The 235,346-nt window shown below is 47.2% G+C and overlaps 5 protein-coding genes, 1 long non-coding RNA gene and 1 other non-coding gene across 27 annotated transcripts; 2 read left to right on the top strand and 5 right to left on the bottom strand.

Annotated features, from left to right (window-relative positions):
• Positions 1-22,872: 22,872 nt before the first annotated feature.
• utrn (utrophin) lies at positions 22,873-135,654 on the bottom strand. Of its 6 annotated transcripts, XM_048986598.1 has the most exons (78): positions 135,177-135,654; positions 133,406-133,566; positions 118,968-119,029; positions 117,232-117,324; positions 116,521-116,598; positions 115,453-115,545; positions 115,028-115,200; positions 113,995-114,110; positions 113,530-113,693; positions 111,008-111,220; positions 109,796-109,977; positions 109,270-109,420; positions 108,063-108,182; positions 107,391-107,492; positions 106,986-107,093; positions 106,652-106,831; positions 105,249-105,436; positions 104,937-105,060; positions 104,742-104,829; positions 104,037-104,284; positions 103,277-103,457; positions 101,983-102,107; positions 101,566-101,691; positions 101,310-101,423; positions 100,625-100,780; positions 100,203-100,373; positions 99,451-99,630; positions 98,778-98,912; positions 98,096-98,245; positions 97,739-97,900; positions 97,309-97,440; positions 96,893-97,066; positions 96,140-96,295; positions 95,890-96,060; positions 95,447-95,626; positions 93,677-93,805; positions 93,407-93,577; positions 92,967-93,143; positions 91,609-91,743; positions 90,987-91,262; positions 89,967-90,139; positions 88,891-89,041; positions 88,629-88,804; positions 87,759-87,894; positions 87,270-87,419; positions 86,929-87,075; positions 86,738-86,839; positions 86,529-86,619; positions 86,100-86,284; positions 85,523-85,640; positions 85,148-85,353; positions 84,568-84,719; positions 83,819-84,008; positions 80,819-80,935; positions 56,375-56,547; positions 55,745-55,901; positions 51,129-51,258; positions 50,119-50,387; positions 49,869-50,015; positions 48,986-49,064; positions 47,977-48,037; positions 44,034-44,095; positions 41,857-41,931; positions 38,627-38,828; positions 38,160-38,245; positions 36,622-36,779; positions 35,852-36,018; positions 34,986-35,097; positions 34,207-34,343; positions 32,381-32,419; positions 32,075-32,140; positions 31,212-31,277; positions 29,663-29,821; positions 28,503-28,737; positions 26,919-27,000; positions 26,671-26,754; positions 25,775-25,800; positions 22,873-24,890 (listed from the first exon to the last, which is right to left on the bottom strand). In XM_048986598.1, the coding sequence occupies exons 2-78, from the start codon at positions 133,476-133,478 to the stop codon at positions 24,882-24,884; spliced, it is 10,632 nt and encodes a 3,543-aa protein (XP_048842555.1). In that variant the 5' UTR covers positions 133,479-133,566; positions 135,177-135,654; the 3' UTR covers positions 22,873-24,881. The 6 variants fall into 6 exon arrangements, with proteins under 6 accessions (XP_048842555.1, XP_048842552.1, XP_048842551.1 ...); XM_048986595.1 differs by lacking the exon at positions 80,819-80,935; XM_048986594.1 differs by lacking the exons at positions 80,819-80,935; positions 133,406-133,566; positions 135,177-135,654 and adding an exon at positions 124,813-124,981 and having other exon boundaries at positions 86,100-86,281.
• A 6,923-nt stretch (positions 135,655-142,577) lies between these two features.
• Positions 142,578-142,660, bottom strand: trnal-uaa (transfer RNA leucine (anticodon UAA)). Its single transcript has one exon. It is a non-coding gene; the product is annotated as a tRNA-Leu (tRNA).
• A 4,329-nt stretch (positions 142,661-146,989) lies between these two features.
• Positions 146,990-149,307, bottom strand: LOC125714879 (uncharacterized). 2 transcript variants are annotated; one of them, XR_007383873.1, is made up of 4 exons: positions 148,827-149,307; positions 148,578-148,628; positions 147,980-148,184; positions 146,990-147,674 (listed from the first exon to the last, which is right to left on the bottom strand). It is a non-coding gene; the product is annotated as an uncharacterized LOC125714879 (long non-coding RNA). The 2 variants fall into 2 exon arrangements; XR_007383872.1 differs by having other exon boundaries at positions 148,578-149,307.
• An 87-nt stretch (positions 149,308-149,394) lies between these two features.
• LOC125715113 (serine-aspartate repeat-containing protein I-like) lies at positions 149,395-181,010 on the top strand. Of its 13 annotated transcripts, XM_048986356.1 has the most exons (34): positions 149,395-149,423; positions 149,648-149,747; positions 150,000-150,088; positions 151,419-151,908; positions 152,359-152,418; positions 152,535-152,736; positions 153,235-153,292; positions 153,576-153,688; positions 153,896-154,007; positions 156,434-156,923; positions 157,376-157,435; positions 157,552-157,753; positions 158,268-158,325; positions 158,609-158,721; positions 158,929-159,040; positions 159,449-159,619; positions 162,187-162,412; positions 168,927-169,128; positions 169,367-169,424; positions 169,708-169,820; positions 170,028-170,139; positions 170,547-170,943; positions 171,060-171,261; positions 171,504-171,561; positions 171,846-171,958; positions 172,162-172,273; positions 173,546-174,035; positions 174,438-174,497; positions 174,616-174,817; positions 175,054-175,111; positions 175,397-175,480; positions 178,518-178,763; positions 179,171-180,103; positions 180,226-181,010. In XM_048986356.1, exons 2-34 carry the CDS (start codon positions 149,708-149,710, stop codon positions 180,628-180,630), a joined length of 6,441 nt encoding a protein of 2,146 aa, XP_048842313.1. In that variant the 5' UTR covers positions 149,395-149,423; positions 149,648-149,707; the 3' UTR covers positions 180,631-181,010. The 13 variants fall into 13 exon arrangements, with proteins under 13 accessions (XP_048842313.1, XP_048842325.1, XP_048842324.1 ...); XM_048986368.1 differs by lacking the exons at positions 153,576-153,688; positions 153,896-154,007; positions 156,434-156,923; ... (1 more) ...; positions 157,552-157,753; positions 158,268-158,325 and having other exon boundaries at positions 149,398-149,747; XM_048986367.1 differs by lacking the exons at positions 156,434-156,923; positions 157,376-157,435; positions 157,552-157,753; ... (1 more) ...; positions 158,609-158,721; positions 158,929-159,040 and having other exon boundaries at positions 149,398-149,747.
• Positions 181,011-182,928: 1,918 nt separating this feature from the next.
• Positions 182,929-185,736, bottom strand: LOC125715199 (syntaxin-11-like). 3 transcript variants are annotated; one of them, XM_048986497.1, is made up of 2 exons: positions 185,600-185,736; positions 182,929-184,352 (listed from the first exon to the last, which is right to left on the bottom strand). In XM_048986497.1, the coding sequence occupies exons 1-2, from the start codon at positions 185,610-185,612 to the stop codon at positions 183,478-183,480; spliced, it is 888 nt and encodes a 295-aa protein (XP_048842454.1). In that variant the 5' UTR covers positions 185,613-185,736; the 3' UTR covers positions 182,929-183,477. The 3 variants fall into 3 exon arrangements, with proteins under 3 accessions (XP_048842454.1, XP_048842456.1, XP_048842455.1); XM_048986499.1 differs by lacking the exon at positions 185,600-185,736 and adding an exon at positions 185,306-185,443; XM_048986498.1 differs by lacking the exon at positions 185,600-185,736 and adding an exon at positions 185,293-185,431.
• On the bottom strand, positions 184,650-189,729 carry stx11b.1 (syntaxin 11b, tandem duplicate 1). Its single transcript, XM_048986496.1, has 3 exons — positions 189,593-189,729; positions 189,277-189,302; positions 184,650-188,424 (listed from the first exon to the last, which is right to left on the bottom strand). The coding sequence occupies exons 1-3, from the start codon at positions 189,598-189,600 to the stop codon at positions 187,544-187,546; spliced, it is 915 nt and encodes a 304-aa protein (XP_048842453.1). The 5' UTR covers positions 189,601-189,729; the 3' UTR covers positions 184,650-187,543.
• Positions 189,730-194,205: 4,476 nt separating this feature from the next.
• Positions 194,206-230,332, top strand: mthfd1l (methylenetetrahydrofolate dehydrogenase (NADP+ dependent) 1 like). Its single transcript, XM_048986409.1, has 28 exons — positions 194,206-194,657; positions 195,872-195,956; positions 196,317-196,367; positions 196,459-196,512; positions 197,623-197,747; positions 197,973-198,073; positions 198,684-198,820; positions 199,075-199,186; positions 199,420-199,484; positions 199,886-199,983; positions 200,503-200,676; positions 202,539-202,675; positions 202,795-202,841; positions 203,188-203,295; positions 203,780-203,854; positions 205,359-205,461; positions 205,920-205,996; positions 207,046-207,186; positions 207,332-207,400; positions 210,458-210,569; positions 215,916-216,055; positions 217,125-217,166; positions 219,511-219,611; positions 219,948-220,125; positions 222,491-222,598; positions 222,887-223,039; positions 228,379-228,483; positions 229,797-230,332. Exons 1-27 carry the CDS (start codon positions 194,431-194,433, stop codon positions 228,466-228,468), a joined length of 2,910 nt encoding a protein of 969 aa, XP_048842366.1. The 5' UTR covers positions 194,206-194,430; the 3' UTR covers positions 228,469-228,483; positions 229,797-230,332.
• The last annotated feature ends 5,014 nt before the right edge of the window (positions 230,333-235,346 follow it).

The raw sequence follows: 235,346 nt of genomic DNA, 5'->3' as shown, positions 1-235,346 counted from the left end.
GCTGTGGTGATCTGTGTCCTCTCTGGGGAAGCAGAAGGAACATGCAGGTACACATCCTGGAAACTGGGCCACTGAAAGAAGGGGAAAGTTAGGACAATTCCAAGGGCCCCTGAGCAACAGGGGCCCTAAAGAAATTTTGGAACATAATTGGATTTGAGGTTAGGGGCCTGAAATCTGTAGTGGGACTACTGCCTGGACAGTATGCCAGAGGCAATTTTGATGCTGCCTTTAAGAAGACATACCCTTTAAGGTCACACCACCTGAGGATAGACGAGGACACAGAGTCACATGCTAAGGGCAACTCTGAATCTTCCAGAACCAACTCCCGGGCCGACCAGGAGAGGCCCGCATGAACATGAGATGAACACACCTAGAGAAAGGCAGTTATTGTGAGGATCATAATGTTTCACAATACCCAGGTAAAATTCTCAGGAGGGTGCCTGTAATTACACATGCACACCGAATTTCACGGCCTCTCGGGGAGCAGGAGACCGGCTGATCCAGCACGCAAGGATAAAACCAGAGAACCGCGTCGGACATAATTGGCTGCTGAAGCGTAATTGATTTTTAACCAAATAAAATGAAAAGTAAGAAACACAGTCCCCTGGCTGAGAGGAAAGAGGCAGCTCATTGATGTGAATTATGCAGCTAGTTTTGTAGGAACACTTGCTCTACCTGACTGGCATACATTAGAACATTAGAAGAGAACGTTTGTGGAAGACAGCTTATTAAAAACATGCATAAACCTGACAAGACTGAAGGGATCTTCAAAAATTATGAAGCATAATCATTCTAATCCATTTGTCTCACTTTTTCATTTTATTAAAATGGCTCTCCTAGATGTACCAGGATTATTAAACAGGTTAAGGAAAAGAATGTTTCCCAAAATCATAAATCACAAACAAAGAAACAATCAAGCCAGTGTTTTAATGAGCGGCGATGATGCTGGTGACAGAAGTTCGATGGGAAGTGAAGCCTGAGTGCATTAATTGTTAGCTAAGCCGGTCCAGAGCCTTCAGCTGCTAACTGCTAATTCATATTGAGCTACTCTGCCCAAATAATGAGGGGGTTGTTGAAAAAGGCATGCAAGAACCACAGCAGCAGTTAATGGAGTGATGGACTAAAATGGCAAAATTGTATTCATTGTATTATGTAAGTTTTACTTACACAAAAATGTTCTGAGGGCAGAATGAAAAACGATTGGTTCAAAGAAATAACCAATCTGACTGTAGAGGAGGTGGGTCCAAGCAACTATAAGTGACGGGACCAACCAATCAGATGCCTCTAGTTGCTTGGATCCACCTTTTCTAGAATCTGGTGTGGTTATTTCTCGGATCCAATCATTTTTCATACAGCCCTCAGTAACTTTTTGAGCATAAATTGCACATGGTGCCTTAGTGAGCCTGGATGTGCTCCTTGGACGCTCCCAAGGTTGAGATGGTGAGGAACACACTCAAGAGGTCCAAGGGGCATTAATTTCTGATCTTAAGGCCTCTGGGAAACATCTAAGCTCCAATTGACCGGGGTGCTTTCTTTAACTGAAGATGCTCCCCCAAATACACGAAGACCGTGACATTCTACTTAATGAGCCAGTAACTGCAAAAATGGAGGGTGCTAGACTTTGCAAGGGAAGAAGAAAAACAGTCAAGTGGTACAGCCTTAAAGGAGATGTGTTCCTAAAGGCATACTTAAAATTGCTGGTCACAAAACTCAAAGATCCCATCTCACAGCTTTTTATGGACGGAAAATGTGCTTTTACATATGTAGGGGCTGGATGCAATTAAGATACTAGACTTCTTGTCAAAGGATTTCAGTTCCAATCCCTAAATAGGGAACTGTTGTTGGATCCCATGAGATGTGCCATTAATTTGAATTGCCTCAGGAAAACAACTCAATTATAAACATAAAAGTAGAATGTTTAAGCAGCTGGAGATGCAGAGCAGATACCTGCAGAGATTTTCGAGGCTGGGGAATCTGGCAGGAGGACATTAGCCTATTTTGAAGCTGGTTTGGCTTCACTGAAATGGCCCTCTGTGATCAGATCCCTTCTCCAACACCTGTGTTTGCATGGGGCACACTAAAGGTTTCTTCCAAAAACAAGCGACTGGAGTTCAAACCTTAAGGGGGGGGGGGGCCACCAGGAATCGAATCACAGGCCAATCTTCTGGTCATCAGTGCCCCCCGCAGGGACAGTAACAGCCCAGCCAAGAGCACCAGGCAGAAGTCGCAATCAATCACGCGCAACACCCCACCACCACGGCCGACCGAATCCCAGTCTGTCGGTACCCCCGCACTCATCTTTTTCCAATAAGCAGAGCTCTCCGCAAAGACAGGGAATATAATCCAGCCATATCATTTACAGTATGGAACTCAAAACCTGGTTTATAATGCTGCGGGTCCTGCCTCTTCTCCTCCACATGCCTGGCAAACAGCAGTCCTTCTCGCAGTATCTCAGTCACATTTATATTGGTGTGGTGGAACAAAGTCTCCCCTACCTGAATAATAATTACGCTTTCCTAATGAGTTTTTTTATCCATTATGTGAAAGTCTACATTTACAATTACAGAGAAGATTCACTCCAAACAATATTGAACGACTGAGAGAAAGGGAGGTTGGCAATAAGAAAGCCGTCTGTTTATTTTAAATCTGACCCCCCCCCCCCCCCCCCCCCCCCCCGCTGATGTTCTCATTTCTTAATAGTGATGCCAGTAAACATCAGATTCTCCCTGCAGAGGCTCAGAGCCCCGTGGCAGATGTCTGCCCTCGCCACTGGCGTCCTGGACCGGTCTGTGGCACAGAGAGCATCGTCAAACCTGCTGTCTCTCCACTGTGCCCACGTCGCATTTTCTCCAGCAGGGCAGAGGTCCTGGGCTTGGACAAGCTCGTTCTACCTTAGGTCAGTGGGTCCCTGGCAAAACCCAGGAAACACCATGTCCGCGGAAAAAAAAAAAAAAGTGTCCATGAGAATTCGCCACGGTGATGACTCTGGCACGTGACCCATTTGCATGATGCAGAGATCATCAAGGGAACATTTGTTAAGCGAACGTCTGGGTTCAAAGCAGTCGTTGAAACGCTGCTGGATGGTACTGCCTAAAGCACAAGTGATTCTGTTGAGCCTGGTGAGATTATGGACATTTTTTTTTCCCCGTTCTTCAATATCACCGTTATTATCAAGTGAATTTCCTCCTTTGCTGGGCTTTTCTACTGCAGCATTAGGGTTAATATGAACGTTAAGGAAGCAAGCACAATAGCATTTTAATATACTGCAGAAAACATGCCCCAGTGCCTCTAGAAAAAATATTAGCTGCGAGGGAATGCCTTGCCTGTTTATCTATTTTTTTACAGTTAAGTGAGTGAGTTAATTTGGCCCTGCAGATAATTAGAATGTGTTTACACAGCGCTGAAGCTAACAGACCAGCAACAGGGCATGATGCTCTCGTGCTGAGTCTGGAGATCGAAACTCATCACGGTGCTGAACATCCGGGTACTGGTCTTCACGCCGGGTCCAAATGCCAAGGTCTCACAGCACCCCGAAGAGCTCCATTCAAGCATGAGAACCGTGATCTTTAAAACAGAACCAGCAGTTCAGTTGGTGTCAACCTCCAGTCTGTGATTTTCGCCGTTGTCCTCCAGTATTCCCCATTATCATCACACCAGAGATAGGGTAGTGCTCCTATGTAAAATAACAACCTGTCTCCTGTCACAATTAAGCCCTTTTTTGGCTTATAAGAAAGGCAAAGCCCTCTGGATTATGCTTATTATATCAAAGTAAAGTTCTGCATCATTCATTGAGTTTTATCATTGAATTAGGACAGAAAGGTCAACCTTTGGCCTGGACGAAAGTCTTGTCATATACAAAAATAATGTAGAAATTATTCATATACTTCACGAAAAATACACAAACATGCTACAATAACATCATAACATAAAGTTATGGTGCCATAGAAAAAGAACTAATAACGTTTATGTATCCATGAGCCTGGAGGAGCACATCCATACACATCTCATCATTATGAGGTCACAGATACCTCAGAAGCAGGGTGTGAAGTAGTGTTTCAGAACCAAGTCCACAAGGCACACTGGACAGATCCACATTTTTGTTTTATCACGGTTCCTAGCATGTCGGGAAGGTATTTCAAGCTTCTGATTGCTTGGGTCAGGTGTTCTGTAAACTGGGATAAAACAAAAAAAGTCTGTCTGGTGTGCCCCAAAGACTGGTTTGGGAAACACTGGTGTAAAGCTGCAGTAACGGCTAACGGTAACACAGGCTACAGTAACGGCTAACGGTAACACAGGCTACAGTAACGGCTAACGGTAACACTGGCTGCAGTAACGGCTAACGGTAACACAGGCTGCAGTAACGGCTAACGGTAACACTGGCTGCAGTAACGGCTAACGGTAACACTGGCTGCAGTAACGGCTAACGGTAACACTGGCTGCAGTAACGGCTAACGGTAACACTGGCTGCAGTAACGGCTAACGGTAACACTGGCTGCAGTAACGGCTAACGGTAACACTGGCTGCAGTAACGGCTAACGGTAACACAGGCTGCAGTAACGGCTAACGGTAACACTGGCTGCAGTAACGGCTAACGGTAACACAGGCTGCAGTAACAGCTAACGGTAACATTGGCTGCAGTAACGGCTAACGGTAACACTGGCTGCAGTAACGACTAACAGTAACACTGGCTGCAGTAACGGCTAACGGTAACACTGACTACACAGATGGTATACGTCCTTCACGGGATATGTCTCTATATGATCTGTGGACAGAACCCTGCAAACAAACCTTCATCTGGATTGCTGTGTGCAAACTGAACAGGAGAGGGCGCTTTGCCCTGGGCTCTAATATCAAAAGAGATTGTATTTCATACGGCATTACATCCCATGCAGAAAACTTTTCAAGACTTTTAAGACCATCCTTGGGAGTAAGCCAGCTGTTTTTTTTTTCCCTGGCGATGACCTTCCATGTGGAAATCACACCGTTATATTGCTGTCAATGTCGTTTCTTACTTCAGGCTGTGACGTAACCTTCACACTCACTGGGTGGAAAGCAGAAAGACATGTATTTTATGCCGCTGGTTAATCTTTTTAGGGACTGAGGTTCTGCCCGTTTTGACAGAATCTAAAGGACGCGTGGAGGTTTCGTCAGTGGATAAACTCAGGGAAGGTTTTTAGTTGCATTTTTACTGAGCATTTAAAGACCACCCTTATATAAGTCATGATCCAGGACGAGGCACACACTGTGCTCGCGATCAGAATGTCTTTATATAATATTATTGAGCACATGTAGTACTCAAACAGTGAAAGCACTTCCTTTGGTTTTATTTTAAAAAATCTAAGTGTCAAGCTTGAATTTGAGCTCAAAATATACATTTGAAAGTGAGCAAAAAGTGAGGATGTTGAAGAATAACCTTTGGAGCCATAGGGAGAGAGCAGGAGCTGAGATTGCAACTATGGGAAACCTCACTGTCTGTTATCCGCTGGCCTAATGACTGCACAAATGCTGAGACAGACACACGATAGAACCAAACGCGTCATTGGAGCTGACGTGCAATCAGAGCTGACGTGTGATTGGATTAGCCAGCCGGAAAGACAAGACAGCTTGCTTATTGGACTAAATTGAGGGTTTCTTCGATTGACTGATTCTGCGGCTCTTTTGTCAAACGGAGAATGGGCAGAAAAAGGAGACCTGAAGATTAAACAAAGTGTTGGGGACCGTGCCGAATGTTACCGGAGACGGGCGGCAAGCCGTGTGGCCGAGGGGGTCAGATGCCGATCAGAAGCGTTACTTTGTGGGTCACGGCAGACCAGGGGGTGGGGGAGGGGGGTGGTTGTCACTCCGCCCTGCTCTTGCACACCATGTGAATGAATTTCAGCAGAGGACATGAAAGAAAGATTAGAGTGTAATGAAGGGACAGACGCCACCACGCGAGACAGAGGCGGACAGCAAATCTGGAAGAAAGGCACACCCAGCAAGCAAATTGAATTCTAAGGCAACGTTAGATGATTCCCTTTCGAAGCAGCGCCTGCAGGAATAATGCAATGGTGGACCACCGAAGCAGATCCACATGGATTTATAACCTATTCGTCCCACATGGAGAAGCAGGTACCACCTGCTACCAGGGGAGAACGGCTACGCGTCGAGCAGAGCTGCCAGAAGACGACCTTTCAAAGGGTTTCTATAGAGCTGTGTTTCCCAGTCCGGTCCTCGGGGACCCACAGCCAGTTCCTCCGAGCTCCCTGCCAAACAGTCCACATTTTTGCTCCCCCCCAGACAGTCCACATTTTTGCTCCCTCCGAGCTCCCTGCCAGACGGTCCATATTTTTAGGGAGCTCGGGGGGAGCAAAAATGTGAACTGTCTGGCAGGGAGCTCGGAGGGAGCAAAAATGTGGACTGTCTGTGGGTCTCTGAGGACCAGATTGGGAAACTTGGGTGTATATTTGGTACACACAAGGAAGGTGTGTTTCTTTGAGGGCATATTTATACCATTTTCACTCTCCTTTTTCCCAGATCTTCTCTGGTATAATAATCACACATAATTATAGGATTCTCTTGGCTTGTTTTTTTGAATGCAAAGTAATTATTGAGTAATGCTCAATGTCTGTCTTGCCGTCATGCAAATTATAAAACGAGATGCTGAAGTGCAATAACACTGATTTCATCGAGTCACAAAAGTAGTCTGAAGCACCGTGGGGGTGGGGGGTGCAAATTATATTTGAGAAACAAGCAAAATAAATTCCATTCAAATAAATTCCATAATTAAATGTATCCAAGTTTCATTACCTAAACACTACTAATGGTAAAATGGATACTGCGACATTCATTTCGCAACAAATAATTTCTGGGGAAAACAGGAAATAATTAAAGATCGAATTATTTCATGATTGCATTGAGGGGGGGGGGAAACCGGCAAATGTTCCATTAATATGCGAGAGATAAAAAAAAAATAACAAAAAAAAAACTTGCGGCTTACTGTCTTAGAGAACACAGAGCAGTAATTACTGTTATGGAAGAGAAAACATTCTTTCCATGGAGAGAGAAATCCATTTTAATCCTTTCTTTGGGTCCCTGGGTGAAGGCTGCCTGTGAGGGCCACCCACAAGCCTTCATCTATCAGCTTAATAACAGCGAGGCCGGCAGCTTAGCCCAGAACAGAGATTGATAACAAGCAGCCGTGGAAATGGGGAAGGTTCCACTTAGACGGTTCAAACAGAAAGTGTCTTAATTACCACAGGCAAACGGCCAGGGGAGAAAGCCGGAGTGCTCGGCTAAGCTGGGAGCGAGAGGACATTACGCCAAGTCATCTTTAACCTTCCGGTGTGGTCTAGCTTTCTGTTGGATCGCTGCACCTTCCAGGGACAAGGCTGTATCAAAACACCCCGGAGAATTCCAGAAATAAGAATGCATTTAGACAGAAACGCTTACAAAGGCGGGGAGGGAATCAGAGATGTTTGTGAGCTGAGTGTGTTTCGTTTTTTTTTTTTTAGGTTGTAGTTTAAACTCCTGGGATTAAGAAGGAAAGTCAAGACAAGCCAAGTACAAAGGCATTATGGGGTGGGTGACACTGTGTAAGACGAAGCCGTGGATTCAGGTGAACCGTGACAGCAAGTGACACCAGGAGCCCAGCTAAGCGAGAAAAGTGACACTCAGCTCGAAACACAAGACGCTTTTCTCGTCATTCATGCTGACTTCCTGTTTTTGTACGAAATTCTCCCAGGGTCTGTATTCGGATGGAGCCAGTATGTGACGTAGTAATTAAGGAGGGGAAATGAGTTCGTATTCATTAAAATTCAATTTTTAACCTACTTTTCCCCACATAGTTCCTTCTAAACTCTTAACACAGATTTGGCTATAGCTGATTTGAAGCAGAGAACAATAAGTAAAAAATGTAATTAAAATAAAAGGGCAAATTGTTAATCTTCTGATAAAATTGCTGACCCACGTTATGGATGAGAGAAGTGCATCTACACATAATCACTCATATGTAATTGCCCAGTCAATGTTTTTAACCAAAGCAGTTCACCTCATTTTCGCATTGCCAGGTTGTGTAAGAACCGCCGCTCAAAGGTACGACCAGCCTGCCTCTCGAACCTTTGACCCAGCAGGCAGCCGAGGACATAACTTCCACCACTGTGTTCGCTCCTGCTTAAGAGGTTCAGTTCAAAGCTTTGGAGATCACGCTTACAAAAGCTCCACAGATAATCCGAAATGTTAAGCCACCTTCAGGACTGCAGCATGTTCTTAGACGCCATGTGTCAGCCGGGTCCATCGCTCACAAAGATGTGGCGCGAAGGGCATCCGGAACTTAACTTTTAAAGACGAAGGGGCTATTTAATGCAAAGACTTCATGTTATTGGCTGCTTCAGGCCGAACCGTGTCTGTATGTCGCCCCCAGGACGCAGCACCATGCGCGGCGTCAGACAAAAGGCTGTCGGTGTTTCATTTTCACAATCAGTACTGCGGCCCATTTCAATTTACAATAGAATTCTCCGGATCTCCGTCCCATACTTGTTAAAATTGCTTTTCATTCATTCCCAGAACAACGCCATCGAGTGTTATATCCCTCTGTGGGGGCCTTTGTGCAAATGTCTTGTGACATGAGCTAAAAATGTCTAAGAAACCTTATAGGTTTACATTAAAAGGTGAGTAGAAAGGTGGAAAAGGACAGACAGAAGAGAAGGTTCTTACCATGGTTGCTGGTTAGTGATATTCGGAATTTCTCATGGGTGGCTCGTCCATTCTCGTTAATGGTGTCCAATAAACACCGCAAGGGCCGGGTCATGCCTCTGGCTACATGAATTTCAAATTTGGCTTTAATAATCTCGCATGTTCACCTTGCATATTCCTCTCGTGCAAGTCTATTGTCCTTTAGTTATTTAGTTATAGTTTTAGCATTCTGTTGTTATATAGTGAGTGTGGCTGAAGGGGTAAGCGTCCCTATGCACTTCTTACACCGGGCCAATAAAGCATCTCGATTCATGATTATCTTAGTGATCTGCATGTAAATGCGGGTGAAACTATGGGGCTGAAAGCCAGTGGGCTAAGTCTTTATGATATGAAGCAGTCAGAGGTGTGGGAGGGGCATGGATATCCTGGCAGTTTCAGGGGGACCAGCACTTTATAGGGGCCAAAAATCTGACGAGGGTACTGACCAAAGTGGGGGTCGGGGGGGGGGGGGCAAATTTCCAGATGAACCCCTGGCATATCATCACTGGTTAAACAGAGACTCAGATAAACTCTTCATTCTTGTTCTTCTAGTGCATCTCAGTGCTACTTTTGTTACTATAGACCATGCAAAAATTCTCCAGGGTTTGCAAACTGTCCGAAGCCATAAGATTTCTTGCCTGAGTACAGTATGTGAGTCGGAAAGCACGGATGTCATGCCAGATGTGTGAGAGTTGGCAGCCCTGTGTGTTGCACTTGATACTGGTGTCTCGAAGCATCAAGCCATTACATGCGGCGTTCCCCAAGGCTCAATTCTGGGCCCTATATTATTTTACCTCTGCATGCTACCTTATCAAGTATAATAAACAATACTAAATTCAGCCTTCATCTGCATGCAGATGACACAAAACTATATCTGTCTGTAGCTCTTGATGCACGAGGGTCTATCCACTACCTGAATGCATCGATGACATAAACTCCTGGATGTCGCAAAATTTTCTGCAGTTGAACAATGGAAAAAAAAAGATTTCTGATACTGAGAACCAAGTACAGAAGAAAGATATGCTGCTATACTTAGAATCAAGGTCTCTGAAGGTCAAACAACAGGTTAGAAACCTGGGAGTCAATTTCTATGGTGATCTTAGCCACAGGAGCCGTATCAGCAATGTCTGGGGTATGCCGTCATATGTTAACTGTGAAAAACTAACACATGCTTTTGCAGATTACTGTAATGCCCTCTTATTGGTCTACTCAAGAAATCTATTTCAAATCTACAACGGGTCCAGCCTGTCACTGCCAGAGTGTTCACATCACACAGGGTGTTCACATCACACAGGGTGTTCACATCACACAGAGTGTTCATATCACACAGAGTGTTCACATCACACCCCTGCACTGGCTTCCTGTGGCTTTTATGAATGATTTTAAAGCACTTTTGCTAATATTTAAACGTTGACATGGTCATGCTCCATCCTCAGCGACATTCATTCACATCATATAGCAATTTATTGAATATTCCTAAAACCCAGCTGGGGGGGGGCAGCTTTTAGTCACCAAGATCCCAGAAAACCTGAGAGCTGCTGAACGTCTCAGTACTTTCAAAACTAGGCTGAAAACGCATCTTTTCCACATTGCATATCATAATAATCTATGATGCTAGGTTATTTTATTATTTTATGCATGTATTATAATCAGTTATTTTATTTATTTAGGAGAATATGGGGGGTCACACCCCCTCCAAGTAGAGGCAGAGGTATGAGGGGGGTAGAGATGCCTACTGAAAACCTGGGTGACTAATGTCCCCTGCGTTTGGTGGTAATTTATTATTATTATCATTATTAATTGATTCCATTTTAATTTTTTCTTGCTTATTATTATTTCTTGTGTGCTTATTTTAATTTCTTTTCACTTAAAATATCTGCAAAGCACTTTGTAAACCATGTGGTTAAAACAGTGCTATACAAGTAAAGATTGATTGATTGACTGACTGACTGATTGATTCATATAATCGCTGCCGAAATGTCCACTTTTTGACTATTGTAATTTTTTACTACACATGGAATACAACCACTCTCCTCTGACTACTGATAGTGTTTGTCATCAAATTGACTGATGAAAAGATGTTTCATGAAGTCATTTATGTAACCCATACAAACAACTTTCATGAATACAAATGCTACCTAGTACAAACATAAGTATCAGTAAATATTGCTGATTTTAACAACTTCATGTCAATAGTTAAATAGCAAGATGCTAATTGTGAATATAAAGTGAGATTAGTTTGCATCTTGCTGACTGACATATTTGTTGCAACAACGATCCATGTAAAAGCATTTAAAATAAAACATTCACTGACGGCTTTGTAAAGACAGGTTTCTATTGAAGGTTCCAAGAGTCTCATTACATTACATATTATAGATTTGTTTTTTAGTTTCTGAGAAAACATATTTTTTCATGCTCCGGAAATAACGGATTTTTGGAGATGCATGATTCTCATTGGACAGCAATGACTTGCCCCACACACACACACACACACACACACACTCACCTATAATACATGTCTGTAGAAAGTCCAGCTTTGCTTTTCCAGTTGTGGGAACGATCATTAAGGTGCAGTGAGTCAGTGAGTATTGCTGTTGCCTCTCGCCTCCAGGGTTGGGGTGTTGAATCCCAAGGAGACTCCATGTTGTCCCCATGTCTGTTTGTTGCAGTCTGAAGATGCGGTTAGGAGAACTGACATCTGAATTCCACAAAATGTGCATGTGCGTGTTTAGTAATAAACTGTCACCCCCATCTAGGGGCACCTGGCTCACTGCTACCCCCCTACCCATCGGAAGATGGATAGGTTGAACTGGAATTGTAATCAGCTCTACAAATCTCAACATCTGTCCTAGGCCTACATTTGCACAATCTATCTCTGACATGGCCTCCTGCTAAGGAGAATTCATCTTTACAGCCTTCGTGGAAAAAATAAATGCATTCCAGATTAAAATCCAACTCAAGGGCAGACGGGTCTTCTGGTCTCCACAGGCTGGGGCTGTAATCTCCTGATTCCTTGCGTAGGTACCGGAGTGCTTTCCATCCATATCACCACAAAGAGATTCTTACAATGGCACACCCCCTTGCAGGAGTTAGCGCAGCATAGTGAGCAATCCTAGGAGGACGTACACTGAGTGACAAGGCTTTCCTTGGAGAGGATGCTCAAGATAATCTGTTCTCTGCCTTTTTCTTTACCACAATTTATAGCATTTCTGATGCTATATCAGACTCAACAAAACAAAACTGTATGGATGATTCAAAGGCACGATAGGCAGTCCTCATATATGCTTGAGCCAAAACTGCTCTATCTACTCAGGTAGTGAGTCCTGCACTTGCTTGACAGCCCTGTAGGGGGCGTTTATACAGAAGCCTGCAGTGAACTTTGATCACATACAATGATGCTGTCCCTAGGCTCTTCAGCAAAACAAAGCCTGTAAGCTAAGCTTTCCATCTCAGCCTTCTATAAAAAGCAAGCATGAAGTACGACTCAGTAAAAATGAATTACTCTGAAAACTTCCTTTCAGGTGTACGCCAGGCAGTAGCTTTTGAGGTGCGATATCCTAGCTCCAGAGTCACTACTGGATTTCCCGTAGGTTGTTTCTTTGTTTTTAGCGTGAACTTCAAAACACAGTAAACGTGGCAATCAAAGATGTTACTGCAGAAACATTCTGCTTGTCAAATCTCTGAAAGTAGCCGAATAATGTGTCCTGCAAATAAACGACCACTGGAAAACATTCATACATTTTTTTCCCTGTTTTTGAAAATGACAAAATAGACAGTGGAGTACTGAGAATAGAAGGACAAATCTATAGTTCAGGGTGTTCTCCAAATACACCGCTACGTGCAAAATAACTGATTATAATCCTGCGTGCAAGTCAGTTCATTGCAGCTGTACCATCAGGTTCATAAAGCATAAATATTCAATAAAAATGATTCAATAAAAGCCTCCTTTATTGGGGAAGAATAAGCTATACTTAACCTTGGTCAATTAGCCTTGCTTTTGTGCACAGGGTATTAATTTGCAGCAAGAAAGGACAGCGGCATGCATTATTTCAAGGAAGACCATTTACTTTAAAAAAAGCACATCTAATAACTTTAAAGCTAATTTGGAACATATTTTCCAATATAAAGGACAGCTGATAAATGGCCCCGCCTGCCTTTTAGCACGAAAGTGCCGCATTACAGCGTGAGGAGTAACCCCAGGATTGGGGCGGCCAAGTCACCATGGAAAACATGGTGATGCCTGATTGGATAAACAGCCTGTCCATCAGATATGCCCCTCCCACAGTAGACAGTATGGGACAGCCCTGTGGAACACTTCTGACTTACCAAGGTACACACTCGCCCAGGCCATCTTTTATCACATTAATGATGTGGGTATCGACCAGTTAAGAGATTTATTAAGGTTAATAAAAGACTTCTTAAGTTTAGCATGGTTAAAAGACATTTAAAATAGACCATTTTATGAGGACATATTGCCTCGAACGAAGCCATTCATAAATGTCATAGCAGTTCATTAACTGTGTAGAGCAGAGTGTTTTTTGGCTCGAAAGGGCTAACTTTTAGTGAGGGGGGGTAAGCAGTTAACGGAGAGGTACACCCAATAAAACAGAAGTCGACCGTACAGATACGTTTTTTTTTCCCTGAGATTTAATGCAAGTTCAAAGGAGTAATGGAATGGTCGCAGCCATGGAAGGAGACAACGTGAATTATTAGATGGGAACCAATATGGGTAATATGGAAGATGCTAGAATGTCTTAGCATTAAATGAGCCATGAAAAGAGATGAAAGGGAGAGCGGGCGAGCCCAAAAAACATTGTTTGAAGAGGTATGTTTCTGAGAGATAGCGAGGCAAAGGCGGAGCGAGTGATGAAGGCCTGGAGGGGTTGGGGAGCGGCAGAGCCGAGAGGAGACGCAATTAGCTCAGGGGGGCTCTAATTCCTTATGAGGGTCTTCACACGCTGAAGGTCGCGGAGGTGATGCCCCTTGAACCATACTCACACTAGGAGATGATCGGTCATCTGGAGAGTAGCCAAAGGGGAACCTGGCCCAGTACTGTACTGGTACCCAGCACTGCTGCCACAGGAGGTCAGATGGAGGGGCAGAAATCTGTCCAGAATGCACCTCCCCCCAAGCAAAGGCAGCCCTCAAGTTGCACCATGTCTAGCAGGCCACTTATGCATCTATGCCATATGACATGAATGAGGCAACAAATGGGGATGGCGAAGTTGACTACGATGATGCCCACGATGATTACCGAGCCAGTCGTTCCCTCCCAGCTCCCCAAATACCGAACGACAGGGGGAAACGAGATTAGGGAAATCATACCCAAATAAGCTTGCAGGCAGATCCGTACTGCAGGCAAACCGCAGAATACGAGGGTGCGAAAAAATACAGTTACTGATCAGGGGAAGGGGGAAGGAGGTGCGCTTGGAGAACAACAGTTGTTTCTCTGGAAAGTGAGGGGGGGGGCACAAAAAATAAGGAAGGATGGTACTTAGAGTGTACTCGAATGTTAAGAGTTTGAATTTCACTCACTGTAACCCTGGTGCAAGAGCCAGACTGAATTAATTTGGTTGGGGGGGGTGATTAATTCTCTTTGTCCTTGCTATGCAGGAGGGGTTTGACTTTCCACATTGATCAAAGACCATTTGGTTGGGTTGGAGTAACTGCTGTGTAAAGCTAATTCTGAGACTGATTCATTACTTGTATTATAAATAATTTCAAAAAAAGTGCTAGATTTTTTTTTCTTAATTCCCCAAGGTAAAGTCTTCACAGCCAGACAGTCGGTACCCTAGAGGTATATCTATGTACCCCACGGCTCAATTTCCATTTAAATGAATTCAAATTTTGCCCACAAGCTGACGCTGCAGGTCATCCTGCCCTTGCAGTTTCAATCTGGGGTCCTCGTGTTTTGAAAAGATGCATGTGTGGACAGCAGGGGGGGAAGCTTCCCGGGCTCATCCTTTCCCTCCCCCACTGTGGGGGGATCCCTGTGGTCCATGCCGACACCTGGATGGGTGGTGTAATGTTGTTCCACCTGCTGGTGAATCGACTCAGTCGGTTTCAGAATCAGTTATATAGTGACTGAAGATTCTCTGGTTGGATCGACGGACTGTACTGCCTTTGTTCAGTAGGTTGTCAGTTTGAATCCCATGTATTAGTCAATTAAGGAAGTATCCAAACCCCAAAAACTGCTCCAGGGGTGTGAGATAAAAGGCTAACCCTCACCTGTTTTGCTCTCACCTGTATATGTCTGTTTACCTCACAGGAGAGCAAGATGGGATATGTGAAGACTTTAGTTCTTCCTGCGTGTACAATAAAATAAAATGAAGAATCAGATGAGAAAACAAATAAAAAAATGCATAAAGTAGACGTGGCAATTCATCACGAGCATCTCCCATGTTCTCGAGGAGGGCAGGTACAACAACACAACAGTAAATAATACCTCGAGAGTGAGGGACAGGTGGAACTGATCAGTCTGCTCACTTGTTTCTCCCCTCTGTGATGACCCCCCCCCCCCCCCCCCCAACCTGCATGGCATGGCTTGCTTTACTGTTGCATCACTGGGAACTTTCCACCAACTGCTAAGTCACTGGACACTACCTAGTAACTGCCACGTCATTGGACGTGACCTGGTTAATCCCACGTCATTGGACGCGGCCTGGTTAATCCCACGTCATTGGACGCGGCCTGCTTTACTCTTCCTTCCACCACATGCCGCAACTGATGCTCTTAGTCTCACACCACAAGCAAAAGCCTCTCGAGTACATGTGCACTTCTGTCAAATTAAAGGCCCCGGCAGATGCCACCAGTGGAAGTGTGAGATCCCGCTGGCCTCAATCCCTAAACCCATATGGCAAGCGAGAGCTTTTCACAGCCATCCGAGAGGCGTTCGGTTCCCGCGTCCACGAAGCCATGGACAGACACATCAGCAGGTACGACTCAACCAGACAGCAAAGGATTTCTCTGCAATACATAGCGTGTGCTTTTCAGGGTGAGCACAACCCAAATCTCAAAGCTTTCATGCCGAAACAAGCCGTATTATAGCTCTCAGAGTAACCGAAAGCCTGCCGTTACTGTAGGTGACACATTCACATAAGATGTACGTACATTTACACATTTAGCAGACGCTTTTATCTAAAGTAATGCACAATTTAAAGTATCAGCAACCAGAAGTTAAGGACCTTGCTCAAGAGCTGAACAGTCAAGTAACTGCTGGGCGTGGGATTTGAACTGGCGACCTTCCGATCATGGCCATCTAACCCACTGAGCCACGTACCTCCCCCGCAAGATCCCATAGATCTTCACAGAGCCCAGTAATCCCACCCACCTTGGCCCTCAAAGCCCCCTTTTAACTCACTGCTCGTTATAACCATGTGTGCGCTGTAAGTGATGCTGATTAAACAAAGACATTCCTTGTTCCGGGATAGCGTGACTGTTCACATTACAGCCGACAGCAGCTTGACGGGCACAGTACACGCAGTCCCACAAGAACTGCGCCAAGCTGAGCACTGCTCATTACGAAAGCACTTAGCTAAGGGTGGAAACGAGCATCCGTGATTAGCGATTACGTCGCTTCTCGGTGAAGCGGAAAACGCCGCTCGCTTTAACAATCTCTCAAAGGTACGAACGCTGAAAATGAAGTCCTAATATCCCTGTCTGCGGAACAGCTGAAATCAACTCTGGGACTCCGGTACATCACAGGGAACAGATACTAATAACGGAGTAATAAATATATCCACAATAGCATGGCCCTGTGTGAACTTGTGTTTTGATCAGTAATGTTTAATTATAATTATTAAACAGTTACAACGACACACATTCTATTTAACTGCATAGCTATCTTCCACAGCTATGGCGTTAAACTGCAGACACTAATTTCTGGCAAGCGGTGTTTGATTAAGGTTAAAAAAATGTCAAATTCAGATCACAGAATAGTTTTCTCTGGCATCCTTGTAAAAGGTTAATGAGTATAATTAATTAATTCGAACTTTGGTTTGAGCCACACATATATAATACCATAATTTCTGTACATTTTTCGGAATTAGGCTTGTGACACCACTGCAAAAATCATGCTGTTTATTTAGACGGTTCTCCGGTTCATTCTTAGCGTCCAGCCACTGCACCTTCACAGCCTTTTGCACACACAGGTTGATATTTTACTCAGATGTTTGTGGACTGTTTTTAAGATCTAAGTTCTCCTAAAAGACGGACGTTTGGTCCTCCTGCATTTCTCCCACAGTCATTTAAAATGTCAAACTCATCCATCCATCCATTTTCCAAGCCGCTTATCCTACTGGGTCGCGGGGGGGTCTGGAGCCTATCCCTTAAGCAATGAGCACGAGGCAGGGAACAACCCAGGATGGGGGGCCAGCCCATTGCAGGGCACACTCACACACACCATTCATTCACACATGCACACCTATGGGCAACTTAAGTCCAATTAGCCTCAGCATGTCTTTGGACTGTGGGGGGAAACCGGAGTACCAGGAGGAAACCCCACGACGACATGGGGAGAATATGCAAACTCCACACACACGTGACCCAGGCGGAGACTCGAACCCGGGTCCCAGAGGTGTGCGGCAACAGTGCTAACCACTGCACCACCATGCCACCCAATGTCAAACTGAATTTTTAAGCCTGTGCCACCATCTTAGCCCCCAACCCCCACCACTGCCAGTTGACCATTTTTAACCCATTGCTGTCACCGCACCCTCAATTCATACAAGTTGCACCCACGCAATTAAAAAGTGCCATGCAGAGACATTTCAAGGGGCAGGTTTTGCCAATCAGGGCGGGATGGCTGGTCTCCTGGTGAAATTTCGCATGATCATCTGTGACGGTGCTGGCGACACTTGTAACCGTTTGGGCAAGAGGGTCAGATGCCAAGGTACCCAACACCACCCCCCACCTCATTAAACCTGAATGATAACAGAATGCAATGCCCCCCCCCCCAGTACCCACACCCCAGGTGCTGATGTGGCTCAGAGTCCGGTGCCCAGTATATTTATTGCCCAAGCTGCCGATCCAGGAAGCCTGTGGCGGCTGTGATGAGTGGCATAATCCAATCAGGTGGAACGCTGTTAATTTTGGGGCTGCTCTACTTCCCTGAGCACCACCCCCCCTCCAAAAAAAAAAAAAAAAGAGAGTAATGGTACCCATCTCTGGAGTGGCTATTTACATACACATACAATGATGCACGCTGTTAAAATTCAAGGGCCTCAGTGAGAGAGTTTTGGAGGAATTCCGAGCACGTGCCTTTGATGTCAGAGAATCAAACCACAGCAGAGATATTTCACAGACACACTGTTCTCCTCCGATCTCAGCCTCCCTTACGCCACGACGCTCCCCACACCGACGACTCCGCACTTCCACTAAGACTAAAGAAGCTTCATCACCCGCGATCGCCGTCACCCGGCAAAGCGAGCAGGAGGAAGCTGCCCTGCGGCTGATGAGACCGACTTCTATGCTTAGCTACAGCAAAGCGGCTCTAAGGCATCGTCTTCCTACCAAACGCAGCGCAGTAGCACGTCTGTGTGGAGCCTTGCAAGCAAAGGCTACAGATAGGAAGTGCAAAGGCATTACTTCTGATATGATTCCAGCTGTCAAAATAATAGCAGCAAAATAAAATAAAAAATAAAAATCCCAATAGCAAAGAAACGATTAGCTGGCTGAAAATGCTGTCTAATGTTCGCAGTTCCAAAAGCAATTAACTTTAGTGCTCTGTAGGGGGCACTAACATAAATTAACAATTGAGTCAAGATTATTGGCTAAAGCTGAATAATCCTGTGTCACGTAGCGTGTATATGCGCATGGCTACGCTAGGCTATGCTATGCTATGCTACGGTACGCTAGGCTATGCTAGGCTGGTACAGCCAGCTCTCTCGGTGGTGGCATTCTATGGGTATTTTGGATGGTCTGGTGTGTTTGCATGTGGGTGGACAAGCGCCAGGAACTGCATGTGACAGGTTTATCTAGAGTGCTTACCTGCATCCTAAACGTGTCACCGCACTGCCATCCATTCCCTTATGATTGTGGACACTCACCGCACTCCAGCCTCCTCAGACTGGTAAATGCAGGATTTCTTTAAAAAATAAATAAATAAATAAATAGTTCTGCTTCATTTTACATCTTATGCTGGACTTTGAAACTTCGTTGCTCCTTTGGGAAAAAAAGAGCAAAGGAATCTCGTTACCACCTTTTGTAAACTTTTGTACATTCTTAAGCACACGACTTAATTTTTAAAAAATCTACACTGTTGAATGTTGCTAAAAGAATATGTGACTGCACTACTGAACTCTGACTCACCCTTCGACATGATATTGAATATCTATATTGCATATAGTATCCTTCATTTTATTTTCTTGTTCTTAAATTTTGCAACATTGTGGGAAGCACACAGTTTCATTGTATGTATACAGCGACAATAAGACAATAAAGATTCTATTTGACTATGATATTCTGGTCTATTCTGTTCTGAACATGACAAGCTTTCCTTGTTAAGTAGGTTGTGTGGGCTTTCAGCTAAATGTGGAGAAATATTTATTTGGTCTTATAAATGAAGACTAACTGAAGACTCACCCTGGGGTTATACAACCATTTTCTTTCGAACCAGCTTTATTTAAACCCTGCCCACCTAAGTTGAGAGGTCGGGGGTGTGTGTTTGTGGGGGAGTGGTATCCAGCCTCCTCCATGTTTCTCCAAGCAGACCCACAAGCCCTGCCTGCCAGCACGGCGCTATTCCCGAGGTTAGCACGAGTAGCCGTGATTGCACGAGTAGCCGTGATTGCACACCCCCCCCACCTACCCTCACCTCCTCCATCAAACCTCACCGCCGAGCTCCATTGTTCTCACCCTTTCTCACCTCCAGGAGTGCGGATTTCACACCCAGTGGGGGAGCGGATGTCTGAACGTGGAAACACTGGCTCCGAAACAGGATCTGCCGTCGGGAGACGCAGTCCGCCGGCGAGTGGGACCTTGCGGCGGCTCTAGTGCCGCAGCCCCCGACGGTTAAGAGCCGTGCTGCTAAATCTGACGCCATCCATCACTAGACAGGCTGATAATTAGTTCCTGTACCGGCGTAATTCCCGTTTTACGACACCGGGCCCGTTTCCTGTTTATTCAGCTGGCTTTCCTTGTGGCCTTGTATATAGATCCATGGAGGAACATAAAGACATAATACACCTTGACTTGGGCCCCCGCAATCTTCCCCCAGAGGACCATAAGAGGTGACATATTGCCAAAGCCTCCATAGACCCCTCTCGTCTACAAGACCAAAAGTAGTTCGGGCCTCCCAATCTGATTCCTACCGCAGTGCAGAAAAGGGACCTGCTGTTCTGTGAAGGTGTGCAAAGGGCGTATCCCTTTGGGAACATTTCCCAATCCGGTCCATGGGGACCCACAGTCGGCCCATGTTTTTGCTCCCTCTCAGCTCCCTGCCAGACAGTCCATATTTTTAGGGAGCTGAGAGGGAGCAAAAAACGTGGACTGTCTGCGGGTCCCCATGGTCCGGATTGGGAAACACTGCCTTTGCGATGTGAACCCCACCATGCCCCACTAATCGTTACTAATTGGAGGAGGTAGATCCAAGCCACTTGAGGAGGCTGGAACAAAACATTTGATTGGTTGGACCTAACTCCCCTACGATCTGATTGGTTATTTCCCTCAATCTCTAATAATTTCTTCTTCTGCTCTCAGAGCATTTTTGTGTAATGAGCCACTTATCCATCATAAAGCTGGAAATAGCCTGGAACGTCGCTCAGGAAGTGTAGGGCATGAGGCAGGATGCACACAAGTTTTTGGACTGTAGATGTCTTCAGATATGACAGGGTGAACATGAAAACTCCACACACAGACCAGGGGGGGGAGGAGGATAAATCCCCAACCTTGGAGGTATGAAGTCAGTGCATGAGGCTCCATTCTGCCTAGTCATCCCCAAATGAGGAGGGGGTAGGGGGGCGATGACGCCTGATAGGCTTACCTAACAAGCATGGAGCACGAGTACACAGTAGGACTGACATTGAAGGAGTGTTGCTGTGGTAACCATTATGCTCCTAGCAGGTTCTGAATTTATCTTTGATAGGAAATGACTAGGTCAGGAAAACAAGAAGAGTGGCGGGTAGGGGCTGGGGGAGGCGGCCCAAACCACAGGCACCGGGCCGCTGCTGCTACTCGCTTTACTTGGGGAGACGCTGAAAAACAGTTACGTGACACCGACTGGGATGATCGGAACAGACTCTGAAAAGCTTATTGCAAAGCCAATAGGAAACATGATTGGATATGACAAACCGCTCAAGAGAAAATTGGTGCAGAGAAAGTATATTATATTACACTGACATTCTTACTTCGACTTATGCAGCCAATATTACAAAAATAGTGCTGCATATCAGTGTGGGTATTGGGTATGCTGCCATATTAGGAATATATATGCTTTTTATGTACATATTTATAAACCAATTGCCCTTCCTCCAATTCTCCCAATATTTGGTTCCTTAAGAACATTGCTCAGCACGTACGAGTTAGCAGCAGTTTTTATGGATTAAATTTCCCACTGCTCAGCCTTGAGATGGTAAGAAATGGCCTTGTGGGAGAGAAATGGCCCAAAACTGTCCCTTCTTGTAACCCTGGCTGCTTCAGAAAGTAGCAACTAGGCCTTCAGAGGCACCCTGTCAGTGTACTGGTAACAGTTTGGTCAGCGTGGGTGACTGATGGGCGAGACTCAGCCCGGGAAACACGGAGAAGGCGGTTTTTAGCAGCAGTCACCCTGACGCCCGAGTGTTTAAGTGACAGAGAAGTGCATTAAGGTGTGTATTTTATTTTAGGACTTCTGAGGGGTGAGCGAGAGGATGAGAGGACGACAGGTGTCACCTCAGCCTGCCGGGGGTGTTACACTGCAAAAAACGCTTCGCAACCTGATATTTTAAGGCGTTCTGATTCGTCTGTGAGATTATGGAATAAGGTGGAGGCGGACCCTTGCCCTCCAGAGCCCCGCCTTTCCTGGGGGAGTATCAGCATGCGTAACAGGGCCGGTCAGAGCAGCTGCCACCACGCTCGCCACGGCAACCATCCAGGCATCTCGCTCCAGGTGCTTGCGACTTCACTTCACCACTTCACTGTAGGGACTAGCGCTCCCCAGGAATGTTCATAGCAGTCTCTAAAGCAAACATACCAACCTTAACACCTGGGGAGGGAGAGTTTGAAGAAACAGATGGCCCACTAAATTTAAAGGGGAAAAAAAAGGTATTAACTGCAAGTTGCCCTGCAGTAGTAAAACTAATATAGTGCAAAAAAACATGCTGATGAGGTTATATGGATGGAGGAAACGCAGATTGGGGGGGGGGGTGAATCTCCACTGTGGGGAAAGCACCAGGTAGCACAACTGTTAAAGGAATGGGCCAGGCGACACTCCCAGCTCCGAGCTTCAGCAAAATGTGGGGAAATGATGAATGCTGGCCTCCTGTTCAGAGTGTCCCCCCCAAGGACAACCGGATGAACAATGGATGGACAGGAATGATAAATGGACAGAAATATAATCTTGCTTTGCTTCTACTATGTCCTTGCATTGCCCTTCTCACAATAGAAAAATTCCTCTTCAGAATGGAGCGTCAGTTCGGTAAACAGTGCATGCAGGAGATACACGGCCGCAGGGTGAGGGCCTGCCAATCGCGCCAAAAAGCACCACCTCGCCGAGCTGCTTCACCGCGGCGACGTTCTTCAGGACCAGACCCAGGTGCCCAACTCCACCGTCAGGGCTTCAGGCACGATGCATGTCATGCATATCAATGTGTGTCATTATCAAAACACCATCCACCATCCAGCACAAAGTGACTCAACTCCCACAAACGGCGTCTTTGCTGGTTGCCTCTGGCAAATAAAAATAAAAAAAAAACAGGTTGGGGGGGGCTAGAAAAACAGATACATTTTTACAGTTATCTGGGTTTTCATGCCCTCGGATCACATAGTTAACTGACCCAAATAAGCCAGGCTGATGAGGATCTTGTCCTGTTTCTGTACCAGTTAACGTCACATTAATGGGAGAAACCAGGACGCTTTGCTAATTACACTTCATTTCGTATGCTGGCTCTTACCTCCCCTGCAGAAGAGTGACAACAGTCTCATCACCACCACCCCCCCGCCAGAAAAAGGCAAAGCCACAAATCCCAGTTTTACATTTAAGGTTTAATTTATTGAATTTCATACAGTGATGTAAAAATATACTATTATTTCCATGCACAGACAAGGGGCAACCCTGGTTTTGGTACACAAGTCTGTCAAGAAGCCTGTTACAGCACAGTCAGATCGGCATTCTGTCCTCTCCACCATGCAGCTCTGACGAGGTCAGTTATCAGACGGCAGAAGAGCTCCTCCACGGGAGAGCTAGGGCCTCTTTGGAAAAGCTCCTCCCCAAGAGTACTGATACTCCCATGGGAGAGCTCTGCCGCAAAAGTACCGATACTCCCACGGGAGAGCTCTGCCGCAAAAGTACCGATACTCCCACGGGAGAGCTCTGCCGCAAAAGTACCGATACTCCCCCTGGAGAGCTCTGCCACAGGAGTACCGATACTCCCACGGGAGAGCTCTGCCGCAAAAGTACCGATACTCCCACGGGAGAGCTCTGCCACAAAAGTACCGATACTCCCACGGGAGAGATCCTCCACATGAGTTACAGTTCATGCAAAAAAAGAACTGCTCCTGCATCCCCGTAGTTGTTACACTGTGGCTCTGTTACCTCTTTGAGGTTTTGGCAAAGCAGTCAAGGAAGCAACAGTTCAACAGCATGGAATTCATCTGCTGTGTGGTCGCCTAGGGCCCCTTTTGCTGGGTAGATGTCGAGTGGTCAAACAGAATGACCTATGGTAACTCATTCACCGTAGAGCCGTCACATTCTGTGTGGGAGTAGCTGCGAAACGCCAATCAGCACAGGCCCTTCGGAATGAGAGCTCGATCTACCAGAAGCCCCGGGGCTGCCTGCTCATACTGCCCAGTTGCTGGCATTACGCTCAAGATGCACAGTGGGGTAGAGAAGAGCCACAGGTAGAGGAAATGGACTTCCCGGAGCACAAACGACACAGACCGCAATAATAAAATTAACCAACACGAGGGGAAAAAATATATGTCTAAAAAAATAGAATAAACATATTTAGCCATATTAGAGATGTAGTGTAATCAGTCTAGACTAGATACCTCAGAATGACAGTTCTTCCAAAGTACAGATCGCTATAACACCCAAGGACACAGTCAGAGAAGCTCAGAGTAGTGTCAGACTTTACAGTTACAAGGTAGCGTAGCACAGAGCACGTCACGTACATTTTGGAATGGAGAAAGTCCAGGCTAAGGACCAATTTATAAATTGGTTGGACTAATCCAGGCAAGCCCCGCCCCCATCAGGCATTTGTCTGTTTTCTTCAAAAGTTTTTTCCCAGTTCCTGGTCCATCTATCAGGAAAAACTTGGTGCATCATCTGTGAAAATCAGCGGATCTACCCTACAGGGCCGTGACTGAGGTAGCAAGAAAAAGATGGCTTTCTTCTGGTTAGGAACGCTGTCTCGACGCCAGACCACGCCCCAGGTCCCAGCCGGACACAGCCCAACCACGGCGTGGTCAACCAGGTGTCTGCCTCTGGAGGCTGGTTTCGGCGAACCTGCCCTCGAATGGAATTACGACTAACAGTCGGCACGGAGGGGACACTGAACTGCAGGTGCTACAAAAGCGGCAGAACACTAGGGAGCGAAACGCCGTGCGACTGTCACAGGAAGCATTTGCGGTGACGTAAGTGATATTATAACGTTAATGTAGGAAAACGCAGGCTGACAGCAAAACCATTTAAATTGCAGGGATTGCGAAGTTTAAAAAAAAAAAAAAAAAAAAAAAGTATACATGTATATAAAACTCCCCCACCCCCGGCCCACACCCCCGGCCCACACCCCCGACTCTCCTGCATTGTCTCATGAATCGCTAACAAACATTCAACGACCTCAGAGTACAATCTACAGTCCGTGACATTTACAGTTGCATAGTACGTGACGACAGCATAGTGACGTTCTGTGGTCCTGGGTCAAAGTCTTTGGGTGCCGGGAGAAGCTCTCCCTGCGTATCGAGGTCCGTCCCGGTCAGCCGGACGACGGAGCAGCGTTTTACATCCTGCTGGGGTCTCCCTCGCGGTCTGGCTCGCCTCATTTCACCTGAACGCAAAGACGACACACAGCCAGTTACCCAGGCAAAACCAGAAAAGTCTCGGTTTTAAACCTCGACACCATCGGCATTTTCCCAGAGGCCACAGCGGCGATTCCGTTACCTCAGCCAGCAGTGTTAAAGTCTTGGAAAGATATGGGGAATTGTCTACATAATGATAACTAACACTACTGGCAGAAAGTAATATCAAGCAGGACAGGCCTGTTAGGGAGGCCGCAAAGACTTCTGGGATACACCTTTCATTGCCTTAATGCAACACTTGTTTGCCTCAAACAATTGCCAAGCTAATGGCTACTGCAGTTATGCTCTTTTGAGCTCAAAGCCGTGACGGTCTAATGGCCCAGATAAGGAGGAGCATGTTACAGTTCAAACCGAGGTGGGGGGGGGGTGACTGTCCAAGTCCCATTTGCTAGAGTAATACAGCTGCCTAATGGGGGACGTAAATACCATGGTGACCAGAATCTAATTACATCTGGGAAAAGCAGTTGGAAGAGGAAATCACAAAACCATTATGGCAGAAACGCAGGCAGATAAGGCAAAGTGCTCAGGCGCTCTGAAGCTGGGCTGTGACAAACAATGTAAGGGTGTGGGGTGAGGTGGAGCAAAACTGAAGAGGTCTGCGTCGAACCCGAGTTAACGGCAGTGGGACGGTATTTAACTGAGGTTGCCAGATATGCCCAAGGCCATCAACGAGAATCTGGAGTGCTGGACCGAGGTGTTTCAATAGCTTAAGCTTGTGAACTTAAAAATTCATCTTTGGAGGTGCAGGAGTAAAACAGAGCTTCAGTTGACTGCCTCACGATCAGGTTCACGCTTACAGACAGTGGGTAAGACAGGTGGGCAACCAACAGGGCGGAGGCTAAAGAGAGCTTACCTGTGGTCGAGGCACCGGACTGGAGGCTGCAGGAGAGCAGAGGAGACTGTTAGACCAGAAGGTGGGGCGATGATGCACACAGACAAAGCGATACGGTGACTAGAGTATCTGGTTTCAGAGGGTAACAAGGGGAATGAATCTGGCAGACTTGTAGACCCAGAGGAAGGCCTGCCGAAGCAGTCGTGACGGGGCCAAGTCTCAGGGGATGCTAAATTCAAACCCAGCCTTTTAAGAGATGCCAAAAACCACCGTGATTCTTCCTTCATTCCTAGATAACGAAGTAAACTTCCCCTTGGTTAAGGCCCAGGCACCAGACCTCCCGCACGGGCACCACAACAGGGGCTCTGCGCTGGGGGGGGTCCAAATACCAGCTACCGCTGAGGCTTATCGACGTGTGTGTGTGTGTGTGTGTGTGTGTGTGTGTGTGTGTGTGTGATGGCCCTGACTGGACTCCAGCAAAGACAGAAACCAACTAGCAAGGACAGTGTGTGTGTAACGTTCATCTGAGGCAAAAATGATGGATGTTACTGTGCCTGGCTCTGTTGCTGGGGACAACAAATGGGGTGGGGGTCTCCATAGACACTTCACTCTACAGCAGTGACACAGAGTTGGTGGAGCAAAACTGGATGTGGACCTGGACCGCATGGTCAATCCCCCTCATTGGCGGGTTTTACCATCGGGAACCCGGAGGATGGGATTAGGCTCTCAGGGAAGAAATAGCTGGGGACCCCAGAACTACAGAACACAGTCCAAGTCACGGCAGATTACAGGTAAAGTACAGGTCAGCGAATCAGAATCAATCCTTCTTCACCGCCCGTCTCTGACGCAGACAAATGCACTTTGGCATACGGACCCCCACCCATCCTCCCAGGCTGCAGGAGGACGTGGGGACTTACAACTGCATGCTGGGAAGTTATTTATCTCCTCCATGACGTGAGCGAGGTCGGCGCCGGGCCCGTGTGGCCGGTCCAGTGCGTCACCTGCAAGCCAGAGCACAGACACACTAAAGAACCTACCTCAGGCTCGGATCCCGGGAGGGGCTCTGCAGAGCATCACTAATCGAGGTATTTAACCAGAAACTACTGATACATGGCAGCCAAGAGATGCTGGTTGCCTCTGGATGTAAACATGGGGTGGTCCTGACCTGCTTGCTCATCACTGACGGGCAGGTCTTGCTGAAGGAGGGAGGCAGGGGAGAGACCGTTGACTCGGGGGTCCCTTTCAGGCTGCGTGAGGATGAGGGGGTACAGGACAGAAAAATCACCTTCAGTAGTAGTTTTGGACTTTCTATTGAAGCCAGGTGACTGGGACAGATAATCAAAGCAGAAGAAAGTCAACAGACCACGTGGTGAGAAGATGAATCACATGATTCATTCTCAGCGACCTTACATCCACAAACACCACAGGCAATACAGGGAAGACCAGTTTCCTTTCCAGCAATTTGCAACCGTGCGTTTGTCCGAGATTACAGAAAACCAGCATTCCGGCCGGGACCGGCAAGCGCCGGAAAAGCGGGTTTCACCAATCTGCCACGCGCCCCCTTTCGCCACACATGGTGGATTTCTCTCACTCAGGAAGGGGGGGGTGCACCGGCTGCCTCTGCTGACGAAAACTCATGAGGCAGCAAGAGCAGAACCCACTGGGTAAAGGATCCGATTCGGCTTTTGCTGATGAGGGGGAAAAATCGAAGTGGAAAAGTTCTAGCCAGATGGCAGCTGTGACGACTGGAGAGCCTGTTAGGCTCTGGGGTGTGTAGACTGTGTGAGGGACCTGAAGCTGGAGATCCACAGCCCTGCTCACTTAGAGCTCTCTCAAGGGAAGCTCAGATTGAAAGATCTGCCTTGATCCGCCCAGCTGTCCAGTTCAAATCGACAGGAAACATATTCTTCCACAAGAGTACCGACTCCTCCACAGGAGTACCGACTCCTCCACAGGAGTACTGACACTGCCACAGGAGCGCTCCTCCACAGGAGCGCTCCTCCACAGGAGCGCTCCTCCACAGGAGTACTGACGCTGCCACAGGAGCGCTCCTCCACAGGAGTACTGACGCTGCCACAGGAGCGCTCCTCCACAGGAGTACTGACGCTGCCACAGGAGCGCTCCCCCACACAATAACAGAGTGCCATCTCAATGTAAGTAATGTTTTTGGGGATCGGCTGGCTATCGGTCACCGGGTGAACTGGAAGGTACATTTGTTTAGACAGGAAGTCAATAGAGCGTTTTACTGTCCTCCTGTTTCATAAAAATCGATGCAGGGACGCACGCGTCGCCCATCTGCATGACAACCACTAATGAAGAGGGATGAGCGGTGGTGTGACCCACTCGCCGACCCTGAGAATGTGCCTGTGAATGAGCATGAGGATTTACAGCTGCCATCCAAAAGTGGGGGCGGGCACAGCTAAGAAAGGCAAGGCGACAGAAGGTGCTCGCCGAATACGCACCACCAGACCACGAGGCACTGACACAGAAAAAATACAAGGGGGCGGCCAGGGACTTAAGCTCAAAAAACGCACAACTAGCCTTGTTGTGAGGAAACAGTAGAGAGACAGACAGACCAAGGGAAGGGCACAGAGGGAGGGGCACAGAGAGGCAGAGCGAGGGACGGGGACAGAGGGAGGAGCCCAGAGAGGCAGAGCGAGGGAGGGGCACAGAGGGAGGGGCACCGGCATGGACAGAGGCACAGGTCGGAAAGGGGCAGAGAGAGAAGCAGACAGAGAAGGGCGCCAACCTGGTGCAGTAGCTGCCGTAGGCGATGCAGCTGTGACTCCAGCTGCTTGTTGTGCTCCTCCAGGATCTGCATGCGCCCTTCCAGCCTGCCCTTGTGCTGTCGCAGCAACTTGGCCTCAGCCAGCAGCTCAGCCTCCTCAGGGCCCCCGAGGGCCCCCGCCCTGGGCTCCCACGGTCCGGAGAGCGCCCTTTCACTGTGCTGTTCTCTCAGCAGCTCATACTCCAGCTTCAGGGCCCTGCAGCAAACACGCGGAAAGAGAGAGAACGCAAACAGGGTGATCACCCTAATTGGATCCTGTCACAAGTGTCAAGCTGCTTAGGGAAGACTCCAAGAGGAAAGGTGCAGGATGCCCGCTGGGTGTCTCTCTTGGTGACAGAGGTCCTGCTCCTCACAACCTCTACGATGTCACAAGTGACCCACTTCAGTCACAGTACAGCTACGCCACGTGACATCAAGTCTGGTGTGGACACCGGACAGGCTGGAGTGCATAGACCAGACCGATGACGTCAGGGCTCCACGGCGGCTACTCTCTGAGCAACCAGGCCACTATCCGGCTTCTTCCTGTACAGAATTTCCAGTCTCCGTGTGTTTTATCGCCCTCATGTGAGTGGCACCGGTCCCCCCCCCCCCCCCAGTGTAATCTAGCACTGCAGCCCTGCTCCACATGGCCCCTGCTTTATGGTCGTGTCATCAAACTGGCTCACAGGGTCCGTAAATCATGGCGCCCATCTACAGTGAGTGGCCACGACAGCTTGCACTAACACAGCACTGACCTTCAGAGCACAGGCTGATCTGCCGCCTCTTAGCGATACTGAAAGGCCACGTCTGTGCTTGTGAGGACTGCACTTCTGGCCATGGGGTATGATTAATTAACTGTCCAAAATGGCCAGCACTGGCAGGCGACAGGTGGGCGTGGTATTTAGCGACAGAGAACACGCCGGTCTGGTCTGTCCTTCGATGTGACAGAGGAGGTAATGTTTATGAATACTGCTTGGAATGGAAGCGCTGTTAACGGGCAGGGAGAAGGGTGTGGAAATGGCCTTAGAAATGGACAGCATGCTGGAGGGTCGGTGTTGAAAGTATTCGTGATTGGATAAGTACTGAGGAACCATGCGTGGGAGGGTCACTACTGACAGACAGCATGTGAGAGGAGTACGTACCTCTGCTCCTCCTCCAGTCGGGCTATGATGCGCTCCAGCTCCCCGCGCTCCTCCCTCTCCACCGCCTGCAGGATCTGGGCAGGGCTTTGCGGTTGGCTGAGCGGCGACTCGCCCCCCAGCGTCTGGCAGTACTGCAGGATCAGGGCGTGCTCGTCGTCCCTGTGGGGGTGGGGCCAGAGGAGGAGCGTCAGCATGACTCACCAGAGGTAGGAGCAGAAATTCACCAAATCGGACAAACTGTCAACCAAAAAGCACCATGCAGACCTTCAGTGGCATTTCGTCTAATGAAATATTAACTATTCTGGGCACTCAACTACCAATTCAGCACCTTCCAAATGGCCACATCCTGCACATCACGAATAAGGGACCAATTATTCAGCTACTAAATCGTAGTGTGGAGCCGAAACAGCTAATGGACTCTCCCTGCCCTCCAGGGCACCTGCATCTACTACATGCAGGGAGAGCTGCTGAGTATGAAAATGAGGGCCCTCACAATACCGAAGAACCCCCCAAGGTAGGCCAGTATAAGCTCAGTATTAGGAGTCGTGGAACGAAGGGGGCGCCACTGTAGGTACTGGAGAGCGAGGCCAACACTCTCCACAGTAATGACATTTTAAAACCTTTCCTCTTCACTGAAGTGGCCCAGCGTTCTGTGAGTGAGTGGCCCACATTCAAGGACCAGAGAGGCCCCGAGGGGCTTTCATTACAGCGTGGGTGAAGGTTTAGGCCCATCAGCTTGCGACAAGCTCTCAGACGGACGCTGTTCCCCTGGAAACGGGGTGGGGGTGCGCTTTGGTGCGCCGTGGCCCCTGCCAGTCCTGCCTATCAGCGTTAGCGCCCCCATCGCGGATGTCGGACCACTTCCGTTGCCCTCCGAGTCATGTGAAGAAACACGAGCTGGGGGGGGGGGGAGTAGGGACCAGATGACCACCGCTAGGCATCACTGCTGTTTATCCACTATCCTGCCCACTCACCCTCATTTGTACCCCTTGTCCATGGCTGGCACTGTGCTTTTCCCCCCAACCCAACGGACGAGGACATCTGAAACCTCGTGGCCCCCCAAGACCCAGTAGCCGCTTTTCTAGAGCTGTCAGCCCCCCCACCGTCACAGGGTCCACAGACCCCACCTCGGCGCCTAAATTTGAACCAAAAGCCTGTATCCGCAGCTCAAGAGGAGCATGTGCGTGAGAATTAGTGTGAGACGCTTGCAGGGGAACGCAAAGCTAAGCAGACTTAAACTGGCCTCCCGCCCCCCCCTCTCCGTGTCCACTTTTTATTCATATCTGAGGTCTGCTTTCCCACATGGGGTAATTACATCACCTGCAAAGCAGGGGGAGGCCGTCCACCATTAATCTGTCTTGGCAGCCCCAACGAGAGCGTTTAAACGTGAATGTGAGCTTAGCCAGGCTATTAAATCAATTACATTTCAGCAGGATGACATCTGCTCCCCCCCACCCTCGCCCCAAAACCCCACACCCCTTCCGATGACAGGAAGCCAAGGCCATCTGCCCCGCCCTCCCCACCCCTGCCCGTTGCCCCGGTTACTCACATGCTTCCCGTTGCAGAGCTGCTGTCTGTGGGTAAGGATCCATTCGAGCTCTCCATCTGGGCCAACCTGCGTGCAGGAGGGGGGCAGGGTCATTCAATTGGAGAGCAGGCTGTCTTATTGACGCAGCCCCCCCTCCCCCAAAATGAACAGGATGGGAAAGCATGAGCAAGGGGCATCGCTGATCTCCCACAGAACGGCACGTTTGCCTGCAACGCCACAGGCGGCACAGATGTCTGCGTTTTGCTTTGGCTCGCAACCAAGGAGCAAAACGAATATAAGATAAAACGATACGTTTAGGCTGCTAGGACTTAAAAAATACATGAATCTCGCAATGTGCATTTAACTGGGGATTTAGGCCAAGTAACAAGCACGGGGGGGGGGGTGTAAATATTACTCATAAGCCCCCCCATTCAGCTAACATTGCAGTGGTTTGATCCCCCCCCCCACTTACATGACCTATTTACAGGCCCAAAATGGCCCGAGGCCCGTCAGAAAGTGCAGCTACATAATGCTTTCGCAAAAAAGGAGATTTTTTTTTTTTTTACCGACCAAAAGATATCGAAGGTAATGCGAATGTGACGTTTATACCAAATCCAGAGGGACAGAGAGGGCAAGCACTAGGAAGGGGGGGCAGCATGTCTGAAAGGGACATATAGAGGCTTTTAACGTAAAAAAAGTCAGATTATAGGCACTGAGCTCATCTGGAGATTAACCCGCAAAACACAGATGTTGTCCGGGACGGTGTTTCGGGGGTTGGGGTTTAGGGAAGAAGTCAGCTTCATGATGCGCTGCTCCACAAACCCGGGGCCGGCATGTGTGCGATCACAGGGGCGGCGAGACGAGCGGGGGGCACAGGCGGGTACCTGCTGGCGTACTGCTCTATTCGGGAATGAGTGTCGTCATGAGAGTGGTGCAGTGACGGTGAGACCCTGGGGGAGGGGACACAAAGGGACTCGATGAGGATGACCACGGGTGTTCAGCAAACGAAACGAGCAAAAACAAAACACGAACAAATACCAAACAGAACTGACAGCGGTGCGGACGAAATGAGTCCCGTGTTCTATGGATTAATGGGGCGAGAGAACCATGTTAGAGTGAGGGGAAGGTGGGTAGCACCAGGACATGCGGGCAGCATGCTACATGGAGGGGGCGGGGTAGTAAATACTCACTCATACTGCTCCGGTGACATACTGATCAGGGTAACAGGGCTGTAGGAGAAATCGTGGGAAGGGTGGGGGGGGGGGGGGGGGAGAAGGAACACCACGGAACTTTAGGACCACTTCACTCAGAGCTTGGTGGAAGCAACAAGCACAGCTTTGGGGCTTGGAACAAATACACCCTCACAAAATGGGGGCAACCAACAGGGGGCGCTCACGAGGGCATTTGGCGAGCATCTGGCCACGTCTGTGGTGGCAGGTGAAAAGAATGACAATCATGAATGTAGACAAAAAAGCACAGCACATTTTTCCAGTGAACAAACCAAGGCCTAGCCACAACATAGCCAGTGGGGCATCTAGATTTATGGCTGGGAGACCATTTTAAAATGAATTTGAGGAAGCACTTCTTTACACTAGCTACCGGCTGATGTAGCGCAAGCTGAAACCCTGGGTTCCTTTAAATCAGAGCTAGATAAGATTTTAACAACTCTCAGTTATTAGTTAAGTTCTCCCCAAACGAGCTCGCTGGGCTGATTGGCCTCCTCTCGTTTGTAAATGTCTTATGTTCTTATGGAACGTGCCTGGGACGGCTGCAGTGACAAGAACGGACCGGCTGAAAGCGAATTATCGATGCGCTTTGAAGTTACAAATAGATGACTGGCGAGAAGCTCAGAGGAGCTGCTGTAATAATTAGAACGTGGTCACAGACCAATTCCAGCTCCACGCCACACTTTCTAATCTTGAAATAAAAGTCAAATGAATTTTTGGGGCCGAACAAGGATTTAATCTGCTTATGAATTTCAATGACCCTAAATATAGACTTGAAAGGAAATCTTGTTTATTATTTTGAGGATGGCTCTGAGAAGATGGGGGTGATGGAGCCGATAGCCATCTTGTTTAGGGGGGGGGGGGCTGTTCCTCATGGCAGGGACCTTCAGACAAGGTGTGAAAGGAGATCCAGGAGACGGAGAGACAGACGCTCGCCTGCCCAAGTGCTGCTCCAGAACATCTCTGAAGTCTCACTGGATCGCCTTCAACCACAACCTCAGCACACCCACATCTAAAGTGTGTGGCTTACAATAGAGAGGAAGAGGAGAGAACTGATGAGGAAGACGACACGTTCAGCCTGTACTACAGTGACAGGATTAGAACTTCCTTGAACCCATTCAGCGCTGCCCTGATCACAAAGGGGTGGGGCCTCCTTAACTCATATGATCAGTCCACATAATCTTGAATGGCATTGAGGAAAAACACTGCGTGAGCTTACATGCTAATGCTTCAATTGTCACCAAGATATGAGCCGGGCTCGTCCCTCCAAGCTGCCAGCCCCCATAACACACCCTCCCCTCCCTGTCACCTGACTGTGACGGATCAGAAGCGTGAAAGACGTAGAGGTGGTTTGCATGAGGACACAACACCATATTTTCTGATAGGAAAAATCATTAGCCCGGCAATGGTGAGGCCAAGCTCCACCCCCAGCCTGGCTATAATCATACTAAATGGTACCCCGCCCAGCGTAGGCCATTGTGGCCGGTCTAACCTGTGAGGCTCCCCGACAGGAAAAGGCACAGCACATTTTTCCAGTGAACAAACCGAGGCCTATCCACAAAACAGTTTGCCTGCAGGGCATCTCAATTTATGGCTGGTCCAAAACAAACCAAGGGAAAAAAAAAATCAAATGACAAACACACCTTAGTGATTCAGACTATCACACTCGTTGAAACAGATTCAAACACACTTATTGAGACAAACTAAAGAGCAAAAAATGTGGTCAACATTTTCCAAGCATTAAAGGTGACTGACCATAAGTAGGGGGAGGGTGGAACTGCAACACTTACGTCTCCATGTTGTCGCCCTCCAGGACTGACTGGACTGGCAGGTAGCCCAGACGGGGGTGCTTTGCGAAGTATTTCTTCGATCTGAACTTATTCTTCAGGACCTTGGTGAAGTCGCGCATATCCTCGCCAGAGGTGGTCTAAGAGACAGAGCGTTCCTCTTAAATTCAATCGCCTAGGCACTCTGTGGCCCCAGTTCCCCACTGGAGAAAAAAAATCGATGAAGCCTCCATGATCCATTATTTGAGCTTCCATCTATAACCCACCTACCCACCTACCCACCCACCTTCCTTCCTTCTCTCCCTCCCTCCCAAACCGCAAATGCTGCGTGCATCCCTGACAACAGCTCCGCCCATACCTGCCCTATCCCCCCTCCCACCGCTAATATTCCTGTACCCTGCTCTCCCGCACGCCGAGAGCTTCTCGCAGAGGCCCACGGGGAAATGGGCGTTTCATTAAAAACGATGCGCACCCTCAAATCGCCTTTCAAGTCCTGCAAAGCCAGAATCTCAAAGGGGGGGGGGGGGCAGCAGGGAGTGGAAGCCCCCAAGGGTAAGACTTCCACCCTCGATTTATGAGGTGGACAGACAGCCAGATGATAATACAGGTTCTGTGCTCCTGGGGGATTGTGCATTGGGCGGGCAAAGCAAGGATGTAGTCGGACATTGCAGGGCCCATCAACAAATCTACATAACAAAGAAAAAGTCTTTATACAGTTCTTATCCGCCTCTGAGTTTTTGTTATGGTCAGACTCTGCAGGGACACCTGCTGTGCAGACTCACCGGGGTGCAGTACTCCACCATGGGGTAGTTCAGCTTGTGGCCCTTAGCCGTGCGGCCGGAGAAGAAGCAGCTCTGACACACGTCGTAGTTGAAGTGCATCAGGCTGCGGTACCTGCAGATAGACACTTGGTTTCAAAATCGCATGCTGGCTCCTTCCTGGCTCTCCGCTTTCAGATCCCTGTCCTGTCTGTGTACCATGTGACCACACCAGGTGACCACAGTCAACACAAACCATCCGGAATAAGAAACACATCACTGAAGCTGGTCAGCTCCTGTCCGCCGGTTCAGTTCGTCCCACTACGACACGAGAAAACGGCACAAGGGGCATTGCAGTCTATTCACGGCATGCTGGGGGTCCCACTTCAACCCCTAGGGGGCGCTCAGTCCAGGACAAACAGCCGAGAGGATAAAAGAAGCGATAGGTCAGGACGAGCGGAGCTGGGAGGCAGTAACCTAAACGTTGTGATGGCGGGCTGAGCCACGTAAAGGTTCTCCTTCATCTGCATGCCAGATCACAAAGGGTAATTGCTTAAAAACGAAGCTGTCATCACTGACATTTAGACGATTACCTTCCCTTAGCATCTCCATGGCTTTTCTAAGTGCTTTCACATTTAACCGAAGCAGAGGGGAGCAAAATCTACCCCTAGGGCACAGCGCCCACTATGAACACAGCAGCCTCTGCCTGCCTGATCTGCCATGACAGAACACCCCCATCCTGGGCCCCATAACAGACCCCTCATTCCCAGATCCCCATGGTGGGGTCGTCCCATTCCGGGGGCCCCAATAATGCGGTCAGCCATTTCCAGGATCGCCCCCCTCCGCCGGATCCCCCAGATCCTCCACAGGTGGTGGGTTCCTCACTGTACCTGAAGCCTACAATGGGACACTCCTTGCAGATGTTGCACTTGGCCTGGTGCTTGGCCGTTTCGGCCGCCGCCACACGATGCAGCACGGGCAACCACACCATGGACTGCGGCTCCAGGCGCATCCAGTCCACGAACTGCGGGGGCTCCAGCTCCGCCCTGCTGGTGACCTGAGGGATGGACGCGGCATCAAGTTGAGGGCAAAATCTCCGGCAGCCATGAGGCCGCTGACATACACACCACAGTCCTCGAGGGGCTCTGGAATTTCTATTTACATTTTTTTCAAACCACTGTCTGGAAACCAACAGATAAAGCTGTTACCCATTACCAAGGGCAGGAACTCAATGATTCTGCATGTGGCTGCGTGTGTGCATGCCTGCGTGTGTGCATGCCTGCGTGTGCGTTCTCTTTCTGGCACATGTTGCCACAGACTGGCTCCATGCACAGGTGTCTCCTGTCGTACCCTGGGCCTTGTCCGTTGAGACACTGCATACTTAATGCAACTTGCATTGTTTTTCATTTTATTTTTTTGGATGGTGGGGGGGGGGGGGGTTGGATATGCAGAAACTAGCCTCAATTATACAAGAGGAAAATCACATTTAATGAGCTGACAAAGATTTATAGAAGTAATTAAGCAACAAATAAGAGTACGACTTCTGAAAAGAACGACAGTCGCTTCCTCTGGTAAGCATTTAATTAAAGTTCTTTTTGGGAGAACACAATAAAGCGAGGCGGGATTATCTGCGGGACAAATGGCCTGGCGTTCCACGTACGTGCTGGAAACAGCTGCGGACGCTGGGCTCGATGTTGCTCCCCCCGAAGGCCGCTACCTCTCCCAGCTGCCGCGGCACCTGGATGGCGTCATGGAGCAGGAGCCCGAGCTGGCGCTGGTCGCAGGTGCCTGCTGAGGACGCCACCTGGGAGAAGAGGTCTGCGGGGATACGAGGGGAGGGGCCGCAGGTGAGGTCCACGCCCTTGAAAATAACCTGCGTTTTCCCGGTGTCCACTTAGATGCAGTGTACGTTGGGTGAGACGTTTTCACCAGAACAGTTAAACTGCACGTTGAGCTGGTCTACTGGAGGGCACCACAGCGGACCAACCCACACTAGTCCAGCCAGTATCTGCGGTCATGTTAAGAGGCAGATGGACTCCATACTACCTTGACAGGTTCCTGGATGATCCCTAGCCAATAGGCGATTAACGGACCGTTTAATTATAAGTCAAGCCGGTCCGGTGTTACAGATGGACCCCTTCACAGTCACAGCAGGCTGGGACAGTGATGGGCTTTTCCAGCCAACGATTTTAAATTAACTAGTAGGAGCTAGAGGAGGAAGCTCAGCTGTATCTGGCTGGCCCTGGGACCCAGAACCACACGATGGGTCGGTGCAGGGCTTGCGGAAAAAAACTCCTTTTATCATTAGCAAGCAGGTCGCAGAAATAAAATGAAAACAGCCAGCCATTTTAATGCTAATGCCGTCTTTGTTCTGCACACTAACGGGACTAATTTAGCATTTCAGAGACACAATCAGCCTTTCTGGCCCTTATGCTGTATTCACTTGTCAGGTGCTAGCCCATCCCTAACCCCCCCGCCCAGAAAAAGCAGCACAGATGGGCGTCCACCTGAGAAAAAGGCAATAAATTTCTTCCGAGTCCGAGACACGCTGTCTGGGATCTCTGGAGCGATTGAGATTGGAATATGCAAGTCGCTACGGTAGCGAGCGTTCCTGTCGGCATAAAAACGCTCCCCACGGTCAGGCCATTTAAGCCCCCACACTGTCGAAAGGCAATCATCTAGCGAACGCGCCGTGATGACAGGATGCAGCTCCCAATCGAGCCCGAGGACGACGACGACGACTTTGATCCGCATAAGGCACCCTCCTCCACGTCGTGGTACGCTGTTAAGTCACGACACGCTTCCCTGCTGCGATGCGTTCCTCGAGCGAGCTGCACGCACAGCTAAAACGAGCTGCACAAGGCTTACGATAAAGCAGTTGGATTCTCCTAGTGCAAGCAGTTGGCGCTGTGAACCCCTCCCTCTGCCATGCCCCCCAAACGTGGCCTGTCAATCTAATGTCTCCGGGAGCTGTCAGGAACACCGTTAATCTGCGAAGCGTCCCTAATCGTCTGTCGATAATGAAGGACGATGCCTCCTAACTCGGCGTGATACTATCAAGCACACTGGGAATGATCGACATCTTCAAGTGACCTGCTAAAAATGTCGAAAACCAGCTACAACCAGCTGCTGACCTCGCTGGCTGAGATTCTGTTTGGGTCCGGGGTCAGGGGGGAGATTAGCACAGTCACTGCTTACATTTGTATTTTTCTTCAAGGTGTCCCTTGCAGAGCGAAAGCAGCCCAATCTTCATGGACAGCGCACGAATCCTCCCACTCCGGCCACTGTGGGGGGGACAAGAGACCTTCTATTAGGGCAGCCAAAACAGAACCTTCTAATGATCATAACAGAAGCCATTCATCGACCAAACACTCGGACAAATCACTCAGAGAATCCTTCACAGAAATGAGTAATTCGCAGTAGTGCCATCAACACGAGATCATGGTTTAGTCCATACCTCTCAGGCTCAGAGTCTTTTGTCAAATGGGCTGACCAGAGCAATTTACAGTTAATGCTATTCCTAGTGCTAGCAAGGACAGAAGTCAGAGTCACATTCAGAGAGAGTGAAGAAAGATGAGATCTGTTTGATCGTCTTCTCTAACCAACCTTTCCTAGAGTTGGACTTAAACCGTACAGCACTGGAACGAGCTGGACGAGGCACCTACGTGTCGTAGACGTTAAGCAGCCAGTTGAGACACATGTCCACGCAGAGAGGCACGTTGACCAGGTCCTTGTGCTTCTGCTCAAGCCCATCGTACATAGTAGTCAAGCAGTTGATGACATCGGGGACGTTGAGGAGCTGGTTGTTCTGAGCCAACTGGTGCTGGTCGAACACTTCCTGGGCCACACTCAGCTCTAGCAGATCCACTGAGGAAAAGGGAGGGCCCAGAATCATGTGTATGTGGGCTTTGAGAATGCCAACCACACCAAGTTCATACTTTACTCCAACTTGGCAGGTCAACAGGGCAAGCTTTATTTGAGGGTACAACAGCACAAGCACCTTCCAAGAACAATTTGGCGGAGAGTCCATCGAGAAAGCCAGTACTGTACCACTGCTGCATCTCACAGGAAAGCAGGACGAGCTCAAGATCATCAGTATTCTGGTCCTACTTTCCCCTGAGGAACGTGACGTCTCGCACATCACAGACAGCTCTTTGCACATTTCCAATAAGACGGTGTAAATAATTATCTCCATATTTGGGCATCGCAAGGCTACAGAGAGACACGTCTTTGAGAAAGACTATGGAGCATGACAACACGGTGGATCGGAGGGTTAGGGCTCTGCCTGCGATCAGAAGGTCCTTAAACTCCCCCCTTGAAATGCTCCAGGGCAGCTGGAAAAACAGGTGACCCCGTGCTCAGAACCCAAACTTCACTCTCATCTCTATGTGTCTGTGTGTGTGTTTTAAAAAAGGAGAGCAAGACTGAATTTGTGCACTCGTAGGCACCCCAATCCGAGCCAAGGCGAGACGACGCCTCCACCTGGCCAAGTCTCACATCACACCTTTGGTGGGACCTTCTCTGTCACCTAGGAGTTCAGATAATGGCTCCCAATTTTTTTCAAACAAACAGAGTAAAAAAAAAAAAAAAAGAGAATACGCACATGCACATCAATAGACAGAAGAGTGGGGGTGGGTTTACAGGTGGCGACAGGCAGCTCATCTAGACCAACACTCAGCTTCTAGAAGCTCACTGGCCCCCGGACCCTTATCCTGTTCACCCTCTCCCTGTTTGTCTGCCAGTTAATTACCCTCACACCAGTGCAAGCGAGCAGAGCAGGAATTACTGAGCAGCGTTCCCTATGTCACGTCAACGCTCGTCTTTCCCGCTTTTTAATTGGACAGAGGTGATGACCAGGCCCGCCTCTGCATCCTAATTGGCCGATTGCTGGTCGCTAATTGACACTACGGGTGCTTGAGAGGCGTAACCACGTGCTGAAGGATTAGCTGTGGATTTAATGAAGCTGCATCCGGCGGCTGAGTGGGCCGAGCACACTCACCTGGGCGGCCGGCATGCTTAGCGCACTCTGCGTCAGCCTGGCCTGCTCTGAATGCTCACCTTATTGCTTATAAGGTTAATGATCACACTGATCTGAGGTCAGTCGCTCTGGGGGAATAATAACACTGGGTGTATTGGATTGGAAGTGTGATGGTTCAGCAGCTGAATCACTAAAAGCTAAATCATGGCAACAGCTTAACTGAATATAGACAGACAGATCCACAATATTCTACCTCTATCTTCCTGGCCGTGAAAGCTACGCCCATCGGAGGGCGAGTGAGTCCGTTTGCGGACGAGGCAGGGTCGACCTGATTTATAAAGCACCAGCCAACAGAGGAGGCCTAACCTAATTAGCTGTTAAATGGGATTCTCGTCTGGGTATTTCACAGAGCTGAGTGGGGGATGAGCGACTTACACAGGCAAAATAACAACGGCTGACTGTCCGTGCAAACCTACATTACCCAGGGCGATGGCTGTCAAAAACTCTCATAAGTCACGTTTACTCGTATAGCACCATTCATGCAATTCAAGGCGCCCGACAGCGAAAGGTTATGGTGCTTTACAGAGAAATAAGAGCCATACTTGGGGGGGGGAAGGTAATTTACTTATTCAGTAGATGCTTGTTCAAAGCAAGGTAACAAGTGAAAGAGCAGAGTTTAGGGACTCTCTTCAGGGTAATTCGTTGAATCAATCTGCCAGTCGTGGGATTCGAACTGGCAACCTTCCGATCATAGGCATAGAGTACAAATCCTCTAAGTCAGGGCTGCCCAACCCTGCTCCTGGAGATCTACCACACTGAAGTTTAGATGCAGCCCCAATTTAACACACCTGATACAGCTGATCAGGCCCTTCAGTAATCTCAGTACTAAAGTCAGTAACGTTGAGCCTAAGTTGGGTCTGATACCGAGACGCTACTGAAGAGCCTGATTATCTGCATCAGGTGTGTTAAATTGGGGCTGTGCCTAAACTGTGCAGAGTTGGTCAAATGCCGCCCCGTTGAAATTGCAAGACACCTACAAGACACGTAGAGGGGCGTCATCATGACATGCACTACTCTTGGGAAGCCCATGCTGGCATGAAGAATGGACAAAAACGCAGCATCCCCTCTGTCTGGATGCGGACCCTGTCTCTTCCCCAATGGCCTCGAGTTGCTGCTATGTCAGGAAGCCTCTTCCGTGAGGGAAACAGCAGGGAAGGTCAGGAAGTAGCTGCTTTCTTCATGGACGCGTCTGAACGCCATAATCCTGTAGAGCGCTTAGGGTAATGCTCTCTGATTCATCCCATCCCCCCATAACTAAACACCTAGTTTACGCTCAGCCTTACCGCGACGCTGCCTGTCTAATTTTCCGTCAGTCATTAAACGTGGTGGTGGTTCCATTAACCTTTATGGATCACGGTGCGTTCGCTCTGAACGGCTGAGCGTGCAGTACAGAGAACGCCCACAGAGCGGTGGTCACCCGGCAACAGGGCGCGGCCCTGTGCAAGCGTTTTGACGGGGAGCTCCGGATTCCGTGCACTTAAACTCGGCATATACATTGCTGCAGAGAGGTGGTATTTCCATTGTAAGGGGGGGGGGTCCTATTTGGGCTCCGGTCACAGATGACCACAACCCGATTCTGAAAAACAAACATTTGTTCTAAGCGGTTCCGTTATGTACGCAATGGAACAGGACCGAACTGAACATGATGTCCGTTTGCACAGCAGAAACACGGGATGCTAGAACCACAGAAGGTAAAGCGAACAGCCTAATTAAAGCATCAGTAAGACGGCTCGTTAAACAAATACATCACTGAGTGCTAACGTCACCTCAGCGCTTAATCACTTTCCCAGACAGAAGTGGAAGAGGAGGGGGGGGTGATTTTAACTGATGTGGGGGCAGGATGGTTACGGCACTTACAGCACAGGGCCTTCTGGAGCCGCCGAATCTTCATGGCTGTCCGGTAGGCGGAGAAACGAACGTTGTTTAGGTCACCTGCACATAAAAAAAAAAATTAAATTAAATTAAAGAAAAAAAATGTAAGCACCTTGGGGATTTCAGGCTCCTTAGACACTGGAAGAGCAACACACACTTTCAGCTTGGTAGTTCCTGTAGACACAAATGACATATTCCCATGTCAGGTGACCTGAATTTGCAGAATTCATTTAGCACCCCCCCCCCCCCTCCGCCCCATATTATTCCCTGGATATTGTGTACAGTAACCTGACCGGCGTAGACCTCTAAACACTGTTTTATGTCTATAAAGTTTTGCAGTTTGACGCTTTTGCAGGGGGCGCCCTACAGAGCAATGCAGACCGCTGGACCACTCCCTACCTCCTCTCTATAGATGCAGACACTCCCCGGCCAGGTGGTCCATTCAGACACGTCCTGTACACTCCATAATAATGCCATTATCTATCGAGATCTCTGCCTGAAGCCAGTCACTAACAGTTCTGTCAGACTGTCACCCCACATACCCCAGAAGACAGGAGTGCGTCTCTTTCATTTTGTGTACAGAAAAGACAAAGAATCCACAGCCCCCTTTAAGCTAGGGAGTGCGATTAAAGACTATGCATGGCTATTCCCGTCAGGACGTATTTAAAAACGAGCCCCAGTCTTTGTGGTTACAAAGTCACTGTTCAGGCTCAGCAGTATGAAGCTCTCTTTAGAGGCGCTACTGATCTGGTCAGATGCTTTGTACACAGAAGGGGTCTCATTGCAGGTGAGAGGGGCGGCATGATGAGCCGCAGATTCTGCAGGCCGGCCAGTAGGAGGCACTAATGAGGTGGGTGGCCAGGTTGTAAAGTCCACCACTGTGGCAGAGTTACATTCGGCAGATGATGCGTTCATATTAAATGGTCCGTACCATCGAGCTGCGTGGCATCACCTTCCAGAGGCTGAGCCAACCAGGAGTTTAATTAATTAGTTTCACTTGAATAAAACTAGGCTTGATCTGCCATCTGCCTCAGATGAAAGGGATAAACCTCTAATTAGCTACAGCTGGTGACAGCACAAAAACCTCCACCCCTCACCTGGCAATCACCCTGCACTCACCCACCCCCACCTCACCGCAACCCCAAGGCAGTCTGCCACACCCAGGGGTCAGCCTTCCATCTTTGGGAGCGCTCCTACCCCCGGGTAGCGCCGGCACTCTCAAAACTTTCCCGCAGAAGGTCAAACAGCAGGTGTGCAGAATAACAAGTGTTGTCGTCCAAAGAGTCAGAACGCCACCGTTTATTGGTTCTACAGCTTTGCCACCTCGCCCTCACTGCCGTCGAACTAAACAAACAGTCAGGGCACCACTTTTGTAATGAGCAAAAACATAACTGTGCCTGGAAAGAAAAAAAAAAAGAGCCAAAAATAGCATTTCCACCCCCGGAATGTGCGAACGCTGCAACCTAGAAACGAACGTGATGGGGACGTCACTGAACACGCATCAGCCCTCGCAATCCCAGGACCTGGAAGGTTCCCAGTGACGGGCGGCATCCAGGTCCGATTCAACAGCTACTTTCAACACACTCGATCGCTGGCTTAGACTCCGCCCCCAATTCCACTAGGGTTTGCTCAGTACGTTTGCTCATGTGCCACATACCATTTCCCTCTGCGACAGACTGCATACGATGGTGGTCCCATAAGATTACAATGGAGATGAAAAATTCCTATCGCCTAGTGACGTCGTATCGCTCAGCATTAGTCACGCGTTTGTGGTGATGCTGGTGTAAGTCAACCTACTGCTCTGCCGATCATATAAAAATATAGCACATACAATTATGTACAGTACTTGATACATAACCTAGTTACATAGTTATTTACTATACTGTTACTTTAGACAGTACTATACTATACTTCAACTATCAGAATGTACTCTTTCTACTTACAGCTTACTGTAACCTAGGTTTGTGTAAGTACACTATGATATTCGCGCATGAAGATGGCTTAATGACAAATTTCTCAGATGGAATCCCCGTTGATAAGTGACGCGTGATTGTACTCGTGCCAAGCTGTCAGCCTCGAAGCTGGTACATGGGATGCCAAGCTTTCCGGGTCTTTAGCCCCTAACGGAGGACCGGGTGCAGGGGTGCGTGCTGCCGTCGTACCCAGGGAGAGAAACAGCTCCGTCATCTTCGGATGATCCCAACAAGTCGTCTGAGTCTGGTGGCTGAAAAAACAAGACGACAAAAGGGAAGATGAATCACTCGTTGACAAACTTGCTAACATGCTCATCTGGAAACCAACCCCCCCCCCCCCCCACAACAACATGGGGCAGCCCTGCAAACAGCACTGTGGTATGTCCTGTGTCATCACACACTCTCACACTGTTCCATCTATGCAAATGTATCCTGTCGATCTGCTCTCATGCCCACATGATCCGGCTGAAGTGCCTCAGTACACGGCGGCTCCTTGCTCGTCCCGAAAGCCCCCTGCGGAGCCATCGTCTCCTCCTCCGTCACACGACCTCTCGTCACTAAACACAAATTATGATTCCCCTGCTTACTGTCTGCCACGTTTGAGGTACAGTGGTGATTACTTTAGCGTGTCAGACTGACAGCCACACGTTCAAACATCAGGAGATGTATTTCAATAAAATGAAGCATTTTCATTTGGTATTTGTAGAAATATGAGAACAGGTACATTGTAATGTGGTAATTATGTGTTCTGTTGGTAAAAAGAACATACCCCTAGAGGTGAGAGTGAAGGTTGGAGTCTGATTGCCACCGATCTTGGTCAAGAGCCCATGGACAATGTGGCTACGCTGCTGAGCGTGGGACTCAAACCAATACCCTGACAATCACAGGCGCCAGGCCTAAACCGTGAGCCATAAAACATAATATACAGCATTGCACATTATATTTTTTCCTAATCCGGTCCTCAGGAACCCACCGACAGTCCACATTTTTGCTTCTCCCCAGCTCTCGCATGTGGACTATCTGGCAGGGAACTCAGGGGGAGCAAAAACACGGGCCGAGTGCGTGACCAAAGAATGCATCGGGACACACTGAACAAGGCAGCTAAAAGAAAAATTGTGGTTCTCTTCTCCTTGTGTCCCTCTGCACTGAGGGAGGGGGACAGGGGACATCACCCCCCAGAGCTGCCACCAGGAGACACCCGTGTTTGATTTGGCTGTTGAAGAGACCCCTTCCAAACACAGTAACCCCCAAACCCCCAAACCCACAGAGACATGTGAGGGCTGATTATGAAGCGGGTATTTCTGCTCAATCACAGCGACACTTTAAATGAGGATAAGAGCTGTGGGAGCCAAGTGACACCTCCCCCCTCCCCACCACACACACCCCCCCAAGATCCTACCATGCAGAGGTGGGTATTTTTATTGTACTTATCTGGATGTTCCTGGCCCTGAAAACTCCATTAAAAAGCAAAAGGACAGCAGAATACATTAGATTCAGAAAGTATTACACTTAACCTTTCCAAGTATAATGAAGCATTTAAAAAAAGATAATAGCCTTTAGATAATCCTTTCGAGAAGTCAAGACACGAGACGGAACGGATGAAACGGTAAGTCTATTTGTGTATCAATATAAACATCAATAACAGGCAGAGTCATTACCCACAATGCCGCAGATGGCAGAGATACAATACATAAGCCTATTTGCGTATCAGTATACTCATGAATACAAATGAGACGCTCGATTGCACGCATCCCTGAGACGGCGACTAAGTAAGATCTCCAGCCCTTTAAATTGGGAGAGGTGTATTTAAATTATGGCCGTGCAATCACGAACAAAGTGACGTCTATCCTCTCCCAGGCCACGTTCCTCCACAAAGAGAAGGGAACTGATTTACGACACACATCTCGGCAAAGTTCACAGCATCATCGTTGTGGGGACTCTCCATTCATTTCTATAACCCTAATCCCAACTCAATGTCAACTCTAATCCCAACAATGACGACCCTAACCCCTACCAGCCCTAACCTTAACCATAAGTAACCAACCAAAATACAAGACTTTTGGCATTTTTTATTTTTTTTTGATTGCAGTCAGATTTAAAAAAAAAATTAGGTTATCCTTGTGGGGTTTGCATTACAGTGTGGGGAAATCTGGTCCCCACAAAATAATTACAGAAACACGCGCGCACACACACACACACACACACACACACACACACACACACACACACACACTTCATAGTTCTGAAATTACAATATATACATCGAGATCCTTTTGTTTACCAGCATGCACGCCTTGAAAAAGCCTGGGTGTTTCTCTCACGGCTGACTAAGTGTTAAAAACTATCATCTCCAGGTGGGCTGGAGAAACGCTCCAGAAAGTGTCACCCCAGCTAAACTGCCCTCAGGGCAGGAACAGGGTTACCTCTGAGGCTTCATCCGGCACGGACGCCTGCTGTAAGCCTCACCGCTCTGGGACAGTGTGCCGCTCAGTGGTGCTTGGGATCAGAAGGTCGCTGGCTGGAGCCCCGGCATTGGCAGATTAGTCACATGTCCGGTAGGCTCTAGATCGAGGCCCTTAACCCCCAAATCTAGTGGCTCCGGATAAATGGCCTGACGCTCTACGCTCAGACCCCAACATTCACTCAACTGTACAGATGTGTGCGTCTCAAAGGAGGGCATGATGGGATGTGTGAAGACGCATTAGAATGTACCTGCACTCAAACAGGTGCATAAGGTAAACAAAGCATCATTTCATATCATTTCACTCTATCACCAATTTAAATCAAATTCCTAGAGTGCGCTAAGATGACTGAACATCAGCCAGCAGGAGCGTTAAGTAGCCTATGTGCTCATCATGTCACCCCGCAGTAACAGACCTAAGAGCAACCTGCCAGATCAGTAACTAATCATCCATTTTCAGAAGCAGAATAACTATGATCCATACACCTAAACCGTTTGCCAGATGGTTATCAACACATGAAAGCAAACAGACTGATACAATCAATCATAATGGGCAAAACACCATTTATTGGAGCAAAAATGTTAGTATATTATATTCAAGTAACACCCCCAACCACTCAGTATTCACAAAAAAAATCTCCTTACTAATGCATGGATGCACATTACTGATTATGTGGAAATTGATATTCCGTCTTGGAACTTTACCCAGTGATTTACAGCGCTGCCTTGGGTAAAACACTCAATTTTCTGTCTATAAAAAGTGCCGAAATGCCCTCAGCTCCACAGGAGAGACAACACTGTAAGCAAACAGGCACCTGCCCGGACGGCGTGAGACGCTGGAAGCCAAGAAGAGAAACACAGGCCCATGCTGAATGGCAGGAGAGCAGACAGACATGGCCTGAGGCGGAAGTACAACAGGGACAGGCAGCAGTCAATTCCAGAACCTCACAAAAAAACTGTTTATTTAGATCTAAAGACAGTCAAAAAGGTTTTGTGTCTTGAAAATATTACATATTCTGCATGCTTGAACAGGAACATAGAAGCCCAAAAAAATCTGGACACGCCAACTACAAGAAGTACTCAACAAAAAGGTACTTCCCTCTAGTGGACAGGAGTCCCAGTCACAGGGTATTAGTTGGGAGAATTTAATTTCATACGCTGAAACGGTGCCTCCTAAACACATATCAATGTATAGATGACGTTCGTTGTACTTGCATCATGTTAATAACTCTACAGAGGCTGAATAATATAGAAAGTTAATTAAATGACTGACAGGCACTTTCACAGTATGACAAACATATAAAGCAAGGTGGGTGGTAATTAGATACCTAGACTACGCTGTATAAATGGATGCAGGTAAAACTGGCTTCTGAACACCTGAAGGTACAAGGCCACGTGTTTGGGGAGAAGTTGGACCCAGGACCAAATGGTTACATGTAGCATGAATACAGATGCAACCGCACACACAGAGCTTCACATAAGATTTAGTCACCAGACCCACCAATGGCTGACTCCCCCTGTGCTCCACCACAGGCAGCAGTTGAAGGGATGCAAGAAATGCAAAAACATTTGCGCTGCCGCAGGCATGCAGAAAGCTAGCCGCCTCTTTTACGCTCTTTTGCCAATTTCCATATTCAGCTGAGAAAACAACAAAAAAAGACGACGACTTACTTGATATAGTATGGAACCTTATTCTGGGACACGGCCCGTTGCCACGGTAGCTGTACAGAGGCTGTGAATAGAACAGGAATATTTCAGAATTAGAAATGCTTAATTATTTGAGGGGGTGTTGGAATAAAAAATGGAACATCCATTCTCTGTCACACCGAACAGACTATTAAGTGACTGTCTGAGCCGGGGGATAAAATCTGCCCCCCCTCCCTGCACACACCTCCGAGACACAGAAATTGGCTAATACAGCAGGATGTTCAGCTTCGTCGTGATTATCCCAGAGAATCCGCCACTGCGATGCACACAGGTTTGCGGCGTCAGACAGGCGTGACGATTAGGTTTAAACGAGGTGACGACGTGGTGAAGAGTGGCACAGGATATGGGTGACACACGCCGGAATGCGCTAGGGACAAACGGCAGGCTAAACGACGGCGTTACCGTCTGAATGCACCATCGGGGGGGGGGGGGGGTCCGTCAGGAGGAGAGGATGTGTCACACGCGTCATGGGCCACTTCAGAAACCCAAATCGGTAAATAAATACGAGCTGACAACGTGTTAGAAGTGATTTCTGGAGTTCTCACAGTCACAGAGGCAACGGATTCAAGTGACCCGCCCACTCAGGTTATGATTCACTCTGGGGGGGGTGCGGCACAAATCACACACAACTGGTGGATGGAATAAGGGTTCGGCTTCCTGTTACGGCCCATTTGGATCATTTTCTGCACGATTCCACGGCCGGAAGGGACAGAGGGCTGGTCAATGTGAAGAGGAGCAGCCAGACACAGAGAAGCTCGGGGGGGGGGGGGGGGGGGCAGCCTCTCCTTAATCACTGCTCCATATTCTGGAGGCAGAAAGCGCGTGAGTACAAGAGGTACAAATCAACCCCAGAGGCGCAGCACATGCAGGTCAAGTTATTTGGTGGAGAATTTCCACAAATCAGGAAATCAGACACAGGAAATGAAGTCAGCGGTGGTGGGGGGGGGGGGGGGGGGTTTGAAGTTGTACTTACTGGACAGGAAATGCTGGGAGGCGGGTCCAAAGTCCCGGTGAGCCTCCTGCAGCTGCTTCAGTCGCTCCTCCACGGCCGCCTGTGAGAGGAAGTAGAGAAAAGTCAGAGAATCCTTACTCGCATTTGGTCACTGGGATGGACGGACGGACAGATGGGGGGGGGGGGGTCCTGAGAACACCCCGATCACTTCAGTACGGGTCATTACGATAAAATCTTGTTTCACTGGTGACTCTGAGCAAAGCTACATCAGTAATAAGCAAAGAGTCCAAACGATCACTGTCAACTGCAGTATCTGACAGGCCGGAAGTTCCTCGAGTGACCGGTCACCGACCAGAAGACCAGCACAAGACCCAGGCGTCCAGAACGGATCATTCAGTGCGTTCCGCGGGCCTGCTCAGCGGTCCCTCAAGCGGGACCATGGGAGGATTTCAGTGTGGGAACCCAGCGGTCACATTCACCGGGGGAGCCGGTAATGGGCGCTCAGCATGCTGGGAGGCAATCTAGTCCCCACCCATGGTGGAACACACATCCACACATCCAACACCAAAGACGGCAGAAACGCCCCAATTCCTCCAAGGGGCTCGGGTGACACACACTCATTTCGGGGACGGGGGGGGTTATTCCGCAAAGCAATATTTCCTGGTCAGCCGGATAACTTAAGCCAAACGTGAAAACCAACCAATGGGAGGAGAGGGAAGTGACGCTCTTATTGGACAATCGTTACATTTGGCTTAAAGTTATCTGGCTAAAGGAAAAATCCTGTTTTATGGAATAAGCCCCAGTTCCACAGTGACAGAAACACAAGCAACATTAGTTAAGGGGGGGGGGGCCAAGGTGGTGGGGCGGGGTGGGGAAGGGTTGGGGGGTAGAAGGTGCACTTTACCTCCAGGAGCTTCCAACGCATGTTGAGGTCGTCCAGCTGCCGGCTTGTGCTGGAAGACAGCTGGACGTCCAGGGGCTGCAGCTGGGCAGAGAGCTCATTCACGGCCCGCACGTCCCTCTTCAGAGGTGCGGTCTCCTCCTTGAAGACCTGGTTTTGGCAGAGATGGGCGGGGCCCACGACTTGTCAATCAAGAGTCATGGCTACAGAGCTCATCCAATCAGAGGGCTTGGAGGTTGGCCTGCTGACTCACGATGGTCTTTTCGATGTGATCCTGCAGTGAGTCGATGAGCAAGTCACCCACGGGCTGCCAGGTCGTGCGCTCCTCCTCCGCCGGGGCCAGCCTCAGCTCCAGCTGGTCCATGGCGCCCTGCAGGTCCTGCAGGCGGCCTAAAGCACGGTCCAGCTGCTGCTGCCAGGCCCCAGCGTGCCCACACAGCCGCTCCCAGCGCTCGGCCACCTCAGCTGTCTGCTTGCGGATGGCCTTGGCCACACGCTGGGCCCGCTCCTCTGGAGTCAGATCTGGGGGGGGGGGAATCACTATTATTGCCATGTCCCATCTGTATTCGCTCATATACAGCCCTAGCTGCTTTTCATTGACCCCATACACCATCCACATAGGTCAAACAGCAAGTCCCCATTATCTGTGGATCCATTTAACCTAATAAATATACGTTGCTGTCCGGGGGCATGTCCTTAAGGGGCATCACCCAATCGGGCCTCCTTGACAACCTCCTCTCAGGGAGCTGCGGGGCATTATCTGTCGAGTGGAGTAGCCTGATAGGTGGGCAGCAGACGAGAGTGGGCATCGGGCGTTGTGCCAGCAAGGACGACACCTGACAGCGAGCCGACATGCGCCCAGCCGACATGCGCCCAGCCGACATGCGCCCAGCCGACATGCGCCCAGCCCTGCCGCATGATACTTCTCTCAAACGTAGCGAAGCCCAAGCCTCAGGGTTTGTTTCATCTCATTTCCCAAAAACACCCATTTCCCACCAGAAATCTTTACTTATTCATATTAGGTCGTTAAAATAAAAAACTTAGTTATGTACTCCCTTCTTTAAATGCCACAGCTTTGGGGGAGGGGGGGTTGCAGCACATAAACAGCATAACTGATGAGCTTCAGACATTTAAAATTCTGCTCTCTCTCACAAACTCTGCACAAGATCCCCCCACCCCCAAACTGGCAGTACCACTGGCACCACAGGCCCCCCTCCCCCTCCCCCAGACAGCTGCCACCCCGCTGATTATGTAGCCGCTCACCTGTCTTGGCCTGCAGGTTCCTGCCCGGTTCCTCCGGACCTTCGATGGGCTGGTCGGCCAGGAACGCGCGAGCCTGGTCCAAAGTGCTGAGCACGAGTGGCTCTCGATCCTTCAGCTCGTCCTGCAGGAGCTGCGTGGAGGAGGAGAAGCTCAGACATGGATCCGACCATCAACATGAAGTTACTGGTGGACGCAGGTGTGACGGGCAGGTGTGACGGGCAGGTGTGACGGACAGGTGTGAGTACTGCAGACGAATGAAACCAGCTTTCAGATGATCAGGTTACACATATTTTTTAGGGTTTTCCGTGGCTTTGTGCCTGTGATGAGAAGGTTGCCGATTAGAATCCTGTCCTAAGCAGAAACAGTGACATCATCGTTGAGCCCTAAGGCCCACGACCTCCAAAATGCACCAGGGGGGCCGGATAAGGAGAGAAAGTGTGGGCGGGGTCCGGCAGGTGGCAGCGGTGAGATCCGTACATGTATGTATGAATGTAAGACGCGTGTAGAGACACATGTACATGTGTAAACTAACAGGTGCTGGCTTCTCTGGCTTTATGCATCATACGGGTTGTTGTTTAAAAACAAACAGCCTTTTTAAAACTACATCCCCACATTCTCTAATGGGGAAACCAGATAAGGGATTTCAGACCAGGTGCTCTTAGATCTGCTGATATCCTTTGATTAAACCATTGCTGCACCAGCGCTATCGGCCAAAAGGACACAGAGCAGGATTAATGAGATTTTACGCGATATCAGACTGGCAAACAAATACCCGTAAATGCACCTCACTCTGGTCCAACTGCTTCATACTCATCTGCTGCCGGTAAATGCCGACCGAATCCTAGTCCTGCCAGAGGGAGCCCATCGAAATAGCATCCACCTTAGAAAAGGGGGAGTTCCCCGATTTCCAGGGCATGTGTGGGTTCAGAGCCTGAATGATATGGGTTCCTCTGAGAAGCTGGACACCCAAAACCCCAAAAGCTTCACCCCCCTGTTAGAGGCTGCAGCCACACTACCGCACACACGGCAGCAACTATTCGTCTTGCATGTGACGACGACGACAGATAAACAAGTGTGACATCATTCGGTAGCCTCTGTGCTGAGGACGAGAACCTACACAGTACATAGACTGAACTGAGGCAGAGAACACAGAACCAACAGTTTGGATCCACAATCAGGTCCCTTTCCTCCAGCAGTGACCTTGGACTGAGGGCTCCTGAGAGACAAGGTGGCTGTAGATGAAGCCATAGTCACCCCCCCAGCCTCTGCGGAATGCCTTCTGCTGATAAGGAGGCACACAGCTGATAAAAATCACCAGGGAGGGGGGTGGCTATTTTCAGCTGTTTATAGCGCTGAGGGTCCCAGAAAGGATGACAGCCTGAACTCAGCCAAAACTTAATTTAGGTTCCATGTCGGCTCGACCCTGTAGATAGCAGAGTCTTCAGCTTCAAAATCAGACCCTGCTCACATTGTTCAACGTCTCCTAGACGGGAAGGGGGAATCGTTTACATTAGGCCACAGAAAAAGGCCGAGACAGAGTGGTTCAGCCAACCTGCCCCCATTCATCTCAACAACCATCGAATATACCAGCTATGAGAGTCAACAATAGGCTGGAGGTTCAACTATCAGACAGTTAATAATGACCTGTTTGGAATTCATGCATCCTCGGTGTAATTACTAAGAGGAATGAAACAAACTACACTTAACAGCTGTCTAAACTTCTTTCCATAATAAAAGAGTTTTAAAACAAAGTTCTGCACAAAATCATCCATATTAACATAAAGCGGATAAACATCTAAAACACACGTCCTGGGATAAACGGTGGCGATTTCCGGGTTTGGTTACGAGCAGTCTGACGGCAGGAGACATGGGCTTTGGGGTGTAAACCTTTCGCTATATCAGATATTTACAAGGTGACTTCTGTAGTGCCTATAATTTCATAATTATATTGTAAACCAGTCCGTAAAAACTTCAAAAGCATCAAGCAGATATACTGTTGCAGTAATTCTGTTATCCCCCAAAAAAAGCTACTCTGAATTACATTTTATGATTTACACTATTCATTTGGCTGGGACGCATAATGGCACGGCCCAAAGGGGTGAGATTATTTTAGTGCAATTTAGCATGTACCAGAGACAAGCATTCTGCTAATTTAATAACACTGACTGATGGGTTTAATCATTCACACAACACACTGTTTCTCTTTCGTTTCAGATAATGAAATGCGTGATTAATCCAACCCATTACATGCAAAAATTGGTAGATAAACACTGATCAAAAACAGACAGAGCAGTTTGTCTCCCAATACTGGCTCATTTCAAGCAAACAGAACTTTTCAATTAACCCCAATGTTTTGTTTGGAACGTTGGAGAATGCAAGGAAAATTTATTCCTAAAATGTTCAAATCACAGGAGAGGAATACCTTTGAACGGGGCAGTTAATCTGAATTACTTCACTAACTAGAGAGGTGAATGGGTCCAATTCTAATCTGTGCTGGAAAACGGGTGGCTTTTACACACCGACATTACTCTTTGGTATCAAGTGCAAGTAGTACACTCTGAAATTAACCAAGTCGCATAAAAATCCATTTGATGACAATAAAACGAAAATAACAATAGCCACCAAGAGGTTTGGAGAAGGCTACAGTGATCGCTGGTACAACAACATCACTATACATCAGTAGAGTATCAGGGTGTTAACTAAATAGTTCATCTTTGACCTTGGATAGACCAGGAAAAGTAAGTCCCAACACAAGGAAGAATGGATGGGGGGGGCCGTACAAAAGACAACGATCACGTCCAAGCCTGATCATCAGGAGATGCTACAGCTTACCTTCCTTAAACACAAAAAATGAGGAGAGGACAACAAACATCAACAGCAGAGTAACATCCTACACACCCTTCCTGAACAATCAGGCAGACAACTCACTGGAATGTCGTCAGCATATTTTCAAACTAAGACCTCAAAGCCAGAAGCCATCTTGGAGAGAAACTAATACTTTGACGCTCTCCAAACAATAGCCCAGCGAGAGGGACAAGAGGCCTCGTCAAACCCAACAACCAGGGCCTTAAACGCTCTGAAGGAACAAACTATTTTACATGACTAAGACGCTGTCTGACGGAAAGGTTATTTTCAGGTCAGGAAAGTAGCACTAGTTGTTTAAATGGCTACTTTCATGAAGGTCCAAGAAGGAAACAGCAGGAACAGATCTGAACACGGGTGGTCTGTTCCTCATGTGGGAAAGTCATGCATGACTAAGACGAGGCCAGAAGACACAGACCGGTCTTAACACGTCAACCTACAAATGTGTCACTCCACCTGTATCTCTACCACCTCTGTCCATCTGTCACAGGCCATAACTCTGATTCGACAAACGGTAACTACGACAAACATAGTTAGCTGTTCAGGCACCATCCTCGCTGTGCTCCCCAGCTCCAAAGAACAGAAGAGCATCATCCATAAATCAGCAGCCTCGCCGACCCCCGAGAGGCCAATAAGTGAGACCATGCAGACAGAGGGCACAACTTGGTTGAAAGATGGCAGCTTGGTTCATAATAAACTCTGTGGATAAGAGAACTGCACATTTCTAACCTTGCCCTGTTTGTGCAGAAAAAAGTAGGTGGGGCAATTAAGGCTTTGAAGGCCAGTGGAATGAAGGATTAATTTATTCCATTTATCATTGGCTAATTCAAGGGTTTAAACACCTCCCCTTCTCCCTTTCACTCGCTCTCTCTCTCTCCCCGTCCGATTAAGGCTCCATCCTGTCCTGGAACAAGCCCCTCTACTGTCTTCTCAGCCTCTGCAATTCTCACATATCCAAAACTCACCCGATTTTTGAGTATAATGTTTTCCAGCCCCCCAGCCAGAGCCAAATTCCCTCAGTGACTTTAACATAGACCTTTGTCAAAATTAACTCCCTCTCTCTTTGTGCCCCTTAACAGTTTATAGAATGAAGATTGATCCTTTCACTTTCCAGTGAAGGAACTCCCATTGTCCGTGAAGAATAGCCAACGGAGAGAGAAAATCGAAAATCTAGAGACTAAAATCTCTCAGTGAAAAAGTGGGATACAAAAAAAAAAAAAAAACTAGCAATGATACATTTCATGACGAATTATTTCAGATCCCAACTCAGGCATCTTAACACTATTAGTCGGAACCATAAAATCCCATAATCATCCTCCAGGACAATGACAACGGAAGTTGACCATCTTCAGCCACAAGGACTACATGTGGTTGAACAAATAACTGGCTCAATGCCCAGCCCCACACAGCAACTAAACTCATGCCTAAACCCTGAATGGTAAAACTGACCCCCCCCCCATGCTGAAAAACAGTTAATTTATTTCAAGACCATTACAACTCTGCCTCAACATTTCTGAGAGGCTTAGCAGCAGCAAAAATAGAACCTAAAAATGAGCTCCCTCCTTAAACCTCTTAGTGCGTGGTCCTAATGATGTTAAATCTATACGTATTTCAGGGTTTCGTTGTAAGGTGCCTCTGGAGAAACATTTGCTCATGCCTGTCAGACTGTAGCTGGAGCTACGCGGTAAGGTGGGCGGTGATCACGGTGGCAGGAATGGCCTTGTTAATGGTGCTTTTGCTTGGGGGCTACTGACCAAGCAGTGATTGTGCTGCTGCAGCAGGCTGGGTAGATCTCCCGCAATGGGCATCTGCTTGGTAAGATCCTCCTCCTTCAGGCATAGCCACCTCCACAGTTCCTCCAAGAGGGCCAGCAGCCGACTCCACCGCTCTGCGCTGACCTCCAGGTGGGCTCTGGGCACAGGGGACCAAGGAGATACGTCAAACATCAAATGTGTCCATCGATACTACACAATACTGAAAGGCTCCGGTCTCATAAAACCTAGGACTCACCCATCTGTATGACATCCAATCAGATTTTAAGAACCTTGAGTGTTAAACCAATAAGACGACACGAGGCAAACAGAAAGCAAATCCATTTTGTCACTCAGACGAGAAGGCTGATGTTGGGAAACCATTTGTTTTGACAGCCCACTAAAGCTAATTTCACAAAAAGCAAATTAAGCTCAGGGGCTCATCTGCCTGCTGCAATTGTAAATATAGAGTGATTGCTGAAAAATGGTTTCTGAATCACTGAGGCTCTCAACACGGCTGAGTGCATAACGTGCAGGGTCCAGGGCGCGGTTAAGTGCAGCTCGCATGGCCGTGCTACATACTCACGAGAAGACCATCAAGGGGGAAAGGGGGTGAGGAGGTGTGGCTCTCACCGGATGTTGGCGGACTTGGCCTTCAGGTCACCCCACCGCTGGTTCATGTCGTCCAGCCGCTGCTGCAGGAAGCTGGCCTCCTCTGTGCTGCCCAGGGACTTGACCATCTTGCACCTGTTGCCGTCCACACTTTTGAAGATGTCATTGTGAGCATCGATCTCCGCCTGGATGTCCTATGGGGGGGGATGAAGAGGCAGAACCGTAAGCAAGAAGCAGGAGTGGGAGAACATCACATGACAACCCCAAAGATTCCTGCACTGCTGGGACGCCAAAGAAGAACCGCAACGTGGCCAAAATGGAATCCATCGCCACTTATGCAGTAACAGACGCGTTAAAGCCGCATTTAATGCGACCCCCACCCCCAATCTGGAATCATTCTTAGAAAGCAGAAGCCTATCTTACAGGGAAAATGAAAGACGGCTGCTCTATGTGAGGCTGAACTCAGCGAATCTGTACGCTTACCCCCACACCCCCGCCCTGCCAGACAGCAGGTACGCATCTCCCAGTCTAAGTGACTTAATAATTAACTGGGAGGCATGGAGAGGGGGCTACCTGAGGTCCAAGTGAAGCTCCCGGCCAATCAGGCAGCAGGGCTCTGGCTTTTCCTGGGACACACATCACCCCACACCAGCTGCCTCCAGGGACATTCCTCTGAACCCCATCCTGACCCAACACAGAAATCCTACCCCCCCACAGAGCTCATCCACCTGAACCACAGAATGCCATCCTTGGGGCATTTCCTGGGCTAAGCTTCAGTACCATCTGCGCACTTGAGGATGGGTTACAAGAAGCCCCCCCCCATCCAACCTTAACATAAAAGCTATATTCAAGTCCCCAAGTAAAAGGTCCACCGCTTCTACGATTGCAAAACTTTCAGAGAGAAATTCTTGACACGCACAGTCTCATACTCAGGGAGAGGGGGCGGGTGCGGCTCTAAAAATAGCCCCCTTCAAAGCGATACGGACAACGGGCAAGTCCTGGAAGGTACCTCAGGAACGGAGCAACTCGGGGGTAAATCAGCCTCTCGGTCGCTTGGTTTTTGCTCCCTTCCAATTACCAGCCTGCTTCCTGTCGACTCCCGCCAAGCGCACCCTAGTGTCCACGTCCGTTATTTTCATGTTATTTTGAGTAATAATCCAATGAGGCACAAAGAGGCGGAGGACTGCCAACAGGTCTCATTAAAAAGGACCCTTGGGTTCATCCCAGTCAGGCATGGACTCACTGGGCTGGACAATAGGCCCATTCACAGCACACTGCTCTCCAACACCATCATTCCCGTGCCAGCAAGCAGCAAGGGGATTCATTACCTGGCATGTCCCCTACCCCCCAGACCTGAAGTTCCACATTACGGGTTATATGCCTCTGTACTACATGCAATGCAACTGGTAAAAAAACAAAAAACAAACAAAAAAAAAAAAAAACATGACCCTTATCTGGCCACAAGAACAACATGCCGTCGCGAGTCATGCACATCTGTATGTGTGACAAACATTTTGACCAAAGGAAAATGGGAGTGAGATTTCCAGCCTGGTATATCATGACAGGAACGTCCCCCGCCTGCTCCCCGAGGACAGTGCCACCCCCTCAGCTTCCTTCTGAAATTGTGAGGCAACAGACCGAGGTACGACCCAACGCCGAAACTGTGAGGCAGTGCAGACGCTGCACCGTTGGGTAACCTGGATTCCTAGAGCAGCAAATGTGAGAAACACAGGCAGTAATCAGGGAAGAATCAAGCTGTCATACAACGCGATTTATCCCCTCAGCCTCAGGTGTCGCAGGAAGGCCGGAGACAGAGTGGAAAGAGTACACTGCGGGCGCGTTAGCTCAGCGGACGGGGAAAATGAGGGCCTCGGTTAACGGGGTGGGGTTGGGGGGCATTCCAAGTGGAAAAAGAGAAATGGCAAAAAAATGAAGAGCAGCGGGATCCACAAAGCCAGCCATGTTGGTGGGCCTATCGGAAAGCCGGGCTCCTTGCAGAGAATTCCGCGCTTAGCTCTTCAGAAAGTGTCAGGAACAGGTCTGAAAGATCCACGTGTCCCCACCACCGACAAGTCCCTATAGATCGTTTTGAGCGTCAGGTCCACACCCCCGCCCCCCCCCACTGCCTCGGGCAGAATAACACATTTAAGAGGGCAATAAAGAAAACCGGCTCCTTTTATTACATTAAATAATTGCCTTGTCTCGTTTAAAGCACCCTCCCCACCACCACCCGCAATTAAATTTAGACTGCTCCACTTTCAAAAGGACGCAAGTGAGAGATGGCGGGAAAGCAGGTCTCTGTGCCCTCCCCCCCACCCCCCCAGGGGGGGGTGACCTTTCCATGTTTGTTTATAATGAGCTTTCACTGCGCCGGAGTCCGCTGCTGGCCAGAGCAGTAACGTGACCTGGCAGCAGCACACACCATCACTCTCGCAGCTTCCACACCCCCCGTCCGGGTGGGGGGCAGCGGGTTATATACCTGTTCAAACTTCCTGAGCAGCTCCTGCAAGCTGAAGTTCAGACCGATCATCATCGTCGAGTGCCGGGCTCTCATCTGGAGGCTACATGATCGAGTTCCAGACCGTTCCTTTGAAGGCTGCGCATGCTGCAGCTCCAGAATGGTCCACCACAGCGCCAGAGTCCGTGGCAGACACCCGGAGCCCGACCAGGGGCCCCCGACCCCTGCATCCTGTCCGCAGGGCCCCACTGCAATCCCTAGCTAATTAAAGTGCCTTTTCTCCCTCCACGTTTTCAGGCAGCTCCGATCTCTCCACACGGGCACCTCCTCCCTGACACCGCTGGCCCCTTCGTCCCTCCAACCGGAAGGGCTCACTTACATTTACAAAAACCCTCTGTCCCGGCGAGGGGCTGGAGGGGAGGGAGGCAATGGGCCCGGGTCAGTTAGGCCTCTCCCAGTGGCGATAGTAGCCCAGCACACCCACGCCGGTCAAGGGAGCGCTCCAGAGTCCAGGCTGGTTCAGAGACACGTCCGCGAACCACATTGTAAATGCGAGCCAACGGGAAGCGGGGTAAAATATGCCCCCCCCCCTTTCCTGCTCCGACGCCCACCGACGCATGGGGGGGGGGGGGCTTTCCAGGAACCCCCACTCTCTCTGAAGCAGCCTGGCTGCCCCGCGGTCTGTCTCCACCCCCACGCCCCAGCCCCCACCCTCGGGCCGCTATGCCCTCTACAGCAAACACACCCACTTCCTGAGGCCTCGCTCAGCCTGCCCAGTGGGGAGGGAGGGGCCTCAGAAAGGATAATAAGGGCCCCCTGGTCCTACTTTTACACAGGCACCCAGGACCGGGGGGGGGGGGGGGGGTAACTAAACACTGACAAACTTACAGCCGGAAACCTGACATCATGAGACACCTCGTCTTCCCCTCCCCCATACACAAATCACATGGACGCACACTTACAGAACTAACATGCTTAACAAAAGGTACAACAGCAGCTCCCTCGCAGATGCTTCATTCACAATACTTAGCGCCTTCACAGCTATGGACCACTCACTCAAAGTGTGCGCCCCCTCCAGCAAATTCTTTGAGGTAAATACATTCTCTATGGACAGTTCGACCTCCACATCCATGTGCTATTCAGACTTTAGAGCAGAACCGGGGGGGGGGGGAGGGGGTAGATTTCTGCCAAAATTAAAAACATACGTCTGCAAAACTACCCCAGAGCAGTCAATAAGAATGAGGAGAGAGGGTGTCAAACCGAGGAGCCTGGGAGGGGTGGGAGGTGGACAGACCTGAGGTTGGTTCACTCGATCAGCACAGTTTGTGGTGAAGTTTCACTCCTTGGTGCTCAGAAAAACGGCACGGCAGTCTGGAGACTGTGACCGGGGCGCACAAACAGTATGTGTCACGCAGAGCCCACGGGAACGAGGGGGGGATTCACGGCAGAAAAAATGGAGTTGCCAGGCTAAACAGCTAAGAGGAGAAGAGAGGCCCGATTTCCCAGCAGCCCGGGCCTGTATGGTAACAGGCTGAGATGCTGGAACTTCGGAGAACACAGGGTGGACAGGCAAGTTCCCTCTCGCCGATTTTGCCATTGTGACGAGCAAGTGCAGGAGGCAGGCGAGGGGAGGACGCAGGCACCATCCTCTTCTGGAACCCGCCCTCTTCAGACGGGCCCCAGTCCGTTACGCAGAGACCTGCATCTTAGAGAGCAAACAGAGGACCAATAATGGACCACAGGAAGTCCAAACGGACAGTACAGTCCATCTTCCCAGGAGGCACTGAACAGGAAAAACTGGACAGTGTTTTTTCACAGGGATATTCCACACTGTATCCACACTTCAGTTTAGAGCACACTGAGCAGGACGTGCACGGTCCATTATGATGGACACTGCGGCCGTCATTCTTAAGAAATGAGGATTGATTTAAGGGACGCAAACAGCCTTCCCCTGGCGTTTAGTCTACGGACTGATCGATGTCTGTTCCGGCACCATGTGAAATCGCAAATCCAGCACACGAGTGACAGGAGGCCCGCCGTAATCTGCCGGGACCCTTCGCAGGGAAATGAAACCGAACCACACAGAACCACATACGGGGTACTGAACACGTACCGCTGCGTGCAAGTCTCACATTAAGTTTATTTTTTGTTTTTGTTACAATGGCCTTTTGTTTGTCTATAAATATGGCGTCTTAAACCCGAAGAATATTTCCTGTTTAACCGCAGAAGTTCAGACAAAAATGACAAGGAGCCCAGAGAAATGCGGCCGTAGTTTGTGATGAATGACAGGTGGGAAACATGCAAGATTTGGGGGGGTGGGAAATCCGAACACCCTGACGTAACCCTTTCATCTTCCATTCCCCCACACCATTTAAACAATCTTTAACACCAACATCTAAATAAAGCCCCCTTCCATTCCCCCAACCCCCAAAATACCTGAGTCACTTAATCATTCTTTTGGAAGAAACTCACTTACCAGGTAATGGGCATCAAAACCTGACCAGGGATCAGTTAATATTCATGCAGCCCTTACACCGCAAAATATGTCCTTTCAAATTGAAGATAAACGGTTTATGTTTTGAGACGGCCTAAAAACTGAAAAAATTATGTGGCAGGGCAGTATGAAAATTGTATTTAGCTAAGATTTCCTAAAATAAGGCAATACGCCGAAATGTAAGCAAATTAAATCTTATAAGATGTGTTGCTATTCAGGTTATAAATGAAATCTATAAATTTCAAAATTATTTGAATAATTCTGTCTAAATAAGAAAATTATATTCGCTTAGATTTCCATTTGTTTCAGTGCATTAATTATTTTTCAAGAAACAATCAAAAATTGATCCCAAATGACCTGTTGGAGGCACAGGACGCGTCTGCCGCTGGGCTGCTGACTAGGAAGCCGCTCCTTGGCCACGGGCCGCGCGGCCATGGGATCCGGCCATGACTCAAAGCAGCAATGACCATCTACAAGTCAGAGACCAGACGCTACACCATACAAAACGCAGAAGGAGCAGTTAATCAGAATATATGTTGGTAGAAGCCAAGAGACTAACATCTTTGAACATCTCCTAACATCTCCTCTTACGGTGCCTCTGCTGAAGAGCGGCAGGACTTAACCCAACCGTGGACGCAGCTACTGGGTACAGCGTGGTTCACTGCTCACAAAGCTTAGAGCTCTGTAAGCCGGCGGCATCGGATATTTCATCAGAGCCCACTGGTCTCCTAGGGACAATTTTGTTCTCTCATGCAAAATATTTAGGAAGACCCACCCACAGGATGGCGTTTGTTAAGGAAAAGATGACTGCTGTCAACTTGCAATTCATCTTTTCAGAAATTGGGCAATTAGACCTGCAGGCCCACATTAACCGCTTCTCCCTCGAAGCTGAAGAGAAGCCCGTTAATCCACACCGGACCTCCACCCGACTCATGCAATCAGCTCTCATTCTGTTTCAGGAACATTGAAAGTAAAGTGCATACAAGCACTCCAGACGCATCACGGTGCTCATTATCTCAGAAAGGAGTGGCATCCCCTTCAGCATCCAATGGCAATCAGAGCCAAAGGAAACAAAAGCTGTGATTGGTTGGAGGAGGGGGCCCGAGCAAATACCTGAAGATTTGCTTAAATCACAGGTCCAGACTAAACCAAACACAGAGGTGGAGTATTACCCTAGTAGGAGCTGGACCCCAACCAGGCCGTATTCTCCAGATTGCTATGTTCGGGTAGGGAGGTGTTTCAGTGAACAAAACCCCCACCCTCAACTGCCCCATTAAACCCCCTCTCAAATAAAAGCGGAGGAAGTAATCTTGGGCTCCATCAAGCCCATGTGTTCCAAACAAACCCAGCAGCCAAATCCAACAACCTCTTCCTACACCATGGGGCATTGGGGGGGGGGGCTATTTCCTTATCACAGTGGCTCCACTTCCTTCTAGATTAAAGCGCCCAGTTTGGGAGATGACGAAATTAACAGTGACTGCCCCACCCATCGAGACACACCCAGGCCTGCCTCTTTGTACGTGGGTACTACCATTCACCCAGGCTTCTATCAGACCCCAACCCAGGACCACCCCTCTCTGGCCGGACACTCCTTATGTGAATTATTAACCCTTCTTTTGTCTCCTCCACGCACCAGCAACAGAAGTTACGCAAGGGCCAAGCCCAACACAACACGGAGCTCCGTTTCGAGCCAGTCAAAAGAAGCATCCCACCTTTCACTGTTCCCAGGCTCCTGTTCAACACCACCATTCACAGAGGAATGGAAACGTCCAGTACCCCACAGAACCATTAAAGTTGTCCGTGCCAGAGCTTTGAGGAGGCATGTTTGCATCATCTAAACCGATACCGTCTCATTCAAAGCTGCTCCTCCAGCAATTTCTAAGACATGGAGGCACTTACCAAGGTACCCTCCTCTCCGAACGGCCACAGATGTTCCCTCAGAGATACACCAGCAGCTATATAGTGATGAGCCTTAAATGTTATGGCCCAAAAATGTACCAGCAGGAGTTGAGTTCACTGCCAAAAATCATACCCACAAGAAGCAACGATTCATCGGTTTCATAACCGCCAATGTTTCCTCTATTACACGCAGCCACAGAAACGGCGACGGCGCGTATGAGCATGTGCCTGTGAGCGCGCGCCTGTGAGCGCGCGCCTGTGAGCGCGCGCATGTGCGTGGGCGCCGACCAGCTTCCAACCAGCGGTATTTTTGTGCCCGACGTGAAAATAGATGCCATGAAATACTGGACCAGCAGCCCACTAGACCACCAAAATAAAGCAAACCGTCTCGCCCTCCCAGTGCGGATCACCGAGTCATACTTCAAGTCCGGAAGAGCGGGGAGGATGTTCAGAGCATAACGATGAAGGATGCCTGAGTGGGAGGCGTCGCGGGGAAACGTGTAAACAGCCAGCAGAATAGGTGGCTGAGAAAGACGGAGAAATGGTCGACCCCGAACGGGCGGAAGCAGTAGGTGCAAAAAGCCAGAGGGACTGTGCAACCAGGGCCTGGAGGCAGGATTTGTTGCTTAGCCAGATAACGCTCATGAGTTTCACTTGCACAAAAATGTCCTGAGGGCAGACCGAAAAAATGATCAATGACCAATCAAATTTAAGAGAAGGTGTCTCCAAGCAACTAGAAGAGGCAAGACCAACCAATCAGAAGCCTTGGTCCTGCCTCTTCAAGTCGTTTGGACCGATTGGTTCTCTCTGAACCAAATATTTATTTTTCTGCCTTTTCTGTGCAAGTAGAACTCCCACTAGCCTGGATAACTTGCCGGCTTTAAGGTAGGTTTTCTGATACAGGCCCCGGGTGTGGGTGGGTGGGTGAGGGGCAGTGAACTGCTGAGGGGCAGAAATGACGCACACAAAAGATGCAGAAGCAATTGTAGAGCTGAATACAGAGATGCACAGAGAAGATGGGGGATGAGAAGGTATGCAAAGACGGAGAGATATTCAAAGAGGGAAAGTGATGGACAGGAAGATTATGTGGCGAGATGGATAAAGAAAACACTTCCGTCCAGAGAGCGAGACGCGCAAGGGAAGCGCTGGCGGGTTCCTCTGACATCTGCTGCGTGACACGCTCAGCGACCTGAAAACACAGATGGAGCCGGGGAGAGAGGGGAGGTGTGCCCACAGGGGCGGCGACAGAGAGGAGCGGCAGGGCCAGGGGTGGGGGGGCTTGCGAGAAAGAGCTGGGAGGCTTAAGAGAAAACAGCAAAAACTGTGCCTGTTTATGTGGATAAATCCCGTCCGGGAGGGCTGGGAAATGCCCTTTTACTCAGGGGTCAGCAAACAGTGGGCTTATCACTGCACCCTCAGGGGCACAGTGAGGCGGGCACCACGGGGCAGACAGGGCTGGTACCCATGGAAACTAAAAGACAGGACATCACACAAGTCCTGGAACCTCTCACAGAGCATGAAGGGAAACACCCCCTCTGTGACTCACGAGTCATTGTCTCGCCCTGTGATTGGGCAGCATGCCGGACTGACTAAATCAGTCTCGTGCTGCGATTGGACATGCGCCAGTCTCCACCAACATGGTTCCTTCCATACAGCCTTTCTGGTCAAGCGCCACCCATCATGCCTCAGATGCCACCAAAGCTGGGCTGAATTCAAAATCCTGGGCCTTGGGGTCCCCCCCATCCTGAAATTCGCTGAGCGAGTGGGGGGCAGGGGAGTACCCAATAAAGCCATCGGCTCCAAGGCAAAATGCCCGGTATTCAGATGGCCAGTCCAGACCTGGATGGTACTGAAGTGTTTAAAGGGTGATCATGCAAACAACTACGCTGACAAAGCGAAAACGGAAAGAGAGCAGCACCGCGCGAGTCCAATCGCTGTACTCTCAGCAGGTCAGACAGGCAGCAGCTCACGCCCATGTGGGATTAAAGCCGCACCCCCCAGAGCTTCAGAGTGACTGAGCGGTTAATGATGAAGACACTCAGAGGCCGCAAGGAAAAAAAAACAAGGGGGGAGGGGGGCACTCTCCATGCAGGATACAGAGGGTCTGTGATGAGAGGGAATCTGATGCAGTGAAGACTACCCGCACCCACCCACAGCCCCCCAGGCTCAGACGGCCCTGCCAAAAACATAGTAGAGTGTTTTTGGTGCTGGGGGGTGGGTGGGGAGACACAGTCGGCTTCACGTCCGTCCCAAAAGGCGAAAAGCTTTAATGATATCATTACATGAAAACAACAGATGGGAAATAAACTCCATCAGGAAGTAGAGAGGAGGGGGTGTGATTGGGGACAGGTATGCAGGTGCTGCTCTGAGCTTATTTCAATTCCCCCAAGAACAAACTCCCTGTATGGCAAACGCGTGATAGCATGTATCAGTCTCTAGGGGGCGCCATGACACACACACACCAACACTTTCATGGTTATTGGAGAGACCTGTACTGGACCTGTACATGGTTATTGGAGAGACCCCCACCCCCACTGACCGAATGTGAGGCAGACGCTCCTGCACTCTGATACCAGAAAAGCTTCGAAGAGCAGCTTAGATTAGAAATGGAGTTTAATTATGTGTCCAGAAAACTGTAATGCCGAACCTGGGCCTGTCAGGGTGCAAGATAGAATCCCACAAATGACACACAATACATGCCGGTGACCCCCCCCACCCCCACATCCCGAACTTGAACCCAAACCTACTGCAACGTTAAATGCCACAAGACCGGAAAGGTCTGGATATGCAGGTCTGCTCATTTTGAGTACGAAGGCCTCTCAGATCCACTGAGGTCCGAAAAACGCTCTTAACACCATCAAATCAGCAGACGTTTGGCAGGCAGGGAGACCGAAGTCAGGCGCTGCCCGTAATTTTATAAAAGCTCCCAGAGACTCACAGACTGACAGACAATCTGCGGCCATTCAGACTCGGGCCTTTATGCCGAGCCTCTCCACACTCATTGTGTAGCGTTCCTCCATCTGAGAGCATTCATTCCCATTGAACGTTTTATGCTGATTGCAAACAATTACCTCACCGACCCCCCCCCCCCCCCCAAACTCCAATCCCCATTTAAACCCCAAACCAATATCATGAGCTGGAGTTTCTGAAAAATCTCCAGCAGCTGGAGATCAAGGTCTTGTCAGACATCTGATGAGTATGTTGCCCCCCCCCCCCCAAACTCCCCCCTTTTAACCACCCATAAGGTTCTTCCCCCCCCCCCCACCTCATTCCACTAACAACCAGGTTGGAAGAAAAATAATGTCACGGAACAATGAGATATTTTGGTGCCGACTGGAAAGCGGGACAAAGCAGCCAAACGTTTTCATCGCAAACAAGCCGCGGCCCTAGATAGAGTGAAACCCCTAATTAGCCAGGACTCGAGTCCGGCGGGAGGGCAGCTCGGGACGAGGCCGATTCCACGCAGTGACCTCGTTACACTGCAGGGATGATTGTTGAGGCCACGTGAGAAGCAGGTTGCGGGAGACTGGCCCCGAGGCTGATCCACCACGGAATCATGGAGGCAGGCACTGGAGTCTCACTGATGACCCTGATGGTTTCGAACTTGATGGTCCTAATCTTGGGGAAAAAGGCGTCGGAAGCAACACAAGCCACCCCAACCCCCTCAGCTCAATATTAGTGGGGTAAAAGGATAAAAGTTATGGGAAAAAAAACAAACAGCAAAGTGCACGACCCACCGATATGACCATGTTCCTTAATGATCTCTCCCAGCAAAACACTCATGGCCATTAGACGCCAGCAGTAAAAAAAAAAAAAGAAAAATCGGCAGATTCTGCCGGGCGGATATCACGTGGGTGACAAACAGGCGAGCGGGTGGGTGGAGGAGAGAGAGAGAGGCAGATGTCTCGCTGTAAGAGAGCGAAACAAACAAAAACACCCTATCTGGGCAGGAAAAAGAGAAACGGTAGGAGAGGTGCTTGTCGGATGTGATCGAAACGACAGGAGACACAGGGGAGTTGAACGCGATCTCATTCAGATAAAAGCTCGTTTCGGGAGACAATTTGTCTGCCGTTTGAAAGGGGTCTAACGTGACAGGCACCCAAACTAACCGGGTAGTGCCCAGGCCCAGTAATGTTAAAAAAAAGATTCAATAAAAACTCAAAACGATTTTCAAAATGCACGCAGTGGCCGTAATTTACACACCCAGAAGGTGACTGTCAGAATCCATTTTTATGTCCCTAATTTGCATGAATTATATTGTCAGACAGTGTCATGCCGAATAAAATTGCTTTTCAATCTTCAGTTCACCTCTCCAGGCCTCGGCGGACGGCCGGCAATCGCGGCAAAGCGACCCAGCGGAATGGCGTTTCCCGGTAACCTGCCACGAGGTCCGAACAGGGCCCGGTAGCAGCTGCCCGCCACAGTGCCAGACTGAAACTCAGCCAGCTGAAGCAGTCAGCCGCATTCAGACATCAAAGACTAATTAGAGCTGCTCATAGGGTGGGGGGGTGAGGGGTTTGGGAACCGAAAACTGGTTATACACTTCTCATGTTTATCGAGCGAGCTCACGGTGCATTTAAAGCACTCTGTACTAGTTTGTGATCTCAAAACATTGAGTCCTCTTAACAACCCTGCAAAAAAATTGCTCTCTGCTTCCCCCACCACCTTCCTGAAGGGGGCACCGGTTCGCCCCCTGCTGGATGAGTTTCAAAAAGGGTCAGTGGAATGTACAGCGACACAGGAACCAAATTTGCTCCTGCAGCTGCCAGCACAGTACGGGAGACAATTTGTCTGCCGTTTGAACAGGGTCTAATAGTACATTTTGTACTTCAAAAGTACCGAATGAAAACTAAGGGTCCTTGTGTAAAATGAGCTGAACTCCCAGTTAAAGTTTCATAAAAGTACCTCCACCTGATGTCAGCCTGGCAGGATAAACATTTTTCCCAATGAGCAAAGATGTTTTCAAGGGCACCATCGCATTCCCTCTATCAAACAGAACATTTTTTTAGTGGTTTAAACAGAAATCCAAAAGCAGTTGTTATTCTGCTGTAGACTGAGATGATCATCTTTAAAGGGACAGTTCACCCCAAAACTGAAAAAAATATACGTTTTTGAGGGTCTTCATTGCTATCTATCCATCCGCTCAGCTGGGAGTTGCCTAGTTTAGTAGATACGGGCCATAGAAATGTCAGGGTTGACAGAAATGGGAGCGAACGGCATTCTGATCGAAGCGCAAGAAAAACACATTTAAAAAAATCCAACGGCGATGTCGTACCAGAAATCATGACTCGGTTATTGAAGATGAACTGCTCACTTCAGACTCTGCAGATTAAGGTAGGAACTATATTCTTTTACTGAACTCCGCACACCAGTCATATCACTGCGCAGGAGATACACAAGCACCCAGGTGATATCTTCTGCACAGTGATATGACTGATGTTTGGAGTTTGGCAGAAGAAAATAGTTCCTACATTAAACTGCTCACACACAAAAAAAAAAAGTTACACATCTGCATACACGCAGAGCAGAGGAATACTTACAAGACCCTAAACACTGGAAAAAGAAGCACAGAACAGTGTCAAATCTACCTATTTCTTTGTTTACTTATTTGTTCATAAATTTTTTTTTTTAATTTCTAAAGCGTGCAACTGACCTTAAATGTATTTTAGTGTGCTTTCATTTTATGTCAATTTTACCTTCCGTAGAGCACTTTGAAGTGCATGAAGGGTGTTATATAACTACATTTGCCTTGGGCCCCCCACCCCTCAGGTTTTCACGTTATTGCATTTGGATGACACGAGTATTTTGTCAACGGTGATCGAAGGCATTAGGGCCCAGGCATCAGGGGCCGGGGAAATACGGTCAGTCTGGCACTTGACGGTATTTACGATCGATGAGTGATCTTAATCGATGAGGAAGGGAGAAAAGTCTGAGGGGAAGGGAGGGTATAATTGCGTATACAGTATAAGAGAAAAAACATTGGATGTAAATAAGGAAATGTGCGACTGTCTGACTCCAGTATACTGCAATGACAGAGAGATGAAGCCCAGTCTGACCATGAAAGAACAGAGAGCACAACAGCAGTACTTCAGTCAGTCCTGTGGTGAAACGATCATTTTGCCTAACACATCGCATCCTGCTCCCCAAGAGACAGACAGACACACTCATTCAAGGACTCATTCAAGGGCCAAACTGCGACATCAGCCTGGCAGCCCTGGGATTCGAACCCATAACCTTGTGGTTATGGGAACAGAAAGGGGAGTGTTTGCATTTAAAGCAGTAGTTCTCAATCCTGTACCTACCCCGCCCCCCTACACCAGAATGTTTCATTCCGGCCCATAGTGCTTTCAACCTGCCACATTCATTATAAGCCTATTAAGGACCCTATAAGCCTGATTAAGGTAGGGCTGGAATGAAAGCATTCTGGCAAGGGGGGGAGAGCACCAGAAAGAGGATTGAGAATGACTGATTCAAAGGAAGGGCATTACACTTCAGTTGTCTTAAAGCCAGCCACTTCGGGAACAACTGACGTCTACAGATTTCACGTCCAGACTGCGAGATCAGTGTCAACATCTCTGCCAGGTGGAGGCTGAAAAGTGAGTCCAAAACGGAAGGGTGGCTTGTCTTACACACGATACAGTTCAATGGACCTGTGGTCACATGATGAGTTTAAAAAAAATCCACTCATATCTATTGGTAATACAAGGTTTGCTCATTTATAATGCCGAACATGAAAAGGTCCAACAGCAGAGGCGCCCTCAAATACAAGGAGACACGCCACCTACCTTCATCAAGGAGTTATAGTCTTAGGAATTTTTAAAAATGTGTTTTACTGAAAGTGAACAATGTTAATTGGAAAAATAAATCATTCATCATTAATCCAGGCCTTGTCAAAGTCAACAAAAATGGCACCAACGTGTCAAATTTTGCTTCTGTCAAATGCAGGACTTTCAAGGGATCAGGGACGGGGAACAAACTGGAAAATGTCAAGCTGACTGGAGACTCCGGTAACGTAAGGGAAAGCTCAGACAGAATTAAAATCAGGAGCTTAACCACACAGGGAAAACATCCCAGGCGGCCTGTCCCCCCCCCCCCCCGGACCGAAGGGCCTCACTGCCATGCCGAGCTGGGATTTTATCTTACAGCGAAAGGGCTTGGAAATGTAATTCCTCAAAACAGAAACGCAATCTCTGTTAATCTTAACGCTGCAAATCCTCTGTCCCGCTCATATTCACTCCAACAACATCAGTGGAGAATGTCACATGACAGACCTGCCAGAGTGGTGATGCAAAACAGCTGTGGATTGATTTACAGCAGCACACTTACGTCGAGGGCTTTCCAGAGGCTGGATCGAATAGACCTAATAATTCCACAAAAACACCAAACTACCGGAACAAATCATTAAACAGAAGGGGTTTCACAGGTCTTTTGTTAATCAGACTGGGTGCCAGATCAGATGCTGAACCTCTCTTTCTGCAAGTAGCTCAGTCACGCAGAAAGTAGGGAGTCCACAGCACGTCGTCAATCTACCACTCTGATCTCCAGAACTGGAAATCACATTCACATGAGAGCGGGATTGGTAACAGGTGTACTGCTCCTGACCAGGCGATCAGGTGATGATGGGAAAGAAACTGGAGGACTGCAGCTGAACAGACGCCACTGTGAATGCGGGGCTGAGCTACTGAACCCCGTCTGCCGATTGTGGGTTTAGAACCTGCGACCTTCCGATCACAGGACACAGCACCCTAACCTGCTGAATCCCCCATTACACAGCCTTCAACGCAGACACAAGGCACTCTGCAGCTTTATGGCTCGAGGAAGCCGCCCTGGGGGGGGTGGGGGGGGTGGCGGCGGTCAGCACTAATGGGCCTCATTCACACCTTCCCAGTTTATTTTTAAACATCCAGCTCTGAGAGCACCATGGCGGGATCTTGGGGGGTGGAATCCTTCCACGAATCAGACCCCGTGACCCTCTGGCTGCGGGATGCAGGCGCTTAGCTGTCAGGCTGATTGAAGACCTGCTATAATCACGTCCTTCCCATCACGATTAAGCCATGGCTGATGATGGGGTGGGGGGACAGGAGGACAGAGAGAGCGAGAGAGAGAGAGAGAGAGAGAGAGAGAGAGAGAGAGCGAGAGCGAGAGAGAGAGAGAACGAGAGAGAAACACAGCACCTGTGGGGGGGCACCTCATATCGTCAGGACACGATACGCTTCGAAAACCTTACCAAAAGGACAAGATGCACAGGCTGTGGAAGAATCGTAGGCGCTCGGTATAACACAAGGCACTGGGAAAGACGCTGTAGTGCCCCTAGAAATGCCAAGGCGAAACAAGCACATGTCTCATTAGCGACATCCATAATTACGAGGGTTACAGTGCTGCCCACCTCCCCAGCGTACCAATTACAAACCGGACACTGACAACGCAGCCTGAAGCCCCCCCCCCCACAAAGAGGATGGGGGGGCATAGCAAGCCAACAGGACATTTATGCATCTCTCTCTCTTTTTATAGATATTCAACAGGCACTTGTGTGTTCTGACACCTCAACCAGAACGTCATTCAAGACGACATTTAAATAAGCGAGCAAATTAAACTTAATAAATAAATGAAAAGCATTCATTAATCTTATCAGGTAATTGGAAATCAACACGACAAGGGGGCACAAACATTTGCATAAATGATTAATATTAATAAAAACGGGAAATTGCCTGAAGTTCTGCCCTTTACCACACCGTTACACAGCTGAGACACACGCAGAACCCTCGGCTGAAAAGTGTGGGGGCGTTTCGCTTTACGGATCCACCTCCGTTCTTTCCTTCACGCTGAATGATCGGCTCTCTTTAGCACAGGCTGCCTTCCAGGGACACCTTATGTAATTTTAAATTTTACACTTCGCCGTTTTACAGCCAACCGGGGAACCTCTGCTGAAGAAAAGGACAAAAGGATGTAGCCGTCTTCAGCTCCTTAACCTGACGGCAGCAGGAATGTTCACTATACTAATAAATAAAACTAAGGCTATTCAATCCGCAATGTCCAAAGCCACGTTTGGTAAAGCGATTCTCAGATTAAATCAAGAGAACCCAGTTTAGGGTCAACAATTTAAGAGCTAAATCGAGTTTGGCTCATGGATGAAGACTTAGGAACAAAACTTAAACCATTAGTTCAAGTTTTGAAAATTAAGATTTTTGTCTTAACCAATATGATAAAATGGTTATTGTGGCAGCAAACATTCATTTAAATGCAAAGTCTCAAGAATCACAGAATTTAATCATAATAAAATATGATTACACTTGCAGCGCAAGTATTAAAACACTATCAAACTGGAGCAAACAGCTATGTGTCGAATGGGGAACGCATTGCAGATACCTTATAAAAATATAAACATGCATAAAGTTAATTTACACCCAGCAGATTCACAGCACCAAGATTTTAATCAGGCAGCCTGACACGCCTTTGTGCACCCAAACCGCCCCTTTGACAACCTGATAAAAACAGGGATGCCGAACTTCCTCCTCTCCTCTGGGGGAGACGGCCCATTTTTGACTCTGTGGATGGATAAAAGCCGTAATCCTCTCATCTCGATGAGACTGACAGCTTTTCCGCCGGCCTCGCCAGGGTTATCCAAGGCAACTCCACCGTTTAACGTTTTTTTTTTCCCCTTGTAATTGTGAATCGCTTCACAATAATACAGTAACCACACTGTCACGAAACAAGCTACATGCCCTTCGGTAAACCTATGAAAGACAAATTGAGGCTTACAGGAGCACAGGGTGGCGAAATTGCTTCTATCTGTAGCCATCTGCTTTCCCACACACACTAGCCACAAACAGAATGGGTATTTACCCAAAAATTTCAGTTTGAGTGCATTTTTCCCACCCATCTGCAGTTTCGTTTGCACTGTAATTTTGAAACCATTCAGTTGCAATCCCCCGCCCCAAATTGAGCGGGTCTGTCACAGCACTTCACAGCCCTGACGGGATCTCCATCGACCGGGAGCGGCCAATGGAAATGCGAACGGCGAAAGCAGCCCTTTCATGCTTTGCAGCACAAGGGTCTCCGGTGACAGGAGATAAGCATCTTACGCTGACGATTCATTGATCCGTATCGAGGGCAAGCTGGCGATGTCAAAGACGGAGTGCCATGCGGCATGCCTGCACATGTCAGTCAATTAGAAACATAGAATGTCAATGTATTTAACGTGACCCATGTTCCATTGTGGCGTATACTTGGACGTGTATCCATTTCTCTATTGGTAGAAACACCAAAAAAAAAAAACAGAATTTATTAATTGACATTAAAATTGAGAAATTTGCTCAGCTCCTGGTTGTTCCAACAGCTCTGGCACAAGGGTCGAAAGCAGAGGAGGAGTGTTTGGATGTTCGGCGCCAAAAAGGCTTTTGTGTTGAGAGGCGACGTGTTAGCGAGGGAATCAAGGGTCTGTGCCAGAGGGGCTCTCAGCTCCACCGGAGAAACAAAAGCGCGCAGGAGAGAACGTACCGAAGGGAAAAGCAGCCGTGTGCATTCAAAGAGGAGAACAGAGCAGGATTTCAAAGAGCTGCCGCACAAACAGACCTGCGAGGGTCACCTGAAATATCAGCTCTGATCTCGAGCTGTTCGGAATTTAATGTACAGCAGAAAAGACACAAAATACAAGGCCCAGATTTAAAGTGCCCCCCCCCCCCACCACCACCACCACACTTCAACCATCTCATCTTTGAGTGACTAGTTTTAACACGAGCTAAAAACGAATCGTGCCAAAGTACTGACAGGGCTGGATGAATTTAGGTATGCTTAAAAGGCAAGAAAAAAAAAACTATATATATTATACTATATATATATATATATATATATATATATATATATATATATATATATATATATATATATATATATATATATATATATATATATATATATACACACATGAGTGGTTTTGTGTAAGATCTGGGAGGATGTTAGCGCCGCCCTACTGGCCATCATGTGCGTTGAGACAAAGCAGGGCAACAAAGCAGGCAGAAAGCAGCTGTCAAATTAGAGGGGAATACATTCAGCAACAGATAAACTTTGGTTACTTTTCAGGTTTGAGAACTGGAACTGCTTTAACTATTTAACTGAAGTTTATTTTACGGACCTGAAACCCACGTAAATGATTCCCCCCCAAATCCAGAACCGATCAGAACACCAGGACCACTTAGACTCAGATCCAACACGCACACATGAATAGGAATTCGCGTTCTGTTTGACAGAGAATCATCTGCTTCCGCTGCTGCCAAGACGCTCAAGAATCAGATGAATGGTCACTGCCAAAAATACTGGTACTAATACCATACAATTTTCCTTAAAATAAGCTGAAACTGATCAAAGTATTCAGTTTCCACCATTATTTCTCAGATAATATTGCACAACCTTTGATTCCGATCTAGAACACTGTAGCCTTTTAGATCAGAAAAATTGACAGCTTGTACTTATATTGGGAAGCAGAGCCTTTGGTCATAACTGCAATCAGGCAGTTTCTATAGCAATCAATGAGGCTCCAGCGCCACAGTCTTGTCCATTCTTCATGCGCAAACTGCTCTGGTTCTCCAAGATTTGAAGTACAGTCTCCCAAAGGTTCTTTTCAGATGTCTCCACAGGTATTTAATGGGACTTCGAGCTCGACTGAAAGCTGGCCACTTCATAAGTGTCAAGCGTTCTGCTTTCGACCATCCCTCAGTATTTTTTGAAGTGTCTGGGTTCACGGTCAAGCTTGACTTTGGACGGAGACCCAGATTTCTGTTCTCCATTTCAAGCGGTCAAACTTAGGCAAACAGAGCAAGACAACCCCAAAATATCATGCTCCACAACAGCAGCGAAGATATTCAATCCTTTGAAGGTTTACTTTTTTGTTCCGTAAACAAAGCCCTGATTTAGTCTCATCTGTCCAAAGGACATTCTCCCAGAAGGCTTTCAGCTTGTTTAGTTGTATTCTGAAAAATTGCTGTTGGCCTTCCTTATGCGTCTCTCTCAGTAGTGCGGTCCTCCTAGGTCCCCTTGGTCTCCTAAAATATAACCCTCTTCCTTCACGTTCTTTCATCACAACAGATGGTGTGAACTGACACCATCGTATCTGGAGTCTGAAGGTCAGTGTGAGGCTCTGTGGCCGATGATTGAGCTGCTCTCGCCTCTGACCTAACAATCCTTCTCCGCAGTCTTTGCTCAGGCTCTCTCTCTCGTGGCCACATCCAGTGAGGCTGCTTTTACTGCCAAGAGCCAAACGCTTCCTATTAACGTTACGCATGGAAGAAACCGGAACACCGAGGTCTCTGGGGGAGGACCGGTGGTCCTGAGATTGTCAATGAATCCAATTGTTCAGCGTTAGTGAATTATTTCACTGTTTTGGCTTGATCCAAAGTACAACTGAAACATTTACAAGAGTAGCAAGGTTGATTTTGGCAAAATGGTGATTTTGAAGTGCGGGGGTGCCAATATTTTTGTCCTGCAGTATATAAGATGACTGCATGCATGGTTTACAGAACCGCAGGCCGCAGCAGTGCATTTACACAGTCTGGCTAAATCGGCAGTAGCATGCAAACACCGGCTGCATTTGGATGGACACTGCAAATGAGACAACAGGCTCTCTCAACATTAGCTCTAATGAGGCTGGCTCTCATACACTGATGACCTCACACACTTAGCTGGGCTCCCCTTGTATTGCTAAGCACACAATGTTCTTCATTAAAAATCAATCTCCGTGTGCCCCTGAATGTTCCGTCTCCATGGCGATGTGGAACAGCCTACCACACTAACGGGAGGGGATGGGTATACTTCACATGGTGAAGCACAGGCATTGGGAACCAGTGAAGACCATGCTGAAGTTGGGGAAAACAGAATGCAAGTTTGATTGTCCCTGTTTATTTACATGTACCACTTCAGCCAGAGGTACTGTTCTATGACCAGTTGATAAAGCAGTTTAAAACCCTATGCAAGGCAAAAAAAAAAAAAGACTTTTTATAGCAAAAAATAGATGGGTACTTTTATAGCGCCCCCTTGACGTAAAACATATATGCTGCAGCCAGAACTATAAACATAAGAACAAATCTCCTGCTCCCCCTGTACCCACCGGCCCCAAAAGCACATGAAGTAACGGCTTTTTAATTAAGCCTACCACTCCGCAATGCTAAGTACTCTCCAGCGAGACTGGCTTCCCCTCTCGATTCCCCCTCACATCCCTGAAAGGGTGGAGGTGGGAGATGAGTAGGGTTTAGATAGTGAAGTAACTAAAGGCTCTTGCTGACCATATACACCAGGAGGGGGGCAATCTTATCCTCAAAAGGACCAGTGTGTGTGCAGGTTTGTGGGATAACCTTTAGGTCAGCTGTTCAAACCCAAGTGTAAGGACTCTTCAGCCAATCAGTCTTCTAATTAGTAATCTAATTAGGGAGTCGCAGAGAAAAGCCGCAGACGCAGCGGCCCTTCCTGGATATGATTGTCTAGGACAGGGGTGGCCAATCACCAGAAACTGTGACAGACACACAGGTCAGAAGGGTCACACAGAGCCCATAAGCCGGCTGAACAATCAGAGGAAAATACAAAAGGTGTGTGTGCGCATGTACGTGTGTGTGTGTGTGTGTGTGTGTGTGTGTGTGTGCGCGGATATAAAGTACCACAGGCAGACAGCATGCCAGTCCTGATAAAGAGAGCCAGGCTTGATGGGAGATTGTTCGTTAAATCACAGCGGTGGCTGCTGGAAAGGCTCTCAGCAGCCTGGGGATGATTTTGGGGGGGGGGGGGGGGGGGAATACAAAAAAAAAAAAAAAAGTTTCCAGTGCCAGCTGATCCTGATCAAAATGCGAAACTCATCTAGGGAGAACCCAGCCCAGTAAGCGGAGGTGAGGTGGGTGATGGGGCAGACGTTCCTCCCCAAGACTAAATCAGCACCAAAGATCTCATGCCTTTTCAGTCTACAGACACCCCCCCCCCCCCCCCCCCCAACACTTACACTAATAACACATTATCGATCATTTTAAAACTCAGACGAAAGTGTACATTTCACCTGCATTTCTGATCTTGCTGATGTGACGTGTCGCTTAAAACGACCGCCTCTTAGCTCTGCTAACGAATGTCTGAAGCTTGTTCCTTCTTTTTCCTTTAGACGTGCTATTCTTCGTTTATGCTGAGGTGGGTCACAGCAGCAGGCTGGCAGAGTTACCTCTCCGCACCATTGCAGACTCAACCCAACATGAACCCAGCTGGAAAACAAGCCTATTTTTAACACAACTATCAATAATTAGTAAAGCAGCAGCAAAACACACATTTTCACTTTGTGGCTGAACTAAATCCTCACATTTCATTAAATAGCTCTTGAAACCATTTAATAATTAAAAAAACTGAACTAAGCTGCCAAGCAGGCACTATTTAAGTCTCTCAATCCTGACAACGCAATGACAGTAATGGCATTTATCAGTACACTTGGTAAATATCCATTTACTACAGAATTTAATACTTTAAAATTAATTTGAGCTGGTGTGAATGACCCGGCAAGTTGCAAATTGAAATGACTTGGGCTGAGTTCTTGTCTGTCGAGTTTAATGCTTAACAAAAATAAGGGTTGATAAAGATGGAAATCCGGAGCTGAACCGGAAGGCACCGTTGTAGACGAGCGAGGTAAAGAGACCCTGCTTTAAAGCTCATTAACACAGACTTTGAAACTCGGCTCATTAGAATCAGACTCGGCAGACGCTCAGCCTTCGTATTAGGAAGGCAGCTGAACCATAGAGGAGAATATAACCAGCAAGTCTTAGGCTGAGCAGCACAGATGCGGAAACAGATCAGCGGCGAGCGGCGCGATCCATCCATCCATCCAGCTACACGGACAGGTATACCGGGAAAGGCACACGACGTCTCAGCTACACGGTGTGGCGCCCTATCTGCTGTTTCGGAGGTACTGGAATCTAGCAAAGTTCTAAATCTGCTCCATCACAGACAATCAGGGAGGGGTATTTCAGTATGCTTACATCAGGGAGAGTCTTGGGGGAGCGTCAGGCCTCGACATCTAGCCCGGCCTCTCACATATACTTCATATTTTTATTTTAAATAACAAACCGGAGCCCTAGTACAAGGGTCCAAATCCCACTTAATCAAAGTGCCAAGATGGCATCTGGGCCCCGTGAGAACCAGCCACAGACCGGGGCCCCCCTGCCCCCCTTCCCCTTTAAACCAGGAAGCTGGGGGCCACAGGACTGCTCTCACAGGCCCCTACCGCATCTCCCGCCACTTGCTTTCTGCCGTTCCGCTTCTTTCCAAAGCGGGTGCCTTTTAATTAAACATGTCCCCAGAGGAGATTACGCACTTTATTTTTACACAGATTCATGTCAAGTTCCCCCCGACCGCCCACCCCCGACTACTGCCACACTGAAATCTAGATATCCGACTACAGCTTGCTGGGGGGTGGGGCTTCCTCACTAGCTACTGCTAACCTTCAAATCAGAATCACCATGGCATTCCCCCCCACCCCAAAAACAGCCGATTGCTCCAACAGAGCACCTGAAGGTACAGACGATTTAACAAGGCGAATTTGGTGACATGCGCTCAGCTGCAGGAGGAGCAGGCAGGAAGGCAGAAGGGTGACATATTTCCTGTCATTTACATTTATCTGACAATTTTACCCAAAGTGAAGGGTTACTATTCACCGGTGCCCCCTGGGATTTGAACCCACAACCACTGCACTGTTAGTGCAATGCTCTACAGGAGTATATTATATCATATCATATTTATGACTTTATGTACAAGAGAGCAGATATGCACAAGTTTTACTTTATGTCTAAATTCCCCAGGGGGGTGGGGCATTCCTGCATTCCATCCCGCAAGCAACAAGTTAAATACCCACACACATCCTTACGCCACAGAGTTGACAACGTATGCATTGGGAAAGACAGGTGGGTGACAAACTCAAACCAATTAGCGTGCCAAGATGCGCATAATTATTCGATTCTGGGGGGCAGGGCTCCAGAACTTAGAAGGTTAAATGGTCCCGCCTTTACTACACCCCCCCACCCCCACCCGCTCCGAAAAGGCAGCCAGCAACAGGTGCAGTGCAGAGGAGTTACATACAGCCCAAATGGGAGGGGCAGGGGAGCCTCAGATTCGCTCGTACATTAAAACCGCCGTTATCCCTGATTTCATCTAGAGACACTTGAGAGCAGCTCAGGAGCTTCTGAAAGCTCCTCACAGAAGACAGAGGGAATCGCTTCCTCAGGCCGAGAAGGAAATCTCGGCCCCACCAGGCACTGCCAACCCCCATATTACTCCGATATAATCACGTCAGTTTAGAGCCCACTATGTTACCCCCCCGCATGTCGGCCTGGCAACAAGAAGACATATAAAAGAGGAGAGCGGGAGACAAGATATGGGGAGGGAGAAGGAGTAAGTGAAGGTGGGGAGAGACAGAAGGAATAAGAGAAGGTGGGGAGAGAAAGACAAGGCGAGATAGCAGGAGTAAGAGAGGCCAGGGGGGAGGGAACAGGGAGGAGGTAATGCTGAAAACCGACTTTTAAAGAAATAAATAAAAATCCAATTTAGCGATTGCTGCCGGGACACAAATACATTCCCTGGATATTTCCCCCAATGCCAGAAAAAGCTGAAACCCAAATGGAATTTATACCTCTTTGCATTCTGCTCTAATAAGACATTTTTGGAGATTAAAGTTTAATGAGATGATGGAAGTACGAATGGTTTTTAGCAAGGCCCGGAACAGCTGAGCCCAGGCTGGGATGAGGGGAGTGGCAACGCGCTCAAGACGACCAAGGAACTTCTTTACTCACCAGTGCCTCCCAGAAAGTTCCCACATGTCCAACAGTGAAAACTATGAAGCTTTATGACAAGATCAGTAATAGAATAACTACGCTATGTGCTAAGGATGTGGAGCCTCTTCAGACGGCAGGTGCCTCTTCCTTTACAGCGTTACTGGCTGGTCCAGCAGCTCGTTAAGCAATCGCACCGCTTAATCCCGGCCGTAAAACGTAGCAGCCGGTCAGCAGACTGGGTTCCAGCAAAACACCCCAGCCCCAGTGCTTCAGTCCCTCCAAGGTCCAACAGAAAAACCTCAAAGCATCACTATAACATTTTTGCAGTTACCGTCCCTGCTCCCAGCGAAGCAGCACCCTGCCGCGGAGACGGCTGGAAGTCCCTCCTCCCCACCCCATCCCTCCAGTCACTAACGCGTAGCAGGACCCCCGCTCACGGAGAGACACAGGCCGTCGTACAGTACAGCCCCTGCCACTTTGCCTCCGTTTCACCGGTGACATGGATCCCGCGCGTCGCTACTCACCTGACATCTGAAGGAAAACTATAACCAGAGAAAATACAGAAAACTGAACTTTGCAGATCACCCTGATGGAGCCCTGACTCATCACACCGCCGGCTGAATTCTCGGACGCCGTTCCAAAAATAAATCTATAGAAATCACTAAGGCAGCGGAATGAACCATTTACAAATGAGATTAAACCGTTTCGAAATGAAGTACGCAAAGAAACAGAGCGAGGAGCAGAAAGCGCTGGGATTCCCATTAGGGACGACCTAGACCTGGCGTAACCGCCCCCCCCCACCCCCAACAGAGCAGCTGCACGTGGGCACTAACCTTGTACAGCTTCTGGTAGCGGGGGGATGAAACTGCCATCCTCTGCAGTCGGTGCAAGAAGACCACCACCTTCTGGAGGGAGGTCCGCACCACGGCCATCATGCACAGTTTGCCCGACTTTTGGATGTTGCGTAGAATTTGCATGGTAAACGGGAGGGTGTCCGCCTTATCCTCGTGGCGTGTGCGTGGTCCACCCCCCACCCGCCTCTCCAAGCACGCTGCTACGCATGCCCCTCCTCTGCCAGGGCCGTGCGATCACGCCCTCTCACACACACACACACACACACACGCGCGCGCACGCTCACGGCCAAGCACGCACACACAAACACACGTGCACAGCTACAATCGTAGGAGCCTTTGATGCTCCTCCCAGCACCTGGCTTTCCTTTGCCCAGTCAGAGGTCAGAGGTCACGGCAGATGGCGTCAGGTTGGCTAGGTCAGCCAGCAGGACAGCAGAGCAGGTCAAACACCAGCGACAACGCGATTTTAGCGCGCTGGCTAGCAGGGCAGAGGGAACCAGCCGCATCATGTTGTCCCCCCGGCCCGACAGCAGCTTTCCGGGCTCCAGCTCCGGAACGGCATCGCTGCCCCCCACCCCACCCCTGGCACCACAGCAGAGAGAGAGAGAGAGAGAAAGAGAGAAAGAGCCAACACACTGTACCGCACCGATTCCCAGGCTTACTCAGACTGACACGACTTAAGAGGGAGAATGAGAGAGAGAGAGAGAGAAAGAGAAAGAGAGAGAGAGAGAGAGAGAGCGTGAGCGAACAACAGGGAAAGAATACACCAAACAGAGGGAGAGAAAGCAAGAACAACAGAGAACATGAGAGAGAAGGATGGAGCAGGAGGGAGAGAGAGAGAGAGCGAGCGAGCGAGCGTAAGAGCATCACACGGAGAGAGAAAGAGAGCATAGTGAACAACAGAAAAAGGAGAGAAAGATGGAGCAGGGAGATAGGGAGGGAAAAAAACAAGAGATGAAGGAAGAGATGAAGGGGAACAGGACTTTAAGTGAGAGACCCGGAGGAACATGGATGGATGGATGGATGCTCGCCATGCCCTCCTATAACCCCCCCAGCTCCGGGGCATCGCTCCGTGTCTGTGCAGAGCGGGGAGGTGGCAAAGCCGCTGCGGGGCACGGACACCGCCTGCCCGCCTGTTGACCGCATCACATTGTTGGGGTTTCATTACACAGCCTGTTTTGAATAATCCGATCCCGGAAGGATGCTGGCCAACTTATCATCACTCCCACTTTGAAGAATTTCCCCAGTCTTGCCATCCCCCCCCCCCCCCCATTTTGAACAGAACGTGGCTGCATGCAGATGGGTGTTAACACCAAACTTGCCATAAAAAAAAAAAAATCACCTCCTCCTCCACCCCCCACCCGCCCCACACACACACTAAGCAGATTCTTATACAACCGCCCCGTGATCTTATGAAGCCACTGAAGCAAACATCATCAACAGGGGTAGAGATCCCATTAACCCCAAGAGAGACCTGCACCTACAACGAGCCCAGACACACAAAGTATCCAACAGGGGGGCGCGGTCTGAGGCCGTGGGGATTGGGCCGTGACTCAGGCCACCTGCTGGCTTTCAGTATGGTCAGTACGGAGGAAAATCAACACATAAATCAAAACGCGGGTATGAGCAGAATCCCCTCCCACCAGTGCATCACTGACCCCCCTTCCAGCACAGACAGCAGACAATCAATCAATCACACGGCAGGACCCCAAAAAAGGATTTCGGCCCATCAGACAGAAGAGAGGAGAGGACACTCCACTGGGCAGGCATCAGCGGCACGGGGGCCTGTCGTCATTCTGCCATTCCCAACAGAGCAGGACATCCAGGGGGAGGGGGTACATCAACACAGATCACACTCCTCTCGAAACACGTCCCATGTTACACTGGTCGCTCGGAATGCATGAACTCTCTGGACAGAAGTACATTCAAAGGTCACTCTAATTATGTGCAACTAACTAGTTCTGAACACTACCTGCCAGAAGCGCTCAGGGTGGTCAAGTAAAGCATTTAAGATGATGCCTTTCCGCACACCATGCTTCTAATGAGCTGTTCTGTCTGCAGTCGTGCCCTTCCCGTCAGCTTTAACGAGTCTGAACATTCTGCTCTGACCTCTCATTAACAACACGCGAGGCTCCCTGAAAGGTGACCTGAAAGGTTTTTGATTCACCGGAAGCATCAATTCCACCTCCAACAATCACAGCACATTCAAAACTGCTTAGATCAAGCATCTTAGATATTTTAATGCTTAGCCCTACAGGAACTGAACCTCTTGACACTGTCTGCGTGCTGCATACGCTCAGTTTATGCCACACGATTTGCCGTTTTGAGGAGCAGGCTCTGTGTTGGCAAGCGGCGATACAGATAAACCAGCATATATAATGTCACAGCTCACCCTGACAGGAGAGGAGATTTTAGATTAGATACATTTTAGATACCAAATCTCTCACGCATACATGGCGTTCGAGCATCGAGTCGCTGAATGGTAAGTTAGCAAGCTTTGCGTGTTCCCGTTTCAGAAAAATGAGAGCATAGAATCGTGAGGGGGGGGGAACTGAAGTGACATTAACTGTTTTTCCAGCCCCTACGCAGACGGGCTTCCTGAAATGGCCCATTCCAAAGCCATTTTTTCCATTTTTTTGGCAGACAAATGTTAATTAAAATTAAACAGACCGGCTGACATCCACATTGGTGACCAGCTCAGCAGGGTGACCATCAGGAGGACCATGGAATCTGGAGTCAAATCCAGCTGATTGAAGCACAGGAAGCACGGGTAGCCCCACCCCCATCCTTACCCCTAGCTCCACCCCTATCCTCACCCCAAGCCCGCCCCCCATTTCTCCACCCCTGCAAAAAAGGAGCCTCAAACCATCATGTATTTTGGGGTTCCTGCCCAGTACATTGCAAATTTATAACCCGCCCATCAACAGTAGCCTTTGGGTGCAGCAGCTGCTTCCCCTGTCCCCGTAGGGAGTGACCTACCTCCAGCTGGCCTCTCAGCTCCTTGATGGAGGCGGAGTCCTGTGAGAGGTCCTCTCTCTGGGAGGCGTCGGCCAGCACATTGGCCGTGGTCTCCGCCTCTTGCAGCCACTTCAGGAAGCTCTCCAGCTCCATGAGGGAGCCCTGCAGATCCTTCAGCTCGCCCTCTAGTGCCACCTGCCGGTCACTGGTCCTAGTGGGAGTGTCAAGTACATTCCTTAGCATAAAAAAAAAAAAATAAGTAAATTACAGAAAAACGCTCGCCTAAGCCGGTGTTTCTCAACCTGGCCCTGGAGGTCCCCCAGACAGTCATACTCAATGGCCCAGCAGAGATGTGACTATTCTGCTGAGGCTGGGATTCAAAGCAACGAGCTTCCGATCGGAGGCTTAACCTGCTGAGCCAGACACCGCCCTCCTAGAGACAGGGCCCAGTAAGTAAACAATCAATTCGCCCGGTAAGAGGTCAGTGAAAAGGCCAATTCACCCCAGAACCATGACCCATCAGGCGTAGACCAGCGAGCTCCTGCCTGAGCCGGGCAGCAGGACAGTGTCTTCCTGTTAAGCGGCCTGTCATTTATCATTAAAAACTAATGTTAAAAGACTAAATTTAAGGGCTTAAGTTAAGGACTAAAATTAAGGTCCACGTTCCGCAGTAAGGCACCCTGACAGCAGAAGACCGATGTTCCAATCCTGGAACACAGACCCGTGTCGGGCAGTGAGGCATGTAGCTGGTTCCCAGGGGGGCCTCTTACCTGCCGAGTATGGCGTTCCACGCCTTGCTGTGAGCATCCAGCACCTCCTTCACCTTCCGGGTGTCGTCCGCCGAGTAATCGCGCAGAAGCCTGCAGGACAGCTCGCTGAAGGATATCACGGCCGACTGGCTGCCCAGGTCCTGCAGAAACGCCTGCGAGAGACCCCACATCTTAGCCCCACTTGACAAATCAGGCTCCCCGCATGTCCCTCCCATGGTTATTCTAAAACCACCTCGTAACCTGTAAATGGAATTACGCCCCGTTACAATAATATTTAAAATTGGAGCACTGGGAGAAATATTGATGGATCATCATCATCATCTTTAAGACAAAACCAGAGATGGCATAAAAGTGACACTTAAGCACCCTCTGCTGGAGACTAATGGTACTGCATCAACATCACAGAGGTTCATAAGATGTGGATAACTCGATAAGACACTGTTACAGGTGAATTGGGGGGGGGGGCATTTTACCATCCTTCATTAAAAGTAGAGTGTGCACATGCTGCAGCCAGATCCGCTTGCATTCCCCAAGACCAGACATGGGTGACAGTGAGGCTCTACCCACAATCCTCTCTTACCTTGTTGTCATTTAGCTGTTTGGTCAGGGACTCCCGGGACGGCTGCAGCAGGTTCTGCAGACGAGCCTCGTTCTGTCTAATCAAGGCTTCCACTTCTTTCCTCTGCTCCGCCCATTGGCTGCTCTGACCAATCATTTGATTCAGCTGCTGGAGGCGGGCCTCCACGCCATGCTGCGTGCTATCCCATTGGCTGCGCACCTTCTCCACTGGGAAAATAGGCAGGCCTGGTCAGAAACTGGCTACAAGTGCACTTTTCAAAACAGACTTTAAATTTTATGCTCCGTATTTCATCTTTAAGTACAGCCAAAAGGGGCACGTCACTGAAATACAGCAAAGACATGAGCAGCATCTCTCAGAACCACTCAGTCCACTAACACTTCTCTGTGATGGATGTGCGGATATCCAGGTTGGAAGTTTTGTTCTTGATATTCTGGGCCAGGGTGAAGATGTCCTCCAGCTGAGGGTGTCTCTGCTCCAGGTCGCTCTTCGTCACCTGCCGACACCGTCTTTGCGTAAGACACTTAATAAAGCCATAAAGGCCAGCGTCACTCAGGCCAAGTCATGTAACAAAATCAGGAAAGGAGAACCCGCTTGAAGCTTGAAGTTCATCTCAAAACCCTGATGAGAAGCCTCCTATACTTACAGGGAGCCATGTGAGCGTCAGGTTTGGGGCACTAGGACCACGTTGGTCACCAGAGGTGGAAAGTTAGAGTCCAGAAAGCATAAATCCAGACCAAGATTGTGTTTCAACCTCTGTGGCTGAGTTGGTAGTCAACTGACTGGTTAAACAAAAACTTTGGACTGGATTTGTACTTCCTCAACCTGTATTTCCCACCTCTGCTGGACGCCATGGACACAGATCAGTCATTCAACCCCAAAAAGTCAGTTGAATCCACTATGACAGTCTTCAGTGGGGTTGGATCGGGTCGGGTCGGGTCGGGTCAGGCCGTACCTCGAGGTGCATGGCAGTAGTCTGGATGTCCTCCACATCTCCCACGGTTGCGAGGTTGGACTTCAGTATCTGGTCTATGAGCAGCAGCCAACTGGCAAGCTCAGTGGCTCGTTCGTTGAGGTCGGCGGGGGCCACACGCTCAGCAGTTTGGGGAGCCAAGAGTTGCTGACTGGTCATCGCCACTGCTGCCAAAACATAGTCAGGCTTACAAAGGCCACTGGGGTAAATGCAGCACACAGGCCATCCCACCAGACCCTGCCAAATATCAACCCCTCCACAGCTGGATCACCCAGCACTGTGCAGACTAACACGAGTTAGCAAGTACCTAATTCAAGTCAAATACACAATGTGCAACAGCTGGAAGAATCACTGATGGTTCATCTGCTTTCTTTGATGAGCTTCCGGTTTTCTGCCTGCTCTGTGGATTACCTGAGAGGGGTTGTTCAGCTACCGGCTTCTGCATCTCCCGGACCCTCATATCAAGCACTTTCCAATCAGCTGCCAACTGCTCCACCTTGCTCTGCAAACACACAACACACACATAACGAAAAACATCCGCTTCACAAACATGCTTTGTATTACATCTTTTAGCCAGATGTTCGGTCTTCCACAGGTCAAGTCAGAGGAGGCGTGGTCACCTTCTCCTGAGGAAGCAGCTGCTGTCGCTTCTGGAGCTGGATGGACCTGGAGAGGAGGTCCTCCAGGTCTCGTCTGTGCTCCTTCATGGAGCTCTCCAGGAGCTAGGGGAACCCCACCGACATAGGTAAACACCAAGGCCCACCTTCCAGAAACAGACTGAGGACACCACACTTCAGCGGGGGCTTCACACCTGGCTCTCCTCCGGACCTCTCAGGCTGAGGGTCTGCTGCGTGACCAGCATCCAGCTGTTCAGGCGGTTCATTTTGTCCTGGAAGAGGGCGTGTCCCTGCAGCTCAGACTCCACCTCACCCACTTTGTCCAGAAGCTCCGTCGTCACCTAAACCGAGACAGAATCTTCAAATCGACAAAAGACCCGGATGATTCAGGAACGACTCCAATAAAATGCTCAACCACTCTATAGGCTGAGAGCAGCACGAACATCACGTGCTGTTGAAAGGCTAACTTCAATCCCCACTGACACGCCTGCACTAAAATGAAAGACACAGACAAAAGCATTTGTTTGAATCATACATGGCTCCAGTTCATGTTGATTGCCCTCAGCCGAGACACATGGTGCTCTCTCTCCTGGCTAGTGAGGTCCCGGGTGGCCAGGATGCGCGGCATGTTTTTATTCAGCCAGGTCAGCTGCTCGTTTCGGGCGTCCAGCTCCTCCGCCAGGGTCTGCGGGGGCACGCACCACCACACTCGCTCATCCGACAGGCGCTTTATGCTGCAATATGCTAGGCGTGCTAATAAACATAGCCAGCGAAAAATCTGTTGAACCCTCTAAAAATTCACCTGCGTATCTTTGGGTCCTAGGAGAGCTATATTAGCCAGCTGTTATGTGCACATTGCAGCGGCAAACAGCAAAGTGCATTATGGGATATAAAGGGGGCGTGGCGATATGTACATTGGCCCATTTGTCATTTTTAAGGGGATATCGGCCTTCTCTCTGGGGAAAAGCAGGGGGTTTTTGGCAGGTGATCATCCCAGTGAGGAACAAGGGTTCGAGTTCCTCACCTTAAGCTCTTTCAGGTTCTTGTCGCTGGCAGTTGGTGGCAGAGAGCGGACCGCATAGCCCGTCTGGTCCAACCACACCCTCAGCTCCTCCGTGCGCTGGCTGAGGTCCACCAGCAGGGGGTCCCCACCGGCCAACCTGGAGATTCAGTAACAAATGTAATAGAGAGAGAGAGAGAGAGAGAGACACACACACACACACACACACACACACACACACACACACACACACACACACACACAGCATTCTCTCTCTAGTAAGTCAAATTAAAACACACTTTAGAATCATAATATTTATAATGTTCTAATTATTATTTTATGGATATTTAATGGATTATTTAAGGATAAACTGGAAAACTAAGGAGAATGTCAATTCAGAGTATTTTACTTAAATCAAGATTAAGGGAATACTTATATATTGATAAATCAGCAGTATGTAGTCAAAGCACACAAACTCTGTAGAATATTACTAGGTATAATTTATAGTCTAGAGCTTTCTGCTTTGCATTAACAAAGTTTAAATTTCAATCCATAAGACATGAATACCCAAATGAACGTCTGCAATGCTCTGGCAAAGTCTGCATAGGACTCCATGACCAGAAGCTCAGCGTCAAGACCATTGGACAGAAGCAGCCGCAAATAAATTGTAGTATGGAAAGTATGGAAGAGTATGGAAAATGGGAGGCAATCATCATCATGATCATCAGCAATGTTTAGTGACATAGCACACTGATTTATGCAGCTTTTCATAATGAGAAACAGCGGTCACAGCAGAATGTGGACAAACCAGCTTCTTACTCAGCCTTCCGGTCCTGGGAATCCATAACCACTGTGTGACACCCCCCTTAAACGCACCCAAGCCTGGAGGCTCACCTGTGGTGCCGCTCCTGCACCTCCCTCTGGATGGCGCTCCATCTCCTGGTGAGGCCCTCCAGCTTCTCCTCCAGAAGGCTGCTGTCAGGGGTTGCGACCTGCTCCACGATGGCCTCGCCCGTCTGAGTCAGCTGGGTGAGCACAGGCAAGTGGCTGCGGAGGCCTTCTTCCAGGTCCTGCTCACAAACACAGGATCAAGGATCATGGGAGGAGATCTAGCTGCATGCAGGAGCTGCCTGACGTAGACAGGGGGCGCCCTCACCTCCTGCTGCACCCGGGCTTTCTCCAGGTCCAGGGCACCGTCGGGGCCCCGGGTGTCGGCCAGGGCCTGCTCCGCCTCACTTAGCCACTGGCTCAGGTCATTGAGGTCGCAGTGAAATTGGTGCCACTCCTCCACTGCGCGGTCAAAGTTCCTGCGCACATACCAATCCACCCTCATGTTTTCAACTGGATGGATTAAAATTCCAAATGCTTCTAATATTACTAATTTTTTTTTTATAAGCTTCACCACATTTTTCAAGCATATTAAAAATGTAAAAGGTGATAAAATATTCCAATCTGGAATGATTCTCCTGCACAAGAGCACATACTTTTATCAACACGTTATCACACTGGCACTAACTTGACTCAAAGGATTTTTTAATAGAACATTCTAATTCAGACTTAATCCAAAGCTCAGCAGGCAGATGAATTCTGATGAGTCTGAGAAGTAATCGATCTCAGTAAGAGCAGAGCGACGAGGCCTGGCCGTTCAGGTGTGCAGAGTTCGCTAAACCCGCGGTCAGAGAGGGTCGCTGGTGATCAGACCCAGATGCTCAGAGACCAGAGGCATCGCTGAGGAGTTTAGGGAACAGCATTCACAGCTCAGGATGCGAACACCAGCCCCAGTGTCATTAACGGACACCTGAAAATAAAGCCTTTACCTACTCTGACAACACACTATCAGGGCTGTGCCGCTGAGACACTACATCGACGGCACGAACAGCGGGACAAAATTTTACTGCTCCTCTAGCAGTCAATACCTCCCACCAGGGGAGAAGTCGATCTGTAAAATATGAGCCATCCACCTAATAAATCAGTGTAAGTTACAAAGGTGTACAAAGGGGCGGGGCTACAGGGCCCAGCTGATAGCCGATTAGCCACTAGAGTACACCCTTCCGCTGTCACTCATGATTCAAAAATATATCATTGGCTAATTAGAAGGCATCTCCGTATGAATTATGGCCTTACTTATACCCCGTATTTAAAAACTCCCATTTCTGTAAATTAAACTGATAAAGTTGTGAAAAAGGAAATGAAGTGCAGTGAGGCCGCATGCGATGAACGGGGAGGCCTCACCCTTTGCGGTCCTCATACATCCGGTTGACGCGGTCCCACTCGGCGTTCAGCTGGGACAGTGCGTCCCCGATGTGCAGCACGTCGGCACGGGACGCCTCCTGGACGGCGTCAGGGTGTCGCTCATGCAGTGTCATCACCTGCTCCTCCAGCTTCTCCAGGCTGTCCTTCACACTCTGCGACCCCGGGTGACCCCGTTACCATCGGCAACACAGCGCGTCCCTTTAATTTCATGAATCTCACAGAGCCCCCCCCCCCACCCCAGTTCCTCATTAAAAGTTCACCAAACTGCTGTGGTACAGTGTCTGGCTACCGGGGCATTTCTCTGACAGAAAACTGATCTGCTGGGATCGACCACAATTCAGCGGCGTATAAAATGCTCTAAAAGCCGGTGTAGGAGACGCGAAGCAGAGTGTGCGTCACAGCATGCCTGTTTGGAAAGACGAGCGTTCGCCTGGTACTGGGCCGCTACAGCGGACACACAGCCATCGGACACACGCCTGTCGTTCTTTGATGTCACCCTGTCGTCTACGCCCAAATGTCCCAGGGAGGTGCCCGGGCTGGACTGACTCAGAGGCTCAGCTCATTTACAGGCCGCAGATGGTGCAGAAAGGTGGAGGAGAGTTCAGAAAGGCATAGCTGAGACAAAAGGTGCCGTCCCCACCATGAGAGGCCCGTTCCAATCTGGGAAGTGTCTAGATTCTAACGACTTTTCCATTAGTACCAGTGTCTTCTCGCTCTACAGCACCGACTTATCCCACATCATACTCTTGGTCGCCATCTTGGATGTCTGACCCAGATGGGAAAAGGACACAGATAGAACTGAGCCGGCCAACCCTCTCTGTCACTGCCCCACCACGGGAACCAAACCCATCTTCTGACCAGCAAGCGAGAAGCCAGGTCACTGTCGGTAGTTAAGATGCCCTCACACTCACAGCACAGAGGCAAAGATAACTACACCATCTAACCACTCAGGTAAAAACAAAAAAAATGCATCCAACAAAAAAAAGCATGTAGGCCAACCTTGAGCGCGTCTTCCTGGGAGGAGAAGTCCTCGTAAAGCCCGCTACTCAGCTCCGAGGAGTTGAGCAGCAATTCGATGTCGGCCATTGCCAGCAGAGCCTTGTTGATGTCCAGAAGGTAGTCGGAGGGCAGGAGGGAGGGGGCCCTCTGCAGCTCGCTGTCCACCATGTCCTCAGTCCTCCGCTTCGGAGGAGCCTCCAGGGGTCGCTCCACCCAGCTGAGGGTCACCTGCTGTGAAACCGGCTCAGCCTGGCGCTCTCTCACTGCACGCAGCTCCTGAAAGATCAAAGTACTCAGACCGTCTATGTAAGGACTCTACGGCCTTTACGCCTTTTTAAAAACTGGGAACCATTAAATGAAAACAAATTGGGACTCCCTACCATTAACGTGGCACAACATTCTCCTAGTATAAAGTAACTTGTATTACTCCATATGTGTTACTGCCCCTCACAGGCTGACTGAGGTACGTCCTGCAAGCAAAGGTTCTACCTCGATGTGGACGTTCTACAGGTCCTTGAGGAAATGTCCTCTCTTAAAGAAGCACGACCACAAGGTCTGATCTCCATGGGGAACGTGTACCAGAACATTCCACAGAGCTCCTTTGACTGTCAGTGACTCTCACCTGTAGGCCGGTGTAGCGTGTCTGCAGCCGGAGCAGCCGTCTGCGCAGCTCGTCCTTGCCGTCCCCGGTCATCTGCAGGAGGATCAGCTCGCCGCTCCGCAGCACCTCCTCCACCCGTACCTTCTCCTCGTCCATCTGTGGGGGGGTGAGGCATCATTCTGAAGTTACCAAGAGCTAACTGCTTGCATTACAGAGATCCTCCCGTCCCAGTCATTTAAAAGCCCTGCACAGGAGCAGCCATGGCAACACTGAAGTCTAACACTTCTAGCCATGGACCATGAGTGTCTCTAAGGGTTAAGCTGAGCCCAGCACTGGCCTCTCCATTCAGCTTCTGAGGCAACTAACAGGGGTCAGAATCAAGCGCTGAATTTTAAGAAACGGCCTGGAGGTAAGAATGCAGTGGAATCACACGTCCCGGAGACTAACGCCAGCTTAGAAACCAAGTTAGTTCTCAAGTGTCAAATACAAAAGACAACCACTATTCGCGGGCAGCTTGCAGATCAGCAGGTTTGCATGCTGTGCCTATGATCAGAAGTGCGCTGGTTCAAATCCCAAGGTTGTAGTGATTTGACCGCTAGGCCCCTGAGCGCCAATTGCTTCAGAAACTGTCTGGCCTGCTTTCTTCGGATAAGAGCATCTGGTAAATAATAAATCGTTGCTCTTGAACAAAATATGACAGGAGCCTCATCCTCCACTGAGCATTTCAACAGTTCTGCAAATTCCAACTTTAGATAAGTGCGCGTTCTAACCGTGCACATCACTGCACACACGGTGTCATTTTCAATATCAAAAGCTTAATGGTGCATGGTAATTAATGCGAATACTACCCACGTTGCCTGCTGCATAATGCGATTTCACCCGTAAGTTACGACCGAGCACTTCAGCTTGAATAACACGGCCGGATAAAGTGAAGCATTTCAGCTACTCAGCGGGCACTTCCATCAGGAGCCTTTACCGGCTCTCCTCCGCCGACGTCAACGTCTGGAAAAGTGGATTTCTCCATTACTTGGGAGGATGTGCCCCTATCGGTATCCTGACCGGAAATCTATTGCGTTTATTTCTTACCACGCTCTCAAGCTAGACGCCATCCAGCTGCAGCACCGCAGAGGTAAAACAAACCAGATTTTGTCAGTTTATGACTATTTAATCCCTGACGCTTGTTAAATTTTTAATGCTCCTGTTCAGGATTAAGTTTTGTGGTTGTTTAAAAGCCTGTTTAAAATAATAATATTAAAATAAATAAATAAACACAAACATGCCGTGGCCTGCAAGAACCACATCTGAGAATTAAACTGCTGATTACACCAACCGCAGCCGCGGCCTGTGTACCCCCCCCCCCCCCCCCCAGAAGCCCTCACCTTCTCGTCATCCTGGGCCAGAAGTTGCACGTACTCGCCCTGGGGATCGAGTGCATCCAGGCTGGCCATCAGCTCCTCCTCAAGGTCCTGCAGCTGCCTGGCGGTTACAGCCCCTGGTGCCAGAAGCTTCTGAGGCTGCGGATTCACCTGGACCACAGGCTCCAAGGTCGTGGACATCTGCAGGCAAGAGACAAGTCAGAAGGTGGCGCTGTGGTTAAGGAGCTGAGCCGATGAGGCACGGTGCTGCTCCTGGGTTCTGAATAAAGAGGATCTTCTGCATAATGAACAAATAAAAATTTGGGTCATTTTCCACACCAAATAACAGAATGAAACCCCAGAAATCTTCATGATGGTCCTTCTACTGAGGTGAGTCAAACGCCACTGGACCCCTTCTTTTATTTCTACGTCACTGGAGCACCCTCCCCTGCCTCAACACCCACCTTGGCAGCCTTGATGTGCTGGGAGACCTTGTCGAAGTTACGGTTGAGCTCGGCCAGCTTGGGCTCCACCACCTCTCTGCAGGCCGGTCCACGGCCGCTCATGAGGATGACGGCCTGGTCCCTCACGCTGTCCACCCTCAGGCTGATGTCCTCCAGCTCCACCAGCAAGTTCTAGGTATCGCGGGGGTGGGAGAGCACAGTGATCACACCAATCAGATCACTTCCACCCGGCCCCCCGAGCAAGCGAAGATGTGTACTCCACCTCCTCACCTTAAGAACCTCCTCCTTCTCAGAGGGTGCGAGCTTCTCAGTCTCATCCAAGAGGATCTCAGTCTGGTACAGCCAGGTGCTGATGTGGGCCAGGTTCTCATCAAAGATCTCCATTTCATTTCTGTGGCTCTGCAACACGCAACACCATCACTGTGTAAGTGACTGGCACCGGGCCCAAAAATCGGTGGGGACTACATCCAACCTGCATCTCGTCTGCCATTAAGGATTTACAGTTTCACAAAGACATTCACACAAAGACATCATGCAACACAACTGCCGTCTTCATCCAGCTTTCAGTGTTAAGCATTTCAAAATGGGATGCAAAAAAAACAAAAATACTCCATTCACTCAAAATTCAGGACACAGATTTTTTTAAACTGTTTCCATTCTAACTTTTTTGAAGTGTGACTTGCAGTGCATCTTTCCGAAGTACACAGGAGATGAAAATATATAAAAAATATATTTATCCTACAAACGGCAAAACACACTGGCGCTGAACGTGACCACACTCTTCAAAATGACCAAACAAACAGCCTGGTGAGAACAACTAGGAGGCGCAGGATGTTTTCAATGCAGCACACACATACCGAGAATAGCAAATAGCGTCGCTGAGCCGGCGCCAATTCTGTGACTCTTATCTGAAGCATACAGCCAGCTTTAAGGTTACCAGTAGGCCGTCAAGACGACGTACCACGGTATCTGGCATTTCAACGGTATTTTCAAAAATAAAGTCATTCTGGTAGACGATTACCACAATACCACCCAAACCTAGTTAACAGTCACTGTCAGTACAAAGCCATGCACTGCAAAGACACTCGTCTGTCTGCCAACCGTCCACTGCCCGGTCAGTCATCGGGAAAACGGGACTCATGACAGAAATCTGACGCCATGTTCATTCTAATGCATTTTTAACATATAAATGTTGTATTACCAACGGGCCATTTCAAACATCTCATTGCCTTAAGCACAAATCCATGCTCAGCACGGCTGGAAGAAGGTTAATTGGAAACATTTCGCTCTGAACAGCATTCTCCTGCTTTTAAATTTTACACGCTAAAGCAGCTCAGCATTTAGCACCGGAGTCTGACGGAAAATGACTTAAAAATAACATTTGGCTGAAATGTTCCGCTTTTCATATTAAAACAAAGCTTGTTAAAATCACCTCACCGCAAGGCTTTAACATGAACATACCTACTGCAGCATAACTGCACTCACCGGCACAGTGGTTCATTTAGACTTTTTTTTTTTTAATTACACTTTTAAAAAATACACATTTAAATATGCTGAAAAACTCACATTTCGAATGCTAATTAAACAGCATTATGTTGCTCCGGGTGACACACTAATGCACCCAGATTTTCATGCAGGGCGTCTCAGATGTTAGACTTTGGTTTCTGGTTACTCAGGGTTTAGTCAAGTTTCTCAGCCTAAAACGAATCCTTCTGGCTATAGTGTCCGTATCAACAGATGTAGCCGAAAAACCATGTATTACCGAGCCTCCTCAGCACTGCACACAGTGCTGGTTATAAAAAAAAATGCTAATGTTTCATTTCAGGGAAATTAAATAATCTATTTTACTTCTAATTAAATCCTGGGATTTAACATAATATTCCCATAGCCTCTCACAGCATCTCGGTGGATCTGAACCGGCGTTCCGGGTGACCTCTGCTTTCTGCCCAACCCTGATCGAACATCCAGCCTGATCTCCTCACCCAGGACCAACACCTTATAACCATTCAAGGGCTCCAGTAAGGCAGGCTTCAAACCCACCAGCACGCTGCTCAGCCAGTCCTCTGCCAGGGTGCGAACCCGCGCCCAGCTGGCGTTCAGCAGGCAGAGCCCCTCCTCCAGCTCCGTCTCACTCCCTTCCACCAGTGACTGCAGGGCGGCGCTACACTCCGTCACGCTGCGTAGTTCCCCCTCCTGCCGCTCCAGCTCCTTCAGCAGCCCCTGAGGAGGGTGAGAGATGCATGATTAAAAATTGGGAATTAATGTCAGGATGGGGAGCAGGATATCTGGCACTTAGCTTAGCATCACATCCACAGAACTGAATAATGATCCAAGAGAACAGTTTTGGTCTCGTAACATTTCCTGCAATACAACTTATAATGCACAACAATGTCCTAGTAAAGGGTAAATGTAACCTATAATGTATTTTCCCTACATATGATACTGCCCCCTACAGGCTGACATAGGAATTCTGTGTCACTCACATGGGCCCAGGCCACCTCATCGTCGATGTCAGCTGGCATGCTCCCGGTAGATGTTTTCTGGTCAAGCACGGCCTCCGTGGTCCCCAGCCACCCCCGCAGTGCAGTGCTCTCCTTCTGCACCTTCTGAGACAGGGACAGGGCCTTCTCCAGGTCCTGTTTGCCCTCTGTCACCTGGGAGCAGCACGGTTTTATTTAACTGGCCAAAATGTGCTGGGTTCTTAAAGGGCCGGCGTGGTGGGTGGCGACTAACCTGAGCGCCCAAGTCGTTGTAGAGCAGCTTAAGCGCGGTCAGCTGTTCATCCATACTCTTGGGGTTCTCTGTCTGCTGCTTCTGCACGATCTGCCGGCCCGTCTTGATCACTGTCTCCACCTCCAGTTTCACCTCACTCAGCACTTTGTAGAGTTTCTGTTTGGGAGAAAAGTGGGAATGTGAGGGTCTGACGGGTTGGGTTGATGTGAGACAGACAGACAGAGATGGATAGGTGGATACAGACAGACAGAAGGTGCTCAGATACAAACACACAGGGCAAACTCAAGGCAGTGCAAAGGTTATATATTTACTGTATAACAGGAATGCGTATATGAATTAATAAATTAAAAGGAGAGTGGATGTGATGCAGATGTGCATTATTTCAGGAGGGTTTGCCGAGCACAGGCTCAGGAGGCCATGCAAATCAATGGGGTGGGCGGGGCTTGCCGAGCACAGGCTCAGGAGGCCATGCAAATCAATGGGGTGGGCGGGGCTTGCCCAGCACAGGCTCAGGAGGCCATGCAAATCAATGGGGTGGGCGGGGCTTGCCCAGCACAGGCTCAGGAGGCCATGCAAATCAATGGGGTGGGCGGGGCTTGCCGAGGACAGGCTCAAGAGGCCATGCAAATCAATGGGGTGGGCGGGGCTTGCCGAGCACAGGCTCAAGAGGCCATGCAAATCAATGGGGTGGGTGGGGCTTACCGTGCACAGGCTCAGGAGGCCATGCAAATCAGGGCAGAGGGTGAGGCTTACCATGCACTCGCTTAAGTGGGCCTGGATCTCCTCAGGCTCTACGCTCCTGGCATCCAGCACGTGCAACTCAGCCTTGGCTCCTTCCAGCACGCGCCGGCAGTCCAGCATGCGCTGCTCGAAATTGGCTGGCTTCTGGAAGAGCTGGAACTTGGTGGAGATCTCCCGGAACTTCCTCTGAAGGGGAGGGGCATGGGATCATCGCCGTTAAGGACCATGTGACCATAGATGAAGTAGGCAAGGTCAACACCCAGCTGAACTACTAGAGAAACTGCTCACATCTCTGGACTAACTGATCTGAGGTACAGTTGGGCTTTTAATGCCTTAAGAATTTTGATGTTACGTTAATTCAGCTGTTATTGCCCATGTTGGTTTGAACCAGACCCAAAAATGACCCCAAAGTAGGCATAGCAGCTGACCTGCAGCTGGTCCAGCATGGTGCCCCCCCGGGACGCCTTTCCATCCTGCGACGCGGCCGGGGCCCCTCTAATGCCCTTCTTGCGCAGGTCATCTATCTGCGACTCGAGGGTGGCGATCTCTGCCTGGATGTTCTGTGAGGAGACCAAGGACGAGTCAGGCACAGGACATCGCTCCACAGGAGAAATTTTATTTTTTTATTTTTTTATTTAAACAAGTGCTGACGGCAAAAATTTCTGTTGAGCGAGATGTAGATATGATCAGCCAGACATATCCTCTGCTCTGAGCTTATCAAAGCGAGACATGACCTTCCACACATGGTTTCCAGGCCACCTACATAAGGCATCGTTGGGAGCTGAGTATAACAGAAATATTGGCTGTTTGTCGAATTTACGTGATGTTGTCTGCAGAGGGCGCCCCATCCCTGCATACCTGGGCCTCTTGAGGCAGCTGGAAGGCATCAACCCGGTCGGTGAGGTAGGATGTGAGCGTCTGGTCCAGCCGGCCGAGGGTCTCCTGCAGAGACTGCAGAACCTGCTCGTTTTCCCGCAGTGACTGCAGCTGCTGCTCCAGGGATATCTGCCTGCTCACAGCCTGTAGGGGGCGAGAGGGAGCTTGAGCAAAGGCCTTGTGACCTGGTCACCCAGCAAGTACAGTACAACACAGGGCATTTCAGGCCAAGCACAACATGCAGTGCATCACGTTCCCCTAACCGATCAGCAGAGAGGGCCCCTTCCTCCCGCCCCATCTCCCCTCCTCCCACACTCCCCATTGGCAGAGCTCTCTGACCTGGTGGCTAAGCTGCTCGTAGCGGCTAGTGAAAGCCTCTAGTTTCTCGCTGATGATCTCATCCAGGATGCCACCATCAATCAGCGTCTGGCCCAGCTCCCGGATCTGGGTGCGGTTGTCGCTAGGGTGCCGCAGGACCGATTCCAGGGCCTGTGGAAATTTCAGGAAGGGGGGGAGGAGCAGAGTATCCGTGGGAGGGAGTCAGAAGAAGTGATCGGCCTCCAGGAAGCTCGGAATGAACGCGACGGGAAAAGCTGCTAGAGCAGTGATTCTCAACCCATGGGCAGGTTCTGAAAAGGTCACGAGGCAAAGCTGGAAATGTAAGCATTTTAAAACCAGCAAGCCTCTATGCTGATCCACGATTACATTTCCAAGCCACAATCCTAGAATCAACCTATATAAATAGGTCTTGGGTCTGCAGCTGCTTAGCAAACTAGCAAACACTCCACCAATCCATAAAGCCAAACTACAGATGGTTAATTTAAATTTCACTGGCACATCCAATCAGATTTGTGTGACGAGCATCGATTGGCGTAAACCGCAGAGTGCACTGCGTGCTTGATTATAGCATTAATGCAAAGCTAATGACATGGTAAGAATTGGGTTACAGTGCAGAAAGGTTCAGATCCACTGACACAGGTTCAGTGGAGCAGCGGGGGCTCTTGGGTGGGGTGAAGCCCACCTCTAGTGCCTGGTTGACGTCCTGGCTGTTCTCTGGAAGCCCTTCGCAGGCTTGCAGTCGCTCCTCCAAGCTGTTCAGCCAATTGTTCTCCAGGTCCAGGTACTGCAGCAACTCCATCCAGCAGGACCACACCTCCTATTGCAGCAGACATAGGAAGGTCGGAAGACAGACCTACCCAAAGCAGGCCACGCCCACTGAGTCACACACAGGACCCACAACCCTCAGTGCAGCTACAGGCGATGCCATGTGACCAACCCACGAGCCCATTCGTTCACGACACAACGGGAACCCAATACACACGCTAACAATGTGGCATTAAACCCTGACATACTGCTTGCTACAGCATGTTCAGGGATATCTGCTCTCTCTGAACATCCAGCCGCAGAGCTATAAAAAGAGAAGTTTAATTAATTTCATGATTTAACAGCAAAGTACTCTCTTTCTCTGGGGTCAGCCTGCTCATATGAAAAAGAGGCTGGTACGCTAACGATTTGATAATGCAGACAAATCATGACACTGTGCTTACGGTCTTTCAGAGACTGTTTCAGTGTGGGACATTTATTTTTGCTAAATGGTTCTTATTAAGAGTGACACCGTTTGCATTTGTTTGTGGATCTCCTTGTTATAGGATACATTTTCAAACAGGGGCTTGTGTCCTCAGCGTTCCTCGTACCTCCAGGGTGTGGCATTTGCTCTTGAACCTCTCGCACAGTTTCTGGTAATGCTTCAGAACCCCCGTCAGCTCTGCAGTTAGGTCCCGGCCACCAGGGGGCGACTTTGCCACCAGCAGGTTAATGCTGTCCTTCAGTATCTTCACTCGCACCTCCTTCTGCAGTACGTCCTCTTTGGCCCTCTGCAGACGCACAGAGGCAAAGCATCGTCACGGCAACTGTGCCCGCCACCTCATTCCCGAAGCCCTCTACTGGACAGGGTGGGAAGAGTTAGGTCTGTTAAGAGTGTGAATCTCGCCCTCACATGACAGCAGGCATTCACACACACACACACACACACACACACACACACACACACAGACACACACACACAGTCTAGCATACAGCACATCAACATTAAACACAATGTGATTCAGTAACGATTCCATATGATTCAGTACAGCTCAGATTTGACAATTCAGATGAGTTTAGCAATGTACTGAAGTAATGTACTGGAGTATTTTAGTGTCTCATTCCTGGACAGATATATTATACACTTGGACTGGATTCCCTTTTTGTCACACCCCCTCTTACATTTCCACCATGCCACCCTAATCCAGACTTCCTATTGGCTACCTTACTGGCTGGCAGATGGTGATTGGCAGCTCATTAGCACATAAGGGTCACTTCCCCTCTCTCAAACCAGCAACGCTCAAACGTACACGCACACACGTGTAAAGACGCAACGCAGGCAAGGCAGTGCCCGGCCTCGCACCTTCATCTCCTCCAGAGCTCCCTCCAGATCTTCTGAACTCTTGTACTCAAAGTCCCTCATGAGGAACTCCTCGTCCACCTGCACCATCCACTCCCGCATCTCCACCAAGTCCTTCCTCAGGTTCAGTGTCCTCTCCTGGGTCTCCCATGCATGCTCCTGATGTTTCTGCAGCTGGGGGGGGGGGGGGGCAGTACACAGCATTACGTCCCTCCTTCCTACCCTCACATCCTCATGCACACGAAAGCCCCCCCCCCCACACACACACACACTGAACTCAGATTGTACCGTGTTATAAATGATTGATCCATTAAATTACATGCATTCTGACGCTGTATACAAGATGACACCTGATCACATTATCAAAACTTTTTGATAGATATTTAGTTCAGAAAAATGCCCTCATCCAGCACTGCTGCTCGTACCTGTGTGCTCAGCCTGTCCCATCGCCTCTGACATTCCTCGAGCTTAGGTTGCCCCCATGTGGCCAGCCCGGGCATCGCGCCCACCCGCACGGCCACTGCTTCTCCCACCACCCGCTTCAAGTCCGCCTCCACAGCCTCCATTTCATTCACGAACTCCTGCGGTGGGATATGGGGGGAGGCAATGACATCAAAGGGGCACCTGTCACCCTCTCAGGGGTCAATGCGGGACAATCGAAAGCCAAAAAACAAACAGAAATAAAGTCCCGACTGTCAACCGTTGGACAGCTGTCATATTGATTACGCTCCCAAAGCTCTTCAACGCGGATATGACAGCAGAGAGACCAGCCCATCGATGTTAATCATACCCGCGGTCTATTCGGAAACAACTCCCGAGTCTCATGGCAGCATGCGGAATTCCGAATGATCAAGCAAACTGCCCCCCCCCCGCCCACCCCTCGTCTTTGCATGCTGCAGGAAACATATGAGCTGTGCCCAGTGCATGCTGGGATACGTTCCATGTCACACTATATATTTGGCCTCTTTCCCTTGATTAAGTAATTTAAATTAAAGAGTTGCTTATCTTATGGCAAACTCCAAGTGGCTGAATTTCATAATGCTTTCTCAAATAGCGACCACAACCCCCCCCCCCCCCACCACCACCACGATAGGTGAGGTAATCGCCTACCGTGCATTGGTCCAGCTCTTCCTGCAGCTTCCCAGCATCCCCCAGGGCAGCTGTATCCTTGGCCATCAGTGCCTGCACGCCATCTAGCCAGCGCTCCACCCGTGTGATCCTCTCCTGCCGGCAGAAACGTCAGCCGGTCGGTGAGGGGGTCCCACCCCGCGCCGGCATCTCCGGAGGTTTTCCGATTCACAGTAACAGGACAGCTGCATTACGGCAGAGGAACAGAGGCCCATGTGTGGTACGCAGGGAACTGTACCTCCGAATCCTTTAACTTTCCAAGGACCGACTGCAACATCGCCAGCTCATCCTGAGCCTGGCTGGCCAGGTGGCTCCACCTTTCGGGGTCAGGGGTCAGTTGCTGCGCCAGAGACTGGCACAGGACCTATGGGAGAGCAGTCGCAGGAATTACAGCTAGCAGACACGCAAAACCATTACGATACATACCGCTGCCGATCGCATGACCCAGAAAGCTCCATTCTATGCTGCCAGGTACGGACAGTGAAAGCCATCACAATGTTCATCTCTTAATTACCCAGAATGCAGCTCATCCACGAGCGCAACCCGCATGACCTTGCCATGAAAATCACTCCTCTCCCAGCAGACCCACCTGGGAACGGCAGCGCCGTGAGATTCTCTCCCTTCGGATCTGCCTTTGCGGTGTTCTGGAACTTACCTCTGCATTCCGCACCGCTTCCGCGGCCGTCCCCGTGTCCACAACACCATCCCGCAGGGACGCGATCCGGAGTTTTGCTTCCTGCGCAAAGCGGCGGTCCTCCGGGGCGGGCCGGGCAGCCAGGGCTGGAACACAAGCCGACAACTCAGGAAAGCCATAAAAGAAAGACCGAGTCACAGTCAGCATCCGAACCAGAAGCTGAATTAGACCCCCACACGAAGGTCAATGCCACTGAACAAGAATGAACAGGATGAAATGCACAACTCCAGGTAAACTTTGTAATTTCATTTATTTTGCCGATTTTTGTGCGTTTTAACTTGAATGAGCTGCAAGTTCCAAAAACTGCCACACAGGGGCGCACAAGCTCCTTCTGGATGACCTAGATTGCAAGAATGTTAACAGGGCTTTCGGAATATAATTACATGCTAATGAAACCTAAACAGGAGAGATGTGCGTTCATTCGTGGGGCTTCATTTAAATAAAAAGTTCGGCCGTGCAGATTCCCGAGTTACACGACTCGCTAAGCGGTTGCACAAATCACTCAACGGACTTCGGACATCTGAAAAGGAGATCTTTCTTTCTTCTGCACGTTCTCCTTCTCAGCAAACGCTGCACCACAAAAAAACAAAACCTGCAGGTGGTGGATCATCCACCTTCAGACAGACCCGTAACTGTTTTAAATCCATGACTCAGGAACCATGCAGTCAAATATTTCAGTGGATTAGATCTCGGCGTTCTGGGACACAAACACAGCATTCAGTACCTCCCCCCAGGCCTCTACGAAAAAAAATAAAAAACCCTAAGTGTTTTGAAGCCAAATTTTACTCTGCTCCCTTTTCAAACTATGGAAGGATTCCAGAAGCATCCACCTCAGAAAAGTGAGCCCATCGGACGTCGAGGCGGTGGTCAGTAACCAAGCGAAACCGTAGGAGGTCTGTCATTACTACTTGCTCAGGCCCAGCCCAGGCGTCCCAGCGCATTTTGGCCTGAATCCAGACCTTAGCAGCCTTCTGAGCGTCTTTCCCTTCTAAGGTCAGAAAGACAAATGTGTTTCTGTTCCCAACCTCCCACCAACGGTCTCCCGAAATGGAGAGATGGCTTATAAAGCGCCTCCGTGGGGGTTGAGGATGCGTTGACCGTGACCGCGTGTCACGAATTTGCCGCTGTGTTCGCTCCCTTTTCCTCCAGGCCGGTCTGTTCGACAAACGGGAAAACTAGTCGTCGGCCATCTTTGAAACGCTACGTTGTGTGCCGAGGGCTCGCTGCCGATAGGTTCTTTCAGGGGTTAACCAACCTGCGTGCAATTCCTGCACCTGCCTCTGTAACCCCTCCAGTACAGAGGTACAGCGAGTACCGAGGGCCGCCACTCCGGCCCGCAGATAGGCGGGTGTCTGCAGCCCACGGTCCAGCGTCGTTGCTTCATGGGATAGTCGGTCCATCTGAGGGCTGAGGGCCTGCAGCTCCCCTAGTCTGGCCTGTAACAGAGACAGACCGGAGGGTCAGACGGACCCAAGCCTCAGCTCACCTTCAATACGTCCGAACACCCAGTTTCCAGAGACTGTTAAACATCTACATGCCAACAAAGTAAAAACCTTATGGCAGCATTCATTCTCAGTTAACCCCCATGGAATTAATTTTTATGTAAGTTGTTCACAAGTTTTCATACAAATCAAGTCACTACATTAAACAATAAGTCGTCCGAGGCTTGACAGAAAGCAGTTTTATACCTTGGCTACTAAATCAGGCAGTAAGTACATGCTGATCCTGCAGTGTACAGGAACCCCCACCCCCAAGGCTGAACATCAATCAGTCTTGTTTCCTCAAGTAGGGGTTAGGTGGGGGGTGGTTACCAGCTGGACAGACTGTTTTAACTCACTACCCTGTAACTGCCCCCCCCTCCCAGAACAAGAATCCTTGTGGCGCCTCTTCACTCTCAGAGTCCGGACCGCGCCGTAGAGCAGCAGCCAGAACCGGCGCTTAGAGACTTGCTACTCGTATTTCTCAGGGACTGGGGGTTCCTGCCAGGTGGGACACGGATAACAGGATCTGCTGACCTCACAGGCCGCCAGCTGGGAGCGCAGCTGGGCCTCGTCGGCGGCGGAGTCAGCCTTGGGCGCCCCCTGCAGGCAGTCCTCCAGGCCACTCAAGGCCTGCTCCAGACACTGCAGCTCTAGCTGGGCGGCACCGACCCGCTCCTGGAGGTCCAGCTTCTCCTTTAGGTCCAGGAGCAGTCCCCGGCTGCTCTCCCACTCCGCCTGGACGGCAGCCAGCTGGGGGCTCAGGTCTCCCGCGGACAGGCCCTCTGCGGGGGCAGGGGGTGGCAACAGGTTTCATGAGGTTAACACACCCAATATGGGTCTGAAAATGCTACCAGATGTCCGCCAACTGTTCATGTACCAGACCAAAGTGACACCTTCATATTGTGTTTGCTTTGGTTAACTGTGAGGTTGAACATGCTTTGGTATCATGTGGTTTAAATCCTATCATGATCGTGAATCCTAGTGACTGGGCTCTGAATGTCTGCACCACAGGCAGCCTCACTGGTACCAGTACGAGCTGCTGCTCGGTGTCTGTGCTAACCCACTAAAAATGGTTAAAGGCTGCGCTTAGAGAGCTTTGTGCTGGAGGACGTTTCTACAGATGTGATGTTTCAGGTTTCTTACTACTGGCCTGTTAAGGTACAGCTGCAGACGTTATCCTGAATGCTCTGTCTGTAAAAATAAACATCAAAGCACGAGCAGTGTGTTCGGAAGTTGCACCTTTCTCCAGTCGCTCCAACAAGGCCTGCCCCCCTAGGGTCACACTGGCTACTTCCGGGGCTTTCTCCTCCAGTTGCTCTTTGAGAACCTACATGGTGTAGACCAAAAAAAAAACATCACGACACTGCTGCAGTGCTACCTAAGAGCCTGGAGGCCAAATGCATCAGGAGACAAACTGCTGTGTGTAGATTTTACCTTCAGCTTTTCCTTTAAAACAGACGCCTCCTGGGCCTTTTCATCATCAGTCGGAACCAAAGCCTGAACAGAGGTTTTCCATCTTCCCATCCAGCTCATGATCTCCACAAGGTTGCCTTCCATCCTAAGCAAGAAGAAAGATCATTCATGACCGGAAAGTCACCACGTTCAGAAGTAGAAGCCACTTTGAGAGGCTTAAGCATGAGCTGCAGCAGTCAGACTGAGCAACAACCAGTGCTGGTTTCCATTGGTAGCGGTAAGTCCAGCTGACCAGCCTCTCAGCCTGGTCACTAGGCAGTGCCTGCGGCTTACAGCGCCCGCGCGTTCTGGTCTTCTTGCAGCTGCCGTTTCTTCATGGGGGGAGGGGGTGGCAGCTCTTGGGCCGACGCCCGCCCTGTCACGGTGGCTGCTGTGGTCATGGCTGACATGGAGGTGACGCTCTCCAGGACGGCGGTCTCATCTGCTTGAGGCAGCCCCACTTCGGTCAGCGACTCTGCCAACTGCAAGAGTGAGTGGAGTGGAGTCGGGGGTGGGGGGGGTGGGGAGAACGACAGTGTCCTAAATACAACTGTCCCACTGCCTTCCTCACAGCATCATGGGTATAAACAGCAGCATACAAATTATAAACAAAATAAAAAGGGCATAAAGTAAACCACAAATTTAACAGCACTGGAAAATGGTGGGTGGGGGGGTGATGGGGGGGGGCTCTACAGCACTGTTGGTGATCTCCAGATGACAATGATGCAGCACCATGACTAAAAAGGTGTAAATGTCCCACCACTGGTTGGTCGCAAGTGACAAGCATCCATTCACACAGGATTCCAACCATCAACCCCCCCCCCGCTCCTAGACAATAACAGGACAATTAATACGATGGTGAGAAATTAAGGGACGTAGCAGTTGACCCCCAGGGCAGGTGTAGAGACAGTAGGGCTGCCCCCTGAAAATCAACAATTTGAATATGCATTTCTCTCAGTGCGTCAGTGTTTATTACAATAATAGGACAACACACAGAAGCTTCCTAAAGGGATGTAAAAACCAAATAGCCTAAATGAATTTAGGACATAGGACTTAATTTAGGACATAATGTTGGACAGAAATCAGTATATTACATTATATCTACCTCATATTCACCCTCCATGAATTCATCACCAGGCAGGTAGGATATTCACAATCAGGTAGAATTTCACTGTGGTTTCACTGAAATGGAGGTGTGAGACTCCGATAGAAGTGTTTACTGTGCTGTACATGCCATGTATCAAATGGCAGTAAGAAGTTTATAAATATAATTTCAAAGAAATTAACAAGTGGTAGTGCACTGCCCTGTGCCACTGCGTGACCAAACTGCACCTGGGGAGGGCACATGCAGTGCGTGTATTTCAGCAACAAAAGAGAAACATGTGCGCACTGCCCGTCTCATTATTCCAACTAATCTGAAACATAAACGATGACCAAAGTGGAAATGTGCCCTTTGGCTCTTAAACTGCACTGAGAGCTACAACCACGGTCAAAATCATCAGCTCATGGCAATGGATCTTCTAAGTGCCAGACAACGTACATGAATGACGGGAGCGAATCGTTGAATGTTCGTAATGAACAACCGAGTCCAATTCAGCTGACAAGAATCTGCGTCAGGGACGGAGCCAATAAACAGAACAGCTTCCAATGACAGAGTTAAAACTCTGATGGTCCAGGAGACCCTCAGGAAGACTTACCTGATAGGAACAGTCCTCCAGCTCCTGTACCAGGTTGTCCCATCGCTGCGTCAGCTCCTCCGTCTGGCCCTGGATCCGCTGCGTGGCCTCGGTGCTCCGCAGCAGCAGCGACACGTCCTGGCCTGCGTCCGACAGGTGGTCCAGTGTCCTCCGCTTGTTCTCCATGTCCTCCTTCAGGAGCTGCCAACAGAGGGATCTGCAGTCAAGCATGCAGCCAGAAGGCTGGGCCGCAGTGACGGGGTATGACGGGCACCGCGAATCAGCACGTCCAGGGCCAACGGAACTAAAACAGCCAGATAAGACAAGCTTGACAAAGAAGCGTGACGACACTCACGGCCAAAGAGCGCACGCTGACGTTTATCTCTGCGGGATCTTTGAACTTGCTGGTCTGAACATCTCTCAGGATCTTCTCCTTCTCTGATAGCCAGGCTTTGAAGAGGTTCTAAGATTAAAAAGCCACCATATTATCACCAAAAGATAATTCTTTTCCAGCCACAGCATCTAGCGTGCTGGGTAAACGCACAGTACAGCCACCCACACACACATACACATGGCACCAAGCATGTGACCAGCACACGTTCTTAATTTTTGGATTATTGCATGTAGCCAGGAAGGCCTACAAAGGAACTCGGGGAACATTGAGGACATAGGAGAAGCAGAACAGTAGAAATTTACAGACTTGCCAAAGAGGCGCCCCCTTCAGGCAGAGAGACAGCAGTGTACTTGGACCCCTCCTCACCTGATCTTCCAGGAGCTGCTGCCAGACGTTCAGCATGTCCTGCAGCTTGTGCCAGCGCTCCTCTGTCCAGCGGCACACAGCGGCCCAGCGCTCGCCCAGCGCCTACACGTGAGCGCACACACACACACACGCTCAAGGTCGGCACACACATTTGGCTGGTGCTGCACAGCCAGTTCCTAGCAGTAAGATACAACAAATTACGCATTAGGCTTTAAGTTCGGGCACATTCCTTTGGGGAAAGTGGTGGTGGGGGGGGGGATAACCCAACTTCAGCCGAGAAGGGACACCATCATCCTGACTCAGCTGACCTCTAAATAACACTTAGCAAGCACTGCCCCCCTCCTTGGGAAAGTGACTTCAACTTTTTTTTTGGTTTAAAAACCCAAGTGGAAAACAAATCATAAACCCAAAAGGTTAAAGTCCCTTTATCCAGCATCGTCATGTAATTTTGTACAAGTTAATTTCACATTCCTTCCTTGGGGTGGCTCAGTGTGTTAGGTCTCCATCATCAGAAGGTCACTAGTTTGAACCCCACCTTTGGCTTCGCTCTCAATTGTATACGTGTTTGTGTCAAAAAAAAAAAAAAAGGTGAGCACGGTGGCATATGCTGAAACTACACTCGGACCTGTGCAAGGGGCAAAATAAAGCTGTTTTTTAAAGCCGTCATTTAACCTGCAGTTGGTCCTCCAGCGCTGCGGTGGCGCTATCGCTGCTGTTCTCATCCACAACCACCACCATGTGCGTAAGGGAGTTCACTTTCACCTGCTCCGTCTCCAGGTCATTCTGCAGCACCTGTCAACAGGAAAATCGATGTCAGGGTCATCGTCACACTCCGAATGAATTTATTCTACTAGAAATGTTAACAGAAACAACAGTTAATATCCGGAGACACTGGGATTGTTATAAGAAGTTGTTTAAAAATACGCAGAGTTTAAAAGGAAGCTGTTCGTTTTAGACCATTTTCTGCAGCTGAATTCTCCTGGAATCATTTCAGTGGGCCTGGGTTCACCAACGAGCAGCCATCACACGCACAGGGCTCTCTCTCCTAGTTCCCTGCCTAACGGCAGTGGGAGGTTAATAACATGGGGTGGGGTTACGCCTGGTGCTGTGGGATGCTTAGATACACGCAGCACCAGGAAAAGCCTCTTCTTAGCATCTTCCGTAACACTCCTTCTCCAAATGAGAATTAGAAATTTGCAGAAGAGCAAACATGAGGGGGAAAAAAAAAATTATAAATGCAGGGTCACATGACGGTGCAGAGCTCCCTGGGAATAATGGGCACTTGTGGAGCAGCAGAGGAAACTAAACAAGCCCGGCCTGTGTCTCCTGCCTGCTGGAGTGTGGGGCTCCGGCCCACAGATCAAACCGGAGCTCCAGCCCCAACCCCCCAACGGCCAGTAGGTCTCACGCTACAACCTCCTCCTGCTCACAATTGCACTACTTGTTCAGGAAAACCAAGTCGTTTGTGTCAAAATAAGCCTTAATTTACTAACCAAACTGGCCTGACGGTACCTCCTAGTAACCTGAGCTCTGTGGACGTACAACACGTCCGCCGGCATTTGCCACCAGTCAAACCACATATCTGCGTGTGGTCCCTGGGGCGAGTCCCCCTGCTGGCCACAGACAGTCACTACACTACAATATTAAATAATTGTATTCCTTGTTTAGAAATGCTAAAGCAACATGTTCCAACTAGCTAACTGCCATCTTCCAAGTCTAGATGGTCCTAGACTCTAGAAACGCTAGATATTTATTTAGCTTTTGAAACTGAGGAATGTGTTTTTTTGAATCAAAAAACTCCTGTACACATCAGCCATGCCGCCAGTCAGCAGGGCGGCTTCACGCACACACACACACACACACACACACACACACTCGCCTTGTGCTCCTCTATCTGCGTGCGGTACCCCTCCAGGTTCCCCGCAGTCGGCTGGGCCTCCATGCGGCGAATGCGAGCCTCCGTCTGCGTCAGCCAGTTGGCCAGCTGCTGTAGCTGAAGGTGCTGAAGCTCCATCAGGACCTCGTGCAGCCTGCCGGGGGGGGGGGGGGGGGGGGGTGACATGCAGGAGCAAAAGGATGCGACATCAGCGAAAAGGCATGACAAGCCAGTTAATGCTGCGCTGGTCCACTCAGTGACTGGGGTAAGGATGCAAGTTAGGATGGAGGGCGACTGGAAGGTCGCTGGTTCAAGGCCACACAAAGCAGAATAGCCCATCAGGCCCGTGAGTATAGCCCTTACCCCTCTGAAATGCCCCAAATAAAATCGCTGACCCTGTGCTCATGACTCAAACTTCGCTCTCAACCGTCACACACACACACACACACACACACACACACACACACACACACACACACACACACACACACACACACACACACACACACACACACACACACACACACACCTAGCCTGCCGGTCCATGCTGGCGACCCGGAGACCCTCCCAGCGCGAGTTCAGTAGCGTCATCTGCTCGCGGATCTCATCCTCCTCTTCCTCGGTCAGGTTGCCCTGGGCGATGAGCTGGTTGCCTGCCTGCAGGACATTGCCCACGCTGCTCTGGTGGGCCGTCAGCTCCATCATGAATGCCTGCGGGGGGCAGGATGGGAGGCATCAGCGACAGGAATGCCACACTGGTACGCAAGGTCAGGGGTCAGAGGGTGCATGCGTCTCAGACAGGTGGTTCCAAAACATACGGAAACCCCCCCCCCCCCCCCCCCATCCACTAATCTGGCTTTACAAAGACCTAGTGGAGACAAGCAGCCATGTTTGAAAGAGGCCAACAAGGGATTTCCCTTCGCGTTTTTGTTTTGAATGCATTCCATGTATCTTCCATGCGCCATTCTCCATGCACCCGTTTTCCCCCCCAACGGAAACAGGTCTGGAGAGAATTATTACATGAATTACGACATATAATTACAAATCGTACTCGGTGCAAAACAGGCGTACACACATGCACACAGTGATCAGACACCAGCTGATCTGACTAAGGGATTTTTCCACAAAAGGAAAGGAAAGGCACAAAGACTTAAAGGAATTAAAAAAAAAAAAAACAAAAAAAAACACAGCAGGATAGAGACGTGACATTTCATAAGCGTCCGTCTCCATTTCCATGCCCCCACAACCTGAATATCACATGACTGACAGATCTCCACCTCCATGCAGAAAAACACACCTCCCCCCCCCACCCCCTCCAGCCTCACGCAGCCTCCAAGGCATGTCAGCACCTAGCCGGATTCCGGCACACACACTGCCACAGGGAATTCCTGGAATTCCTTACATTGTGATCTGGTTCTCTCAGGGCAGAAGGCTCTACACACTGGATATAAACACCCATAATCCTCTTAAATAATACCTGCCCCATAAAACATACCCCACAAACCCATAAACAGCATATTCCGTGTTAAAAAGGAGCCCAAACCATAGAATTGTGTGTGATTAAGGGGACTATTCTGCTGCTGTAGCTCAATACATAGCACACCCTGCTAAATACACAAAGGTCGCGGGTTCAAATCCCAGGGAGACACATAACCCCCCCCCACGACTGAAAATCTCATTAGGTAAAAAGTGTCAGATAATTTTGTAAACTGTAAAAATGCAAGTTCTGCATGGGGGGTACCTCGTGCGTGTGGAACTGGTCCTTGACCTCCTCCACGTCGTCTGAGACATCGTCCTGCATATGCAGCGTGTCCTCGGCCAGCAGCAGCCAGGTAAGCACCTCCTCCAGGGCGCTCTGGTAGCTGTCCAGGTCCACCTCAGCCTCACCCTCTGTCTCCGTTGCCGTGCTGGGGGTGTCTGCCCGAGAGCTGCCAGCATCCACTGTGACGGGGGCCTGCAGGAAACCCACATGCTCAGTGTCACCATCACTATCGGCAAGAGCGATAAACACATACTTTTACATAAAGAATCGCAATCACACTTCACAATTATGCAGCTTCTACCTCAAGCCGTCAGGCATTTGTCAGCTTAAAAGGTACAACATCAATACACCTCACTACACTTTACATAATTCACCAGTTTCTGAAATGCCCTGAGTTGGATGTTCTCCCTTTCACAAACAAAACCCTTATCCTAGACCAGCCATGGTTCTCCAATCCGTTCCTCAGGGACTCAGACAGTCCACATTTTTTGCTACCAGGAGGTGGGGAGGTGGCAAAAACATCGATCGACTGTGGGTCCCTGAGGCCCTGATTGGGAAACACAGTCCTAGACTAAATCATCATCATGCAAGGCAAAGCACAAACGCTATGGACCAGAATCCAACCAAAGGAGGCCTTCCCGTGGCAGAAACGACAGCCAATGCGTCGTCTAGCAACGCCAACTGGACTGCTTGCCTAACACTGTCACGTGATTACAGTGAAACCACAAAACTTCCATTTCGCCAGCAAATGTGTGGTCTGAATTTCTGAAATAGTAATTTCTGGCTGGGTTGGTACACTTGGTGCAGACCAAGGTAAAATAATTTAAACACATGCACACTGGATTTTAACAGTCATGAATATGCCCACATTTGTGCCCAACTGAGAACAAGTACACATCATGCTTCAGTGCTTGCCACCATGTGTCCCGGATTACCAGATGATGCTAAACACGGAAGGAGCACTTAAATAAAGCTGTCAGATTATCCACGGTGGACAGACCCATGGTGGAATTCCGCTTTATTCTTAAGTGCAAGAAACAAAGGAATAGTGTTACTAAAAAAAGCCGACACTCAAGGAAACAGGCTTCGGTGTACAAGGGAAAAATTCCCATTTCATTTTCCAGGGCACACATGAAATAAACCCTTGTTCCTCCCAAAATTACCCAGAATCCCCAAGGTCCTGCAAAAAAGGGCCATTTTACAAATATATTCCACTGCATTCAAACAGAGCCATTGTTATTTCAGATGTTTCTTGGCAGGAATGTGAATCTGGGATGGAGGGCCCACGTATGGCTGCTGAAATCATAGACTCAGATGATGTTGGTTACGGCGCTGCGGCTGGGATTCAGTGGGAATATGCGATAAACGGTGTTTTGGTACCACGTCGAAAACTACCACTGGCTATTTTTACGCAAAATATATGATAACAGAATAGCAGTTAAGAAATGTCCATTCTATATTTACATCTGTTTTCAGTCAGCTAGCCCACATTAAAACTAGGCATCACTCTGCAACGTTTTTAACAATTGGGTTATGCATGTGAGCTGGGAGATGGCAAGACTGCAAAATAAATCAGAAATACTTCTGTCCTGAGAGGAATAGGTTTTTGACAAGAACTTGTGCTGGACTACATCAGGACCAGGATCAAAGGATTTTTCCAAAAGGCAGGTGGATGGTGATGGCTGGCCAGAGTTTTGCCCTAGAGCAGACCCCCAAGACTATCCATGTTTTTGCTCCCTGGCAATTGGGATAAAGGAAAAACATGGACAGTCTAGGGGTCCGCAAGGACTGGGTTGTGAAACGCTGCTCAAGGGCAACATCTCAGGCGAACAGGCTGGCTCGACTTGAGTTGTTTGTTGTAGAGACTCTGAGTCATACAGGAAACTACGCATCCCATCACGCCAAAAAAACCAAGGGTGAACAGACGGCGCACGTTTCATCCTGCCAACCAAGTGGTTCAGCTCATAAGCATCACTACCAAGGGAACTAAGCCTTTTTCAGGCACTGTAATCCTACCTGCCAGCAATACATCATTACCTTGCTGCAACAGGAGCCACGTTTCCTTGTGTGGCAAAAGTTTATCTAATCTCCACGGAAACAACTCACGATCTCGCGAGTGCCTCCCCTGCATCCATCTGCTGAGACTGCAGATCGCTGGAGGAGACACGATTCACTAATACAGACAGGAACCACACCCCAAAGACTGAGCCAAAACGATTCTCATCAGCAAAAACACTGACGACCAGACAACTCCACCCTTATACACAAAGTGTATGTTAAATGATACATACACAGTGATGCTTTAAATCTGCACACTGTCCAGAAACACTTGAGAAACACATATATACAGAGAGGATTCACCAGGCTCTGATCAAATGCTGGACCAGCCGGAAATCTGATCAGATATCCCAGAATTCAGCCAGCTACCACACCATGAGGCCCCCCTCGCCAGCTACCACACCATGAGGCCCCCCTCGCCAGATACTACAAGGGCCCCTCACCTGTCGGGGCCCCGCTGGCACCTCCTCCACCTCCGCTTTGTACTTCTTGGGCAGGGCCTCCACCTCCCGGATGTCGTCCATGGTGAGCTCCTTGGGGAGCACAGCGAACAGGGATGTCACGTACATGATGATGGACTTCTTGTCGGGCAGCTGCACGGCCACATCTAAGGGTAGCGGGGGGGTGGGGGGGGGGGATTTGACAAAGTTATATGCCAGAAAGATTCCAACAATAAAGCAAAGAGTCCCTCCTAAAACAGAGCAAGCTTAAGTCAACTTTCAGTCTTTACCAACTTTACCAAACTTTCACTATAATCTCAACATGGAATGATTAGATAAACAAATCTGAGAATGCAGAGTGCAGTATAAAAAAGGCAAACGGCTATGAAAACAAAACCAGGTGAGGGAAACTACAGCTTATAAATCAGGTCATTATCTCCTTCTGGGAACATGGTAGGGGGCCCCTACCTTCAGGATCAAGGAGCCTCTCAACAGCCAGTTGGTCTTTGGCAAAGGTGAAGGCGTGTTCCAGTCTCTCTACGGGCGCCATGCCCAGCACCTTGTCAAAGCTGAACATGTTGGGTCTGTGGGGGGGAGACAGGGAGGGGGCACAAAAATACAGGTAAGGGCCGGCGAGAAACACACAATGCCAAACCATAGGCATGGCCAGAGTTGCCGTTATGGACTTTGGGCCCCATGAAAGCATATTATATTGCCCCCCCCCAAACCCAGATCAAATCGGATTATGTTCCAAATTTTTTTGGGCCACAATCACTCAGGGGTCCTTGGAATCGTCCTAACCACCCCCCCTTTATGACACCCGTGTGTTTGGCAATGAATGGACAGCATCTAAAGAAACAGGGACCCTTAAATGAAGAACTCGTTCACTGGTACCGAACGAATTTAGAGGGAGAGATTTGTGGAACAATCACTGGCAACGGGGTGGGTGGGGGGCTTATCCTATTCGTCTGTCAGTGGAACGAAACAAGGCGTCGGTCACTGTGACGGCACCATTTAGGAGCGGCCGTGACGCAACCAAAGGGGCATGTGAGCATGCATCATGTTCTCTCTGAAACATAATATCCCCTGAACATCCTCCCATCACAGAGATGTCGGTTTGCCCTCTGGTTGCTAGACGAGCCTCAGGACCGTAGCCCCTACAGGCCAAGCAGACAGGCAGAGCAGCCTCTCCCCTCAGACATCCACATTGACATCATCGTTTGAGAGAAGCAGGGTCAATGCCATCAAGAACCTGCCCTATAGTCACACTGCCCAACACTGCCCTCCCCGGCACACCCGAATGACACTGGGGAGTGAGCTGGCCAGTGTCGACACCCAGTCCTAGAGCTGCAGAAAGGGAGCAGCGCTAGACTTCCCAGCTTTACCAGTTATAGCAACATCTCCTTGCAGCTCAACCAGAACGCTTTGACGACATCCATACTGTGACCCAGTCCTCCTGCTGCACAGAGACAGACATGCTTCGGACCCGGCTGCTGCTCACCTGTACCGGTGCAGTATGGCATTGAAGGCCAGGCCATCGGCCCAGCTGGTGGTAAAGTTGAGCACGTTGACCTGTTCGTAGGTGCGGGTGCAGTGTCGCACCCAGCTGAGCAGGATCTTCTCGCTGTTGGTCTGCTGTAAGCTGGACATGATGTCTTTCATAATGTCCTTAACCTGAGCAATAAGCAGTCAAAAATCACTCCAAATCATGTTCGGTAGTAAATTTCATCTGACATGATTGACAGAGATAACTGCTTTTCTATTAGCCAGTAACACAGACTAACTGCAGTAATCCAGGTTAAGCTCTTCAGTGAAAAACACGAGAGAGCGCAGAGTGATGGATTCTAGGGCTTAAGTCCTTATTGGTTTCGTCACCAGTTGTTCCAGTTACAGGACATCTGCAGAGAGCTAAAGGCGTTGACTCACCTGCCAATGCAGGATGATGTTCCAGATGAGGCCTAGAGTCAGCTTGTGGTTCCCATCCACGATGTCGGTCCCACCAATGTTAACTAGCTCCACCTGCAGCACGGGAGGACTCATTTATGTCATGTATGTCAAACCAAACACCAACGATCAGACATTTTTAAGATAAACATCAATTCTACGTTATAAGTTCCCAACATTTAGATACAAGGGAAGTTATTTCTGTAGATTTCAGTATGGACACTCTCTCTCTCTCTCTCTCTCTCTCTCTAACACACACAGTCATGCATGCATGCATGCACACGGTTTCTGCTGCATGAGACACCGAGAATGCCAAACAGCAGGAGAAAATTAAGCAAAACTAATGCTTATCCACATCTCGCACCCTTAGTTTCGTTCCACAATCCAAAGTCACGCCCGGTGGTCACCCCACACAAACAAACCAGATAAGTGAACTTTGTGCCAGCCACGTATGAAGGAGTAACAAGGCAAGACAAAGGAGGCCACCACACAGGAAAAAAGGAACGGATGAGTAAGTCAGGTTAGGCGAATGTAAAACTGCCACACAGGGACAGATGCATGCCAGAGCAAAGGACAGCGTGTCACTGGGTCACACCAGGCTTCCAAACACACTCAGCAGAAAGACCGGGCTGGTTGGTTAGGGTACAGCCCATGTTACAAAAATGGGTCCTTCTAGAAGGTTAAAAAGGTGACTAATGGTGGCTTTTGCTTATCATAGTTTCTCTGTGTAATCAGCAAACTTTCAGACCTCGAATCCAAACCCATTGTGAAGGACGGGCATTCCTCCTGCTATTTCTGAAAGCTATTGGAACCTCTTACCTAAGCCTGGAAAAAGAACAGCCTGACACCAAACACCCAAAAAGCCATCTGCATCCTTCATGGACTCAAAGCAACACGGCGTGATACCAATCGTGGGTAGGAAGATGTGATACCGATGATGCAGTCATACTTCCACCCCAGACAACTCCGTAATGCCATTTCATTTTGTGCGGTCACATGCTCTATGAAGACAACCCAGGCCTAGTGCAGCAGGCCAAGCAGGACGCTTACGTTATTCTGCTGCAGAACTTGAAGGACTTTGTTGACATTGTTGAGCGCGTGCACTCGCGTGGACCCCCGTTCTTTGGTCTGAGAAGAGAGAGGCAAAGCAAGAAATTCATTACATCGACGGAAGACGAATAAAAGGAATCATTTTGGACAAACGCCAATGATACATCCTGCGGATAAGAATCCAGAAAATAGGGTCACGCTCTTCTTGAGTAACATGATACCCTTTCTGTACTTAGTCTATGCATACAGTACGTGAGTCAGAGAAGTAAGATGTGCCAACATGCAAATCCCATGTTAATGGATACATGTCAGCTTAAGCTCCGTTTTGGGATCGAAACACAAAACTTAAAAGGGAGAGATATTCCTTACAGAGTGATGCCAATTGCTGTGTATCCACCAATGTCCTTATTCAGTGTCAACTATTTCTTGCCTCAAAACATTAGAGAAAAAAAAAACAGAGATCTCCTCACAGCCAAATGAGGGGCTCAGATGTTAAATTCCAACGATTGTTCTAGATGAGGCTGGGTGCAGAGACTTTGAGCTCTCAAATCGCTACATACCAAGGGCAAGCCGTCAAGATCTCTTTTGAATAAAGCCGACCTCAAGGCATGCTGACAGTGCTGAGATGGAACCTCGGATGACTCCAAGCCGCCCGTGAGCCAAGCTCCCCAAGGCAAACCCACACACCCCGGATTCAACAGGCCCACTCACCAGCACCGTCCCAGTGAGGCCCTCCAGAAGGTCTAGAAGCTTCCTGCCATCCCGGAGGTCTGAAAACATGTCCTTGATGGGTGCCTTCCCAGCCTGCCAATAAAGCAGAATAAATCAGTGAACGGGATGATGTTGAGAGAGGATCTATTATGAGGTCCAACAATCACTCCTGCCAAATGTACCAGAACCATCATGCTGGCTGGGAGATCCAGTTCAGGAGCTTCTGTTTGAGGAGGCATCCACTTTCCATTAGCCTCATAGCTATAAGAATGCAGGTTTAAATAGCTCTACACCATCACATAGGCAGCCAATTGAGGCATTGTGGGAAAACTTCTAGTGGTACTCGATACTACTCCTGGGTAGGTTTGTTTCGGTTCCAGCTGGCATTAACTACTTTCAGCCTATTTATACAGCTCCATTTCCAGATGTGCATGATAAAGATGGTCAAGGAAGCATAAAGCAGCCTGAAAAGGGAATCAGACAGGCAGAGATCCCGGTAAGGAGAGCCAGTCACAGCAAGGCACTGCAGGCGGCGGGAATTTGCCCGAGAAACCGCCCGCCGCTCGGCAAGTCCCGACATAACGAGCTCGGGGAGATTTACGGTACAGGGCCCCCTGGCATCCAGCGGCATTCTTCTACAGATCGTTCCACAGCATTTCACATTCTCCGTTCCAGATTTCAGAAGAGATGTCAACAAAACATGGCAGAAGATGCAAAAAACTGCACAAGAAACATACCCAGGCAAAAATAGAAGCCTTATTTTTCCAAGTGTCTTCGAAAAAGAAAATTAGAGATCAGACGAGGGGAAGAGAGCAGTGAAAACAGGCTCTCTGTTCCCCTCCTTCCTAAGAAAGCAGCCGATGCAACCGTCCGACGAGTCTGTAAACACGAGGGGGATAGAGGCAGATGTTGGCATGGTCAGCAGTGCCGTGACTGGGCGGTGGGGTTGACTCTTAGCTCGCCTCCAGGTTCCTCACACCCCTTTTGTGTATTTATAGTTAAACAGTGACCAGGTTAAAACAAAAACAAAACAAGCATGTCGTGTGTGTGGGACTGACACGGCACCATCAGCCCATTCATGAGGAGGTCGAGGACTGCAGCATTCTTGAGAGCCTGCAGAGGCTGGATCGGCTCCAGCGCCTTCCTGCCTTCCTCCAGACATACTTTTCTTAGTTGTACTTTAGACAAAGTGCCCAGAATCTGAGTGTTATTAAACTGTTTTACGAAGGTCATTGATGAAGGAAGATTTGTACCCAACGTTCAGAGGACTCCATGGGGGGCAGAGGTTGTTCAAATATCCCCATAAAAAAAAAATTAAAAAAAAATGGACTGGTGTTCTGACCCAGGGTCATGGGGCTGGGGGCGGGAGTCGTCTCCATGACGACCTACCACGCGTGTGCATGACCTGCCATCGGCATTACCAGCTTTTGTTGTCTCCTTATCCACACTGGGAAATCTTAGCGGGGAAACGAGTCTCCTGGGAGCCTACGTGAGCTTTGGCACATACCAAAGCCTCCCTACACAGACGTTAAAACGGTTGGGTGCTAATATATCAGCCCTTCGTGGAAACCTGGACCCGGTGTCCCTTTATCGAAAACCTCTTTGGGGGTGGATAGTGAATAGAAGCCAGCAATGATGATAAGTGGCGCACACAGTGTCACGCATCCCACAGATAACGTGCTTCATGGACTATTGCTGCAAAACGAGTCCTGACTTTAAAAAAAAAAATAAATTACCTTGGTAAAGCGGCTGTTGATCCATTTGGTGAACGTCTTCTTCTGTACAGCATCATGCTCATCTAGCAGGGAAAGGACAAACGGCACATTAGTATGATCGGCCACCATGCACGCACCCAACGGCAAGCCATTATGGCGGCCTGTCATGGTGTCTTGTCTGGGGAACATGAACGCACCTCACGGCAAAAATCAACAATGGAGGAGGAGGTCGCTGATTGGACAGCTGGGGCGAGAGACGTATGCACAGGACCGGCCCTACGGCGCGCTTCTCAGGTGCCACGTAACCGATAGCGTCGCCGCATCTGACTAGCGGTCTCGAATGTCTCAGGACGCGGTGACGGAACAGCTAGCTAGCGGGGCAAGACGCAGCACGTTCCCGCTGCCGGCACAGCCCCCACAGACTCTATGAACCTCCAGTCGGAGGTCAAGTCCAACAGGCAAGCCCCTCCAACACAAACACACACACACACACAGACTTACAACCACGAGACAAGAATGCTGAGAAATAAAGAAAGGAATTCATCCCCTCCCTCTTCAATAGGACACAGGAGAGTTTGGAGGGGGTTGAGAGGGGGCGGGGGGAGGGTGAGGTGATAGGGAAACACAAACCTCAGCATCCACACACACACACACACACACACACACACACACACACACACACACACACACACACACACACACACACACACTGAGAAGAAACCTGCCCCTATGATTTAGTTCAGTGAACAGAGATTGGTCCAGGTAAACCTTGTCCCCCAGGCAACACTGACCCAGTCATGTGCTTAGCTATGGAGAGAGACGCTTATGCACATAGACCGGTTAAAGAGTAACAAAAAAAAAAAAGTCTGTGGAAAGTTTATTATCTCGGAGCCATTCTGGCTACACGATCGCTCTAGCTCACCCCGCCCCCCCCCCCCCAGGCCTGGCTCCGCCCCCCCGGTGGGCCAGGCAGCATAGCCACTGTGGCACATGCAAATCACAAGTTGGTGATATTAACGCAACACACAGTAAACAAAAAGCTACGCACACGCTGATGGAAACGCACCAGTCGACTGAGCCAAATCCCAACGCAGATTCCTAAAGCTCCACCGCTCCTGGCCAGCGGGGTTGATGATCTATACGGCAACTATTTCCTCTTCAGTAACCACTGAATATGTATCTCAAGTAATAAGGAAGGTTTAAAAAAAAATAAATAAAAGGAAAGGAAGCGGAAGTTAGGGGGCGTGGCATGTGACCATGTGACCTCTAACACGCTGCCATGCAGAGCAGACGTGGTGGAGTCGCTCTCTCCCTGAAGTTAGCGGACGCCATGGGAACGAGGCGCCTGGGGGGGTGACAGCAACAGCCTCCACCCCACCCGGCAGCACAATGGGCCGTATTGTCACGGAGGGACTGTGCCGTCTCCTCCGTCTGACACCACCCGTGAAGGAATGTCAGGCGTGCCGAGGTTCAGGCCGGGGGTGGGGGCAGTGCAGGGCAGGTAGACATGGAAGTGCCACAGAATTCCGGCCCCCTGTGAACACCCACCGCTTCCACACCACAGCACCCCCTGCCCCCACCACCCCTCTAACCCCCACTTGCTCTGACACCAGCCGAAAAACCCACATCCAGACTTCACGGCCCCACACACACCTAAACCAGGCCGGATGGCTGAGAACTCATCTCAATGGGCCCATTCTATAATTATTACCTGTAGACAATGTTCAAAAATAGCATGCGAAATGAAAACCTCACACGGCAAATTCAGAAGAATATGTTCTAATTTTTACTGGAGCTCTAAAAGCCAGAATTATGCAGCACCACGGTCCAGTCCAGGCCATGGGGTTAATAAGTCTAGGATGATAGCTCATGAAAATCCCCCCCCCCCTCCACAAACAAGCTGTTGAACAGTCGTTTCACTGCGCGCTTTTCAGCCACTATGGTGTTAGAGAGAATTTCACATTATGTTAAAGATGAAAATGTTTTGATAATTACGGGACAAGCTGGCAGAATGGGAGAAGCCCGGAGGGATGCCGAGTGAAGCCGCAGGGCACGCTCGCAACTCGGACGGAACAGACAGGAAGCCGAGATCGCATCAGCAGACCAAATCCCAGAAGCCTCCTCACACACCTCGCCGCACAGCTAATGGGCTGAGATAAGGAGAGCGAGCCTCGGGCGTGTGCGGTGTGCCGCTATGCCACCCATGGACGCAACTGAAGGGCGATTTTAGGATATTTAAGGTGGGGGCATAATTTGCACAAGGGGCCAACCTTATCTTTAGCCAATGACAGGTTTTGAATTGGTGAGTGGCAGGGGAAGGGGCACTCCAGGGGCCTATCAGCTTTTAGCATGGTCCTGTAGTCCCACCCCAGTGGACACCCCTAAAGTACTCCTTTCACTTTCCCAGTGATAACGTGCTATTTCAGTATACCTGCAAGCCCACCAACAAATGGTGACCTCTCTACTCCATGCTGACGAGAAGCCAAATGCTAAAAGATGACTCCCATACTTGTGTGGAGGGAATCTGGGAATTCCACGGAAATCCTGCCATTCCGACAACACCCCCACACCCAATGCCAAGCTGCCAAGCCTGCCCCGTCATGGCGGAATCAATGGGACCCTTTGGGGAGAAAACGGAAGGAGGAGTTCGGAAAGACTGACTTACAGGATCTTATAATAATGAGAGACAGCACCTCCCGCTGTTGTGGAGAGAAGGCAGTTTTAAAAATTAAGAAAACAAGATGCTTAAATAAAAATACCACGCATAAAATAAAAAGGAAGTCCGCATTCCTGTTTTTTTTTTGTTTTTTTAATATTGCCCAACCTGCCATTCACAAATCAGCCAACTGCTCTTGCTTAACGCAAGCAGGCAGAACTTGCTTCACAGACATTGAGAAAGCTGAACCGCGTCTTCTGTCCTCTGCAGCCAACGTCGGAATCCGGGCATAGAACAGCGATGCCAGTCGGCTCTGCCAAGCCGCCGGTCTCGAGTTCCCGTAAATGCGGGTAACATGTGCCAGAACTCAGGCTGGAGAGCGAGTCAGAGGGGCCAGCGAAGCCAGCAGGCCGTGCCCGGTGGTCGCGTGCCTCACAGCAGGGCCTTTCAGCCTTATTTTGGTCCAAAACCGGTTTTGGACTGGGCTGCTCCAACCACGAGCCAAGAGATTCACTCCAGACTCGTGGTCCTGCTGCCTCAGAGCGTGGGGGGGGGGGGGGGGGGGGGGTTACATGAGTTGCAATACACCCACAGAAGATGGAAAAACCCCAGCAAGGCAAAAAGGTACACTTTGGTTTCATAGCTAAAGACCAGATGCAGAGGGAACGCAGGAGCCAAACCCAGGGGGGGTCAGAGGAACATGGATGGGGGCGAAAAAAAAAAAAGTATAATTTTCCTGTTCATTTGCATAGTGCCAAAATTTATTCATAAAATTCCAAAGTCGGTTTTATTTATTTTTTTTTTAAATACACATTTTATAGTCTATGGCCTTTTCCCGTGGTGATCAGAGCTTTAACCTCGTTACTCTTGCACCCAACTGGCAAATAAAAACAGAGAAGTTTCCCTGAGTGTAATTGTTGCCCATTCAAAGCCACACCCTGCTTCTGCCAACACAGTGCAGAGCCATACCCGCACTGTCGGGCCGGGACAGCGGTCAGGGCACAGCTCGGACACACACCAAGGCTGAAAAAGAAGAAGAAGTGACTCGGGAGAAAGATGCCATGTTTCATGGGAGGGGAGCTCGACACAGCAAACACACACACATCACTCTTCCGGAAGCGTTTTTACCACAAGCCATGTGCTTAACATGCAGCCTTTTGGGGGGAAGCCTACATCTGCTACAGAGCGGTACAGCGGTTATTCTTTTGTAGGAAATCCAAGGGAATTAGCAGCCAGCTGAAATAAGTCAAAGTATCTTTTACTGTCAGCTTCAGATATCTGATGCGTGGAGTCACACCGAGCTGAAGCATCACTCTTCATAGTGCAAATGAAAATAAGTAATAAACAGAATGTAAATAGACATGTAACATAACAGACATGACATTTTAAAATACAAAATTAAGACGGACAGAGAGACACTGCAGAAAGACAAGCTAAATAAAACTAAAAATAAAAAAAGAAAATTTCAATTTACTCAAAAAACTAGAGCCAAACATAACTTGCTATTATAAACCAAAAGACGGAGTCAAATAAATCGCCACAGCTTGTGTCCAGGCACAAATCAGAGCCGATAGACGTGATGCCATGACGGACATTAAAAAAAATAATCTAGCCGGACGCCAGCTTTTCAGCACCATCCGGACAGTTACGCCCAAAATCTGACAAATTAGTGGTGCACCAACAACATTAATGAGCGGCAAATTCTGACACCCAAAAGTCAGTAGTCAGTATACATTTGGCATATCCTTATGATTATAAAACATATCGGTCTTTAAACTGCAAAAAGAACCACCAGACTATCAAAATCTTTTTAGCTTAATTATTCACAGCATCTCCTGTTTCAAAGGAAGGCTGGCTGTTGAGCCGTCCCCTATCCTGACCGCCACATTAGTGCTTATAAATCGCTGCCATGAAACAGCAGCATGCGGCGAGCTCTGAAGTTAATAAACATTAGGATATGCCAAAATTTATACAGATTACTAATTGAATTACAATTGACATTGAATCAAAAAGAATGGAATCAGAGATCAAATCGATTTGGGAAATCAGTGGTGATTACCAGCCCTACCCTACTATGCATTCTTCACTTTGGTGGGGGGGGTCTGTGTGACATTTTGTTCTGGGACCTAGAATTTCTAGTTACGCCCTTGTTCATAATGCAGTTTCTCAGCTTTTGAGAGTGAGCAGCCTATGGATTCCACCCCTTCAGTTTGCCCCCCCCCAGACCACCGCTTGGCTCAGATCAAAGCTGCACCTTTCCCAAGGGCTCCAGCCAAGAACACTCATTAAAGAGGCACTAAACACAGAGATGGAAAGGCATCAGTGTAGGTGAAGGAAGGTGCCCCCCCATTCAACAACCAGCCAGTAGGGAGATACTCCCCACTTCCTGGTCTGACAGGACCTCACACCAAAAGCCCCTCATTTGCCACCACATATCAAAGCAAAAACAGACAAGCGAGCCCAAGCAGAGGTCAGCCAATGACTGCACAGGGGAGGAGTCATTCTCTCACCCACTAAAAACGTCAACAGTTCCAGACAAGCACCACCAACATCTCATCACCCACCCACCCAATTTACATCAACCAAAACCAGTGCTAACCTGCGACAGCTGACGTAATCAGCTCTGTCTGGTCCTATTCAACCTCAGCGCGCTATAACTTAGCCAACCACCGAATGTTAAAATTCTCTTGGAATTAATGACTAATCAAGGACTTAAATGCGGGGGCCAGAAAGAGAAACAGTACGTATGTTGGCCAGCAGGGTACAGAGTGAGGTGCACGACTCCTACTGTGCCACAAAGCGCCAGAATGGAGGAGAGGGGAAGGGTACACATACTGCCCCTGACCGGGGGAATCGGGGGGGGGGGGGCATAGAGTCAACACTTCTACATCATTCCTGAAATCGTAATATCTACAGTAAAGACCACAGGGAGAATGGCACCCCCTTAAAAAAGTCCCCATCCTGAGGAGTCACAACCTCAGCCAGAACTTTAACAGCAAATTCGGCCCATGTCTGAGACCCGATTCCTTAAGGAGCGCAGTGCTGCGACGCACAGATGGAGCCTCTAAAGTGTTCACAGCTAGGAAGAGAGGCTGCGAGTTCAAACAAAAGAAGGGACAACGAATACAAAAGGCAAAGCGCCATGTTTTCCTCTTTGGCAGGAAGCAGGAAGGGAAGCGGGCCGAGAGGAGGGCCTTGCAGTACGCTTACCTACAGCAGGAAGGGCAGGCTGCTTTCTCCTGTGCTTGGAAGCACCCTGCCTCCTCCGCCAGGGCAGCCACTTGGTGAAATTCATCGCAAGAGGGAAAAAGAAGACGGCTCCGGCGACGGAGCCCCGAAAGACGACAAAGCAGGAAGTGGCCGCCGCCTGCAGTGCATGCTGGGTACTTGACGCTCAGTTACCACAGACAACCCCAGAAACCACATGAAAGATGATTGAGGGCCGCCAAGTCAAGAAACTCTTCACCCCCCCCACCTGCTTGGCCCAATGTCAGGAAAAGGCTGCCTATCTCAGCCGTGCAAACTAGCAGCACTACCTCCACACCCACGCATTCAATCACCATCTCAGGATAATACTGACCACACAAGAGGGTTCGCGTATAACAGAGGGTTAATGTGCCAACAGCCATGGTGAGAGGGCAGGACTTTCACATGTTATTAATTGCATGTTTGGTTTAAAGGAAAGGGAAGTGATAAAACCAATAGTAAATAAAGTAAAGCAGGTTAAACTGGGTGGCTGACAGCGCAGAAGCCCATTTATCATCACGAAGCCAATCTCACAAACTCAGTCAGAGCACAGCAGCAAGAGCAAAACTGGTGCCGAGACGTTTTAGACAACATTCGATTTTTTTCCAGGGTATGAAGGTCAAAGTCATAGGCGAACGAGCCTGGACCCACAGCAGAACGGTGCCGGAACGGGGTCGGGACCGCTCTCACGGCAGTGCCATTCCCGCCCTTGGAATTCAGCAGGCCCGTCGCTCCTGTCCCTCCGCAAGTGGTCAGCCTGGGCTCTCTTCCGCCTACTATGCGGACAGAGGTCGCGTTCCTCACATACCGCAGGCTCCTTCACACCCCGGCGGTCGCCAGTGACCCGCCTCAGCCATCCACTGCCGTGCAAACTCACAGACTCGGGCGAGGAGAGCTTCAAAACAGGAGGCCCAGATGCAGAGACAAAAAAAAATAAAATAGAAAATCACTGCACACACACAAACCCAGGATCTTCAGCTGCAGTGACCACACCCTCAAAACCTCTGCAGCCAGGTCTTCTAGGGCTGGTTCCCAAGGAAACCCGAAGCTGGAATTAAGCACCAGTGCCAACAAATGTGCTAAAGTTACAATGTTTGGAGGGGGGGGGCTGTGTTGATGCCATATGGGGGAAAAAGAAGGGAGCTCAGCTTTCAAAGACCATTACAGCGGGGAGCTTGAGAATGACACCGATGAGCAAGCACCACTGATCAGCATTATAGAACAGCGAGAAGGGACGGATCGTTCCAGGTCGTCTCTGTGACAGCAGGCAAAGCACATGACCAAACAGGTGATCAGAAAGCATGAGGTACGATCATAAAGCTTCAGATGCCTCCTGTTAGCTACAAACCAGCTTCAACACCCGATTAAGCCACTCGCATGGGAGGGACTGGCATCCAATGATCTGGTTTAATGGTGACATGTACAGGTCCGGGGGGCACCAGCCACTCTGGGGGACACGGGCAGAGGGTGGAGAAGTTAGAAAACAGGATATACGCTTCCAGACCACATTCTCTTGGCTGCCGAGAAGCAGAAAAACAGTCCAGACGTCTGAGAAACAAATACAGGCAAACAAATCAGGCACTGGCAGGCAGAACACGCCGCACAAACAGATATCGCGCCTCAGTTTCCCTGTAATTGTTTAAGTGTAATTGTTGCGCATTCAAAGCCACACCCTGCTTGTGCCAAAACAGTGCAGAGCCATACCCGCACCGTCGGGCCGGGACAGCGGTCAGGGCACAGCTCAGACACACACCAAGGCTGAAAAAGAAAGAAGTGACTCGGGAGAAAGATGCCATGTTTCATGGGAGGGGAGCTCGACACACCAAACACACACATCACTCTTCCGGAAGCGTTTTTACCACAAGCCATGTGCTTAACATGCAGCCTTTTGGGGGGAAGCCTACATCTGCTACAGAGCGGTACAGCGGTTATTCTTTTGTAGGAAATCCAAGGGAAGCATCACTCTCTTCATAGTGCAAATGAAAATAAGTAATAAGCAGAATGTAAATAGACATGTAACATGACACAGACATGACATTTTAAGATACAAAATTAAGACGGACAGAGAGACACTGCAGAAAGACAAGCGGACTGGTGAGGAAGACGGTGCAAATTGATACACGCATTTCTACCATAATTTCACTGAGGATTGTGGAACTTTGGAATCACACATTATTTTGTATTTTCAGACAATAAATAACTGCAGGTGCGCCGTCGCACTCCAACTGCATATCGCGTCCTCGGAACACAGTGACCGGAGTTGCGTTTTCATCCGCGGAGGGTGACGCCTCGTGCGGAACCCGGCGGGCGGCCAGGGAGAGGCAGCTTCCGGCCATCTGCATCCTAGGAAGCCAAGCAGAAGCCCCGCCCCCCCACACACACACACGAAAACACTGGCGACGACATGTGCCACCGCAGTGACAAAAAGGCCTCAGTGAGAGTTCCAGATGCCAACCAGTTCAGGGTGCTTGAATTTTTTTTTCCCCTCCAGTCTCCAAAGTGTTACTTTCTCTTCCTGTAAGAACCTAAACCTGCCGCGCCCCGGAGAGCGAGCGAGGGAGCGAGCGACACTGACAGCGACTCCGGAGCTCGTCCGAAGTTTCCGTGTCGGATCCCACGCACATACCCAGCGCTCGCTAAAAATTAGGGGCGTGGCAAATGCCTGGAAGCCAGCCTGCGAAAGTGCAGCCCCAAGACCTCAAAACCCAGCTGAAAAATGCTACCAACATCTGGAACAATGCCCCCCCCCCCCCCCCCCCCGCCCCAAACAACACTTTCTGTGAGGCTGCTTGTCTGTTCATTGACTTGTCCTGGGCAACTAATTTTGAGAAAAGAGTGGGGGGTTCATTTTCCATTTCCTCTTAGTTCCTCATACTTTCACTTCTTCGGTCGGCCCACCCTCTTCCATCACACACACGCACAGGCTTTGAAGCAGGGAGACCCTAAACAGGCTCCTCCTTGCAGTTTGCATCTGTCCACAGGATAACAGCCTCCCAGGGTTAACACACGCCTGCGCGGAGACGAACACAATCTTCACCCGGTCCAAGATCAGCACATACAAAACAAGCATAACGCTGATTAATACATCAAGGAGGTATCAAAAACAACACATTGTTTACCTCTAATCACCATCCAACTTGGTTACATAACATTCATAAATAAGGAAATTAGTATTTACTTTAGTAGCTTGAGTACCAACAGGAATTATTCACCTATTGCAGTACTTCTGGTCTTAGGAGACCCTCAGACAGAGCAAGATTATTTCTGCGTTGAAGCTCCCTACCGGGGAAAACCTGGACTGTCTGGAAGGCAGTAGGGAGGGAGAAAAAAAAAAAAACACACAGAGTGTCTGGAGGTCCCTAAAGTCTGGGATCAGAAACACTCGTCTATTGCAAATCAAAGGTTAAATATAATAGGGGGAGGGGTCGCAAATGATACAATGCGGCCGTGAAATGCCCGATGAAAATCTGAAGCAAACTGATCTAAACCCCTGAGCATGTGGATGGTAAAGAGGAAAGTGTCAAAACAGAAGGGCTCCGAGGGTCTCTAAGGGTCAGCTGGCCAAGTACTGACAAACAGGACAACGTAGACAAGGTGTCTGCCTCCCTGCCGCCCCCCTCCCCAACTCCTAAATCAGGGGAAGGAGGGAGCATGTGTCAAAGATTCTACGCCCAATTAAAACCGGCATATGTCAATTCAGAATTTCCCTGCCCCAGCAACCCCACTGCCACACCACCAAACCCTTCACACTTTTCCCGCGGATCCTGCCAAACTTGTCAGACGAGGCATAAAAACAATGAGTAAAATGAAGTCCATACTCCACCCAAACTAGTGTCCTACGCCCTCTGCAATGGGCACTCCTCAGAAGCCGAATGGCGTGGCTCCCCACCCAAAACATGCATACGACGCCGTCAGCTGTAAACTAAGGCGTTAGGGTGCAACAACAGAGAATTGTCCCTCAGACAGACGGATTTTACACCGCCCGCATTGTTCTGTCGGACATTAATGATGCCAGGAGTACAATTACAAGGGCCATCTCCCGGAGCTACATGCAGAAACAAGAAGCCATTAACCAAGTACCAACTTCACGTGCAGAGGCACACAGTTCATGACGACCTGCAATCTCATGATATAATGTTCTTACAATATAACCGCAGCTGACATTTTCTGTCACTTCCCTATGATGCCGTTATGGAAACATAATGCAGGCAAGCAGGAGATCAGTCTTGGACATTAGACTGACATCACGCCATCACCACCTGAACAGCAATTCCACAAACAATGCAAGGCTGACATTGAACTCTAACACCATAAACCGATCTTTCGCATCTCTTTCGAAAACTGCTCATTAAAAAGCAAATGGGTTCTCCAGCTGCATTTTATAAAATGCCTGCTATTAGCTAAAACAAATGTTGACATTTAGTACAACTAATTAAAATAAAAACATTACCCAGTTTCAGAGTCTATGATCTACACAGCAAAACTCCTGTATGCTTAAAAAAAAACAACAATTCCAGCATTATGAATGTGAGATTTAAACGTCTCAGAGAACGAGCCGAGTATCAGAGTGTCAGCCTCCACATCTTCATGTAGTTTCTTGGGTTTGAAATTACAAATCCCCAAAATTCAAGTCAGAAATGCGGGGACGGCATGGTGGTGCAGTGGTTAGCGCTGTTGCCTCACACCTCTGGGACCCGGGTTCGAATCTCCGCCTGGGTCACATTGTGGAGTTTGCATGTTCTCCCCATGTCGTCGTGGGGTTTCCTCCGGGTACTCTGGTTTCCCCCCACAGTCCAAAAACATGCTGAGGCTAATTGGAGTTGCTAAATTGCCCATAGGTGTGCCTGTGTGAGTGAATGGTGTGTGAGTGTGCCCTGGGTTGTTCCCTGCCTCGTGCCCATTGCTTCTGGGATAGGCTCCGGACCCCCCGCAACCCAGTAGGATAAGCGGTTTGGAAAACGGAGGGATGGATGGAAGTTATAAATGCATAGCATTTTATCAATCATGGATGGATGTGACATGGATGTGTAGGAGATGACTGATTTTCCAAAAACAATACAAGTAGGGAAATCTTTGCATGTGTAACACGAGATGGACATGACGAGATTGACGAAATAAGTATAGGTTTGAAAATATTAAGGAAGAACTAGTATTATGGATAATATAATAGTATTTTTTTTACATTACAAATGGACACATCTGTAACTGACAATAGAATTGAATTGGGTGAACAGTGGTCATTATTGACACACCACAGCAACAAAATATGTGATGTTGTGACATAGCAGGGGGCAGCTAATTCAGCGTCCGGGGACCAGTGCTTGGGGGTGGTACCTCGCTGGTCAGGGATTCAAACCTGCAATCTTTCAATTACAAACACGCTTCCCTAAGCGCTAAGCCACCACTGCACACAAGAAGTGTGTAGAAGACACGTTTGCATGGTTAATTTTTATATAAAAACTATTGAAATTGCAATTAAGAAAAATAAAATGAAAAAGACGCAAGTGAATGTTTCCATTGTAATTGACCTTTGAATTATATTGCCCGATTACAGCTCCACCGGCAAACAGACTATATTGGATAATACTACTTTCACTGAGAATTCCTTCACTGCTACGAGCTACAACTGTCAAGCACATTTTCATAACATAAAAAGTCCAATGAGGAATAGTCCCCAGTGACTGCTGCTGCCAAGGATACTGGGATTCGCAATCCAGACCATGTGCGGCTCTGTGGGTTAGAACGGTGCACGTGATGGATAGGTCCCCCATTCACATGCCATGCCCCCCCCCCCCCAAGAATGGCCTTTAACATCCAGTGTCTCCGGGGACTGTCCGACCCCGTTTTCTCCACCGTACACTGGACAAAAGAATCTGCTTAATAAATAAATGTAATACAATCCAAGGTCCTGCACTGGAGTTTCTAACAGGTGTACAGGCCACGTTACCAGTCCGGCCTGCAGTTCCGTTTCCTCAGGTCTTCCAAGGTGGTTTACTAGCGAATATGGGCAAGGAATGTAGTTTCCCAGCTTACATTTTAATACATTTTAACAGAATAGATGATGAGCCAATTAAGCGAACGATCCCACAAGGAAATTCACATCATACGACATACGCAAAACACAGCAAGTATCCTCCCAGTTCCAAGTAAGCCTAGTGCACCACTAGCTGCCTGCTAACGGCCAACTGGGGACCAGAACAAGGCAGGCATGAGCTGGGATCTGAGGCAGGAATGCCGTGGTACTCCTACATAGCCGCAGGCTAGCTCGCAATGCCCCCCCCCCGAACACTGGGCAGACCCTTATCTCGGTAGGCAGCCCCCTTCAGCATTCCTGCATTCCGTCATCCCGAGACAGGGGCCACGATGGGGCTGCAGGGCTGGGCTCTGCTCTCCGGCTAACGGTAATTAACCGATAATTTCGCTTGCGAGCCGAGTGCCTTATCTGCGGCGAAACTAGGCGAGACGGACGGCAGGCAAGGGTGAGAAGGGGGGGGGGGGGGGGCCTGGACTAGATGGCCCAGCACTGGTTTGTGGAGGCCGAAAGCACGTTCGATATTTCCTGCCACTCAGAGGCACCTTAACCCAATCTGTGGGTTAACCCAACACTGTGCCTATACCTCCCCGACTGAACGCAACTGCACATCCGAAGCTTTGCTAACATCAATACAATTACAATTAAAATGCTAGTGGTCAGAAACAGGAAATGTGTCCAAATGCTTATGGTACAAGGCGGCCTAAGCAGAAGGCGTTTACCAATAGAGCAAGAGGTCGTGGCCAGGGGGGTAAACTTCAAAGGTGCAGGAAACACTCCTCAACTGCAAAAATAATACTCTCAGTACTACAGTCACCGGGGGGGGGGGTGTGTAAAGTTTGGGTGTGAGGTCCTCTTCACTAGCATGCGAGTTCTCAGTCTCAGTCATTGTGTCAGAGGCACAGTGACATCAATTTATGAGCAGAAGCAGACCAACCACCCCCCACCACAGTCCACTAACGGCAATATGGTCTTTGTCAATAGTCAACTATATGAGCGCCGTCCTACTGCACCGTGGATCTTGCCAGACGAGGATCATCACAGCCATCATTCCAAAACCTACCCAAAAAAAGGGGTCCTTTCACTTTCAAAGTGGAAACATCCGGCTTTCCCAGTCTAAAATACCCCCCCCCGACGACCTATAGCCAGAAGCTTAGCAACGCAAACCTTCCCGGTTAGTTGTTTTTAACTGAACCTCTGCTGCATACTGTGGGAATACCGCGTGAAGGCGACACAGAGAGGCATCGCAGCCCAAGCCTGGCTCGCGGTGCGGAACAGAGAGGCCCGTGCTCAAAATATCCCAAGTTTGGGAAACTGGCCCGAGCAGATCGTGGCGGTAAACAAAGTCACAGGGCCCAGCACAGCACCCAGTTCTCTCATCCCGGTGTTCCATTGGCTGTTCTGGACGCAGACGCGATGACGTCCCCTCTGGGCAAAAAGCAAAGAAAACATTACTTTTAACGTTGCCTGGCAACTGAACAAGCGCAAGAAAAACAGAGGCCAGCAGACGACTGTTTTAAGTTAGACATCGGCTGGTAGACGGACCAATCAGAAGAGCTTGCTCATATGGTGTGTGAATCCAACCCGACAGAGGGAAAACCCTCACAGCCTGGTCCAGGACACCTTCCAGGAGGGACGCCTGCCCCCAAACTTCCTTTTTGACGTCAGCATGAATACCAGAGACCCCCGGTGACAGGACATATCGTCAACAAGAACAGCGCCACCATCTCGGTCTCCTCAAGGGCAACACTTACATCGCGAAGCAGAGGCAAAAAAACACCCTTAAGAAAAAATAGGAAATCCAAAACAAATAATCTAGTGCTTTGGGTCTGTCACATATGCTTAGCAGGATGACGACAAAGCAAGTCAAATTTACATTTCTGGATATCAGATTTACCAAAGCTGGTCCACCTGGGTGAGAGCTGAAGCCATAAAGGTGAACATGCCAGATGCTGACATCTGCAGTAACACACACACACACACACACACAAAAACATGCAGATCCAGGCCACCAGCAAACAAAGTTCCATACAACATTCTCACAGCAGCTTATCCAGCAGAACACACACAACCTCAATCACAGGAGCCACTTCCGCCATTTTCACTATTTTCCCAGACCTGCACCACATCTGCAATACCATTGGTGTTCAAAACTCCGCCCCTCACATCAGGCTTCCTGTCACTATAGGAGAACACCCCCACCAGGTATGTACCTCGCTCCCTGGATGTCATCTTTCAAACTGAGCCCTTCCTGTGAGCCCGAGTGGTGCCATTCAGAGCGTGCTCAGTGAATGGCCTGTTTAAGCCCAGACCCTGGCCCCTCCCCCGGCCGATGGGGGCCCACAACGCAAACACAAACCTTTTAACATCAAATAATTTACGGGCCACAATTCTACAAAACCACAACACAGCCACCAGCATAATTCACACGTTCTCCATCGTCAGGTCCACAGCATATGCAATGCCTGCATTCAGCAGTGACATGATGCATGACCATTCTCTGGTAGGAGACCAACCCAGACTTACCTGATCTCCATTTGATGATGTCGCTGAACTCACTGTTGGCCGCCCCCTCAGAGCTGACGGTAACGGACGCCATGCTGGCCGGGTCCTCAAGATCCCCAGTGTAAATAAAGGTTCCTTTCTTAAAAACAACTCCTTTACATGCACCAGTTCTTGCGCAACACCTACAAAGTAATTTAAATGCATACATCACAACACACAAATACTGCAATGCGGAAAACTTGTTTGACAATTCAGTTACAATAGACAGGAACTCACAACAGCAGATTACCAAAAACATATTAAGCTTTAATGATATTCCATTTTTCCCCTACTCATCCACTGTCCAGCATTCCCATTTGCCGTAGAGAACAGGTCTCAAGTTCAGACAGATCTTAAAAAGAATCCAAGGAGCAGAAACTAACAAACAATCTGTATGGTCCAAAGAATTATTACCACCCTACCCACCATACAGCAGCTCTCACTGGAGCAGCTGGTGTATATTGCTGGGGCAGCTGGATACGAGAGAGGCTCTCGAGTACGGGAGGGCAGAGGAGAGCCATTTTTAAATTAAGGCAATCTGGGGTTAGTTATCCCAACTAGGATGACTGGCGGGAGTGTCCCACAACCCTAAGGACGTCAGATTCCAAGAAGAACTTTGCCTCCCGTTATCTTAACGATCACTCATTTCAGCAAATTTACAGGGATCGACCCTGTTTGGGATTCATTTTTAATTTCCCTTTCAGGGTATTTCATTTTTCCCCCCTCGTTTCGATCATTTGATCACCAGTTTGAGGATGCCTTTGAGAACACTATGATAGGTTAAGAGTTAAAAAAAGAAAAAAAAAGTTAACGTCACAAAAATAAACCGTGCAACTAGCATACCTCTCTTATAAATACCAGGTAGATTGATAGCTGAAGCGCTTTAAGGGGTATCACTGTATGTTTTCACTAATTAAAATTATCTATTTTTCGAACTCCTATCGAGCACTGAAAAGGGAACATTGTCCATTTATAAGTGAAAGTTTAGCACAAGTGACGTTGTCATAATATACACCTCATGTTTTAAACTGTTCACGAAACTATTCTATGAGTTTGTTTTAAGATATAAAAGTTTTGTAGACGTGGTGTGCCTTCCGGCCAAAACGAAACGGTTAGGATCTCCATTTCGGTTCCGTAAAACAGCTCTGCAGCTAAAAAAGACCTTTCTTACATGCAAAGAGGACATGACAAGTAAACAATACTATATTACAGTATTTTTCAAAACCCTGCGACGATGCGAACTGAAATTTGACCATGACTACATTTATGAACAGGTCAAGAGGTAATTTGTTAAATGTAGAGTTTAAAAATGCTCTGTACTGAATACAAATAAAGACCCTCCCTTTAACTGCATTGTAAATCAACCACCAGCCTCGGGAGTTTTCCAGCCCAGTACTCTTGTGTCATTTTAATCCGGTTCGTGTCGCTATTTAAACGCGCATTACAATTACAACCCCAGTAAAAAAAAAAGTACGAAAACCGCAAGTCATAATTATAATTTAAATACTGAACCACTTTTAAAAGTTACATTGTGTCCAGTTCTTTAACGGGCCATACGTAAACACACCAAAAGCTGATGTAAGTACTAAGTTTGCGTGCTGCATTTCTAAATGTAGTCAGCGCAACTGCCACCTAAACTGAAATAATGGCGAGGTAACAGCTCAGTATATTTACTTTTCTAGCGTTAGTAAAACAGTAACAACTATTTCATTCGACTGGTTTATTTGTACACGATCACTCAAGCGCCACTCACCTTTTCCGCAGCTGCTCCGAGACCTCAGGGAGGCGTGCAGGTTAAGGGTGTAGATGGAATATTTAAAATTGACTTTAAAAAAACCCGTATTTTTCGAAAAACGTCGTTCGATAATCACACTACGGGCTTTAAGATACTTTATACTGAAGCATTCCTAAAAACTCGGATGGAGACAGCCAGCCTGCATACGACCCTTGGCTTAATTCAATTCCCCACAATAGTTTCCAAACTCAAATGTGCTGTAAGTGAAAAATTAAGCCAATCCTCCCATAGGACGATCCATGTTGCAGTTCCCCGTGCTCCAGAAGCAATCGGGGCAAATTGGTAGCGTTCAGTGACTGTACTTTCTCTGAGCCCCACAGCGCCGCAGGCTTTTGCAGCTTGGTCCCTAACTTTATTCCCGTCGCTACCTTTTTCCCGAGCGCCCGTGAAGTTACAATATCAAGCGATGGGAACATGGCGCGGTCCGCGTCACGTGACCACGCGGCCGAGCGGTCCCCCCCCCCGCACGCCATCATCACACACCCAGAACTCAGAGGTGGGAAGGATCTTGGATGAACTACTAACTTTGGTAAAAAAAAAAAAAAAAAAATAGAACGATATCGAAGCTTGTAAAACATTTAAGGTGCACTAGGGGAGTCCGATCCTCATAAAAGCTGTCCACCATATTTAGAAATAAACTTTTTTTTCACTCCAGTTTGGTTAATTTCTGATTGCTACAAATATGTGGAGATATTGGTCCAAGTTTTTAAGATTCAAGTTTTAGTGTCACGTGTCTGAAGGAACGCGGTGAGAATGTAATGCCAAAGTTTAAGGGGAGGGGCCAGTCGCGTGGGGGTGGGCGTTGGGATTCAGTGGGTCATTTTATTTTATTTTTTTACTTCATTTCGGCTCCCAAATCATGTTTTAGTAAGAACCTTTCAGCATAAAGTTTCGCTACAAAAACAGCACTATGGCTTCGTAAGTTAATACAACGATTTGGGTAGGAACAACGTAGTGTTACTCCGTTGTCACGCCTGGTCCAGCGCTTTTGGGTCGATACCTGAAGCAGGGCTCGCCCTTTCCGTGTGGCGGGGTCCACCTGCCTCCCCTTGAGAATCAGCACATTACACGTGTGGCCAATACGTAATCTATATACTGCTGTCTTCAATGACTCATTGGCCTGGTTTATATAGTATTTAGTTCCACATTGTGAAAAAGCAGAGTAGTTGTTTAAAAATTGCGGTTGGAATGTTCGAATGTTAAATTGTACTGTAGACATTAACCGTAGATTAACATGAATACATTCATGACTTATGAATATTCCTTCAAGTCTAAAAAGATGCACAACTTTTATAACTTGTGTATCTAATATTTAGGCTATGCTTATTTTTAAGGCTTACAAACTTCAATTGTGTGAGAGAGAAGTTTATAATTTAAGTATTTTTAAATCACATAAAAAATGAAACTGAGCGTGAGCTCACATACCCCAAGTCTGTCCTGTGGACCAGCTAAATATGGTGCTAGTTATTCTATCCAGTCTCTTCGCAAAAATAATCTTTACTTGGAGAAAACAAGCCTGTTACATTTTATAAGTTGAACATCCAAAAGGGGAAGTTTAAGATGTACCCTCGGTGGCTAGCTTATTAGGTACACCTAGATAGAACAAGATAGGCCCCACTTTTCCCTCAAGGGTAGGTATGTACCTCCCTCCTGGACACCATTGTTGTACTGAGCTGTTCTTTTTACACTTGTATCCTTCCTGTTAGCGTTAACAAGTCTGGCCAGTTTCCTCTTACCTCTGTCATTAACACGGTGGTTTCAGCCATAGAAATGTTTGTCTCTCACCATTCTCTGTAAACTCTACACCAGTGTTTCTCAAACTGGTCCTCGGGGATCCCCAAATGGGAGTTGGGAGGGAGCAAAAACATGGAACATCTGGGGGGGTCCCTGAGGACTGCTTTGAGAAACGCTGCCTTAGACACTGTAGTGTGTGGAGATGCTCAAACCGTGGTGTCTGACAACAGTCACAGCACATTCAAAACGGCATAGATCACACCCATCGTAAGCCGTACAGGAACTGAAGCTCTTTATCCTGTTTGTGTGCCGTATACAACACCCTGTTGTTGTTAAATGCCCCACTGTTTGGTGGAGCAGCCTATCAGTGTCAGCAAACAGGAGTACTTAATAAACTGACCAATGAGTGTAGAGACCTTGCACTTAAGTTAGCCACGCGATTGGCCATGTTGTGACAGAATGAGCTCTCCACTCTGGCATGGGTCAAACCCAGGCAGGTCATACCAATGATGGCCTGAACAATCAGCAACACAATGGGAGCAAAGAGACCTCATTCTGTTGGGTAAGCATATCCTGAGTTGTCACATCAAACTTTTTGTCTTTGGTGGACCTTGCAACATGCTGTCACACATCACAAGCAGCAATCGTACCTGCTTCACTAGCACATCATGGTCACCTAGAGAGGTTTCTAGAACTTCTGCACTGCCCCCTGCCACTGGAAGCCAACAGTCATGTGGCAAAGGGCAAATACAGGGGAATACACTACTGGAGCTCATAGTCAGCTTTGGAGTCAGTTTCTTATACCAATCCTGACAGCAGGGTAGCAAATCCACTGGGAGGTAACTTGTGATAATGTACCTAAGAGACCCAGAACTGTTAGGGGCCGTAGTGTTATGCATAACACCAGGGAAACGCGAGCAGAGTCAGGAAATTGGGTAATGCTGGGTTTAATTGTAAACAATGCGGTCAAACCACAGACAGACAATACCATGATCCGACAGGGGAAACTGCCATGGAAGGCGGGGGCACAGCCACAGCTGGCCCAGACGCAAGCAACTGAGGAGGCAGAGATCGGGCCACAGCTGGCCGACAAGGCGCCGCGGGTGAGGTTAGGGGCAGAGATGGAGTCTGAGGGAGCGAAGGCGAGCCAGGGATTCTAGCCCGACGTCGGTGTCCCCTCCCTTTCCGAGAGACGGGAACCCGGCTGAGATCCACCATGATACGGTGGCGCTAGTTGGGGTGACCCCTTGGAGGGGTCCAAGGGTGTGGTCAGGGTTGTCCCTGAGGGGTCCCACTCAAGCTCCTCCGCCATCCAGGGTGGAGTGGTGGTCCGGCCATCAGGGACCTCCTTGGGGACGGGGACCAGGGAAGCTGGGAATATGGGAGCCGGGTGAGAAACCTGGGAGACTGGAACCTGGTAGTCAGGGACCAGGGGGACAGAGGCCAAGGGGTCAAGATGCAGGGAAGGTGGCGTAAGGGCCGCCAGGATGGGAACCTCCCGGACCGTGTCATTCGCTGGGATTGGAGCCACTGGGGGTGGCACGTCATCCCCTGAGACGTGGACCTTGCGTCGGCAGCCAGAATCGGCAGCCGGGGCTGGGACTGCTGGGGGCAGCGCCTCGGCTGGAACCTCACAAGGTGGTGGGTCAGCGGCCGGGAATGAGGCCTCAAGGATGGCGCGTCAGCCACCAGGTTGCAAACCTCAGGAGAAGGCATGTCGGGCACCACAGGGACCGACTCGTCAGGTGCCAGAGCAGGGACCTCAGAGGGCGAGGCCGGAGGTGGCGAGGCCGGAACAGGGCCCACCTGGGGAAGAGCTGGAGCCGCCGGGTCAGGAACCACTGGGGGCAGAGCTGGAGCCGAGGGGATCAAAGCAGGAACTGGAGCTGCCGGGGGCAGAGCAGGAACCACAAGGGCCACTGCAGGCACTGCTGCACAGGAACCCCAGGGGCCTGGGCAGAAACTAGAACCACCAGGGGCCGAGCAGGGGGGTGCTCCTCAGATGTGGGTGCAGTATCCCCGGCTGGTAAGCCTGATCCGTCCTCAAGTAGAGCAGCTTTCGCAGTCTGTGGAATAGCTTCCTCCTATTCCTCCTCCGTAGCCCTGGCACCTTTACGGTGAGACACGTGCCCACAAAGGAATGGGCTGCAGGGACAGGGCAAGGGAGAGAACCTACCAGGAGGTAGGTCACTGGACCAGGCAAGAGGAGGGGTGTCTCATGAGCAGGTGCAGTGGGATCAGACGCCTCAGGAGCTGGCTGGCTATAACTGGAAGCTAGTGACCCTGGGCTCCACAAACGCTGCGGGGTATGCCCCATTAAGGGCCACGGGGAAACTAGCGGGGCCTGGATCAGGTGCAGACGCGGCAGCAGGCAGACCAGCGTCAGGCGTAGGCGAAGCTGCAGGCAGAGGAGCATCGTGCATGAGGTGGGCGGGGACCGAAGAGATATCGGGAGATCCCGGAAGGGTGTCGGACACGCCCCCTCGTTTGCGACTCGTTCGCTTTTTTCGCGGAGCCAATACTGCAGGGGACACCGGGAGTTCGGGTTGACCGGACAGCGGAAGAGGGAATCCTCCACAGTTCAAGTACACCTGCCTTACCATGGACACAACCACTCCAGTCCTCAGCTGCCGTAGGTTGGCTCGTACTTCCGCTAGGAGGTGCGAGTTATCGGGCGGGGAGATTTGCTCCAAGAGCTCCCTTGTCCGAATAGCGAGGGATCAAGGCGCAGGGTTCTCTTTTACCTCTGGCTGAGTTACCCAGTAGATCGTTTCGTCGATTAGCTGGAGGAATTCTGCGTCGGTGAGGGGAGGCGTTTTAGTGTGGCGTTCGATCATTCTGTCATGCATAACACCAGGGAAGCTCGAGCAGAGCCGGGAAATCGGGTAATGCTGGGTTTAATTATGAACAAGGTAGACAAACCGCAGACAGACAATACCGTGACTGGACGGGGGAAATAAACTGAAACGCGGACTAAATACATAGGACTAATGACAACAATCAGAAACAGCTGATAAACACTGACAATCCACACGGGGTTAATGGGGGGGGCGTGGCACACGGAAGGGGCGGACGATCGGGGCAGGACGCGTAGTCTCTGAGCTAGGCTTCCAGGATTTCTGCTTATAAAGCCAAAACAAAATGGTATTCAGACAAGGGAGAAAATAATTTTGTACCTATATTCTGAAAAGGATAGACATATGAGAAATTGTTCCGTTGACAGTTTGTTCTAAGAAATAATCTTTTGATCAAAGCATTGGGACACATTCCCAATTGAGGTTCTGCTCTTATACCCTTGAGAATGATTTTTATTAAACTGAGTTGCTTCAGTAATACATTCAGTGGCAAATTCTTTAGATACATCTAGGTAGTAGGTGGTAGGACCCAGATTTACCTCCGCATCTGCTTCAAGGGTAGAGACGTCCATTCACAGAAGCCTTTCTGTCTGCTAGTGTTATGCAAAGCTGTTAGTTCTCCACTTGCGGCATTGACTTGTCAATGTGTGACACTGTCTGGATGATACATGAATTCAGTTCTAGCCACGTGATTCAGTTTGTAACAGCAGGCTGCATCTATTAATTAGCATGTGTATAACTAATCAACTGGCCACTGACTATATATGGTGAAATAAAATAAGCCTCTGTACTCAGCAGACCGTTTTACTTGTGGTCTGTTATTTCGCTAAAGAGATAAGTACCCTATATTGCCCGCACAGAGCAGAGTTATATATTCATACTGATCCCGATTCAGTTGCTAAGGACTCGCTGCCTCTCTGCTCAGCTGTCTTTTGTGTCTGTTTCCTCATGCAGCACAAAGAGAGGGTTTTATTTTTCACAAATTAGCGCTCTGTCGTGCGCTCACGCAGGTGTCGCATGGAGGAGCAGGTAAAGTGGTGGGGGCGTTTACACGCAGGTTAGGAATGCCGGGCTGAGTCCCAGCTGGCCCGGGAAGCTCGTAGATGTGTCGCTGGAGGCGTCGTCTGGTTTTCGGAGGCAGCTAAAATGACTTCATGCTGACAGGTCCACGTCGCAATTTTTCAGTCAATTATACCTTTTGGAAAACCGAAATCCAATGGATTCTTTGAAAATGTTGCTGCGATAGAAGCTAATTATCACTTCGGATTATGAAGTCAAGGCACAAAAATTCTATTGTAAAATGTGGAGTAGCGGAGTGGATGAAAAAAAAACAACAGCGCTCTGGAACGATATTTCAATTAAAATAAAGTAATGTGCACGCCACTCGTTCCACCTCTGTGGACTGTTTTATTTCATGCATCACAGACTCATTTTTTGTTGCTTAAATATAGCCCGCACATAAAATTTAATAAGTCCAAGCAGGAGAAATGAATTTTTTTTTCGTTTTTTAATGAGGGCGTAGATTTGGTTTCAACACTGGTCGGAACCAAATCAGCCGAACCCCCCGTCCCCCTAAGAACTTCCAGAATAATTACGTCTTTGGAACAACTCACGTTATGTGCAATTGGCGGTTATCGCTTACAAAGTGATGCGCGTAAATTTCCAATTTTCTGCCTTTGGGTCTTTCTGTAAAAAGAAGCCTCTTTTGCTTTGAATATTCCACTTTCCTCTTGCAGTTCAAACACATTGTTAGGCAAACTGAGGACTCTGAATTGCCCGTAGTCTGTGTTGCGTGCGTTTGTGCCGTGCGATGCAACTGGCATCAAGGGTACACCCCTGCCTTGTGACAAACGCCAGGTGATTGGAACGACTGGATGGATGTAAAAGAACACGCGCGACATCTTGTGGCTAATAAACGACAGTGTCTGAGAGAGCTTTCAGTGAACATCCATCCATCCATTTTCCAAACCGCTCATTCTACTGGGTCGCGGGGGGTCCGGAGCCTATCCCATCGCAGGGCACACTCACACACCATTCATTCACACATGGATACCTACGGGCAATTTAGCAACTCCAATTAGCCTCAGCATGTTTTTGGACTGTGGGGGGAAACCGGAGTACCCGGAGGAAACCCCACGACGACATGGGGAGAACATGCAAACTCCACACATATGTGACATAAGCGTAATTTCAGGTTATAAGCCAAATATCACCTCTACGAAACAATCAATTTTGTTTGAAATTGTTTGCGTTTATTAGGCGTTTTGCATTGTCTTGTGAAACGTAAGGTATTTATTGAAATCAGTCAAGTCTATACATACAAATTAAATAATTACTTGTGAAGCTGAATTCAGTAGGCTGAGTATTACTAAAATGGGTTATCCGGTAAAATGGGACAATTAAACTTTGCAGTAGGCCTATCTAAATATATATGTTTACTAATACTTTATTTTCTCTTTAATGTATTTATAATGCTATCAAATTGGGAAACAAGACATTGATATGATTCTGTAATTTTTTTCCAGAAAGTATCCCGTTTTAACAATACTCACCCTAATTGTATTTTTTTATGTAAAACTCTATTTCGACCTTGAAAAAATATTTCCTTTTAAACTTTACCTCAGTGTTATTTTCCCAGCAATTTATCAAACGTAGGAGAAAAAACACGAACAAAAACGTTTTTCTACAATTTTGAAATGTTTATTATTACTCCAATGAGCAATTTTGAAGTATGGCGAAAACTACACCACACGATTAATAGAAAACGCATTACCAGGAGTGGGGTTCGAACCCACGCGGACATACATCCATTGGATCTTAAGTCCAACGCCTTAACCACTCGGCCATCCTGGTGAATATAATCGCTGCTGCTCCATCAGCACATAGTATTCATAGTATTCATGGAATTATAGTATAAATACACATTATCTTCCGTGTTTTGAGTTTTGGCCCTTAATCAATCCGCTTCTACTAGTGTGAGGTCCAATCACACAACACCCAAAGTATGAAGAGGTTAAGCAAAAAAGAAACAATCCACCCAGTTCTCTTGGCGGGGGTGTTCCACGAAGCAGGATTAAGGGAAAGTCTGACTTATTTCGACAAGTCTGGCTCGTTTAGGTGGAAGTTCCGTTCCATCAAAGTATCCTAAATGAATCCCCGCTGAGCTACCATGGTAACTTAGGCGAGTGAACAAGTCTGTTCCGGACCAGGTTAACAGTCTCGCTTAGTTAAGCGTTGTCTCAAAGAACGTCCGACGTGTGGGAACAGATTCCCAAAAGATCGTTCCGCCGGATGAAACTCACTTCATGTAATCTGTTGAATTATGTGTCCTGATTTGTCAACAATATTTCACATTATCTGATTGAATTATTTTCTTGGTGTATTGTACCTAAATGACATGCCCCGATTTATTTGATTTTTCGACCACGATCTTCGTGTGCGAGTTTATTACATACAGTGCATTTCTCTGTTTTAAGTGACGTCTTCGTTTGAGTTAGCGGGAGAGTGAGTCTTGTATATATGTATATTAAAAATGAAAACCTGTAGTCGGTGCTGTGAGTAAAGTCAAGACGAGAAAGAGTAGAATAAAAACCATCTTTTCTGAAGTAATTCTCTGCGCGATATTTCCATAATATGGAGAACAGAGCTGAGATTGCAACATAATCAATATAATAAAGCCTATAAAAATCACGTCTAATTAATTCCAAAATAAATAAAAGCGTACCCGTATTACAAAGGTCAAACATGAAATGCAATGACTGAAACTGAAAAAAAATCGTTAAAATAATATGAACAGGAATTAAGAAACTTTTATATTTTGTTTAGCCACAGTCTACTTTGAAAGTTTATTAGTAAAAAGGAAAGACAAAATACGGTTATTGGTGCAGAAAATTTCACACGGATGCAACTGAAAGTATTTTACGGAGATCACATAATACAGAATAGCATTTTACAGTAAGAATGTGTTGCACACTTGGACAAGGTGAATAAATTTCAGGCATGCATAGGGTTCTTTTCCAATAACGTGATGATTTTTACTTCACCGAAAACATTGAAACACGAGCACATAAAGCACTTGCTAAACGGGACTGTATGCGGTGATCTGCGTGGAGTTCTCCGTATGATGCATGCGATCTTTGCACTCCACTCAGTGGACCCCCACGAGCTGCTCAAAGTGCCTGTGTGCCCTCCATTCCTGTTACTCTACCTGCCCGAATCACACCATAGTTGTCCCTGCCCTAAACCCATCAGCCACGCAATACATTACAATCCTATCTGAAACATAACACTATTACAAAGAGATAAACAGTGCAAAAATAACATCTGTGGTGAATGTTGTGGGGAGTATCTGTTGTGATTGTTAATGGGTTACAGCTGGGGGGAGGAATGTCTTTTTAAAGGGGGGTGGAATAGATTGAGGGGTTGTTCTATGTTTGGTTTGGTTTGGTGGAGAAAGGACCGGTGTGGTTCGGGAGGGAGGGGGAATCCCTTGGCTGTCCGCGGTTAATGTTGGGGGAAATGTGGTGTGTCCGTCGCTGATGTTAGATCGGCCGCGGGCGAAGATAAGTAGGTAAGAGTGAGGTGGGGGGATGAATGTGTAGGGAAGTTAGCGATGTGTGGGTGACAAGGAGCCGCGGAGCGAAGTGCGCTTTGGGAGTAGAGCCTCTTCCTTCTTCGGGGGAAGGACGGGGGGCTGTGTTGCCTCTCCCCTTAGAAGTAACCGTCCTTTTAAAGGTTTCTGTCTTTTTCGTATGAATGTGTGTGGTTGTGTGTTGATTTTAGCCGGGGTTGGTAGTACAGTTGTTGAGGGTGGGGAAGGAGACTGATGGGGGTGATTTGGGTGATATACGGAGTGCAGTGCTTTTCCCCTCACTAGATTTGTGTATTTATAATTATGGATTTTGTGGTGTGATCTGATGTGTGGAGTCAACACGTGTGATGTATTGCCCCCTATTGTCTGGTGTTGCCCTTTGGAAGGATTGTGATCCCCGGCTATTACATGAAATAAAGTAATATTCTATTTATACTCTTGGCTTTGGTGTCTGGACCTCCCCAGATAAATTATAAAGAAAGGTGGTGGCAGTGGTTACCAGTGGACCCGCTTAAGTTGTAGCGAACATAGGAGTTTTAGTTCGCTACACTTATTACACATCGAACACCATATTAACATATGGGTAACAAACAAGGGTTCTACAAATGACACGTAAAGTCAACCCAGTAGGTTCCCCGATAACTGGGGATCGAACCAGGAACTTTCACAGTGTAAGACAACATAAACCACTGTACCACCACGCCACTGTACTAAGCACTTACAACATTTACGTAACTTGTGCATTTAGTTTATTCATTGCCAAGCAACTCCCTTGCTTTATTTACGGCCACAGAACTGCCTTTTTTCAGCGATTACATTTCTGTATTTTTCATACAGCTCCATCAGCAGCGTTTGTTTTGCGGCGGAAAGAAACACCGCTCTTGTTTTACACGTTTTCTGATTCATTTGGTCGATCTATCGTTCATCCGTTCATTTGGGCTTCTTAAATATCCCGGAAGTGCCACTATGCAAGTCTGCATGAATGAGCCTTGAATAGTTAAAGCTAAACTGCGTTCATGGAACAACATGAGGCTAAGTTTAGAGATGGTGCTGGGTTGAATCTGACTTTTTCGAGAAAGTCTGCCTTTCTTTAGCCACTTTCATGGAATACCCCCCTGCTCCATGGAGGATTCAAAACAATACTCGAACTCTTGCAGAACCACCCCTTAATATCTATCTTGAATTTCAATTCAGGGGGGCGGCATGGTGGTGCAGTGGTTAGCACTGTTGCCTCACACCTCTGGGACCCAGGTTCGAGTCTCCACCTGGGTCACATGTGTGTGGAGTTTGCATGTTCTCCCCATGTCGTCGTGGGGTTTCCTCCGGGTACTCCGGTTTCCCCCCACAGTCCAAAGACATGCTGAGGCTAATTGGAGTTACTAAATTGTCCATAGGTGTGCATGTGCCCTGGTGTGTGAATGTGCCCTGCGATGGGCTGGCCCCCCATCCTGGGTTGTTCCCTGCCTCGTGCCCATTGCCTCCGGGATAGGCTCCGGACCCCCCGCGACCCAGTAGGATAAGCGGTTTGGAAAATGAATGGATGGATGAATTTCAATTCATTTAATTTTATATAGTACCACAAGAGTCATTATTTCCGACGATTAAATAACTCACTGGAGCAACAGTTGAATAAAGTTCTGCACCTCTAAAAGCTGGAACTAGTGTATTTTTATACGATTTCAGTGCGAAGGGGCGTGGATGCATATTCCAAATTTTTGTTCATGTTTTCAAGTCGAAGGCTGCTGTTTTTCTTTTGGAATTTTTATTACAGAAACATTTAGTAGTAAATACAATACTCGTTTTACTTAATTTTTTTAAAAATGTTGAACTGCTGCCACGCAACACGATAAACAATTTAATTTTGTCAAATCAGCCATATAGGCTTTAGAGGGGTGAAGTGCAATATTAGAATCTGTGGATCCTGGCTCAAGCAACGATGCAAAATGTATGGTGGGCACACATCTTAAACTAACACTTCGGTGTACATATATGTGCACCGCGTATATTTATGTAGGCTGCACACCACAGAGTCAAACCAATTTAACTACCTGTGCAATGAGTGTTCTTTTTTAGTTTTCATAATTACACTTAACATTGATTTTTTTTTCATTATAAAAACACAATTTTAAGTTAATTTATACACAACTTCCTGTCATAACGCAGTCCAAAAGTCGCTGCATGTTGGGAATAATCGCATCTCGAGTATATCTGTCATAAGACATTGTTCAGGGAACTTCGCCAAGACATACGCCAAGAATCTTTGTAACACCAAGAGCCGTTTTTTGGAAACGCACCAAATATTTCTTTTTAGAAGATCTTAAATGAGAGCAAAATCACCACAATCTTGTAATTTTTTTATTTTTACATGTTTGGTAATAAATAAAAATGTATGGGGGTTATTAATATAAACAATTATGATTTCATATTGCCGATACAATGTTTCCTTTAAACTTCTTTACGAACACACTACATACATTATTAATCCGTTAATATTTTAATACTACAAGTAAAACAAAACATTTATCTTAAAAATTATGTTGATAGAAATCAGTTATATCGTGGATGCAGTGATGCAAAATTCAGATGACAGATTTGAAGTTGAAACGAACATTTATTTTAAAACAATGAAACAACAATCAAATATATATATATAAAAACAAATCAATGAAATGTAATACTATAGTAGAAAGAGCAATGAAGAGAGAATGGAAGAGAGGAGGATAAAAAGGAATAGAAAGACAGACGAAAAAGAAGAAACATTACACTAAAGATGTCTTCTGATGGAACAAACAAAAAAATGTCAACACAGAAAGTACAATTCTTACAACCAAACACCTTTCCATTTCATGGATTTCTCAACTGAGGCATTTTTTTCCACTGAAAAGAAAAATTGCTTAATTTTTACAGAATAATTAAAAATAAAATCCTCAAGATTAAACACGAGTACATACCCATACGACATTTCCTCTGCCTTCTGAACATCAATATTATTCAGTGCACTGGAATAAAAGCATGATTTATCTACCAAATAATAAGCTCAACAACTTAATCAAGCGCATTCAAAATTAATCCAACACTTACCTCTGGCATCAATACATCAAGAATGAAGGAAGATCCTGACAAGGAAATCTTTAAGGTATTTGAATATTTGGTTTTGTTGTTCATCATACGAATATTTGTTGTTCATCGTTCCTCGAAATACACAGGAACGATGTAAGAAGATGGTTTCTGAAACCTTCTCAGCTACTTTGATTTCTTCTTGCTCGTTAATATGCCCTATGACAAGGAAGCACTATAAACAGTCACCCGCCACATAATATAATAATGCACTTTATAATTTTCAGATTACAGACTGCAATCTACTCTCCTTTCCTTAACTAACCATTCAGTACCTACAGTATGAAAAACGTTCTTTCACTTTGTATTACAACTAATAGCTGCTGAGGGTTGCAAACAGTGGGATTTCTTGGTACAACAAAAACACATTTATGTCAATGTGCAACATGGCTACTAAATGCATAATTTGCCTGTGTTAGTTCTTACTTATAACCATTGAAAACACTAAAGGAATAATATCTTACCTTCAGCTATTCTTTTGCCTCTTGTTCCTTGATTATTAGGTCCACAAGTTTTCTGTTGTTTGAAGTGTGCTCACTGAGCAGCACCTCATATCTTGGGGTGCTTTGACTTATTTTAGACGTCTTGGATACCATGTATACAGGCTGCAACTTGCCCTGAAGGAGGCGAGTTGCCTCACCAGTCCAAAAGGCAAATCTAAAGCCATGTCTGAGAGAGAAATAAGAGGAGCTATGGTTAACAAGTTTTACTATTAATTTGACCAATACCCAAATATGAAAGCTTCCCAAAGAATACCCTTCAGTTTTAAACCGCTCCATTAAATTGATACACTACCATTCCCTGATCAATGGCATATTCCGCTTAAAAACAGAAATACATACAATATATATTAGAACAGAGTCATACTGCTTTTACAATTAAACATGTTATTAAATGACAGCTTTGACAATAAGGTGGCAGCAATTTTATTAAGAAAGGAAAATACTAGTGTGAAACAATGGGACATCTGTAAGAATACAGAGTGCATACTAGAGAGAAAAAACATACGGTGTTACCACAGGAAATTATTTACAGAACTTCACCAAATGATTTGTAACTTACCATAGGCATAAAAATCCCACAGTCATTCCCCGATGTCTGCCGTGGAACATCCTGTGAAAACAATAACAAATGCGATACTGATTTTACAACTGTGCTTGAGAAAACATGACTCTAATTGTTTACCTGAATATTCAGGCCTGATTTTTCAGTCCATGGTCAATGAATTTGGCTATTTCTCTACAAGTCACAAAAAACACACTAATTACTTTACTCATAGACCTGTAACAATTCACGCAAAGAATAACTTACCAATACACTAAGGCCAATGTACGTGGCCTATAAAACCTTTTGAGTAATGTTTTTGTAATAATTATGCAAAGAATTAAGTGCCTGGAATACAGCTACTTCTGACGATGTTTACCACCATATAATACTGAAGAGCGGATTGAGCAAAAAAATCGAAAAATATACCGTGTTAAATTAAGGTTAGCTTGTAGCTTTACATGAAATGACACGAGAAATCGGCACTTATGCACAATGAGAGCATAGACTGATTCTTTTAAACTCAAACATGTCAAATATCATGCTATACTTCATCAATTCATTCATGGTAGCACGTCTCAATCTGATTGAACACATAATTAAAAAATTTTTTAATTACGAGCAAATATTTTTTTAATTGTAAAGCTATAAGAGACTTGACTTAAATTGCGTCTGTACTTAAAACGAAATTACTGTTATTAAAATGAACGAGAAAAGAACGCTAAATCAAAATCTAATAACTTCTCAAACTCTTTGCTCAAGCAAAAAACCAATATCACGTCACTTCCTTTACGTATATCAGTTAAATGTCCACCTTAATCCATTTCCGGCTATTCTTCATGGAGCGAGCATGAGCGGCTGTTGGTGTGTGATTGGCTTATAATTTAAATTATTCGTGCTTGTTTATTTTATACTCCGTTTTTTGTTTTAGTTTTTAATTTTAACAGTTTGAAATTTTTTTCTTCTCTAGTCTTAAGAGGTTTAGCTCTCCAGACCGCTGCATTGTTTTCGTTACCAGTGAATCAGCTGGTTGTTTTGTGGTTTTCAGGGTTATTAGCGATTATAACGTATATTGTAATATTATCCAGTACATTCCAGCAACGCGGGTACCTTAAACGTCACAGAGTTTCAAAACGCTGAAAGACCGGATGACTGGAGAAAAGGAATTCTTTTCCGGAGCCCGTTCAGGTAGTTTAATTGGTGTTTCAGGCAAATTTATTATTTAAAAATAACGTAGTTTTACGTAAAGCAATATAACTGGGTTTGGTACGTATTTTTTAGTATTAGTGTGCTATTTGTCCACGATGTATGTTGCTTTGATAACCAGAAATCAAAAGTATAGTGCTAAGCAAGTGTGACTATCTAGCATGGTGATAACGGTGATGGTAAGAATCTATTATTCTAGTAGAGCGCATGTTCGTCACCGCCATGTGTTTGCAGATGATGGCGGTGGCACCATTGTACAGGACGAGCTCGCGCCCGAATCCCTCGACGAAGATAATGTGAACAGTGCCGTACGTCCTTTCGAGGTGGTGTTTTTCTCCTTATGGATTGTAATATATTAATAAACGTATATACATTGTGCAAACTTTCCCAGTTTGTGTTCCGATAAAGTAGAATTAATTGCAATCGATGGGCAATTGTAAGATCCTGAATTAGCGTAGAGATACCTCAGTCCAGCATTTCTCGAACTTATTTTTCCTGGGTACTAGTCGTATCAGGCTTCGGGGCTGCAGGGCCCTGCATAAACTACCCCCCCCCCCTCTGATGCGTATCCACATAGATAGATATTATTACTATAGATAGTATTTATTATTATTATTATTATTATTATTATTATTATACCTGACCTGGGGTGTATTCGATAAAGAAAGGCAGACTTTCCCGAAAAAGTCAGACTCAACCTTGCACCATCTCTAAACTTAGCCTCATGTTATTCCATGAACGCAGCTCAGCTTTAACTAATCAAGACTCATTCGAGGCAGACTTACATAGTCTCACTTTGTGTGCACACTCGAGATATTTAAGAAGTCCAAATTAACGGATGAACGATAGATCGACCAAATGAATCAGAAAACGTGTAAAACAAGAGCGGTGTTTCTTTCAATCGCATCCGTGTGAAATGTTCTGCACAAATAACCATGTCTTGTCTTTGCAAGTTTAGTAATAAACTTTCAAAGTAGACAGTGATTAAACAAAATATAAAAATATCTGCCTGTTAATGTTGCAATCTCAGCTCATCACGCAGAGGATTAGTTCAGGAAAGGTGGTTTTTATTCTCTGCTCTCTTATCTTGCTTTTACTCACAGCACTGACTACAGGGTTCCATTTTTTATATACAAGACTCATTCTCCCGCTCACTCAAACTAAATCATGTCATTTTGGTACACCTTACAGGTCAACAAAATAAGTCAATCAGACAACTTAAAATACTATCAGAGATGAGGACACACAATTCAACAGATTACATGACATGAGTAGTAAGATCGCGGAATTTCGTCCGACAGAATGATCTTTAAGTGAGATAGTTAACTTGCTCCAAAGCAGTCTTGTTCACTCGCCGAAGTTACCATGGTAACTTAACCGGGATTTAATTTCGGACACATTGATGGAACAGAACTCCCACTTAAAAGAACCAGACTTGTCAAAATAAGTCAGACTTTCCCTTAATCCTGCTTTGTGGAACACCCCCTTGATCTTACGGAATTTTGATTGGTGCAGAAGCGAGGCGCCGCGGACAGGCAGGTATCGTCTCACAGACCTGCACCAGTCCGCGGCCCTTATTTTGAGAAACGCTGCCTTAGTCTGTATATGACTTTTATGTTAAACAATGTAAACTTTTACCCCTTCAATGCACAGGATGAAGATTGTGAGGCAGAAGGTGAAGCCCATGATAACCAGTCTAATGATGAGCACATTATGCAAAACGAATATGATGTCGGGCAGGGCGACAGCGACTCTGAGAATGGTCTACATGACAGTCACTTGAAACAGGGTGTCTCCAGACCTACTGCCAGTGACAGAAATGAGCTGGACCTCCTGAGAAGAAGTGGGAGCTCTGAACATGATGAACCAAAGCAGCATATTAATGACAGTGATGCTGAGGAGCAAATGTCAGCCCAGAGAGGCCAGTCTGGGGACGCTGACTCTGAAACTGAGGCCAGAAAACAGAATATTGAGATTGGATCAGATGACAGGGTGGTCGGGAGGAGCAAAGGGAAACGTAAGGCCAGCATAGAGTCCGACAGTGAGGACGATGAAACTGTGAAGGAGCCTACAGGGGGGAACCGAAAGGAGGGTAACGAGCTGGAGCCGTCAGAAGAACGTGATGACAGGAAAGACATACCAGGTAGTTAGACTGTCTGTAGTCTGTCTGTGCTTATTGTTACAATAGATGACTTTATATTAAGTTAAGCATTTTGTAAGACATTTTAGTTACTCATGTGGCTGTAAGTATACTCCCTTTTTGTAAAATTTTTGCTTGTACAAGACTTAAAATTATAAAGAAAAATGGGTATAAAAGGTATTTTAGTCAGTCACAAATTAAAAGTAAAAAACAATTAAACTTGTTGATCTCATGATGTTAAATAGTTCACCTTCCAGCCATAGTTATGCACTTTACACAGTAGCACACCTTAGTTTTACCGTGGTATGTGACAGTCATTCTAATCTTCAATATGAATGTCCTGCGAGGTGCTTTAAAAATCACTGTCTGTAAATGTATGTTAAATGTAACACAAATCTTACAATCCCAATGTTCACGTACTGGGTCACGTTCAGTGCCTTATTTTCTTTTTAGTGAAAAGAAAGAAAGTTGTTCTTTCTGACAGCGAGGATGAAGAGCATGAGAAGAAGCCAGGTGAGTTTGCTGGCATGCAAGGAATAGCCTGTTTTGCTTTTCACCTACAAAAATTAGTGTTTTTTTCCCTCAAGATTTGGTGTAAACTCTTGCTCTTTGGGGTTTTTGTGTCTTAGTGGAGAAGGAAAGCCTGTTGTTGGATGGTGAAATCTCAGCCTGTGATGGAGGTTTGCAGTCTTCTGAAAAATCTATGGCAGCCAAACTACAGGAGCTGGGATCTGATAGTGAGGAAGAGGAAGATGGAAAAAGAACTGAATTTGGAGAAAAAGTCCAGAAAAACTTGTTTGTCTCTGACAGTGACTTGGTTGATGAGGAAGAGTAAGTCAGTGTTTGTCTTGTGTGATTCATTCATTCATCCATTTTCCAAACTGCTTATCCTGCTGGGTCGCGGGGGTCCGGAGCCTATTCTGGAAGCAATGGGCATGAGGCAGGGAACAACCCAGGATGGGTCGAATTAGCCTCAGCATGTTTTTTGGACTGTGGGGGGAAACCGCAGCACGATATGGGGAGAACATGCAACATGTAACCCAGGCGGAGATTCGAACCCGGGTCCCAGAGGTGTGAGGCAACAGTGCTAACCACTGCACCACCATGCCGTCCCCTTGTGTAATTCATTTTTATAGCAATTACAGTTTTATAATTTTGTAGTTGGATAGTGTTTAAAAGGAAAAATTTATATATATACTAAAACAGATCTCACAGAATTGTGTTTTTTTTTTAGTTGTTGTTTAGCAAGTACGGATGGGTTGGCTTGTGTATAAACCAGTGCATTTTACTATCAAGTCCAACCACACATTGGATTTTGCATTCTCACAGGAAGATGATCACAGATATCCCTGAACAGTTGGGGGATGAGGAGGAAGAAGAGTTTACGGTATTTGTGCTCATTTGTTTTATATCCATCAGTCTTAGAACCACTCATCCAGGACAGGTTGTAGTTAGGTGTAGTTAGGGGCATTGTACTCCCTGGATGCAATACTGGTCCATTGCACGGTGCACACTGTGAGCAAGCAAATGCCTGTATGTCAGTTGGTGGAGTAAGGACACAAAGGAAAGGGGAGAATGTGTACACACTACTTAAAGGGCAAGGATCAAAGCCACAAGCAGAACTTTCCATCTGGTGGTAAATCCAACCTTATGGTGGCACTTTTTTGTAGGGCTTCAAAGAAGAAGACTTGGAAGAAGAGAAGAATCAATCAGGAGTTTCATCAGAAACAGCAGCAGTTAAGGATTCTGACTCTGATGATACAATGGGAGGAGGGAACAGAGAGTAAGTGTGTCTGAGGCATGTTCACATCAGACTGGATTGAAATTTTTATAGCAGAAAGTTATGATTTGCACATTCTTAATAATAGGATTGCATTCATAGCTTGTACTGCAAACCAATACTATCAAGCATTATTACCTATGAGTTCTGTGCACATTAGTGGGAAAGATTAAAAGGGAAAAGTTAACAGCTGGTCTCTTCGAACCCCAGGGCACTCCGACCTGGTGAATCAGGATTCTGTGACCATCCTAGTGTACCAGTGTCATCAGATAAAGGCTACGTAGTTCACCCAAAGTGGCATATGGATGTAGAAACTAATCAGGTAAGTTTCCAGTGGTTATAGTATGAAGCGGGATTACTGGCTTATCAGGGTAACTTTGCGAGTAGCTTGATGATGTGTGGTGTAACTTCACGATTAACTACGAAAGGTGGGTATGTTTTACTCGAGGCATGCTGCTATGGCAATTTACGCTGTCTCAAACCTGCTCTGAGCAGTTTTTATTCCTGATTAAGTAGAGGTTTCTGCATAAGTCAGTCCTATATGAGCATCGCCCCTCCAACTACAATCTCTCCGAAGGCAATGCCGGCGTACCTGGGTGATCTATACAACACTGGGGCGCGAATCGTGAGGGATTCTCTCTGCTAATATGTATGAAATGGAGCAATGGCATATAATATGCATACAATGTATTAATAACTGTTAGAGAGAAAGTTATTCTGAAAACCCAAGGGGTGTGTATTGTTCCCTCTAGTCCACTGATCAAAGCATACTTCACTAAATGTTCCTGTCTTGTCTAGTTTTAAAGTTAATCCATTCATGCATTTTCCCATTGCACATTATTTGGATACATTCGAACATTCAAAAATTTATAAAAATTCGTACATAAAGCAATGTGGGAAACAAAGGGGTGTGCAACAGTCACCATGAGCCCAGAATGCTAAACCACCATGTCATTTCAGCTAACAGGACCTACTATATTAGCTATTAACACGATTTGGCACAAATCACGAAATGGTTTGAAGCGCGAAAATAATTGGTGAGCATTGTTGTCTGTGTACTGGATATCACAATTCTGTTATTAAAAATGCCTCGCCTTCCGTTAAAACTTATTAAAGCTAGAAAACTGAATATGAGGCTAACTTAACTGTGGTGACAGGTTCCGAGTCCTTTTCTCACTACACATGTGCTTCTGTTTTGTCCTGTTGTAAATCATCCATCCATCCATTTTCCAAACTGCTTATCCTACTGGGTCGCGGAGGGTCTGGAGCCTATGGGCACGAAGCAGGGAACAACCCAGGATGGGGGGCCAGCCCATCGCAGGGCACACTCACACACCATTCACTCACACATGCACTCCTATGGGCAATTTAGCAACTCCAATTAGCCTCAGCATGTTTTTTGGACTGTGGGGGGAAACCGGAGTACCCGGAGGAAACCCCACGACGACATGGGGAGAACATGCAAACTCCACACACATGTGACCCAGGCAGAGACTCGAACCCGGGTCCCAGAGGTGTGAGGCAACAGTGCTAACCACTGCACCACCATGCCGCCCCCTGTTGTAAATCATTTGTTTGTTAAACAATAGCTCACCTTCTATTAAGTGTAATATTAAGACACCTTTTTCTTATTAGCTGTAAAACATAGAAACACACTATTAAGTGAAGGATGGACACAACAAATCTTTCAGAATGAGTAGAAATATAAATACATGTAGCCCTACCACTTGTCATGTTTTTATATTTCATCTTGACTTGCTGCCACGTACGCTTTCCACTGTTATTGCGTTTGAAATCGGATCAGTTAAGTTATTGGTAACATTAGTTTTACCGTACGAGTAACATATCACAGTAATGGAACTTTGGGCAGCAGATGCGACAATCCTGAATTGTCGCATCTGTAAGCTGCTATTAACAGTATTTCAATTCTTTTCAGAAAACACTTCATAGTCTAACACTTGGTCGTGAGATATTTTAGACCACGTTTTATGATCATGAAAACGTACTTGTGCATTTACTCGGTCGGCAATACGTTGCCAACAAGCCTGCCTGCTTTTCTTGGCTGCAGGGGTAGTGGACCTTCTTTGCAGCGTTGATTTAAACTCCTCATAACCCTGTATAATTAGTCTTCCTCCGTGAAATACGGAGATTGCGTCATGAGCCAAACGCAGACTTGCGCTGCCGAACGTGCTCCATGTGAGCGCGCACAAATTCTAATGCACTTAACACCGATTTAACAAATCGACTTCTTATCTGGCGTCGTCGTGCTGATTAGCACCGACTGAGACGACCCGATCTTCTAGCACACTTGAAATGAACTCTAGACCTTTTATCTGCTCCTTGTAAATAAGATAATGAGGGAATAACACACACCTGGCCATGGAACAGCTGAGCAGCCAATTGTCCCATTACTTTTGGTCCCTTAAAAAGTGGGAGGCACATATACTAACTGCTGTAATTGTTACACCGTTCACTTGATTTGTATATAAATGCCCTTAAATTATAGCTGAAAGTCTGCAGTTAAAGCACATCTTGTTTGTTTCATTTCCATTGTGGTGGTGTACAGAGCCAAAAAGATTAGAATTGTGTCGATGTCCTAATATTTATGGACCTGACTGTACATTATGCAAACTTTCCCAATTTTTTTCCGATAAAGTTAATTGGGATCAGACAATTTTAACATCCTGAATTAGTCGGTATATGACTTTTATGTTAAACAATGTAAACTTTTACCCCTTCAATGCACAGGATGAAGATTGTGAGGCAGAAGGTGAAGCCCATGATAACCAGTCTAATGATGAGCACATTATGCAAAACGAATATGATGTCGGGCAGGGCGACAGCGACTCTGAGAATGGTCTACATCACAGTCACTTGGAACAAGGTGTCTCCAGACCTACTGCCAGTGACAGAAATGAGCTGGACCTCCTGAGAAGAAGTGGGAGCTCTGAACATGATGAACCAAAGCAGCGTATTAATGACAGTGATACTGAGGAGCAAATGTCAGCCCAGAGAGGCCAGTCTGGGGACGCTGACTCTGAAACTGAGGCCAGAAAACAGAATATTGAGATTGGATCAGATGACAGGGTGGTCGGGAGGAGCAAAGGGAAACGTAAGGCCAGCATAGAGTCCGACAGTGAGGACGATGAAACTGTGAAGGAGCCTACAGGGGGGAACCGAAAGGAGAGTAATGAGCTGGAGCCGTCAGAAGAACGTGATGACAGGAAAGAAAAACCAGGTAGTTAGACTGTCTGTAGTCTGTCTGTGCTTATTTTTAAAATGGATGACTTTATATTAAGTTAAGCATTTTGTAAGACATTTCAGTTACTCATGTGGCTGTAAGTATACCCCCTTTTTGTAAATTTTTTGCTTGTACAAGACTTAAAATTATAAAGAAAAATGGGTATAAAAGGTATTTTAGTCAGTCACAAATTAAAAGTAAAAAACAATCAATCTTATTGATTTCTAGATGTGTTAAATAGTTCACCTTTCAACCACAGTTATGCACTTTACACAGTAGCACACCTTAGTTTTACCGTGGTATGTGACAGTCATTCTAATCTTCAATATGAATGTCCTGCGAGGTGCTTTAAAAATCACTGTCTATAAATGTATGTTAAATGTAACACAAATCTTACAATCCCAATGTTCACGTACTGGGTCACGTTCAGTGCCTTATTTTCTTTTTAGTGAAAAGAAAGAAAGCTGTTCTTTCTGACAGTGAGGATGAAGAGCATGAGAAGAAGCCAGGTGAGTTTGCTGGCATGCAAGGAATAGCCTGTTTTGCTTTTCACCTACAAAGATTAGTGTTTTTTTCCTCAAGATTTGGTGTAAACTCTTGCTTTTTGGGGTTTTTTGTGTTTTAGTGAAGAAGGAAAGCCTGTTGTTGGATGGTGAAATCTCAGCCTGTGATGGAGGTTTGCAGTCTTCTGAAAAATCTATGGCAGCCAAACTACAGGAGCTGGAACCTGATAGTGAGGAAGATGAAGATGGAAAAACAACTGAATTTGGAGAAAAAGTCCAGAAAAACTTGTTTGTCTCTGACAGTGACTTGGTTGATGAGGAAGAGTAAGTCAGTGTTTGTCTTGTGTGATTCATCCATCCATCCATTTTCCAAACCGCTTATCCTGCTGGGTCGCGGGGGTCCGGAGCCTATTCTGGAAGCAATGGGCATGAGGCAGGGAACAACCCAGGATGGGTTGAATTAGCCTCAGCATGTTTTTTGGACTGTGGGGGGAAACCGCAGCACGATATGGGGAGAACATGCAACATGTAACCCAGGCGGAGACTCGAACCCAGGTCCCAGAGGTGTGAGGCAACAGTGCTAACCACTGCACCACCATGCCGTCCCCTTGTGTAATTCATTTTTATAGCAATTACAATTTTATAATTTTGTAGTTGGATAGTGTTTAAAAGGAAAGATATATATATATATATATATATATATATATATATATACTAAAGATCTCACAGAATTGTGTTTTTTTTAGTTGTTTAGCAAGTACAGATGGGTTGGCTTGTGTATAAACCAGTGCATTTTACTATCAAGTCCAACCACACATTGGATTTTGCATTTTCACAGGAAGATGATCACAGATGTCCCTGAACAGTTGGGGAATGAGGAGGAAGAAGAGTTTACGGTATTTGTGCTCATTTGTTTTATATCCATCAGTCTTAGAACCACTCATCCAAGACAGGTTGTAGTTAGGTGTAGTTAGGGGCATTGTACTCCCTGGATGCAATACTGGTCCATTGCACGGTGCACACTGTGAGCAAGCAAATGCCTGTATGTCAGTTGGTGGAGTAAGGACACAAAGGAAAGGGGAGAATGTATACACACTACCTAAAGGGCAAGGACCAAAGCCACAAGCAGAACTTTCCGTCTGGTGGTAAATCCAGCCTTATGGTGGCACTTTTTTGTAGGGCTTCAAAGAAGAAGACTTGGAAGAAGAGAAGAGTCAATCAGGAGTTTCATCAGAACCAGCAGCAGTTAAGGATTCTGACTCTGATGATACAATGGGAGGAGGGAACAGAGAGTAAGTGTGTCTGAGGCATGTTCACATCAGACTGGATTGAAATTTTTATAGCAGAAAGTTATGATTTGCACATTCTTAATAATAGAATTGCATTCATAGCTTGTACTGCAAACCAATACTATCAAGCTTTATTACCTATGAGTTCTGTGCACATTAGTGGGAAAGATTAAAAGGGAAAAGTTAACAGCTGGTCTCTTCGAACCCCAGGGCACTCCGACCTGGTGAATCAGGATTCTGTGACCATCCTAGTGTACCAGTGCCATCAGATAAAGGCTACGTAGTTCACCCAAAGTGGAATATGGATGTAGAAGCTAATCGGGTAAGTTTCCAGATCACCAAATGGGGGGCACAGTTGGGTATATTCATGCTGTTTTTCCCCCTAAACATAAATATTCTGGAGCATATTAAGTTTAAAGAAGGTGCATTATGTTTCTGTGATGGTCACTGCTGCTGGTAAGCTACCTCTTTGTATTATGAGGGTGCAGCTGAGGTCTGGTTGGTTCCAGTAGATGGGCTTCAGACAGGGGATGAACAGTGATGTTTTTATCCTTATGGACTGTAGTATATTAATAGATGTATATACGTTCTGCAAACTTTCCCAGTTTGTGTTCCGATAAAGTTAATTGGAATCAGACAATTTTAACATCCTGAATTATCTTAGAAATGCCTTAGTCGGTATATGACTTTTATGTTAAACAATGTAAACTTTTACCCCTTCAATGCACAGGATGAAGATTGTGAGGCAGAAGGTGAAGCCCATGATAACCAGTCTAATGATGAGCACATTATGCAAAACGAATATGATGTCGGGCAGGGCGACAGCGACTCTGAGGATGGTCTACATGACAGTCACTTGGAACAGGGTGTCTCCAGACCTACTGCCAGTGACAGAAATGAGGTGGACCTCCTGAGAAGAAGTGGGAGCTCTGAACATGATGAACCAAAGCAGCGTATTAATGACAGTGATACTGAGGAGCAAATGTCAGCCCAGAGAGGCCAGTCTGGGGACGCTGACTCTGAAACTGAGGCCAGAAAACAGAATATTGGGATTGGATCAGATGACAGGGTGGTCGGGAGGAGCAAAGGGAAACGTAAGGCCAGCATAGAGTCCGATAGTGAGGACGATGCAACTCTGAAGGAGCCTACAGGGGGGAACCGAAAGGAGGGTAATGAGCTGGAGCCGTCGGAAGAAAGTGATGACAGGAAAGAAAAACCAGGTAGTTAGACTGTCTGTAGTCTGTCTGTGCTTATTGTTAACTAAAAAACAATTAATCTTGTTGATCTCTTCTAGATGTGTTAAATAGTTCACCTTTCAGCCATAGTTATGCACTTTACACAGTAGCACACCTTAGTTTTACCGTGGTATGTGACAGTCATTCTAATCTTCAATATGAATGTCCTGCGAGGTGCTTTAAAAATCACTGTCTATAAATATATGTTAAATGTAACACAAATCTTACAATCCCAATGTTCACGTACTGGGTCACGTTCAGTGCCTTATTTTCTTTTTAGTGAAAAGAAAGAAAGTTGTTCTTTCTGACAGCGAGGATGAAGAGCATGAGAAGAAGCCAGGTGAGTTTGCTGGCATGCAAGGAATAGCCTGTTTTGCTTTTCACCTACAAAAATTTGTGTTTTTTCCTCAAGATTTGGCGTAAACTCTTGCTTTTTGGGGGTTTTTGTGTTATAGTGGAGAAGGAAAGCCTGTTGTTGGATGGTGAAATCTCAGCCTGTGATGGAGGTCTGCAGTCTTCTGAAAAATCTATGGCAGCCAAACTACAGGAGCTGGGATCTGAAGATGGAAAAAGAACTGAATTTGGAGAAAAAGTCCAGAAAAACTTGTTTGTCTCTGACAGTGACTCGGTTGATGAGGAAGAGTAAGTCAATGTTTGTCTTGTGTAATTCATTGTATAGCAATTACAATTTTATAATTTTGTAGCTGTATAGTGTTTAAAAGGAAAAAAAAAAAATATATATATATATATATACTAAAGATCTCACAGAATTGTGGTCTTTTAGTTGTTGTTGTTTAGCAAGTACAGATGGGTTGGCTTGTGTATAAACCAGTGCATTTTACTATCAAGTCCAACCACACATTGGATTTTGCATTCTCACAGGAAGATGATCACAGATATCCCTGAACAGTTGGGGGATGAGGAGGAAGAAGAGTTTACGGTATTTGTGCTCATTTGTTTTATATCCGTCAGTCTTAGAACCACTCATCCAAGACAGGTTGTAGTTAGGTGTAGTTAGGGGCATTGTACTCCCTGGATGCAATACTGGTCCATTACACGGTGCACACTGTGAGCAAGCAAATGCCTGTATGTCAGTTGGTGGAGTAAGGACACAAAGGAAAGGGGAGAATGTGTACACACTACTTAAAGGGCAAGGACCAAAGCCACAAGCAGAACTTTCCGTCTGGTGGTAAATCCAACCTTATGGTGGCACTTTTTTGTAGGGCTTCAAAGAAGAAGACTTGGAAGAAGAGAAGAATCAATCAGGAGTTTCATCAGAACCAGCAGCAGTTAAGGATTCTGACTCTGATGATACAATGGGAGGAGGGAACAGAGAGTAAGTGTGTCTGAGGCATGTTCACATCAGACTGGATTGAAATTTTTATAGCAGAAAGTTATGATTTGCACATTCTTAATAATAGGATTGCATTCATAGCTTGTACTGCAAACCAGTACTATCAAGCATTATTACCTATGAGTTCTGTGCACATTAATGGGAAAGATTAAAAGGGAAAAGTTAACAGCTGGTCTCTTCGAACCCCAGGGCACTCCGACCTGGTGAATCAGGGTTCTGTGACCATCCTAGTGTACCAGTGCCATCAAATAAAGGCTACGTAGTTCACCCAAAGTGGAATATGGATGTAGAAGCTAATCGGGTAAGTTTCCAGATCACCAAATGGGGGGCACAGTTGGGTATATTCATGCTGTTTTCCCCCTAAACATAAATATTCTGGAGCATATTAAGTTTAAAGAAGGTGCATTATGTTTCTGTGATGGTCACTGCTGCTGGTAAGCTACCTCTTTGTATTATGAGGGTGCAGCTGAGGTCTGGTTGGTTCCAGTAGATGGGCTTCAGAAAGGGGATGAACAGTGATGTTTTTATCCTTATGGACTGTAGTATATTAATAGATGTATATACGTTCTGCAAACTTTCCCAGTTTGTGTTCCGATAAAGTTAATTGGAATCAGACAATTTTAACATCCTGAATTAGCTTAGAAATACCTTAGTCGGTATATGTCTTTTATGTTAAACAATGTAAACTTTTACCCCTTCAATGCACAGGATGAAGATTGTGAGGCAGAAGGTGAAGCCCATGATAACCAGTGTAATGATGAGCACATTATGCAAAACGAATATGATGTCGGGCAGGGCGACAGCGACTCTGAGGATGGTCTACATGACCTTCACTTGGAACAGGGTGTCTCCAGACCTACTGCCAGTGACAGAAATGAGCTGGACCTCCTGAGAAGAAGTGGGAGCTCTGAACATGATGAACCAAAGCAGCGTATTAATGACAGTGATACTGAGGAGCAAATGTCAGCCCAGAGAGGCCAGTCTGGGGACGCTGACTCTGAAACTGAGGCCAGAAAACAGAACATTGAGATTGGATCAGATGACAGGGTGGTCGGGAAAGTTGTTCTTTCTGACAGCGAGGATGAAGAGCATGAGAAGAAGCCAGGTGAGTTTGCTGGCATACAAGGAATAGCCTGTTTTGCTTTTCACCTACAAAGATTAGTGTTTTTTTCCTCAAGATTTGGTGTAAACTCTTGCTCTTTGGGGTTTTTTGTGTTATAGTGGAGAAGGAAAGCCTGTTGTTGGATGGTGAAATCTCAGCCTGTGATGGAGGTTTGCAGTCTCCTGAAAAATCTATGGCAGCCAAACTGCAGGAGCTGGGATCTGATAGTGAGGAAGAGGAAGATGGAAAAAGAACTGAATTTGGAGAAAAAGTCCAGAAAAACTTGTTTGTCTCTGACAGTGACTCGGTTGATGAGGAAGAGTAAGTCAATGTTTGTCTTGTGTAATTCATTGTATAGCAATTACAATTTTATAATTTTGTAGCTGTATAGTGTTTAAAAGGGAAAAAAAAAAATATATATATATATATACTAAAGATCTCACAGAATTGTGGTCTTTTAGTTGTTGTTGTTTAGCAAGTACAGATGGGTTGGCTTGTGTATAAACCAGTGCATTTTACTATCAAGTCCAACCACACATTGGATTTTGCATTCTCACAGGAAGATGATCACAGATATCCCTGAACAGTTGGGGGATGAGGAGGAAGAAGAGTTTACGGTATTTGTGCTCATTTGTTTTATATCCGTCAGTCTTAGAACCACTCATCCAAGACAGGTTGTAGTTAGGTGTAGTTAGGGGCATTGTACTCCCTGGATGCAATACTGGTCCATTACACGGTGCACACTGTGAGCAAGCAAATGCCTGTATGTCAGTTGGTGGAGTAAGGACACAAAGGAAAGGGGAGAATGTGTACACACTACTTAAAGGGCAAGGACCAAAGCCACAAGCAGAACTTTCCGTCTGGTGGTAAATCCAACCTTATGGTGGCACTTTTTTGTAGGGCTTCAAAGAAGAAGACTTGGAAGAAGAGAAGAATCAATCAGGAGTTTCATCAGAACCAGCAGCAGTTAAGGATTCTGACTCTGATGATACAATGGGAGGAGGGAACAGAGAGTAAGTGTGTCTGAGGCATGTTCACATCAGACTGGATTGAAATTTTTATAGCAGAAAGTTATGATTTGCACATTCTTAATAATAGGATTGCATTCATAGCTTGTACTGCAAACCAGTACTATCAAGCATTATTACCTATGAGTTCTGTGCACATTAATGGGAAAGATTAAAAGGGAAAAGTTAACAGCTGGTCTCTTCGAACCCCAGGGCACTCCGACCTGGTGAATCAGGGTTCTGTGACCATCCTAGTGTACCAGTGCCATCAAATAAAGGCTACGTAGTTCACCCAAAGTGGAATATGGATGTAGAAGCTAATCGGGTAAGTTTCCAGATCACCAAATGGGGGGCACAGTTGGGTATATTCATGCTGTTTTCCCCCTAAACATAAATATTCTGGAGCATATTAAGTTTAAAGAAGGTGCATTATGTTTCTGTGATGGTCACTGCTGCTGGTAAGCTACCTCTTTGTATTATGAGGGTGCAGCTGAGGTCTGGTTGGTTCCAGTAGATGGGCTTCAGAAAGGGGATGAACAGTGATGTTTTTATCCTTATGGACTGTAGTATATTAATAGATGTATATACGTTCTGCAAACTTTCCCAGTTTGTGTTCCGATAAAGTTAATTGGAATCAGACAATTTTAACATCCTGAATTAGCTTAGAAATACCTTAGTCGGTATATGTCTTTTATGTTAAACAATGTAAACTTTTACCCCTTCAATGCACAGGATGAAGATTGTGAGGCAGAAGGTGAAGCCCATGATAACCAGTGTAATGATGAGCACATTATGCAAAACGAATATGATGTCGGGCAGGGCGACAGCGACTCTGAGGATGGTCTACATGACCTTCACTTGGAACAGGGTGTCTCCAGACCTACTGCCAGTGACAGAAATGAGCTGGACCTCCTGAGAAGAAGTGGGAGCTCTGAACATGATGAACCAAAGCAGCGTATTAATGACAGTGATACTGAGGAGCAAATGTCAGCCCAGAGAGGCCAGTCTGGGGACGCTGACTCTGAAACTGAGGCCAGAAAACAGAACATTGAGATTGGATCAGATGACAGGGTGGTCGGGAAAGTTGTTCTTTCTGACAGCGAGGATGAAGAGCATGAGAAGAAGCCAGGTGAGTTTGCTGGCATACAAGGAATAGCCTGTTTTGCTTTTCACCTACAAAGATTAGTGTTTTTTTCCTCAAGATTTGGTGTAAACTCTTGCTCTTTGGGGTTTTTTGTGTTATAGTGGAGAAGGAAAGCCTGTTGTTGGATGGTGAAATCTCAGCCTGTGATGGAGGTTTGCAGTCTCCTGAAAAATCTATGGCAGCCAAACTGCAGGAGCTGGGATCTGATAGTGAGGAAGAGGAAGATGGAAAAAGAACTGAATTTGGAGAAAAAGTCCAGAAAAACTTGTTTGTCTCTGACAGTGACTCGGTTGATGAGGAAGAGTAAGTCAATGTTTGTCTTGTGTAATTCATTGTATAGCAATTACAATTTTATAATTTTGTAGCTGTATAGTGTTTAAAAGGGAAAAAAAAAAATATATATATATATATACTAAAGATCTCACAGAATTGTGGTCTTTTAGTTGTTGTTGTTTAGCAAGTACAGATGGGTTGGCTTGTGTATAAACCAGTGCATTTTACTATCAAGTCCAACCACACATTGGATTTTGCATTCTCACAGGAAGATGATCACAGATATCCCTGAACAGTTGGGGGATGAGGAGGAAGAAGAGTTTACGGTATTTGTGCTCATTTGTTTTATATCCGTCAGTCTTAGAACCACTCATCCAAGACAGGTTGTAGTTAGGTGTAGTTAGGGGCATTGTACTCCCTGGATGCAATACTGGTCCATTACACGGTGCACACTGTGAGCAAGCAAATGCCTGTATGTCAGTTGGTGGAGTAAGGACACAAAGGAAAGGGGAGAATGTGTACACACTACTTAAAGGGCAAGGACCAAAGCCACAAGCAGAACTTTCCGTCTGGTGGTAAATCCAACCTTATGGTGGCACTTTTTTGTAGGGCTTCAAAGAAGAAGACTTGGAAGAAGAGAAGAATCAATCAGGAGTTTCATCAGAACCAGCAGCAGTTAAGGATTCTGACTCTGATGATACAATGGGAGGAGGGAACAGAGAGTAAGTGTGTCTGAGGCATGTTCACATCAGACTGGATTGAAATTTTTATAGCAGAAAGTTATGATTTGCACATTCTTAATAATAGGATTGCATTCATAGCTTGTACTGCAAACCAGTACTATCAAGCATTATTACCTATGAGTTCTGTGCACATTAATGGGAAAGATTAAAAGGGAAAAGTTAACAGCTGGTCTCTTCGAACCCCAGGGCACTCCGACCTGGTGAATCAGGGTTCTGTGACCATCCTAGTGTACCAGTGCCATCAAATAAAGGCTACGTAGTTCACCCAAAGTGGAATATGGATGTAGAAGCTAATCGGGTAAGTTTCCAGATCACCAAATGGGGGGCACAGTTGGGTATATTCATGCTGTTTTCCCCCTAAACATAAATATTCTGGAGCATATTAAGTTTAAAGAAGGTGCATTATGTTTCTGTGATGGTCACTGCTGCTGGTAAGCTACCTCTTTGTATTATGAGGGTGCAGCTGAGGTCTGGTTGGTTCCAGTAGATGGGCTTCAGAAAGGGGATGAACAGTGATGTTTTTATCCTTATGGACTGTAGTATATTAATAGATGTATATACGTTCTGCAAACTTTCCCAGTTTGTGTTCCGATAAAGTTAATTGGAATCAGACAATTTTAACATCCTGAATTAGCTTAGAAATACCTTAGTCGGTATATGTCTTTTATGTTAAACAATGTAAACTTTTACCCCTTCAATGCACAGGATGAAGATTGTGAGGCAGAAGGTGAAGCCCATGATAACCAGTGTAATGATGAGCACATTATGCAAAACGAATATGATGTCGGGCAGGGCGACAGCGACTCTGAGGATGGTCTACATGACCTTCACTTGGAACAGGGTGTCTCCAGACCTACTGCCAGTGACAGAAATGAGCTGGACCTCCTGAGAAGAAGTGGGAGCTCTGAACATGATGAACCAAAGCAGCGTATTAATGACAGTGATACTGAGGAGCAAATGTCAGCCCAGAGAGGCCAGTCTGGGGACGCTGACTCTGAAACTGAGGCCAGAAAACAGAACATTGAGATTGGATCAGATGACAGGGTGGTCGGGAAAGTTGTTCTTTCTGACAGCGAGGATGAAGAGCATGAGAAGAAGCCAGGTGAGTTTGCTGGCATACAAGGAATAGCCTGTTTTGCTTTTCACCTACAAAGATTAGTGTTTTTTTCCTCAAGATTTGGTGTAAACTCTTGCTCTTTGGGGTTTTTTGTGTTATAGTGGAGAAGGAAAGCCTGTTGTTGGATGGTGAAATCTCAGCCTGTGATGGAGGTTTGCAGTCTCCTGAAAAATCTATGGCAGCCAAACTGCAGGAGCTGGGATCTGATAGTGAGGAAGAGGAAGATGGAAAAAGAACTGAATTTGGAGAAAAAGTCCAGAAAAACTTGTTTGTCTCTGACAGTGACTCGGTTGATGAGGAAGAGTAAGTCAATGTTTGTCTTGTGTAATTCATTGTATAGCAATTACAATTTTATAATTTTGTAGCTGTATAGTGTTTAAAAGGGAAAAAAAAAATATATATATATATATACTAAAGATCTCACAGAATTGTGGTCTTTTAGTTGTTGTTGTTTAGCAAGTACAGATGGGTTGGCTTGTGTATAAACCAGTGCATTTTACTATCAAGTCCAACCACACATTGGATTTTGCATTCTCACAGGAAGATGATCACAGATATCCCTGAACAGTTGGGGGATGAGGAGGAAGAAGAGTTTACGGTATTTGTGCTCATTTGTTTTATATCCGTCAGTCTTAGAACCACTCATCCAAGACAGGTTGTAGTTAGGTGTAGTTAGGGGCATTGTACTCCCTGGATGCAATACTGGTCCATTACACGGTGCACACTGTGAGCAAGCAAATGCCTGTATGTCAGTTGGTGGAGTAAGGACACAAAGGAAAGGGGAGAATGTGTACACACTACTTAAAGGGCAAGGACCAAAGCCACAAGCAGAACTTTCCGTCTGGTGGTAAATCCAACCTTATGGTGGCACTTTTTTGTAGGGCTTCAAAGAAGAAGACTTGGAAGAAGAGAAGAATCAATCAGGAGTTTCATCAGAACCAGCAGCAGTTAAGGATTCTGACTCTGATGATACAATGGGAGGAGGGAACAGAGAGTAAGTGTGTCTGAGGCATGTTCACATCAGACTGGATTGAAATTTTTATAGCAGAAAGTTATGATTTGCACATTCTTAATAATAGGATTGCATTCATAGCTTGTACTGCAAACCAGTACTATCAAGCATTATTACCTATGAGTTCTGTGCACATTAATGGGAAAGATTAAAAGGGAAAAGTTAACAGCTGGTCTCTTCGAACCCCAGGGCACTCCGACCTGGTGAATCAGGGTTCTGTGACCATCCTAGTGTACCAGTGCCATCAAATAAAGGCTACGTAGTTCACCCAAAGTGGAATATGGATGTAGAAGCTAATCGGGTAAGTTTCCAGATCACCAAATGGGGGGCACAGTTGGGTATATTCATGCTGTTTTCCCCCTAAACATAAATATTCTGGAGCATATTAAGTTTAAAGAAGGTGCATTATGTTTCTGTGATGGTCACTGCTGCTGGTAAGCTACCTCTTTGTATTATGAGGGTGCAGCTGAGGTCTGGTTGGTTCCAGTAGATGGGCTTCAGAAAGGGGATGAACAGTGATGTTTTTATCCTTATGGACTGTAGTATATTAATAGATGTATATACGTTCTGCAAACTTTCCCAGTTTGTGTTCCGATAAAGTTAATTGGAATCAGACAATTTTAACATCCTGAATTAGCTTAGAAATACCTTAGTCGGTATATGTCTTTTATGTTAAACAATGTAAACTTTTACCCCTTCAATGCACAGGATGAAGATTGTGAGGCAGAAGGTGAAGCCCATGATAACCAGTGTAATGATGAGCACATTATGCAAAACGAATATGATGTCGGGCAGGGCGACAGCGACTCTGAGGATGGTCTACATGACCTTCACTTGGAACAGGGTGTCTCCAGACCTACTGCCAGTGACAGAAATGAGCTGGACCTCCTGAGAAGAAGTGGGAGCTCTGAACATGATGAACCAAAGCAGCGTATTAATGACAGTGATACTGAGGAGCAAATGTCAGCCCAGAGAGGCCAGTCTGGGGACGCTGACTCTGAAACTGAGGCCAGAAAACAGAACATTGAGATTGGATCAGATGACAGGGTGGTCGGGAAAGTTGTTCTTTCTGACAGCGAGGATGAAGAGCATGAGAAGAAGCCAGGTGAGTTTGCTGGCATACAAGGAATAGCCTGTTTTGCTTTTCACCTACAAAGATTAGTGTTTTTTTCCTCAAGATTTGGTGTAAACTCTTGCTCTTTGGGGTTTTTTGTGTTATAGTGGAGAAGGAAAGCCTGTTGTTGGATGGTGAAATCTCAGCCTGTGATGGAGGTTTGCAGTCTCCTGAAAAATCTATGGCAGCCAAACTGCAGGAGCTGGGATCTGATAGTGAGGAAGAGGAAGATGGAAAAAGAACTGAATTTGGAGAAAAAGTCCAGAAAAACTTGTTTGTCTCTGACAGTGACTCGGTTGATGAGGAAGAGTAAGTCAATGTTTGTCTTGTGTAATTCATTGTATAGCAATTACAATTTTATAATTTTGTAGCTGTATAGTGTTTAAAAGGGAAAAAAAAAAATATATATATATATATACTAAAGATCTCACAGAATTGTGGTCTTTTAGTTGTTGTTGTTTAGCAAGTACAGATGGGTTGGCTTGTGTATAAACCAGTGCATTTTACTATCAAGTCCAACCACACATTGGATTTTGCATTCTCACAGGAAGATGATCACAGATATCCCTGAACAGTTGGGGGATGAGGAGGAAGAAGAGTTTACGGTATTTGTGCTCATTTGTTTTATATCCGTCAGTCTTAGAACCACTCATCCAAGACAGGTTGTAGTTAGGTGTAGTTAGGGGCATTGTACTCCCTGGATGCAATACTGGTCCATTACACGGTGCACACTGTGAGCAAGCAAATGCCTGTATGTCAGTTGGTGGAGTAAGGACACAAAGGAAAGGGGAGAATGTGTACACACTACTTAAAGGGCAAGGACCAAAGCCACAAGCAGAACTTTCCGTCTGGTGGTAAATCCAACCTTATGGTGGCACTTTTTTGTAGGGCTTCAAAGAAGAAGACTTGGAAGAAGAGAAGAATCAATCAGGAGTTTCATCAGAACCAGCAGCAGTTAAGGATTCTGACTCTGATGATACAATGGGAGGAGGGAACAGAGAGTAAGTGTGTCTGAGGCATGTTCACATCAGACTGGATTGAAATTTTTATAGCAGAAAGTTATGATTTGCACATTCTTAATAATAGGATTGCATTCATAGCTTGTACTGCAAACCAGTACTATCAAGCATTATTACCTATGAGTTCTGTGCACATTAATGGGAAAGATTAAAAGGGAAAAGTTAACAGCTGGTCTCTTCGAACCCCAGGGCACTCCGACCTGGTGAATCAGGGTTCTGTGACCATCCTAGTGTACCAGTGCCATCAAATAAAGGCTACGTAGTTCACCCAAAGTGGAATATGGATGTAGAAGCTAATCGGGTAAGTTTCCAGATCACCAAATGGGGGGCACAGTTGGGTATATTCATGCTGTTTTCCCCCTAAACATAAATATTCTGGAGCATATTAAGTTTAAAGAAGGTGCATTATGTTTCTGTGATGGTCACTGCTGCTGGTAAGCTACCTCTTTGTATTATGAGGGTGCAGCTGAGGTCTGGTTGGTTCCAGTAGATGGGCTTCAGAAAGGGGATGAACAGTGATGTTTTTATCCTTATGGACTGTAGTATATTAATAGATGTATATACGTTCTGCAAACTTTCCCAGTTTGTGTTCCGATAAAGTTAATTGGAATCAGACAATTTTAACATCCTGAATTAGCTTAGAAATACCTTAGTCGGTATATGTCTTTTATGTTAAACAATGTAAACTTTTACCCCTTCAATGCACAGGATGAAGATTGTGAGGCAGAAGGTGAAGCCCATGATAACCAGTGTAATGATGAGCACATTATGCAAAACGAATATGATGTCGGGCAGGGCGACAGCGACTCTGAGGATGGTCTACATGACAGTCACTTGGAACAGGGTGTCTCCAGACCTACTGCCAGTGACAGAAATGAGCTGGACCTCCTGAGAAGAAGTGGGAGCTCTGAACATGATGAACCAAAGCAGCGTATTAATGACAGTGATACTGAGGAGCAAATGTCAGCCCAGAGAGGCCAGTCTGGGGACGCTGACTCTGAAACTGAGGCCAGAAAACAGAACATTGAGATTGGATCAGATGACAGGGTGGTCGGGAAAGTTGTTCTTTCTGACAGCGAGGATGAAGAGCATGAGAAGAAGCCAGGTGAGTTTGCTGGCATACAAGGAATAGCCTGTTTTGCTTTTCACCTACAAAGATTAGTGTTTTTTTCCTCAAGATTTGGTGTAAACTCTTGCTCTTTGGGGTTTTTTGTGTTATAGTGGAGAAGGAAAGCCTGTTGTTGGATGGTGAAATCTCAGCCTGTGATGGAGGTTTGCAGTCTCCTGAAAAATCTATGGCAGCCAAACTGCAGGAGCTGGGATCTGATAGTGAGGAAGAGGAAGATGGAAAAAGAACTGAATTTGGAGAAAAAGTCCAGAAAAACTTGTTTGTCTCTGACAGTGACTCGGTTGATGAGGAAGAGTAAGTCAATGTTTGTCTTGTGTAATTCATTGCATAGCAATTACAATTTTATAATTTTGTAGCTGTATAGTGTTTAAAAGGAAAAAAAATATATATATATATATATATATATACTAAAGATCTCACAGAATTGTGGTCTTTTAGTTGTTGTTGTTTAGCAAGTACAGATGGGTTGGCTTGTGTATAAACCAGTGCATTTTACTATCAAGTCCAACCACACATTGGATTTTGCATTCTCACAGGAAGATGATCACAGATATCCCTGAACAGTTGGGGAATGAGGAGGAAGAAGAGTTTACGGTATTTGTGCTCATTTGTTTTATATCCATCTGTCTTAGAACCACTCATCCAGGACAGGTTGCAGTTAGGTGTAGTTAGGGGCATTGTACTCCCTGGATGCAATTCTGGTCCATTACACGGTGCACACTGTGAGCAAGCAAATGCCTGTATGTCAGTTGGTGGAGTAAGGACACAAAGGAAAGGGGAGAATGTGTACACACTACTTAAAGGGCAAGGACCAAAGCCACAAGCAGAACTTGTCCGTCTGGTGGTAAATCCAACCTTATGGTGGCACTTTTTTGTAGGGCTTCAAAGAAGAAGACTTGGAAGAAGAGAAGAGTCAATCAGGAGTTTCATCAGAAACAGCAGCAGTTAAGGATTCTGACTCTGATGATACAATAGGAGGAGGGAACAGAGAGTAAGTGTGTCTGAGGCATGTTCACATCAGACTGGATTGAAATTTTTATAACAGAAAGTTATGATTTGCACATTCTTAATAATAGGATTGCATTCATAGCTTCTACTGCAAACCAGTACTATCAAGCATGAGGATGAGTTCTGTGCACATTAGTGGGAAAGATTAAAAGGGAAAAGTTAACAGCTGGTCTCTTCGAACCCCAGGGCACTCCGACCTGGTGAATCAGGGTTCTGTGACCATCCTAGTGTACCAGTGCCATCAGATAAAGGCTACGTAGTTCACCCAAAGTGGAATATGGATGTAGAAGCTAATCGGGTAAGTTTCCAGATCACCAAATGGGGGGCACAGTTGGGTATATTCATGCAGTTTTTCCCCCTAAACATAAATATTCTGGAGCATATTAAGTTTAAAGAAGGTGCATTATGTTTCTGTGATGGTCACTGCTGCTGGTAAGCTACCTCTTTGTATTATGAGGGTGCAGCTGAGGTCTGGTTGGTTCCAGTAGATGGGCTTCAGACAGGGGATGAACAGTGATGTTTTTATCCTTATGGACTGTAGTATATTATACTACGGGACCGTTGAATGCTTTAATCTGATTGGCTGACGAACGTTCTGAGGTGTGCAATTATTTTCAGATAACCGCACGGCGAACATAGTTCCAGGTAGCTCTCTTGACCGCATTACAGTTCCATATCACTTCGCATAGTTAACTGTAATAACGGAAATTAGCATACAGTACCTATACAGCACACAGGACTAACAAAAACAACAACATGACAGACGATTTTCCGAAAATAAATTTTAATATTTACGGTGAATATGAAACTTTCAACAATTGGGCTGCAGCAGTATTAGTTAGCCTAGTGTACCAACTTAAAGGCTACACACGACATTTCTCACTAGCGAGGTAATAACAGCGCTGCATCTTAAAGCAGACTTACAGTTTAGAGACGGTGCTTCAGAACACTGTTGAGGGACACACAGAGGTAGCCTAATTCATACAAGCTCTCTCTCTCTCTGTTTCTCTTTCTCTGTGTCTCTGTCTCTCGCTCTCTTTCTAATAACTTCATTATTAACTGCATTAGTCTGCTATCAACAGCTCAAGCCTCCATTGCCAGCTTTAAAATGACGTTTTGGAACTAGCAAAAGAGTCGTTGGATGAGATGCGGAAGAAATAATCCTACTCACAATAGCGATTTAAGTAGAAAAACCGGACGAATCCCTTGAAATATATCATCTGATCGATGTCTTGAGGTGTGGCAACCGTAGTATAAGCGGAATAATTGACTCCGGACCGTTGAATTATTAGAAAATAATGCACACCCGAGGTGTAACGGCCACTACGCTTCGCGTCGTGGCCGCATTACCACCTCGGGTGTGCATTATTTTCTAATAATTCAACGGCCCGTCGTCAATTATTCCTTACTTAATAGATGTATATACGTTCTGCAAACTTTCCCAGTTTGTGTTCCGATAAAGTTAATTGGAATCAGACAATTTTAACATCCTGAATTAGCTTAGAAATACCTTAGTCGGTATATGACTTTTATGTTAAACAATGTAAACTTTTACCCCTTCAATGCACAGGATGAAGATTGTGAGGCAGAAGGTGAAGCCCATGATAACCAATCTAATGATGAGCACATTATGCAAAACGAATATGATCTCGGGCAGGCCGACAGCGACTCTGAGAATGGTCTACATGACAGTCACTTGGAACAGGGTGTCTCCAGACCTACTGCCAGTGACAGAAATGAGCTGGACCTCCTGAGAAGAAGTGGGAGCTCTGAACATGATGAACCAAAGCAGCGTATTAATGACAGTGATACTGAGGAGCAAATGTCAGCCCAGAGAGGCCAGTCTGGGGACGCTGACTCTGAAACTGAGGCCAGAAAACAGAATATTGGGATTGGAACAGATGACAGGGTGGTCGGGAGGAGCAAAGGGAAACGTAAGGCCAGCATAGAGTCCGACAGTGAGGACGATGAAACTGTGAAGGAGCCTACAGGGGGGAACCGAAAGGAGGGTAACGAGCTGGAGCCGTCAGAAGAACGTGATGACAGGAAAGACATACCAGGTAGTTAGACTGTCTGTAGTCTGTCTGTGCTTATTGTTACAATGGATGACTTTATATTAAGTTAAGCATTTTGTAAGACATTTCAGTTACTCATGTGGCTGTAAGTATACCCCCTTTTTGTAAAATTTTTGCTTGTAGAAGATTTAAAACTATAAAGCAAAATGGATATAAAAGGTATTTTAGTCAGCCACAAATTAAAAGTAAAAAACAATTAGTTAACTTTACACAGTAGCACACCTTAGTTTTACCGTGGTATGTGACAGTCATTCTAATCTTCAATATGAATGTCCTGCGAGGTGCTTTAAAAATCACTGTCTATAAATATATGTTAAATGTAACACAAATCTTACAATCCCAATGTTCACGTACTGGGTCACGTTCAGTGCCTTATTTTCTTTTTAGTGAAAAGAAAGAAAGCTGTTCTTTCTGACAGCGAGGATGAAGAGCATGAGAAGAAGCCAGGTGAGTTTGCTGGCATGCAAGGAATAGCCTATTTTGCTTTTCACCTACAAAGATTAGTGTTTTTTTTCCTCAAGATTTGGTGTAAACTCTTGCTCTTTGGGGTTTTTTTGTGTTATAGTGGAGAAGGAAAGCCTGTTGTTGGATGGTGAAATCTCAGCCTGTGATGGAGGTTTGCAGTCTTCTGAAAAATCTATGGCAGCCAAACTACAGGAGCTGGGATCTGATAGTGAGGAAGAGGAAGATGGAAAAAGAACTAAATTTGGAAAAAAAGTCCAGAAAAACTTGTTTGGCTCTGACAGTGACTCGGTTGATGAGGAAGAGTAAGTCAGTGTTTGTCTTGTGTGATTCATTTTATAGCAATTACAACTTTATAATTTTGTAGCTGGATAGTGTTTAAAAGGAAAAATATATATATAAACTAAAGATCTCACAGAATTGTGGTCTTTTAGTTGTTGTTGTTGTTGTTGTTTAGCAGGTATAGATGGGTTGGCTTGTGTATAAACCAGTGCATTTTTCTATCAAGTCCAACCACACATTGGATTTTGCATTCTCACAGGAAGATGATTGCAGATATCTTTGGAGACTCTGGGGATGAGGAGGAAGAAGAGTTTATGGTATTTGTGCTCAATTGTTTTATATCCATCAACCTGTTAGAACCTCTCATCCAGGACAGGTTGTAGTTAGGTGTAGTTAGGGGCATTGTACACCCTGGACGCAATACTGGTCCATTACACAGTGCACACTGTGAGCAAGCAAATGCCTGTATGTCAGTTGGTGGAGTAAGGACACAAAGGAAAGGGGAGAATGTGTACACACTACTTAAAGGGCAAGGACCAAAGCCATAAGCAGAACTTTCCGTCTGGTGGTAAATCCAACCTTATGGTGGCACTTTTTTGTAGGGCTTCAAAGAAGAAGACTTGGAAGAAGAGAAGAGTCAATTAGGAGTTTGGCCAAATTGGAATATGGATGTAAAACCTAATCGGGTAAGTTTCCAGATCACCAAATGGGGGGCACAGTTGGGTATATTCATGCTGTTTTTCCCCCTAATAAAAATTCTGGAGCATATTAAGTTTAAAGAAGGTGCATTATGTTTCTGTGATGGTCACTGCTGCTGGTAAGCTACCTCTTTGTGTTATGAGGGTGCAGCTGAGGTCTGGCTGGTTCTAGTAGATGGGCTTCAGAAAGGGGATAAACAGATTTGAGAAGCACAAGCATCACTTTGCAGAGCAAAGAAAACTCAAAAATTCAGGGCGCCGTCACGATCAGTGTGGAAGGCAATCGAATGCCCCTGTAGCATCAGGGTGTCTGCATGCGGCCGCAAGTGTAACTGCATACCTTTGGCCTGGAAACGATACACTGACAGCATAAACATGTTCATCTCTAGTCTAATTATTCAGCCAAACTTAAAGAAGACTAACAGCATCTTGGATTTAGTTTAGCAGTAGTACTGCCCTGCTTACCAGCCTGCTGAAAAATGGAAGATAATCAGTATTTAGAGCCAGTTAACCATAAGTATTTTATGGTTGACTTTGGTAAAGGTGTATCAAGTTACAATTTACAATGCAAAGTGATGAACAAGTGTAGTTTATAGAGTAGGAACAGCCAGCCCCTGGGGCGATGGGGATTAAGGGCTTTGCCCAGGGGCCTAAGGGTGAAATCACTGCCAGTCACAGAAGTCAGTTTGGGCTGCAAATTGTTTTACGTCTGCACCGATTCCGGTTGCAAGCAAGAAGGCTTGTAAAACACCGTTTTCTTCAAAAGAATATGGATCTCTTTTCACCAGTTTGTTTTATTTATTTTTGTACCCTTAAAATATAAACAGTGAGACTAATATCTCTCACTTTTGAAAACCCAATTACCTGATTTAGGAATTGTAGTAAATCTATGCGAGATGAGACACCTCACTTCTTGGCAGAACTTGTGGTCTGTGGAAATGGTTTCTTTCAGGAAAAAAAGTCGAGCTAATGAATATGAATGACTCCATATTGATCAGGAAAGTGGATGGAAGGGGCTATTACTGTGACAGTATCAACATAAGAACATAATTAATTTACTAACAAGAGGAGGCCATTTGGCCCATCAAGCTCGTTTGAGGAGAATTCAACTAATAGCTCAGAGTTGTTCAAATTTTATCTAGCTCTGAGTTAAAGGAACCCAAGGTTTTAGCTTGCACTACACTAACAGGAAGACTATTCCATACTCCAACTACAAGCTGTGTAAAGAGCTGCTTTCTCAAATCCAGTTTAAAATGTTCTCCCTCTAATTTCCACCTGTGGCCATAAGTTGTTGTATTCAAACTAATAGTGACGTTCCTATTTGGTTGAATAGACCTGTTAGAATCTTATATACCTGGATCATGTTCCCCCTTAATCTCCTTTGCTCGAGGTCAAACAAATTAACCTGAGCTAACCTCTCCTCATAAGACATTCCTCTGAGACCAGGAATCATTCTTGTAGCCCTACGTTGAACCTTTTCTATGGCAGCAATGTCCTTTTTAAGGTAAGGTGACCAAACCTGCACACAATATTCTAGGTGGGGTCTTACAGGAGAAAATGAAGAAAGATATTACCACCTCTTTGCTCTAGCAACATAAACATGCCAGAGAGCAGGCTGACCACACCCACAGACTGGCATTCAGCTGAAGCTGCACTTGTAGCTTAATGATTGGGGAAACAATGAAGTCAATGGATAATCAGGTTTCCTCTCTTCATATCAATTGTAAAATGACATATTTGCATATTAGAAGATGTTTTGAAATACGTAGTTATTTTTATTAGCATTTTAAATATTTACATATTGTGAATGCTTCACACTGAGCTAAGTATAAGTGACATTATTATACAACTGCTAAATGCAACAGACATTTGCATACTTCATACATAATACCAGATGTAAGCATTTACACTCACATGCCATGCAAACTGTGTTAGATAAGAAAGTGTAAATCATGGGGATCAATGCCCACTTCCCAGGAAACCATGCTGACTGCTACATAATTTCAGTTTTTAAAAATCCTTTTGACCAATAGCCCACAAGTCCCCACCCTAGTAAGTAACCACGCCGAACTACTTAATAAATCAAGGAGTCTGCAGATCTATCTTTTCAAATACTAATAGCAGTTTTATTACAGGACAACAGTCAGTTCAGTTTACCACTTTGTAAGAAAACTAATTAAAAGCTTTAATGGAACATTACATTGCCTAAATCCATTTTCCAAACCGCTTATCCTACTGGGTCGCAGGGGGTCCAGAGCCTATCCCAGAAGCTATTGGCAGGGAACAACCCAGGATGGGGGGCCAGTCCTTTGCAGGGTACACTCACACACCATTCACTCACACATGCACACCTACGGGCAATTTAGCAACTTCAATTAGCCTCAGCATGTCTTTGGACTGTGGGGGGAAACCGGAGTACCAGGAGGAAACCCCACGATGACATGGGGAGAACATGCAAACTCCACACACATGTAACCGAGACGGAGACGCGAACCTGGGTCCCAGAGGTGTGAGGCAACAGTGCTAACCACTGCACCACCATGCCACCCCACCTAAATGGTTCCCTACAGCCTAAATAATTGGTATTAAAGAACAGCTCAAAATATGGCAAATGTATTCAGGAATTTCTCTGGGATTAGTAACGTAATTCAAATATAATTTTTCTTATGTTTAATATTTGATAAATACAGTATCATAATGACCTTGTACCTCGAAGGTTGGCAGCTTATTCTAAGCGCGTGATGTTTAAATAGTCTCCTGCAGGTACTCCAGTTTATGCCTGCAATCCAAACACATGCAATTAGGTGAATTTAACACTAGAACCACTGAGCTTTTTATTTTCTGGCCAAAAATACCCATGTTCTCTCCTCTGGCTGTTCATGTAAAAATAGTTAAAATTGTACATGTGTGTGTGTGTATATATATATATATATATATATATATATATATATATATATATATATATAAAAAAATTCAGGCCCTCAGTTCCAGGTTCATCTCTTCATCTTTCTGCCTTTTGTCTCAGCAGTTACTCTTCCACAAAGCCCAGCAGCTCACTGATGCCTCATTGGAAGATTCCAAAATGGAGATGGAACAAAAACCTAACATGCCTCCACCAAAGAAGCTGCGTGGTACCAGGAAGCTCTATCAGAGCCAGACGGCAAAAGACGGCACTGTGTGGGTAGAGGAGGCCATTGGAAGTGGAACGGCCAGTGCATCGGCACGTCGCTCGCTCTTCAGTGCGCACACTGGACCCACTGAGTCTGCTAAGGTTTGTCATCGCCATAGTACATGTGATATTTACACTGAACAAAAATATAAACGCAACACTTTCGGTTTTGCTCCCATTTTGCAAAGATCTGAAACATTTTCTACATACACAAAGACCCATTACTCTCAAATATTGTTCACCTTGATATGCCACACCTGTGAGGTGGGATGGGTTCTCAGCAAAGGAGAAGTGCTCACTATCAGATTTAGACAGATTTGTGAACAATATTTGAGAGTAATGGGTCTTTGTGTATGTAGAACATGTTTCAGATCTTTGCAAAATGGGAGCAAAACCGAAAGTGTTGCGTTTATATTTTTGTTCAGTGTATATAAACCCATGTATTATATGAACCCATTTAGAGTGGGGATCGTGTAAATTTACCACTCTACTTGTTTATCTTCCGACAGCGTAAAATTACAAGCGTGCTCCAAAGCTTCCTCTGCTTGGTAGACATGGTAATGCTGCAGACCATCAGAAAGTCTACGATCCAACATGCCCACAAAACAGAGCCGGACTGGCAGCTGACAATTGATGAACTGATGGCATTCATTTCTATTCTGTTTGTGAGAGCAGTCATGTGTCCCGTTGGTGCCTTTGTGGATTGCTGGTCGGAAAACTTCCTGGTGCCAATAATCAAAGAGACAATGTCCCGAGGTAGATTCATTTCAATTATGCAACACCTTCGATTTGATAACAAGGACACGCAGGCAGAACGGCTGAAAACAGACAGATTCGCTTTGATCTCCGGCATCTGGAAACGCTTCACCAAGAACTGTGTTGAGAGTTTCACTCCAGGAGAACACATGACCATAGACGAGCAGCTGTTTCCGACCAAGGTTCGTTGTCCATTCACGCAGTATATCTCATCCAAGCCGGACAAATTTGGGATTAAGTTCTGGATAGCGACGGATTTGGAGACCAAATACGTCTGCAACGCGTTCCCTTACTTGGGAAAGGACCCCAATCGTCAGAAGGGGGAGAGGCTGGCAGAGAACGTGGTCATGAACCTGATGGAGCCATTTCTGGACGAGGGGAGAAATGTCACGACGGACAATTTCTTCACCTCACTGTCACTGTCAAAGAGATTGCTTCAGCGCAACACGACGGTACTGGGCACGGTGAATAAAGTCCGCCGTGAACTTCCTCCGTCCGCGAAGGACACTGCAGAGCGAGAGGAATTCTCCACGTCGGTGTTAAGAAGTGGCAGTGTCTCCTTGACGATCTACTCACCGAAAAAAAAGAAAACTGTGTGTCTTATGAGTTCCTTGCACAAAGACGTGGCGATCGGGGACGACAAAAAGAGGAAACCCAACACGATAACAGACTACAACCACATGAAGGTATGTGAATGTGCATATAATTTTACACCAGTGCTACAGTGTTTTGTGATATATACTATACAGGCCTATATCAGGTAGAAAAAAGCACATATACTCATGTCTCTCTCTCTCTGTTTTTACAGTGTGGTGTAGATGTGTTGGACCAAATGGCGCGGATGTATTCAGTACGATCAGCAACACGCAGGTGGCCAGTAGCCGTATTTTACAACATGCTGGACCTGGCCGCGGTGAATGCCTACGTTCTGTACAAGGCGTGCACAGGGTGGAAAGGCAAAAGAAGATTGTTCCTGAGTCTTCTAGCCAAGGAACTCCGTTGCCGATTCATGCAGCAAAAGGCAATAGAGGCACAGAGGAAGGCTGCTGCAGCGATTGCTGCTGTGCCAAAACCTGTACAGACAACTCAGTGCCAGGTACAAGAGAGCTGCAACAGAAACCGCAGCAGGTTTGCCTGCGCAAAGTGTCACAAATACACCTGTCCGAAATGCAGGGACGATGGTTACTGGGTCTGCAAACGCTGCAAACACTGACCTTGAAACAGACTGTGTGGGAGAGTAACCACTGAGACAAGGCAGAAAGATGATGAAGAGATGAGCCTGGAACTGAGGGACTGACATTTTTTTACATTTTTTTTTTTTTTTTTACAATTTTTGCTATTTTCACATGAACAGCCAGAGGAGAGAACATGCAAAGCTGCAGAGATCACACAAAAACAAAATTCACTTTTGGATTTATAATTCGGCGATGGCCAAACAAAATTAAATGACATTATTTCAGTCTGTACGTGTACAAGCATGTTATCAACCATGGACCATGACTTCACTCAGCTTAGGACATTTGTGTACAAACATACATTGGAGACTGATGTGTTAGAATGTTTTCTTTCTATTTTCACTCTTTTTTATGAATAAAACAGACTTGTGTTTCCATATATTTTGTGATTGTGTGTCTTTCATATTTGCAGGTCAGTCAGTGTGTGGGATATTTTGTATAGATATGTCAGGCTTTTGTGAAGGTTTCCATGTCACACATATAGGTTTGGGCTGCCTTGGATTTGAGCTTAATAACTGCAAATATGCCAGGGTTCACTATGGAAAGCCGTTTAAGCATTCATTCTGATACCTGTGATATCAAGCCCGCTTTGCTGTACTAGTTCGGACTTTGGCCGTACTAGTAAGACATCCTGACGCACTAGTACGCAAGGTCGTACTACCACTGCAAAAATGCTTACTAGTCAAGCTTTTTCATCAATTTGTCTACATATGGGCCAGGTATTTACTGCACTAGTTAACTAGTAAAGCTTAAAATGTCCACTTGTGACACTAGTAAAGGCCAAAATGTCCACTAATGAGGTGTTTTGACCTCACTAGTGTGACTAGTAAGGGGCAGTTGTCCACTAGTGAGAATCTATTTGCACTTACTAGTTACACTAGTGAAGGACAAAATGAACACTACATAAATAGTCGAAGTGCTTTTGCCCTGCTAGTTACACTAGTGAGGCTAAAAGTGTTTACTAATAGTACTAGTGAAAGCCAAAATGCTCACTAGTGGTACTAATTGCACAAAATTCTAATCAGAAAGTGGGAAAGGGGCAAACACTGAAGCTTCCTATTGGTTCTCCAGTAAAACAGCAAAAAAAAATACAGCTGAAATGTAACCCTATGAAGCCCGGTGAGTTTCTGTCATCAGCTGCCTGCTCCTAGCTTACAATCCATGCAGAATAAAGCATGAAAATGAGCCAAAAACGTATCAAATCGTTTTAATGTTTGTGTAAATACACTTCTTGCTTTATTTTTTTTTCTTTTTAATGGTGAAATAATCAGTTTCTACTGAGTGCATAAGCTAAAACAAAACTGCGGGGAATATATTGTCAGAAGTTTATGGAATAAATCAAGAACGTTTATGTTGCTGAAATACATAAATGTAAAAAGTAACACCAGAAAAACGGATAATTTCTTCCAGAGCTGTATACATTTGGGAATTTATGTAGAAAATAGTGGGAAGGTAAGTGAAGAGGTTGATGCATGGAGTGATTTTCCAAAGTCCTGTTGTCTTATGCAAGAATGGGCGCTATATGCGCCGATCAATCAACACGTATAATATTAAGGTCATCAACAAATTTTTTCGCAAGAAAAACGAAATGCCCACTAAAATGGCAACATAAAAACGGGAGAAAGACATTGACCCCACAAAAACACATCTTTCAGTTCAAGCTTCGGGATATAGTACGAGTGAAACACTATTTGGTAAAATCAGAATTTCCATCGAAGCACACATTCTCTTAAATGGCCAATAAGACCTGAAATAACACTTTCGGCCCTCGATTATTCCTTTTTTTCCCCCATCTACTTGTGTATCTACCCCCACCCACCTCCACCTGTGGAGGATGTATGACAAATGTTTGACAACAAACTGAATATACGTCAAAGCAGTACCACACAATATTGCATGTCTTCCAAGCCTAAAAACAGAGAGGAATACCAAGTACAACTGCAGTGAATGTCAGCTCAGACACTCCTCTGTTCTTTTAAAAAAGCCACTTGGTTCAGTTTAAAGTCCAGGGCAGTTTGGTACCACAATAAAATCCAACTACACAATTATACTAAACAAAAGCTTCAAATTCCTTCCAAGACCTTTGCATATTCAGAGAAATACTACACAAAGTCCATTGGCTTGGGTTCACTTGGAAAAGAAACTTTGTTTCAACACAACTACACTGTTTAGAGGATACAAAAATAAAGTAAAATAAAAGCCAAAAGCGTTACAGCCTGCAATATGTGCTAGTGACATGGAATACATGGACATGCATTCTCATTCAAGTGTTGTCGTTTTAGGCACAAAAACACTTTATTGCCAAATTAATACAATAAAATCTTATTCAGAATGACATTTAATAAAAAAATTCGACAGAACACAGTATTTCTAAAACATTCCCTGCACAACCTTTTTGTTGCCAAATGTTGTTCAATTACCATGGTCCATTTATCATAAAAGTCAAGGTTTGTTAACATATTAAATGGAGCATGTAATTTAATGACATTAATACAAAACTATTGGCTGCTTTTACGGAAGATGTAAAATGAATCATTTAAAGCCAAAATTATAAAATAAAAATATTCAGAATGTTATGAGACACCAAACGTGACCTCAATATCCTGCACTGTGTTTTAATATTTTCTTGTCTTAACGATTAGTTTCCAAACCACTAAGCCACCAGACCACCAAGAAACACAATGTCAACAAAACACAAGTGCCTGTCACCATGCATGCATTCATGCTTCACAGCAACCAGTCAACAAATAAAAATTCTACCTATAAAATTTGTGGAGCCTGATGTCCTGTTGGACAGAAAGACCACAAAGAACTTACTAATGAGGTTAGGCAGTCAGGCAGCTGAAACATCTGAAACAACGTCTGCATGGATTCTTCTTCCTATACCTCATAGCTCGGTTGAGCCTCACATTTGTTGCACCCAAGTAGTCCTGTGTGCCGAGAACGTTGGCTTCGATGTTCTCCAGAAAGCCGCCCTGCTCTTCCACCAGCAGTGCGACCTGCGTAAACAGCTCGCGAACGTCACGCAGGCGACTCTCGAGATCCAGGAGCTCTCGGTGGCGGTCCTCCATCTTGACGAGTGCCGAGCGCGACGTCCGGATGCCTCTGGCGAAGAAGGAGCTCCATTTGCCAGTCTCGATCATTTCATCTACCTCCTCGCCAGTCACCTTCTGACCCAGGATGTCCGCCTGCCTCTGGATCCGTGTCTTACAATGCTCTCTCAGGGTTGCCTCTGCCGAATTATAGTGAAGCAGCGCTTCACGAAAGCTGCTGGTCAGGGATGCATGCTGGCAACGCACAATACGCACTATGGCAGAGTTGGCTCCCATCTTCTCCTCCAGCTCCAGGCTCAGGCCGCCCATCCACCGCAGCCGCCGGTACAGGGCCTCACCCTTAACCTTAATACCCTGAGCAATAGCACTGGAACCACGCTTAATGCTACTAATGCGCCGGAAAGAGGTGAGGAAGCGCCCGTTCTGCTTGGCCAGCCGTCTGGCATCCATCCTGAGCAGGGCGATCTCCCGCTGCATGAATTGAACCTCCCCGAACACATCCTTCAAGGCATGCTCCTTGTCTGCAAATGGTGTGGCTTCCTGCCCCAGTGTCTCAGGGCCCATGCAGAAGGTGTATACCTCCTCCTCCGACTCCGAGGATTCAGGGGAGATCCGACGCAGCTCACAGAGCCTGTCCCTCATTCTGCCTGCGGGGCAGACACATCCACCTCACATCACTCTCTCCCATACCGATGCTTTGCTGGTGTCATGGTCTATGGCAGGTACCTCGTTTCACATACAGATGAGTGTTTCTTAAACCAGCAGTGCACCAACAACGATTTTGCATTACAAATATACATCAGACATACTAAATGGGTATTTCATGATACGTTATGCAATAATTTAACTCTTAAGGGAGCACAGAAATACAATGTGCTCCATCGGCTATCAAGCGGAAAAACCACCCGAAGTTGGAATAACCAAAAATAACATCACTGCAATAATCACTTAACATACGCAACTTTTAATCGGAAAAAGAACAATACAGCTTGTTGCAACTCAAATTCAGTTTTCTATCGACTCACAATAGACAGCAACACAGTTTTGGATCTCCAATTTTGTTTGAAGTGCTTAAATAAATAAAGCCAATGGTTAACAAAACAATCTCGTAGACAAATTTGATGAACTGAGTAAAGCGACGACCTCGCCACCGCACTGCGCTCTATAAACACAGGTATAACATCATAGCAAACAATTAACAGGATGTTTATAGAATACACAGCTTGTGCACGCAATGCTGCTAGTATTAAACTCCAAAACTAACTCAATATAGGCGTGTAAACACGTGCATGAAGAACATTTAAAACCCTTTCCCTAAGTCATTTGAAACTTCACTTCAAAATCTTAAACCACCACCTACAAATCAAGATAATTACACCACCGCCATGATATAAAAACTGACCTACATTTAGGCCTGCTGACGACCTCGCAAATACGCATTAATATACATTTTTGAATACTTCAATAAAATCTTTTAAATCAATTCAAAGGAATATTTAACCATTCACTAAATTATGTACAAGTAGCTGGAGGAAAACAAAGTACATATTGTGTTTTATGTAGTAAATCACTTAAACAGTTACGTACTTTAGCTCTGTACCTTTAGTTCCTCGTAGTTAATCGCACCTTCTGTGTAGATAAAGCCGGGCTCGCCACTTTCTGGCTAATCTAGGCTACCGCTGGATGCTGATCTTAATGTTAGTGGCCAATTTAACCCATAGCCGAGCTGTCACAGGAAGCTGGTAATCTTGGGATTGCCAGAATTCGAGATTTTTCAAATTATTCACCAGATTCTATTTAAGTCATTTGTATCATATTACTCACTCGCGTAAATAAGTAGACTTGCGTACAATTCCGCAAAAAAATCGTTATAATTGAGCGAAGGGTTTTGTACCTTTGATGAGCATCTTGTGTATAAATTCAAAATGCTTTCATTATTAGATTAAAAGCGATTAAACAATGCCATTTAGGGTATTCTGCAAAGTCAATGTTCTAATAGTAGTTAATTAAGGTACGTTCACTAGCAGAAGAGAAGTTTGGGTGATCCCTACATACTACACGTCACCGCAGATGATACACATGAGTATATCCTGAATTTGATTTACAGGGGCGTGGCTACAGATGGGCTGGCGGTGGGCGGTACCCAGCCAACAGTGACAACCAATCATTAGTGATTTAATATAATAATTGCTAAATTGCTGAAATAATAGGCCAAACTTTTACTGTTACCCTCCAACTAGAACATTGGGGCTCACCCCAGGCATTCTGGTAAGGCCAGGGGTGGTCCATGTAAAATCATGAAAAATACTCCACAGTGGAAAATAAACTAGTTCCTACCCATGTATTTGCTTTCATATTTGGTTTTCCTATTAATAACAAGCCAGAACGCTGAATTCGTCGAATGATCATAATAATTAGTTCAATCCAATGATGACATGGATTTTAGTACAGACAAATCACGCAGACACACTTTAAAGAATTTGGGTAATTGTTTGTTTCTCAACAGCACTAATTAATTTCAAATTTACTTAAAAATAGTTTAAAATCTCGAAGCTTGTCAAGGTGGTAGCAAAATGGCTGCAGTAGTTGATATTTGAGTTACTGATCCTTAATTACTATGTCGTACTAAGAGTTAAATGAAAATGTATTTCATTTATATAAACTTTTTATTTCCATCCATCTTCCAGCTGCATATGCTGATCAGGATCACGGGGGCCGAGAGCTGATCTCAGGTCGCACAGCGCACGGCTGCTGTACACCATGGCATTCAATCTGAGTGGGGCGTGTCCCCCTCACATTTAATAATTTTTCATTTGGATCCCCCCCCCCCCACATTTAACATAAAATATTCGTTTTATGCATTTGTGTCCCCCCACGTTCAAAATGCTTCTGACGCCCCTGGGGTACACCCAGGACAGGATGCTAATAATTTTTTTAAATTGTTCTTTTAACCAATTTTTTTTGTCTTTAGGACAACAACATCATGAATCACTTTCCATTAAAGGAAAAAGTAATTTGTCTGACTAAATAATCTAATATCACCCCCCCCCCTACATTTCCAATACCATTGGTCACTTTCTAGCTATGTTAAAAGTTTATGCGGTATGTTGTATTAAATTGTCTCTTATTACTAAGTCAAATTCTTTCCTTGGTTTCTTGTGAATAAAGAGGACAAAATATCACATTCACCAGTACTAATCTCTGTCTACTAGCCTCAGGACGTAAGAGTCTAAATGAAATGAAGCCAGTGAGGAAACCAGTTATGCCATCAAAGTCATCAGCGCCCACGATGGATCTCCTGATTGCTATCGGACCTGGTTTCCCTGAAGAGCGAAGATCAGACTGAGGACTGGAGAAGGACAAGCAAGACATATGGGCAAACTTTTGTGAGCTTTCATCACCTGACACGATGACCATGGAGATCAAAATAGTGTGTCTGCCGGAATGATCATTTGCTGTGTCATTCAGGATATATCTCTTTGCTACAAAGCAAAGTAATAACGGACCACCTTTAAGACTGAAGTAAATTTTAAATAGATCGACAGTAACTAAGGAAACACCAAGTTTTTTAATCAGAATTGTGGAGACATTTCTAATAATATTTAAACCACTGAAGGGATGTAGGTTGTCTGTTATCAACAGTATGTTTTTTTCTTGTTTTAAAATGCCAGGGTTTGATCAGAATTTGGGTGAAATCAGAGCTATTGAACAAAATCAGATCCTTGTCACAGCTTTTCTCAATAGGTGCTAATAAGAAATCCTGCAGCTTGTGCAGTTACAACACATGTCGCTTTCAGAGCTGATTTTGTCCTCATAGTATAGTTTGACAACATCCTGCTCACTTGTAGCATGGGAAGCAGCCACAGAACATCTTCTTGAAGGGGTTATTCCTGCTGTGCTTTTTGGCCGTATTCAGCTTGACCATGACCTGCCCTAGGGATGCATCTATCTTGCTAACATTAGCCTCGATGGTGTTCATCATGGGACCATGTTCTTCCACCAGCAGAGCCAGATCCAAAAATAGCTCATGGATTCTCTGTATGCGGTTCTCCAGATCCAGGAGCTCCTTGTGTCGTCTCTCAATCTGATTGAGGGCACCTCCAACGGTCTTGCCGTCAACTATGTCCTCTGTGAAAACATTCCAGTTGCCGTTCTCGATCATCTCCTCGATCTGCTCGCCAGTGACCTCCTTGCCTGCGACCTCCAGCTGGCGCTGGAGGTTGGCTTTGCAGTTCTCCTTGTGCAACATCTCTGCCTCGTTGTAGTCAAACATGGCGTCCCGGAAGCCGGTGCTCAGGCAGACGTACTGGGTCCGGGCGACACGTGCCACCGCTGAGTTGGTCCCTTCGGAATCCTCTAGCTCCTTACCTTGTGCCTCCATCCTTTGGAGCAGAGCCAGCACTCTCTCGCCACGGGATTTGATGTCAGCGGCGATGGCGTTGGAGTCCCTCCGGATGACGCTCATGCGAGTCACCTCGCTCAGCATCCGTGTGTTCTGATCCCTCAGTCGGCCGACGTCCGTCCGGATCAGATGGATTTCCTGCCGTATGTTCTGGGCCTCTTGAAACACATTATCCAATGGTACCTCGTTAAACACAACTGCCTGGGGCTGCATATCATCCAGGTCTATGTTGCTGAAGGTATCTGACATGGAGTTAGAAGAGGAATCATACTGCCCATCAGACACCTCCTGTAATTCAGCCAATCTGTCCCTCATTCCTGTATGAAATAAAGAATCACTGCTTACTTTAGCAATACATCTAGTACTCACATCGTACACACATCATACACACATAGTACTCACATAGTACTCACAAAGTACACACATAGTACTCACACAGTACTCACATCGTACACACATCGTACACACATAGTACTCACATAGTACACACATAGTACTCACATAGTACTCACATAGTACAACTGTGTACTGACTGACTCATATATTGTTCTTTATCTTAGCAAGGTATCTAGCTGCTTTCACTTCAGTCCCTTTAATCAAATTGTATATTTAACAACTGAATATAGCCTGTATCCCAATGTCAGTGTCAGACTGTGCTCAAATTCCAGTTTCTGTGGTCAAATATTCTACACAGAAACTATCGAAGGCTAAGTATTTTTTTTCAGCCCGAGGCGCTAATACGAGTTCAGGAGAAAGAACAAATCAGAAAGAAAGTCGCTTTAAATGTCAAGTGAAACATATGAAGACATTTCCTTGCGACGTGACTTAATATACAAGTTTGACGAGTTTTCGCAAAGGAATCCGCGAGTGGGATACCTCACTGAACAAGTTAACCAAGATGTTTTAGAGAGTTTCTTCTGTAGCAGTGTTGTGTGTTTGCAGTCTACAATAGATTTAGAAATAAGACCATAAAATAAGATCAATTATCAAGTATTTCGTCTTTATTAAATGTGCTTTACTAATCAAGGAAATTGATGCATTGGCATGCAGAATTTACCACCGTACTCCGTATATGCTGCGCCTCTTTAACAAACCTACACAAAGCCATCAATGTGATCAGATCTGATCGATCTGGTTTCGAGTGCTACAGTAAGGTTTTAAAAACTCACCTTCGCGTTTCTGTCCCATCTGAAGCCTGCGATGATGCAGAGGAAAAAATGCAGAGATTGATGTATCTTTCAAGGCAGCATCAATGTCTTGAAATGTTAGCAGTCTTTGGAAACATTTTTCAATATGCCAAAATGCGGGTAGGCATTACTTACATTACATCTATTACTGTAAATGACAATTTTGTGATCTACTGTGACCAATACGATCGTATTTCGTATACTCTTACAGTCTTTCCTTAAAGGCAGAACTAAGTAAACGGTTAAATAACTTATTAGTTAACCTTTGAAATCTAGAGAGACAATCTCTGCTACTCACCCTCGCATTGTCGCTGCAGGTCCTACAAGTCCAGGAAGACCTGTTGGAATAGTATATTTACACGCTTGAGCTAGGGAATATGTTTATATGTGCACTGCGCGGTTTGGACGACAGGGGATTTCAAACACCATCGTTATTCATGGACGTTCAGGTGATCTCAGTCTGGAATGAAGCGCGGTCGGTTTGACCGCGCCTATACTTCCCCATCGTCATATTCAGGGACATATTCTGCCAAAAGACATTGCCTTTTCCATTTGCATGATGCCATTTTAAACATTAATGAAACGCATGCCTGTGACATATTAGACGAGTATATTACATCAACTAAAATAATATGATTAATATAACTCCGGCGTTTTCATTAATTCTCTTAATTGCCATAGTACAAAAAAAGATCTCGTGTGTCGAACGTACCGTGTCACATTGCCAGTCCTGAAAAGATCTGCTAGAGGATGTATAAAGAAATATAAACGCACGGTGTCGCGTAAATAGTGGAGTTTTGGATATATATAGGGCAGTGCTCTACTGGTTGCGTGACGCCCGGGTGCCCTGGTGGGGCCCACAGAGAACATCGGGGGCCAGTTTTTGCGCGACAAGGTGTTTAATCTGGATTGTTTCATTATTTCTCCAGGTGCATCGCTAGGGGGGCGCATTGTAGCAAAGTGGGTAGCACTGTCGCCTTACACCCTCAATTGTGTTGGACTTTAAAGTTCGCACGTTCTCCTTTTGTTGTTTGTCCGACTGATATTCATACCTTTGCCATAGTGTGTGTCAGGGTCCCAATCTGTCATGTTCCCGTTTCGCCAGCAGATGTCGCTGCTGGCCACCCCATCTCCTCCCTCTTGCGCGTAATCATTCGCTCCTGTAGTGCTGGTCAGTCCCTCTGTATCAGTACCCACTTATGTTCAATTCCCTAGTCCACTCATTGTCGCTTCCCGCGTCAGTCTTGGTAGAAGTTAATCTCTGTTCACCTTGATTGTAGTCAGTACTCGCATCCCAATGTGTCCCATCTGCAGTCAGTTCTTGTTTTACTTACCTGCCTTCTGCTTTGACCCCCCGCAGTCCTCTTCTTTCCTTCGTGTCCTTTGTTAATAAATCCCTTCAGTTTCTCTAAAAGCTGCATCTGGGTTACCTCTTCATTCCCGCCGTGACAGTGTGAGCAGGAATGTGCAATAGCCTGGCATCCCATTCAGACTGTACTGTGCTGCTTGTAATTTAAAATAAGGAATTCCGCCCATTGGGTGGCATGGTGATGCAGTGGTTAGCGCTCTTGCCTCACACCTCTGGGACCTGTGTTCAAATCTTCACCATGGTTCCATGTGTGCGGAGTTCCCGCATTTTCCATATATTGTTGTGGGGTTTCCTCCGGGTACTCCGGTTTCCCAGCATAGTCCAAAAACATGCCGAGGCCCATAAGTGTGCACGTGTGAATGTACCCTGCCCTGGGTTTTCCCCTGCCTCAGATGGAACTCCTACTACATGCCAATTTGTGTTCGTCGTCTTTGGGAGACATATGTGGAGCATATATTGAATTGATGCTTTCCATTGAACACCCAGAGCTGGGCCAGCATCCAAGACAAAACACGCTGAGACCGAGAGACCACAGTGTTACTTATTGAGTGACTAATGAGCTAATGTTGTTCTAATCGAGCCTTGTGTCTGATCTAATGAAAATCTGCCTGATCAAAAGAACAAAGGCCCTTAAATTTGGTGCCAGTCTGGGCTTATAGTGAGGGTGAAGGGAAGCACGTGACTGGAATGTGGCTACAGCGAGAGCGAAATGAGGAAATGCAGCCTCTTACAGAGAAGGAGCCTCCCTTGGCATTTCAGCAGCTGTTGTTAGAGGCATCAGAGGAGTTTGAAGCCCATGACTGTCAGTTATTTATGGCCAAAGGTTCACTACTTTGAAAACTCACAGGATCATAGGTCCATATGGGGCACTTGTAGTTATGAGTGGAAAGGATTTTTACAAGGGTGTAGTTATCAGTATTAATACTGTACATGCATTCAGTACATCCTTCCATACTGGTGCTTGACTCAGTGGTTTAGGCCTGTGTACCTGTGATTAGAAGACTGCAGGTTCGAGCGTTAGTGGAACAGGGTATTTTCGCACTTGGCTTGATTCAGTTCGATTGAAACGGATTCAGTGTGCTTCCTACACAAAACAAGCCATATACAAACGCTCCAAATGAACTCAGACACCCCCCCCCCCCAGAGAGAACTGAACCCAGGCCTCTTCAAGAGGTGGTTCGAGTTCAGTAATTCCTTTCAAGTCCACTTAGCAGGTGTGTTTGCTAACAATATGTGAACAGAGAGTGTGCCCAGCTCTCTTCGTCCTTCTCTAGTCTATTTGGATACCATGCAGTATTAATACCAAAACAGCTATCAAAAAATTATGAGGAATCCTTTAGATAAATCGCAGTAACTCATTCAGCTGGGAAATTTATCTCGTTAACAAGTGCAGTATTTTGTTATTTCTCAAATGGAAAATAATCTGATCATAGATTTTATTAGGCCTATACTATTCCTTCCGGGTTGTAAACAACGTGAGAGTTTAGGCTGTGAAGTCGCACAGAATCTCATAATTCCAAGCTAAAATCAAAAATTAGCATCTCGTGGGAAAGTTGCAGCTACTTGATTTACTCAGTTTTAAAAACGACCTAACGGAGGAGTTCGTAAGAGAAAAATATTATTCGCAATATTTGATTTATTTTAATGTAGGCTTATGCCTTAAGATCTGTCATCTTATTAGGTGCACTTTCAGTGGTTAATGCTTCTGTTTTGAGAGCCATTTGGCAAATTGGTTTAAGATTTTAGATCGATCACATGGTTGGGATTAAATAGTGTCTCGATCTGTCTGTTGAATACATGCGATTATATGTACGCCTGTTACTTACCATTAATCCCCAAAGCGGGTGATTAAAAAAATTTACATACCTAATTATAATATAATAGCCTCTGTTGTTTTCTTATTACCATCTGCTCACTGAGCATTTTTGAAAGCATTGAAATTAAGCCTGTACTTACTTGCAAGTAGTATTTTTGTTGGAAATGAATAATCTGGGGGCAGCATGGTGATGCAGTGGTTAGCACGGTTGCCTCACACTTCTGGGACCCGGGTTCGAGTCTCCGCCTGGGTCACATGTGTGTGGAGTTTGCATGTTCTCCCCATGTCATCGTGGTTCCTCCTGGTACTCCGGTTTCCCCTCACAGTCCAAAAACATACTGAGGCTGATTGGAGTTGCTAAATTGCCCATAGGTGTGCATGTGTGAGTGACTGGCGTGTGAGTGTGCCCTGCGATGGGCTGGCCCTCCATCCTGGGTTGTTCCCTGCCTTGTGCCCATTGCTTCCGGGATAGGCTCCGGACCCCCCGCGACCCAGTAGGATAAGCAGGTTGGAAAATGGATGGATGAATAATCTGTAAACCATAAGTTAAACCATAACACAATCATTAATATACGGGTTTTTGTTGAGGAAGAAAAGACTCTCGTGACCAGCTCAGTGTCCAAAGGGACCAAGTGTGAATATGAAATGGATTGAGCCCAAATTAAAAGCTGAAGTGGAGCAGAAAGTGAGACGGGAGCTTTTGAAAGGTGGTAGACAGTGTGAATCCAAAGAGGACCAAGTTCTCTGTTTCTTGGTCCACTTAAACAGGACTGAGTTTGGTTTGTGTAAGGAGGGCTATATATATGAAAACAGCCACAATCACATCTCAGCCAGGCCACTGATCTAGACCCTTAATTCCCCAAAGTGCCCTAGGGCTGCAGGATGAGTGACCTGGATCAAAGGTTCACTCTTAACTGTATATGTGTGTATGTCTCAAAGAAAGAACAAGATAGCATGTCTGAAAAGAAGACTCCCAATGGACCTGTGTTTGTGCAGACAAAGCATCAACTCATTTAATTTTCTTCTCCATATTTTTTTTATAGCTTTAATTTTTTATAAATTAATTCACATCGTTAATTGTCTTATTGTTAGTCTACCTTAATGGAACCAGTAAGGACACAAGCATGAGCCTTCAGCTTGCTGCTTCGTGCCTGGCTTTGGCAGAATAGCAACTTGTCTGTGGGCCCTTGAGCAAGGCCCTTAACCGCCAGCTCTTTGGAGACTGCATGGTGTCTGTGACCACCCCCCAAGCTTGCTCTCACCTGTATGGAAAGCAAGATGTGGCAAACAGAATTTCCCCGCAGGGCTAATAAAATATCACAATACTAATAGGGCCATGAAAGGGGCAAATACCCTGGTAGTTTTCTATACATTCAGGGGGGCAGAACATAGGGGGCGCTAAATATGAACAATTATTTTTTGCATCCTTGTGGAACATTATATCTCTGATCGGCAAATTCTAATGTGGGACCCTCACCCCCGCCAACTCGGCAAATGCCATATACCGTATAAATCTGGTATTCAGATTGAAAATTGCAACATTAAGGGAAGGAGGGGGTGGGGCTAGGTAACTAGGTGACACTTTGTTGGGGGGGGGGGGAGTGTGCGAATTTCGAGATAGGCTCGAACTTAACAACACGAATAAACATGTTTGCGTGTTGTGGCAAGTTATGTATGAAAGTATGAATCATGGCAACGTTATGTGGAAAACCTTACCCATAAAGATCATAACGTAAATTATTTACATTTCCATAAACAGTGTTATTTATCCGCGAACAAACTGGCGTATCTGCCCGGTGTGAGTGGCATATGTGAGGACAAAGACGCGACATTTCTGCCTTCTGGGGACGTGCGCGTCCACGTGTCGGCTAGTCGCGCCCCCGCACTCGGCTCTTTAGAAGGTAACATCTGAACTGGGGAGCAGACACAGGACTTCCTTCGGGTTTACATCATGAGACTGTCCGCCGCATTTCGGAGCGCCTGCAGGATCTTTCCCGGCTCATCCCGCAGACAGTGCCGCTCCGGTGTCGGGCTCCTGAGGACCTTTCCTGCTATCGGCACCTCGTCGGTCCGAGATGCTGCCTCTGCCGGCGCTGGTGGTTCATCGGAAGCGGTGATCAGAAATGTGGAGAAATACCGGGAGCGAAGCGGCGATGTCTGGTACGAAGAGTCGATCGGGTAAGTTAAAAAGTCATAAACTGTTTCAGTTTATAACACCATATGGTGCTTACAGCTGGGACAATGAACAAGTCATTTCCTGTTCGAGCAGAATTTTACAAGAGATTAATGTTACTTTCACTCTTTAATTGTACTTCCTTGCTGATAGTAGAGTAATAAGCAGACAAACGGCTGAGATTTAACATTAGTAACTTGCATGTGAAGCAGCACAGCAGTTTGATTTGTGTGAAAATCGATGGTTTTCCGTGTTCGGTGTCCTGCTCCGCTGTCGGCTCTAAATGAACAGCGCCTGGTCACCACGTGTGATACTGTGTACGGGGGTGGGGAGGTGGGATCCGCTTACGCAACCTTCCCGAGTTCTTACTCATGCCGTCTTTCTGTAGCTGACAAACGGTGGCCGCTGTTTTCTTGGTTGTCTTTACAGTTATTAATCCAGTGATTTCTTAATACATGTAGGCCTATGCATGTCACTCTCTCGTGGTATCTAGCTGATAAATATATTCACGTGATTATGCATATGCACGGACTTGTGTTCGTCTAGTCGAGCGCGTTATTAGCGCTTTAGTTAGGCTATGAGCGATCAGGGTGAAGGCACCGTGGACCGTGGCAGATTGCCAGCTGGTTTTCCCCGAGGGAAATAACCTTATTTGGGTCGTAACAGTTCCGTGGTACACTTTACTATACGGGGCTCAAATTCTTAATAATAACTCAGTTACTACTGAAGTACTAATTATGAACAAATCCTGAACTAATATAGTCGCTAACTGAGAAAAAAATATGCGTCACGATTCATTTATGATGAACAAAAATGAGATCAGTATTTCACTTTTGTTATTCATGATCTGTTCTTTCAGTAGTTACTTCAGGAGTTCACAAACAAATATAGTAACTGCTTGGGATGAAAGATGCATCATAATTCATTAATGACGAATTAACATGAGATCGGTATGTAACTAAGACTTAGTTTGTGGTTAATTAATAGATAAATAATAGTATAATACTATATTTGTGCTCCATCAATTACAGTGTTACAGTGGATCTGACAGGCTTGCTAATTAAGGTATCTCCGTGCTGTTCTACTCGGAGTCCCTCGATTTGTGCCTAGTCTGAAGGTCCCCCAGTCAGCCTTGGCTCGATCTTTCAGACTTTGCTAAGAGCTTCGGTCTGCAAGTTGTTTTGCTTTAATCGAGTGTCGTCGTCCCCCCCCCTTACAGTGAGATCATCAGGAAGTCCAGAGATGGCATTGCCCAGCTGCAGCAGCACCAGTCCGCCCCCCAGCCTGTGCTTGCCATCATACAGGTTAGCAGGCGCTCCATACCTCCGCTTGGTTGTACAAAGTGACACATGACATTGGTGCTGTTGATGGGACCCACTGCGGGGCTGCGTTAAAGGAAATGATAACTGCGGGTAGGAGGGTTATTGGGGCTGAAACACACTCCCTCTAATCTCATTATCCCATTTTCTTCATACCATAGCCATGAATTTCATCATTATAGAATAATCCAGATTGCCTGTTCAGTCACCACCCCCCCCAAACAATGATCCTCATGCATTATTCAAGAACCCTCTTTTACACCCCCCCCCCCAACTTCACTCTCATTGTCCCGTTGTCTTAACGAGTCATTGACCTCCTCCCATCTCCTTTCCCGCACCCCACAGGCCGGTGAGGACGACAATTTGCTGACGACCAACAAGGATCTGGCTGGGAAGGTCAGTTGTGTCCCTGTCCTCTCGTCTAGTTCCAATGCGCCTGTAATCTGTAAGGAAGTGGTTACCAGATTATTTCTGTCTGTTTTTCCAGGTTGGGTTAAACGTCATGCGGATTTGCTTGCCGACGGACTGTATGGAAGATGAGGTAAAGAGAGCTGGCAGGAAACGTGTTCTAGATAACTATTCGGTCTACAGAGGTTGCTCTCCAGCTTCCAGCAGGGCCGACTCTGGGTGTTCGGAGCCCTCCCGACAACAGCAGTGAACAAAATTAAATGAAATTGAATTCATAATATTAAAACATGGGGCGGCATGGTGGTGCAGTGGTTAGCACTGTTGCCTCACACCTCTGGGACCCAGATTTGAGTCTCCGCCTGGGTCACATGTGTGTGGAGTTTGCATATTCTCCCCATGTCGTCGTGGGGTTCCCTCCGGGTACTCCGGTTTCCCCCCACAGTCCAAGGACCTGCTGAGGCTAATTGGAGTTACTAAATTGCCTGTAGGAGTGCATGTGTGAGTGAATGGTGTGTGAGTGTGCCCTGCGATGGGCTGGCCCCCCATCCTGGGTTGTTCCCTGCCTCGTGCCCATAGCTTCTGGGATAGGCTCCTGACCCCTGCGACCCAGTAGGATAAGCGGTGTGGAAAATGGATGGATGGATATTAAAACATTTCAGTAGCATAGGGTATCTGGCCGCTAAATAGCTAACTCACATCTGCTTCACGATAAACATAGTCAAATATTACAACTGGTGGAAATGTCAAGGAATGCAATCTGAGGTATTTCTTCAGATTTTTTTTCACATGCCTTTTGTGCTGGCTTCCCCCCCCCCCCCCCCCCCCGCAGTCCTGCATAGGACAGAGGAGTTTAGAAAGTGGATGGATTGATGGATGGATGGATGGATGGATGGATGGATGGATGGGTGGATGGATTATTTGGTGTCAACAAATGATTGTGCACAGCATTCCTTAGAGAAAGTCTGATGTGATTTGTTTCAGTTTATTAAAATTTTATGACGCTGGGGGTTGTTGTTTAAAATGTGTAAATATTCATTTTGCTGATTGATTGTCAGTATGTATAAACTGTATAGTCTATAAAGTCTGTATAGTATTGAAAATAAATTTACTGAGAAGCATTTATCTGTAAGTGAAGGAAAAAGCTTTTTTCCATGTTTAATTATAGTAGATTAATTATGCCCAGAGTGTGTGTGTGGAACCTAACGCGGGTCCTTCTACGTCGCTGGTTCACCCACATGCGCAGATCATGGAGGAGGTCCAGAGGCTCAATGAGGATCCTAAGGTGCATGGTGTGATCCTGCATCTGCCACACGCCTCCCTCACCAGTTGTGTGCTCAACGCCATCGCCCCAAACAAGGATGTGGAAGGGTGGGTGTCTGAACGGGGACTAATTATGGAACCTTTTAGACTGGATCCTGATTGGCTGTCCCTCCTAGATCCCTCCTAGATCCCTCCTAGATCCCTCCTAACCCTTAGCTCTGTAGGTAGAGCTGCATAGGACCTTTTGCTATTGGTTTTATTAATCCAGATAATTTAATATTTCTGAGCTCTGGTGGTTGATAATGAAAGTTAACCACCCCACTCACATTCCAGGGTGACGGACCTCAACTTGGGAAGACTCGTGCGGGGCGATCTCAAAGACAGCTTTGTCCCTCCGTTTGCCAGCGCAGTGATGGTGCTCTTGGAACGACTTGGTGTGTTTGTGTAATGAGGGGTTCACTGCATGACCGTGAGGTGCCTGGGTCACACTTTACTTGAGGGGACATGAATAATGTAGCAGTACATGCTTACTTAATGCATTAATTAACCAGTAACTTAGCGTTTAAGTACTGATTCCTAGTTTATTCATCAGTCATGCCAGTTTTTGTATTCCATTCAGGTACTGTATTAGTTAACAGTTCACTAATTAGTTCATAATGGTAAGACTTCACTTGAGGGGGCAAAACTACATAAACTCATTTACTACTCAAGAACAAATCATGAACTAATATAGGTTTCCCCATAAAGTACATGAACTGTCATGATTGATTAATTATGAATGAGCATGGGATCAGTACTTAAACACTTAGTTACTGGTTAATTAATGCATTACGTAAGCATGTACTATTACATTATTCATGTCCCCTCAAGTACAGTGTTACCAGTGCCTGTCATCTCCTAAAAATCCTTTAGTGTTTTAGTGTTTTAGTCCTATAGTCAATCTGGATGCGTTGTACCATAAGCAAATGATAAAGTAACAGTGACTGGGTTCTGCTATATGCAGTGAAAGGCATAACTTTGGCGTTTCTGATCATCTTCTAACAGGTCTGTGTGCGCCAGGGAAGAGTGTGGTGATTGTGGGTGAGAATGGACCCCTTGAGGTGGCCATGCAGTGCCTGATTCAACAGCGGGGGATGCTGGCTCTCAGCAGTGTGTGGACCGCCGATGACCTGCAGAAACAGGTTATTTTATGGACCTATAGTGCAGGACAAACAATATCACAGCCTCTGCTATGTATAGTTATTGAAGTTGAAGTCAGTTTCTTTTCATTGTAGTATGACTTTGATGCAATGATTATATTAACCAGAAGGTGGGAGTAAAGAGTTACAGTTACAGAACAGCTGTAGTTCTAGAATGGGAGCAATAATAGCGATGAACCAGTTAGGGTTTCTTATTCAGAATCAGTTCGACAACTAAACCAGTTGCCATCCTGCAGGTTTCGCAGGCGGATGTTGTCGTGCTGACCAGCACAGGACCTACAGAGTTTTTGGCCAGCTGGCTGAGACCAGGGACTTCTGTTATGAACTGTCGCCATGCCGATTTATCAGGTAACCCATGGTAACCCAAGATGTTACATGAACTGCATAGGAACCAATCGAATGTCCAGTGGGAAGCGGGTTATACAGGTTTACAGCCTACAGTAGCTGCCCACATGTGGGCTTCAAACCTAATTTCTCCCGTTGCTTATGTTTAGCTGACGGTTATTGGTTCGACTGTATGAGCTCATAGAGCACCTCAGGCTCTGCATTGATCACTGACTCCTGTCTCCATGTGTTCACAGAGCACCAGGATGCCCCCGTTCGCATGCTGGGGGTGGAGCCTCTGGCTGCAGCTCTCAGGATGCAGGTAGAATATAGATCGTGATTCTGCTTTTTGCAGCTGTAGGGATCTTTCTGGTTCTGCACTTACTGATGCAGCCACTGTCCCGCTGGTGACCCCAAAGACGGCTTCTGATCTCAGAGAAGATGCACTGCACTCAGAAGTCTTAATGCCACATTTTATGGCCTATTGGTATTCCTACTGCGAGCATGTCTAACAGGGTGCTATGTAACACGAGCCGATATGCACATAATGTGCTGTGTGTTTATGACCCCTATAATTTCAGTTCTCTGTGACAAATCTTGAAAAATACCCTGTAGATATTTGTACATGTGGCAGCGTGGATTCTGGGAGTTCTCCACATGGATCTGTAAAACACTGCGCTGCCTTAGCAAACCATCTCCCCCCCCCCCACCAAATCTGTGCAGAACGTGGTAGAGAGCAGCCGCAGGTGGATGGAGAGGCAGCAGTACCAGCCGTGGAGACTGAGAAGCCTGAAGCTGCAGCCTCTGTGTCCTGTGCCCAGGTAGGCTGGGCTCTTCCTGGGCATCTCCTCTGCTGTGCCCAGGTAGGCTGGGCTCCTCTGCTGTGCCCAGGTAGGCTGGGCTCTTGCCTGGGCATCTCCTCTGCTGTGCCCCCCCACCTTCTGCTTCTTGGTCTCGCAGAAACTCTGACCAAAAACAAAACAAGCAGCTAAACTCAGGGTAAAAGCAGGGCTGCCAATTTTAGTGAGCTGGGTGGAGCGAGAGCTTCAATTCAATTCCAGTCTGCACACACATGCACACGCGTTTACATGTATGTAACAGTTTTAGTATGGTGTAAATAGTCTGTATGGCTTGCAAAGCAATGCTTTAGATGTAGCTGATTTTAGGTTTATAATGCAATGATGTAGATTTCTAGAAAAAGCAAGTGTCATGCCAGATGCGGTAGAGATGGTAACCCTGTACAGGCGAACATCTCGGCCAGCTTCGTGTAGATGTAGGTGCGTCTCCTGACCAGCTGGGTCTCTTCATAATACGTGCAAACCCTGGGTGTGGATTCACAGCGACATCGAGATCTCCCGGAGCCAGACGCCGAAGGCCATCGAGCTGCTGGCCAAGGAGATAGGCCTCCTGCCAGAGGAGATGGAGGCCTACGGCAGAACGAAAGCCAAGGTGCGGCTGTCCCTGCTGGAGAGGCTGAAAGGGCAGCGGGATGGGAAATACGTCCTAGTGGCTGGGTGAGGAACGCCTCTCCCCTTCTGTCGTTTAGGGCCATGTTTCCAGAAAAGTGTCTTTTTCAAAGCCGGTTTAGGTGCATAAATGCCTTGGAGTCATCCAGGACTCGGCAGGAGTCACAGAGGCCCATTTCCCCCCGGCAAAGCTCAGCTGCCGTGCCTGGGGCTCCATGGGGGCGGTGCTGGTTGGGGTGGCGTGGGTGGAGCTGGGAATCTGCAGGTTATTTGACCAAATTCCGATGTGAGTAGTATCACCCCCCACCGACCAAAACCACGCACCTACCTTATCTTATATGGCTGGGACGACCTTCTGATGCTGTGTGTGTACAGATTTTTGTATTTTATCTCTGGGAACAGCACAAGACCCCTCCCCCAGACTGCTGTGTTGCCCCCCCCCCCCCCCCATACTCCTCCCCACACCCAGGCACCCATGAGTTATGTCTTATTCTCCTCTTTCCAGAGATCTGTGGGAGAAACCAAGCGTGAAGTCAAATTAGGCCTGGCAGCGCTCGGATAATGTAGACAGACGGGCATTTCTGTACAATCTGTAGCTCTCATGTAGCTAAGGTTAGCCCTAACAGGTTAGCTAGCCATGTGGTTGCCTTCCAAAGGGTTAGTCCACACGTGACCAGCTCCCTTGTGCTTTCAGATGGTTCTTGCTAGCCTATTGCTAAATAGCTAACTCCTAAATAGCTATATTCCATGTGGCTAGCTCCAGCTCTCTCACAGTTTTGTCCGGCGTGGTGTCAGGGCTAACTGCCAGCTCCCACGTGTTTACCTCTAATCTCGTTAGTGCTAATTTGTACCTGAAGCAGGGTCACCATATTTGGTGAGATGAAAAAGAGGATGTGTCCGGGGATTAGAATAGTTTGCATGTTCACCAGCCAATCAGATAGCACTTCCCTCATGAATATTATTGAGATTTTCCTAACCACCCTTGTAAAACGAAAATTTGCGTCTGGGAAAACCCAAAACCCGGACGTATGGTAACCCTAGCACAGAGACGCCCATAATAAGTGCGTTATGGCCCCAGTTGACCGTAGCGGTCTCATGGCTAGCTTTGAACCGCCCTGCTTTCACATCTCCTGCCCTGGTTGGTTATATTTTAAGGAGCTCACCCCTAATGCGCTGATGTGTCACGTGAGCTGGTGCTGTGTTCACCAGGAGCACCTCCGTACACCAATTAAATTTCATGCGTTTTCCAGTCAGATGATACAGATTACAAGGTGGGAATGGCAGGTAATTTGGGGCCATGGACTCGCTCACCCGGTCAGTCATGTGGCTCTCCGGAGGCAGGGCGCCATTTCGCTGTGCAGCTGTGGAAGATTAACAGTCGGTGACGTCTCGCCGCCCAGTTGCATGCGGGCTTTTGCACCATGTGACATTTTGCTGTGCGGGTCAGGATCCTATGCCTATGTTAAGATTGTTACTGGCTCTACTCCTGTGGTAATCAGAGCAATCATACGACCTTTGGCCCACTGAGCAAAGCCCTTGACCCTACCTGCTGTAAGGGCGGCAGGTAAATGGCCGACCCTCCCCTTTGACTCCATGCTCTTTATGCTGTGTCCCGCATAATGAGATTGACGAATAATGTATTTCATTGTACTTGCCACATGTTCAGTGACAATAAGGGCATTTTATTTCATTGTTGCTGGTTCCTTGACCACAGCTTACTACAGTTCTGTCGAGGGGATAAGACCCAAGGTCCATGATATGCTACTTGTTAGTCCATCATATCCTTTGGATTGGGTTGGTCTTGTATGTCGGGATAAAGACATCTCTTCATTTCGTATTGCTGCGGTGTCGGTCCGTTTGGGGTAGGACATGAGCGCTGTGATTAAAGCGTGTGCGTGTGTTTGTTGCAGCATCACCCCCACGCCGTTGGGTGAGGGCAAGAGCACGGTGACCATCGGCTTGGTGCAGGCACTCACGGCCCACCTGAAGGTCAACTCCTTCGCCTGTCTCCGGCAGCCATCGCAGGGACCCACCTTCGGGGTGAAAGGTTTGCAGTGTGGGGACGGCGCCGGCAGGGGTGCTGGGAGTGGCCCTGAGGTTTACGGCACGCCTGCCTCTACACACATCTCTAAGGTCACTCTGACTTTTTGTTGCCTTTGTCTGTAGGTGGAGCTGCAGGAGGAGGATACGCCCAGGTCATTCCCATGGAGGAGGTATGTGGACTCTAACTGGATCGGCAGCTCTAGACTAGCAGCAGCAGATCTGAGGCTTCAGGCTTCAAAGCTGAGAGTGGGCGGGATTACCTACCTCTGCCAATCCCTGGCTGGTTCATCCAACATCCTATGACATCATCACTTTCTATTGGTCACTTTAGAAGTCTTGTTTTTCCCATAGCTACATTTTTCCCCAAGGAGCTCCACGTCAATCACCATGTTTTTAGTGTACCTGTACTGCAGATGTTAATTGGCACATGTTAATATTAGGGTCACTGGCTTAACCATTACGCCATTAATGTTGACGTAGCTTTTCACCACACTGAATGCTGCCCTTCCCCCCCAGTTCAACCTCCACCTGACAGGAGACATCCATGCCATCACTGCTGCTAACAACCTGGTCGCTGCAGCTGTCGACGCCCGCATCTTACATGAGGCCACCCAATCAGACAAGGTAAGGTGTCTGGCAGGGCGTGGCCTGTGAGTGCTATGCTCCGCCCCTTAAATGTTCTTTGTAACTCTTTTTTACCTGCCACATATTCTTCCGATGGAGGTCTAACACAAAGCTGTAAATTATGCTGTCTTTTTGTTTAATATTGTTTATTTGTAATGTTTCCTATTCATCATCAGAGGTTAATTGTGTGCTTTTATTTATGGCATCATAAAACATTTGGGTTTGTTCGCAATAGTTTTATTTACACAATCGTTATAAGAGGAGATGTCTCTCTAAGCCTGTGGAAATCCTTCAGCCACCCCCCTTGCTTGTGGGGTAGATGGAATTTCTGCTCTACCAAGTTATAGCCCTTAGTAATATTTTGATTTTCACTATGCATCTCTCTGGAAAATTTTATTGCGAGCAACAGAGAGTTAAATATCAGGCCATTGTGGGAAGCCGGCGATTTAATCTCCCTGTCTTTCCTCTTCGGCATGGTCATCAGGCATTGTACAGCAGACTGGTGCCCTCTCTTAATGGACTGAGGAAGTTCTCGCCCATACAGATAGCCAGATTACGGGTAAGTGTGGACCGATCGGGTCATATCGCTGATTATGTTTGCGACTACACTTATTAATACCTCCACTAGAGGGCATAATTGAGCTTGAAATCAAATATTACATGATATAGCAACAATACCTTTCTAAATAAATTTACCCATAACTGAATGCGAAGAGAGGAGCCTTCACAATGACAACTGTAAACAGCTGGAATTGCAAAGGTCAACGTGTCTCATTGTGGACAGTAAAAACAATAGGAAATAAGGCTGAGGTTCATCTTCAAACCATAAACAAAGGGATGTTCTGTTTGTCTTGGGTCTGAAATTCAGGAGTTTGGGATGTGAGACTCTTATGTACTTGGATGATGTGTGAGGGGCTTTGTGGGACCGAGGAGTTGCCAGGAGGGGAGAGCAAGGGCCAAGTCCGCAAGGATGAGGAGAAGCAGGGAGGATATACTCAGTGATGGGGGTTAAGGGATGAGTGCCGCTGGATTCAGTGTGTGCGTGTGGGGGGGCTGTCTGTCTGTTTCTGCATTACGGAAGCGGGACAGTTCCATACCCCAGTGTCTAGGTTCACCATACTGACAATTTTAATAAAAGCTCTCATTTCTGGAGGGGTGTAATCAAGACAACCACGTTATGACATTTTTATGCATGTATCTCAAAACAGGAGGCTGCGTTGGCGAGGGAAAACAGGAAGTCAGAGGGGTTTTTATTTTTTTGCTCTCGCTCCTCATAATTGGTTAGGAGTCATTAGTTATGTTTTGTCCCACTGCCGATTGGCCGTGAATGTCCACAGCCAGTATATTGTTTATGTAACTGGTCTTTGGCCGGTCTGGGGATCTGGGTGTGACTGGACCTGAGCAGCTGCTGTTTCTCCCAGCTGAAGGCCTGTCTGAAACAGACCACTGGTCTCCTGCTTTTCTGCAGTCAAGGCCAGATCGTGAGGAGACACACAGTCGCACCTACGCACATTCTTCTCATAGCTGTATCTGTGGGGACCAATCGCCGCCTCCCCTCTCACCGCAACTCAGTGCCCAACTGGTAACAATGGCAGATGCGAAGTTGTAAAATCTGTCTTGTGGGGATTCACAAACTTCATCCTTACAAGAAATACAAACATGCTGGTAAAAGGCCGTGTGTGGTAACCCTAAAACATTGGCTGCATTCACAAATCTCCCACAAGACCTTCCTGCCCTAACCAGAGCTGGGAATACTACGCGACCGACAGTGTAGTTTTTAAGGATGTGGCCTAGTGACCTTTAGGTTGTGGGGTCAAATCCCAGTACAGTCCATAACATGCATTTTTATAGTAAAATAGCTGGCTCTATAGAATGGTTTGGAAAAATAGATTTAGATGGGATAAACTTTTAATGAAGGCCTGAATATGCTTTTCGATCCTGCTGTTTTTTTTATACCTTATGCCAATGTAAAGCAGAAACGCTATTCAGGTAGTTCCAGCCCCCTCTGCAGGTTATGCAGGAGGACGTACATTGTGTCACTGTCCTGTCCCTCCCCTCCACAGCGTCTCGGCATCGAGAAGAGCGACCCAGGCATGCTCACAGCGGAGGAGATCCGCTCGTTTGTCAGGCTGGACCTCGACCCCACCAAGGTCACCTGGCAGAGAGGTAGGGCGCCCCCTACTGCCTCCCTGCTGGGTGTAAGGCGGCCCTGTTCAAATCTGGGTTGGCCGAGATGGATGATGCGTCGGGGCCTTGGCGTCATGGACAGTTTAAACACCCCCCTGCTTTCCTGGAAAATGTATATAAGTCTTGGGAGGGGCTAAAAAATGAAGACCTCCATCGAGCGTTTGTTTTAGATTTTTATCGCCTCATGTTTCCCCCCGTCCTCCCGTTGCCGTGGGATTTACGATGTCGCCCCGACGTTTGTTTAACGCTATTTGCCTTTGTGGTGCGAATCGATTCTCCTTGCTGTCAGCCGCTCTCCCAAACGACGTAATCCACCCCACCGGGGTCACGGGGGGGCCGCAGTCCAGTTGGAGCCGATCGGCGCGCGGAGGTGTGGTGAGTCGCAGCCCTCGAACCTACGCTGGGCGCTCAATGGGGGCTTTCCGTCTCCTTTGCAGTCATTGACACCAACGACCGCTTTCTGAGGAAGATCACCGTCGGACAAGCGGGTACCGAAAAGGGAATGACGCGGGAGGTACGTGCTATTCCTGAATTCCAGCAGGTGGAGGCGCTCTTGCAGTATGATTACTGTTGTTCTTTCTTTCATTAATAGCTTCATTTGATTGCCTTATACTTTGATCCATCCATTCCTCCATCCATCCATCCATCCATCCATCCATCCATAACTGCTTATCCAGTACAGGATCCTAGTGATCTCAGTGTCTTGTCCTTATTGCACATTTGTAATTTGGAGATTCCATTAGTTCTGCTTATATAGGGATCTTAGATAGGGAGCTGGGACCATTATGGGATGTCAGTGCCTGATGCACAAATGCGAGTAGCCTGCAGCACTGGCAGAAAAAAAAAGTACCAGTTTGTAAATTTGGGGGTACAGTTACTTGTCACTGGGCCTATAGTCTCAAGAGTCTGCCAATTGTACCCTAGTTCTATGTACCTTTTAAGATACAGAAAAGGACTCAGGAACCTTTTCGTACCATTGGGGTACATTAATGCTGTACTAGGGCGGTACCCCTACCCTGTACTAGGGCGGTACCCCTACCCTGTACTAGGGCGGTAGACAACAGCGGGCGCTTCGCTGTCCACACACGTTTACACGCGCTTTCCCAGCATGCCTTTCAGCACCGCCAGCCGACGCTGCTCCGTGAGGTTTGAGGCTCCCTGTAGGCACCACCAAGCATTCATAATCGCCCCCCCCCCCACAATGCATGGCTAAAGTTCCGAAAGCATCCTGCTGAGATGTGGCAGTTGACCCTTTCAGGGGTCACATGTGGCATTCGTCGCTTCCTTGGGTGTACTGTGGCCGCACTGGCTGTTACACCCCCCAAAATGAGGGCGAAATATCTACTTTTTTCTGATTCGGATTCTTCTTCTCTAAGGTCGAACATCTCATCTGACGCTGACTTTTTTTTTTTTTACTCAAATTCACGTCACTTCTTGTGGGACACTTACTGAAATGTATGACTTAACATTTTTGAGGTGTGTGTGCTGAGTGACTCCCCCCCCCCCCCCCCCCCCCCCCTTCGAGACACACAATGTGTGACGTCTCCTCTGCCCCCTCTGCAGGCCCAGTTCGACATCGCCGTGGCCAGCGAGATCATGGCCATCCTGGCTCTGACGGACAGCCTGCGGGACATGAAGCTCCGACTGGGCCGCATGGTGGTAGGCAGCAGCCGCACGGGACAGCCGGTCACCGCCGACGATCTGGTACGTCAGAATCGGGGCCTGGGCGCAGCTGTGGAGCATTCAGAGCCAGGGCTGGCTGGACGGGAAGAGCCCACAAGCTGCTGGACTCAAACCAGTTTCATTTTCCAGGTTTAAACAAGTGTGAATAATTGTGTGCTTACTTTAGGGCGTCACTGGAGCCCTGGCCGTTTTGATGAAAGATGCCATCAAACCTACACTCATGCAGACGCTAGAGGTGAGTCTGAACCAGGAGATGGGAGCAGGGAGGTCACAGGCTCTCTGGGGGTGGTCAGGAGAGTCTTGCGGACATATACTTGTTCTGTGACGTCCCTTGTGAGACCTCAGAAGACAGCCAGCACTGCTAGGGCAATCAGGCCGCTACGGAGAAGAACCAGACTTGTGCGGCTGGCCCTCAGCAGAACCTCAGGAGGACGGTTCACTCCATCTGGTTTGTGTTAGATGGTGATCTGGTCCCTCTTGTTTTCATGTCCTCATGCTTTCGGATGCCAGATCTGTCAGCCCAGAGCTCACGAAGCACACAGGATTAAATCTCCTGCGCACCACAGTTCAGCTGCTTTGACTTTCTGGATTTACATATCATTCAGGCATTTGGATCTCCACCTTTTTTTTTTTATTGTCAGATTTTATTAGTTTTTCTGTTGTGCTTAACTGAGCAGAGACACCTGCTGTTCAGCTTTATATGGTGAAAAAGCTCAGCAGAACTAAATTCAGGAACTTTTTCTTGTTTGCAAGTTCTTGATCTGTCTCGACCAGGAACTTTTGTCGATCCTGGCCAATCTTAGTGTGCCGCTTTCCCACCGCACAACAGGATCTGTGACGTTTGTGCTGAATCAGCACGGGAGTCGTAAAAAAAGCTTCACACGTAGTTTCAGAACCGAGGAAACTACACCCCCACCCCAAAACAATGGAGGATGAACCAACTGTTTTGTTAATTTCTTAGTTATTGGGGGGAAATGGGAGGATCGATTGTATGATGCAAAAATACGGGACAAATTATGTCCTGCATTGGTTCAAAGCAGGACACACCATTGTGTTTTTTGATATGGGAGGGATGGCATCTCTTGTTATAAGAGGGTCACAAAGCTGACCACAGCCCAGTAAGGCCCATACCGTGATTTTTAGGACAAATCGTGATTTTAAATCTGGCCTGCAGATCGAACATTTGTTTTCCACAATATAAAACAGACAAAAACTATTGGCACGCCCCCCAACTCAATATCAGCAAAAATGTTGCACAAAAATATATCAGTTATTGGTATTGTTCAACATTTTCATATTGGTGCATCACTATAAGAAAGGAAATTTTCTTACATAGAAATGTGGAGACGCAAGTGAAAAAAAAATGCATTCGTTGGTGCATTTTATGCAATGCAAATGCAAAAATAATTCCTTCTGTTTTTGTCCACCAATTACTCTTTTCACTTCTGCGAGCTGGTGCTTGAAATTTTAAAAGGGTGGGAATGCAACAGAAGTTCCTGGTTCCTGAAAAATTCCTTTTGTGGGGATAGACCTCATGTTTTAGTTAGTTACTGTTTCCATTGGGGTGCCAACAGACTTGGCTCCACCACATTGATTCTTTTTTTGGGGGTGGTGTCTGGTGGCTGTGCCTGTGATTGGACACTGTTGAACCCTTGAGCAAGGCCCTTAACCCCTAAATGATCCAGAGATTATCTCATCCCTCTTTTTCTCAAAAATGTATGTCGCTTGCGAAAAATGCATCTGCCAAAATCATGTAGTGAAAATATAAATATGAATTTATATTGTGGGCGTGGTCAGTGGGCGTCGCCAGTCACCTCAACGTATCAACGGATTCCTGAAACAGCCCACCGAATCTGCAGTATTGCTGACAAGAAGGCTGGGAGCTGGGGTCAGGCTGGAGGCGGGGTCAGGCTGGAGGCGGGGTCAGGCTGGAGGCGGGGTCAGGCTGGAGGTGGGGTCAGGCTGGGGGTGGGGTCAGGCTGGGGGTGGGGTCAGGCTGGGGGTGGGGTCAGGCTGGGGTGGGGTCAGGCTGGAGGCGGGGTCAGGCTGGGGGTGGGGTCAGGCTGGGAGCTGGGGTCAGGCTGAGGCGGGGTCAGGCTGGGAGCTGGGGTCAGGCTGGAGGCGGGGTCAGGCTGGGAGCTGGGGTCAGGCTGAGGCGGGGTCAGGCTGGGGGTGGGGTCAGGCTGGGAGCTGGGGTCAGGCTGGGAGCTGGGATCAGGCTGGGGGTGGGGTCAGGCTGGGAGCTGGGGTCAGGCTGAGGCGGGGTCAGGCTGGGAGCTGGGGTCAGGCTGAGGCGGGGTCAGGCTGGGAGCTGGGGTCAGGCTGGGAGCTGGGATCAGGCTGGGGGTGGGGTCAGGCTGGGAGCTGGGATCAGGCTGGGGGTGGGGTCAGGCTGGGAGCTGGGGTCAGGCTGAGGCGGGGTCAGGCTGGGGGTGGGGTCAGGCTGGGAGCTGGGGTCAGGCTGAGGCGGGGTCAGGCTGGGGGTGGGGTCAGGCTGGGAGCTGAGTTCAGGCTGGGAGCTGGGTTCAGGCTGGAGGTGGGGTCAGGGCTGGAGGCTGGTTTGGGGGGTGCTGGCCAGAGGGATTATGGGATGCAGCCTCTTCCAGGTCAGCCCCGAGTACCAATGCCTCTAATGGAAATTCCACTGGATATTAATCAAGTTTAAGTCCCAGAAAAGAAACTAATCAACCTGACTCTACCAGTTAAGATCCTGGGGTTGATTCAAATCCAAGAGTCAGCAGTGTGATGTCACTGTTGGGCCCTTGAACCAGACCCTTAAACCCCAATTATTCCAGAGGTTGTCTGATCCTGCTTTCTAGAAAATATTTGTCGCTTTGGATAAAAGTGTCTGCTAAATAAACAATACTCTGTATGACTAAAACACAGTTTCCTCTGGAAGGAAAAATGATATACTACTAGGTAATGTTATTAGTAATTAAACTAATTATGTCATAGTGATACTGAAGGTTTTTTTCAGTCAGGCGTAATCTTTATCATGCTGGCCCTGGGTCTCTCACCCCAGGAATTCCCGTCTGTGTCACTCCCTCGACAGTTTCAGAGGTCTGTAGTGAAAACACGTATTTGGAAGTGTGTAAGACCTACAGGAGGACTCCAACGGAGCATTTTGGGGGACGAGGATGGATGTCTGACTATAAGTGTTGTGTAAACCATGGTCTTGTTCATTTAGCTTTCTTATATACAAGCACCCACCCCCACCCAGAAACCATATCCGAATAATGTGATTCCGGAATCATTACTGACAGCTTTGTGTTTCCTTTGACTCCTCCCCCAGGGAACGCCGGTGTTTGTCCATGCGGGCCCTTTTGCCAACATCGCCCACGGCAACTCCTCCGTCCTGGCAGACAAGCTGGCCCTGAAACTGGTCGGAGAGGGAGGTTTCGTTGGTGAGCTCATTGTCCAGGACCCTGGCTTTGGGAAGCTGATTGAGCCTTGCTGGGTGTCAGTTGCATCGTGAAGCTAACTGCGTACCCCCCACCCATTAAGGGGGGTGTGCATGGGGTGGGCGCTCTGCTATTGCCACATAGCAATAAGAGTGCAGGGGGTCATGCATTGCTAAGGGATTCCCAAGCAGAGAACGCCTGTTTTACCACATAGCCACTCATTAAACACTATGACAAGCCCACACTGGAATTACAGTGTAGATATCTGGTAATATTGCAAGTAACTATGACTTCACTATTACTCACTGTTTTACATAGCTGATGTTTATTTTGCTTATCATTGGTTATTTGTTCTTATATCTATAAAATGATACATCCTTAGCTGTTAGGTTTTGGTGAAGCAACACTTGAAAATGCTTTGTTCTAAAGTAACACACCCATCCCTTTAGGGGCAGTAAGACTGTCTCCTTCCCACCCAATTGGCCCAGGACCCCCCCCCCCCCCCGGGCTGGTTCCCGTCAAAGGCTCATGGTCACGAGCGGAAATGACTCTGCAGCCTGGTGTCTGTTAATTGGCTGGCCGATGTCACAGTGGAGTGCCGTTTTACATCGTTTTTCCGCGCCTGTAGGTGCCCCTTGCTCTGGGCTATGGGCTGTAACAACGGCCTCCGCGTTTTTTTTGACGATGCTCAGCCTACATTTGACCCAGGAGGCAGCTCTAGGCTGGCAGTTCCTCCCCCCTGCTGGCAGTTGGCTCTCTGGCTACACCGCTGGTCATGGGTGGGGGCCCCGCCAAATATAGTTCCCTGAAGAATGCGGAGAATGCGGATTCCTTTCCCAGGGCCTTGCAGCCCAGGAAAGAGTACTTGGATACTTTGGGGGGGGGCTGAGGGCTGCTAGCTGACCTCTGACCCTATGCCCCCCCCCCTCCCCATCCCAGATTTGATAGTGCAGCACTCCATATCTGGCTGGCCCCCATATGAGATTTTGTTTCGTTTCAGAGGGAGTTGGTGTTTTAATTTATTTTCCGTTTTTTTTTCAAGCCAGATACCAGTTATTACAAGAAAGCCCTGTTTGGGAGGCAGTTGTGTTTATGATGTGTGTGTGTGTGTGTGTGTGTGTGTGTGTGTGTGTGTGTGTGTGTGTGTGTTTTTAATGGAGCCCGATTAAATTATTTGAAGTGGTTTAGATGGTTCCTGAAGCACATTAAGTAGTGGGCTGCTTTGTGTTTTTCCATAGATGATACCTTGGTATCTCAGGTCTGCATGGAGTGTGACCGCAGATAGTAACAGATTCACAGCAGGATTTGTAAGGTGGAATGAAGGCGGGCCAAACCCCCCCCCCCAAACTTGCCAGGGGAAAACCGGCCACAATTACTGCCGCTTAGATGGGATCTGAAACTTTGTTATTTTATTTAATTTTTTTACATCCTGCTTGGTTTGTAACGTGCAGCTCTACCGAAAAGATGATTTTGCTTGTTTATCTAAGAGATGCAAGACAGTGGTTTTAGAGTAAAACAGCAATTACTACCAAACAGGATATTTAGACAGCTGGTGAATCCTGTGAAAACAGCTATTAGAGGGTGTGTGTTTGGGGGCTGAAAGGCGTTGGGGCAGCGGCGGCTGATGAAAACACGGCCGTCGTTTACATACGGGGTCTCTCATCTGCCTGTACTCCCCAGGTTGGTTAAGGCAGCAGGGTGGCGGGGGTCACTTACTGAGTATTGGAGATCCAGTGTGAGGTGGCGGCTACCAGCCGGGGGGGGGACAGTCGGGGGTGGCGCCGATAGCCAGAGCACGTTTGTCATTCTGAAGGGCCTCCGCCTGTTCTGAGTGTGGTTTGCCTCAAAGTTCCAAGCGTGATCTACCATGCATTCCCCATCTCCTTGGGGGAATGTGGTGGCATTACCACATTGTGTGTGTGGGGGGGGCAATATTTGGTATTTAGAGGCTTAGAAGTTTAAAAACACTGAAGCCGCCATTACAGCCGTCCTGCCGTGAGCAGATACATAGATACAGGGTGAAGCCTCCTATTGTCACCCCGAGTTCTGTCCTCTTTACGCTCAATAACAAGTTATGATTACAAAACCAGAGAAAATGGATGGCGTCTAGTTCTGTGGCATCTAGCGCAAATCTTTTCGGGTTTCGATAGGCGTGTAATGCAATTCACGTCTAGCAAAAAGTGCAACGAATCCCTTGCGTGTTTATCGCATCTAAAACCGCAAATATGATTTCCCGTCAGGTTTAATTATAGCATGCCAGCGTTCGAGCCACGAGGAAGCCGCTGCGAATGTGTGAGCATGACATGCCAGTAGAAAGCGTCTTTGCTTGCATATGAGCGCATTCCAGATGGAGGCCAAGATGAGTTTGAGGATGTGTTTGGTTATCATATAATCCCTCTCTTTGGATGGAGTCCTGACCGCCAGGAATGGAGAATGGACAGAGAATGCTTCAAAAAGTTAGTGAAAACAGGTTTATGGAATTAGCGTTATGTATTTTATGGATAATTATATCAATGTCCAACAGCCGGAACCTGACTGTGCCTCAGAAGCAAGTTACTATCAGGTCAAAAGGGGACACAGTGGTCAAAGAATGGACTTCATGGTTTTTTGCAAGGGGTCCTTGTGGCGACAAGCACTCGGAGATTTTGTGACCCTTGTGCTGCATGGAGGCCGGATCTATCGCTTGTTTCCTAACCAACAGAAGACTTATGACTGTAGCACCCATAGGGAGGTTGCAATGTGCCAAAGAATACAGACATTTCTGCAGACATTAATTTTGTCTTTCGTGGTCCATAAGCTGCCTGGAGTTGCATGGCAAGTTTGATGAGTTACTGTCTTTATCCGGAACGAAGTCCATGGTGGGGAATCAGCTGGGATTAAACTCACCGTGAAAGCGGTGGACTGTTCAGAAGGTCTACATGAACGTTGCTTGAACTAGCCATAACACCGCGTTCCCTCCGCTTATCCGGAACATCACGGAACAGTGATTTTTCCAGCTTTCCTGGGCACTTCAGAGGTCACTGAAAAGCCAGTGGCCCGACTGTTTCTGCGTTCGATTTTCCAAACCTCACAGATGGGTCGTCGGAAGTCGACGTGAGTTGAACTCTGTGCTACGCTGGATGTCCGTCAGCACGGTCCCCCTCGCCTATCACGGTTTGGGAAAACTTGCCTTTCCTGTCGGAAAGAGAAACCCACATCGGATGCCGCTACGGAAAGGGCCGCGGAAATCGACGTGGAAAGAGGCCCTGCCGGTTTGGGACATGTACAATGGTGTCCCAGTCTGTCCCATTTCGACAAGCGACTCCACAGGATCCACATTTTTAGTGGAAGTGTCCCAGGATAGATAGGCGCCCCCCCGCCTTTGTCATTTCACCCAGAAGGGTGTTTTTTGCATATTCATCAGCAAGCTGTGGTCTGCAATTCACTCTTAAGCGGTCAAGGCACTGGAAACGTCATCTACTCAGATTTATCAGACGATAAACTGCAAACGATATTTGATGTAGTCAGTTCCAGAGGAGCATATGCAACATAAATTTAAGTTTTATAGAATAAAAATTGTTTTGTTTGTTGACTGATCCCTGCCATTATGATTCAGACGTATTGTTCATTTATATGTAAATTGTCTCTGTGCGTGTTAATGCGTTACACACACTCACACTCTGATTAAGTATCTATGTCTTTGTGAGGGCTCTATTAATTTCCATGGACATAATCTAATTCCCAACAGATTTTCTCCACGAGGCAAAAATAACAGGTTTTTATCACATTGCGGGGACATTTGTCCCTGCAATGTAATATATACGTGACACACACACAGGTTTATAATTCTAACTTTGTGGGGTCCAACCATTAATTTCTATGGAAAAAACCCTAATCCCAACAATGATGACCTTAACCCCTACCTAGCCCTAACAATCATAAAACAAATAAAATGCAAGATTTGTGGCATTTTTAGTGTTTCGATTACAGTCACAGATTTTTATAAAAATTAATATAACAGGTTTTTCTCTCATTGTGGGGACGTTTGGTGTCACAGCCTCATGGCTCTGGCCTCTACTGGGCTTCTTCTGTCCTCCTGTCCATCCTGCTCAGGTCTTCCAATCTCCCCATAGATCTCACTGCAGACGTGCTCATCTGAAGTATGTGATGATCTTTGGCTGCTTTAGAGATGGCTCAGCATTATGGGGAAGGGAAGCGTATTACTGCCACAACATAATAAAAAAGATATTGTCACTATCACTTTATAACGTGAAAATATTACATTAAAACGTGAAAACATCACGTTAAAATGTAAGAGTAATATCTTCATCTTATAATGTGATAGTGAGAATATTTTTTTTATGTTGTGGCAGTAATACGCTTCCGTAATGGGGGACATGAATTATCAGATTTTTTTGCCAAATAAGAAAGATGAAATTCTGATTTTTGGGTCCTTTTAAAGTTTCCTGCATGTCCTGTGAATGTTTGCATCAATGTGTTTCACATCCAAGTCAAAGTTTGTATTTTTCATGATTTCCTTCTATCCTGATCATTTTTATTGCATTAAGTCATCAGCGGCCGCTGCTAAGGTCATCTGTTATGGGCGAAATTCCGAGTTAAATCCTCCCTTCTGGAAGCTGTGGTACCAGTATAGTGGTGGTTGAGCAACTGGAATTTTGGTTTGGATGCTGGGAAGAAACCTTAGGGATGAACTTCTGACCCGGGCATTGCTTTGGTGAGCATCCAGCTGTAGATGATGTTTTGCACACAGCTTTTGGTGTCTTCCTGTCATCTTTTCCGGGAACATTATTGCCTGGAAGTGATCCAGGGTGTTAAAGGACAGTTATGCTGAAACTGTTTGCTAGCAGAAAACCTCCATCTGACCTGAATGCTTCCTGTTTCCTGCACTGTAGGAAGAATCTACTTTAAAGTCCTGGCATTCCTGTCTCGTCTGCTCATAGTGCTTTGTGCCTTCTAAACACGGAAGATTTGCTCCTTGTTTTGTCATTAATAATCGACAGTTTCTGGGTAATGTAATGTATATTATAATAATTGATTTGTTTACCCTGCCAGTTACATTCTGACTGAATCGTAAAAGAAAAGCAGATGGGCATCTTTGGTTTGTGTCCTGTTTGTGTTTCTCAGGCAACACCGTAGGTGGCGTAGCCATTAAGGGAGCCCCTTTTCAGCTAAAGAGCTGAAGCAAAAATGGGGGGGGGGGTGCTTTAATGGAATACTTCAGTGTGTATCCAGCACAAGCCTCCTTAGATTAAGATCTTTGCTGGGTGAAGAAATAGTGTAAAATCCCCCCCTTGGACCAGAGGCCGCCTGTCTAGTCCTGGCTCATGTTCCTCTTTGTCTTCTCCACAGTGACTGAGGCTGGTTTCGGCGCTGACATCGGGATGGAGAAATTTTTCAACATCAAATGTCGAGCATCTGGCTTGCGGCCCAACGTGGTGGTTCTGGTGGCGACCGTCCGGGCGCTGAAAATGCACGGAGGCGGTCCCAGTGTGAGTATGCTGCCCCTTGTGGCTCCACCGAGATTGACAGGTTTCTGAAGGTGGTATATGTCCAGTAGCACGTTGCTAGCCGAAGCGGTCGATTGACACGGAGTTAATCAGGTTTCATTAAGGTAAAGTCTATCTTTAATTGCATGAAGATATTTCCCACTTAAAATAATTATTACTGCCATCATTTAAAATGAATAGGTTCTTTCCACAATTACCTACTATTAGCTGGGGGGAGGAAGACACGTTTCACACTTGGTTTGTTTTCGCTGGGGAGTGGGGGGGTTCCGCCCCCCAGGTCTGCAGACTGGTACCGGTCCGTGGCCTGTAATTAACCAGACCGAGGAACTCGGGGGTTTTGCGGAGGCAGCTGGTTCGTTTCCAAAAAGAAATTATTGATTTTATTTTTTGATGACCCCTCCCAATCACATCTGACAAAATTGAAACTTTTGTTTTGGAGTTTGGTGCAAAGTAAACTGGTTCACAGACATTGAGAGCCTAGTTAACAGAACATAGATGGTGTGCTATCTATCTATCTATCTATCTATCTATCTATCTATCTATCTATCTATCTGTCTGTCTGTCTGTCTGTCTGTCTGTCTGTCTGTCTGTCTGTCTGTCTGTCTGCCTGCCTGCCTGCCTGCCTGCCTGCCTGTCTGTCTGTCTGTCTGTCTGTCTGTCTGTCTGTCTGTCTGCCTGCCTGCCAGGGTCAGTGCTCATTGATCAACAGAACAAAATACTGTAAATGAGGGAGAGTTAGCTGTATAGGCTAATTTCCATCTGTTGTCCCTTGCCTGTTCTTTAAAAGTCAACCTATCAGAAGAAAATTACTTATCATAAACGTTACATACACATAATATTCATAAATACTAACACACGTGTCTGGTTTTCAAATTGTTTTGTAAGACAGATAAAATGAATTCCTTTATTTGCACTACTCAGCAGGGAATTGAAGTAAATATTTTAGATGCCTATAAATGCGTAATTTTCCCTCTTGCCCGAGTGCCTCTCTCTGTTAGGAGCATGAAGTGTGGCTTCGGTCCAGCTGAGCGTGTCTGTGTCTGTTTTCTAGGTGTCTGCAGGAGCTCCTTTGCCTCGTGAATACATCGAGGAGGTAAGGTGGCCTCCTCTGCGCAGGCTCCTCACTGCACCCCTGGAGCGGAGCTGGAATTAGGTTACGTCATATGGGGGGGGGGGCAGTTTTTCGCTAATGTGATGGTGCATGCTTTTCTTCTATAAGTCCGCCATAATCATGTTGGATTCGAGTTCGGCATGCGGTTTCTGGAGGCCGAGGCTGGGGGAGGAAGCTATGACCTTGATGAAAATCTTCTTGGGATTTGTCTTTGCGCAACAGCGGCGTAGGAACGCTCGGTCATCGTGAAGCGAGCGCTGCTGTCCTTGGAAACGGGCGTGTCTCGTGCCTTCTGCTTGTCGCCCCAGCAAACTCGGTCACTTTGGGTCTGTCTCTTACACCCGGATTTGCGCATGGTGTGTCCTGTACACCGGGATTCGCGCATGGCATGTCCTGTGCACTCAGATTCGCGCATGGCATGTCCCGGACACCCGGATTTGCACATAGCGTGTCCCGTACACCCGGATTCGTGCACTTTGTGTCCTGTACACCCGGATTCACGCATGGGGTGTCCCATACACCGGGAGTCGCACACCGTGTGTCCCATACACCCAGATTCGTGCACGGCTCTCGCTCCTTTAAGCCACGTTCAGCTGTTCTGCTTCAGTGCAGATAAAGGTCACAGTCGGAGCCACGGCAGATTAATTACACGACTCTGTTTTTTAATGAAACATGCCGGCTGGTGGAGATCCTGGCTGGAAAGCAGCATTCCTGAGGATCGGCTGCATGCATTTCAGCAGGCGAAAAGGGGGCCGACCAGGCTGAGGAAGGGAGGCATATGCAGCGTTCTCAAGCGTTTGATGTTGAGCGAGGAAGGTTAACTGGTTTAATGCTACTTTCAATAGGTGGCGCTGTTGTACCCTGGCTGAAAGCTCACTGTGGGCTTATGGGGGGATGATGGCCAAACATACTATTCCTGCAAGCATCCAGATGTGTCCTGGGTCCCATTCCGCAGTCCTCACACTTAACAGTGTTTGCCCAGTTAATCAAATAACTACGTAAATGCAGCACTCCCCCCCCCCCCCCTTTGAGGCACGCGGTCTCCATATGGGGACTGTATCTTAAACCCCACCTCTGAATTATATAAGAACTGTAAAATGGCTTCAGCTGACCGAATAATTAAATCTGTTAATTGTGAATGCCATAAAAGAAAGCAGATGGTTCTGGAAGAAGCTTGGCCCACTTTCCTGTGCCGGGATAGGTTCACTGCCCTGGAATGGTGGGCCAGAGGCCGGGTCGCAACCATGCTGGGTGTGGGAGGGGGCAACGTGGACGGGTCCGGTGTGGGCGTGACTGGTGTGTGGCATCAGCACAGGTGGTGCAGATGCAGGACGTGACGTGTTGGAAGGCCAACGGCGTTAAACTTTTCAGTGTAAACTGTTTAAGCCGCTGTTCGCTTAAGCGACTCCCCAGTCGCCCCCGTCAGGTAGGGTCTTGGGCTCCTAATGCCCCTCCCTCTCAAAATAGCAGGGCAGTGAGGTAGGAGCGCCTGCGTCAGCCCAGAATAGTCCCTTAGTCACATCCCCCCCTCAGTGACACTGCGAACTGGTCAGATAGACGTGTGTGTGTGTGTTTGTGTGTGTGTTTGTGTGTATGTGCCCACCTCAGCCAAACCAGAAGTGAGTAGGCAGACACTGTAATAATCCCTCCAGTGTGAGTAATGACCACCCCACCCCCACGCCGCCCCCTCCATTTTATCCCCCCATCCAGCTCACCAGATCACCCTGATGATCACATAGCAGTGTGTGGTATTAGCCTGTTACTGTGTAGCTGTCCTCGCGGATGACAGTTTTGGACACATCCGCCCCTCCCCCCCACTCACCCCAAAAGAGAGCTGTGACCTTGGCTCCCGTGTGACCCCCTGCCCGTCACATGACTGTGAGCCGCCCACACAGGACGGGCATGTCGCGTCCGGCACCACCTCTGACCCGGAGCAGCTGAATCCATAGCTGCCTCATGACCGCAGTTGATAATCAGGAGGAAGCCGGTCTCTCTGTCTGGTTGTCTGTTATCCGTGTGACCTTCCTGAGAGAGCAGAAGAGCTTCCGCCCAAGTTTACGGAACCTCCACGTGGCTCTGTGGGTTAGCACTAGACCTGTGATCGGAAGGGTGTCTGTTCAAATCCCAGGGTCGACAGAGTGATGTCACCATTGGACCCCAGAGCAAGGCCCTTAACTCCCAGTAGCTTCAGGACCTGTCTGACTCTGCTTTCAATTGTACTTCACTTTGGATTAAAGCTTCTGGTAAATAAAGAGACTGTATATTGCTCTGGATAAAAGCTTAAAAGCTAAGTAAGTAAATGTGTAAATGTCCCCCCCCCCCCCAGAACCTTGAGCTGGTTGCGGACGGCTGCAGTAACCTGAGGAAGCAGATCCAGATCGCGGGCCTCTTCGGGGTGCCCGTGGTGGTTGCCTTGAACGTCTTCAGGTAAGACCATCTTTTCAGGTACCACGCTCCTTCCCTTCCCTCGGGGGGCTTTAAGGCTGAGAGTGTTTGGCACCACAGAGTATCCCTGGAGCCCTGTAGCTGGAGCAAAGGCACAGGACCCTCCTCCTTCCCTTTGAAGTTAGGCCTCGAACTTCACGCCTCATTTGGAGCAGAGAATTTGCCTGCTTGCTCCATTCTCCCCTGATGTTCTATCTCTCTCGTTCCCTCCGTACTGTGTGGCGCAGAGATGCGTTGCTGTGTTCGTTGCGTTTCTTTGCTGGGGGATCAGATCACGACACATGTGGATTGCCCCCCTCCCCCGACCCCCACTAACAGGACCGACACGCAGGCGGAGATTGACCTGGTGCGCCGCATCGCCTGGGAATGCGGGGCCTCCGACGCCGTGGCGTGCCACCACTGGGAGCGAGGTGGACGCGGCTCGGTGGAACTGGCGCATGCAGTCAGCAAGGCTGCCAGCCAGGAGAACCATTTCCGCTTCCTGTACGAGCCGCAGGTGAGACGCTACCAGAGTGGCTAGTGGAGGGAGGGGGGGCTTAGTGGCTGAGACTGATACCATTGTCACAGGAAAGCAAGGATGCGTTAAGGAGTTCTTATGCAGGTGCATTGGAATGCTGTCGCATTTCCCATCATGCTCCCCTTTGAGATGTGCACACATATATAATGGTGAGAGCGAAGCCTGGAATCAGAGAACAGGGCCCTGGAGCGATTTTCAAGGGGTTAAGGGCCTTGTTCAAGGACACAGCGGAGATGTAACATCCCTGCTGAGGAGGGGATTGGAACCAGCGACCTTCTGGTCGTGGAGGCCTAACCTGCCGAGCCATACATGCCAGATCCTGTGCTGTGTATCTCTCCCCAAGGCCCGATCCTCCTGCATAAACCCCCTGTTTAACTACCTTAATAACAGCTCCTTACGGGAATCGCCTGTGCCTGACGTGTGGCCTGCAGGCTGCACTGCATCGCATGACACCCCACCACACCGCATTCCATCACTTCCTGCTCTACTCCCCACGTTCTATTAATACGCCTTGTGGCATCTAGCGCCGGGGGGCCTATGGCCTGTTTTGCTCGGGGCCACATTAGCGGGGGCCTGAAGCATGCGACTTGCGCTTCAGAGGGAGATGTGAAGAAGGGTCGCATGCCACTGGCGCTTTCTGTACCGGTTTGGTCCAGTTTTACCCCAGTGCTACCCAGTCCATTGGATTTACATCTCATTTATTCCCTCATAGATTCAAGACAATTTTTAATGCATATGAAATTCATTATGGGCTGAAAATCCCCTGATTATTACTAATGGTAACTGACTAAAGCTGTAGAAATGCTGCGATTTGATCCTTGGTACATGGGATTTGCATTAAAAGAATAGCAATCATAAGAATGCATTATACATACCGTGGTCATGCATTATACTGACCATTATAATGCATTATGAAGGTACTTTATAGATGAGAGCTTCAGAAGGCAGCCATAATGCATGATAAACATGTCTATAATGTGTTATGCCTTTTTCTAAATAGCTATAGCTGTGTTTATAATACTTTATAAATGCATCATAATGCACTATGAAGGTATCTATAATGCATTTATGTATATGACTGCTTTAATTGACGTGTTACGAAGATTCCTTACTTTTATCTTTTTTATTGTCTTGATGACGAGATGAGGTCGCGGCATGCCTTCTTGGGTAGGAGGGTCTCACTCTGTTCAGGTGGGACTCTGCGATTGGCGCTGATCCTCACTGACACTTGATAGACTATGAATTTGACCTGGGTGCCAAGATGGGTGGTGGAACTGTGGCATTCCCGTGTAAGTGTGCTCCTGTGTGATTTAGGCATAATGACCCCTAAAAGGATTTAGAAAACCAGAGGCGGTGAGCCGTCCTTGTCTGTGTGTATGAGAGTGTGTGTGTGTGGATGGCTGTTAGCGGTATAATGGAAAGCGATATAGATCCTGTTTTTGGGGTGTGGGGAGGGGATATGGCTGATTAAACAGCAGGGTTACCACACAAGAGCTGCGTAAACTCCTGATTGTTTGGGGTACCACACTGTTCTGTTACTCTGGTAAATCAGGTTTTCTGCACTCAGGAATACTGTTGATCCGGGTTCAGACACTGCGGCTCCGGCAGGATGCTGTGGCGCCAGATTCAGCTGGATAATTTGCTACCCCCCCCCCCCCCCCCCCTTTTCAGCACAGGGGTTTGCGTAGCCCAGCCTCCATGTGTGACCGTGTGAGACATTGTACCCCCTCCATGGACTGGCTCCCACCACAGCACAAAGGGACCACCCCCAAGGTGGCCACCACTACCCATGAGAGGGCTGACAGTGTCTGGGAAGTTTGATGGCCAGTCAGCCGAACTGAGCTGTAAATACTTCCAGGAGAGTCCAGTGTGTCCTGCAGATTAACCACCTGCAGGGACGGACGATGGGTGGAAAAAACCCTTTGATTAATCTCCATATGCGATTGTCACAGTCTTCCAATCTTGGGTACAAGACAAACATCAGCTGGTTCCAGTTTATAGGCCTCAATTAAGTGATCTCATTAGTGCGGGTTCAGGCTGCAGACAGAGTCCTGGTGTTTAATGCGTTATCGCATTAAAGGTCCATCCTTAGAATACCCGTATAGTTGTGGTGTCTTGGTTGCAGAGTGTCCCTCTGGTCATGGGGACCCTGTGTACTCGGAGGATTCTTGTGTCAAATAAGCTTTGCTGAAAGACAGGCACAGACATCATTGCTGTTATTGCTCCATGGGTAATAAATTATACACTGAAAAAATGGAGTAGCTTTGTTCGTTCCACTCAAATCAAAGGGCAGTTCTTAGTCTTTAGTGCTGTCCGTAAGGAATATTGATCATGTGACCTACAGATGCCCATTGTGGAGAAGATCCGGACGATAGCCCAGAAGGTGTATGGTGCGGACGACATCGAACTGTCTGCAGAATCACGAGCCAAGATAGACTGCTACAATCAGCAGGTTGGTATGGTCGCTTTAGGTAGTACATTATTATACTGAATAAAACAAAACAGTCCTAAAGAATCACCTAAGCCAGTGGTTCTGAACCCAGTTCTTATCAACCATCTGTTGGGGCGTTAAATAACAGACAGTCATCGCTGGCACTGATGCGCTTGCTTTCATCTTGTATGGTTTTTCCTGACAGATGTGATGTGTAACACGTTTGAGCGATGTGCAACTTGTTGGAGTGATGTGTAACTCAATGGGGTAATGTGTGACGTGTCGCCTGCCCCCCACCCCCTTCCTCAGGGCTTCAGTAATCTGCCGATCTGTATGGCCAAAACCCACCTGTCCCTGTCCCACATGCCAGACCGGAAGGGAGTCCCCACAGGATTCGTCCTGCCCATCCGAGACATCCGGGCAAGCATTGGGGCTGGCTTTATCTACCCGCTGGTTGGCACGGTGAGTGGGCAAGATATCCACCCTCCCAGAACGTGGAGGTAGGGGATGAGGTGCCCTTCATAACCGTGCTTTTGCCTGAAAACTGTTATGATTCATGATTGAGCAGCTGTGGAGGGCCTTCTGAAAGGTGAAATTTTCCCGTCATTTGGCACGTATAACAATGAGAGCCTTTGAACACGATTCAGTATGTTTTGATGCTGCTTATCCGTCTATGGTACTAAATAAGAGGGGGAGAAACTGTCATGGGGGAGATCAGGACTCCACAGAATGTGGCCCGTCTTCTGATGTTTCCACGGTTAATGTTTAGCTATACGGGCCATTATTGTGGTTTCCTGAGACAGCAGATCTGCCGTGACAGGGTCGGGTGGAAGTGTGGCACTCGCGACGCCGGCTGCCTTTCCCCTGTAGCCGACGTCATCGCTTCTACAGCTGTCTGCTGGGCGCCGCCCCAGGGTGACCTCTGTTGCCGCCATGCCTCACTTCCTGTAGCCAGAGGGCGTGGCTTTGGAAACTCACGTTAGACGTGGTTAGACGTGACTGTCCTCCGTCCACGTTTGCTCCCTCGTCCTCCAGGTTCCGAGGTGGTCTTTAATAAAGCCGCTCGCTTTACGAAAACATTTACCCAGTCCTCAGGAGTCTGACCTCCCGCCTGGATCAGATTCGGTTACATCAGTGTTTTCTTGCTGTTGTCCCTGTTGTTTTTTTTTTTGAGGAGGGGGTGCATGGTGGATTAGGGTAGAGGGATTCAGAGTGGTGACCTCAAACCATAGCCTCGGGTCGGGGTGGGGTGGGGGGCCTGATGAGCATCCTGTGGAAAATACTCCGTAGGTGTGAGGGGAGAAGCATTGGTGAGCCCCCTCATCAGTCAAGGAGCATGCTGGGAAGGGGACCGTTAGGCTCAACATGTGCGTGTTTATGTGGCTCCACCCTGGCCTTTCATCTCAGGTAGCCCAGGGAGAATCTGCACGTTTGTGGCCTCGGGAGAACTGTCAGGGCCACTTTGAACTCTCACAACCGCAGCCACAAAAGCCCCCGTTCTGTGGCTTTGGAAGCCGACTTGGGAAATTCGAAGGAAAGACTTCCGCTATTTACCTTGCATTGTTTCATGCAAAGGCCGCTTGGGCTGAGAAGTTATGTTAGTGAATTATGTTAGCGAGACTCAGTCAATGTGTTTGTGTTTTTTTTTCCCTTCCTCTTCACGGTCGGACGCTCTGAAAAGCACGAGGGGTTCGGCTTTAAATTTAAACGTCCCACTGTGGATGTAATATTTGTGCAGTTCAGGGAACACTAGTAAACTGCTTTTAAACGACTGTTTTTACACGTCAGGCTGCACCGCATGCGGGCAAACCGCCGGCCAAATAGAGCGCAGTCACGAGGAGTGGTGCTGGTTATTTTCCCATTTAGCTTTGGGTACAGAATCCCTTGAAGAGGAACCCCCCCCCCCCCCAAATGGACAAAACTTTGTGTGATGTTTGATTTTGTTGGCCGTCCCACTGTTTATGAAGCGTGATTCCCAGCCTGTCTCCACCCTTCTGTGCCCCACCTGCGGCCCCTGTGGCCCCTGGGGCCTCATCTTCATCTTCCTGCATCTTGCTGAGGTAGAGCCTCCCCCATATTACTTGTAACAATTCTGTTTTGTGTTAATAATCAGTAGGATGATGCCATTGAATGGGGGGGGGGGGGTGTGTTCCCAGGTACACAGCAGTTTTATTGCCAGCCCCCAGCCTATTTTGGGCCCCCCACCCATGCCTCGCCCCTCGCCGCTAGCTGCCTTCACGCGGCTGCAACCCCCCCCCCCCCCCCCCCCCCGAAATGCCCTCGGTGGAAAGGGGGACGGTGCCTCATCCAAGTACGGCTGCAACATTTAATTAGCGCTGCTGTGGTTCTTATCTCGGCTGCGTGTCATCCTGACCCCCCAGGTTACAGTGCCCCCCCCCACCCCTGCCCCCCAGGTGGGGGGATAATTAGATATCCACCCTTTTGTTTTTTTTCCTTGAGCATTCAGACAATTTTCAAAACATCCCCTGTGATATTCCTAACACTTTGTGTGTGTGTGTGTGTGTGTGTGTGTGTGTGTGTGTGTGTGTGTGTGTGTGGGTTTGCATAGATCACATTTGGGAACCAAAATGACCCCAAAATGCGGTAAAACCTGAAACTTCCTTACTCTTGGGGACACTTCTTCAGGTCCCCATTTGGATAACCTCAGTTTTATACAAATCTGTGACTGCAATCATAAAAGTAAAAGTGTCAAAAGTCTAGTGTTTTGGTTGGTTACTTATGGTTGAGGTTGGGGCTGGGTGGGGGTTAAGGGTGTCGTGATTAGGGTTAAGGTTTTTCCTATAGAAATGAATGGATGGTTCCCATTTAGATAGAAAGACCAACTTGCGTATGTGTGTGTGTTTGTGTGTGTGTGTGTGTGTGTGCAAACTGTCCGTGTCGGGCTTGGTGTCTGTGTTAGCAAAAGACGGTAAGGGACAGAATGCCCAGCATTTAGGCTTTAGCGAAACCGTCCAGCTTAACTGTGTTCTAACAGTAGCTCACGTGCAGTTTGCGGCTGGGAGAACTGGAGGTATTTATATTGACGAATATCTTTCACGGATTCCACGGAGCTCTTGGCCAGATTAGCATTTCATGTCAATACTTGGGGGTTTTACCCAATGCTGCCGCGATCTTATCGGCTTCCCTGGAAGCCCAGCCTTCCACTCACATGGCGATAAGATCTGCACCGCTTTCCGCCGAAACGTCAGTGTTGATGCTCCGCGGAGTGAAGCCTGTTTACGCCGCTGTGTGAACCGGTTGGTCAGTTGTCTGTGGCTGTATTTGGTACGTGCCAGCATGGGCAGCCAATGCGAAGCTGTTTTCTTTCCTGCAGCTCAAAATGATTTTTACTGAATTGTGAGAACAACTAAAAATTATATGCGAGGTTAAAGGTTTTGGGCATTGTTTCCAAAAATGTAAAGGAATTTAGATTGTAGTTTAAAATAAGGAAATGGCCACTTGCTATTGGCTGAAAGGCTTAGGGTATAGAGCTAAGGCGGGGCTACATATGCACTCACTCATATGCCAATCACTGTTGAATGTTGGATTTAAATCGAGAGGACAGAACAAACATTACCGTAATTTACCCAATGGGGCAATGGCAGCCTTAAAGAGGCGTGACTGTGCTAATGGCTGCTGCCAGGGAAAGTGGGAGGCCACAGTGCGGAGGATCGGAAAGACTTGGTGGTCTGCCTTCCATCTGTCGGGGGTCCTCTCCGCACAATTAGGCAACAGGTCAAAGACGCCATGCACCCCCCACCTCCCCCGTGCTGCGGCGTCCAGGACAGCAGTGGGCTTGCAGGATGATAGACCACTTGCAAGAACGGGAAACAGACTCTTCAGAGGGGAAGAATTAAAGAAACATATTTAAAAATTGCCAAATTAAAATCAACTGACTGGTCAAGTGTTGTGTGGGAGAAGACGGGATGATTAGCCTAATGAAATTTCAGGATTAAAGGGGGGGGCATGTGAACAGTCATGAGTTTGGTAAACAAGCTCTGAGCCCCCCCTTTAAGTGGCTGATTCCACCCCCATGAGCGAAGCTAAGAGCCCATGGCTGAGATGCTCTGTGTCCTGTGAAGTTTCTCCTCTCCTGTCCCCTATTACAAACCCGCAAATCTAACTGGGAGCCTCTAGAACATTTAACTTCAGCCGTTAATGATGGCTGAGAAACACACCATTACCGACGACAAATGTGTCCTGCTGTTGAACATCTGTGCAGTGCTGACCTTGGTGGTCCTTAAAGATCAGGTATTAATGGCATAAGAAACCCTAGCAGATGCGCCACACAACATATCTGTGGAAAACGTAACCCTATGATCCAGATGGTTACGTGTCACTTGACCACAGGGGTCTTCTGTACCAAAAACCACATCAAAGTCCACCAGGTGACATGTTCCACAGGGTTAATATTTGTCGCTCGCATCAAACCAAATGGAAATTCTGTTCCATGATGTGACAACGTAGTTTGAGGTCAGACATTCATGTTAACCCTGCCTTGTTTCAGAGCAGGTTCTGCAGATCTACAGTTAGTTGGAATTATACATAATAATGTACAAGTCTAACTTAAACTCATATCTTGATTGGCAACATTGCTTATCTTTCATTTGTACAAATTTCATCTTATTGCTGACCAGGGAACGATCTAGAGATATTATATTTTCCTCGATAACAGATGTTTCCCAATTCCAGCTGGTTATGTATGCAGTTGAGCAGAGGCCTCTTTCTGGATCTTCACCCACCTCATTCACACCGTAACTGAAATCTCTTGTTTCTTGTCAATTATTTAACTCCAGTTGTGCTTCCTTCTCATTCCAGCCACACCACTGCTTTCATACACCAGCAGTTTATTTCCTGATGCACATTTTGCAGATTCTTTTTATAGTCATTGCTGCAGGCCAGTAAAAGGATAATGTTGTTATTTTTTTGCCTTGTATTAATTTATAGGTTTTCTGTCAGGATCAATAAGAGCTGATAGACCTTTAATTCTTGGATTTTTTGTGTTGGACTTGTGATATTTTTTGACGACTGAACATTAGTGAGGGCTTGACCTCAATGACTTTTCAGTGTCTCAAAGATGTTCAGCGCGGACTGGTGTCTAATGGGAAGAAGCTCGAGTACAGACGTGATCCCACATGTGCAAGTGGCACCAGACCTGACTGCTGGTTGGTCGGTTTGTTTACATCACAGCAGTTGACTTTCTATAGGAGAAGTAAACTTTTCCCAGTTCAGTTATGTGGTGGTTCCCAGTTTGGCTCCGGCCTTTTTGAAGACACCATTTCACATCCCAGTTAGTTTGGGACTGGTGCTGCTGCCAATCAGATTTCCCGAATTCCTCCCTCGCTCCGCTGCTCAGAGACACCAGAGGCGCCTGGCACTCTCTGGATCACAGCGTGGTGATAAAACTCAACTGCCTACAGGATCCCCCAACCCACCAAAACGTAGGGGACCTAAATGGCATGATAAGAGCAGGTGATTTCGAGGGATCTCGAGCGTAGCAAACATTTTGGCTAGAAGAAACCCCCCCCCCCCCCCCCCGAGTCTGACATTATCAGCAGTGCAGTTTAGACTGTAAAAACAATGATAATCTTTTTTCATGATAGTGTTGATTTCATTCTTGGTTTCTTTATGTTTGCAGTGTTGCCATCATACTTCACTCACCTTCAGAATGAATGAGTTTACAGCTCATTCATTGGTATTAGTCATTAAAAGCATTGCTGCTCTAAAATCGTGGCTGTTCTGGAGATGGGGATGGGGGGGCTGGGGAGGGCAGGTACACTGAGCTTCTGTCTGTCCCACAGATGAGCACCATGCCAGGGCTGCCCACACGTCCCTGCTTCTACGACATCGACCTGGACCCGGACACCGAGGAGATCTCTGGACTCTTCTAAGAACCTCCCTCACCGGTAAGGTCCACAAGCTCCCTCCTGGACCTGTTCCACAAATCCTCCCCGTGTGTCTCTCTACGAACCTGAATCTTTAATTATTCATCTGTATTAAATGGGCTAAACCATCCTCTCTGCTGACTTTGCATCTAGCCAGATGCTTCTGTATGAACTCAGCGATCGATCGTCTGGGTTTTTCAAGGAATTTAATGAAAGTCCTTTGTTTTTGGTTATTGGACAATGTCAGCTTTAATTCTTCTTTTACTGCACCAGAAAGTCTTCCTCTTTAATTAAAAGCAGACCCCAGCCAGGATATTCCCCCCCCCAAGGGACATGAGTATGATAAATAAAAACAAAGACACAGAGTATGCGGGCAAAGTGGTTAGATGTGAACGGGCCGGCTGAGGGGCCAGTGGCTCGCAGTGATTGGCCGGCCTCCCGAGCAGCACGTGATCGTCACCATGGTAAAATCAGGGAACACGTGTCACAGACCAAAAACTCCCACAGTTTCAGAGAGACTCTCTGCTCGTAATAACAGTATTTCTCTGACATTTTTGTCGCACGGATCTCAGATGTCTCTGTGCTCAGGTCAAAGAATTCATCCCTGTTAAATAGCCATTTCTCTCCGCTTTCCATATAGATATTTCAGCTTCCATAAGCAAATACTGTTTAAATAGTCAGTCAAAAACATTGTAATGGTACAGCCTCCAGGATCGTCCTCAACCCTGTACTGGATAGATAGGAATGGAAGGCAGAAGATGGTTGGATGGACAATGTATTTCTGACCAGGCTTTTTCTTTAGATGATTCACGGTTGTATACACAAGGCCACAGAGGCAAGCTTGCAGTTGTGGTAATTGCGGTGCCACCGGTTGGCGTAGTGCTTAGGGATCGGGATTGTCCTCCAAAAAACTGTCAGCCCCAACACTAGGAATGACGTGGTTATTGAGAAATGGTCGTAATCCTAGCTGAAAAAATCCATCCAAGTCACCAGAGAAAGCAGAGCTGTAAGTTGGCTAAGCTTGATAAGCGTCTGTATAACAATGCGGTAGGCGAGTTCGGTATACCTGCTGATGAGTGCCAGCGCACGCGGTCATGGGCAGCCTGGCCTGGAATCTGTCAGTTATTGAAACCAGGATTTTTCACCCATATGAATTCCCTAGGATGACAAAGGATTTGTCTAAGCATTAGGGACTGCTGGGCTATTCCAGTTGCCAGAGACTCATGCTGTTTTCTATTATGGTGTTTGGAGGGGGTGTCAGTTAACCATTTTCGTACTTGCCACCTCTCTACTTGCCCCCAGCGTCCGAATCACCCCATCTCACCTTTCCGCAGGGTCCCCCGCGCAGAGAAACCCCTGACAGAGGAGAAACAGAACCACAACACTACATAGGTCATACCAACCTCTTCTGGGGGGGGGGGGGGCGGGGTCACATGGACAGCGGCTTCATATCTCCTTTGTGCATGGGGGGGAATGACAGACAGGTGTGATCTCCATCATCCCAGCAATCTGTCACACGAAGACACGGCCCTTGAAGGTCTTATACAGTGTTCACCACAATGTCTTAACTATGTGTTTGTGTGTGTGTGTGTGTATGTGTGTGTGTGTGTGTGTGTTTTATTTTTTCGGGGGGGGGGGCTCTGGAGTGATACCAAAAGGGTTCTTGTACATTTCTCTATTTACATAACCAGTGCTTTTATTAATGAAACCTTATGCTTGTACAAATGGTCTTGGTTACATTTATAAAGACACTTTCTTTAATCCAGTCCATGTGAATGCATGTCCGCTGTAGCTACTAAACCAGGCTGCCTGCTCCATTTTTTTATTGACCTTAATACCAATAAGCACGTTAATAAAGAATTTTTGTTAATCCTGGAATTTCTGGTGTTTTTTTGTGGGTAAATGACTACTGGTTAGTATGGAGAAATGCATGGATTAATTTGCTCGCGCACTTATGTGGGAAGCAGGTCCGCTTGGCTGCTACGGAGAGCAGGCGTGTGTCTGTTTTATGTGCCCTGTGGGCACGCGCCCTTCTGACTGCCCTGTTCAGCACAGATCACCACCTTCCCTGGAAACAGGCACTCTTCCCCTTCCAAGGACAACACTGACCGCCTGCCAACACCAAGCTGGAAAACAAGTCCCAGGGAACAGACCCAGCGTGTGGAAACTGTCAGTCTCCCTTTCGTGTTACTCAATGTTTTGAAATCCACTCAAATTCATTGAAATTATTTGTGTTTGATAGCCAGTCCTTCATAATTTATTAGTCTATTTGCATTGAACTAAAACCAAAATGAATTAGAAAAAAAAAAATATCGTACCTGCCAGTTAAAGATTCAATTTGTTGAAATTGCACAGTTCAGTACCAAGGACAGATCTCACATATGGATTTTACTCTTTGGATGTTAGAAGGTGTCCAGGTGCTAATTCTGTAATGTGAAGACCTCAGGGACGCTCGTCAGGAACACAGCCGAAAAGCAGCAAACAATTCTGGTTTGTGATCAGACCCTCCAGGTGCATGCTGGGAATGGCGACACAAGTATTTTGTGAGTTATTCCCACACACAATGGACGTCCAGGCAGAATGTGTGTGTAATCCCTGCCTATTGTGTGGGTGCCCATACAGGCCATGTGAACCCACTCCCCCCCCCCCCCCCCCCCCGAAACATTTCGAGGAAGTGCTTCGTTTGTGGATTCGAACCCCAACATTTGGCACTGCCCCCCCCGAAACTAATGAAAAGGTTTTTGTGTCCCACCTGCCCCCCCCTCCACGTTATCTACTCTGCAAATCAGAATGGCGGAGTTTGGCCCCACTGAGGGCTGATGGTAATTAGTTAGCATCATTCTGGTCAGGGTTAGCCCCCAACAAACCCAACAGCAGTGGGAACAGGGGGCCGGAACAATGAGGCGGCCTGTTCCCGCAGAGTGTTGGGATTTGTAATCCTAAGCCGTCTTTGGACCTGGCCTTGTCTGGATTCGAGGAAGGGATTTAGTCTCGTTTTGGCCCAATGACGGGTCCGAAGACCGAGCGTTCCGCTGGAGTCGGGCGAGAGTGCTGATGTCAGCAGCCTGAGAGGGCTGCGGCCGCAGTGAGATCTTCGCATCCAACCCTGCGCTTAAACCTCCAGGCCTGAGGCCTTCAAGCATGCATTCTGTCCCAATAGTGTATGTAGCCTGACTTCTGTGCGTCTCCAGCAAAAGGAGTCGCATAGAATCGAAAGGGGAATGGCTCACGCACTGGATGATGCTGTGGAAGTGGACAGAGTGTTGGAGGCTGGCCGAGAATTCACAGCAACAGCGGCTATCTGCCTGGTTACACGGTTAAGGCCGGTCAGGCGGGAGTCCTCCCCAGGAGTGTTCTGAAGCTCACAGTCCTTTAAACCGTCACCTCTCTTTTCATCCAGAGCAGTGATAACACTGCCCCTCCCAAGAAGAACTCGGAGAACCGCTGTTTGGCACTGGTAACGGAATCCAGATGTGGGCCGTGCGTGTTTTCTCCAACCTCAGAGCTGCCTCGCTTCAACACGAATAACGGATCAAGGCGCAAGCACAAAAGGTCCTGGCAGTGTTACAGCTGGAACATGGTAATTCTGGTCTGACAGATCCATTTGATAAGTTACCACACATAGCTTGGTTTGGGAAAATGCGGAAAAATAATGGATCCGATCGAAATGGAAAAACAAATTAACACGTTCCGTCTGCGTGTGCGATATGTTTTTAGGGATAAGGATTTTTCCTTTTTCCAAGTAGCATTTTTCAGAAAAATAAATTTCGTCTTGAATAACTGGGTAATAAAATAATATCAGGTATCTGCTATCAGGAAACTGACTTTATTCACTGTGCCTTATTCCAGATCCATTTAGTCAACGTTTGCTTGCCGCCCAAGTGGACTGGAGAGCGTCCGTGTTTGGCCGCCTGTCGCTGCTTCTCCGGCCGCTTTCTTTTGATGTTCCCTGGGGGGGTGAAAGGCAGGACCCCTGTGGGGGCCGGATTCACAGAGGAGGGAGTTATCGTGTGTATCTGGTGGCCGTGTCACAACCCCCCACCCCCCGATTTGGGTCACATTAAGCACAATTTTTGGAGAGAGACTGTGGGCAGAGGCACCTGGTATTCGTGCTAAAGGAAGCCGAGCTTTGCAGAGAGTTTGGTGCCAGAGATCAGCGAAATGGTTTCCTCTCTTCCTTAAGGGGACGGCAAGGTTGGTTGGAAATAGCATCACACGGGAGCGAAGGGTCAGTGACTCAATGCCACTTAATGGACTTTGGCCACTTTCACGTAATTGGCTTGTGCTATTTGCTACACATATTTCCTCTTACTCATGCCCCTGCAGGACAGCGTGTGAGTCAGTGGGTTAGGAGGAAGATCACAGGATCCAATCCCCCAGGCCGGCAGACTAATGCAACTTTTGGGCCCTTGAGCACGGGTCCCTTAACCCCCGGCTCCAGAGGCACTGCACGCTGGCTGACCCTGCGCTGTGACCCCCAAGCCTGCTCTCACCTGTATAAGCGGCTACATGTCTCATGGAGCTCATGGAGAGCAATAAAGCTCCCCCCCCCCCCCCCCCCATAAAATTACCAGAGCAATAAAGCTCTCCATGGGACTTGTAGCTAGAAAAGGGGTGTAGCTAGAAATTTCGGGCCCCTTGCAAATGTCCCCCCATAAATTTACCATGACGGGGGGGGGGGTGATTTCCCATTTTGGAACCCCTACACAGTGCTGGACCCCCTGACTCTGCTGGGGTCTCCATGTCCCCCCGGGCATAATGGACAGCCACCCCCGCCGCTTCACACCTGAGGAGTTGAGTGCTGCTCCCCATGCTGCCTGCGTGGAGGTTGCTTGTTGTCACTGGGTCATGTGACTTAGCTCCATGTACTCTGGGTCCCTCTCACAGACCAAGAAACTTCCCTAAGAACAAAGCGATCTGTCATTCTGGCCAGGATGGATGGATGGATGGATGGATGGAATGGAGTAGACGTGTGTCTGCATACTTAACAAGAGGATTGACAGTCAGATCTCTCCGTTGTTTTAAAAATGGCTTCTTTTAACTTCCGATGAAAGTCTAATCCCTCATACCCATAATTCAGTTATTGACGGGTTGTGCCTAAGATTCATAATCCACTCATAATCCTTGTCTACTGGGTTAACGAGCCAGTTTCTTACATCTGTCATCCATGCTTCACTATACATAATCTGCGATCCGCACATATCTGCAGACAAAACCTTATTTCACAAAACCAATTCAAATATATAAAAAGCTGTTTCAGTCTTCAATTAAAAGAAACCAATTGTAGCTGTAGGTGATTATGAAAATTGTATGTTTAACATTCATGGTGAAATAGCTTCCATGCCTGTTTATCCAGTACCCATCCCAGTAAGCACAGGTCAATGAGCAGCCAGGACGGGATGCCAGTCTGTCACAGGGCACCAAAAGCACGGACAAAGCAGAGCCATCAGTTCAGCTAGCTGTGTGTTTTTGGACTGCAGGCTTTAAACCCACAAAATCACAGCTGGGTTCAAATCCCTCCGCCCTGGAGGTCTGGGGCTATACCGATAACCACTACACCCTCCCACTGCTACATCATGGGCATTAATACGCTATATGGGCACCCCTGTGAATTACACAAAATAGCTGACTGCAATAGAAAAATAAAGAAGGTATGGTTTTCGGTTAAAGTATGGGGTTTAATTATATCTCTCTAAGTTATTGCAAAGTTGTGTTTTCTCTATGATTGTGTTCGCGAAGCTGGTCTTTTACATGCAGGTTAATGACAGACCATAATTAGTACGTTTCCAATAAAACTTACAAAGCAAATGATATTGATATTTGTTTTGTAATTAAGGTAGAAATGTGACCTTCAGACATACAGTGTAGGGGGCTGCTGTGAGCATGTGGTAAGTCCAGCTGGTTTATAAACTGGCTGCAGAGTGTGATTCTGCGTGTGGATGTGTGTGTATGTGCACTGCAATGGAGTGGCATTCCATCAGGGTGCAGTCCGGCCCTGTGCTGTCTGGGATAGGCTGCTGGCCGTCGACAACACTGTGCAAGAAAACATATTGGAAGACAGGTAGATGGATCTCACTTACTGGCTTATTAACCCAATGGAAACAAATAAAGTAACCAATTAGATTTTTGTTAATCTGACGGCAACCCCCGCCCACTGCGAGTACCGAAGTCTCATCACTGCATTGTGTCCCGTAACAAAACTGACCATCAGGAACTACGTCTCCTGTCAGATCATCCCTGTCCCTGGTCATTCCATCTGACTATGCAGTAATTCAGTAATCCCCAGTGAGTTATCGCAAAGTGCTGTAGCAGCTGTTGGTAACGCTGTAACTATTTTTCATTGGCTGCCTCCTTGTTTCCAAACGGTGACATCACTTCCTAGTTAACCGTGAACCTTTTCCCAGAACTCCTCTTGCCCGGCCGGAAGCTAGCTGTTACCCCAACAGCCTCCTCAGTCACTCTCTGGAGATCCCTGTGGGGCTGATATGAAGCCAATATTCCCCTTCAAGCATTTTTGGACTTGTTTTGCATCTCAGCTAAAGACAATACTATCCATCATTATTCAAAGATGTCATCACAGAACTGTGAAACCTGATTCAAGGGCTGTTGAGACAATATATTTAAAGCATTTTAGCATTGTTTGCATTTTTGTTTTTCCTTATACTGGTTTGTTTTTAATTTGTTTACTAATCGTTAAAAAGTAACCCTTAAATTTGCCTCAGAAGACAGGTTGTATGCACTGGTGTTCAAGGGCAAGTGCGTAAGATAGGAAGTTAATAAAGTCAAGCATTCATATTACAAGCTAAAGTATTGGGCTCTGCGTGGGTCCCTGTTGCTTTTCCCCTTTACCAGAGAACTTAACCTGAACAGCTCAGATGAAATTC

The sequence above is a fragment of the Brienomyrus brachyistius genome, chromosome 19, assembly GCF_023856365.1.
Source record: "Brienomyrus brachyistius isolate T26 chromosome 19, BBRACH_0.4, whole genome shotgun sequence".
Lineage (NCBI taxonomy): Eukaryota > Metazoa > Chordata > Actinopteri > Osteoglossiformes > Mormyridae > Brienomyrus > Brienomyrus brachyistius.
Note: the sequence above shows the minus strand (reverse complement) of the source record. Positions and strands in the feature narration are given on the sequence as shown.

What these genes read in the sequence shown, in the direction of transcription:
- utrn (XM_048986598.1), bottom strand. Translation starts at nt 133,478, where the DNA reads ATGGCGTCCGTTACCGTCAGCTCTGAGGGGGCGGCCAACAGTGAGTTC. An exon ending in AAGGTTCCATACTATATCAA is followed by an intron (nt 44,096 to 47,976) that starts GTAAGTCGTCGT and finishes TTGTTTTTTCAG; the next exon opens with CCACCAGACTCAGACGACTT. An exon ending in TGGTGGAGTACTGCACCCCG is followed by an intron (nt 34,344 to 34,985) that starts GTGAGTCTGCAC and finishes TCTGTCTCTTAG; the next exon opens with ACCACCTCTGGCGAGGATAT.
- LOC125715113 (XM_048986356.1), top strand. Translation starts at nt 149,708, where the DNA reads ATGACTGGAGAAAAGGAATTCTTTTCCGGAGCCCGTTCAG. An exon ending in AGAGCATGAGAAGAAGCCAG is followed by an intron (nt 152,419 to 152,534) that starts GTGAGTTTGCTG and finishes TTTGTGTCTTAG; the next exon opens with TGGAGAAGGAAAGCCTGTTG. An exon ending in AGAGCATGAGAAGAAGCCAG is followed by an intron (nt 162,413 to 168,926) that starts GTGAGTTTGCTG and finishes TTTGTGTTATAG; the next exon opens with TGGAGAAGGAAAGCCTGTTG.
- mthfd1l (XM_048986409.1), top strand. Translation starts at nt 194,431, where the DNA reads ATGAGACTGTCCGCCGCATTTCGGAGCGCCTGCAGGATCTTTCCCGGC. An exon ending in AAAAGGGAATGACGCGGGAG is followed by an intron (nt 205,997 to 207,045) that starts GTACGTGCTATT and finishes CCCCCTCTGCAG; the next exon opens with GCCCAGTTCGACATCGCCGT. An exon ending in CGGAGAGGGAGGTTTCGTTG is followed by an intron (nt 210,570 to 215,915) that starts GTGAGCTCATTG and finishes TCTTCTCCACAG; the next exon opens with TGACTGAGGCTGGTTTCGGC.
- stx11b.1 (XM_048986496.1), bottom strand. An exon ending in GATGGGACAGAAACGCGAAG is followed by an intron (nt 188,425 to 189,276) that starts GTGAGTTTTTAA and finishes TATTTCATACAG; the next exon opens with GAATGAGGGACAGATTGGCT.